The sequence below is a fragment of the Narcine bancroftii genome, chromosome 3 (assembly GCF_036971445.1).
Source record: "Narcine bancroftii isolate sNarBan1 chromosome 3, sNarBan1.hap1, whole genome shotgun sequence".
Taxonomy (NCBI): domain Eukaryota; kingdom Metazoa; phylum Chordata; class Chondrichthyes; order Torpediniformes; family Narcinidae; genus Narcine; species Narcine bancroftii.
In genome coordinates this window covers 314,371,672-314,660,029 of record NC_091471.1, presented here as the reverse complement: position 1 = coordinate 314,660,029, position 288,358 = coordinate 314,371,672, and positions in this window count along the sequence as shown.

The following is a 288,358-nucleotide window of genomic DNA, read 5'->3' as shown; positions in this document are numbered from 1 at the left end:
GGGAACCAAAGGGAGCAGGGGGTGCAGGATGGAAAAAAATGTGGAGAATCGTGGGGAACACTGCAGAATAGAGGGGAACCAAAGGGAGCAGGGGGAACGAATTGGAAAAGGTGGAGAACTGTGGGGAACACAGCAGAACAGAGGGGAACCAAAGGGAGCAGAGGGAACGGATTGGAAAAAGTGGGAATACGTGGAGAGATCTGCAGAACAGAGGTGAACCAAAGGAAGAAGGGGGAACGGATTGGAAATAGTAGGGAACAGTGTGGAAAAATGCAGAACAGAGGGGAAACCAGAGGGAGCAGGGGAAACAGATGGGAAAAAGTGGGGAACCGTGGGGAACACTGCAGAACAGAGGGGCACCAAAGGGAGCAGAGGGAACGCATTGGAAAATGTGGGGAACCGTTTGGAACACTACACGACAGAGGGGAACCAAAGGAAGCAGGGGGAACGGATTGTAAAAAGTGGGGCCCATGGGGAACACGGCAGGACAGAGGGGAATCAAAGGGAGCAGGGGGAACTGATTGGAAAAAGTGGGGAACTGTGGGGAACACTGCAGGACAGAGGGGAAACAAACAGAGCAGGGGGAATGGATTGCAAAAAGTTGGGAAGCGTGCAGGACACTGCAGAAATGAGGGGAACCAAAGGGAGCAGGGCGAACAGATTGTAAAATAGTGGGGAACCGCGGGGAACGCTGCAGAACAGTATGAAACCAAAGCGATCCGGGGGGATGGTTTGGAAAATGTGGGGAACCGTGGGGAAAACTGCAGAATAGAGTGGAGCCAAAGGAGCAGGGGGAACAGATTGGAAAAAGTGGGGAACTGTGGGGAACACTGCAGAACAGAGCAGAACCAAAGGGAGCATGGGGAACAGATTCGAAAAAGTGGGGAAACGATTGGAAAAAGTAGGGAACCGTGTGGAAAAAAATAGAAAGGTGGGGAACCAAAGGGAGCAGGGGGAACGAATTGGAAAAGGTGGAGAACTGTGGGGAACACTGCAGAACAGAGGGGAACCAAAGGGAGCAGAGGGACCGGATTGGAAAATGTGGGGAACCGTGGGGAACACTGCACGACAGAGGAGAACCAAAGGGATCAGGGGGAACAGATAGGAAAAAATTGGGGAACTGTGAAAACACTGCATGACAGAGGGGAACCAAAGGGAACAAGGGGAACAGGTTGGAAAAAGTGGGGTCCCATGGGTAACACAGCAAGGCAGAGGGGAACAATAGGGAGCAGGGGGTACAGGATGGAAAAAACTGTGGAGAATCGTGGGGAACACTGCAGAATAGAGGGGAACTAAAGGGAGCAGGGGAATGGATTGGAAAAAGTGGGGAAGCGTCGGGAACACGGCAGAACAGAGGAAAACCAAAGGGAGCAGGGGGAACAGATTGCAAAAAGTGGGAAACCGATTGGAAAAGTTAGGGAACCGTGTGGAAAAATGCTGAAAGGTGGGGAACCAAAGGAAGCAGGGGGAACGAATTGGAAAAGGTGGAGAACTTTGGGGAACACAGCAGAACAGAGGGGAACCAAAGGGAGCAGAGGGAACGGATTGGAAAAAGTGGGGAACCGTGGGGAACACTGCATGACAGAGGAGAACCAAAGGGAGCAGGAGGTACAGGTTGGAAAAAGTGGTGAACCGTGGAGAACACTGGAGCACAGAGGGGAACAAAAGTGAGCACCGGAAACAGATTGCAAAAAGTGGGGCTCATGGCGAACACTGAATGACAGAGGGTAATCAAAGGGAGCAGGGAGAACCGATTGGAAAAAGTGGGGAACTGTGGGGAACACTGCAGAACAGAGGTGAACCAAAGGGAGCATGGGAACAGATTAAAAAAATTTAGAGAACCGTGGGGAAAACTGCAGAACAGAGCGGAACCAAAGGGAGCAGGGGGTACAGCTCGGAAAAGTGCGGACCCATGGGGAACAATGCAGAACAGAGAGGAACCAAAGGGAGAAGGGGGAACAGATTGGAAAAAGTGGGGAATCGTGGGGAGTTCTGCAGAACAGTGGGGACCCAAAGGGAGCAGGGGGAAAGGATTCGAAAAAGTGGACCGTGGGGAACTCTGCAGAAAAGAGGTTGACCAAACGAAGCAGGGGGAACGGATTGGAAAAAATGGGGAACCGTGTGGAAAAATGTAGAACAGAGGCGAACCAGAGGGAGAAGGGGTAACAGATTAGAAAAAATTTGGAGAACCGTGGGGAACACTGCAGAACAGTGAGGAACCAAAAGGAGCAGGGGGAACGGATTGGAAAAGGTAGAGAACTCTGGGGAACACTGCAGAACAGAGGGAAAGCAAAGGGAGCAGGGGGTACAGGTTGGAAAAAATGTGGAGAACCGTGAGGAACACTGCAGAACAGTGAGGAACCAAAGGGAGCAGGGGGAACAGCTTGGAAAAAGTGGGGAACCGTGTGGAAAAATGCAGAACAGTGGGGAACCAAAGGGAGCAGGGGGAATGGATTGGAAAAAGTGGGGAACACTGTGGAAAAATGCAGAACAGAGGGGAAACCAGAGGGAGCAGGGAGAACAGATTGCAAAAAGTGGGGAACCGTTTGGAACACTGCACGACAGAGGGGAACCAAAGGAAGCAGGGGGAACGGATTGTAAAAAGTGGGGAACCGTGGAGGACACTGCAGGACAGAGGAGAACCAAAGGGAGCAGGGCAAACAGATTGTAAAAAAGTTGGGAACCGTGGGGAACACTGCAGAACAGTATGAAACCAAAGCGAGCAGGGGGAACCGATTGGAAAAAGTGGGGAACTGTGGGGAACACTGCAGAGTAGAGGGGAACCAAAGGGAGCAGGGGGTACAGTTTGAAAAAGTGGGGAACCGTGAGGAACAATGCAGAACAGAGGGGAACCAAAGGGAGCAGGGGGAACACTTTGAAAAAGTGGGGAACCGTGAGGAACAATGCAGAACAGAGGGGAACCAAAGGGAGCAGGGGGAACAGATTGGAAAAAGTGGGGAACCGTGGGGAACACTGCAGAACAGAGGGGCACCAAAGGGAGCAGAGGGAACGCATTGGAAAATGTGGGGAACCGTTTGGAACACTACACGACAGAGGGGAACTAAAGGAAGCAGGGGGAACGGATTGTAAAAAGTGGGGCCCATGGGGAACACTGCAGGACAGAGGGGAATCAAAGGGAGCAGGGGGAACAGATTGGAAAAAGTGGGGAACTGTGGGGAACGCTGCAGAACAGAGGGGAAACAAATGGAGCAGGGGGAATGGATTGCAAAATGTGGGGAACCATGGGGAAAACTGCAGAACAGAGTGGAGCCAAAGGAGCAGGGGGAACGGATTGCAAAAAGTGGGGCCCATGGGGAACACTGCAGGACAGAGCGGAATCAAAATGAGCAGGGGGAACTGATTGGAAAAAGTGGGGAATCTTGCAGAACACAGCGGGACAGAGGGGAACCAAAGGGAACAGGGGGAACGGATTGGAAAAAGTGGGGAACCATGGGGAATACTGCAGCGCATAGGGGAATCATAGAGAGCAGGGGCTACAGGTTGGAAAAAATGTGGAGAATCGTGGGGAACACTGCAGAATAGAGGGGAAACAAAGGGAGCAGGGGGAATGGATTGGAAAAAGTAGGGAAGCGTCGGGAACACTGCAGAACAGAGGAGAACCAAAGGGAGCAGGGGGAACAGATTGCAAAATGTGGGAAACCGATTGGAAAAAGTAGGTAACCGTGTCGAAAAATGCAGAAAGGTGGGGAACCAAAGGGAGCAAGGGGAACAAATTGGAAAAGGTGGAGAACTGTGGGGAAAACAGCAGAACAGAGGGGAACCAAAGGGAGCAGAGGGAACAGATTGGAAAAAGTGGGGAACCGTGTGGAACACTGCATGACAGAGGGGAACCAAAGGGAGCAGGAGGTACAGGTTGGAAAAAGTGGTGAACCGTGGAGAACACTGCAGCACAGAGGGGAACAAATGTGAGCACGGGAAACGGATTGCAAAAAGTGGGGCCCATGGCGAACACTGAATGACAGAGGGTAATCAAAGGGAGCAGGGGGAACCGATTGGAAAAAGTGGGGAACTGTGGGGAACACTGCAGAGTAGAGGGGAACCAAAGGGAGCAGGGGGTACAGTTTGAAAAAGTGGGGAACCGTGAGGAACAATGCAGAACAGAGGGGAACCAAAGGGAGCAGGGGGAACACTTTGAAAAAGTGGGGAACCGTGAGGAACAATGCAGAACAGAGGGGAACCAAAGGGAGCAGGGGGAACAGATTGGAAAAAGTGGGGAACCGTGGGGAACACTGCAGAACAGAGGGGCACCAAAGGGAGCAGAGGGAACGCATTGGAAAATGTGGGGAACCGTTTGGAACACTACACGACAGAGGGGAACCAAAGGAAGCAGGGGGAACGGATTGTAAAAAGTGGGGCCCATGGGTAACACTGCAGGACAGAGGGGAATCAAAGGCAGCAGGGGGAACAGATTGGAAAAAGTGGGGAACTGTGGGGAACACTGCAGAACAGAGGGGAAACAAATGGAGCAGGGGGAATGGATTGCAAAATGTGGGGAACCATGGGGAAAACTGCAGAACAGAGTGGAGCCAAAGGAGCAGATGGAACGGATTGCAAAAAGTGGGGCCCCTGGGGAACACTGCAGGACAGAGCGGAATCAAAATGAGCAGGGGGAACTGATTGGAAAAAGTGGGGAACCGTGGGGAACACTGCATGACAGAGGGGAATCAAAATGAGCAGGGGGAACTGATTGGAAAAAGTGCGGAACCGTGGGGAACACTGCATGACAGAGGGGAACCAAAGGGAGCAGGAGGTACAGGTTGGAAAAAGTGGTCAACCGTGGAGAACACTGCAGCACAGAGGGGAACAAAAGTGAGCACGGGAAACGGATTGGAAAAAGTGGGGAACCGTGGGGAACACTGCATGACAGAGCGGAATCAAAATGAGCAGGGGGAACTGATTGGAAAAAGTGGGGAATCGTGCAGAACACAGCGGGACAGAGGGGAACCAAAGGGAACAGGGGGAACGGATTGGAAAAAGTGGGGAACCATGGGGAATACTGCAGGGCATAGGGGAATCATAGGGAGCAGGGGCTACAGGTTGGAAAAAATGTGGAGAATCGTGGGGAACACTGCAGAATAGAGGGGAAACAAAGGGAGCAGGGGGAATGGATTGGAAAAAGTGGGGAAGCGTCGGGAACACTGCAGAACAGAGGAGAACCAAAGGGAGCAGGGGGAACAGATTGCAAAATGTGGGAAACCGATTGGAAAAAGTAGGTAACCGTGTGGAAAAATGCAGAACAGAGGGGAAACCAGAGGGAGCAGGGGAAACGGATTGGAAAAAGTGGGGAAGCGTCGGGAACACTGCAGAACAGAGGCGAACCAAAGGGAACAGGGGGAACGGATTGGAAAAAGTGGGGAACCATGGGGGACACTGCAGGGCAGAGGGGAACCATAGGGAGCAGGGGGTACAGGTTGGAAAAATGTGGAGAACCGTGAGGAAAACTGCAGTACAGTGAGGAACCAAAGGGAGCAGGGGGAACAGTTTTGAAAAAGTGGGGAACCTTGTGCAAAAATGCAAAACAGTGGGGAAACAAAGGGAGCAGGAGGAACAGATTGGAAAAAGTTGAGAACAGTGGGGAAAACTGCAGAACAGAGCGGAACCAAAGGGAGCAGGGGGAACAGCTCGGAAAAGTGGGGACCCGTGGGGAACAATTCAGAACAGAGAGGAACCAAAGGGAGCAGGGGGAACAGATTGGAAAAAGAGGGGAACCGTGTGGAACATGCAGAACAAAGGGAAACCAAAGGGAGCAGGAAGAACAGATTGGAAAAAGTGGGGAACCGTGAGGAACACTGCAGAACAGAGGGGCACCAAAGGGAGCAGGGGGTACAGTTTGGAAAAGTGGGGAACTGTGGGGAACAATGCAGAACAGAGGGGAACCAAAGGGAGAAGGGGGAACCGATTGGAAAAAGTAGGGAACCGTGTGGAAAAATGCAGAAAGGTGGGGAACCAAAGGGAGCAGGGGGAACGAATTGGAAAAGGTGGAGAACTGTGGGGAACACTGCAGAACAGAGGGGAACCAAAGGGAACAGAGGGACCGGATTGGAAAAAGTGGGGAACCGTGGGGAACACTGCACGACAGAGGAGAACCAAAGGGATCAGGGGGAACAGATAGGAAAAAATTGGGGAACTGTGAAAACACTGCATGACAGAGGGGAACCAAAGGGAACAAGGGGAACAGTTTGGAAAAAGTGGGGTCCCATGGGTAACACTGAATGACAGAGGGTAATCAAAGGGAGCAGGGTAAACCGATTGGAAAAAGTGGGGAACTGTGGGGAACACTGCAGAACAGAGGGGAACCAAAGGGAGCAGGGGGTGCAGGATGGAAAAAAATGTGGAGAATCGTGGGGAACACTGCAGAATAGAGGGGAACCAAAGGGAGCAGGGGGAACGAATTGGAAAAGGTGGAGTACTGTGGGGAACACATCAGAACAGAGGGGAACCAAAGGGAGCAGAGGGAACGGATTGGAAAAAGTGGTGAACCGTGGAGAACACTGGAGCACAGAGGGCAACAAAAGTGAGCATGGGAAACGGATTGCAAAAAGTGGGGCCCATGGCGAACACTGAATGACAGAGGGTAATCAGAGGGAGCAGGGGGAACCGATTGGAAAAAGTGGGGAACTGTGGGGAACACTGCAGAACAGAGGGGAACCAAAGGGAGCATGGGAACAGATTACAAAAAATTTGGTGAACCGTGGGGAAAACTGCAGAAGAGAGCGGAACCAAAGGGAGCAGGGGGAACAGCTCGGAAAAGTGCGGACCCATGGGGAACAATGCAGAACAGAGAGGAACCAAAGGGAGAAGGGGGAACAGATTGGAAAAAGTGGGGAATCGTGGGGAGTTCTGCAGAACAGTGGGGACCCAAAGGGAGCAGGGGGAAAGGATTTGAAAAAGTGGACCGTGGGGAATTCTGCAGAAAAGAGGTTGACCAAAGGAAGCAGGGGGAACGGATTGGAAAAAATGAGGAACCATGTGGAAAAAGTAGGGAACCGTGTGGAAAAATGCAGAAAGGTGGGGAACCAAAGGGAGCAGGGGGAACGAATTGGAAAAGGTGGAGAACTGTGGGGAACACTGCAGAACAGAGGGGAACCAAAGGGAGCAGAGGGAACGGATTGGAAAAAGTGGGGAACCGTGGGGAACGCTGCAAAAAAGTATGAAACCAAAGCGAGCCGGGGGAATGGTTTGGAAAATGTGGGGAACCGTGGGGAAAACTGCAGAACAGAGTTGAGCCAAAGGAGCAGGAGGAACAAATTGGAAAAAGTGGGGAACTGTGGGGAACACTGCAGAACAGAGCAGAACCAAAGGGAGCAGGGGGAACAGATTGGAAAAGTGGGGAACCGTGGGGAACACTGCAGAACAGAGAGGCAACAAAGGGAGCAGAGGGAACGCATTGGAAAAAGTGGGGAACCGTTTGGAACACTGCACGACATAGGGGAACTAAAGGGAGCAGGGGGATCGGATTGTAAAAAGTGGTCCCCATGGGGAACACTGCAGGAAAGAGGGGGATCAAAGGGAGCAGGGGGAACTGATTGGAAAAAGTGGGGAATTGTGGGGAACACTGCAGAACCGAGGGGAAACAATCGGAGCAGGGGGAATGGATTGCAAAATGTGGGGAACCATGGGGAAAACTGCAGAACAGAGTGGAGCCAAAGGAGCAGAGGGAACGGATTGCAAAAAGTGGGGCCCATGGGGAACACTGGAGGTAAGAGCGGAATCAAAGGGAGCAGGGGGAATTGATTGGAAAAAGTGGGGAATCGTGCAGAACACTGCGGGACAGAGGGGAACCAAAAGGAACAGGGGGAACGGATTGGAAAAAGTGGGGAACCATGGGGAATACTGCAGGGCAGAGGGGAACCATAGGGAGCGGGGGCTACAGGTTGCAAAAAATGTGGGGAACCGTGGGGAAAACTGCAGAACAGAGTGGAGACAAAGGAGCAGGGGTAACAGATTGGAAAAAGTGGGGAACTGTGGAGAACACTGCAGAACATTGCAGAACCAAAGGGAGCAGGGGAAACAGATTGGAAAAAGTGGGGAACCGATTGGAAAAAGTAGGGAACCGTGTGGAAAAATGCAGAAAGGTGGGGAACCAAAGGGAGCAGGGGGAACGAATTGGAAAAGGTGGAGAACTGTGGGGAACACTGCAGAACAGAGGGGAACCAAAGGGAGCAGGGGAAACGGATTGGAAAAAGTGGGGAAGCGTCGGGAAAACTGCAGAACAGAGGAGAACCAAAGGGAGCAGGGGGAACAGATTGGAAAAAGTTGGGAACCGTTTGGAAAAAGTAGGGAACCGTGTGGAAAAATGCAGCATAGTGGGGAACCAAAGGGAGCAGGGGGAACGAATTGGAAAAGGTGGAGAACTGTGGGGAACAATGCAGAACAGAGGGGAACCAAAGGGAGCAGAGGGAACGGATTGGAATAAGTGGAGAACCGTGGGGAACACTGCAGAACAGAGGGGAACCAAAGGTAGCAGGGGGAACAGATTGGAAAAAGTGGGGAACCATGGGGGACACAGCAGGGCAGAGTGGAACCATAGGGAGCAGGGGGTACAGGTTGGAAAAATGTGGAGAACCGTGAGGAAAACTGCAGTACAGTGAGGAACCAAAGGGAGCAGGGGGAACAGTTTTGAAAAAGTGGGGAACCTTGTGCAAAAATGCAAAACAGTGGGGAAACAAAGGGAGCAGGAGGTACAGATTGGAAAAAGTTGAGAACAGTGGGGAAAACTGCAGAACAGAGCGGAACCAAAGGGAGCAGGGGGAACAGCTCGGAAAAGTGGGGACCCGTGGGGAACAATTCAGAACAGAGAGGAACCAAAGGGAGCAGGGAGAACAGATTGGAAAAAGAGGGGAACCGTGTGGAACATGCAGAACAAAGGGGAACCAAAGGGAGCAGGAAGAACAGATTGGAAAAAGTGGGGAACCGTGAGGAACACTGCAGAACAGAGGGGAACCAAAGGGAGCAGGGGGTACAGTTTGGAAAAGTGGGGAACCGTGGGGAACAATGCAGAACAGAGAAGAACCAAAGGGAGAAGGGGGAACAGATTGGAAAAAGTGGGGAATCGTGGGGAGTTCTGCAGAACAGTGGGGACCCAAAGGGAGCAGGGGAAAAGGATTCGAAAAAGTGGACCGTGGGTAACTCTGCAGAAAAGAGGTGGACCAAAGGAAGTAGGGGGAACAGATTGGAAAATATGGGGAACCGTGTGGAAAAATGTAGAACAGAGACGAACCAGAGGGAGAAGGGGTAACAGATTAGAAAAAATTTGGAGAACCGTGGGGAACACTGCAGAACAGTGAGGAACCAAAAGGAGCAGGGGGAACGGATTGGAAATAGTAGGGAACAGTGTGGAAAAATGCAGAACAGAGGGGAAACCAGAGGGAGCAGGGGAAACGGATTGGAAAAAGTGGGGAAGCGTCGGGAACACTGCAGAACAGAGGCGAACCAAAGGGAACAGGGGGAACGGATTGGAAAAAGTGGGGAACCATGGGGGACACTGCAGGGCAGAGGGGAACCATAGGGAGCAGGGGGTACAGGTTGGAAAAATGTGGAGAACCGTGAGGAAAACTGCAGTACAGTGAGGAACCAAAGGGAGCAGGGGGAACAGTTTTGAAAAAGTGGGGAACCTTGTGCAAAAATGCAAAACAGTGGGGAAACAAAGGGAGCAGGAGGAACAGATTGGAAAAAGTTGAGAACAGTGGGGAAAACTGCAGAACAGAGCGGAACCAAAGGGAGCAGGGGGAACAGCTCGGAAAAGTGGGGACCCGTGGGGAACAATTCAGAACAGAGAGGAACCAAAGGGATCAGGGGGAACAGATTGGAAAAAGAGGGGAACCGTGTTGAACATGCAGAACAAAGGGGAACCAAAGGGAGCAGGAAGAACAGATTGGAAAAAGTGGGGAACCGTGAGGAACACTCCAGAACAGAGGGGCACCAAAGGGAGCAGGGGGTACAGTTTGTGAAAGTGAGGAACCGTGGGGAACAATGCAGAACAGAGGGGAACCAAAGGGTGCAGGGCGAACAGATTGGAAAAAGTGGGGATACGTGGAGAGATCTGCAGAACAGAGGTGAACCAAAGAACCAAAGGAAGCAGGGTGAACGGATTGGAAATAGTAGGGAACAGTGTGGAAAAATGCAGAACAGAGGGGAAACCAGAGGGAGCAGGGGAAACAGATTGGAAAAAGTGGGGCCCATGGGAAACACTGCAGGACAGAGGGGAATCAAAGGGAGCAGGGGGAACTGATTGGAAAAAGTGGGGAACTGTGGGGAAAACTGCAGAACAGAGGGGAAACAAACGGAGCAGGGCGAATGCATTGCAAAATGTGGGGAACCATGGGGAATACTGCAGGGCATAGGGGAACCATAGGGAGCAGGGGCTACAGGTAGGGAAATATTTGGAGAACCGTGAGGAACACTGCAGAACAGTGAGGAACCAAAGGGAGCAGGGGAAACAGATTGGAAAAAGTGGGGAACTGTGTGGAAATATGTAGAACAGTGGGGAAACAAACAGAGCAGGGGGAATGGATTGCAAAGAGTTGGGAAGCGTGGAGGACACTGCAGAACAGAGGGGAACCAAAGGTAGCAGGGCGAACAGATTGTAAAATAGTGGGGAACCGTGGGGAACGCTGCAGAACAGTATGAAACCAAAACGAGCCGGGGGAATGGTTTGGAAAAAAGTGGGGAACCGATTGGAAAAAGTAGGGAACCGTGTGGAAAAATGCAGAAAGGTGGGGAACCAAAGGGAGCAGGGGGAACGAATTGGAAAAGGTGGAGAACTGTGGGGAACACTGCAGAACAGAGGGGAACCAAAGGGAACAGAGGGACCGGATTGGAAAAAGTGGGGAACCGTGGGGAACACTGCACGACAGAGGAGAACCAAAGGGATCAGGGGGAACAGATAGGAAAAAATTGGGGAACTGTGAAAACACTGCATGACAGAGGGGAACCAAAGGGAACAAGGGGAACAGTTTGGAAAAAGTGGGGTCCCATGGGTAACACTGAATGACAGAGGGTAATCAAAGGGAGCAGGGTAAACCGATTGGAAAAAGTGGGGAACTGTGGGGAACACTGCAGAACAGAGGGGAACCAAAGGGAGCAGGGGGTGCAGGATGGAAAAAAATGTGGAGAATCGTGGGGAACACTGCAGAATAGAGGGGAACCAAAGGGAGCAGAGGGAACGGATTGGAATAAGTGGAGAACCGTGGGGAACACTGCAGAACAGAGGGGAACCAAAGGTAGCAGGGGGAACAGATTGGAAAAAGTGGGGAACCATGGGGGACACAGCAGGGCAGAGTGGAACCATAGGGAGCAGGGGGTACAGGTTGGAAAAATGTGGAGAACCGTGAGGAAAACTGCAGTACAGTGAGGAACCAAAGGGAGCAGGGGGAACAGTTTTGAAAAAGTGGGGAACCTTGTGCAAAAATGCAAAACAGTGGGGAAACAAAGGGAGCAGGAGGTACAGATTGGAAAAAGTTGAGAACAGTGGGGAAAACTGCAGAACAGAGCGGAACCAAAGGGAGCAGGGGGAACAGCTCGGAAAAGTGGGGACCCGTGGGGAACAATTCAGAACAGAGAGGAACCAAAGGGAGCAGGGAGAACAGATTGGAAAAAGAGGGGAACCGTGTGGAACATGCAGAACAAAGGGGAACCAAAGGGAGCAGGAAGAACAGATTGGAAAAAGTGGGGAACCGTGAGGAACACTGCAGAACAGAGGGGAACCAAAGGGAGCAGGGGGTACAGTTTGGAAAAGTGGGGAACCGTGGGGAACAATGCAGAACAGAGAAGAACCAAAGGGAGAAGGGGGAACAGATTGGAAAAAGTGGGGAATCGTGGGGAGTTCTGCAGAACAGTGGGGACCCAAAGGGAGCAGGGGAAAAGGATTCGAAAAAGTGGACCGTGGGTAACTCTGCAGAAAAGAGGTGGACCAAAGGAAGTAGGGGGAACAGATTGGAAAATATGGGGAACCGTGTGGAAAAATGTAGAACAGAGACGAACCAGAGGGAGAAGGGGTAACAGATTAGAAAAAATTTAGAGAACCGTGGGGAACACTGCAGAACAGTGAGGAACCAAAAGGAGCAGGGGGAACGGATTGGAAATAGTAGGGAACAGTGTGGAAAAATGCAGAACAGAGGGGAAACCAGAGGGAGCAGGGGAAACGGATTGGAAAAAGTGGGGAAGCGTCGGGAACACTGCAGAACAGAGGCGAACCAAAGGGAACAGGGGGAACGGATTGGAAAAAGTGGGGAACCATGGGGGACACTGCAGGGCAGAGGGGAACCATAGGGAGCAGGGGGTACAGGTTGGAAAAATGTGGAGAACCGTGAGGAAAACTGCAGTACAGTGAGGAACCAAAGGGAGCAGGGGGAACAGTTTTGAAAAAGTGGGGAACCTTGTGCAAAAATGCAAAACAGTGGGGAAACAAAGGGAGCAGGAGGAACAGATTGGAAAAAGTTGAGAACAGTGGGGAAAACTGCAGAACAGAGCGGAACCAAAGGGAGCAGGGGGAACAGCTCGGAAAAGTGGGGACCCGTGGGGAACAATTCAGAACAGAGAGGAACCAAAGGGATCAGGGGGAACAGATTGGAAAAAGAGGGGAACCGTGTTGAACATGCAGAACAAAGGGGAACCAAAGGGAGCAGGAAGAACAGATTGGAAAAAGTGGGGAACCGTGAGGAACACTCCAGAACAGAGGGGCACCAAAGGGAGCAGGGGGTACAGTTTGTGAAAGTGGGGAACCGTGGGGAACAATGCAGAACAGAGGGGAACCAAAGGGTGCAGGGCGAACAGATTGGAAAAAGTGGGGATACGTGGAGAGATCTGCAGAACAGAGGTGAACCAAAGAACCAAAGGAAGCAGGGTGAACGGATTGGAAATAGTAGGGAACAGTGTGGAAAAATGCAGAACAGAGGGGAAACCAGAGGGAGCAGGGGAAACAGATTGGAAAAAGTGGGGCCCATGGGAAACACTGCAGGACAGAGGGGAATCAAAGGGAGCAGGGGGAACTGATTGGAAAAAGTGGGGAACTGTGGGGAAAACTGCAGAACAGAGGGGAAACAAACGGAGCAGGGCGAATGGATTGCAAAATGTGGGGAACCATGGGGAATACTGCAGGGCATAGGGGAACCATAGGGAGCAGGGGCTACAGGTAGGGAAATATTTGGAGAACCGTGAGGAACACTGCAGAACAGTGAGGAACCAAAGGGAGCAGGGGAAACAGATTGGAAAAAGTGGGGAACTGTGTGGAAATATGTAGAACAGTGGGGAAACAAACAGAGCAGGGGGAATGGATTGCAAAGAGTTGGGAAGCGTGGAGGACACTGCAGAACAGAGGGGAACCAAAGGTAGCAGGGCGAACAGATTGTAAAATAGTGGGGAACCGTGGGGAACGCTGCAGAACAGTATGAAACCAAAACGAGCCGGGGGAATGGTTTGGAAAAAAGTGGGGAACCGATTGGAAAAAGTAGGGAACCGTGTGGAAAAATGCAGAAAGGTGGGGAACCAAAGGGAGCAGGGGGAACGAATTGGAAAAGGTGGAGAACTGTGGGGAACACTGCAGAACAGAGGGGAACCAAAGGGAGCAGAGGGACCGGATTGGAAAAAGTGGGGTACCGTGGGGAACACTACACGACAGAGGAGAACCAAAGGGATCAGGGGGAACAGATAGGAAAAAATTGGGGAACTGTGAAAACACTGCATGACAGAGGGGAACCAAAGGGAACAAGGGGAACAGTTTGGAAAAAGTGGGGTCCCATGGGTAACACTGAATGACAGAGGGTAATCTAAGGGAGCAGGGGGAACAGATTGCAAAAAGTGGGGAACCGTTTGGAACACTGCACGACAGAGGGGAACCAAAGGAAGCAGGGGGAACGGATTGTAAAAAGTGGGGAACCGTGGAGGACACTGCAGGACAGAGGAGAACCAAAGGGAGCAGGGCAAACAGATTGTAAAAAAGTTGGGAACCGTGGGGAACACTGCAGAACAGTATGAAACCAAAGCGAGCAGGGGGAACCGATTGGAAAAAGTGGGGAACTGTGGGGAACACTGCAGAGTAGAGGGGAACCAAAGGGAGCAGGGGGTACAGTTTGAAAAAGTGGGGAACCGTGAGGAACAATGCAGAACAGAGGGGAACCAAAGGGAGCAGGGGGAACACTTTGAAAAAGTGGGGAACCGTGAGGAACAATGCAGAACAGATGGGAACCAAAGGGAGCAGGGGGAACAGATTGGAAAAAGTGGGGAACCGTGGGGAACACTGCAGAACAGAGGGGCACCAAAGGGAGCAGAGGGAACGCATTGGAAAATGTGGGGAACCGTTTGGAACACTACACGACAGAGGGGAACCAAAGGAAGCAGGGGGAACGGATTGTAAAAAGTGGGGCCCATGGGGAACACTGCAGGACAGAGGGGAATCAAAGGGAGCAGGGGGAACAGATTGGAAAAAGTGGGGAACTGTGGGGAACACTGCAGAACAGAGGGGAAACAAATGGAGCAGGGGGAATGGATTGCAAAATGTGGGGAACCATGGGGAAAACTGCAGAACAGAGTGGAGCCAAAGGAGCAGGGGGAACGGATTGCAAAAAGTGGGGCCCATGGGGAACACTGCAGGACAGAGCGGAATCAAAATGAGCAGGGGGAACTGATTGGAAAAAGTGGGGAATCGTGCAGAACACAGCGGGACAGAGGGGAACCAAAGGGAACAGGGGGAACGGATTGGAAAAAGTGGGGAACCATGGGGAATACTGCAGGGCATAGGGGAATCATAGGGAGCAGGGGCTACAGGTTGGAAAAAATGTGGAGAATCGTGGGGAACACTGCAGAATAGAGGGGAAACAAAGGGAGCAGGGGGAATGGATTGGAAAAAGTGGGGAAGCGTCGGGAACACTGCAGAACAGAGGAGAACCAAAGGGAGCAGGGGGAACAGATTGCAAAATGTGGGAAACCGATTGGAAAAAGTAGGTAACCGTGTGGAAAAATGCAGAAAGGTGGGGAACCAAAGGGAGCAAGGGGAACAAATTGGAAAAGGTGGAGAACTGTGGGGAAAACAGCAGAACAGAGGGGAACCAAAGGGAGCAGAGGGAACAGATTGGAAAAAGTGGGGAACCGTGGGGAACACTGCATGACAGAGGGGAACCAAAGGGAGCAGGAGGTACAGGTTGGAAAAAGTGGTGAACCGTGGAGAACACTGCAGCACAGAGGGGAACAAAAGTGAGCACGGGAAACGGATTGCAAAAAGTGGGGCCCATGGCGAACACTGAATGACAGAGGGTAATCAAAGGGAGCAGGGGGAACCGATTGGAAAAAGTGGTGAACTGTGGGGAACACTGCAGAGAAGAGGGGAACCAAAGGGAGCAGGGGGTACAGTTTGAAAAAGTGGGGAACCGTGAGGAACAATGCAGAACAGAGGGGAACCAAAGGGAGCAGGGGGAACACTTTGAAAAAGTGGGGAACCGTGAGGAACAATGCAGAACAGAGGGGAACCAAAGGGAGCAGGGGGAACAGATTGGAAAAAGTGGGGAACCGTGGGGAACACTGCAGAACAGAGGGGCACCAAAGGGAGCAGAGGGAACGCATTGGAAAATGTGGGGAACCGTTTGGAACACTACACGACAGAGGGGAACCAAAGGAAGCAGGGGGAACGGATTGTAAAAAGTGGGGCCCATGGGTAACACTGCAGGACAGAGGGGAATCAAAGGGAGCAGGGGGAACAGATTGGAAAAAGTGGGGAACTGTGGGGAACACTGCAGAACAGAGGGGAAACAAATGGAGCAGGGGGAATGGATTGCAAAATGTGGGGAACCATGGGGAAAACTGCAGAACAGAGTGGAGCCAAAGGAGCAGATGGAACGGATTGCAAAAAGTGGGGCCCATGGGGAACACTGCAGGACAGAGCGGAATCAAAATGAGCAGGGGGAACTGATTGGAAAAAGTGGGGAACCGTGGGGAACACTGCATGACAGAGGGGAACCAAAGGGAGCAGGAGGTACAGGTTGGAAAAAGTGGTGAACCGTGGAGAACACTGCAGCACAGAGGGGAACAAAAGTGAGCACGGGAAACGGATTGGAAAAAGTGGGGAACCGTGGGGAACACTGCGTGACAGAGCGGAATCAAAATGAGCAGGGGGAACTGATTGGAAAAAGTGGGGAATCGTGCAGAACACAGCGGGACAGAGGGGAACCAAAGGGAACAGGGGGAACGGATTGGAAAAAGTGGGGAACCATGGGGAATACTGCAGGGCATAGGGGAATCATAGGGAGCAGGGGCTACAGGTTGGAAAAAATGTGGAGAATCGTGGGGAACACTGCAGAATAGAGGGGAAACAAAGGGAGCAGGGGGAATGGATTGGAAAAAGTGGGGAAGCGTCGGGAACACTGCAGAACAGAGGAGAACCAAAGGGAGCAGGGGGAACAGATTGCAAAATGTGGGAAACCGATTGGAAAAAGTAGGTAACCGTGTGGAAAAATGCAGAACAGAGGGGAAACCAGAGGGAGCAGGGGAAACGGATTGGAAAAAGTGGGGAAGCGTCGGGAACACTGCAGAACAGAGGCGAACCAAAGGGAACAGGGGGAACGGATTGGAAAAAGTGGGGAACCATGGGGGACACTGCAGGGCAGAGGGGAACCATAGGGAGCAGGGGGTACAGGTTGGAAAAATGTGGAGAACCGTGAGGAAAACTGCAGTACAGTGAGGAACCAAAGGGAGCAGGGGGAACAGTTTTGAAAAAGTGGGGAACCTTGTGCAAAAATGCAAAACAGTGGGGAAACAAAGGGTGCAGGAGGAACAGATTGGAAAAAGTTGAGAACAGTGGGGAAAATTGCAGAACAGAGCGGAACCAAAGGGAGCAGGGGGAACAGCTCGGAAAAGTGGGGACCCGTGGGGAACAATTCAGAACAGAGAGGAACCAAAGGGAGCAGGGGGAACAGATTGGAAAAAGAGGGGAACCGTGTGGAACATGCAGAACAAAGGGGAACCAAAGGGAGCAGGAAGAACAGATTGGAAAAAGTGGGGAACCGTGAGGAACACTGCAGAACAGAGGGGCACCAAAGGGAGCAGGGGGTACAGTTTGGAAAAGTGGGGAACTGTGGGGAACAATGCAGAACAGAGGGGAACCAAAGGGAGAAGGGGGAACCGATTGGAAAAAGTAGGGAACCGTGTGGAAAAATGCAGAAAGGTGGGGAACCAAAGGGAGCAGGGGGAACGAATTGGAAAAGGTGGAGAACTGTGGGGAACACTGCAGAACAGAGGGGAACCAAAGGGAGCAGAGGGACCGGATTGGAAAAAGTGGGGAACCGTGGGGAACACTGCACGACAGAGGAGAACCAAAGGGATCAGGGGGAACAGATAGGAAAAAATTGGGGAACTGTGAAAACACTGCATGACAGAGGGGAACCAAAGGGAACAAGGGGAACAGTTTGGAAAAAGTGGGGTCCCATGGGTAACACTGAATGACAGAGGGTAATCAAAGGGAGCAGGGGGAACCGATTGGAAAAAGTGGGGAACTGTGGGGAACACTGCAGAACAGAGGGGAACCAAAGGGAGCAGGGGGTGCAGGATGGAAAAAAATGTGGAGAATCGTGGGGAACACTGCAGAATAGAGGGGAACCAAAGGGAGCAGGGGGAACGAATTGGAAAAGGTGGAGAACTGTGGGGAACACAGCAGAACAGAGGGGAACCAAAGGGAGCAGAGGGAACGGATTGGAAAAAGTGGTGAACCGTGGAGAACACTGGAGCACAGAGGGCAACAAAAGTGAGCACGGGAAACGGATTGCAAAAAGTGGGGCCCATGGCGAACACTGAATGACAGAGGGTAATCAGAGGGAGCAGGGGGAACCGATTGGAAAAAGTGGGGAACTGTGGGGAACACTGCAGAACAGAGGGGAACCAAAGGGAGCATGGGAACAGATTACAAAAAATTTGGTGAACCGTGGGGAAAACTGCAGAACAGAGCGGAACCAAAGGGAGCAGGGGGAACAGCTCGGAAAAGTGCGGACCCATGGGGAACAATGCAGAACAGAGAGGAACCAAAGGGAGAAGGGGGAACAGATTGGAAAAAGTGGGGAATCGTGGGGAGTTCTGCAGAACAGTGGGGACCCAAAGGGAGCAGGGGGAAAGGATTCGAAAAAGTGGACCGTGGGGAATTCTGCAGAAAAGAGGTTGACCAAAGGAAGCAGGGGGAACGGATTGGAAAAAATGAGGAACCGTGTGGAAAAAGTAGGGAACCGTGTGGAAAAATGCAGAAAGGTGGGGAACCAAAGGGAGCAGGGGGAACGAATTGGAAAAGGTGGAGAACTGTGGGGAACACTGCAGAACAAAGGGGAACCAAAGGGAGCAGAGGGAACGGATTGGAAAAAGTGGGGAACCGTGGGGAACGCTGCAAAACAGTATGAAACCAAAGCGAGCCGGGGGAATGGTTTGGAAAATGTGGGGAACCGTGGGGAAAACTGCAGAACAGAGTTGAGCCAAAGGAGCAGGGGGAACAAATTGGAAAAAGTGGGGAACTGTGGGGAACACTGCAGAACAGAGCAGAACCAAAGGGAGCAGGGGGAACAGATTGGAAAAGTGGGGAACCGTGGGGAACACTGCAGAACAGAGGGGCACCAAAGGGAGCAGAGGGAACGCATTGGAAAAAGTGGGGAACCGTTTGGAACACTGCACGACATAGGGGAACCAAAGGGAGCAGGGGGAACGGATTGTAAAAAGTGGTCCCCATGGGGAACACTGCAGGAAAGAGGGGGATCAAAGGGAGCAGGGGGAACTGATTGGAAAATGTGGGGAATTGTGTGGAACACTGCAGAACCGAGGGGAAACAATCGGAGCAGGGGGAATGGATTGCAAAATGTGGGGAACCATGGGGAAAACTGCAGAACAGAGTGGAGCCAAAGGAGCAGAGGGAACGGATTGCAAAAAGTGGGGCCCATGGGGAACACTGGAGGTCAGAGCGGAATCAAAGGGAGCAGGGGGAATTGATTGGAAAAAGTGGGGAATCGTGCAGAACACTGCGGGACAGAGGGGAACCAAAAGGAACAGGGGGAACGGATTGGAAAAAGTGGGGAACCATGGGGAATACTGCAGGGCAGAGGGGAACCATAGGGAGCGGGGGCTACAGGTTGCAAAAAATGTGGGGAACCGTGGGGAAAACTGCAGAACAGAGTGGAGACAAAGGAGCAGGGGTAACAGATTGGAAAAAGTGGGGAACTGTGGAGAACACTGCAGAACATTGCAGAACCAAAGGGAGCAGGGGAAACAGATTGGAAAAAGTGGGGAACCGATTGGAAAAAGTAGGGAACCGTGTGGAAAAATGCAGAAAGGTGGGGAACCAAAGGGAGCAGGGGGAACAAATTGGAAAAGGTGGAGAACTGTGGGGAACACTGCAGAACAGAGGGGAACCAAAGGGAGCAGGGGAAACGGATTGGAAAAAGTGGGGAAGCGTCGGGAAAACTGCAGAACAGAGGAGAACCAAAGGGAGCAGGGGGAACAGATTGGAAAAAGTTGGGAACCGTTTGGAAAAAGTAGGGAACCGTGTGGAAAAATGCAGCATAGTGGGGAACCAAAGGGAGCAGGGGGAACGAATTGGAAAAGGTGGAGAACTGTGGGGAACAATGCAGAACAGAGGGGAACCAAAGGGAGCAGAGGGAACGGATTGGAAAAACTGGAGAACCGTGGGGAACACTGCAGAACAGAGGGGAACCAAAGGTAGCAGGGGGAATAGATTGGAAAAAGTGGGGAACCATGGGGGACACAGCAGGGCAGAGGGTAACCAAAGGGAGCATGGGGACAGATTAGAAAAAATTTGGAGAACCGTGGGGAAAACTGCAGAACAGAGAGGAACCAAAGGGAGCAGGGGGAACAGCTTGGAAAAGTGGGGGCCCGTGGGGAACAATGCAGAACAGAGAGGACCAAAGGGAGCAGGGGGAACAGATTGGAAGAAGTGGGGAACCGTGTGGAAAAATGCAGAACAAAGGGGAACCAAAGGGAGCAGGGGGAACAGATTGGAAATAGTGGGGATTCGTGGGGAACACTGCACGACAGAGGAGAACCAAAGGGATCCGGGGGAACAGATAGGAAAAAATTGGGGAACTGTGAAAACACTGCATGACAGAGGGGAACCAAAGGGAACAAGGGGAACAGTTTGGAAAAAGTGGGGTCCCATGGGTAACACTGAATGACAGAGGGTAATCAAAGGGAGCAGGGGGAACCGATTGGAAAAAGTGTGGAACTGTGGGGAACACTGCAGAACAGAGGGGAACCAAAGGGAGCAGGGGGTGCACGATGGAAAAAAATGTGGAGAATCGTGGGGAACACTGCAGAATAGAGGGGAACCAAAGGGAGCAGGGGGAACGAATTGGAAAAGGTGGAGAACTGTGGGGAACACAGCAGAACAGAGGGGAACCAAAGGGAGCAGAGGGAACGGATTGGAAAAACTGGTGAACCGTGGAGAACACTGGAGCACAGAGGGCAACAAAAGTGAGCACGGGAAACGGATTGCAAAAAGTGGGGCCCATGGCGAACACTGAATGACAGAGGGTAATCAGAGGGAGCAGGGGGAACCGATTGGAAAAAGTGGGGAACTGTGGGGAACACTGCAGACCAGAGGGGAACCAAAGGGAGCATGGGAACAGATTACAAAAAATTTGGTGAACCGTGGGGAAAACTGCAGAACAGAGCGGAACCAAAGGGAGCAGGGGGAACAGCTCGGAAAAGTGCGGACCCATGGGGAACAATGCAGAACAGAGAGGAACTAAAGGGAGAAGGGGGAACAGATTGGAAAAAGTGGGGAATCGTGGGGAGTTCTGCAGAACAGTGGGGACCCAAAGGGAGCAGGGGGAAAGGATTCGAAAAAGTGGACCGTGGGGAATTCTGCAGAAAAGAGGTTGACCAAAGGAAGCAGGGGGAATGGATTGGAAAAAATGAGGAACCGTGTGGAAAAAGTAGGGAACCGTGTGGAAAAATGCAGAAAGGTGGGGAACCAAAGGGAGCAGGGGGAACGAATTGGAAAAGGTGGAGAACTGTGGGGAACACTGCAGAACAGAGGGGAACCAAAGGGAGCAGAGGGAACGGATTGGAAAAAGTGGGGAACCGTGGGGAACGCTGCAAAACAGTATGAAACCAAAGCGAGCCGGGGGAATGGTTTGGAAAATGTGGGGAACCGTGGGGAAAACTGCAGAACAGAGTTGAGCCAAAGGAGCAGGGGGAACAAATTGGAAAAAGTGGGGAACTGTGGGGAACACTGCAGAACAGAGCAGAACCAAAGGGAGCAGGGGGAACAGATTGGAAAAGTGGGGAACCGTGGGGAACACTGCAGAACAGAGGGGCACCAAAGGGAGCAGAGGGAACGCATTGGAAAAAGTGGGGAACCGTTTGGAACACTGCACGACATAGGGGAACCAAAGGGAGCAGGGGGAACGGATTGTAAAAAGTGGTCCCCATGGGGAACACTGCAGGAAAGAGGGGGATCAAAGGGAGCAGGGGGAACTGATTGGAAAAAGTGGGGAATTGTGGGGAACACTGCAGAACCGAGGGGAAACAATCGGGGCAGGGGGAATGGATTGCAAAATGTGGGGAACCATGGAGAAAACTGCAGAACAGAGTGGAGCCAAAGGAGCAGAGGGAACGGATTGCAAAAAGTGGGGCCCATGGGGAACACTGGAGGTCAGAGCGGAATCAAAGGGAGCAGGGGGAATTGATTGGAAAAAGTGGGGAATCGTGCAGAACACTGCGGGACAGAGGGGAACCAAAAGGAACAGGGGGAACGGATTGGAAAAAGTGGGGAACCATGGGGAATACTGCAGGGCAGAGGGGAACCATAGGGAGCGGGGGCTACAGGTTGCAAAAAATGTGGGGAACCGTGGGGAAAACTGCAGAACAGAGTGGAGACAAAGGAGCAGGGGTAACAGATTGGAAAAAGTGGGGAACTGTGGAGAACACTGCAGAACATTGCAGAACCAAAGGGAGCAGGGGAAACAGATTGGAAAAAGTGGGGAACCGATTGGAAAAAGTAGGGAACCGTGTGGAAAAATGCAGAAAGGTGGGGAACCAAAGGGAGCAGGGGGAACGAATTGGAAAAGGTGGAGAACTGTGGGGAACACTGCAGAACAGAGGGGAACCAAAGGGAGCAGGGGAAACGGATTGGAAAAAGTGGGGAAGCGTCGGGAAAACTGCAGAACAGAGGAGAACCAAAGGGAGCAGGGGGAACAGATTGGAAAAAGTTGGGAACCGTTTGGAAAAAGTAGGGAACCGTGTGGAAAAATGCAGCATAGTGGGGAACCAAAGGGAGCAGGGGGAACGAATTGGAAAAGGTGGAGAACTGTGGGGAACAATGCAGAACAGAGGGGAACCAAAGGGAGCAGAGGGAACGGATTGGAAAAAGTGGAGAACCGTGGGGAACACTGCAGAACAGAGGGGAAACAAAGGTAGCAGGGGGAACAGATTGGAAAAAGTGGGGAACCATGGGGGACACAGCAGGGCAGAGGGTAACCAAAGGGAGCATGGGGACAGATTAGAAAAAATTTGGAGAACCGTGGGGAAAACTGCAGAACAGAGAGGAACCAAAGGGAGCAGGGGGAACAGCTTGGAAAAGTGGGGGCCCGTGGGGAACAATGCAGAACAGAGAGGACCAAAGGGAGCAGGGGGAACAGATTGGAAGAAGTGGGGAACCGTGTGGAAAAATGCAGAACAAAGGGGAACCAAAGGGAGCAGGGGGAACAGATTGGAAAAAGTGGGGATTCGTGGAGAGATCTGCAGAACAGAGGTGAACCAAAGGAAGCAGGGGGAACGGATTGGAAAAAGTGGGGAACAGTGTGGAAAAATGCAGAACAGAGGGGAACCAAAGGGAGCAGGGGGTATAGGATGGAACAAAATGTGGAGAATCGTGGGGAACACTGCGGGACAGAGGGGAACCAAAAGGAACAGGGGGAACGGATTGGAAAAAGTGGGGAACCATGGGGAATACTGCAGGGCAGAGGGGAACCATAGGGAACGGGGGCTACAGGTTGCAAAAAATGTGGAGAACCGTGAGGAACACTGCAGAACAGTGAGGAATCAAAGGGAGCAGGGAGAACAGATTGGAAAATGTGGGGAACCGTGGGGAAAACTGCAGAACAGAGTGGAGCCAAAGGAGCAGGGGTAACAGATTGGAAAAACTGGGGACCTGTGGAGAACACTGCAGAACAGAGCAGAACCAAAGGGAGCAGGGGGAACAGATTGGAAAAAGTGGGGAACCGATTGGAAAAAGTAGGGAACCGTGTGGAAAAATGCAGAAAGGTGGGGAACCAAAGGGAGCAGGGGGAACGAATTGGAAAAGGTGGAGAACTGTGGGGAACAATGCAGAACAGAGGGGAACCAAAGGGAGCAGAGGGAACGCATTGGAAAATGTGGGGAACCGTTTGGAACACTACACGACAGAGGGGAACCAAAGGAAGCAGGGGGAACGGATTGTAAAAGGTGGGGCCCATGGGTAACACTGCAGGACAGAGGGGAATCAAAGGGAGCAGGGGGAACAGATTGGAAAAAGTGGGGAACTGTGGGGAACATTGCAGAACAGAGGGGAAACAAATGGAGCAGGGGGAATGGATTGCAAAATGTGGGGAACCATGGGGAAAACTGCAGAACAGAGTGGAGCCAAAGGAGCAGATGGAACGGATTGCAAAAAGTGGGGCCCATGGGGAACACTGCAGGACAGAGCGGAATCAAAATGAGCAGGGGGAACTGATTGGAAAAAGTGGGGAACCGTGGGGAACACTGCATGACAGAGGGGAACCAAAGGGAGCAGGAGGTACAGGTTGGAAAAAGTGGTGAACCGTGGAGAACACTGCAGCACAGAGGGGAACAAAAGTGAGCACGGGAAACGGATTGGAAAAAGTGGGGAACCGTGGGGAACACTGCATGACAGAGCGGAATCAAAATGAGCAGGGGGAACTGATTGGAAAAAGTGGGGAATCGTGCAGAACACAGCGGGACAGAGGGGAACCAAAGGGAACAGGGGGAACGGATTGGAAAAAGTGGGGAACCATGGGGAATACTGCAGGGCATAGGGGAATCATAGGGAGCAGGGGCTACAGGTTGGAAAAAATGTGGAGAATCGTGGGGAACACTGCAGAATAGAGGGGAAACAAAGGGAGCAGGGGGAATGGATTGGAAAAAGTGGGGAAGCGTCGGGAACACTGCAGAACAGAGGAGAACCAAAGGGAGCAGGGGGAACAGATTGCAAAATGTGGGAAACCGATTGGAAAAAGTAGGTAACCGTGTGGAAAAATGCAGAACAGAGGGGAAACCAGAGGGAGCAGGGGAAACGGATTGGAAAAAGTGGGGAAGCGTCGGGAACACTGCAGAACAGAGGCGAACCAAAGGGAACAGGGGGAACGGATTGGAAAAAGTGGGGAACCATGGGGGACACTGCAGGGCAGAGGGGAACCATAGGGAGCAGGGGGTACAGGTTGGAAAAATGTGGAGAACCGTGAGGAAAACTGCAGTACAGTGAGGAACCAAAGGGAGCAGGGGGAACAGTTTTGAAAAAGTGGGGAACCTTGTGCAAAAATGCAAAACAGTGGGGAAACAAAGGGAGCAGGAGGAACAGATTGGAAAAAGTTGAGAACAGTGGGGAAAACTGCAGAACAGAGCGGAACCAAAGGGAGCAGGGGGAACAGCTCGGAAAACTGGGGACCCGTGGGGAACAATTCAGAACAGAGAGGAACCAAAGGGAGCAGGGGGAACAGATTGGAAAAAGAGGGGAACCGTGTGGAACATGCAGAACAAAGGGGAACCAAAGGGAGCAGGAAGAACAGATTGGAAAAAGTGGGGAACCGTGAGGAACACTGCAGAACAGAGGGGCACCAAAGGGAGCAGGGGGTACAGTTTGGAAAAGTGGGGAACTGTGGGGAACAATGCAGAACAGAGGGGAACCAAAGGGAGAAGGGGGAACCGATTGGAAAAAGTAGGGAACCGTGTGGAAAAATGCAGAAAGGTGGGGAACCAAAGGGAGCAGGGGGAACGAATTGGAAAAGGTGGAGAACTGTGGGGAACACTGCAGAACAGAGGGGAACCAAAGGGATCAGGGGGAACAGATAGGAAAAAATTGGGGAACTGTGAAAACACTGCATGACAGAGGGGAACCAAAGGGAACAAGGGGAACAGTTTGGAAAAAGTGGGGTCCCATGGGTAACACTGAATGACAGAGGGTAATCAAAGGGAGCAGGGGGAACCGATTGGAAAAAGTGGGGAACTGTGGGGAACACTGCAGAACAGAGGGGAACCAAAGGGAGCAGGGGGTGCAGGATGGAAAAAAATGTGGAGAATCATGGGGAACACTGCAGAATAGAGGGGAACCAAAGGGAGCAGGGGGAACGAATTGGAAAAGGTGGAGAACTGTGGGGAACACAGCAGAACAGAGGGGAACCAAAGGGAGCAGAGGGAACGGATTGGAAAAAGTGGTGAACCGTGGAGAACACTGGAGCACAGAGGGCAACAAAAGTGAGCACGGGAAACGGATTGCAAAAAGTGGGGCCCATGGCGAACACTGAATGACAGAGGGTAATCAGAGGGTGCAGGGGGAACCGATTGGAAAAAGTGGGGAACTGTGGGGAACACTGCAGAACAGAGGGGAACCAAAGGGAGCATGGGAACAGATTACAAAAAATTTGGTGAACCGTGGGGAAAACTGCAGAACAGAGCGGAAACAAAGGGAGCAGGGGGAACAGCTCGGAAAAGTGCGGACCCATGGGGAACAATGCAGAACAGAGAGGAACCAAAGGGAGAAGGGGGAACAGATTGGAAAAAGTGGGGAATCGTGGGGAGTTCTGCAGAACAGTGGGGACCCAAAGGGAGCAGGGGGAAAGGATTCGAAAAAGTGGACCGTGGGGAATTCTGCAGAAAAGAGGTTGACCAAAGGAAGCAGGGGGAACGGATTGGAAAAAATGAGGAACCGTGTGGAAAAAGTAGGGAACCGCGTGGAAAAATGCAGAAAGGTGGGGAACCAAAGGGAGCAGGGGGAACGAATTGGAAAAGGTGGAGAACTGTGGGGAACACTGCAGAACAGAGGGGAACCAAAGGGAGCAGAGGGAACGGATTGGAAAAAGTGGGGAACCGTGGGGAACGCTGCAAAACAGTATGAAACCAAAGCGAGCCGGGGGAATGGTTTGGAAAATGTGGGGAACCGTGGGGAAAACTGCAGAACAGAGTTGAGCCAAAGGAGCAGGGGGAACAAATTGGAAAAAGTGGGGAACTGTGGGGAACACTGCAGAACAGAGCAGAACCAAAGGGAGCAGGGGGAACAGATTGGAAAAGTGGGGAACCGTGGGGAACACTGCAGAACAGAGGGGCACCAAAGGGAGCAGAGGGAACGCATTGGAAAAAGTGGGGAACCGTTTGGAACACTGCACGACATAGGGGAACCAAAGGGAGCAGGGGGAACGGATTGTAAAAAGTGGTCCCCATGGGGAACACTGCAGGAAAGAGGGGGATCAAAGGGAGCAGGGGGAACTGATTGGAAAAAGTGGGGAATTGTGGGGAACACTGCAGAACCGAGGGGAAACAATCGGGGCAGGGGGAATGGATTGCAAAATGTGGGGAACCATGGGGAAAACTGCAGAACAGAGTGGAGCCAAAGGAGCAGAGGGAACGGATTGCAAAAAGTGGGGCCCATGGGGAACACTGGAGGTCAGAGCGGAATCAAAGGGAGCAGGGGGAATTGATTGGAAAAAGTGGGGAATCGTGCAGAACACTGCGGGACAGAGGGGAACCAAAAGGAACAGGGGGAACGGATTGGAAAAAGTGGGGAACCATGGGGAATACTGCAGGGCAGAGGGGAACCATAGGGAGCGGGGGCTACAGGTTGCAAAAAATGTGGGGAACCGTGGGGAAAACTGCAGAACAGAGTGGAGACAAAGGAGCAGGGGTAACAGATTGGAAAAAGTGGGGAACTGTGGAGAACACTGCAGAACATTGCAGAACCAAAGGGAGCAGGGGAAACAGATTGGAAAAAGTGGGGAACCGATTGGAAAAAGTAGGGAACCGTGTGGAAAAATGCAGAAAGGTGGGGAACCAAAGGGAGCAGGGGGAACAAATTGGAAAAGGTGGAGAACTGTGGGGAACACTGCAGAACAGAGGGGAACCAAAGGGAGCAGGGGAAACGGATTGGAAAAAGTGGGGAAGCGTCGGGAAAACTGCAGAACAGAGGAGAACCAAAGGGAGCAGGGGGAACAGATTGGAAAAAGTTGGGAACCGTTTGGAAAAAGTAGGGAACCGTGTGGAAAAATGCAGCATAGTGGGGAACCAAAGGGAGCAGGGGGAACGAATTGGAAAAGGTGGAGAACTGTGGGGAACAATGCAGAACAGAGGGGAACCAAAGGGAGCAGAGGGAACGGATTGGAAAAAGTGGAGAACCGTGGGGAACACTGCAGAACAGAGGGGAACCAAAGGTAGCAGGGGGAACATATTGGAAAAAGTGGGGAACCATGGGGGACACAGCAGGGCAGAGGGTAACCAAAGGGAGCATGGGGACAGATTAGAAAAAATTTGGAGAACCGTGGGGAAAACTGCAGAACAGAGAGGAACCAAAGGGAGCAGGGGGAACAGCTTGGAAAAGTGGGGGCCCGTGGGGAACAATGCAGAACAGAGAGGACCAAAGGGAGCAGGGGGAACAGATTGGAAGAAGTGGGGAACCGTGTGGAAAAATGCAGAACAAAGGGGAACCAAAGGGAGCAGGGGGAACAGATTGGAAAAAGTGGGGATTCGTGGGGAACACTGCACGACAGAGGAGAACCAAAGGGATCAGGGGGAACAGATAGGAAAAAATTGGGGAACTGTGAAAACACTGCATGACAGAGGGGAACCAAAGGGAACAAGGGGAACAGTTTGGAAAAAGTGGGGTCCCATGGGTAACACTGAATGACAGAGGGTAATCAAAGGGAGCAGGGGGAACCGATTGGAAAAAGTGGGGAACTGTGGGGAACACTGCAGAACAGAGGGGAACCAAAGGGAGCAGGGGGTGCACGATGGAAAAAAATGTGGAGAATCGTGGGGAACACTGCAGAATAGAGGGGAACCAAAGGGAGCAGGGGGAACGAATTGGAAAAGGTGGAGAACTGTGGGGAACACAGCAGAACAGAGGGGAACCAAAGGGAGCAGAGGGAACGGATTGGAAAAACTGGTGAACCGTGGAGAACACTGGAGCACAGAGGGCAACAAAAGTGAGCACGGGAAACGGATTGCAAAAAGTGGGGCCCATGGCGAACACTGAATGACAGAGGGTAATCAGAGGGAGCAGGGGGAACCGATTGGAAAAAGTGGGGGCCCGTGGGGAACAATGCAGAACAGAGAGGACCAAAGGGAGCAGGGGGAACAGATTGGAAGAAGTGGGGAACCGTGTGGAAAAATGCAGAACAAAGGGGAACCAAAGGGAGCAGGGGGAACAGATTGGAAATAGTGGGGATTCGTGGGGAACACTGCACGACAGAGGAGAACCAAAGGGATCAGGGGGAACAGATAGGAAAAAATTGGGGAACTGTGAAAACACTGCATGACAGAGGGGAACCAAAGGGAACAAGGGGAACAGTTTGGAAAAAGTGGGGTCCCATGGGTAACACTGAATGACAGAGGGTAATCAAAGGGAGCAGGGGGAACCGATTGGAAAAAGTGTGGAACTGTGGGGAACACTGCAGAACAGAGGGGAACCAAAGGGAGCAGGGGGTGCAGGATGGAAAAAAATGTGGAGAATCGTGGGGAACACTGCAGAATAGAGGGGAACCAAAGGGAGCAGGGGGAACGAATTGGAAAAGGTGGAGAACTGTGGGGAACACAGCAGAACAGAGGGGAACCAAAGGGAGCAGAGGGAACGGATTGGAAAAAGTGGTGAACCGTGGAGAACACTGGAGCACAGAGGGCAACAAAAGTGAGCACGGGAAACGGATTGCAAAAAGTGGGGCCCATGGCGAACACTGAATGACAGAGGGTAATCAGAGGGTGCAGGGGGAACCGATTGGAAAAAGTGGGGAACTGTGGGGAACACTGCAGAACAGAGGGGAACCAAAGGGAGCATGGGAACAGATTACAAAAAATTTGGTGAACCGTGGGGAAAACTGCAGAACAGAGCGGAAACAAAGGGAGCAGGGGGAACAGCTCGGAAAAGTGCGGACCCATGGGGAACAATGCAGAACAGAGAGGAACCAAAGGGAGAAGGGGGAACAGATTGGAAAAAGTGGGGAATCGTGGGGAGTTCTGCAGAACAGTGGGGACCCAAAGGGAGCAGGGGGAAAGGATTCGAAAAAGTGGACCGTGGGGAATTCTGCAGAAAAGAGGTTGACCAAAGGAAGCAGGGGGAACGGATTGGAAAAAATGAGGAACCGTGTGGAAAAAGTAGGGAACCGCGTGGAAAAATGCAGAAAGGTGGGGAACCAAAGGGAGCAGGGGGAACGAATTGGAAAAGGTGGAGAACTGTGGGGAACACTGCAGAACAGAGGGGAACCAAAGGGAGCAGAGGGAACGGATTGGAAAAAGTGGGGAACCGTGGGGAACGCTGCAAAACAGTATGAAACCAAAGCGAGCCGGGGGAATGGTTTGGAAAATGTGGGGAACCGTGGGGAAAACTGCAGAACAGAGTTGAGCCAAAGGAGCAGGGGGAACAAATTGGAAAAAGTGGGGAACTGTGGGGAACACTGCAGAACAGAGCAGAACCAAAGGGAGCAGGGGGAACAGATTGGAAAAGTGGGGAACCGTGGGGAACACTGCAGAACAGAGGGGCACCAAAGGGAGCAGAGGGAACGCATTGGAAAAAGTGGGGAACCGTTTGGAACACTGCACGACATAGGGGAACCAAAGGGAGCAGGGGGAACGGATTGTAAAAAGTGGTCCCCATGGGGAACACTGCAGGAAAGAGGGGGATCAAAGGGAGCAGGGGGAACTGATTGGAAAAAGTGGGGAATTGTGGGGAACACTGCAGAACCGAGGGGAAACAATCGGGGCAGGGGGAATGGATTGCAAAATGTGGGGAACCATGGGGAAAACTGCAGAACAGAGTGGAGCCAAAGGAGCAGAGGGAACGGATTGCAAAAAGTGGGGCCCATGGGGAACACTGGAGGTCAGAGCGGAATCAAAGGGAGCAGGGGGAATTGATTGGAAAAAGTGGGGAATCGTGCAGAACACTGCGGGACAGAGGGGAACCAAAAGGAACAGGGGGAACGGATTGGAAAAAGTGGGGAACCATGGGGAATACTGCAGGGCAGAGGGGAACCATAGGGAGCGGGGGCTACAGGTTGCAAAAAATGTGGGGAACCGTGGGGAAAACTGCAGAACAGAGTGGAGACAAAGGAGCAGGGGTAACAGATTGGAAAAAGTGGGGAACTGTGGAGAACACTGCAGAACATTGCAGAACCAAAGGGAGCAGTGGAAACAGATTGGAAAAAGTGGGGAACCGATTGGAAAAAGTAGGGAACCGTGTGGAAAAATGCAGAAAGGTGGGGAACCAAAGGGAGCAGGGGGAACAAATTGGAAAAGGTGGAGAACTGTGGGGAACACTGCAGAACAGAGGGGAACCAAAGGGAGCAGGTGAAACGGATTGGAAAAAGTGGGGAAGCGTCGGGAAAACTGCAGAACAGAGGAGAACCAAAGGGAGCAGGGGGAACAGATTGGAAAAAGTTGGGAACCGTTTGGAAAAAGTAGGGAACCGTGTGGAAAAATGCAGCATAGTGGGGAACCAAAGGGAGCAGGGGGAACGAATTGGAAAAGGTGGAGAACTGTGGGGAACAATGCAGAACAGAGGGGAACCAAAGGGAGCAGAGGGAACGGATTGGAAAAAGTGGAGAACCGTGGGGAACACTGCAGAACAGAGGGGAACCAAAGGTAGCAGGGGGAACATATTGGAAAAAGTGGGGAACCATGGGGGACACAGCAGGGCAGAGGGTAACCAAAGGGAGCATGGGGACAGATTAGAAAAAATTTGGAGAACCGTGGGGAAAACTGCAGAACAGAGAGGAACCAAAGGGAGCAGGGGGAACAGCTTGGAAAAGTGGGGGCCCGTGGGGAACAATGCAGAACAGAGAGGACCAAAGGGAGCAGGGGGAACAGATTGGAAGAAGTGGGGAACCGTGTGGAAAAATGCAGAACAAAGGGGAACCAAAGGGAGCAGGGGGAACAGATTGGAAAAAGTGGGGATTCGTGGGGAACACTGCACGACAGAGGAGAACCAAAGGGATCAGGGGGAACAGATAGGAAAAAATTGGGGAACTGTGAAAACACTGCATGACAGAGGGGAACCAAAGGGAACAAGGGGAACAGTTTGGAAAAAGTGGGGTCCCATGGGTAACACTGAATGACAGAGGGTAATCAAAGGGAGCAGGGGGAACCGATTGGAAAAAGTGGGGAACTGTGGGGAACACTGCAGAACAGAGGGGAACCAAAGGGAGCAGGGGGTGCACGATGGAAAAAAATGTGGAGAATCGTGGGGAACACTGCAGAATAGAGGGGAACCAAAGGGAGCAGGGGGAACGAATTGGAAAAGGTGGAGAACTGTGGGGAACACAGCAGAACAGAGGGGAACCAAAGGGAGCAGAGGGAACGGATTGGAAAAACTGGTGAACCGTGGAGAACACTGGAGCACAGAGGGCAACAAAAGTGAGCACGGGAAACGGATTGCAAAAAGTGGGGCCCATGGCGAACACTGAATGACAGAGGGTAATCAGAGGGAGCAGGGGGAACCGATTGGAAAAAGTGGGGGCCCGTGGGGAACAATGCAGAACAGAGAGGACCAAAGGGAGCAGGGGGAACAGATTGGAAGAAGTGGGGAACCGTGTGGAAAAATGCAGAACAAAGGGGAACCAAAGGGAGCAGGGGGAACAGATTGGAAATAGTGGGGATTCGTGGGGAACACTGCACGACAGAGGAGAACCAAAGGGATCAGGGGGAACAGATAGGAAAAAATTGGGGAACTGTGAAAACACTGCATGACAGAGGGGAACCAAAGGGAACAAGGGGAACAGTTTGGAAAAAGTGGGGTCCCATGGGTAACACTGAATGACAGAGGGTAATCAAAGGGAGCAGGGGGAACCGATTGGAAAAAGTGGGGAACTGTGGGGAACACTGCAGAACAGAGGGGAACCAAAGGGAGCAGGGGGTGCACGATGGAAAAAAATGTGGAGAATCGTGGGGAACACTGCAGAATAGAGGGGAACCAAAGGGAGCAGGGGGAACGAATTGGAAAAGGTGGAGAACTGTGGGGAACACAGCAGAACAGAGGGGAACCAAAGGGAGCAGAGGGAACGGATTGGAAAAACTGGTCAACCGTGGAGAACACTGGAGCACAGAGGGCAACAAAAGTGAGCACGGGAAACGGATTGCAAAAAGTGGGGCCCATGGCGAACACTGAATGACAGAGGGTAATCAGAGGGAGCAGGGGGAACCGATTGGAAAAAGTGGGGAACTGTGGGGAACACTGCAGAACAGAGGGGAACCAAAGGGAGCATGGGAACAGATTACAAAAAATTTGGTGAACCGTGGGGAAAACTGCAGAACAGAGCGGAACCAAAGGGAGCAGGGGGAACAGCTCGGAAAAGTGCGGACCCATGGGGAACAATGCAGAACAGAGAGGAACCAAAGGGAGAAGGGGGAACAGATTGGAAAAAGTGGGGAATCGTGGGGAGTTCTGCAGAACAGTGGGGACCCAAAGGGAGCAGGGGGAAAGGATTCGAAAAAGTGGACCGTGGGGAATTCTGCAGAAAAGAGGTTGACCAAAGGAAGCAGGGGGAACGGATTGGAAAAAATGAGGAACCGTGTGGAAAAAGTAGGGAACCGTGTGGAAAAATGCAGAAAGGTGGGGAACCAAAGGGAGCAGGGGGAACGAATTGGAAAAGGTGGAGAACTGTGGGGAACACTGCAGAACAGAGGGGAACCAAAGGGAGCAGAGGGAACGGATTGGAAAAAGTGGGGAACCGTGGGTAACGCTGCAAAACAGTATGAAACCAAAGCGAGCCGGGGGAATGGTTTGGAAAATTTGGTGAACCGTGGGGAAAACTGCAGAACAGAGCGGAACCAAAGGGAGCAGGGGGAACAGCTCGGAAAAGTGCGGACCCATGGGGAACAATGCAGAACAGAGAGGAACCAAAGGGAGAAGGGGGAACAGATTGGAAAAAGTGGGGAATCGTGGGGAGTTCTGCAGAACAGTGGGGACCCAAAGGGAGCAGGGGGAAAGGATTCGAAAAAGTGGACCGTGGGGAATTCTGCAGAAAAGAGGTTGACCAAAGGAAGCAGGGGGAACGGAATGGAAAAATGAGGAACCGTGTGGAAAAAGTAGGGAACCGTGTGGAAAAATGCAGAAAGGTGGGGAACCAAAGGGAGGAGGGGGAACGAATTGGAAAAGGTGGAGAACTGTGGGGAACACTGCAGAACAAAGGGGAACCAAAGGGAGCAGAGGGAACGGATTGGAAAAAGTGGGGAACCGTGGGGAACGCTGCAAAACAGTATGAAACCAAAGCGAGCCGGGGGAATGGTTTGGAAAATGTGGGGAACCGTGGGGAAAACTGCAGAACAGAGTTGAGCCAAAGGAGCAGGGGGAACAAATTGGAAAAAGTGGGGAACTGTGGGGAACACTGCAGAACAGAGCAGAACCAAAGGGAGCAGGGGGAACAGATTGGAAAAGTGGGGAACCGTGGGGAACACTGCAGAACAGAGGGGCACCAAAGGGAGCAGAGGGAACGCATTGGAAAAAGTGGGGAACCGTTTGGAACACTGCACGACATAGGGGAACCAAAGGGAGCAGGGGGAACGGATTGTAAAAAGTGGTCCCCATGGGGAACACTGCAGGAAAGAGGGGGATCAAAGGGAGCAGGGGGAACTGATTGGAAAAAGTGGGGAATTGTGTGGAACACTGCAGAACCGAGGGGAAACAATCGGAGCAGGGGGAATGGATTGCAAAATGTGGGGAACCATGGGGAAAACTGCAGAACAGAGTGGAGCCAAAGGAGCAGAGGGAACGGATTGCAAAAAGTGGGGCCCATGGGGAACACTGGAGGTCAGAGCGGAATCAAAGGGAGCAGGGGGAATTGATTGGAAAAAGTGGGGAATCGTGCAGAACACTGCGGGACAGAGGGGAACCAAAAGGAACAGGGGGAACGGATTGGAAAAAGTGGGGAACCATGGGGAATACTGCAGGGCAGAGGGGAACCATAGGGAGCGGGGGCTACAGGTTGCAAAAAATGTGGGGAACCGTGGGGAAAACTGCAGAACAGAGTGGAGACAAAGGAGCAGGGGTAACAGATTGGAAAAAGTGGGGAACTGTGGAGAACACTGCAGAACATTGCAGAACCAAAGGGAGCAGGGGAAACAGATTGGAAAAAGTGGGGAACCGATTGGAAAAAGTAGGGAACCGTGTGGAAAAATGCAGAAAGGTGGGGAACCAAAGGGAGCAGGGGGAACAAATTGGAAAAGGTGGAGAACTGTGGGGAACACTGCAGAACAGAGGGGAACCAAAGGGAGCAGGGGAAACGGATTGGAAAAAGTGGGGAAGCGTCGGGAAAACTGCAGAACAGAGGAGAACCAAAGGGAGCAGGGGGAACAGATTGGAAAAAGTTGGGAACCGTTTGGAAAAAGTAGGGAACCGTGTGGAAAAATGCAGCATAGTGGGGAACCAAAGGGAGCAGGGGGAACGAATTGGAAAAGGTGGAGAACTGTGGGGAACAATGCAGAACAGAGGGGAACCAAAGGGAGCAGAGGGAACGGATTGGAAAAAGTGGAGAACCGTGGGGAACACTGCAGAACAGAGGGGAACCAAAGGTAGCAGGGGGAACAGATTGGAAAAAGTGGGGAACCATGGGGGACACAGCAGGGCAGAGGGTAACCAAAGGGAGCATGGGGACAGATTAGAAAAAATTTGGAGAACCGTGGGGAAAACTGCAGAACAGAGAGGAACCAAAGGGAGCAGGGGGAACAGCTTGGAAAAGTGGGGGCCCGTGGGGAACAATGCAGAACAGAGAGGACCAAAGGGAGCAGGGGGAACAGATTGGAAGAAGTGGGGAACCGTGTGGAAAAATGCAGAACAAAGGGGAACCAAAGGGAGCAGGGGGAACAGATTGGAAATAGTGGGGATTCGTGGGGAACACTGCACGACAGAGGAGAACCAAAGGGATCAGGGGGAACAGATAGGAAAAAATTGGGGAACTGTGAAAACACTGCATGACAGAGGGGAACCAAAGGGAACAAGGGGAACAGTTTGGAAAAAGTGGGGTCCCATGGGTAACACTGAATGACAGAGGGTAATCAAAGGGAGCAGGGGGAACCGATTGGAAAAAGTGTGGAACTGTGGGGAACACTGCAGAACAGAGGGGAACCAAAGGGAGCAGGGGGTGCACGATGGAAAAAAATGTGGAGAATCGTGGGGAACACTGCAGAATAGAGGGGAACCAAAGGGAGCAGGGGGAACGAATTGGAAAAGGTGGAGAACTGTGGGGAACACAGCAGAACAGAGGGGAACCAAAGGGAGCAGAGGGAACGGATTGGAAAAACTGGTGAACCGTGGAGAACACTGGAGCACAGAGGGCAACAAAAGTGAGCACGGGAAACGGATTGCAAAAAGTGGGGCCCATGGCGAACACTGAATGACAGAGGGTAATCAGAGGGAGCAGGGGGAACCGATTGGAAAAAGTGGGGAACTGTGGGGAACACTGCAGAACAGAGGGGAACCAAAGGGAGCATGGGAACAGATTACAAAAAATTTGGTGAACCGTGGGGAAAACTGCAGAACAGAGCGGAACCAAAGGGAGCAGGGGGAACAGCTCGGAAAAGTGCGGACCCATGGGGAACAATGCAGAACAGAGAGGAACCAAAGGGAGAAGGGGGAACAGATTGGAAAAAGTGGGGAATCGTGGGGAGTTCTGCAGAACAGTGGGGACCCAAAGGGAGCAGGGGGAAAGGATTCGAAAAAGTGGACCGTGGAGAATTCTGCAGAAAAGAGGTTGACCAAAGGAAGCAGGGGGAATGGATTGGAAAAAATGAGGAACCGTGTGGAAAAAGTAGGGAACCGTGTGGAAAAATGCAGAAAGGTGGGGAACCAAAGGGAGCAGGGGGAACGAATTGGAAAAGGTGGAGAACTGTGGGGAACACTGCAGAACAGAGGGGAACCAAAGGGAGCAGAGGGAACGGATTGGAAAAAGTGGGGAACCGTGGGGAACGCTGCAAAACAGTATGAAACCAAAGCGAGCCGGGGGAATGGTTTGGAAAATGTGGGGAACCGTGGGGAAAACTGCAGAACAGAGTTGAGCCAAAGGAGCAGGGGGAACAAATTGGAAAAAGTGGGGAACTGTGGGGAACACTGCAGAACAGAGCAGAACCAAAGGGAGCAGGGGGAACAGATTGGAAAAGTGGGGAACCGTGGGGAACACTGCAGAACAGAGGGGCACCAAAGGGAGCAGAGGGAACGCATTGGAAAAAGTGGGGAACCGTTTGGAACACTGCACGACATAGGGGAACCAAAGGGAGCAGGGGGAACGGATTGTAAAAAGTGGTCCCCATGGGGAACACTGCAGGAAAGAGGGGGATCAAAGGGAGCAGGGGGAACTGATTGGAAAAAGTGGGGAATTGTGGGGAACACTGCAGAACCGAGGGGAAACAATCGGGGCAGGGGGAATGGATTGCAAAATGTGGGGAACCATGGAGAAAACTGCAGAACAGAGTGGAGCCAAAGGAGCAGAGGGAACGGATTGCAAAAAGTGGGGCCCATGGGGAACACTGGAGGTCAGAGCGGAATCAAAGGGAGCAGGGGGAATTGATTGGAAAAAGTGGGGAATCGTGCAGAACACTGCGGGACAGAGGGGAACCAAAAGGAACAGGGGGAACGGATTGGAAAAAGTGGGGAACCATGGGGAATACTGCAGGGCAGAGGGGAACCATAGGGAGCGGGGGCTACAGGTTGCAAAAAATGTGGGGAACCGTGGGGAAAACTGCAGAACAGAGTGGAGACAAAGGAGCAGGGGTAACAGATTGGAAAAAGTGGGGAACTGTGGAGAACACTGCAGAACATTGCAGAACCAAAGGGAGCAGGGGAAACAGATTGGAAAAAGTGGGGAACCGATTGGAAAAAGTAGGGAACCGTGTGGAAAAATGCAGAAAGGTGGGGAACCAAAGGGAGCAGGGGGAACGAATTGGAAAAGGTGGAGAACTGTGGGGAACACTGCAGAACAGAGGGGAACCAAAGGGAGCAGGGGAAACGGATTGGAAAAAGTGGGGAAGCGTCGGGAAAACTGCAGAACAGAGGAGAACCAAAGGGAGCAGGGGGAACAGATTGGAAAAAGTTGGGAACCGTTTGGAAAAAGTAGGGAACCGTGTGGAAAAATGCAGCATAGTGGGGAACCAAAGGGAGCAGGGGGAACGAATTGGAAAAGGTGGAGAACTGTGGGGAACAATGCAGAACAGAGGGGAACCAAAGGGAGCAGAGGGAACGGATTGGAAAAAGTGGAGAACCGTGGGGAACACTGCAGAACAGAGGGGAAACAAAGGTAGCAGGGGGAACAGATTGGAAAAAGTGGGGAACCATGGGGGACACAGCAGGGCAGAGGGTAACCAAAGGGAGCATGGGGACAGATTAGAAAAAATTTGGAGAACCGTGGGGAAAACTGCAGAACAGAGAGGAACCAAAGGGAGCAGGGGGAACAGCTTGGAAAAGTGGGGGCCCGTGGGGAACAATGCAGAACAGAGAGGACCAAAGGGAGCAGGGGGAACAGATTGGAAGAAGTGGGGAACCGTGTGGAAAAATGCAGAACAAAGGGGAACCAAAGGGAGCAGGGGGAACAGATTGGAAAAAGTGGGGATTCGTGGGGAACACTGCACGACAGAGGAGAACCAAAGGGATCAGGGGGAAGAGATAGGAAAAAATTGGGGAACTGTGAAAACACTGCATGACAGAGGGGAACCAAAGGGAACAAGGGGAACAGTTTGGAAAAAGTGGGGTCCCATGGGTAACACTGAATGACAGAGGGTAATCAAAGGGAGCAGGGGGAACCGATTGGAAAAAGTGGGGAACTGTGGGGAACACTGCAGAACAGAGGGGAACCAAAGGGAGCAGGGGGTGCACGATGGAAAAAAATGTGGAGAATCGTGGGGAACACTGCAGAATAGAGGGGAACCAAAGGGAGCAGGGGGAACGAATTGGAAAAGGTGGAGAACTGTGGGGAACACAGCAGAACAGAGGGGAACCAAAGGGAGCAGAGGGAACGGATTGGAAAAACTGGTGAACCGTGGAGAACACTGGAGCACAGAGGGCAACAAAAGTGAGCACGGGAAACGGATTGCAAAAAGTGGGGCCCATGGCGAACACTGAATGACAGAGGGTAATCAGAGGGAGCAGGGGGAACCGATTGGAAAAAGTGGGGGCCCGTGGGGAACAATGCAGAACAGAGAGGACCAAAGGGAGCAGGGGGAACAGATTGGAAGAAGTGGGGAACCGTGTGGAAAAATGCAGAACAAAGGGGAACCAAAGGGAGCAGGGGGAACAGATTGGAAATAGTGGGGATTCGTGGGGAACACTGCACGACAGAGGAGAACCAAAGGGATCAGGGGGAACAGATAGGAAAAAATTGGGGAACTGTGAAAACACTGCATGACAGAGGGGAACCAAAGGGAACAAGGGGAACAGTTTGGAAAAAGTGGGGTCCCATGGGTAACACTGAATGACAGAGGGTAATCAAAGGGAGCAGGGGGAACCGATTGGAAAAAGTGGGGAACTGTGGGGAACACTGCAGAACAGAGGGGAACCAAAGGGAGCAGGGGGTGCACGATGGAAAAAAATGTGGAGAATCGTGGGGAACACTGCAGAATAGAGGGGAACCAAAGGGAGCAGGGGGAACGAATTGGAAAAGGTGGAGAACTGTGGGGAACACAGCAGAACAGAGGGGAACCAAAGGGAGCAGAGGGAACGGATTGGAAAAACTGGTGAACCGTGGAGAACACTGGAGCACAGAGGGCAACAAAAGTGAGCACGGGAAACGGATTGCAAAAAGTGGGGCCCATGGCGAACACTGAATGACAGAGGGTAATCAGAGGGAGCAGGGGGAACCGATTGGAAAAAGTGGGGAACTGTGGGGAACACTGCAGAACAGAGGGGAACCAAAGGGAGCATGGGAACAGATTACAAAAAATTTGGTGAACCGTGGGGAAAACTGCAGAACAGAGCGGAACCAAAGGGAGCAGGGGGAACAGCTCGGAAAAGTGCGGACCCATGGGGAACAATGCAGAACAGAGAGGAACCAAAGGGAGAAGGGGGAACAGATTGGAAAAAGTGGGGAATCGTGGGGAGTTCTGCAGAACAGTGGGGACCCAAAGGGAGCAGGGGGAAAGGATTCGAAAAAGTGGACCGTGGGGAATTCTGCAGAAAAGAGGTTGACCAAAGGAAGCAGGGGGAACGGATTGGAAAAAATGAGGAACCGTGTGGAAAAAGTAGGGAACCGTGTGGAAAAATGCAGAAAGGTGGGGAACCAAAGGGAGCAGGGGGAACGAATTGGAAAAGGTGGAGAACTGTGGGGAACACTGCAGAACAGAGGGGAACCAAAGGGAGCAGAGGGAACGGATTGGAAAAAGTGGGGAACCGTGGGTAACGCTGCAAAACAGTATGAAACCAAAGCGAGCCGGGGGAATGGTTTGGAAAATTTGGTGAACCGTGGGGAAAACTGCAGAACAGAGCGGAACCAAAGGGAGCAGGGGGAACAGCTCGGAAAAGTGCGGACCCATGGGGAACAATGCAGAACAGAGAGGAACCAAAGGGAGAAGGGGGAACAGATTGGAAAAAGTGGGGAATCGTGGGGAGTTCTGCAGAACAGTGGGGACCCAAAGGGAGCAGGGGGAAAGGATTCGAAAAAGTGGACCGTGGGGAATTCTGCAGAAAAGAGGTTGACCAAAGGAAGCAGGGGGAACGGATTGGAAAAATGAGGAACCGTGTGGAAAAAGTAGGGAACCGTGTGGAAAAATGCAGAAAGGTGGGGAACCAAAGGGAGCAGGGGGAACGAATTGGAAAAGGTGGAGAACTGTGGGGAACACTGCAGAACAAAGGGGAACCAAAGGGAGCAGAGGGAACGGATTGGAAAAAGTGGGGAACCGTGGGGAACGCTGCAAAACAGTATGAAACCAAAGCGAGCCGGGGGAATGGTTTGGAAAATGTGGGGAACCGTGGGGAAAACTGCAGAACAGAGTTGAGCCAAAGGAGCAGGGGGAACAAATTGGAAAAAGTGGGGAACTGTGGGGAACACTGCAGAACAGAGCAGAACCAAAGGGAGCAGGGGGAACAGATTGGAAAAGTGGGGAACCGTGGGGAACACTGCAGAACAGAGGGGCACCAAAGGGAGCAGAGGGAACGCATTGGAAAAAGTGGGGAACCGTTTGGAACACTGCACGACATAGGGGAACCAAAGGGAGCAGGGGGAACGGATTGTAAAAAGTGGTCCCCATGGGGAACACTGCAGGAAAGAGGGGGATCAAAGGGAGCAGGGGGAACTGATTGGAAAAAGTGGGGAATTGTGTGGAACACTGCAGAACCGAGGGGAAACAATCGGAGCAGGGGGAATGGATTGCAAAATGTGGGGAACCATGGGGAAAACTGCAGAACAGAGTGGAGCCAAAGGAGCAGAGGGAACGGATTGCAAAAAGTGGGGCCCATGGGGAACACTGGAGGTCAGAGCGGAATCAAAGGGAGCAGGGGGAATTGATTGGAAAAAGTGGGGAATCGTGCAGAACACTGCGGGACAGAGGGGAACCAAAAGGAACAGGGGGAACGGATTGGAAAAAGTGGGGAACCATGGGGAATACTGCAGGGCAGAGGGGAACCATAGGGAGCGGGGGCTACAGGTTGCAAAAAATGTGGGGAACCGTGGGGAAAACTGCAGAACAGAGTGGAGACAAAGGAGCAGGGGTAACAGATTGGAAAAAGTGGGGAACTGTGGAGAACACTGCAGAACATTGCAGAACCAAAGGGAGCAGGGGAAACAGATTGGAAAAAGTGGGGAACCGATTGGAAAAAGTAGGGAACCGTGTGGAAAAATGCAGAAAGGTGGGGAACCAAAGGGAGCAGGGGGAACAAATTGGAAAAGGTGGAGAACTGTGGGGAACACTGCAGAACAGAGGGGAACCAAAGGGAGCAGGGGAAACGGATTGGAAAAAGTGGGGAAGCGTCGGGAAAACTGCAGAACAGAGGAGAACCAAAGGGAGCAGGGGGAACAGATTGGAAAAAGTTGGGAACCGTTTGGAAAAAGTAGGGAACCGTGTGGAAAAATGCAGCATAGTGGGGAACCAAAGGGAGCAGGGGGAACGAATTGGAAAAGGTGGAGAACTGTGGGGAACAATGCAGAACAGAGGGGAACCAAAGGGAGCAGAGGGAACGGATTGGAAAAAGTGGAGAACCGTGGGGAACACTGCAGAACAGAGGGGAACCAAAGGTAGCAGGGGGAACAGATTGGAAAAAGTGGGGAACCATGGGGGACACAGCAGGGCAGAGGGTAACCAAAGGGAGCATGGGGACAGATTAGAAAAAATTTGGAGAACCGTGGGGAAAACTGCAGAACAGAGAGGAACCAAAGGGAGCAGGGGGAACAGCTTGGAAAAGTGGGGGCCCGTGGGGAACAATGCAGAACAGAGAGGACCAAAGGGAGCAGGGGGAACAGATTGGAAGAAGTGGGGAACCGTGTGGAAAAATGCAGAACAAAGGGGAACCAAAGGGAGCAGGGGGAACAGATTGGAAATAGTGGGGATTCGTGGGGAACACTGCACGACAGAGGAGAACCAAAGGGATCAGGGGGAACAGATAGGAAAAAATTGGGGAACTGTGAAAACACTGCATGACAGAGGGGAACCAAAGGGAACAAGGGGAACAGTTTGGAAAAAGTGGGGTCCCATGGGTAACACTGAATGACAGAGGGTAATCAAAGGGAGCAGGGGGAACCGATTGGAAAAAGTGTGGAACTGTGGGGAACACTGCAGAACAGAGGGGAACCAAAGGGAGCAGGGGGTGCACGATGGAAAAAAATGTGGAGAATCGTGGGGAACACTGCAGAATAGAGGGGAACCAAAGGGAGCAGGGGGAACGAATTGGAAAAGGTGGAGAACTGTGGGGAACACAGCAGAACAGAGGGGAACCAAAGGGAGCAGAGGGAACGGATTGGAAAAACTGGTGAACCGTGGAGAACACTGGAGCACAGAGGGCAACAAAAGTGAGCACGGGAAACGGATTGCAAAAAGTGGGGCCCATGGCGAACACTGAATGACAGAGGGTAATCAGAGGGAGCAGGGGGAACCGATTGGAAAAAGTGGGGAACTGTGGGGAACACTGCAGAACAGAGGGGAACCAAAGGGAGCATGGGAACAGATTACAAAAAATTTGGTGAACCGTGGGGAAAACTGCAGAACAGAGCGGAACCAAAGGGAGCAGGGGGAACAGCTCGGAAAAGTGCGGACCCATGGGGAACAATGCAGAACAGAGAGGAACCAAAGGGAGAAGGGGGAACAGATTGGAAAAAGTGGGGAATCGTGGGGAGTTCTGCAGAACAGTGGGGACCCAAAGGGAGCATGGGGAAAGGATTCGAAAAAGTGGACCGTGGGGAATTCTGCAGAAAAGAGGTTGACCAAAGGAAGCAGGGGGAATGGATTGGAAAAAATGAGGAACCGTGTGGAAAAAGTAGGGAACCGTGTGGAAAAATGCAGAAAGGTGGGGAACCAAAGGGAGCAGGGGGAACGAATTGGAAAAGGTGGAGAACTGTGGGGAACACTGCAGAACAGAGGGGAACCAAAGGGAGCAGAGGGAACGGATTGGAAAAAGTGGGGAACCGTGGGGAACGCTGCAAAACAGTATGAAACCAAAGCGAGCCGGGGGAATGGTTTGGAAAATGTGGGGAACCGTGGGGAAAACTGCAGAACAGAGTTGAGCCAAAGGAGCAGGGGGAACAAATTGGAAAAAGTGGGGAACTGTGGGGAACACTGCAGAACAGAGCAGAACCAAAGGGAGCAGGGGGAACAGATTGGAAAAGTGGGGAACCGTGGGGAACACTGCAGAACAGAGGGGCACCAAAGGGAGCAGAGGGAACGCATTGGAAAAAGTGGGGAACCGTTTGGAACACTGCACGACATAGGGGAACCAAAGGGAGCAGGGGGAACGGATTGTAAAAAGTGGTCCCCATGGGGAACACTGCAGGAAAGAGGGGGATCAAAGGGAGCAGGGGGAACTGATTGGAAAAAATGGGGAATTGTGGGGAACACTGCAGAACCGAGGGGAAACAATCGGGGCAGGGGGAATGGATTGCAAAATGTGGGGAACCATGGAGAAAACTGCAGAACAGAGTGGAGCCAAAGGAGCAGAGGGAACGGATTGCAAAAAGTGGGGCCCATGGGGAACACTGGAGGTCAGAGCGGAATCAAAGGGAGCAGGGGGAATTGATTGGAAAAAGTGGGGAATCGTGCAGAACACTGCGGGACAGAGGGGAACCAAAAGGAACAGGGGGAACGGATTGGAAAAAGTGGGGAACCATGGGGAATACTGCAGGGCAGAGGGGAACCATAGGGAGCGGGGGCTACAGGTTGCAAAAAATGTGGGGAACCGTGGGGAAAACTGCAGAACAGAGTGGAGACAAAGGAGCAGGGGTAACAGATTGGAAAAAGTGGGGAACTGTGGAGAACACTGCAGAACATTGCAGAACCAAAGGGAGCAGGGGAAACAGATTGGAAAAAGTGGGGAACCGATTGGAAAAAGTAGGGAACCGTGTGGAAAAATGCAGAAAGGTGGGGAACCAAAGGGAGCAGGGGGAACGAATTGGAAAAGGTGGAGAACTGTGGGGAACACTGCAGAACAGAGGGGAACCAAAGGGAGCAGGGGAAACGGATTGGAAAAAGTGGGGAATTGTGGGGAACACTGCAGAACCGAGGGGAAACAATCGGGGCAGGGGGAATGGATTGCAAAATGTGGGGAACCATGGAGAAAACTGCAGAACAGAGTGGAGCCAAAGGAGCAGAGGGAACGGATTGCAAAAAGTGGGGCCCATGGGGAACACTGGAGGTCAGAGCGGAATCAAAGGGAGCAGGGGGAATTGATTGGAAAAAGTGGGGAATCGTGCAGAACACTGCGGGACAGAGGGGAACCAAAAGGAACAGGGGGAACGGATTGGAAAAAGTGGGGAACCATGGGGAATACTGCAGGGCAGAGGGGAACCATAGGGAGCGGGGGCTACAGGTTGCAAAAAATGTGGGGAACCGTGGGGAAAACTGCAGAACAGAGTGGAGACAAAGGAGCAGGGGTAACAGATTGGAAAAAGTGGGGAACTGTGGAGAACACTGCAGAACATTGCAGAACCAAAGGGAGCAGGGGAAACAGATTGGAAAAAGTGGGGAACCGATTGGAAAAAGTAGGGAACCGTGTGGAAAAATGCAGAAAGGTGGGGAACCAAAGGGAGCAGGGGGAACAAATTGGAAAAGGTGGAGAACTGTGGGGAACACTGCAGAACAGAGGGGAACCAAAGGGAGCAGGGGAAACGGATTGGAAAAAGTGGGGAAGCGTCGGGAAAACTGCAGAACAGAGGAGAACCAAAGGGAGCAGGGGGAACAGATTGGAAAAAGTTGGGAACCGTTTGGAAAAAGTAGGGAACCGTGTGGAAAAATGCAGCATAGTGGGGAACCAAAGGGAGCAGGGGGAACGAATTGGAAAAGGTGGAGAACTGTGGGGAACAATGCAGAACAGAGGGGAACCAAAGGGAGCAGAGGGAACGGATTGGAAAAAGTGGAGAACCGTGGGGAACACTGCAGAACAGAGGGGAACCAAAGGTAGCAGGGGGAACAGATTGGAAAAAGTGGGGAACCATGGGGGACACAGCAGGGCAGAGGGTAACCAAAGGGAGCATGGGGACAGATTAGAAAAAATTTGGAGAACCGTGGGGAAAACTGCAGAACAGAGAGGAACCAAAGGGAGCAGGGGGAACAGCTTGGAAAAGTGGGGGCCCGTGGGGAACAATGCAGAACAGAGAGGACCAAAGGGAGCAGGGGGAACAGATTGGAAGAAGTGGGGAACCGTGTGGAAAAATGCAGAACAAAGGGGAACCAAAGGGAGCAGGGGGAACAGATTGGAAATAGTGGGGATTCGTGGGGAACACTGCACGACAGAGGAGAACCAAAGGGATCAGGGGGAACAGATAGGAAAAAATTGGGGAACTGTGAAAACACTGCATGACAGAGGGGAACCAAAGGGAACAAGGGGAACAGTTTGGAAAAAGTGGGGTCCCATGGGTAACACTGAATGACAGAGGGTAATCAAAGGGAGCAGGGGGAACCGATTGGAAAAAGTGTGGAACTGTGGGGAACACTGCAGAACAGAGGGGAACCAAAGGGAGCAGGGGGTGCACGATGGAAAAAAATGTGGAGAATCGTGGGAAACACTGCAGAATAGAGGGGAACCAAAGGGAGCAGGGGGAACGAATTGGAAAAGGTGGAGAACTGTGGGGAACACAGCAGAACAGAGGGGAACCAAAGGGAGCAGAGGGAACGGATTGGAAAAACTGGTGAACCGTGGAGAACACTGGAGCACAGAGGGCAACAAAAGTGAGCACGGGAAACGGATTGCAAAAAGTGGGGCCCATGGCGAACACTGAATGACAGAGGGTAATCAGAGGGAGCAGGGGGAACCGATTGGAAAAAGTGGGGAACTGTGGGGAACACTGCAGAACAGAGGGGAACCAAAGGGAGCATGGGAACAGATTACAAAAAATTTGGTGAACCGTGGGGAAAACTGCAGAACAGAGCGGAACCAAAGGGAGCAGGGGGAACAGCTCGGAAAAGTGCGGACCCATGGGGAACAATGCAGAACAGAGAGGAACCAAAGGGAGAAGGGGGAACAGATTGGAAAAAGTGGGGAATCGTGGGGAGTTCTGCAGAACAGTGGGGACCCAAAGGGAGCAGGGGGAAAGGATTCGAAAAAGTGGACCGTGGGGAATTCTGCAGAAAAGAGGTTGACCAAAGGAAGCAGGGGGAATGGATTGGAAAAAATGAGGAACCGTGTGGAAAAAGTAGGGAACCGTGTGGAAAAATGCAGAAAGGTGGGGAACCAAAGGGAGCAGGGGGAACGAATTGGAAAAGGTGGAGAACTGTGGGGAACACTGCAGAACAGAGGGGAACCAAAGGGAGCAGAGGGAACGGATTGGAAAAAGTGGGGAACCGTGGGGAACGCTGCAAAACAGTATGAAACCAAAGCGAGCCGGGGGAATGGTTTGGAAAATGTGGGGAACCGTGGGGAAAACTGCAGAACAGAGTTGAGCCAAAGGAGCAGGGGGAACAAATTGGAAAAAGTGGGGAACTGTGGGGAACACTGCAGAACAGAGCAGAACCAAAGGGAGCAGGGGGAACAGATTGGAAAAGTGGGGAACCGTGGGGAACACTGCAGAACAGAGGGGCACCAAAGGGAGCAGAGGGAACGCATTGGAAAAAGTGGGGAACCGTTTGGAACACTGCACGACATAGGGGAACCAAAGGGAGCAGGGGGAACGGATTGTAAAAAGTGGTCCCCATGGGGAACACTGCAGGAAAGAGGGGGATCAAAGGGAGCAGGGGGAACTGATTGGAAAAAGTGGGGAATTGTGGGGAACACTGCAGAACCGAGGGGAAACAATCGGGGCAGGGGGAATGGATTGCAAAATGTGGGGAACCATGGAGAAAACTGCAGAACAGAGTGGAGCCAAAGGAGCAGAGGGAACGGATTGCAAAAAGTGGGGCCCATGGGGAACACTGGAGGTCAGAGCGGAATCAAAGGGAGCAGGGGGAATTGATTGGAAAAAGTGGGGAATCGTGCAGAACACTGCGGGACAGAGGGGAACCAAAAGGAACAGGGGGAACGGATTGGAAAAAGTGGGGAACCATGGGGAATACTGCAGGGCAGAGGGGAACCATAGGGAGCGGGGGCTACAGGTTGCAAAAAATGTGGGGAACCGTGGGGAAAACTGCAGAACAGAGTGGAGACAAAGGAGCAGGGGTAACAGATTGGAAAAAGTGGGGAACTGTGGAGAACACTGCAGAACATTGCAGAACCAAAGGGAGCAGGGGAAACAGATTGGAAAAAGTGGGGAACCGATTGGAAAAAGTAGGGAACCGTGTGGAAAAATGCAGAAAGGTGGGGAACCAAAGGGAGCAGGGGGAACGAATTGGAAAAGGTGGAGAACTGTGGGGAACACTGCAGAACAGAGGGGAACCAAAGGGAGCAGGGGAAACGGATTGGAAAAAGTGGGGAAGCGTCGGGAAAACTGCAGAACAGAGGAGAACCAAAGGGAGCAGGGGGAACAGATTGGAAAAAGTTGGGAACCGTTTGGAAAAAGTAGGGAACCGTGTGGAAAAATGCAGCATAGTGGGGAACCAAAGGGAGCAGGGGGAACGAATTGGAAAAGGTGGAGAACTGTGGGGAACAATGCAGAACAGAGGGGAACCAAAGGGAGCAGAGGGAACGGATTGGAAAAAGTGGAGAACCGTGGGGAACACTGCAGAACAGAGGGGAAACAAAGGTAGCAGGGGGAACAGATTGGAAAAAGTGGGGAACCATGGGGGACACAGCAGGGCAGAGGGTAACCAAAGGGAGCATGGGGACAGATTAGAAAAAATTTGGAGAACCGTGGGGAAAACTGCAGAACAGAGAGGAACCAAAGGGAGCAGGGGGAACAGCTTGGAAAAGTGGGGGCCCGTGGGGAACAATGCAGAACAGAGAGGACCAAAGGGAGCAGGGGGAACAGATTGGAAGAAGTGGGGAACCGTGTGGAAAAATGCAGAACAAAGGGGAACCAAAGGGAGCAGGGGGAACAGATTGGAAAAAGTGGGGATTCGTGGAGAGATCTGCAGAACAGAGGTGAACCAAAGGAAGCAGGGGGAACGGATTGGAAAAAGTGGGGAACAGTGTGGAAAAATGCAGAACAGAGGGGAACCAAAGGGAGCAGGGGGTACAGGATGGAACAAAATGTGGAGAATCGTGGGGAACACTGCGGGACAGAGGGGAACCAAAAGGAACAGGGGGAACGGATTGGAAAAAGTGGGGAACCATGGGGAATACTGCAGGGCAGAGGGGAACCATAGGGAACGGGGGCTACAGGTTGCAAAAAATGTGGAGAACCGTGAGGAACACTGCAGAACAGTGAGGAATCAAAGGGAGCAGGGAGAACAGATTGGAAAATGTGGGGAACCGTGGGGAAAACTGCAGAACAGAGTGGAGCCAAAGGAGCAGGGGTAACAGATTGGAAAAACTGGGGACCTGTGGAGAACACTGCAGAACAGAGCAGAACCAAAGGGAGCAGGGGGAACAGATTGGAAAAAGTGGGGAACCGATTGGAAAAAGTAGGGAACCGTGTGGAAAAATGCAGAAAGGTGGGGAACCAAAGGGAGCAGGGGGAACGAATTGGAAAAGGTGGAGAACTGTGGGGAACAATGCAGAACAGAGGGGAACCAAAGGGAGCAGAGGGAACGCATTGGAAAATGTGGGGAACCGTTTGGAACACTACACGACAGAGGGGAACCAAAGGAAGCAGGGGGAACGGATTGTAAAAAGTGGTCCCCATGGGGAACACTGCAGGATAGAGGGGAATCAAAGGGAGCAGGGGGAACAGATTGGAAAAAGTGGGGAACTGTGGGGAACATTGCAGAACAGAGGGGAAACAAATGGAGCAGGGGGAATGGATTGCAAAATGTGGGGAACCATGGGGAAAACTGCAGAACAGAGTGGAGCCAAAGGAGCAGATGGAACGGATTGCAAAAAGTGGGGCCCATGGGGAACACTGCAGGACAGAGCGGAATCAAAATGAGCAGGGGGAACTGATTGGAAAAAGTGGGGAATCGTGGGGAACACTGCATGACAGAGGGGAACCAAAGGGAGCAGGAGGTACAGGTTGGAAAAAGTGGTGAACCGTGGAGAACACTGCAGCACAGAGGGGAACAAAAGTGAGCACGGGAAACGGATTGGAAAAAGTGGGGAACCGTGGGGAACACTGCATGACAGAGCGGAATCAAAATGAGCAGGGGGAACTGATTGGAAAAAGTGGGGAATCGTGCAGAACACAGCGGGACAGAGGGGAACCAAAGGGAACAGGGGGAACGGATTGGAAAAAGTGGGGAACCATGGGGAATACTGCAGGGCATAGGGGAATCATAGGGAGCAGGGGCTACAGGTTGTAAAAAATGTGGAGAATCGTGGGGAACACTGCAGAATAGAGGGGAAACAAAGGGAGCAGGGGGAATGGATTGGAAAAAGTGGGGAAGCGTCGGGAACACTGCAGAACAGAGGAGAACCAAAGGGAGCAGGGGGAACAGATTGCAAAATGTGGGAAACCGATTGGAAAAAGTAGGTAACCGTGTGGAAAAATGCAGAACAGAGGGGAAACCAGAGGGAGCAGGGGAAACGGATTGGAAAAAGTGGGGAAGCGTCGGGAACACTGCAGAACAGAGGCGAACCAAAGGGAACAGGGGGAACGGATTGGAAAAAGTGGGGAACCATGGGGGACACTGCAGGGCAGAGGGGAACCATAGGGAGCAGGGGGTACAGGTTGGAAAAATGTGGAGAACCGTGAGGAAAACTGCAGTACAGTGAGGAACCAAAGGGAGCAGGGGGAACAGTTTTGAAAAAGTGGGGAACCTTGTGCAAAAATGCAAAACAGTGGGGAAACAAAGGGAGCAGGAGGAACAGATTGGAAAAAGTTGAGAACAGTGGGGAAAACTGCAGAACAGAGCGGAACCAAAGGGAGCAGGGGGAACAGCTCGGAAAAGTGGGGACCCGTGGGGAACAATTCAGAACAGAGAGGAACCAAAGGGAGCAGGGGGAACAGATTGGAAAAAGAGGGGAACCGTGTGGAACATGCAGAACAAAGGGGAACCAAAGGGAGCAGGAAGAACAGATTGGAAAAAGTGGGGAACCGTGAGGAACACTGCAGAACAGAGGGGCACCAAAGGGAGCAGGGGGTACAGTTTGGAAAAGTGGGGAACTGTGGGGAACAATGCAGAACAGAGGGGAACCAAAGGGAGAAGGGGGAACCGATTGGAAAAAGTAGGGAACCGTGTGGAAAAATGCAGAAAGGTGGGGAACCAAAGGGAGCAGGGGGAACGAATTGGAAAAGGTGGAGAACTGTGGGGAACACTGCAGAACAGAGGGGAACCAAAGGGATCAGGGGGAACAGATAGGAAAAAATTGGGGAACTGTGAAAACACTGCATGACAGAGGGGAACCAAAGGGAACAAGGGGAACAGTTTGGAAAAAGTGGGGTCCCATGGGTAACACTGAATGACAGAGGGTAATCAAAGGGAGCAGGGGGAACCGATTGGAAAAAGTGGGGAACTGTGGGGAACACTGCAGAACAGAGGGGAACCAAAGGGAGCAGGGGGTGCAGGATGGAAAAAAATGTGGAGAATCATGGGGAACACTGCAGAATAGAGGGGAACCAAAGGGAGCAGGGGGAACGAATTGGAAAAGGTGGAGAACTGTGGGGAACACAGCAGAACAGAGGGGAACCAAAGGGAGCAGAGGGAACGGATTGGAAAAACTGGTGAACCGTGGAGAACACTGGAGCACAGAGGGCAACAAAAGTGAGCACGGGAAACGGATTGCAAAAAGTGGGGCCCATGGCGAACACTGAATGACAGAGGGTAATCAGAGGGTGCAGGGGGAACCGATTGGAAAAAGTGGGGAACTGTGGGGAACACTGCAGAACAGAGGGGAACCAAAGGGAGCATGGGAACAGATTACAAAAAATTTGGTGAACCGTGGGGAAAACTGCAGAACAGAGCGGAAACAAAGGGAGCAGGGGGAACAGCTCGGAAAAGTGCGGACCCATGGGGAACAATGCAGAACAGAGAGGAACCAAAGGGAGAAGGGGGAACAGATTGGAAAAAGTGGGGAATCGTGGGGAGTTCTGCAGAACAGTGGGGACCCAAAGGGAGCAGGGGGAAAGGATTCGAAAAAGTGGACCGTGGGGAATTCTGCAGAAAAGAGGTTGACCAAAGGAAGCAGGGGGAACGGATTGGAAAAAATGAGGAACCGTGTGGAAAAAGTAGGGAACCGCGTGGAAAAATGCAGAAAGGTGGGGAACCAAAGGGAGCAGGGGGAACGAATTGGAAAAGGTGGAGAACTGTGGGGAACACTGCAGAACAGAGGGGAACCAAAGGGAGCAGAGGGAACGGATTGGAAAAAGTGGGGAACCGTGGGGAACGCTGCAAAACAGTATGAAACCAAAGCGAGCCGGGGGAATGGTTTGGAAAATGTGGGGAACCGTGGGGAAAACTGCAGAACAGAGTTGAGCCAAAGGAGCAGGGGGAACAAATTGGAAAAAGTGGGGAACTGTGGGGAACACTGCAGAACAGAGCAGAACCAAAGGGAGCAGGGGGAACAGATTGGAAAAGTGGGGAACCGTGGGGAACACTGCAGAACAGAGGGGCACCAAAGGGAGCAGAGGGAACGCATTGGAAAAAGTGGGGAACCGTTTGGAACACTGCACGACATAGGGGAACCAAAGGGAGCAGGGGGAACGGATTGTAAAAAGTGGTCCCCATGGGGAACACTGCAGGAAAGAGGGGGATCAAAGGGAGCAGGGGGAACTGATTGGAAAAAGTGGGGAATTGTGGGGAACACTGCAGAACCGAGGGGAAACAATCGGGGCAGGGGGAATGGATTGCAAAATGTGGGGAACCATGGGGAAAACTGCAGAACAGAGTGGAGCCAAAGGAGCAGAGGGAACGGATTGCAAAAAGTGGGGCCCATGGGGAACACTGGAGGTCAGAGCGGAATCAAAGGGAGCAGGGGGAATTGATTGGAAAAAGTGGGGAATCGTGCAGAACACTGCGGGACAGAGGGGAACCAAAAGGAACAGGGGGAACGGATTGGAAAAAGTGGGGAACCATGGGGAATACTGCAGGGCAGAGGGGAACCATAGGGAGCGGGGGCTACAGGTTGCAAAAAATGTGGGGAACCGTGGGGAAAACTGCAGAACAGAGTGGAGACAAAGGAGCAGGGGTAACAGATTGGAAAAAGTGGGGAACTGTGGAGAACACTGCAGAACATTGCAGAACCAAAGGGAGCAGGGGAAACAGATTGGAAAAAGTGGGGAACCGATTGGAAAAAGTAGGGAACCGTGTGGAAAAATGCAGAAAGGTGGGGAACCAAAGGGAGCAGGGGGAACAAATTGGAAAAGGTGGAGAACTGTGGGGAACACTGCAGAACAGAGGGGAACCAAAGGGAGCAGGGGAAACGGATTGGAAAAAGTGGGGAAGCGTCGGGAAAACTGCAGAACAGAGGAGAACCAAAGGGAGCAGGGGGAACAGATTGGAAAAAGTTGGGAACCGTTTGGAAAAAGTAGGGAACCGTGTGGAAAAATGCAGCATAGTGGGGAACCAAAGGGAGCAGGGGGAACGAATTGGAAAAGGTGGAGAACTGTGGGGAACAATGCAGAACAGAGGGGAACCAAAGGGAGCAGAGGGAACGGATTGGAAAAAGTGGAGAACCGTGGGGAACACTGCAGAACAGAGGGGAACCAAAGGTAGCAGGGGGAACATATTGGAAAAAGTGGGGAACCATGGGGGACACAGCAGGGCAGAGGGTAACCAAAGGGAGCATGGGGACAGATTAGAAAAAATTTGGAGAACCGTGGGGAAAACTGCAGAACAGAGAGGAACCAAAGGGAGCAGGGGGAACAGCTTGGAAAAGTGGGGGCCCGTGGGGAACAATGCAGAACAGAGAGGACCAAAGGGAGCAGGGGGAACAGATTGGAAGAAGTGGGGAACCGTGTGGAAAAATGCAGAACAAAGGGGAACCAAAGGGAGCAGGGGGAACAGATTGGAAAAAGTGGGGATTCGTGGGGAACACTGCACGACAGAGGAGAACCAAAGGGATCAGGGGGAACAGATAGGAAAAAATTGGGGAACTGTGAAAACACTGCATGACAGAGGGGAACCAAAGGGAACAAGGGGAACAGTTTGGAAAAAGTGGGGTCCCATGGGTAACACTGAATGACAGAGGGTAATCAAAGGGAGCAGGGGGAACCGATTGGAAAAAGTGGGGAACTGTGGGGAACACTGCAGAACAGAGGGGAACCAAAGGGAGCAGGGGGTGCACGATGGAAAAAAATGTGGAGAATCGTGGGGAACACTGCAGAATAGAGGGGAACCAAAGGGAGCAGGGGGAACGAATTGGAAAAGGTGGAGAACTGTGGGGAACACAGCAGAACAGAGGGGAACCAAAGGGAGCAGAGGGAACGGATTGGAAAAACTGGTGAACCGTGGAGAACACTGGAGCACAGAGGGCAACAAAAGTGAGCACGGGAAACGGATTGCAAAAAGTGGGGCCCATGGCGAACACTGAATGACAGAGGGTAATCAGAGGGAGCAGGGGGAACCGATTGGAAAAAGTGGGGGCCCGTGGGGAACAATGCAGAACAGAGAGGACCAAAGGGAGCAGGGGGAACAGATTGGAAGAAGTGGGGAACCGTGTGGAAAAATGCAGAACAAAGGGGAACCAAAGGGAGCAGGGGGAACAGATTGGAAATAGTGGGGATTCGTGGGGAACACTGCACGACAGAGGAGAACCAAAGGGATCAGGGGGAACAGATAGGAAAAAATTGGGGAACTGTGAAAACACTGCATGACAGAGGGGAACCAAAGGGAACAAGGGGAACAGTTTGGAAAAAGTGGGGTCCCATGGGTAACACTGAATGACAGAGGGTAATCAAAGGGAGCAGGGGGAACCGATTGGAAAAAGTGGGGAACTGTGGGGAACACTGCAGAACAGAGGGGAACCAAAGGGAGCAGGGGGTGCACGATGGAAAAAAATGTGGAGAATCGTGGGGAACACTGCAGAATAGAGGGGAACCAAAGGGAGCAGGGGGAACGAATTGGAAAAGGTGGAGAACTGTGGGGAACACAGCAGAACAGAGGGGAACCAAAGGGAGCAGAGGGAACGGATTGGAAAAACTGGTGAACCGTGGAGAACACTGGAGCACAGAGGGCAACAAAAGTGAGCACGGGAAACGGATTGCAAAAAGTGGGGCCCATGGCGAACACTGAATGACAGAGGGTAATCAGAGGGAGCAGGGGGAACCGATTGGAAAAAGTGGGGAACTGTGGGGAACACTGCAGAACAGAGGGGAACCAAAGGGAGCATGGGAACAGATTACAAAAAATTTGGTGAACCGTGGGGAAAACTGCAGAACAGAGCGGAAACAAAGGGAGCAGGGGGAACAGCTCGGAAAAGTGCGGACCCATGGGGAACAATGCAGAACAGAGAGGAACCAAAGGGAGAAGGGGGAACAGATTGGAAAAAGTGGGGAATCGTGGGGAGTTCTGCAGGACAGTGGGGACCCAAAGGGAGCAGGGGGAAAGGATTCGAAAAAGTGGACCGTGGGGAATTCTGCAGAAAAGAGGTTGACCAAAGGAAGCAGGGGGAACGGATTGGAAAAAATGAGGAACCGTGTGGAAAAAGTAGGGAACCGCGTGGAAAAATGCAGAAAGGTGGGGAACCAAAGGGAGCAGGGGGAACGAATTGGAAAAGGTGGAGAACTGTGGGGAACACTGCAGAACAGAGGGGAACCAAAGGGAGCAGAGGGAACGGATTGGAAAAAGTGGGGAACCGTGGGGAACGCTGCAAAACAGTATGAAACCAAAGCGAGCCGGGGGAATGGTTTGGAAAATGTGGGGAACCGTGGGGAAAACTGCAGAACAGAGTTGAGCCAAAGGAGCAGGGGGAACAAATTGGAAAAAGTGGGGAACTGTGGGGAACACTGCAGAACAGAGCAGAACCAAAGGGAGCAGGGGGAACAGATTGGAAAAGTGGGGAACCGTGGGGAACACTGCAGAACAGAGGGGCACCAAAGGGAGCAGAGGGAACGCATTGGAAAAAGTGGTGAACCGTTTGGAACACTGCACGACATAGGGGAACCAAAGGGAGCAGGGGGAACGGATTGTAAAAAGTGGTCCCCATGGGGAACACTGCAGGAAAGAGGGGGATCAAAGGGAGCAGGGGGAACTGATTGGAAAAAGTGGGGAATTGTGGGGAACACTGCAGAACCGAGGGGAAACAATCGGGGCAGGGGGAATGGATTGCAAAATGTGGGGAACCATGGGGAAAACTGCAGAACAGAGTGGAGCCAAAGGAGCAGAGGGAACGGATTGCAAAAAGTGGGGCCCATGGGGAACACTGGAGGTCAGAGCGGAATCAAAGGGAGCAGGGGGAATTGATTGGAAAAAGTGGGGAATCGTGCAGAACACTGCGGGACAGAGGGGAACCAAAAGGAACAGGGGGAACGGATTGGAAAAAGTGGGGAACCATGGGGAATACTGCAGGGCAGAGGGGAACCATAGGGAGCGGGGGCTACAGGTTGCAAAAAATGTGGGGAACCGTGGGGAAAACTGCAGAACAGAGTGGAGACAAAGGAGCAGGGGTAACAGATTGGAAAAAGTGGGGAACTGTGGAGAACACTGCAGAACATTGCAGAACCAAAGGGAGCAGGGGAAACAGATTGGAAAAAGTGGGGAACCGATTGGAAAAAGTAGGGAACCGTGTGGAAAAATGCAGAAAGGTGGGGAACCAAAGGGAGCAGGGGGAACAAATTGGAAAAGGTGGAGAACTGTGGGGAACACTGCAGAACAGAGGGGAACCAAAGGGAGCAGGGGAAACGGATTGGAAAAAGTGGGGAAGCGTCGGGAAAACTGCAGAACCGAGGAGAACCAAAGGGAGCAGGGGGAACAGATTGGAAAAAGTTGGGAACCGTTTGGAAAAAGTAGGGAACCGTGTGGAAAAATGCAGCATAGTGGGGAACCAAAGGGAGCAGGGGGAACGAATTGGAAAAGGTGGAGAACTGTGGGGAACAATGCAGAACAGAGGGGAACCAAAGGGAGCAGAGGGAACGGATTGGAAAAAGTGGAGAACCGTGGGGAACACTGCAGAACAGAGGGGAACCAAAGGTAGCAGGGGGAACATATTGGAAAAAGTGGGGAACCATGGGGGACACAGCAGGGCAGAGGGTAACCAAAGGGAGCATGGGGACAGATTAGAAAAAATTTGGAGAACCGTGGGGAAAACTGCAGAACAGAGAGGAACCAAAGGGAGCAGGGGGAACAGCTTGGAAAAGTGGGGGCCCGTGGGGAACAATGCAGAACAGAGAGGACCAAAGGGAGCAGGGGGAACAGATTGGAAGAAGTGGGGAACCGTGTGGAAAAATGCAGAACAAAGGGGAACCAAAGGGAGCAGGGGGAACAGATTGGAAAAAGTGGGGATTCGTGGGGAACACTGCACGACAGAGGAGAACCAAAGGGATCAGGGGGAACAGATAGGAAAAAATTGGGGAACTGTGAAAACACTGCATGACAGAGGGGAACCAAAGGGAACAAGGGGAACAGTTTGGAAAAAGTGGGGTCCCATGGGTAACACTGAATGACAGAGGGTAATCAAAGGGAGCAGGGGGAACCGATTGGAAAAAGTGGGGAACTGTGGGGAACACTGCAGAACAGAGGGGAACCAAAGGGAGCAGGGGGTGCACGATGGAAAAAAATGTGGAGAATCGTGGGGAACACTGCAGAATAGAGGGGAACCAAAGGGAGCAGGGGGAACGAATTGGAAAAGGTGGAGAACTGTGGGGAACACAGCAGAACAGAGGGGAACCAAAGGGAGCAGAGGGAACGGATTGGAAAAACTGGTGAACCGTGGAGAACACTGGAGCACAGAGGGCAACAAAAGTGAGCACGGGAAACGGATTGCAAAAAGTGGGGCCCATGGCGAACACTGAATGACAGAGGGTAATCAGAGGGAGCAGGGGGAACCGATTGGAAAAAGTGGGGGCCCGTGGGGAACAATGCAGAACAGAGAGGACCAAAGGGAGCAGGGGGAACAGATTGGAAGAAGTGGGGAACCGTGTGGAAAAATGCAGAACAAAGGGGAACCAAAGGGAGCAGGGGGAACAGATTGGAAATAGTGGGGATTCGTGGGGAACACTGCACGACAGAGGAGAACCAAAGGGATCAGCGGGAACAGATAGGAAAAAATTGGGGAACTGTGAAAACACTGCATGACAGAGGGGAACCAAAGGGAACAAGGGGAACAGTTTGGAAAAAGTGGGGTCCCATGGGTAACACTGAATGACAGAGGGTAATCAAAGGGAGCAGGGGGAACCGATTGGAAAAAGTGGGGAACTGTGGGGAACACTGCAGAACAGAGGGGAACCAAAGGGAGCAGGGGGTGCACGATGGAAAAAAATGTGGAGAATCGTGGGGAACACTGCAGAATAGAGGGGAACCAAAGGGAGCAGGGGGAACGAATTGGAAAAGGTGGAGAACTGTGGGGAACACAGCAGAACAGAGGGGAACCAAAGGGAGCAGAGGGAACGGATTGGAAAAACTGGTGAACCGTGGAGAACACTGGAGCACAGAGGGCAACAAAAGTGAGCACGGGAAACGGATTGCAAAAAGTGGGGCCCATGGCGAACACTGAATGACAGAGGGTAATCAGAGGGAGCAGGGGGAACCGATTGGAAAAAGTGGGGAACTGTGGGGAACACTGCAGAACAGAGGGGAACCAAAGGGAGCATGGGAACAGATTACAAAAAATTTGGTGAACCGTGGGGAAAACTGCAGAACAGAGCGGAACCAAAGGGAGCAGGGGGAACAGCTCGGAAAAGTGCGGACCCATGGGGAACAATGCAGAACAGAGAGGAACCAAAGGGAGAAGGGGGAACAGATTGGAAAAAGTGGGGAATCGTGGGGAGTTCTGCAGAACAGTGGGGACCCAAAGGGAGCAGGGGGAAAGGATTCGAAAAAGTGGACCGTGGGGAATTCTGCAGAAAAGAGGTTGACCAAAGGAAGCAGGGGGAACGGATTGGAAAAAATGAGGAACCGTGTGGAAAAAGTAGGGAACCGTGTGGAAAAATGCAGAAAGGTGGGGAACCAAAGGGAGCAGGGGGAACGAATTGGAAAAGGTGGAGAACTGTGGGGAACACTGCAGAACAGAGGGGAACCAAAGGGAGCAGAGGGAACGGATTGGAAAAAGTGGGGAACCGTGGGGAACGCTGCAAAACAGTATGAAACCAAAGCGAGCCGGGGGAATGGTTTGGAAAATGTGGGGAACCGTGGGGAAAACTGCAGAACAGAGTTGAGCCAAAGGAGCAGGGGGAACAAATTGGAAAAAGTGGGGAACTGTGGGGAACACTGCAGAACAGAGCAGAACCAAAGGGAGCAGGGGGAACAGATTGGAAAAGTGGGGAACCGTGGGGAACACTGCAGAACAGAGGGGCACCAAAGGGAGCAGAGGGAACGCATTGGAAAAAGTGGGGAACCGTTTGGAACACTGCACGACATAGGGGAACCAAAGGGAGCAGGGGGAACGGATTGTAAAAAGTGGTCCCCATGGGGAACACTGCAGGAAAGAGGGGGATCAAAGGGAGCAGGGGGAACTGATTGGAAAAAGTGGGGAATTGTGGGGAACACTGCAGAACCGAGGGGAAACAATCGGGGCAGGGGGAATGGATTGCAAAATGTGGGGAACCATGGGGAAAACTGCAGAACAGAGTGGAGCCAAAGGAGCAGAGGGAACGGATTGCAAAAAGTGGGGCCCATGGGGAACACTGGAGGTCAGAGCGGAATCAAAGGGAGCAGGGGGAATTGATTGGAAAAAGTGGGGAATCGTGCAGAACACTGCGGGACAGAGGGGAACCAAAAGGAACAGGGGGAACGGATTGGAAAAAGTGGGGAACCATGGGGAATACTGCAGGGCAGAGGGGAACCATAGGGAGCGGGGGCTACAGGTTGCAAAAAATGTGGGGAACCGTGGGGAAAACTGCAGAACAGAGTGGAGACAAAGGAGCAGGGGTAACAGATTGGAAAAAGTGGGGAACTGTGGAGAACACTGCAGAACATTGCAGAACCAAAGGGAGCAGGGGAAACAGATTGGAAAAAGTGGGGAACCGATTGGAAAAAGTAGGGAACCGTGTGGAAAAATGCAGAAAGGTGGGGAACCAAAGGGAGCAGGGGGAACGAATTGGAAAAGGTGGAGAACTGTGGGGAACACTGCAGAACAGAGGGGAACCAAAGGGAGCAGGGGAAACGGATTGGAAAAAGTGGGGAAGCGTCGGGAAAACTGCAGAACAGAGGAGAACCAAAGGGAGCAGGGGGAACAGATTGGAAAAAGTTGGGAACCGTTTGGAAAAAGTAGGGAACCGTGTGGAAAAATGAAGCATAGTGGGGAACCAAAGGGAGCAGGGGGAACGAATTGGAAAAGGTGGAGAACTGTGGGGAACAATGCAGAACAGAGGGGAACCAAAGGGAGCAGAGGGAACGGATTGGAAAAAGTGGAGAACCGTGGGGAACACTGCAGAACAGAGGGGAACCAAAGGTAGCAGGGGGAACAGATTGGAAAAAGTGGGGAACCATGGGGGACACAGCAGGGCAGAGGGTAACCAAAGGGAGCATGGGGACAGATTAGAAAAAATTTGGAGAACCGTGGGGAAAGCTGCAGAACAGAGAGGAACCAAAGGGAGCAGGGGGAACAGCTTGGAAAAGTGGGGGCCCGTGGGGAACAATGCAGAACAGAGAGGACCAAAGGGAGCAGGGGGAACAGATTGGAAGAAGTGGGGAACCGTGTGGAAAAATGCAGAACAAAGGGGAACCAAAGGGAGCAGGGGGAACAGATTGGAAAAAGTGGGGATTCGTGGAGAGATCTGCAGAACAGAGGTGAACCAAAGGAAGCAGGGGGAACGGATTGGAAAAAGTGGGGAACAGTGTGGAAAAATGCAGAACAGAGGGGAACCAAAGGGAGCAGGGGGTACAGGATGGAACAAAATGTGGAGAATCGTGGGGAACACTGCGGGACAGAGGGGAACCAAAAGGAACAGGGGGAACGGATTGGAAAAAGTGGGGAACCATGGGGAATACTGCAGGGCAGAGGGGAACCATAGGGAACGGGGGCTACAGGTTGCAAAAAATGTGGAGAACCGTGAGGAACACTGCAGAACAGTGAGGAATCAAAGGGAGCAGGGGGAACAGATTGGAAAATGTGGGGAACCGTGGGGAAAACTGCAGAACAGAGTGGAGCCAAAGGAGCAGGGGTAACAGATTGGAAAAAGTGGGGACCTGTGGAGAACACTGCAGAACAGAGCAGAACCAAAGGGAGCAGGGGGAACAGATTGGAAAAAGTGGGGAACCGATTGGAAAAAGTAGGGAACCGTGTGGAAAAATGCAGAAAGGTGGGGAACCAAAGGGAGCAGGGGGAACGAATTGGAAAAGGTGGAGAACTGTGGGGAACAATGCAGAACAGAGGGGAACCAAAGGGAGCAGAGGGAACGGATTGGAAAAAGTGGAGAACCGTGGGGAACACTGCAGGACAGAGGAGAACCAAAGGGATCAGGGGGAACAGATAGGAAAAAATTGGGGAACTGTCAAAACACTGCATGACAGAGGGGAACCAAAGGGAGCAGGAGGTACAGGTTGGAATAAGGGGGGAACCGTGTAGGACACTGCAGGGCAGAGGGGAACCAAAGGGAGCAGTGCGAACAGATTGTAAAAAAGTGGGAACCGTGAGGAACACTGCAGAACAGTATGAAACCAAAGCGAGCAGGGGGAACAGTTTGGAAAATGTGGGGAACCGTGTGGATCACTGCAGAACAGAGGGGAACCAAAGGGTACAGGGGAACGCATTGGAAAAAGTGGGGAACCGTGGGGAACACTGCAGAACAGTGAGGAACCAAAGGGAGCAGGGGGAACATATTGGAAAAAGTGGAGAACCGTGTGGAAAAATGCAGAACAGTGGGGAAACAAAGGGTGCAGGAGGAACAGATTAGAAGAAGTGGGGTACCGTGTGCAAAAATGCACAACAGTGGGGAACCAAAGGGAGCAGGGGGTACAGGATGGAAAAAAATGTGGAGAATCGTGGGGAACACTGCAGAATAGAGGGGAACCAAAGGGAGCAGGGGGAACGGATTGGAAAAAGTGGGGAAGCGTCGGGAACACTGCAGAACAGAGGCGAACCAAAGGGAACAGGGGGAACGGATTGGAAAAAATGGGGAACCATGGGGGACACTGCAGGGCAGAGGGGATCCATAGGGAGCAGGGGGTACAGGTTGGAAAAATGTGGAGAACCGTGAGGAAAACTGCAGAACAGTGAGGAGCCAAAGGGAGCAGGGGCAACAGTTTTGAAAAAGTGGGGAACCGTGTGCAAAAATGCAAAGCAGTGGGGAACCAAAGGGAGCAGGAGGAACAGATTGGAAAAAGTTGAGAACAGTGGGCAACACTGCAGAACAGAGGGGAATCAAAGGGTGCAGGGGGAACAGTTTGGAAAAAGTGGGGAACCGTGTGGATCACTGCAGAACAGAGGGGAACCAAAGGGAGCAGGGGAATGCATTGGAAAAAGTGGGGAAGCGTCGGGAACACTGCAGAACAGAGGAGAACCAAAGGGAGCAGGGGGAACGGATTGCAAAAAGTTGGGAACCGTGGAGAACATGGAAGGACAGAGGGGAACCAAAGGGAACAAGGGGAACAGGTTGGAAAAAGTGGTGTCCCATGGGTAACACTGCAAGGCAGAGGTGAACCATAGGAATCAGGGGGTACAGTATGTAAAAAAATGTGGAGAATCGTGGGGAACACTGCAGAATAGAGGGGAATCAAAAGGAGCAGGGGAAACGGATTGGAAAAAGTGGGGAAGCGTCGGGAAAACTGCAGAACAGAGGAGAACCAAAGGGAGCAGGGGGAACAGATTGGAAAAAGTTGGGAACCGTTTGGAAAAAGTAGGGAACCGTGTGGAAAAATGCAGCATAGTGGGGAACCAAAGGGAGCAGGGGGAACGAATTGGAAAAGGTGGAGAACTGTGGGGAACAATGCAGAACAGAGGGGAACCAAAGGGAGCAGAGGGAACGGATTGGAAAAAGTGGAGAACCGTGGGGAACACTGCACGACAGAGGAGAACCAAAGGGATCAGGGGGAACAGATAGGAAAAAATTGGGGAACTGTGAAAACACTGCATGACAGAGGGGAACCAAAGGGAGCAGGAGGTACAGGTTGGAAAAAGTGGGGAACCGTGGAGGACACTGCAGGACAGAGGGGAACCTAAGGGAGCAGAGCGAACAGATTGTAAAAAAGTGGGGAACCGTGGGGAACACTGCAGAACAGTATGAAACCAAAGCGAGCAGGGGGAACAGTTTGGAAAATGTGGGGAACCGTGTGGATCACTGCAGAACCGAGGGGAACCAAAGGGAGCAGGGCAACGCATTGGAAAAAGTGGGGAACCGTGGGGAACACTGCAGAACAGTGAGGAACCAAAGGGAGCAGGGGGAACAGATTGGAAAAAGTGGGGAACCGTGTGGAAAACTGCAGAACAGTGGGGAAACAAAGGGTGCAGGAGGAACAGATTAGAAGAAGTGGGGTACCGTGTGTAAAAATGCAGAACAGAGGGGAACCAAAGGGAGCAGGGGAACGCATTGGAAAAAGTGGGGAAGCGTCGGGAACACTGCAGAACAGAGGAGAACCAAAGGGAGCAGGGGGAACGGATTGAAAAAAGTTGGGAACCGTGGAGAACACGGAAGGACAGAGGGGAACCAAAGGGAACAAGGGGAACAGGTTGGAAAAAGTGGTGTCCCATGGGTAACACTGCAAGGCAGAGGTGAACCATAGGGATCAGAGGGTACAGTATGTAAACAAATGTGGAGAATCGTGGGGAACACTGCAGAATAGAGGGGAACTAAAGGGAGCAGGGGGAACGGATTGGAAAAAGTGGGGAAGCGTCAGGAACACTGCAGAACAGAGGAGAACCAAAGGGAGCAGGGAGAATAGATTGGAAAAAGTGGGGAACCGTTTGGAAAAAGTAGGGAACCGTGTGGAAAAATGCAGAATAGTGGGGAACCAAAGGGAGCAGAGGGAACGAATTGGAAAAGGTGGAGAACTGTGGGGAACACTGCAGAACAAAGGGGAACCAAAGGGACAAGGGGAAACGGATTGAAAAAGTGGGGCCCATGGCGAACACTGCATGCCAGAGGGGAATCAAAGGGAGCAGGGGGAACCGATTGGAAAAAGTGGGGAACTGTGGGGAACACTGCAGAACAGAGGGGAACCAAAGGTAGCAGGGGGAACGGATTGGAAAAAGTGGGGAACCATGGGGGACACTGCAGGGCAGAGGGTAACCAAAGGGAGCATGGGGACAGATTAGAAAAAATTTGGAGAACCGTGGGGAAAACTGCAGAACAGAGAGGAACCAAAGGGAGCAGGGGGAACAGCTCGGAAAAGTGGGGGCCCGTAGGAACAATGCAGAACAGAGAGGGACCAAAGGGAGCAGGGGGAACAGATTGGAAAAAGTGGGGAACCGTGTGGAAAAATGCAGAACAAAGCGGAACCAAAGGGAGCAGGGGGAACAGATTGGAAAAAGTGGGGATTCGTGGAGAGATCTGCAGAACAGAGGTGAACCAAAGGAAGCAGGGGGAACGGATTGGAAAAATTGGGAAAAAGTGTGGAAAAATGCGGAATAGAGGGGAACCAAAGGGAGCAGGGGGTACAGGATGGAAAAAAATGTGGAGAATCGTGGGTAACACTGCGGGACAGAGGGGAACCAAAAAGAACAGCGGGAACGGATTGCAAAAAGTTGGGAACCGTGGAGAACACTGCTGAACAGTGAGGAACCAAAGGGAGCAGGGGGAACAGATTGGAAAAAGTGGGGAACCGTGTGGAAAAATGCAGAACAGTGGGGAAACAAAGGGTGCAGGAGGAACAGATTAGAAGAAGTGGGGTACCGTGTGGAAAAATGCACAACAGTGGGGAACCAAAGGGAGCAGGGGGTACAGGATGGAAAAAAATGTGGAGAATCGTGGGGAACACTGCAGAATAGAGGGGAACCAAAGGGAGCAGGGGGAACGGATTGGAAAAAGTGGGGAAGCGTCGGGAACACTGCAGAACAGAGGCGAACCAAAGGGAACAGGGGGAACGGATTGGAAAAAGTGGGGAACCATGGGGGACACTGCAGGGCAGAGGGGATCCATAGGGAGCAGGGGGAACAGTTTTGAAAAAGTGGGGAACCGTGTGCAAAAATGCAAAACAGTGGGGAACCAAAGGGAGCAGGAGGAACAGATTGGAAAAAGTTGAGAACAGTGGGCAACACTGCAGAACAGAGGGGAACCAAAGGGAGCAGGGGAACGCATTGGAAAAAGTGGGGAAGCGTCGGGAACACTGCAGAACAGAGGAGAACCAAAGGGAGCAGGGGGAACGGATTGGAAAAAGTGGGGAACCGTGTTGAAAAATGCAGAACAGTGGGGAAACAAAGGGTGCAGGAGGAACAGATTAGAAGAAGTGGGGTACCGTGTGCAAAAATGCACAACAGTGGGGAACCAAAGGGAGCAGGGGGTACAGGATGGAAAAAAATGTGGAGAATCGTGGGGAACACTGCAGAAGAGAGAGGCACCAAAGGGAGCAGGGGGAACGGATTGGAAAAAGTGGGGAAGCGTCGGTAACGCTGCAGAACAGAGGTGAACCAAAGTGAACAGGGGGAACGGTTTGGAAAAAGTGGGGAACCGTGTGGATCACTGCAGAACAGAGGGGAACCAAAGGGAGCAGTGGAACGCATTGGAAAAAGTGGGGAAGCGTCAGGAACACTGCAGAACAGAGGAGAACCAAAGGGAGCAGGGGGAACGGATTGCAAAATGTTGGGAACCGTGGAGAACACGGAAGGACAGAGGGGAACCAAAGGGAACAAGGGGAACAGGTTGGAAAAAGTGGTGTCCCATGGGTAACACTGCAAGGCAGAGGTGAACCATAGGGATCAGGGGGTACAGTATGTAAAAAAATGTGGAGAATCGTGGGGAACACTGCACAATAGAGGGGAACCAAAGGGAGCAGGGGGAACGGATTGGAAAATGTGGGGAGCGTCGGGAACACGGCAGAACAGAGGGGAACCAAAGGGAGCAGGGGGAACAGATTGGAAAAAGTGGGGAACCGTTTGGAAAAAGTAGGGGACCGTGTGGAAAAATGCAGAATAGTGGGGAACCAAAGGGAGCAGGGGGAACGAATTGGAAAAGGTGGAGAACTGTGGGGAACACTGCAGAACAGAGGGGAACCAAAGGGAGAAGGGGAAACGGATTGAAAAAGTGGGGCCCATGGCAAACACTGCATTCCAGAGGGGAATCAAAGGGAGCAGGGGGAACAGATTGGAAAAATTGGGGAACTGTGGGGAACACTGCAGTACAGAGGGGAAACAAACGGAGCAGGGGGAACGGATTGCAAAAAGTTGATAACTGTGGAGAACACGGCAGGACAGAGGGGAACCAAAGGGAACAAGGGGAACAGGTTGGAAAAAGTGGGGTCCTATGGGTAACACTGCAAGGCAGAGGGGAACCATAGGGAGCAGGGGGTACAGGATGGAAAAAAATGTGGAGAATCGTGGGGAACACTGCAGAATAGAGGGGAACCAAAGGGAGCAGGGGGAATGGATTGGAAAAAGTGGGGAAGCGTCGGGAACACTGCAGAACAGAGGAGAACCAAAGAGAGCAGGGGGAACAGATTGCAAAAAGAGGGGATCCGATTGGAAAAAGTAGGGAACCGTGTGGAAAAATGGAGAAAGGTGGGGAACCAAAGGGAGCAGGGGGATCGAATTGGAAAAGGTGGAGAACTGTGGGGAACACAGCAGAACAGAGTGGAACCAACGGGAGCAGAGGGAACGGATTGGAAAAAGTGGGGAACTGTGGGGAACACTGCATGACAGTGGGGAACCAAAGGGAGCAGGAGGTACAGGTTGGAAAAAGTGGGGAACCGTGGAGAACACTGCAGCACAGAGGGGAACAAAAGTGGGCAGGGGAAACGGATTGCAAAAAGTGGGGCCCATGGCGAACACTGCATGACAGAGGGTAATCAAAGGGAGCAGGGGGAACCGATTGGAAAAAGTGGGGAACTGTGGGAAACACTGCAGAACAGAGGGGAACCAAAGGTAGCAGGGGGAACGGATTGGAAAAAGTGGGGAACCATGGGGGACACTGCAGGGCAGAGGGAAACCAAAGGGAGCATGGGAACAGATTAGAAAAAATTTGGAGAACAGTGGGGAAAACTGCAGAACAGAGCGGAACCAAAGGGAGCAGGGGGAACAGATCGGAAAAGTGCGGACCCGTGGGGAACAATGCAGAACAGAGAGGAACCAAAGGGAGAAGGGGGAACAGATTGGAAAAAGTGGGGAATCGTGGGGAGTTCTGCAGAACAGTGGGGACCCAAAGAGAGCAGGGGGAAAGGATTCGAAAAAGTGGACCATGGGGAACTCTGCAGAAAAGAGGTGGACCAAAGGAAGCAGGGGGAACGGATTGGAAAAAATGGGGAATAGTGTGGAAAAATGTAGAACAGAGGCGAACCAGAGGGAGAAGGGGGAACAGATTAGAAAAAATTTGGAGAACCGTGGGGAACACTGCAGAACAGTGAGGAACCAAAGGGAGCAGGGGGAACGGATTGCAAAAAATGGGGCCCATGGGGAACACTGGAGGACAGAGCGGAATCAAAGGCAGCAGGGGGAACTGATTAGAAAAAGTGGGGAATCGTGCAGAACACTACGGGACAGAGGGGAACCAAAGGGAACAGGGGGAACGTATTGGAAAGAGTGGGGAACCATGGGGAATACTGCAGGGCAGAGGGGAACCATAGGGAGCAGGGGCTACAGGTTGGAAAAAATGTGGAGAACCGTGAGGAACACTGCAGAACAGTGAGGAACCAAAGGGAGCTGGGGGAACAGATTGGAAAAAGTGGGGAACCGTGTGGAAAATACAGAACAAAGCGGAACCAAAGGGAGCAGGGGGAACAGATTGGAAAAAGTGGGGATTCGTGGAGAGATCTGCAGAACAGAGGTGAACCAAAGGAAGCAGGGGGAACGGATTGGAAAAATTGGGGAAAAGTGTGGAAAAATGCGGAATAGAGGGGAACCAAAGGGAGCAGGGGGTACAGGATGGAAAAAAATGTGGAGAATCGTGGGGAACACTGCGGGACAGAGGGGAACCAAAAAGAACAGCGGGAACGGATTGCAAAAAGTTGGGAACCGTGGAGAACACTGCTGAACAGTGAGGAACCAAAGGGAGCAGGGGGAACAGATTGGAAAAAGTCGGGAACCGTGTCAAAAAATGCAGAACAGTGGGGAAACAAAGGGTGCAGGAGGAACAGATTAGAAGAAGTGGGGTACCGTGTGGAAAAATGCACAACAGTGGGGAACCAAAGGGAGCAGGGGGTACAGGATGGAAAAAAATGTGGAGATTCGTGGGGAACACTGCAGAATAGAGGGGAACCAAAGGGAGCAGGGGGAACGGATTGGAAAAAGTGGGGAAGCGTCGGGAACACTGCAGAACAGAGGCGAACCAAAGGGAACAGGGGGAACGGATTGGAAAAATTGGGGAACCATGGGGGACACTGCAGGGCAGAGGGGATCCATAGGGAGCAGGGGGAACAGTTTTGAAAAAGTGGGGAACCGTGTGCAAAAATGCAAAACAGTGGGGAACCAAAGGGAGCAGGAGGAACAGATTGGAAAAAGTTGAGAACAGTGGGCAAAACTGCAGAACAGAGGGGAACCAAAGGGAGCAGGGGAACGCATTGGAAAAAGTGGGGAAGCGTCGGGAACACTGCAGAACAGAGGAGAACCAAAGGGAGCAGGGGGAACAGCTCGGAAAAGTGGGGGCCCGTAGGAACAATGCAGAACAGAGAGGGACCAAAGGGAGCAGGGGGAACAGATTGGAAAAAGTGGGGAACCGTGTGGAAAAATGCAGAACAAAGTGGAACCAAAGGGAGCAGGGGGAACAGATTGGAAAAAGTGGGGATTCGTGGAGAGATCTGCAGAACAGAGGTGAACCAAAGGAAGCAGGGGGAACGGATTGGAAAAATTGGGAAAAAGTGTGGAAAAATGCGGAATAGAGGGGAACCAAAGGGAGCAGGGGGTACAGGATGGAAAAAAATGTGGAGAATCGTGGGTAACACTGCGGGACAGAGGGGAACCAAAAAAGAACAGCGGGAACGGATTGCAAAAAGTTGGGAACCGTGGAGAACACTGCTGAACAGTGAGGAACCAAAGGGAGCAGGGGGAACAGATTGGAAAAAGTGGGGAACCGTGTGGAAAAATGCAGAACAGTGGGGAAACAAAGGGTGCAGGAGGAACAGATTAGAAGAAGTGGGGTACCGTGTGGAAAAATGCACAACAGTGGGGAACCAAAGGGAGCAGGGGGTACAGGATGGAAAAAAATGTGGAGAATCGTGGGGAACACTGCAGAATAGAGGGGAACCAAAGGGAGCAGGGGGAACGGATTGGAAAAAGTGGGGAAGCGTCGGGAACACTGCAGAACAGAGGCGAACCAAAGGGAACAGGGGGAACGATTTGGAAAAAGTGGGGAACCATGGGGGACACTGCAGGGCAGAGGGGATCCATAGGGAGCAGGGGGAACAGTTTTGAAAAAGTGGGGAACCGTGTGCAAAAATGCAAAACAGTGGGGAACCAAAGGGAGCAGGAGGAACAGATTGGAAAAAGTTGAGAACAGTGGGCAACACTGCAGAACAGAGGGGAACCAAAGGGAGCAGGGGAACGCATTGGAAAAAGTGGGGAAGCGTCGGGAACACTGCAGAACAGAGGAGAACCAAAGGGAGCAGGGGGAACGGATTGGAAAAAGTGGGGAACCGTGTGGAAAAATGCAGAACAGTGGGGAAACAAAGGGTGCAGGAGGAACAGATTAGAAGAAGTGGGGTACCGTGTGCAAAAATGCACAACAGTGGGGAACCAAAGGGAGCAGGGGGTACAGGATGGAAAAAAATGTGGAGAATCGTGGGGAACACTGCAGAATGGAGAGGCACCAAAGGGAGCAGGGGGAACGGATTGGAAAAAGTGGGGAAGCGTCGGTAACGCTGCAGAACAGAGGTGAACCAAAGTGAACAGGGGGAACGGTTTGGAAAAAGTGGGGAACCGTGTGGATCACTGCAGAACAGAGGGGAACCAAAGGGAGCAGGGGAACGCATTGGAAAAAGTGGGGAAGCGTCAGGAACACTGCAGAACAGAGGAGAACCAAAGGGAGCAGGGGGAACGGATTGCAAAAAGTTGGGAACCGTGGAGAACACGGAAGGACAGAGGGGAACCAAAGGGAACAAGGGGAACAGGTGTGAAAAAGTGGTGTCCCATGGGTAACACTGCAAGGCAGAGGTGAACCATAGGGATCAGGGGGTACAGTATGTAAAAAAATGTGGAGAATCGTGGGGAACACTGCACAATAGAGGGGAACCAAAGGGAGCAGGGGGAACGGATTGGAAAATGTGGGGAAGCGTCGGGAACACGGCAGAACAGAGGGGAACCAAAGGGAGCAGGGGGAACAGATTGGAAAAAGTGGGGAACCGTTTGGAAAAAGTAGGGAACCGTGTGGAAAAATGCAGAATAGTGGGGAACCAAAGGGAGCAGGGGGAACGAATTGGAAAAGGTGGAGAACTGTGGGGAACACTGCAGAACAGAGGGGAACCAAAGAGAGCAGGGGGAACAGATTGCAAAAAGAGGGGATCCGATTGGAAAAAGTAGGGATCCGTGTGGAAAAATGGAGAAAGGTGGGGAACCAAAGGGAGCAGGGGGATCGAATTGGAAAAGGTGGAGAACTGTGGGGAACACAGCAGAACAGAGGGGAACCAAAGGGAGCAGAGGGAACGGATTGGAAAAAGTGGGGAACTGTGGGGAACACTGCATGACAGTGGGGAACCAAAGGGAGCAGGTGGTACAGGTTGGAAAAAGTGGGGAACCGTGGAGAACACTGCAGCACAGAGGGGAACAAAAGTGAGCAGGGGAAACGGATTGCAAAAAGTGGGGCCCATGGCGAACACTGCATGACAGAGGGTAATCAAAGGGAGCAGGGGGAACCGATTGGAAAAAGTGGGGAACTGTGGGAAACACTGCAGAACAGAGGGGAACCAAAGGTAGCAGGGGGAACGGATTGGAAAAAGTGGGGAACCATGGGGGACACTGCAGGGCAGAGGGAAACCAAAGGGAGCATGGGAACAGATTAGAAAAAATTTGGAGAACAGTGGGGAAAACTGCAGAACAGAGCGGAACCAAAGGGAGCAGGGGGAACAGATCGGAAAAGTGCGGACCCGTGGGGAACAATGCAGAACAGAGAGGAACCAAAGGGAGAAGGGGGAACAGATTGGAAAAAGTGGGGAATCGTGGGGAGTTCTGCAGAACAGTGGGGACCCAAAGAGAGCAGGGGGAAAGGATTCGAAAAAGTGGACCGTGGGGAACTCTGCAGAAAAGAGGTGGACCAAAGGAAGCAGGGGGAACGGATTGGAAAAAATGGGGAATAGTGTGGAAAAATGTAGAACAGAGGCGAACCAGAGGGAGAAGGGGAAACAGATTAGAAAAAATTTGGAGAACCGTGGGGAACACTGCAGAACAGTGAGGAACCAAAGGGAGCAGGCGGAACGGATTGCAAAAAATGGGGCCCATGGGGAACACTGGAGGACAGAGCGGAATCAAAGGCAGCAGGGGGAACTGATTAGAAAAAGTGGGGAATCGTGCAGAACACTACGGGACAGAGGGGAACCAAAGGGAACAGGGGGAACGTATTGGAAAGAGTGGGGAACCATGGGGAATACTGCAGGGCAGAGGGGAACCATAGGGAGCAGGGGCTACAGGTTGGAAAAAATGTGGAGAACCGTGAGGAACACTGCAGAACAGTGAGGAACCAAAGGGAGCTGGGGGAACAGATTGGAAAAAGTGGGGAACCGTGTGGAAAATACAGAACAGTGGGGAAACAAACAGAGCAGGGGGAATGGATTGCAAATAGTTGGGAAGCGTGGAGGACACTGCAGAACAGAGGGGAACCAAAGGGAGCAGGACGAACAGATTGTAAAATAGTGGAGAACCGTGGGGAACGCTGAAGAACAGAGGGGAACCAAAGGGAGCAGGACGAACAGATTGTAAAATAGTGGAGAACCGTGGGGAAAACTGTAGAACAGAGTGGAGCCAAAGGAGCAGGGGGAACAGATTGGAAAAAGTGGGGAACTTGGGGAACACTGCAGAATAGAGCAGAACCAAAGGGAGCAGGGGGAACAGATTGGAAAAAGTGGGGAACCGATTGGAAAAAGTAGGGAACCGTGTGGAAAAATGCAGAAAGGTGGGGAACCAAAGGGAGCAGGGGGAACGAATTGGAAAAGGTGGAGAACTGTGGGGAACAATGTAGAACAGAGGGGAACCAAAGGGAGCAGAGGGAACGGTTTGGAAAAAGTGGGGAACCGTGGGGAACACTGCACGACAGAGGAGAACCAAAGGGATCAGGGGGAACAGATAGAAAAAAATTGGGGAACTGTGAAAACACTGCATGACAGAGGGGAACCAAAGGGAGCAGGAGGTACAGGTTGGAAAAAGTGGGGAACCGTGGAGGACACTGCAGGACAGAGGGGAACCAAAGGGAGCAGGGGGTACAGGATTTAAAAAAATGAGGAGAATCGTGGGGAACACTGCAGAATAAAGGGGAACCAAAGGGAGCAAGGGGAACTGTTTTGATAAAGTGGGGAACCGTGTGCAAAAATGCGGAACAGTTGGTAACCAAAGGGAGCAGGAGGAACAGATTGGAAAAAGTTGAGAACAGTGGACAACACTGCAGAACAGAGGGGAATCAAAGGGTGCAGGGGGAACAGATTGAAAAAAGTGGGGAACCGTGTGGAACACTGCAGAACAGAGGTGAACCAAAGGGAGCAGGGGGTACAGTTCGGAAAAGTGGGGAACAATGCAGAACAGAGGGGAACCAAAGGGAACAGGGGTAACAGATTGGAAAAAGTGGGGAATTGTGGGGAGTTCTGCAGAACAGAGGTGAACCAAAGGAAGCAGGGGGATCGGATTGGTAAAAGTGGGGAACATTGTGGAAAAATGCAGAACAGAGGGGAACCAGAGGTAGCAGGGGAAACAGATTGGAAAAAGTGGGGAACCGTGGGGAACACTGCAGAACAGAGGGGCACCAAAGGGAGCAGAGGGAATGCATTGGAAAAAGTGGGGAACCGTGGGGAACACTGCACGACAGAGGGGAACCAAAGGAAGCAGGGGGAACGGATTGTAAAAAGTTGCGCCGGTGGGGAACACTGTAGGACAGAGGGGAATCAAAGGGAGCAGGGGGAACAGGTTGGAAAAAGTGGTGTCCCATGGGTAACACTGCAAGGCAGAGGTGAACCATAGGGATCAGGGGGTACAGTATGTAAAAAAATGTGGAGAATCGTGGGGAACACTGCACAATAGAGGGGAACCAAAGGGAGCAGGGGGAACGGATTGGAAAATGTGGGGAAGCGTAGGGAACACGGCAGAACAGAGGAGAACCAAAGGGAGCAGGGGGAACAGATTGGAAAAAGTGGGGAACCGTTTGGAAAAAGTAGGGAACCGTGTGGAAAAATGCAGAATAGTGGGGAACCAAAGGGAGCAGGGGGAACGAATTGGAAAAGGTGGAGAACTGTGGGGAACACTGCAGAACAGAGGGGAACCAAAGGGAGAAGGGGAAACGGATTGAAAAAGTGGGGCCCATGGCAAACACTGCATTCCAGAGGGGAATCAAAGGGAGCAGGGGGAACAGATTGGAAAAATTGGGGAACTGTGGGGAACACTGCAGTACAGAGGGGAAACAAACGGAGCAGGGGGAACGGATTGCAAAAAGTTGATAACTGTGGAGAACACGGCAGGACAGAGGGGAACCAAAGGGAACAAGGGGAACAGGTTGGAAAAAGTGGGGTCCTATGGGTAACACTGCAAGGCAGAGGGGAACCATAGGGAGCAGGGGGTACAGGATGGAAAAAAATGTGGAGAATCGTGGGGAACACTGCAGAATAGAGGGGAACCAAAGGGAGCAGGGGGAATGGATTGGAAAAAGTGGGGAAGCGTCGGGAACACTGCAGAACAGAGGAGAACCAAAGAGAGCAGGGGGAACAGATTGCAAAAAGAGGGGATCCGATTGGAAAAAGTAGGGAACCGTGTGGAAAAATGGAGAAAGGTGGGGAACCAAAGGGAGCAGGGGGATCGAATTGGAAAAGGTGGAGAACTGTGGGGAACACAGCAGAACAGAGGGGAACCAAAGGGAGCAGAGGGAACGGATTGGAAAAAGTGGGGAACTGTGGGGAACACTGCATGACAGTGGGGAACCAAAGGGAGCAGGAGGTACAGGTTGGAAAAAGTGGGGAACCGTGGAGAACACTGCAGCACAGAGGGGAACAAAAGTGAGCAGGGGAAACGGATTGCAAAAAGTGGGGCCCATGGCGAACACTGCATGACAGAGGGTAATCAAAGGGAGCAGGGGGAACCGATTGGAAAAAGTGGGGAACTGTGGGAAACACTGCAGAACAGAGGGGAACCAAAGGTAGCAGGGGGAACGGATTGGAAAAAGTGGGGAACCATGGGGGACACTGCAGGGCAGAGGGAAACCAAAGGGAGCATGGGAACAGATTAGAAAAAATTTGGAGAACAGTGGGGAAAACTGCAGAACAGAGCGGAACCAAAGGGAGCAGGGGGAACAGATTGGAAAAGTGCGGACCCGTGGGGAACAATGCAGAACAGAGAGGAACCAAAGGGAGAAGGGGGAACAGATTGGAAAAAGTGGGGAATCGTGGGGAGTTCTGCAGAACAGTGGGGACCCAAAGAGAGCAGGGGGAAAGGATTCGAAAAAGTGGACCGTGGGGAACTCTGCAGAAAAGAGGTGGACCAAAGGAAGCAGGGGGAACGGATTGGAAAAAATGGGGAATAGTGTGGAAAAATGTAGAACAGAGGCGAACCAGAGGGAGAAGGGGGAACAGATTAGAAAAAATTTGGAGAACCGTGGGGAACACTGCAGAACAGTGAGGAACCAAAGGGAGCAGGGGGAACGGATTGCAAAAAATGGGGCCCATGGGGAACACTGGAGGACAGAGCGGAATCAAAGGCAGCAGGGGGAACTGATTAGAAAAAGTGGGGAATCGTGCAGAACACTACGGGACAGAGGGGAACCAAAGGGAACAGGGGGAACGGATTGAAAAGAGTGGGGAACCATGGGGAATACTGCAGGGCAGAGGGGAACCATAGGGAGCAGGGGCTACAGGTTGGAAAAAATGTGGAGAACCGTGAGGAACACTGCAGAACAGTGAGGAACCAAAGGGAGCTGGGGAAACAGATTGGAAAAAGGGGGGAACCGTGTGGAAAATACAGAACAGTGGGGAAACAAACAGAGCAGGGGGAATGGATTGCAAATAGTTGGGAAGCGTGGAGGACACTGCAGAACAGAGGGGAACCAAAGGGAGCAGGACGAACAGATTGTAAAATAGTGGAGAACCGTGGGGAACGCTGAAGAACAGAGGGGAACCAAAGGGAGCAGGACGAACAGATTGTAAAATAGTGGAGAACCGTGGGGAAAACTGTAGAACAGAGTGGAGCCAAAGGAGCAGGGGGAACAGATTGGAAAAAGTGGGGAACTTGGGGAACACTGCAGAATAGAGCAGAACCAAAGGGAGCAGGGGGAACAGATTGGAAAAAGTGGGGAACCGATTGGAAAAAGTAGGGAACCGTGTGGAAAAATGCAGAAAGGTGGGGAACCAAAGGGAGCAGGGGGAACGAATTGGAAAAGGTGGAGAACTGTGGGGAACAATGTAGAACAGAGGGGAACCAAAGGGAGCAGAGGGAACGGTTTGGAAAAAGTGGGGAACCGTGGGGAACACTGCACGACAGAGGAGAACCAAAGGGATCAGGGGGAACAGATAGAAAAAAATTGGGGAACTGTGAAAACACTGCATGACAGAGGGGAACCAAAGGGAGCAGGAGGTACAGGTTGGAAAAAGTGGGGAACCGTGGAGGACACTGCAGGACAGAGGGGAACCAAAGGGAGCAGGGGGTACAGGATTTAAAAAAATAAGGAGAATCGTGGGGAACACTGCAGAATAAAGGGGAACCAAAGGGAGCAAGGGGAACTGTTTTGAAAAAGTGGGGAACCGTGTGCAAAAATGCGGAACAGTTGGTAACCAAAGGGAGCAGGAGGAACAGATTGGAAAAAGTTGAGAACAGTGGACAACACTGCAGAACAGAGGGGAATCAAAGGGTGCAGGGGGAACAGATTGAAAAAAGTGGGGAACCGTGTGGAACACTGCAGAACAGAGGTGAACCAAAGGGAGCAGGGGGTACAGTTCGGAAAAGTGGGGAACCGTGGGGAACAATGCAGAACAGAGGGGAACCAAAGGGAACAGGGGTAACAGATTGGAAAAAGTGGGGAATTGTGGGGAGTTCTGCAGAACAGAGGTGAACCAAAGGAAGCAGGGGGATCGGATTGGAAAAAGTGGGGAACATTGTGGAAAAATGCAGAACAGAGGGGAACCAGAGGTAGCAGGGGAAACAGATTGGAAAAAGTGGGGAACCGTGGGGAACACTGCAGAACAGAGGGGCACCAAAGGGAGCAGAGGGAATGCATTGGAAAAAGTGGGGAACCGTGGGGAACACTGCACGACAGAGGGGAACCAAAGGAAGCAGGGGGAACGGATTGTAAAAAGTTGCGCCGGTGGGGAACACTGTAGGACAGAGGGGAATCAAAGGGAGCAGGGGGAACTGATTGGAAAAAGTGGGGAACTGTGGGGAACACTGCAGAACAGAGGGCAAACAAACGGAACAAGGGGAATCAATTGCAAAAAGTTGGGAACCGTGGAGGACAATGCAGAACAGGGGAAACCAAAGGAAGCAGGGCAAACAGTTTGTAAAAAAGTGGGGAACCGTGGGGAATGCTGCAGAACAGTATGAAACCAAAGCGAGCCGGGGGAATGGTTTGGAAAATGTGGGGAACCGTGGGGAAAACTGCAGAACAGAGTGGAGACAAAGGAGCAGGGGGAACAGATTGGAAAAAGTGGGGAACCGTGGGGAACACTGCAGAACAGAGGGGAACCAAACGGAGCAGGGGCAACGGATTGCAAAAAGTTGGGAACTGTGGAGAACACGGAAGGACAGAGGGGAACCAAAGGGAACAAGGGGAACAGGTTGGAAAAAGTGGTGTCCCATGGGTAACACTGCAAGGCAGAGGGGAACGATAGGGAGCAGGGGGTACAGTATGTAAAAAAATGTGGAGAATCGTGAGGAACACTAGAATAGAGGGGAACCAAAGGGAGCAGGGGGAACGGATTGGAAAAAGTGGGGAAGCGTCGGGAACACTGCAGAACAGTGAGGAACCAAAGGGAGCAGGGGGAACAGATTGGAAAAAGTGGGGAACCGTGTGCAAAAATGCGGAACAGTTGGTAACCAAAGGGAGCAGGAGGAACAGATTGGAAAAAGTTGAGAACAGTGGACAACACTGCAGAACAGAGGGGAATCAAAGGGTGCAGGGGGAACAGATTGAAAAAAGTGGGGAACCGTGTGGAACACTGCAGAACAGAGGTGAACCAAAGGGAGCAGGGGGTACAGTTCGGAAAAGTGGGGAACCGTGGGGAACAATGCAGAACAGAGGGGAACCAAAGGGAACAGGGGTAACAGATTGGAAAAAGTGGGGAATTGTGGGGAGTTCTGCAGAACAGAGGTGAACCAAAGGAAGCAGGGGGATCGGATTGGAAAAAGTGGGGAACATTGTGGAAAAATGCAGAACAGAGGGGAACCAGAGGTAGCAGGGGAAACAGATTGGAAAAAGTGGGGAACCGTGGGGAACACTGCAGAACAGAGGGGCACCAAAGGGAGCAGAGGGAATGCATTGGAAAAAGTGGGGAACCGTGGGGAACACTGCACGACAGAGGGGAACCAAAGGAAGCAGGGGGAACGGATTGTAAAAAGTTGCGCCGGTGGGGAACACTGTAGGACAGAGGGGAATCAAAGGGAGCAGGGGGAACTGATTGGAAAAAGTGGGGAACTGTGGGGAACACTGCAGAACAGAGGGCAAACAAACGGAACAAGGGGAATCAATTGCAAAAAGTTGGGAACCGTGGAGGACAATGCAGAACAGGGGAAACCAAAGGAAGCAGGGCAAACAGTTTGTAAAAAAGTGGGGAACCGTGGGGAATGCTGCAGAACAGTATGAAACCAAAGCGAGCCGGGGGAATGGTTTGGAAAATGTGGGGAACCGTGGGGAAAACTGCAGAACAGAGTGGAGACAAAGGAGCAGGGGGAACAGATTGGAAAAAGTGGGGAACCGTGGGGAACACTGCAGAACAGAGGGGAACCAAACGGAGCAGGGGCAACGGATTGCAAAAAGTTGGGAACTGTGGAGAACACGGAAGGACAGAGGGGAACCAAAGGGAACAAGGGGAACAGGTTGGAAAAAGTGGTGTCCCATGGGTAACACTGCAAGGCAGAGGGGAACGATAGGGAGCAGGGGGTACAGTATGTAAAAAAATGTGGAGAATCGTGAGGAACACTAGAATAGAGGGGAACCAAAGGGAGCAGGGGGAACGGATTGGAAAAAGTGGGGAAGCGTCGGGAACACTGCAGAACAGTGAGGAACCAAAGGGAGCAGGGGGAACAGATTGGAAAAAGTGGGGAACCGTGTGGAAAAATGCAGAACAGTGGGGAAACAAAGGGTGCAGGAGGAACAGATTAGAAGAAGTGGGGTACCGTGTGGAAAAATGCACAACAGTGGGGAACCAAAGGGAGCAGGGGGTACAGGATGGAAAAAAATGTGGAGAATCGTGGGGAACACTGCAGAATAGAGGGGAACCAAAGGGAGCAGGGGGAACGGATTGGAAAAAGTGGGGAAGCGTCGGGAACACTGCAGAACAGAGGCGAACCAAAGGGAACAGGGGGAACGGATTGGAAAAAGTGGGGAACCATGGGGGACACTGCAGGGCAGAGGGGATCCATAGGGAGCAGGGGGAACAGTTTTGAAAAAGTGGGGAACCGTGTGCAAAAATGCAAAACAGTGGGGAACCAAAGGGAGCAGGAGGAACAGATTGGAAAAAGTTGAGAACAGTGGGCAACACTGCAGAACAGAGGGGAACCAAAGGGAGCAGGGGAACGCATTGGAAAAAGTGGGGAAGCGTCGGGAACACTGCAGAACAGAGGAGAACCAAAGGGAGCAGGGGGAACAGCTCAGAAAAGTGGGGGCCCGTAGGAACAATGCAAAACAGAGAGGGACCAAAGGGAGCAGGGGGAACAGATTGGAAAAAGTGGGGAACCGTGTGGAAAAATGCAGAACAAAGCGGAACCAAAGGGAGCAGGGGGAACAGATTGGAAAAAGTGGGGATTTGTGGAGAGATCTGCAGAACAGAGGTGAACCAAAGGAAGCAGGGGGAACGGATTGGAAAAATTGGGAAAAAGTGTGGAAAAATTCGGAATAGAGGGGAACCAAAGGGAGCAGGGGGTACAGGATGGAAAAAAATGTGGAGAATCGTGGGTAACACTGCGGGACAGAGGGGAACCAAAAAGAACAGCGGGAACGGATTGCAAAAAGTTGGGAACCGTGGAGAACACTGCTGAACAGTGAGGAACCAAAGGGAGCAGGGGGAACAGATTGGAAAAAGTGGGGAACCGTGTGGAAAAATGCAGAACAGTGGGGAAACAAAGGGTGCAGGAGGAACAGATTAGAAGAAGTGGGGTACCGTGTGGAAAAATGCACAACAGTGGGGAACCAAAGGGAGCAGGGGGTACAGGATGGAAAAAAATGTGGAGAATCGTGGGGAACACTGCAGAATAGAGGGGAACCAAAGGGAGCAGGGGGAACGGATTGGAAAAAGTGGGGAAGCGTCGGGAACACTGCAGAACAGAGGCGAACCAAAGGGAACAGGGGGAACGGATTGGAAAAAGTGGGGAACCATGGGGGACACTGCAGGGCAGAGGGGATCCATAGGGAGCAGGGGGAACAGTTTTGAAAAAGTGGGGAACCGTGTGCAAAAATGCAAAACAGTGGGGAACCAAAGTGAGCAGGAGGAACAGATTGGAAAAAGTTGAGAACAGTGGGCAACACTGCAGAACAGAGGGGAACCAAAGGGAGCAGGGGAACGCATTGGAAAAAGTGGGGAAGCGTCGGGAACACTGCAGAACAGAGGAGAACCAAAGGGAGCAGGGGGAACGGATTGGAAAAAGTGGGGAACCGTGTGGAAAAATGCAGAACAGTGGGGAAACAAAGGGTGCAGGAGGAACAGATTAGAAGAAGTGGGGTACCGTGTGCAAAAATGCACAACAGTGGGGAACCAAATGGAGCAGGGGGTACAGGATGGAAAAAAATGTGGAGAATCGTGGGGAACACTGCAGAATAGAGAGGCACCAAAGGGAGCAGGGGGAACGGATTGGAAAAAGTGGGGAAGCGTCGGTAACGCTGCAGAACAGAGGTGAACCAAAGTGAACAGGGGGAACGGTTTGGAAAAAGTGGGGAACCGTGTGGATCACTGCAGAACAGAGGGGAACCAAAGGGAGCAGGGGAACGCATTGGAAAAAGTGGGGAAGCATCAGGAACACTGCAGAACAGAGGAGAACCAAAGGGAGCAGGGGGAACGGATTGCAAAAAGTTGGGAACCGTGGAGAACACGGAAGGACAGAGGGGAACCAAAGGGAACAAGGGGAACAGGTTGGAAAAAGTGGTGTCCCATGGGTAACACTGCAAGGCAGAGGTGAACCATAGGGATCAGGGGGTACAGTATGTAAAAAAATGTGGAGAATCGTGGGGAACACTGCACAATAGAGGGGAACCAAAGGGAGCAGGGGGAACGGATTGGAAAATGTGGGGAAGCGTCGGGAACACTGCAGAACAGAGGAGAACCAAAGGGAGCAGGGGGAACAGATTGGAAAAAGTGGGGAACCGTTTGGAAAAAGTAGGGAACCGTGTGGAAAAATGCAGAATAGTGGGGAACCAAAGGGAGCAGGGGGAACGAATTGGAAAAGGTGGAGAACTGTGGGGAACACTGCAGAACAGTGGGGAACCAAAGGGAGCAGGAAGAACAGATTGGAAGTAGTGGGGAACCGTGAGGAATACTGCAGAACAGAGGGGAACCAAAGGGAGCAGGGGGTACAGTTTGAAAAAGTGGGGAACTGTGAGGAACAATGCAGAACAGAGGGGAACCAAAGGGAGCAGGGGGAACAGATAGGAAAAAATTGGGGAACTGTGAAAACACTGCATGACAGAGGGGAACCAAAGGGAACAAGGGGAACAGGTTGGAAAAAGTGGGGTCCCATGGGTAACACTGCAAGGCAGAGGGGAACTATAGGGAGCAGGGGGTACAGGATGGAAAAAAATGTGGAGAATCGTGGGGAACACTGCAGAATAGAGGGGAACCAAAGGGAGCAGGGGGAATGGATTGGAAAAAGTGGGGAAGCGTCGGGAACACTGCAGAACAGAGGAGAACCAAAGGGAGGAGGGGTTACAGATTGCAAAATGTGGGAAACCGATTGGAAAAAGTAGGGAACCGTGTGGAAAAATGGAGAAAGGTGGGGAACCAAAGGGAGCAGGGGGATCGAATTGGAAAAGGTGGAGAACTGTGGGGAACACAGCAGAACAGAGGGGAACCAAAGGGAGCAGAGGGAACGGATTGGAAAAAGTGGGGAACTGTGGGGAACACTGCATGACAGTGGGGAACCAAAGGGAGCAGGAGGTACAGGTTGGAAAAAGTGGGGAACCGTGGAGAACACTGCAGCACAGAGGGGAACAAAAGTGAGCAGGGGAAACGGATTGCAAAAAGTGGGGCCCATGGCGAACACTGCATGACAGAGGGTAATCAAAGGGAGCAGGGGGAACCGATTGGAAAAAGTGGGGAACTGTGGGAAACACTGCAGAACAGAGGGGAACCAAAGGTAGCAGGGGGAACGGATTGGAAAAAGTGGGGAACCATGGGGGACACTGCAGGGCAGAGGGAAACCAAAGGGAGCATGGGAACAGATTAGAAAAAATTTGGAGAACCGTGGGGAAAACTGCAGAAGAGAGCGGATCCAAAGGGAGCAGGGGGAACAGATCGGAAAAGTGCGGACCCGTGGGGAACAATGCAGAACAGAGAGGAACCAAAGGGAGAAGGGGGAACAGATTGGAAAAAGTGGGGAATCGTGGGGAGTTCTGCAGAACAGTGGGGACCCAAAGAGAGCAGGGGGAAAGGATTCGAAAAAGTGGACCGTGGGGAACTCTGCAGAAAAGAGGTGGACCAAAGGAAGCAGGGGGAACGGATTGGAAAAAATGGGGAATAGTGTGGAAAAATGTAGAACAGAGGCGAACCAGAGGGAGAAGGGGGAACAGATTAGAAAAAATTTGGAGAACCGTGGGGAACACTGCAGAACAGTGAGGACCCAAAGGGAGCAGGGGGAACGGATTGCAAAAAATGGGGCCCATGGGGAACACTGGAGGACAGAGCGGAATCAAAGGCAGCAGGGGGAACTGATTAGAAAAAGTGGGGAATCGTGCAGAACACTACGGGACAGAGGGGAACCAAAGGGAACAGGGGGAACGGATTGGAAAGAGTGGGGAACCATGGGGAATACTGCAGGGCAGAGGGGAACCATGGGGAGTAGGGGCTACAGGTTGGAAAAAATGTGGAGAACCGTGAGGAACACTGCAGAACAGTGAGGAACCAAAGGGAGCTGGGGGAACAGATTGGAAAAAGTGGGGAACCGTGTGGAAAATACAGAACAGTGGGGAAACAAACAGAGCAGATGGGAATGGATTGCAAATAGTTGGGAAGCGTGGAGGACACTGCAGAACAGAGGGGAACCAAAGGGAGCAGGACGAACAGATTGTAAAATAGTGGGGAACCGTGGGGAACGCTGAAGAACAGTATGAAACCAAAGTGAGCCGGGGGAATGGTTTGGAAAATGTGGGGAACCGTGGGGAAAACTGTAGAACAGAGTGGAGCCAAAGGAGCAGGGGGAACAGTTTGGAAAAAGTGGGGAACTTGGGGAACACTGCAGAATAGAGCAGAACCAAAGGGAGCAGGGGGAACAGATTGGAAAAAGTGGGGAACCGATTGGAAAAAGTAGGGAACCGTGTGGAAAAATGCAGAAAGGTGGGGAACCAAAGGGAGCAGGGGGAACGAATTGGAAAAGGTGGAGAACTGTGGGGAACAATGTAGAACAGAGGGGAACCAAAGGGAGCAGAGGGAACGGTTTGGAAAAAGTGGGGAACCGTGGGGAACACTGCACGACAGAGGAGAACCAAAGGGATCAGGGGGAACAGATAGAAAAAAATTGGGGAACTGTGAAAACACTGCATGACAGAGGGGAACCAAAGGGAGCAGGAGGTACAGGTTGGAAAAAGTGGGGAACCGTGGAGGACACTGCAGGACAGAGGGGAACCAAAGGGAGCAGGGGGTACAGGATTTAAAAAAATGAGGAGAATCGTGGGGAACACTGCAGAATAAAGGGGAACCAAAGGGAGCAAGGGGAACTGTTTTGAAAAAGTGGGGAACCGTGTGCAAAAATGCGGAACAGTTGGTAACCAAAGGGAGCAGGAGGAACAGATTGGAAAAAGTTGAGAACAGTGGACAACACTGCAGAACAGAGGGGAATCAAAGGGTGCAGGGGGAACAGATTGAAAAAAGTGGGGAACCGTGTGGAACACTGCAGAACAGAGGTGAACCAAAGGGAGCAGGGCGTACAGTTCGGAAAAGTGGGGAACCGTGGGGAACAATGCAGAACAGAGGGGAACCAAAGGGAACAGGGGTAACAGATTGGAAAAAGTGGGGAATTGTGGGGAGTTCTGCAGAACAGAGGTGAACCAAAGGAAGCAGGGGGATCGGATTGGAAAAAGTGGGGAACATTGTGGAAAAATGCAGAACAGAGGGGAACCAGAGGTAGCAGGGGAAACAGATTGGAAAAAGTGGGGAACCGTGGGGAACACTGCAGAACAGAGGGGCACCAAAGGGAGCAGAGGGAATGCATTGGAAAAAGTGGGGAACCGTGGGGAACACTGCACGACAGAGGGGAACCAAAGGAAGCAGGGGGAATGGATTGTAAAAAGTGGGGAACTGTGGGGAACACTGCAGAACAGAGGGCAAACAAACGGAACAAGGGGAATCAATTGCAAAAAGTTGGGAACCGTGGAGGACAATGCAGAACAGGGGAAACCAAAGGAAGCAGGGCAAACAGTTTGTAAAAAGTGGGGAACCGTGGGGAATGCTGCAGAACAGTATGAAACCAAAGCGAGCCGGGGGAATGGTTTGGAAAATGTGGGGAACCGTGGGGAAAACTGCAGAACAGAGTGGAGACAAAGGAGCAGGGGGAACAGATTGGAAAAAGTGGGGAACCGTGGGGAACACTGCAGAACAGAGGGGAACCAAACGGAGCAGGGGCAACGGATTGCAAAAAGTTGGGAACTGTGGAGAACACGGAAGGACAGAGGGGAACCAAAGGGAACAAGGGGAACAGGTTGGAAAAAGTGGTGTCCCATGGGTAACACTGCAAGGCAGAGGGGAACGATAGGGAGCAGGGGGTACAGTATGTAAAAAAATGTGGAGAATCGTGAGGAACACTAGAATAGAGGGGAACCAAAGGGAGCAGGGGGAACGGATTGGAAAAAGTGGGGAAGCGTCGGGAACACTGCAGAACAGAGGAGAACCAAAGGGAGCAGCGGGAACAGATTGGAAAATGTGGGGAACCGATAGGAAAACGTAGGGAACCGTGTGGAAAAATGCAGAAATGTGGGGAACAAAAGGGAGCAAGGGGAACGAATTGGAAAAGGTGGAGAACTGTGGCGAACACTGCAGAACAGAGGGGAACCAAAGTGAGCAGAGGGAACGGATTGGAAAAAGTGGGGAACCGTGGTGCATGACAGAGGGGAACCAAAGGGATCAGGGGGAACAGATAAGAAAAAATTGGTGGAGCTGTGAAAACACTGCATGACAGAGGGGAACCAAAGGGAACAGGAGGTACAGGTTGGAAAAAGTGGGGAACCGTGGGGAACACTGCAGAACAGTATGAAACCAAAGCGAGCCGGGGGAACAGTTTGGAAAATGTGGGGAACCGTGGAGATCACTGCAGAACAGAGGGGACCCAAAGGGAGCAGGGGAACAGATTGGAAAAAGTGGGGAACCGTGGGGAACACTGAACAATAGAGGGGAACCAAAGGGAGCAGGGGAAATGGATTGGAAAAAGTGGGGAATCGTGGGAAACACTGCAGAACCAAAGGGAGCAGGTGGAACAGTTTGGAAAAAATGTGGAGAACCATGGGGAAAACTGCAGAACAGAGTGGAGCGAAAGGAGCAGGGGGAACAGATTGGAAAAAGTGGGGTCCCATGCGGAACACTGCAAGGCAGAGGGGAACCATAGGGAGGAGGGGGTACAGGATGGAAAAAAAAGGGAGAAATGTAGGGAACAATGCAGAATAGAGGGGAACCAAAGGGAGCAGGGGGAACGGATTGGAAAAAGTGGGGAAGCGTCGGGAACACTGCAGAACAGAGGGGAATCAAAGGGTGCAGGGGGAACAGATTGGAAAAAGTGGGGAACCGTGAGGAACACTGCAGAACAGAGGTGAACCAAAGGGAGCAGGGGGTACAGTTCGGAAAAGTGGGGAACCGTGGGGAACAATGCAGAACAGAGGGGAACCAAAGGGAACAGGGGTAACAGATTGGAAAAAGTGGGGAATCGTGGGGAGTTCTGCAGAACAGAGGTGAACCAAAGGAAGCAGGGGGATCGGATTGGAAAAAGTGGGGAACAGTGGAAAAATGCAGAACAGAGGGGAACCAGAGGTAGCAGGGGAAACAGATTGGAAAAAGTGGGGAACCGTGGGGAACACTGCTGAACAGAGGGGCACCAAAGGGAGCAGAGGGAATGCATTGGAAAAAGTGGGGAACCGTGGGGAACACTGCACGACAGAGGGGAACCAAAGGAAGCAGGGGGAACGGATTGTAAAAAGTTGCGCCGGTGGGGAACACTGTAGGACAGAGGGGAATCAAAGGGAGCAGGGGGAACTGATTGGAAAAAGTGGGGAACTGTGGGGAACACTGCAGAACAGAGGGCAAACAAACGGAACAGGGGGAATCAATTGCAAAAAGTTGGGAATCGTGGAGGACAATGCAGAGCAGGGGAAACCAAAGGAAGCAGGGCAAACAGTTTGTAAAAAAGTGGGGAACCGTGGGGAATGCTGCAGAACAGTATGAAACCAAAGCGAGCCGGGGGAATGGTTTGGAAAATGTGGGGAACCGTGGGGAAAACTGCAGAACAGAGTGGAGACAAAGGAGCAGGGGGAACAGATTGGAAAAAGTGGGGAACCGTGGGGAACACTGCAGAACAGAGGGGAACCAAACGGAGCAGCGGCAACGGATTGCAAAAAGTTGGGAACCGTGGAGAACATGGAAGGACAGAGGGGAACCATAGGGAGCAGGGGGTACAGTATGTAAAAAAATGTGGAGAATCGTGAGGAACACTAGAATAGAGGGGAACCAAAGGGAGCAGGGGGAACGGATTGGAAAAAGTGGGGAACCGTGTGGAAAAATGCAGAACAGTGGGGAAACAAAGGGTGCAGGAGGAACAGATTAGAAGAAGTGGGGTACCGTGTGGAAAAATGCACAACAGTGGGGAACCAAAGGGAGCAGGGGGTACAGGATGGAAAAAAATGTGGAGAATCGTGTGGAACACTGCAGAATAGAGGGGAACCAAAGGGAGCAGGGGGAACGGATTGGAAAAAGTGGGGAAGCGTCGGGAACACTGCAGAACAGAGGCGAACCAAAGGGAACAGGGGGAACGGATTGGAAAAAGTGGGGAACCATGGGGGACACTGCAGGGCAGAGGGGATCCATAGGGAGCAGGGGGAACAGTTTTGAAAAAGTGGGGAACCGTGTGCAAAAATGCAAAACAGTGGGGAACCAAAGGGAGCAGGAGGAACAGATTGGAAAAAGTTGAGAACAGTGGGCAACACTGCAGAACAGAGGGGAACCAAAGGGAGCAGGGGAACGCATTGGAAAAAGTGGGGAAGCGTCGGGAACACTGCAGAACAGAGGAGAACCAAAGGGAGCAGGGGGAACGGATTGGAAAAAGTGGGGAACCGTGTGGAAAAATGCAGAACAGTGGGGAAACAAAGGGTGCAGGAGGAACAGATTAGAAGAAGTGGGGTACCGTGTACAAAAATGCACAACAGTGGGGAACCAAAGGGAGCAGGGGGTACAGGATGGAAAAAATGTGGAGAATCGTGGGGAACACTGCAGAATAGAGAGGCACCAAAGGGAGCAGGGGGAACGGATTGGAAAAAGTGGGGAAGCGTCGGTAACGCTGCAGAACAGAGGTGAACCAAAGTGAACAGGGGGAACGGTTTGGAAAATGTGGGGAACCGTGTGGATCACTGCAGAACAGAGGGGAACCAAAGGGAGCAGGGGAACGCATTGGAAAAAGTGGGGAAGCGTCAGGAACACTGCAGAACAGAGGAGAACCAAAGGGAGCAGGGGGAACGGATTGCAAAAAGTTGGGAACCGTGGAGAACACGGAAGGACAGAGGGGAACCAAAGGGAACAAGGGGAACAGGTTGGAAAAAGTGGTGTCCCATGGGTAACACTGCAAGGCAGAGGTGAACCATAGGGATCAGGGGGTACAGTATGTAAAAAAATGTGGAGAATCGTGGGGAACACTGCACAATAGAGGGGAACCAAAGGGAGCAGGGGGAACGGATTGGAAAATGTGGGGAAGCGTCGGGAACACTGCAGAACAGAGGAGAACCAAAGGGAGCAGGGGGAACAGATTGGAAAAAGTGGGGAACCGTTTGGAAAAAGTAGGGAACCGTGTGGAAAAATGCAGAATAGTGGGGAACCAAAGGGAGCAGGGGGAACGAATTGGAAAAGGTGGAGAACTGTGGCGAACACTGCAGAACAGAGGGGAACCAAAGAGAGCAGAGGGAACGGATTGGAAAAAGTGGGGAACCGTGGTGCATGACAGAGGGGAACCAAAGGGATCAGGGGGAACAGATAAGAAAAAATTGGTGGAGCTGTGAAAACACTGCATGACAGAGGGGAACCAAAGGGAACAGGAGGTACAGGTTGGAAAAAGTGGGGAACCGTGGGGAACACTGCAGAACAGTATGAAACCAAAGCGAGCCGGGGGAACAGTTTGGAAAATGTGGGGAACCGTGGAGATCACTGCAGAACAGAGGGGACCCAAAGGGAGCAGGGGAACAGATTGGAAAAAGTGGGGAACCGTGGGGAACACTGAACAATAGAGGGGAACCAAAGGGAGCAGGGGAAATGGATTGGAAAAAGTGGGGAATCGTGGGAAACACGGCAGAACCAAAGGGAGCAGGTGGAACAGTTTGGAAAAAATGTGGAGAACCATGGGGAAAACTGCAGAACAGAGTGGAGCGAAAGGAGCAGGGGGAACAGATTGGAAAAAGTGGGGTCCCATGCGGAACACTGCAAGGCAGAGGGGAACCATAGGGAGCAGGGGGTACAGGATGGAAAAAAAAGGGAGAAATGTAGGGAACAATGCAGAATAGAGGGGAACCAAAGGGAGCAGGGGGAACGGATTGGAAAAAGTGGGGAAGCGTGGAGAACTCTGCTGAACAGTGAGGAACCAAAGGGAGCAGGGGGAACAGATTGGAAAAAGTGGGGAACCGTGTCAAAAAATGCAGAACAGTGGGGAAACAAAGGGTGCAGGAGGAACAGATTAGAAGAAGTGGGGTACCGTGTGGAAAAATGCACAACAGTGGGGAACCAAAGGGAGCAGGGGGTACAGGATGGAAAAAAAATGTGGAGAATCGTGGGGAACACTGCAGAATAGAGGGGAACCAAAGGGAGCAGGGGGAACGGATTGGAAAAAGTGGGGAAGCGTCGGGAACACTGCAGAACAGAGGCGAACCAAAGGGAACAGGGGGAACGGATTGGAAAAAGTGGGGAACCATGGGGGACACTGCAGGGCAGAGGGGATCCATAGGGAGCAGGGGGAACAGTTTTGAAAAAGTGGGGAACCGTGTGCAAAAATGCAAAACAGTGGGGAACCAAAGGGAGCAGGAGGAACAGATTGGAAAAAGTTGAGAACAGTGGGCAACACTGCAGAACAGAGGGGAACCAAAGGGAGCAGGGGAACGCATTGGAAAAAGTGGGGAAGCGTCGGGAACACTGCAGAACAGAGGAGAACCAAAGGGAGCAGGGGGAACGGATTGGAAAAAGTGGGGAACCGTGTGGAAAAATGCAGAACAGAGGAGAACCAAAGGGAGCAGGGGGAACAGATTGGAAAAAGTGGGGAACCGTTTGGAAAAAGTAGGGAACCGTGTGGAAAAATGCAGAATAGTGGGGAACCAAAGGGAGCAGGGGGAACGAATTGGAAAAGGTGGAGAACTGTGGCGAACACTGCAGAACAGAGGGGAACCAAAGAGAGCAGAGGGAACGGATTGGAAAAAGTGGGGAACCGTGGTGCATGACAGAGGGGAACCAAAGGGATCAGGGGGAACAGATAAGAAAAAATTGGTGGAGCTGTGAAAACACTGCATGACAGAGGGGAACCAAAGGGAACAGGAGGTACAGGTTGGAAAAAGTGGGGAACCGTGGGGAACACTGCAGAACAGTATGAAACCAAAGCGAGCCGGGGGAACAGTTTGGAAAATGTGGGGAACCGTGGAGATCACTGCAGAACAGAGGGGACCCAAAGGGAGCAGGGGAACAGATTGGAAAAAGTGGGGAACCGTGGGGAACACTGAACAATAGAGGGGAACCAAAGGGAGCAGGGGAAATGGATTGGAAAAAGTGGGGAATCGTGGGAAACACGGCAGAACCAAAGGGAGCAGGTGGAACAGTTTGGAAAAAATGTGGAGAACCATGGGGAAAACTGCAGAACAGAGTGGAGCGAAAGGAGCAGGGGGAACAGATTGGAAAAAGTGGGGTCCCATGCGGAACACTGCAAGGCAGAGGGGAACCATAGGGAGCAGGGGGTACAGGATGGAAAAAAAAGGGAGAAATGTAGGGAACAATGCAGAATAGAGGGGAACCAAAGGGAGCAGGGGGAACGGATTGGAAAAAGTGGGGAAGCGTCGGGAACACTGCAGAACAGAGGCGAACCAAAGGGAACAGGGGGAACGGATTGGAAAAAGTGGGGAACCATGGGGGACACTGCAGGGCAGAGGGGATCCATAGGGAGCAGGGGGAACAGTTTTGAAAAAGTGGGGAACCGTGTGCAAAAATGCAAAACAGTGGGGAACCAAAGGGAGCAGGAGGAACAGATTGGAAAAAGTTGAGAACAGTGGGCAACACTGCAGAACAGAGGGGAACCAAAGGGAGCAGGGGAACGCATTGGAAAAAGTGGGGAAGCGTCGGGAACACTGCAGAACAGAGGAGAACCAAAGGGAGCAGGGGGAACGGATTGGAAAAAGTGGGGAACCGTGTGGAAAAATGCAGAACAGTGGGGAAACAAAGGGTGCAGGAGGAACAGATTAGAAGAAGTGGGGTACCGTGTGCAAAAATGCACAACAGTGGAGAACCAAAGGGAGCAGGGGGTACAGGATGGAAAAAAATGTGGAGAATCGTGGGGAACACTGCAGAATAGAGAGGCACCAAAGGGAGCAGGGGGAACGGATTGGAAAAAGTGGGGAAGCGTCGGTAACGCCGCAGAACAGAGGTGAACCAAAGTGAACAGGGGGAACGGTTTGGAAAAAGTGGGGAACCGTGTGGATCACTGCAGAACAGAGGGGAACCAAAGGGAGCAGGGGAACGCATTGGAAAAAGTGGGGAAGCATCAGGAACACTGCAGAACAGAGGAGAACCAAAGGGAGCAGGGGGAACGGATTGCAAAAAGTTGGGAACCGTGGAGAACACGGAAGGACAGAGGGGAACCAAAGGGAACAAGGGGAACAGGTTGGAAAAAGTGGTGTCCCATGGGTAACACTGCAAGGCAGAGGTGAACCATAGGGATCAGGGGGTACAGTATGTAAAAAAATGTGGAGAATCGTGGGGAACACTGCACAATAGAGGGGAACCAAAGGGAGCAGGGGGAACGGATTGGAAAATGTGGGGAAGCGTCGGGAACACTGCAGAACAGAGGAGAACCAAAGGGAGCAGGGGGAACAGATTGGAAAAAGTGGGGAACCGTTTGGAAAAAGTAGGGAACCGTGTGGAAAAATGGAAAATAGTGGGGAACCAAAGGGAGCAGGGGGAACGAATTGGAAAAGGTGGAGAACTGTGGGGAACACTGCAGAACAGTGGGGAACCAAAGGGAGCAGGAAGAACAGATTGGAAGTAGTGGGGAACCGTGAGGAATACTGCAGAACAGAGGGGAACCAAAGGGAGCAGGGGGTACAGTTTGAAAAAGTGGGGAACTGTGAGGAACAATGCAGAACAGAGGGGAACCAAAGGGAGCAGGGGGAACAGATAGGAAAAAATTGGGGAACTGTGAAAACACTGCATGACAGAGGGGAACCAAAGGGAACAAGGGGAACAGGTTGGAAAAAGTGGGGTCCCATGGGTAACACTGCAAGGCAGAGGGGAACTATAGGGAGCAGGGGGTACAGGATGGAAAAAAATGTGGAGAATCGTGGGGAACACTGCAGAATAGAGGGGAACCAAAGGGAGCAGGGGGAATGGATTGGAAAAAGTGGGGAAGCGTCGGGAACACTGCAGAACAGAGGAGAACCAAAGGGAGGAGGGGTTACAGATTGCAAAATGTGGGAAACCGATTGGAAAAAGTAGGGAACCGTGTGGAAAAATGGAGAAAGGTGGGGAACCAAAGGGAGCAGGGGGATCGAATTGGAAAAGGTGGAGAACTGTGGGGAACACAGCAGAACAGAGGGGAACCAAAGGGAGCAGAGGGAACGGATTGGAAAAAGTGGGGAACTGTGGGGAACACTGCATGACAGTGGGGAACCAAAGGGAGCAGGAGGTACAGGTTGGAAAAAGTGGGGAACCGTGGAGAACACTGCAGCACAGAGGGGAACAAAAGTGAGCAGGGGAAACGGATTGCAAAAAGTGGGGCCCATGGCGAACACTGCATGACAGAGGGTAATCAAAGGGAGCAGGGGGAACCGATTGGAAAAAGTGGGGAACTGTGGGAAACACTGCAGAACAGAGGGGAACCAAAGGTAGCAGGGGGAACGGATTGGAAAAAGTGGGGAACCATGGGGGACACTGCAGGGCAGAGGGAAACCAAAGGGAGCATGGGAACAGATTAGAAAAAATTTGGAGAACCGTGGGGAAAACTGCAGAACAGAGCGGATCCAAAGGGAGCAGGGGGAACAGATCGGAAAAGTGCGGACCCGTGGGGAACAATGCAGAACAGAGAGGAACCAAAGGGAGAAGGGGGAACAGATTGGAAAAAGTGGGGAATCGTGGGGAGTTCTGCAGAACAGTGGGGACCCAAAGAGAGCAGGGGGAAAGGATTCGAAAAAGTGGACCGTGGGGAACTCTGCAGAAAAGAGGTGGACCAAAGGAAGCAGGGGGAACGGATTGGAAAAAATGGGGAATAGTGTGGAAAAATGTAGAACAGAGGCGAACCAGAGGGAGAAGGGGGAACAGATTAGAAAAAATTTGGAGAACCGTGGGGAACACTGCAGAACAGTGAGGAACCAAAGGGAGCAGGGGGAACGGATTGCAAAAAATGGGGCCCATGGGGAACACTGGAGGACAGAGCGGAATCAAAGGCAGCAGGGGGAACTGATTAGAAAAAGTGGGGAATCGTGCAGAACACTACGGGACAGAGGGGAACCAAAGGGAACAGGGGGAACGGATTGGAAAGAGTGGGGAACCATGGGGAATACTGCAGGGCAGAGGGGAACCATGGGGAGCAGGGGCTACAGGTTGGAAAAAATGTGGAGAACCGTGAGGAACACTGCAGAACAGTGAGGAACCAAAGGGAGCTGGGGGAACAGATTGGAAAAAGTGGGGAACCGTGTGGAAAATACAGAACAGTGGGGAAACAAACAGAGCAGGGGGAATGGATTGCAAATAGTTGGGAAGCGTGGAGGACACTGCAGAACAGAGGGGAACCAAAGGGAGCAGGACGAACAGATTGTAAAATAGTGGGGAACCGTGGGGAACGCTGAAGAACAGTATGAAACCAAAGCGAGCCGGGGGAATGGTTTGGAAAATGTGGGGAACCGTGGGGAAAACTGTAGAACAGAGTGGAGCCAAAGGAGCAGGGGGAACAGATTGGAAAAAGTGGGGAACTTGGGGAACACTGCAGAATAGAGCAGAACCAAAGGGAGCAGGGGGAACAGATTGGAAAAAGTGGGGAACCGATTGGAAAAAGTAGGGAACCGTGTGGAAAAATGCAGAAAGGTGGGGAACCAAAGGGAGCAGGGGGAACGAATTGGAAAAGGTGGAGAACTGTGGGGAACAATGTAGAACAGAGGGGAACCAAAGGGAGCAGAGGGAACGGTTTGGAAAAAGTGGGGAACCGTGGGGAACACTGCACGACAGAGGAGAACCAAAGGGATCAGGGGGAACAGATAGAAAAAAATTGGGGAACTGTGAAAACACTGCATGACAGAGGGGAACCAAAGGGAGCAGGAGGTACAGGTTGGAAAAAGTGGGGAACCGTGGAGGACACTGCAGGACAGAGGGGAACCAAAGGGAGCAGGGGGTACAGGATTTAAAAAAATGAGGAGAATCGTGGGGAACACTGCAGAATAAAGGGGAACCAAAGGGAGCAAGGGGAACTGTTTTGAAAAAGTGGGGAACCGTGTGCAAAAATGCGGAACAGTTGGTAACCAAAGGGAGCAGGAGGAACAGATTGGAAAAAGTTGAGAACAGTGGACAACACTGCAGAACAGAGGGGAATCAAAGGGTGCAGGGGGAACAGATTGAAAAAAGTGGGGAACCGTGTGGAACACTGCAGAACAGAGGTGAACCAAAGGGAGCAGGGGGTACAGTTCGGAAAAGTGGGGAACCGTGGGGAACAATGCAGAACAGAGGGGAACCAAAGGGAACAGGGGTAACAGATTGGAAAAAGTGGGGAATTGTGGGGAGTTCTGCAGAACAGAGGTGAACCAAAGGAAGCAGGGGGATCGGATTGGAAAAAGTGGGGAACATTGTGGAAAAATGCAGAACAGAGGGGAACCAGAGGTAGCAGGGGAAACAGATTGGAAAAAGTGGGGAACCGTGGGGAACACTGCAGAACAGAGGGGCACCAAAGGGAGCAGAGGGAATGCATTGGAAAAAGTGGGGAACCGTGGGGAACACTGCAGAACAGAGGGGAACCAAACGGAGCAGGGGCAACGGATTGCAAAAAGTTGGGAACTGTGGAGAACACGGAAGGACAGAGGGGAACCAAAGGGAACAAGGGGAACAGGTTGGAAAAAGTGGTGTCCCATGGGTAACACTGCAAGGCAGAGGGGAACGATAGGGAGCAGGGGGTACAGTATGTAAAAAAATGTGGAGAATCGTGAGGAACACTAGAATAGAGGGGAACCAAAGGGAGCAGGGTGAACGGATTGGAAAAAGTGGGGAAGCGTCGGGAACACTGCAGAACAGAGGAGAACCAAAGGGAGCAGCGGGAACAGATTGGAAAATGTGGGGAACCGATAGGAAAACGTAGGGAACCGTGTGGAAAAATGCAGAAATGTGGGGAACAAAAGGGAGCAAGGGGAACGAATTGGAAAAGGTGGAGAACTGTGGCGAACACTGCAGAACAGAGGGGAACCAAAGTGAGCAGAGGGAACGGATTGGAAAAAGTGGGGAACCGTGGTGCATGACAGAGGGGAAACAAAGGGATCAGGGGGAACAGATAAGAAAAAATTGGTGGAGCTGTGAAAACACTGCATGACAGAGGGGAACCAAAGGGAACAGGAGGTACAGGTTGGAAAAAGTGGGGAACCGTGGGGAACACTGCAGAACAGTATGAAACCAAAGCGAGCCGGGGGAACAGTTTGGAAAATGTGGGGAACCGTGGAGATCACTGCAGAACAGAGGGGACCCAAAGGGAGCAGGGGAACAGATTGGAAAAAGTGGGGAACCGTGGGGAACACTGAACAATAGAGGGGAACCAAAGGGAGCAGGGGAAATGGATTGGAAAAAGTGGGGAATCGTGGGAAACACTGCAGAACCAAAGGGAGCAGGTGGAACAGTTTGGAAAAAATGTGGAGAACCATGGGGAAAACTGCAGAACAGAGTGGAGCGAAAGGAGCAGGGGGAACAGATTGGAAAAAGTGGGGTCCCATGCGGAACACTGCAAGGCAGAGGGGAACCATAGGGAGGAGGGGGTACAGGATGGAAAAAAAAGGGAGAAATGTAGGGAACAATGCAGAATAGAGGGGAACCAAAGGGAGCAGGGGGAACGGATTGGAAAAAGTGGGGAAGCGTCGGGAACACAGCAGAACAGAGGGGAATCAAAGGGTGCAGGGGGAACAGATTGGAAAAAGTGGGGAACCGTGAGGAACACTGCAGAACAGAGGTGAACCAAAGGGAGCAGGGGGAACAGTTCGGAAAAGTGGGGAACCGTGGGGAACAATGCAGAACAGAGGGGAACCAAAGGGAACAGGGGTAACAGATTGGAAAAAGTGGGGAATCGTGGGGAGTTCTGCAGAACAGAGGTGAACCAAAGGAAGCAGGGGGATCGGATTGGAAAAAGTGGGGAACAGTGGAAAAATGCAGAACAGAGGGGAACCAGAGGTAGCAGGGGAAACAGATTGGAAAAAGTGGGGAACCGTGGGGAACACTGCTGAACAGAGGGGCACCAAAGGGAGCAGAGGGAATGCATTGGAAAAAGTGGGGAACCGTGGGGAACACTGCACGACAGAGGGGAACCAAAGGAAGCAGGGGGAACGGATTGTAAAAAGTTGCGCCGGTGGGGAACACTGTAGGACAGAGGGGAATCAAAGGGAGCAGGGGGAACTGATTGGAAAAAGTGGGGAACTGTGGGGAACACTGCAGAACAGAGGGCAAACAAACGGAACAGGGGGAATCAATTGCAAAAAGTTGGGAATCGTGGAGGACAATGCAGAGCAGGGGAAACCAAAGGAAGCAGGGCAAACAGTTTGTAAAAAAGTGGGGAACCGTGGGGAATGCTGCAGAACAGTATGAAACCAAAGCGAGCCGGGGGAATGGTTTGGAAAATGTGGGGAACCGTGGGGAAAACTGCAGAACAGAGTGGAGACAAAGGAGCAGGGGGAACAGATTGGAAAAAGTGGGGAACCGTGGGGAACACTGCAGAACAGAGGGGAACCAAACGGAGCAGCGGCAACGGATTGCAAAAAGTTGGGAACCGTGGAGAACATGGAAGGACAGAGGGGAACCATAGGGAGCAGGGGGTACAGTATGTAAAAAAATGTGGAGAATCGTGAGGAACACTAGAATAGAGGGGAACCAAAGGGAGCAGGGGGAACGGATTGGAAAAAGTGGGGAACCGTGTGGAAAAATGCAGAACAGTGGGGAAACAAAGGGTGCAGGAGGAACAGATTAGAAGAAGTGGGGTACCGTGTGGAAAAATGCACAACAGTGGGGAACCAAAGGGAGCAGGGGGTACAGGATGGAAAAAAATGTGGAGAATCGTGTGGAACACTGCAGAATAGAGGGGAACCAAAGGGAGCAGGGGGAACGGATTGGAAAAAGTGGGGAGGCGTCGGGAACACTGCAGAACAGAGGCGAACCAAAGGGAACAGGGGGAACGGATTGGAAAAAGTGGGGAACCATGGGGGACACTGCAGGGCAGAGGGGATCCATAGGGAGCAGGGGGAACAGTTTTGAAAAAGTGGGGAAGCGTGTGCAAAAATGCAAAACAGTGGGGAACCAAAGAGAGCAGGAGGAACAGATTGGAAAAAGTTGAGAACAGTGGGCAACACTGCACAACAGAGGGGAACCAAAGGGAGCAGGGGAACGCATTGGAAAAAGTGGGGAAGCGTCGGGAACACTGCAGAACAGAGGAGAACCAAAGGGAGCAGGGGGAACGGATTGGAAAAAGTGGGGAACCGTGTGGAAAAATGCAGAACAGTGGGGAAACAAAGGGTGCAGGAGGAACAGATTAGAAGAAGTGGGGTACCGTGTGCAAAAATGCACAACAGTGGGGAACCAAAGGGAGCAGGGGGTACAGGATGGAAAAAAATGTGGAGAATCGTGGGGAACACTGCAGAATAGAGAGGCACCAAAGGGAGCAGGGGGAACGGATTGGAAAAAGTGGGGAAGCGTCGGTAACGCTGCAGAACAGAGGTGAACCAAAGTGAACAGGGGGAACGGTTTGGAAAATGTGGGGAACCGTGTGGATCACTGCAGAACAGAGGGGAACCAAAGGGAGCAGGGGAACGCATTGGAAAAAGTGGGGAAGCGTCAGGAACACTGCAGAACAGAGGAGAACCAAAGGGAGCAGGGGGAACGGATTGCAAAAAGTTGGGAACCGTGGAGAACACGGAAGGACAGAGGGGAACCAAAGGGAACAAGGGGAACAGGTTGGAAAAAGTAGTGTCCCATGGGTAACACTGCAAGGCAGAGGTGAACCATAGGGATCAGGGGGTACAGTATGTAAAAAAATGTGGAGAATCGTGGGGAACACTGCACAATAGAGGGGAACCAAAGGGAGCAGGGGGAACGGATTGGAAAATGTGGGGAAGCGTCGGGAACACTGCAGAACAGAGGAGAACCAAAGGGAGCAGGGGGAACAGATTGGAAAAAGTGGGGAACCGTTTGGAAAAAGTAGGGAACCGTGTGGAAAAATGCAGAATAGTGGGGAACCAAAGGGAGCAGGGGGAACGAATTGGAAAAGGTGGAGAACTGTGGGGAACACTGCAGAACAGAGGGGAACCAAAGGGAGAAGGGGAAACGGATTGAAAAAGTGGGGCCCATGGCAAACACTGCATTCCAGAGGGGAATCAAAGGGAGCAGGGGGAACAGATTGGAAAAATTGGGGAACTGTGGGGAACACTGCAGTACAGAGGGGAAACAAACGGAGCAGGGGGAACGGATTGCAAAAAGTTGATAACTGTGGAGAACACGGCAGGACAGAGGGGAACCAAAGGGAACAAGGGGAACAGGTTGGAAAAAGTGGGGTCCTATGGGTAACACTGCAAGGCAGAGGGGAACCATAGGGAGCAGGGGGTACAGGATGGAAAAAAAATGTGGAGAATCGTGGGGAACACTGCAGAATAGAGGGGAACCAAAGGGAGCAGGGGGAATGGATTGGAAAAAGTGGGGAAGCGTCGGGAACACTGCAGAACAGAGGAGAACCAAAGAGAGCAGGGGGAACAGATTGCAAAAAGAGGGGATCCGATTGGAAAAAGTAGGTACCCGTGTGGAAAAATGGAGAAAGGTGGGGAACCAAAGGGAGCAGGGGGATCGAATTGGAAAAGGTGGAGAACTGTGGGGAACACAGCAGAACAGAGGGGAACCAAAGGGAGCAGAGGGAACGGATTGGAAAAAGTGGGGAACTGTGGGGAACACTGCATGACAGTGGGGAACCAAAGGGAGCAGGAGGTACAGGTTGGAAAAAGTGGGGAACCGTGGAGAACACTGCAGCACAGAGGGGAACAAAAGTGAGCAGGGGAAACGGATTGCAAAAAGTGGGGCCCATGGCGAACACTGCATGACAGAGGGTAATCAAAGGGAGCAGGGGGAACCGATTGGAAAAAGTGGGGAACTGTGGGAAACACTGCAGAACAGAGGGGAACCAAAGGTAGCAGGGGGAACGGATTGGAAAAAGTGGGGAACCATGGGGGACACTGCAGGGCAGAGGGAAACCAAAGGGAGCATGGGAACAGATTAGAAAAAATTTGGAGAACCGTGGGGAAAACTGCAGAACAGAGCGGAACCAAAGGGAGCAGGGGGAACAGATCGGAAAAGTGCGGACCCGTGGGGAACAATGCAGAACAGAGAGGAACCAAAGGGAGAAGGGGGAACAGATTGGAAAAAGTGGGGAATCGTGGGGAGTTCTGCAGAACAGTGGGGACCCAAAGAGAGCAGGGGGAAAGGATTCGAAAAAGTGGACCGTGGGGAACTCTGCAGAAAAGAGGTGGACCAAAGGAAGCAGGGGGAACGGATTGGAAAAAATGGGGAACAGTGTGGAAAAATGTAGAACAGAGGCGAACCAGAGGGAGAAGGGTGAACAGATTAGAAAAAATTTGGAGAACCGTGGGGAACACTGCAGAACAGTGAGGAACCAAATGGAGCAGGGGGAACGGATTGCAAAAAATGGGGCCCATGGGGAACACTGGAGGACAGAGCGGAATCAAAGGCAGCAGGGGGAACTGATTAGAAAAAGTGGGGAATCGTGCAGAACACTACGGGACAGAGGGGAACCAAAGGGAACAGGGGGAACGGATTGGAAAGAGTGGGGAACCATGGGGAATACTGCAGGGCAGAGGGGAACCATAGGGAGCAGGGGCTACAGGTTGGAAAAAATGTGGAGAACCGTGAGGAACACTGCAGAACAGTGAGGAACCAAAGGGAGCTGGGGGAACAGATTGGAAAAAGTGGGGAACCGTGTGGAAAATACAGAACAGTGGGGAAACAAACAGAGCAGGGGGAATGGATTGCAAATAGTTGGGAAGCGTGGAGGACACTGCAGAACAGAGGGGAACCAAAGGGAGCAGGACGAACAGATTGTAAAATAGTGGGGAACCGTGGGGAACGCTGAAGAACAGTATGAAACCAAAGCGAGCCGGGGGAATGGTTTGGAAAATGTGGGGAACCGTGGGGAAAACTGTAGAACAGAGTGGAGCCAAAGGAGCAGGGGGAACAGATTGGAAAAAGTGGGGAACTTGGGGAACACTGCAGAACAGAGCAGAACCAAAGGGAGCAGGGGGAACAGATTGGAAAAAGTGGGGAACCGATTGGAAAAAGTAGGGAACCGTGTGGAAAAATGCAGAAAGGTGGGGAACCAAAGGGAGCAGGGGGAACGAATTGGAAAAGGTGGAGAACTGTGGGGAACAATGTAGAACAGAGGGGAACCAAAGGGAGCAGAGGGAACGGTTTGGAAAAAGTGGGGAACCGTGGGGAACACTGCACGACAGAGGAGAACCAAAGGGATCAGGGGGAACAGATAGAAAAAAATTGGGGAACTGTGAAAACACTGCATGACAGAGGGGAACCAAAGGGAGCAGGAGGTACAGGTTGGAAAAAGTGGGGAACCGTGGAGGACACTGCAGGACAGAGGGGAACCAAAGGGAGCAGGGGGTACAGGATTTAAAAAAATGAGGAGAATCGTGGGGAACACTGCAGAATAAAGGGGAACCAAAGGGAGCAAGGGGAACTGTTTTGAAAAAGTGGGGAACCGTGTGCAAAAATGCGGAACAGTTGGTAACCAAAGGGAGCAGGAGGAACAGATTGGAAAAAGTTGAGAACAGTGGACAACACTGCAGAACAGAGGGGAATCAAAGGGTGCAGGGGGAACAGATTGAAAAAAGTGGGGAACCGTGTGGAACACTGCAGAACAGAGGTGAACCAAAGGGAGCAGGGGGTACAGTTCGGAAAAGTGGGGAACCGTGGGGAACAATGCAGAACAGAGGGGAACCAAAGGGAACAGGGGTAACAGATTGGAAAAAGTGGGGAATTGTGGGGAGTTCTGCAGAACAGAGGTGAACCAAAGGAAGCAGGGGGATCGGATTGGAAAAAGTGGGGAACATTGTGGAAAAATGCAGAACAGAGGGGAACCAGAGGTAGCAGGGGAAACAGATTGGAAAAAGTGGGGAACCGTGTGGAAAAATGCAGAACAGTGGGGAAACAAAGGGTGCAGGAGGAACAGATTAGAAGAAGTGGGGTACCGTGTGGAAAAATGCACAACAGTGGGGAACCAAAGGGAGCAGGGGGTACAGGATGGAAAAAAATGTGGAGAATCGTGGGGAACACTGAAGAATAGAGGGGAACCAAAGGGAGCAGGGGGAACGGATTGGAAAAAGTGGGGAAGCGTCGGGAACACTGCAGAACAGAGGCGAACCAAAGGGAACAGGGGGAACGGATTGGAAAAAGTGGGGAACCATGGGGGACACTGCAGTGCAGAGGGGATCCATAGGGAGCAGGGGGAACAGTTTTGAAAAAGTGGGGAACCGTGTGCAAAAATGCAAAACAGTGGGGAACCAAAGGGAGCAGGAGGAACAGATTGGAAAAAGTTGAGAACAGTGGGCAACACTGCAGAACAGAGGGGAACCAAAGGGAGCAGGGGAACGCATTGGAAAAAGTGGGGAAGCGTCGGGAACACTGCAGAACAGAGGAGAACCAAAGGGAGCAGGGGGAACGGATTGGAAAAAGTGGGGAACCGTGTGGAAAAATGCAGAACAGTGGGGAAACAAAGGGTGCAGGAGGAACCGATTAGAAGAAGTGGGGTACCGTGTGCAAAAATGCACAACAGTGGGGAACCAAAGGGAGCAGGGGCTACAGGATGGAAAAAAATGTGGAGAATCGTGGGGAACACTGCAGAATAGAGAGGAACCAAAGGGAGCAGGGGGAACGGATTGGAAAAATTGGGGAAGCGTCGGGAACACTGCAGAACAGAGGTGAACCAAAGTGAACAGGGGGAACGGATTGGAAAAAGTGGGGAACCGTGTGGATCACTGCAGAACAGAGGGGAACCAAAGGGAGCAGGGGAACGCATTGGAAAAAGTGGGGAAGCGTCAGGAACACTGCAGAACAGAGGAGAACCAAAGGGAGCAGGGGGAACGGATTGCAAAAAGTTGGGAACCGTGGAGAACACGGAAGGACAGAGGGGAACCAAAGGGAACAAGGGGAACAGGTTGGAAAAAGTGGTGTCCCATGGGTAACACTGCAAGGCAGAGGTGAACCATAGGGATCAGGGGGTACAGTATGTAAAAAAATGTGGAGAATCGTGGGGAACACTGCAGAATAGAGGGGAACCAAAGGGAGCAGGGGGAACGGATTGGAAAATGTGGGGAAGCGTCGGGAACACTGCAGAACAGAGGAGAACCAAAGGGAGCAGGTGGAACAGATTGAAAAAAGTGGGGAACCGTTTGGAAAAAGTAGGGAACCGTGTGGAAAAATGCAGAATAGTGGGGAACCAAAGGGAGCAGGGGGAATGAATTGGAAAAGGTGGAGAACTGTGGGGAACACTGCAGAACAGAGGGGAACCAAAGGGAGAAGGGGAAACGGATTGAAAAAGTGGGGCCCATGGCGAACACTGCATTCCAGAGGGGAATCAAAGGGAGCAGGGGGAACAGATTGGAAAAATTGGGGAACTGTGGGGAAAACTGCAGTACAGAGGGGAAACAAACGGAGCAGGGGGAACGGATTGCAAAAAGTTGATAACTGTGGAGAACACGGCAGGACAGAGGGGAACCAAAGGGAACAAGGGGAACAGGTTGGAAAAAGTGGGGTCCCATGTGTAACACTGAAAGGCAGAGGGGAACCATAGGGAGCAGGGGGTACAGGATGGAAACAAATGTGGAGAATCGTGGGGAACACTGCAGAATAGAGGGGAACCAAAGGGAGCAGGGGGAATGGATTGGAAAAAGTGGGGAAGCGTCGGGAACACTGCAGAACAGAGGAGAAACAAAGAGAGCAGGGGGAACAGATTGCAAAAAGAGGGGATCCGATTGGAAAAAGTAGGGAACCGTGTGGAAAAATGGAGAAAGGTGGGGAACAAAAGGGAGCAGGGGGATCGAATTGGAAAAGGTGGAGAACTGTGGGCAACACAGCAGAACAGAGGGGAACCAAAGGGAGCAGAGGGAACGGATTGGAAAAAGTGGGGAACCGTGGGGAACACTGCATGACAGTGGGGAACCAAAGGGAGCAGGAGGTACAGGTTGGAAAAAGTGGGGAACCGTGGAGAACACTGCAGCACAGAGGGGAACAAAAGTGAGCAGGGGAAACGGATTGCAAAAAGTGGGGCCCATGGCGAACACTGCATGACAGAGGGTAATCAAAGGGAGCAGGGGGAACCGATTGGAAAAAGCGGGGAACTGTGGGAAACACTGCAGAACAGAGGGAAACCAAAGGTAGCAGGGGGAACGGATTGGAAAATGTGGGGAACCATGGGGGACACTGCAGGGCAGAGGGAAACCAAAGGGAGCATGGGAACAGATTAGAAAAAATTTGGAGAACCGTGGGGAAAACTGCAGAACAGAGCGGAACCAAAGGGAGCAGGGGGAACAGATCGGAAAAGTGCGGACCCGTGGGGAACAATGCAGAACAGAGAGGAACCAAAGGGAGAAGGGGGAACAGATTGGAAAAAGTGGGGAACCGTGTGGAAAATACAGAACAGTGGGGAAACAAACAGAGCAGGGGGAATGGATTGCAAATAGTTGGGAAGCGTGGAGGACAGTGCAGAACAGAGGGGAACCAAAGGGAGCAGGACGAACAGATTGTAAAATAGTGGGGAACCGTGGGGAACGCTGAAGAACAGTATGAAACCAAAGTGAGCCGGGGGAATGGTTTGGAAAATGTGGGGAACCGTGGGGAAAACTGTAGAACAGAGTGGAGCCAAAGGAGCAGGGGGAACAGATTGGAAAAAGTGGGGAACTTGGGGAACACTGCAGAACAGAGCAGAACCAAAGGGAGCAGGGGGAACAGATTGGAAAAAGTGGGGAACCGATTGGAAAAAGTAGGGAACCGTGTGGAAAAATGCAGAAACGTGGGGAACCAAAGGGAGCAGGGGGAACGAATTGGAAAAGGTGGAGAACTGTGGGGAACAATGTAGAACAGAAGGGAACCAAAGGGAGCAGAGGGAACGGTTTGGAAAAAGTGGGGAACCGTGGGGAACACTGCACGACAGAGGAGAACCAAAGGGATCAAGGGGAACAGATAGGAAAAAATTGGGGAACTGTGAAAACACTGCATGACAGAGGGGAACCAAAGGGAGCAGGAGGTACAGGTTGGAAAAAGTGGGGAACCGTGGGGAACACTGCAGAACAGTATGAAACCAAAGCGAGCCGGGGGAACAGTTTGGAAAATGTGGGGAACCGTGGAGATCACTGCAGAACAGAGGGGACCCAAAGGGAGCAGGGGAACAGATTGGAAAAAGTGGGGAACCGTGGGGAACACTGAACAATAGAGGGGAACCAAAGGGAGCAGGGGAAATGGATTGGAAAAAGTGGGGAACCGTGGGAAACACTGCAGAACCAAAGGGAGCAGGTGGAACAGTTTGGAAAAAATGTGGAGAACCATGGGGAAAACTGCAGAACAGAGTGGAGCGAAAGGAGCAGGGGGAACAGATTGGAAAAAGTGGGGTCCCATGCGGAACACTGCAAGGCAGAGGGGAGCCATAGGGAGCAGGGGGTACAGGATGGAAAAAAAAGGGAGAAATGTAGGGAACAATGCAGAATAGAGGGGAACCAAAGGGAGCAGGGAGAAAGGATTGGAAAAAGTGGGGAAGCGTCGGGAACACTGCAGAACAGAGGGGAATCAAAGGGTGCAGGGGGAACAGATTGGAAAAAGTGGGGAACCGTGAGGAACACTGCAGAACAGAGGTGAACCAAAGGGAGCAGGGGGTACAGTTCGGAAAAGTGGGGAACTGTGGGGAACAATGCAGAACAGAGGGGAACCAAAGGGAACAGGGGTAACAGATTGGAAAAAGTGGGGAATCGTGGGGAGTTCTGCAGAACAGAGGTGAACCAAAGGAAGCAGGGGGATCGGATTGGAAAAAGTGGGGAACAGTGTGGAAAAATGCAGAACAGAGGGGAACCAGAGGTAGCAGGGGAAACAGATTGGAAAAAGTGGGGAACCGTGGGGAACACTGCACGACAGAGGGGAACCAAAGGAAGCAGGGGGAACGGATTGTAAAAAGTTGCGCCGGTGGGGAACACTGTAGGACAGAGGGGAATCAAAGGGAGCAGGGGGAACTGATTTGAAAAAGTGGGGAACTGTGGGGAACACTGCAGAACAGAGGGCAAACAAACGGAACAGGGGGAATCAATTGCAAAAAGTTGGGAACCGTGGAGGACAATGCAGAACAGGGGAAACCAAAGGAAGCAGGGCAAACAGTTTGTAAAAAAGTGGGGAACCGTGGGGAATGCTGCAGAACAGTATGAAACCAAAGCGAGCCGGGGGAATGGTTTGGAAAATGTGGGGAACCGTGGGGAAAACTGCAGAACAGAGTGGAGACAAAGGAGCAGGGGGAACAGATTGGAAAAAGTGGGGAACCGTGGGGAACACTGCAGAACAGAGGGGAACCAAACGGAGCAGGGGCAACGGATTGCAAAAAGTTGGGAACTGTGGAGAACACGGAAGGACAGAGGGGAACCAAAGGGAACAAGGGGAACAGGTTGGAAAAAGTGGTGTCCCATGGGTAACACTGCAAGGCAGAGGGGAACGATAGGGAGCAGGGGGTACAGTATGTAAAAAAATGTGGAGAATCGTGAGGAACACTAGAATAGAGGGGAACCAAAGGGAGCAGGGGGAACGGATTGGAAAAAGTGGGGAAGCGTCGGGAACACTGCAGAACAGAGGAGAACCAAAGGGAGCAGCGGGAACAGATTGGAAAAAGTGGGGAACCGATTGGAAAACGTAGGGAACCGTGTGGAAAAATGCAGAAATGTGGGGAACAAAAGGGAGCAAGGGGAACGAATTGGAAAAGGTGGAGAAATGTGGCGAACACTGCAGAACAGAGGGGAACCAAAGAGAGCAGAGGGAACGGATTGGAAAAAGTGGGGAACCGTGGGGCATGACAGAGGGGAACCAAAGGGATCAGGGGGAACAGATAAGAAAAAATTGGTGGAGCTGTGAAAACACTGCATGACAGAGGGGAACCGAAGGGAACAGGAGGTACAGGTTGGAAAAAGTGGGGAACCGTGGGGAACACTGCAGGACAGAGGGGAACCAAAGGGAGCATGGCGAACAGATTGTAAAAAAGTGGGGAACCGTGGGGAACACTGCAGAACAGTATGAAACCAAAGCGATCCGGGGGAACAGTTTGGAAAATGTGGGGAACCGTGGGGATCACTGCAGATCAGTGGGGAACCAAAGTGAGCAGGGGAACGCATTGGAAAAAGTGGGGAATCGTGGGGGACACTGCAGAACAGTGAGGAACCAAAGGGAGCAGGGTGAACAGATTGGAAAAAGTGGGGAACCGTGTGGAAAAATGCAGAACAGTGGGGAAACAAAGGGTGCAGGAGGAACAGATTAGAAGAAGTGGGGTACCGTGTGGAAAAATGCACAACAGTGGGGAACCAAAGGGAGCAGGGGGAACGGATTGGAAAAAGTGGGGAAGCGTCGCGAACACTGCAGAACAGAGGCGAACCAAAGGGAAGAGGGGGAACGGATTGGAAAAAGTGGGGAACCATGGGGGACACTGCAGGGCAGAGGGGAACCATAGGGAGCAGGGGGTACAGGTTGGAAAATATGTGGAGAACCGTGAGAAAGACTGCAGAACAGTGAGGAACCAAAGGGAGCAGGGGGAACAGATTGGAAAAAGTGGGGAACCGTGTGTAAAAATGCAGAATAGTGGGGAACCAAAGTGATCAGGAAGAACAGATTGGAAAAAGTTGAGAACAGTGGGCAACACTGCAGAACAGAGGGGAATCAAAGGGTGCAGGGGGAACAGATTGGAAAAAGTGGGGAACCGTGAGGAACACTGCAGAACAGAGGTGAACCAAAGGGAGCAGGGGGTACAGTTCGGAAAAGTGGGGAACCGTGGGGAACAATGCAGAACAGAGGGGAACCAAAGGGAGCAGGGGGAACAGATAGGAAAAAGTGGGGAATCGTGGGGAGTTCTGAAGAACAGAGGTGAACCAAAGGAAGCAGGGGGAACGGATTGGAAAAAGTGGGGAACAGTGTGGAAAAATGCAGAACAGAGGGGAACCAGAGGTAGCAGGGGAAACAGATTGGAAAAAGTGGGGAACCGTTGGGAACACTGCAGAACAGAGGGGCACCAAAGGGAGCAAAGGGAACGCATTGGAAAAAGTGGGGAACCGTGGGGAACACTGCAGAACAGAGGGGAACCAAACGGAGCAGGGGGAACGGATTGCAAAAAGTTGGGAACCGTGGAGAACACGGCAGGACAGTGGGGAACCAAAGGGAACAAGGGGAACAGGTTGGAAAAAGTGGGGTCCCATGGGTAACACTGCAAGGCAGAGGGGAACCATAGGGAGCAGGGGGTACAGGATGGAAAAAAATGTATAGAATCGTGGGGAACACTGTAGAATAGAGGGGAACTAAAGGGAGCAGGAGGAATGGTTTGGAAAAAGTGGGGAACCGATTGGAAAAAGTTGGGAACCATGTGGAAAAATGCAGAAAGGTGGGGAACCAAAGGGAGCAGGGGGAACGAATTGGAAAAGGTGGAGAACTGTGGGGAACAATGCAGAACAGAGGGGAACCAAAGGGAGCAGAGGGAATGGATTGGAAAAAGTGGAGAACCGTGGGGAACACTGCACGACAGAGGAGAACCAAAGGGATCAGGGGGAACAGATAGGAAAAAATTGGGGAACTGTGAAAACACTGCATGACAGAGGGGAACCAAAGGGAGCAGGAGGTACAGGTTGGAAAAAGTGGGGAACCGTGTAGGACACTGCAGGGCAGAGGGGAACCAAAGGGAGCAGGGCGAACAGATTGTAAAAAAGTGGGAACCGTGAGGAACACTGCAGAACAGTATGAAACCAAAGCGAGCAGGGGGAACAGTTTGGAAAATGTGGGGAACCGTGTGGATCACTGCAGAACAGAGGGGAACCAAAGGGAGCAGGGGAACGCATTGGAAAAAGTGGGGAACCGTGGGGAACACTGCAGAACAGTGAGGAACCAAAGGGAGCAGGGGGAACAGATTGGAAAAAGTGGGGAACCGTGTGGAAAAATGCAGAACAGTGGGGAAACAAAGGGTGCAGGAGGAACAGATTAGAAGAAGTGGGGTACCGTGTGCAAAAATGCACAACAGTGGGGAACCAAAGGGAGCAGGGGGTACAGGATGGAAAAAAATGTGGAGAATCGTGGGGAACACTGCAGAATAGAGGGGAACCAAAGGGAGCAGGGGGAACGGATTGGAAAAAGTGGGGAAGCGTCGCGAACACTGCAGAACAGAGGCGAACCAAAGGGAACAGGGGGAACGGATTGGAAAAAATGGGGAATCATGGGGGACACTGCAGGGCAGAGGGGATCCATAGGGAGCAGGGGGTACAGGTTGGAAAAATGTGGAGAACCGTGAGGAAAACTGCAGAACAGTGAGGAGCCAAAGGGAGCAGGGGCAACAGTTTTGAAAAAGTGGGGAACCGTGTGCAAAAATGCAAAACAGTGGGGAACCAAAGGGAGCAGGAGGAACAGATTGGAAAAAGTTGAGAACAGTGGGCAACACTGCAGAACAGAGGGGAATCAAAGGGTGCAGGGGGAACAGTTTGGAAAAAGTGGGGAACCGTGTGGATCACTGCAGAACAGAGGGGAACCAAAGGGAGCAGGGGAATGCATTGGAAAAAGTGGGGAAGCGTCGGGAACACTGCAGAACAGAGGAGAACCAAAGGGAGCAGGGGGAACGGATTGCAAAAAGTTGGGAACCGTGGAGAAAATGGAAGGACAGAGGGGAACCAAAGGGAACAAGGGGAACAGGTTGGAAAAAGTGGTGTCCCATGGGTAACACTGCAAGGCAGAGGTGAACCATAGGAATCAGGGGGTACAGTATGTAAAAAAATGTGGAGAATCGTGGGGAACACTGCAGAATAGAGGGGAATCAAAAGGAGCAGGGGAAACGGATTGGAAAAAGTGGGGAAGCGTCGGGAAAACTGCAGAACAGAGGAGAACCAAAGGGAACAGGGGGAACAGATTGGAAAAAGTTGGGAACCGTTTGGAAAAAGTAGGGAACCGTGTGGAAAAATGCAACATAGTGGGGAACCAAAGGGAGCAGGGGGAACGAATTGGAAAAGGTGGAGAACTGTGGGGAACAATGCAGAACAGAGGGGAACCAAAGGGAGCAGAGGGAACGGATTGGAAAAAGTGGAGAACCGTGGGGAACACTGCACGACAGAGGAGAACCAAAGGGATCAGGGGGAACAGATAGGAAAAAATTGGGGAACTGTGAAAACACTGCATGACAGAGGGGAACCAAAGGGAGCAGAGCGAACAGATTGTAAAAAAGTGGGGAACCGTGGGGAACACTGCAGAACAGTATGAAACCAAAGCGAGCAGGGGGAACAGTTTGGAAAATGTGGGGAACCGTGTGGATCACTGCAGAACAGAGGGGAACCAAAGGGAGCAGGGCAACGCATTGGAAAAAGTGGGGAACCGTGGGGAACACTGCAGAACAGTGAGGAACCAAAGGGAGCAGGGGGAACAGATTGGAAAAAGTGGGGAACCGTGTGGAAAAATGCAGAACAGTGGGGAAACAAAGGGTGCAGGAGGAACAGATTAGAAGAAGTGGGGTACCGTGTGTAAAAATGCAGAACAGAGGGGAACCAAAGGGAGCAGGGGAACGCATTGGAAAAAGTGGGGAAGGGTCGGGAACACTGCAGAACAGAGGAGAACCAAAGGGAGCAGGGGGAACGGATTGCAAAAAGTTGGGAACCGTGGAGAACACGGAAGGACAGAGGGGAACCAAAGGGAACAAGGGGAACAGGTTGGAAAAAGTGGTGTCCCATGGGTAACACTGCAAGGCAGAGGTGAACCATAGGGATCAGAGGGTACAGTATGTAAACAAATGTGGAGAATCGTGGGGAACACTGCAGAATAGTGGGAACTAAAGGGAGCAGGGGGAACGGATTGGAAAAAGTGGGGAAGCGTCAGGAACACTGCAGAACAGAGGAGAACCAAAGGGAGCAGGGAGAATAGATTGGAAAAAGTGGGGAACCGTTTGGAAAAAGTAGGGAACCGTGTGGAAAAATGCAGAATAGTGGGGAACCAAAGGGAGCAGAGGGAACGAATTGGAAAAGGTGGAGAACTGTGGGGAACACTGCAGAACAAAGGGGAACCAAAGGGACAAGGGGAAACGGATTGAAAAAGTGGGGCCCATGGCGAACACTGCATGCCAGAGGGGAATCAAAGGGAGCAGGGGGAACCGATTGGAAAAAGTGGGGAACTGTGGGGAACACTGCAGAACAGAGGGGAACCAAAGGTAGCAGGGGGAACGGATTGGAAAAAGTGGGGAACCATGGGGGACACTGCAGGGCAGAGGGTAACCAAAGGGAGCATGGGGACAGATTAGAAAAAATTTGGAGAACCGTGGGGAAAACTGCAGAACAAAGAGGAACCAAAGGGAGCAGGGGGAACAGCTCGGAAAAGTGGGGGCCCGTAGGAACAATGCAGAACAGAGAGGGACCAAAGGGAGCAGGGGGAACAGATTGGAAAAAGTGGGGAACCGTGTGGAAAAATGCAGAACAAAGCGGAACCAAAGGGAGCAGGGGGAACAGATTGGAAAAAGTGGGGATTCGTGGAGAGATCTGCAGAACAGAGGTGAACCAAAGGAAGCAGGGGGAACGGATTGCAAAAATTGGGGAAAAGTGTGGAAAAATGCGGAATAGAGGGGAACCAAAGGGAGCAGGGGGTACAGGATGGAAAAAAATGTGGAGAATCGTGGGGAACACTGCGGGACAGAGGGGAACCAAAAAGAACAGCGGGAAGGGATTGCAAAAAGTTGGGAACCGTGGAGAACACTGCTGAACAGTGAGGAACCAAAGGGAGCAGGGGGAACAGATTGGAAAAAGTGGGGAACCGTGTCAAAAAATGCAGAACAGTGGGGAAACAAAGGGTGCAGGAGGAACAGATTAGAAGAAGTGGGGTACCGTGTGGAAAAATGCACAACAGTGGGGAACCAAAGGGAGCAGGGGGTACAGGATGGAAAAAAATGTGGAGAATCGTGGGGAACACTGCAGAATAGAGGGGAACCAAAGGGAGCAGGGGGAACGGATTGGAAAAAGTGGGGAAGCGTCGGGAACACTGCAGAACAGAGGCGAACCAAAGGGAACAGGGGGAACGGATTGGAAAAATTGGGGAACCATGGGGGACACTGCAGGGCAGAGGGGATCCATAGGGAGCAGGGGGAACAGTTTTGAAAAAGTGGGGAACCGTGTGCAAAAATGCAAAACAGTGGGGAACCAAAGGGAGCAGGAGGAACAGATTGGAAAAAGTTGAGAACAGTGGGCAACACTGCAGAACAGAGGGGAACCAAAGGGAGCAGGGGAACGCATTGGAAAAAGTGGGGAAGCGTCGGGAACACTGCAGAACAGAGGAGAACCAAAGGGAGCAGGGGGAACAGCTCGGAAAAGTGGGGGCCCGTAGGAACAATGCAGAACAGAGAGGGACCAAAGGGAGCAGGGGGAACAGATTGGAAAAAGTGGGGAACCGTGTGGAAAAATGCAGAACAAAGCGGAACCAAAGGGAGCAGGGGGAACAGATTGGAAAAAGTGGGGATTCGTGGAGAGATCTGCAGAACAGAGGTGAACCAAAGGAAGCAGGGGGAACGGATTGGAAAAATTGGGAAAAAGTGTGGAAAAATGCGGAATAGAGGGGAACCAAAGGGAGCAGGGGGTACAGGATGGAAAAAAATGTGGAGAATCGTGGGTAACACTGCGGGACAGAGGGGAACCAAAAAGAACAGCGGGAACGGATTGCAAAAAGTTGGGAACCGTGGAGAACACTGCTGAACAGTGAGGAACCAAAGGGAGCAGGGGGAACAGATTGGAAAAAGTGGGGAACCGTGTGGAAAAATGCAGAACAGTGGGGAAACAAAGGGTGCAGGAGGAACAGATTAGAAGAAGTGGGGTACCGTGTGGAAAAATGCACAACAGTGGGGAACCAAAGGGAGCAGGGGGTACAGGATGGAAAAAAATGTGGAGAATCGTGGGGAACACTGCAGAATAGAGGGGAACCAAAGGGAGCAGGGGGAACGGATTGGAAAAAGTGGGGAAGCGTCGGGAACACTGCAGAACAGAGGCGAACCAAAGGGAACAGGGGGAACGGATTGGAAAAATTGGGGAACCATGGGGGACACTGCAGGGCAGAGGGGATCCATAGGGAGCAGGGGGAACAGTTTTGAAAAAGTGGGGAAGCGTGTGCAAAAATGCAAAACAGTGGGGAACCAAAGGGAGCAGGAGGAACAGATTGGAAAAAGTTGAGAACAGTGGGCAACACTGCAGAACAGAGGGGAACCAAAGGGAGCAGGGGAACGCATTGGAAAAAGTGGGGAAGCGTCGGGAACACTGCAGAACAGAGGAGAACCAAAGGGAGCAGGGGGAACGGATTGGAAAAAGTGGGGAACCGTGTGGAAAAATGCAGAACAGTGGGGAAACAAAGGGTGCAGGAGGAACAGATTAGAAGAAGTGGGGTACCGTGTGCAAAAATGCACAACAGTGGGGAACCAAAGGGAGCAGGGGGTACAGGATGGAAAAAAATGTGGAGAATCGTGGGGAACACTGCAGAATAGAGAGGCACCAAAGGGAGCAGGGGGAACGGATTGGAAAAAGTGGGGAAGCGTCGGTAACGCTGCAGAACAGAGGTGAACCAAAGTGAACAGGGGGAACGGTTTGGAAAAAGTGGGGAACCGTGTGGATCACTGCAGAACAGAGGGGAACCAAAGGGAGCAGGGGAACGCATTGGAAAAAGTGGGGAAGCGTCAGGAACACTGCAGAACAGAGGAGAACCAAAGGGAGCAGAGGGAACGGATTGCAAAAAGTTGGGAACCGTGGAGAACACGGAAGGACAGAGGGGAACCAAAGGGAACAAGGGGAACAGGTTGGAAAAAGTGGTGTCCCATGGGTAACACTGCAAGGCAGAGGTGAACCATAGGGATCAGGGGGTACAGTATGTAAAAAAATGTGGAGAATCGTGGGGAACACTGCACAATAGAGGGGAACCAAAGGGAGCAGGGGGAACGGATTGGAAAATGTGGGGAAGCGTCGGGAACACTGCAGAACAGAGGAGAACCAAAGGGAGCAGGGGGAACAGATTGGAAAAAGTGGGGAACCGTTTGGAAAAAGTAGGGAACCGTGTGGAAAAATGCAGAATAGTGGGGAACCAAAGGGAGCAGGGGGAACGAATTGGAAAAGGTGGAGAACTGTGGGGAACACTGCAGAACAGAGGGGAACCAAAGGGAGAAGGGGAAACGGATTGAAAAAGTGGGGCCCATGGCAAACACTGCATTCCAGAGGGGAATCAAAGGGAGCAGGGGGAACAGATTGGAAAAATTGGGGAACTGTGGGGAACACTGCAGTACAGAGGGGAAACAAACGGAGCAGGGGGAACGGATTGCAAAAAGTTGATAACTGTGGAGAACACGGCAGGACAGAGGGGAACCAAAGGGAACAAGGGGAACAGGTTGGAAAAAGTGGGGTCCTATGGGTAACACTGCAAGGCAGAGGGGAACCATAGGGAGCAGGAGGTACAGGACGGAAAAAAATGTGGAGAATCGTGGGGAACACTGCAGAATAGAGGGGAACCAAAGCGAGCAGGGGGAATGGATTGGAAAATGTGGGGAAGCGTCGGGAACACTGCAGAACAGAGGAGAACCAAAGAGAGCAGGGGGAACAGATTGCAAAAAGAGGGGATCCGATTGGAAAAAGTAGGGAACCGTGTGGAAAAATGGAGAAAGGTGGGGAACCAAAGGGAGCAGGGGGATCGAATTGGAAAAGGTGGAGAACTGTGGGGAACACAGCAGAACAGAGGGGAACCAAAGGGAGCAGAGGGAACGGATTGGAAAAAGTGGGGAACTGTGGGGAACACTGCATGACAGTGGGGAACCAAAGGGAGCAGGAGGTACAGGTTGGAAAAAGTGGGGAACCGTGGAGAACACTGCAGCACAGAGGGGAACAAAAGTGAGCAGGGGAAACGGATTGCAAAAAGTGGGGCCCATGGCGAACACTGCATGACAGAGGGTAATCAAAGGGAGCAGGGGGAACCGATTGGAAAAAGTGGGGAACTGTGGGAAACACTGCAGAACAGAGGGGAACCAAAGGTAGCAGGGGGAACGGATTGGAAAAAGTGGGGAACCATGGGGGACACTGCAGAACCAAAGGGAGCAGGTGGAACAGTTTGGAAAAAATGTGGAGAACCATGGGGAAAACTGCAGAACAGAGTGGAGCGAAAGGAGCAGGGGGAACAGATTGGAAAAAGTGGGGTCCCATGCGGAACACTGCAAGGCAGAGGGGAGCCATAGGGAGCAGGGGGTACAGGATGGAAAAAAAAGGGAGAAATGTAGGGAACAATGCAGAATAGAGGGGAACCAAAGGGAGCAGGGAGAAAGGATTGGAAAAAGTGGGGAAGCGTCGGGAACACTGCAGAACAGAGGGGAATCAAAGGGTGCAGGGGGAACAGATTGGAAAAAGTGGGGAACCGTGAGGAACACTGCAGAACAGAGGTGAACCAAAGGGAGCAGGGGGTACAGTTCGGAAAAGTGGGGAACTGTGGGGAACAATGCAGAACAGAGGGGAACCAAAGGGAACAGGGGTAACAGATTGGAAAAAGTGGGGAATCATGGGGAGTTCTGCAGAACAGAGGTGAACCAAAGGAAGCAGGGGGATCGGATTGGAAAAAGTGGGGAACAGTGTGGAAAAATGCAGAACAGAGGGGAACCAGAGGTAGCAGGGGAAACAGATTGGAAAAAGTGGGGAACCGTGGGGAACACTGCAGAACAGAGGGGCACCAAAGGGAGCAGAGGGAAAGCATTGGAAAACTGGGGAACCGTGGGGAACACTGCACGACAGAGGGGAACCAAAGGAAGCAGGGGGAACGCATTGTAAAAAGGCAGCACACAATTCCACATCTAGCATCTGGCACGAATTATATTGTACACCCACATTCTCACATGAGGACCATCTGGCAGATGTACCATTCCAAATCCGGAATGTGGCAGAGGAACATTCCACATCCAGCATCTTCCAGATGGACAATTCCACATCTGGCATCTGTTAGGCAGAGCAGTCCAATTCCAGCAAATGGCAGGAAGATGATACCAGATTCAGCATCTTACTGGCAGACCATTCCACATCTAGCATGTGGCAGGTAGTCAATTCTAAATCCGGCATCTCACTGGCAGACCAGTCCAAATCTGGCATCTGGCAGGCCAACCATTCCACATTTAGTATCTGGCAGGAGTACCATTCCACATCTGGCATTTGGCAGCAAACAAATCCACATCTGGCGATTGACAGTATAAATTTGTTATATGAGTGAGTTCCCCAGTGTAACCGTGTTATGTGAGTCAGTTCCACTGTGTAAACTTGTCATATGAGAGAGTTGCAGCAAACAAATCCACATCTGGCGATTGACAGTATAAATTTGTTACGTGAGTGAGTTCCACAGTGTAACCGTGTTATGTGAGTCCGTTCCACAGTGTAAACTTGTCATATGAGAGAGTTGCACAGTATAATTTTGTTTACTTAGTGTAACCCATATTCCAAACTATATGTCAGTGTGTCCCACAGTGTAAACTTCTGTGAGTAATTTACATAGTGTGACCTTGTCATGTGATTGATTCCCACCATGTAAACTTGTTATGTGTCTGAGTTTCACAGTCTAACCTTGTAATTTTGCTAAATTCGACATTGAAAAATTTATGTTAGTGAGTTCCTCAGTGCAACTTTTTTAGGTGAGTGTGTTCCACAGTGTAAACTTGTCATGTGAGAGAGTTGCACAGTATAATTTTGGGTACTTAGGGCATCGCATATTGTAAACTTTATGTTAGTGAGTCCCACAGTGTAAATTTGTTATGTGAGTGATTTACACAGTGTGACCTTATTATGAGTCCCACAAATTCACCTTATTATGTGAGAGATTCCCATAGTGTAAACTTGTTATGTGAGTGAGTTTGAAAGTGTGACATTGTTATCGAAGTGATTTCCATAGTGTCAACCTTTCTACTTAGTGAGTCTCAGGGTGTAACATTGGAATGGAGTGCGTTCGACAGCGTGACATTTTATGTGTGAGATTCCCAAGGTGTAAATTTTTTATGTGGGTGAGTTTCACAGTGTAACCTTGTAATTTTGCTAAATTCAGTATTGAAAAGGTTATGTTAGTGAGTTCCTCAGTGCAACTTTTTTAGGTGAGTGTGTTCCACAAGTGTGAGTGAGTCTCACCATTTGACCTTGTAATGTCAGTGAGTTTGAAAGTTTAACATTGTTATGGAAGTGAATTCCACAGTGTCAACCTGTCTACTTAGTGGGCCTCAGAGTGTAACATTGGCATAGAGTGAGTTTGACAATGTGACATTGTTATGTGTGAGAGTCCCACCGTGTAAACTTGTTATGTGTCTGAGTTTCACAAAGTTACCTTTTAATTTCGCTAAATTCGATATTCAAAATGTGATTTTAATGAGTTCCTCAGTGTAACCTTTTTAGGTGAGAGATTCCCACAGTGTAACCATGTTATGTGAGTTATTTCCACAGTGTAAACTTGTCGAGTGAGACAGTTGCACCGTATAATTTTGTTCACTTGGGGAATCCCATATTGTAAACTTCATGTGAGTTAGTCCCACAGTGTAAACTTGTTGTGTGAGTCATTTACACAGTGTAACCTTGTTATTTGAGTGATTCCCACCATGTAAACTTGTTATGTGTCTGAGTTTCACTGTGTAACCTTGTAATTTTGCTAAATTCGATATTGTTTGTTGGTGAGTTCCTCAGTGCAACTTTTTTTAGGTGAGTGTGTTCCACAGTGTGAGTGAGTCTCACCATTTGACCTTGTAATGTCAGTGAGTTTGAAAGTGTGACATTATTATGGAAGTGAATTCCACAGTGTCAACCTGTCTAGTTAATGGGCCTCAGAGTGTAACAGTGGTATAGAGTGTGTTCGACAGTGTGACATTGTTATATGTGAGATTCTCACCGTGTAAACTTGTTATGTGGTTGAGTTTCACAGTGTTACCTTGTAATTCGCTAAATTCGACATTGAAAATGTTATGTTAATGAATTCCTCAGTGTAACCTTTTTAGGTGAGTGAGTCCTACACTGTAAACTCGCCGCTGTACACTTTCACATCTGGCATCTGGCACGAATTCCATTCCACATCTGGTATCTGTCCAGAAGATCATTCTACTCTGGCATCTCGCCGCTGTACCATTACACATCCAGCATCTGTCAGGAAGTCCATTCCACATCCGGATTCTCACAGAAGGACCTTTCCACCTCCAGAATCTGGCAGGTGGACCATTCCACATCTGGCATTTGGCAGGTGTACCATTCCACATCTGGCATCTGGCAGGCAGACCATTCCACATTTGGGCTTTTGCAGGTGGACAATTTCACCTCCGGGATCTGGCAAGCATACAATTCCACATCTGGCATCTGGCACGAATTATATTGTACATCCAGAGTCTCACATGAGGAACAATCCACCTCCGGCATCTGGCAGATGTACCATTGCTCATCCGGAATGTGTCAGAGGAACATTCCACATCAGCATCTTCCAGGTGGACAATTCCACATCCATCATCTGTTAGGCTGAGCAGTCCAATTCCAGCAAATGGCAGGAAGATGATACCAGATTCAGCATCTTACAGGCAGACCATTCCACATCAAGCATCTGGCAGGTAGTCAATTCTAAATGCGGCATCTCGCTGGCAGACCAGTCCTCATCTGGCATCTATCAGGCAGACTAGTCAATATCTGGCATCAAGTGGGTGGACAATGCCACATCTGGCATCAGGCAGGCCGACCACTCCACATCCTGCATCTGGGATAAAAATACCATTCTACATCTGGCATCGGGCAGCAAACCATTCCCAATCCTGCAACTGGCAGATGGTCTATTCCACTCCAGCATCAGCCAGGAAGACCATTCCATATCCAGCATCTGGCAGAGGACCATTCCACATCCTGCAACTGACAAGCATACCATTTCACATCTGGCATCTGGCACGAATTTCATTCCACATCCGGCATCCGTCCAGAAGGTCATTCTACATCCGGCATCTCGCCGCTGTACCATTACACGTCCGGCATCTGGTACAAAGTCCATTCCACATCCGGATTCTCACAGAAGGACCATTCTACCTCCGGCATCTGGCAGGTGGAACATTCCACATCTGGCGTCTCGCAGGTGGACAATTATACCTCCGATATCTTGCAGGTGGACAATTCCACATCTTGCATCTGGTACGAATTATATTGTACATCCACATTCTCACATGAGGACCATCTGGCAGATGTACCATTCCAAATACGGAAGTGCCAGAGGAACATTCCACATCCAGAATCTTCCAGATGGACAATTCCACATCTGGCATCTGTTAGGTAGAGCAGTCCATGTCCAGCAAATGGCAGGAAGATGATACCAGATTCAGCATCTTACAGGCAGACCATTCCATATCTAGCATCTGTCAGGTAGTCAATGCTAAATCCGGCATCTCACTGGCAGACCAGTCCAAATCTGGCATCTGGCAGGCCAACCATTCCACATTTAGTATCTGGCAGGAGTACCATTCCACATCTGGCATTTGGCAGCAAACAAATCCACATCTGGCGATTGACAGTATAAATTTGTTATATGAGTGAGTTCCCCAGTGTAACCGTGTTATGTGAGTCAGTTCCACTGTGTAAACTTGTCATATGAGAGAGTTGCACAGTATAATTTTGTTTAATTAGTGTAACCCATATTCCAAACTATATGTTAGTGTGTCCCACAGAGTAAACTTGTTGTGTGAGTAATTTAGACAGTGTGACCTTATTATGTGAGTGAGTCCCACCGTTTGCCCTTGTTATCTGAGAGAGTTTGAAAGTCTGATGTTGTTATGGAAGTGAATTCCACAGTGTCAACCTGTCTAGTTAGTGAGCCTCAGAGTGTAACATTGGTAGAGAGTGAGTTTGACTGTGTGTCATTGTTATGTGTGAGATTCCCACAGTGTAAACTTGTTATGTGGGTGAGTTTCACAGTGTTACCTTGTAATTTTGCTAAATTCGATATTGAACATGTTACGTTAGTGAGTTCCTCAATGAAACATGTTTAGGTGAGTGTGTTCCACAGTGTAACCGTGTTATTTTGGAGAGTTCCACAGTATAATTTTGGGTACTTAGGGCATCCCATATTGTAAACTTTATGTTAGTGAGTCCCACAGTGTAAATTTGTTCTGTGTGTAATTTACAAAGTGTGACCTTATTATGTGCATCCCACAAATTCACCTTATTATGTGAGAGATTCCCAGAGTGTAAACTTGTTATGTGAGTGAGTTTGAAAGTGTGACATTGTTATCGAAGTGATTTCCATAGTGTCAACCTTTCTACTTAGTGAGTATCAGGGTGTAACATTGGTATGGAGTGTGTTCGACAGTGTTACATTGTTATATGTGAGATTCCAACCCTGTAAACTTGTTATGTGGGTGAGTTTCACAGTGTTACCTTGTATTTCGCTAAATTCGACATTGAAAATGTTACGTTAGTGAATTCCTCAGGGCAACCTTTTTAGGTGAGTGAGTCGCACACTGTAAACTCGCCGCTGTACCATTTCACATCTGGCATCTAGCACGAATTCCATTCCACATCCGGTATCTGTCCAGAAGATCATTCTACTCTGGCATCTCGCCGCTGTACCATTACACATCCAGCAACTGTCATGAAGTCCATTCCACATCCAGATTCACACAGAAGGACCATTCCACCTCCGGCATCTGGCAGGTGGACCATTCCATATCTGGCATCTGGCAGGTGGACCATTCCACATCTGGCATCTGGCAGGCAGACCATTCCACATTTGGTCTTTTGCAGGTGGACAATTCCACCTCCGGAATCTGGCAAGCATACAATTCCACATCTGGCATCTGGCACGAATTATATTGTACATCCAGAGTCTCACATGACGAACATTCCACATCCAGCATCTGGCAGGTAGTCAAGTCTAAATGCGGCATCTCGCTAGCGACCAGTCCACATCTGGCATCTATCAGGCAGCCTAGTCAATATCTGGCATCAAGTGGATGGACAATTCCACATTCGGCATCTGGCAGGCAGACCACTCCACATCCTGCATCTGGGGAAAAAAAACCCATACTACATCTGGAATCTGGCAGCAAACCATTCCCCATCCTGCAACTGGCAGGTGGTCTATTCCACTCCAGCATCAGCCAGGCAGACCATTCCATAGCCAGCATCTGGCAGGGGACCATTCCACATCCTGAAACTGACAAGCATACCATTTCACATCTGGCATCTGGCACGAAATTCATTCCACATCCGGCTTCCCGTCCAGAAGATCATTCTACATCCGGCATCTCGCCGCTGTACGATTACACATCCGGCATCTGGTACAAAGTCCATTCCACATCTGGATTCTCACAGAAGGACCATTCCACCTCCGGCATCTGGCAGGTGGACAATTATACCTCCGACATCTTGCAGGTGGGCAATTCCACATCTAGCATCTGGCACGAATTATATTGTACATCCACATTCTTACATGAGGACCTTCTGGCAGATGTACCATTCCAAATCCGGAATGTGTCAGAGGAACATTCCACATCCAGCATCTTCCAGATGGACAATTCCACATCTGGCATCTGTTAGGCAGAGCAGTCCATGTCCAGCAAATGGCAGGAAGATGATACCAGATTCAGCATCTTACTGGCAGACCATTCCACATCTAGCATGTGGCAGGTAGTCAATTCTAAATCCGGCATCTCACTGGCAGACCAGTCCAAATCTGGCATCTGGCAGGCCAAACACTCCACATTCAGTATCTGGCAGGAGTACCATTCCACATCTGGCATTTGGCAGCAAACAAATCCACATCCGGCGATGGACAGTATAAATTTGTTATGTGAGTGAGTTCCACAGTGTAACCGTGTTATGTGAGTCAGTTCCACAGTGTAAACTTGTCATATGAGAGAGTTGCACAGTAAAATTTTGTTTACTTAGTGTAACCCATATTCCAAACTATATGTTAGTGTGTTCCACAGAGTAAACTTGTTGTGTGAGTAATTTAGACTGTGTGACCTTATTATGTGAGTGATTCCCACCATGTAAACTTGTAATGTGTCTGAGTTTCACTGTGTAACCTTATAATTTTGCTAAATTCGATATTGTTTGTTCGTGAGTTCCTCAGTGCAACTTTTTTAGGTGAGTGAGTTCCACAGTGTAACCGTGTTATGTAATTTACACAGTGTGACCTTGTTATGTGAGTGAGTCCCACCGTTTGACCTTGTTATATGAGTGAGTTTGAAAGTGTGACGTTGTTATGGAAGTGAATTCCACAGTGTCAACCTGTCTAGTTAGTGAGCCTCAGAGTGTAACATTGGTAGAGAGTGAGTTTGACTGTGTGACATTGTTATGTGTGAGATTCCCACAGTGTAAACTTGTTATGTGGGTGTGTTTCACAGTGTTACCTTGTAATTTTGCTAAATTCGATATTGAACATGTTATGTTAGTGAGTTCCTCAATGAAACATGTTCTGGTGTGTGTGTTCCACAGTGTAACCGTGTTATTTTGGAAAGTTCCACAGTATAATTTTGGGTATTTAGGGCATCCCATATTGTAAACTTTATGTTAGTGAGTCCCACAGTGTAAATTTGTTACGTGAGTAATTTTCACAGTGTGACCTTATTATGTTAGTCCCACAAGTTGTCCTTATGATGTGAGAAATTCCCACAGAGTAAACTTGTAATGTCAGTGAGTTTGAAAGTGTGACATTGTTATAGAAGTGATTTCCACAGTGTCAACCTTTCTACTTAGTGAGTCTCAGGGTGTAACATTGGTATGGAGTGCGCTCGACAGTGTGACATTTTATGTGTGAAATTCCCAAGGTGTAAATTTGTTATGTGGGTGAGTATCACTGTGTAACCTTGTAATTTTGCAAAATTCAGTATTGAAAATGTTATGTTAGTGAGTTCCTCAGTGCAACTTTTTTAGGTGAGTGTGTTCCACAGTGTGAGTGAGTCTCACCATTTGACCTTGTAATGTCAGTGAGTTTGAAAGTGTGACATTGTTATGGAAGTGAATACCACAGTGTCAACCTGTCTAGTTAGTGGGCCTCAGAGTATAACATTGGTATAGAGTGAGTTTGAAAGTGTGACATTGTTATGTGTGAGAGTCCCACCGTGTAAACTTGTTATGTGTCTGAGTTTCACAGTGTTACCTTTTAATTTCGCTAAATTCGATTTTGAAAATGTGATGTTAATGTGTTCCTCAGTGTAATCTTTTTAGGTGAGTAAGTCCCATGGTGTAAACTTGTTCTGGGAGTAACTTACACAGTGTGACCGTATTATGTGAGTCCCAAAATTTGACCTTGATGTGTGAGTGATTCCCACCATGTAAACTGGTTATGTGCCTGAGTTTCACAGTGTAACCTTGTAATTTTGCTAAATTCGAAATTGAAAATGTTATATTAGTGAGTTCCTCAGTGCAACTTTTTTAGGTGAGTGAGTTCCACAGTGTAAACTTGTTATGTGAGTGAGTTCCACAGTGTAAACTTGTCATGTGAGAGATTTGCACAGTATAATTTTGGGTACTTAGGGAATCCCATATTGTAAAGTTTATGTTAGTGAGTCCCACAGTGTAAATATGTTCTGTGAGTAATTTACACAGTGTGACCTTATTATGTGCATCCCACAAATTCACCTTATTATGTGAGAGATTCCCAGAGTGTAAACTTGTTATGTGAGTGAGTTTGAAAGTGTGACATTGTTATCGAAGTGATTTCCATAGTGTCAACCTTTCTACTTAGTGAGTATCAGAGTGTAACATTGGTATGGAGTGTGTTCGACAGTGTGACATTGTTATATGTGAGATTCCCACCGTGTAAACTTGTTATGTGGGTGAGTTTCACAGTGTTACCTTGTATTTCGCTAAATTCGACATTGAAAATGTTATGTTAGTGAATTCCTCAGCGTTACCTTTTTAGGTGAGTGAGTCCCACACTGTAAACTCACCGCTGTACCATTTCAAATCTGGCATCTGGCACGAATTCAATTCCACATCCGGTATGTTGTCCAGAAGATCATTCTACTCTGGCATCTCGCCGCTGTACCATTACACATCCAGCATCTGTCATGAAGTCCATTCCACATCCAGATTCTCACAGAAGGACCGTTCCACCTCTGGCATCTGGCAGGTGGACCATTCCACATCTGGCATCTGGCAGGCAGACCATTCCACATTTGGGTGTTTGCAGGTGGACAATTCCAACTCTGGGATCTGGCAAGCATACAATTCCACATCTGGCATCTGGCACAAATTATATTGTACATCCAGAGCCTCACATGAGGAACATTCCACCTCCGTCATCTGGCAGATGTACCATTCCAAATCTGGAATGTGGCAGAGGAACATTCCACATCGAGCATCTTCCAGATGGACAATTCCACATCTGGCATCTGTTAGGCAGAGCAGTTCATGTCCAGCAAATGGCAGGAAGATGATACCAGATTCAGCATCTTACAGGCAAACCATTCCACATCTAGCATCTGGTAGGTAGTCAATTCTAAATCGGGCATCTCACTGGCAGACCAGTCCAAATCTGGCATCTGGCAGGCCAACCACTCCACATTCAGAATCTGGTAGGAGTACCATTCCACATCTGGCATTTGGCAGCAAACAAATCCACATCCGGCGATGGACAGTATAAATTTGTTATGTGAGTCAGTTCCACAGTGTAAACTTGTCATATGAGAGAGTTGCACAGTATAATTTTGTTTACTTAGTGTAACCCATATTCCAAACTATATGTTACTGTGTCCCACAGAGTAAACTTGTTGTGTGAGTAATTTACACAGTGTGACCTTATTATGTGAGTGATTCCCACCATGTAAACTTGTTATTTGTCTGAGTTTCACAGTGTAACCTTGTAATTTTGCAAAATTCGATATTGAAAATGTGATGTTAATGAGTTCCTCAGTGCAACTTTTTTAGGTGAGTGAGTTCCACCGTATAACCTTGTTATGTGAGTGAGTTCCACAGTGTAACCGTGTTATGTGAGTCATTTCCACAGTGTAAACGTCATGTAAGAGAAATGCACAGTATAATTTTGTTTACTTTGTGAAACCCATATTCTAAACTATATGTTAGTGTGTCCCACAGTGTAAACTTGTTATGTAATTTACACAGTGTGACCTTGTAATGTGAGTGAGTCCCACCGTTTGACCTTGTTATATGAGAGAGTTTGAAAGTGTGACGTTGTTATGGAAGTGAATTCCACAGTGTCAACCTGTCTAGTTAGTGAGCCTCAGAGTGTAACATTGGAGAGAGTGAGTTTGACTGTGTGACATTGTTATGTGTGAGATTCCCACAGTGTAAATTTGTTATGTGGGTGAGTTTCACAGTCTAACCTTGTAATTTTGCTAAATTCGATATGGAACATGTTATATTAGTGAGTTCCTCAATGAAACATGTTTAGGTGAGTGTGTTCCACAGTGTAACCGTGTTATTTTGGAGAGTTCCACAGTATAATTTTGGGTACTTAGGGCATCCCATATTGTAAACTTTATGTTAGTGAGTCCCACAGTGTAAATTTGTTCTGTGAGTAATTTTCACAATGTGACCTTATTATGTGAGTCCCACAAATTGACCTTTTTATGTGAGAAATTCCCACAGAGTAAACTTGTAATGTCAGTGAGTTTGAAAGTGTGACATTGTTATGTGTGAGAGTCCCACCATGTAAACTTGTTATGTGTCTGAGTTTCACAGTGTTACCTTTTAATTTCGCTAAATTCGATATTGAAAATGTGATGTTAATGAGTTCCTCAGTGTAACCTTTTTAGGTGAGTGAGTCCCACAATGTAAACTTGTTATGGGAGTCATTTACACAGTGTGACCTTATTATGTGAGTCCCAAAATTTGACCTTGTTGTGTGAGAGATTCCCACCATGTAAACCTGTTATGTATCTGAGTTTCACAGTGTAACCTTGTAATTTTGCTAAATTCGATATTGAAAATGTTATGTTTGTCAGTTCCTCAGTGTAACCTTTTTAGGTGAGTTCCACAGTGTAACCGTTTAAAGTGAGCGAATTACACAGTGTTACCGTGTTATGTGAGTCAGTTCCACAGTGTAAACTTGTCATGTTAGAGAGTTTCACAGTCCAATTTTGTTCACTTAGGGTATCCCATATTGTAAACTTCATGTAAGTGAGTCCCACAGTGTTAACTTGATTTGTGAATCATTTACACAATGTGACCTTATTGTGAGTGATTCCCACCATGTAAACTTGTTATGTGTCTGAGTTTCACAGTGTAACCCTGTAATTTTACTAAATGCGATATTGAAAAAGTTATGTTCGTGAGTTCCTCAGTGCAACCTTTTTAGGTGAGTGAGTCCCACACTGTAAATTCACCGCTGTACCATTTCACATCCAGCATCTGGCACGAATTCCATTCCACATCCGGTAACTGTCCAGAAGATCATTCTACTCTGGCATCTCGCCGCTGTACCATTACACATCCAGCATCTGTCATGAAGTCCATTCCACATCCGGATTCTCACAGAAGGACGATTCCACCTCCGGCATCTGACAGGTGGACCATTCCACATCTGGCATCTGGCAGGCAGACCATTCCACATTTGGGCTTTTGCAGGTGGACAATTCCACCTCCGGGATCTGGCAAGCATACAATTCCACATCTGGCATCTGGCACGAATTATATTGTACATCCATAGTCTCACATGAGGAACATTCCACCTCCGGCATCTGGTAGATGTACCATTCCACATCCGGAATGTGTCAGAGGAACATTCCACATCCAGCATCTTCCAGGTGGACACTTCCACATCCATCATCTGTTTGGCTCAGCAGTCCAATTCCAGCAAATGGCAGGAAGATGATACCAGATTCAGCATCTTACAGGCAGACCATTCCACATCCAGCATCTGGCAGGTAGTCAATTCTAAATGCGACATCTCGCTGGCAAACCAGTCCACATCTGGCATCTATCAGGCAGACTAGTCAATATCTGGCATCAAGAGGGTGGACAATGCCACATCTGGCATCTGGCAGGCCGCACTCCACATCCTGCATCTCGGAAAAAAAAAAAATTCTACATCTGGCATCTGGCAGCAAACCATTCCCCATCTGCAACTGGCAGGTGGTCTATTCCACTCCAGCATCAGCGAGGCAGACCATTACATATTCACCATCTGGCAGAGGACCATTCCACATCCTGCTACTGACAAGCATACCATTTCACATCTGGCATCTGGCACGAATTTCATTCCACATCCGGCATCCGTCCAGAAGATTATTCTACATCCGGCATCTCGCTGCTGTACCATTACACGTCCGGCATCTGTCATGAAGTCCATTCCACATCCAGATTCTCACAGAAGGTCCATTCTACCTTCGGCATCTGGCAGGTGGACCATTCCACATCTGGCATCTGGCAGGTGGACCATTCCACATTTGGGCTTTTGTAGGTGGACAATTCCACCTCCGGGATCTGGCAAGCATACAATTCCACATCTGGCATCTGGCACGAATTATATTTTACATCCAGAGTCTCACATGAGGAACATTCCACCTCCGGCATCTGGCAGATTTGCCGTTCCACATCCGGAATGTGTCAGAGAAACATTCCACATCCAGCATCTTCCAGGTGAACAATTCCACATCCCACATCTGTTAGGCTGAGCAGTCCAATTCCAGAAAATGGCAGGAAGATGATACCAGATGCAGCAACTTACAGGCTGACCATTCCACATCCAGCATCTGGCAGGGAGTCAATTCTAAATGCGGCATCTCGCTGGCAGACCAGTCCACATCTGGCATCTATCAGGCAGACTAGTCAATATCTGGCATCAAGTGGGTTGACAATGCCACATCTGGCATCTGGCAGGACGACCACTCCACATCCTGCATCTGGGAAAAAAAAACATTCTACATCTGGCATCTGGCAGCAAACCATTCCCCATCCTGCAACTGGCAGATGGTCTATTCCACTCCAGCATCAGCCAGGCAGACCATTCCATATCCAGCAACTGGCAGAGGACCATTCCACATCCTGCAACTGACAAGCATACCATTTCACATTTGGCATCTGGCACGAATTTCATTCCAGATCAGGCATCCGTCCAGAAGATCATTCTACATCCGGCATCTCGCCGCTGTACCATTACACGTCCGGCATCTGGTACAAAGTCCATTCCACATCCGGATTCTCACAGAAGGACCATTTCACCTCCGGCATCTGGCAGGTGGAACATTCCACATCTGGCGTCTCGCAGGTGGACAATTATACCTCCGACATCTTGCAGGTGGACAATTCCACATCTAGCATCTGGCACGAATTATATTGTACAACCACATTCTCACATGAGGACCACCTGATAGATGTACCATTCCAAATCCGGAATGTGTCAGAGGAACATTCCACATCCAGCATCTTCCAGATGGACAATTCCACATCTGGCATCTGTTAGGCAGAGCAGTCCATGTCCAGCAAATGGCAGGAAGATGATACCAGATTCAGCATCTTACTTGCAGACCATTCCACATCTAGCATCTGGCAGGTAGTCAATTTTAAATCCGCATCTCACTGGCAGACCAGTCCAAATCTGGCATCTGGCAGGCCAACCACTCCACATTCAGTGTCTGGCAGGAGTACCATTCCACATCTGGCATTTGGCAGCAAACAAATCCACATCCGGCGATGGACAGTATAAATTTGTTACGTGAGTGAGTTCCACAGTGTAACCGTGTTATGTGAGTCAGTTCCACAGTGTAAACTTGTCATATGAGAGAGTTGCACAGTATAATTTTGTTTACTTAGTGTAACCCATATTCCAAACTATATGTTAGTGTGTCCCACAGTGTAAACTTCTGTGAGTAATTTACATAGTGTGACCTTGTCATGTGATTGATTCCCACCATGTAAACTTGTTATGTGTCTGAGTTTCACAGTCTAACCTTGTAATTTTGCTAAATTCGACATTGCAAAAGTTATGTAAGTGAGTTCCTCAGTGCAACTTTTTTAGGTGAGTGTGTTCCACAGTGTAAACTTGTCATGTGAGAGAGTTGCACAGTATAATTTTGGCTACTGAGGGAATCCCATATTGTAAACTTTATGTTAGTGAGTCCCACTGTGTAAATTTGTTATGTGAGTGAGTTTGAAAGTGTGACATTGTTATCGAAGTGATTTCCATAGTGTCAACCTTTCTACTTAGTGAGTCTCAGGGTGTAATATTGGTATGGAGTGCGTTCGACAGTGTGACATTTTATGTGTGAGATTCCCAAGGTGTAAAATTTTTATGTGGGTGAGTTTCACAGTGTAACCTTGTAATTTCGCTAAATTCAGTATTGAAAATGTTATGTTAGTGAGTTCCTCAGTGCAACTTTTTTAGGTGAGTGTGTTCCACAGTGTGAGTGAGTCTCACCATTTGACCTTGTAATGTCAGTGAGTTTGAAAGTGTGACATTGTTATGGAAGTGAATTCCACAGTGTCAACCTGTCTAGTTAGTGAGCCTCAGAGTGTAACATTGGTATAGAGTGAGTTTGACAGTGTGACATTGTTATGTGTGAGAGTCCCACCGTGTAAACTTGTTATGTGTCTGAGTTTCACGGAGTTACCTTTTAATTTCGCTAAATTCGATATTCAAAATGTGATTTTAATGCGTTCCTCAGTGTAACCTTTTTAGGTGAGAGATTCCCACAGTGTAACCATGTTATGTGAGTTATTTCCACAGTGTAACCTTGTCGTGTGAGACAGTTGCACCGTATAATTTTGTTCACTTGGGGAATCCCATATTATAAACTTCATGTGAGTTAGTCCCACAGTGTAAACTTGTTGTGTGAGTCATTTACACAGTGTGACCTTGTTATTTGAGTGATTCCCACCATGTAAACTTGTTATGTGTCTGAGTTTCACTGTGTAACCTTGTAATTTTGCTAAATTCGATATTGTTTGTTGGTGAGTTCCTCAGTGCAACTTTTTTTAGGTGAGTGTGTTCCACAGTGTGAGTGAGTCTCACCATTTGACCTTGTAATGTCAAAGAGTTTGAAAGTGTGACATTGTTATGGAAGTGAATTCCACAGTGTCAACCTGTCTAGTTAATGGGCCTCAGAGTGTAACATTGGTATAGAGTGTGTTCGACAGTGTGACATTGTTATATGTGAGATTCTCACCGTGTAAACTTGTTATGTGGTTGAGTTTCACAGTGTTACCTTGTAATTCGCTAAATTCGACATTGAAAATGTTATGTTAGTGAATTCCTCAGTGTAACCTTTTTAGGTGAGTGAGTCCCACACTGTAAACTCGCCGCTGTACACTTTCACATCTGGCATCTGGCACGAATTCCATTCAACATCTGGTATCTGTCCTGAAGATCATTCTACTCTGGCATCTCGCCGCTGTACCATTACACATCCAGCATCTGTCAGGAAGTCCATTCCACATCCGGATTCTCACAGAAGGACCATTCCACCTCCGGCATCTGGCAGGTGGACCATTCCACATCTGGCATTTGGCAGGTGTACCATTCAACATCTGGCATCTGGCAGGCAGACCATTCCACATTTGTGCTTTTTCAGGTGGACAATTCCACCTCCGGCATCTGGCAGATGTACCATTGCTCATCCGGAATGTGTCAGAGGAACATTCCACATCCAGCATCTTCCAGGTGGACAATTCCACATCCATCATCTGTTAGGCTGAGCAGTCCAATTCCAGCAAATGGCAGGAAGATGATACCAGATTCAGCATCTTACAGGCAGACCATTCCACATCCAGCATCTGGCAGGTAGTCAATTCTAAATGCGGCATCTCGCTGGCAGACCAGTCCACATCTGGCATCTATCAGGCAGACTAGTCAATATGTGGCATCAAGTGGGTGGACAATGCCACATCTGGCATCTGGCAGGCCGACCACTCCACATCCTGCATCTGGGAGAAAAAATACCATTCTACATCTGGCATCTGGCAGCAAACCATTCCCCATCCTGCAACTGGCAGATGGTCTATTCCACTCCAGCATCAGCCAGGCAGACCATTCCATATCGAGCATCTGGCAGAGGACCATTCCACATCCTGCAACTGACAAGCATACCATTTCACATCTGGCATCTGGCACGAATTTCATTCCACATCCGGCATCCGTCCAGAAGATCATTCTACATCCGGCATCTCGCCGCTGTACCATTACACGTCCGGCATCTGGTACAAATTCCAGTCCACATCCGGATTCTCACAGAAGGACCATTCTACCTCCGGCATCTGGCAGGTGGAACATTGCACATCTGGCGTCTCGCAGGTGGACAATTATATCTCCGATATCTTCCAGATGGACAATTCCACATCTGGCATCTGTAAGGCAGAGCAGTTCATGTCCAGCAAATGGCAGGAAGATGATACCAGATTCAGCATCTTACAGGCAGACCATTCCATATCTAGCATCTGGCAGGTAGTCAATGCTAAATCCGGCATCTCACTGGCAGACCAGTCCAAATCTGGCATCTGGCAGCAAACAAATCCACATCTGGCGATTGACAGTATAAATTTGTTATGTGAGTGAGTTCCCCAGTGTAACCGTGTTATGTGAGTCAGTTCCACAGTGTAAACTTGTCATATGAGAGAGTTGCACAGTATAATTTTGTTTACTTAGTGTAACCCATATTCCAAACTATATGTTAGTGTGTCCCACAGAGTAAACTTGTTGTGTTAGTAATTTAGACAGTGTGACCTTATTATGTGAGTGATTCCCCCCATGTAAACTTGTAATGTGTCTGAGTTTAACTGTGTAACCTTGTAATTTTGCTAAATTCGATATTGTTTGTTCGTGAGTTCCTCAGTGCAACTTTTTTAGGTGAGTGAGTTCCACAGTGTAACCATGTTATGTAATTTACACAGTGTGACCTTGTTATGTGAGTGAGTCCCACTGTTTGACCTTGTTATATGAGAGAGTTTGAAAGTGTGACATTGTTATGTGTGAGAGTCCCACCATGTAAACTTGTTATGTGTCTGAGTTTCACAGTGTTACCTTTTAATTTCGCTAAATTCGATATTGAATATGTGATGTTAATGAGTTCCTCAGTGTAACCTTTTTAGGTGAGTGAGTCCCACAATGTAAACTTGTTATGGGAGTCATTTACACAGTGTGACCTTATTATGTGAGTCCCAAAATTTGACCTTGTTGTGTGAGAGATTCCCACCATGTAAACCTGTTATGTATCTGAGTTTCACAGTGTAACCTTGTAATTTTGATAAATTCGATATTGAAAATGTTATGTTTGTCAGTTCCTCAGTGTAACCTTTTTAGGTGAGTTCCACAGTGTAACCGTTTAAAGTGAGCGAATTACACAGTGTTACCGTGTTATGTGAGTCAGTTCCACAGTGTAAACTTGTCATGTTAGAGAGTTTCACAGTCCAATTTTGTTCACTTAGGGAATCCCATATTGTAAACTTCATGTAAGTGAGTCCCACAGTGTTAACTTGATTTGTGAATCATTTACACAGTGTAACCTTATTGTGAGTGATTCCCACCATGTAAACTTGTTATGTGTCTGAGTTTCACAGTGTAACCCTGTAATTTTACTAAATGCGATATTGAAAAAGTTATGTTCGTGAGTTCCTCAGTGCAACCTTTTTAGGTGAGTGAGTCCCACACTGTAAATTCACCGCTGTACCATTTCACATCCAGCATCTGGCACGAATTCCATTCCACATCCGGTAACTGTCCAGAAGATCATTCTACTCTGGCATCTCGCCGCTGTACCATTACACATCCAGCATCTGTGATGAAGTCCATTCCACATCTGGATTCTCACAGAAGGACGATTCCACCTCCGGCATCTGACAGGTGGACCATTCCACATCTGGCATCTTACAGGCAGACCATTCCACATCTAGCATCTGGCAGGTAGTCAATTCTAAATCGGGCATCTCACTGGCAGACCAGTCCAAATCTGGCATCTGGCAGGCCAACCACTCCACATTCAGAATCTGGTAGGAGTACCATTCCACATCTGGCATTTGGCAGCAAACAAATCCACATCCGGCGATGGACAGTATAAATTTGTTATGTGAGTCAGTTCCACAGTGTAAACTTGTCATATGAGAGAGTTGCACAGTATAATTTTGTTTACTTAGTGTAACCCATATTCCAAACTATATGTTACTGTGTCCCACAGAGTAAACTTGTTGTGTGAGTAATTTACACAGTGTGACCTTATTATGTGAGTGATTCCCACCATGTAAACTTGTTATTTGTCTGAGTTTCACAGTGTAACCTTGTAATTTTGCAAAATTCGATATTGAAAATGTGATGTTAATGAGTTCCTCAGTGCAACTTTTTTAGGTGAGTGAGTTCCACCGTATAACCTTGTTATGTGAGTGAGTTCCACAGTGTAACCGTGTTATGTGAGTCATTTCCACAGTGTAAACGTCATGTAAGAGAAATGCACAGTATAATTTTGTTTACTTTGTGAAACCCATATTCTAAACTATATGTTAGTGTGTCCCACAGTGTAAACTTGTTATGTAATTTACACAGTGTGACCTTGTAATGTGAGTGAGTCCCACCGTTTGACCTTGTTATATGAGAGAGTTTGAAAGTGTGACGTTGTTATGGAAGTGAATTCCACAGTGTCAACCTGTCTAGTTAGTGAGCCTCAGAGTGTAACATTGGAGAGAGTGAGTTTGACTGTGTGACATTGTTATGTGTGAGATTCCCACAGTGTAAATTTGTTATGTGGGTGAGTTTCACAGTCTAACCTTGTAATTTTGCTAAATTCGATATGGAACATGTTATATTAGTGAGTTCCTCAATGAAACATGTTTAGGTGAGTGTGTTCCACAGTGTAACCGTGTTATTTTGGAGAGTTCCACAGTATAATTTTGGGTACTTAGGGCATCCCATATTGTAAACTTTATGTTAGTGAGTCCCACAGTGTAAATTTGTTCTGTGAGTAATTTTCACAATGTGACCTTATTATGTGAGTCCCACAAATTGACCTTTTTATGTGAGAAATTCCCACAGAGTAAACTTGTAATGTCAGTGAGTTTGAAAGTGTGACATTGTTATGTGTGAGAGTCCCACCATGTAAACTTGTTATGTGTCTGAGTTTCACAGTGTTACCTTTTAATTTCGCTAAATTCGATATTGAAAATGTGATGTTAATGAGTTCCTCAGTGTAACCTTTTTAGGTGAGTGAGTCCCACAATGTAAACTTGTTATGGGAGTCATTTACACAGTGTGACCTTATTATGTGAGTCCCAAAATTTGACCTTGTTGTGTGAGAGATTCCCACCATGTAAACCTGTTATGTATCTGAGTTTCACAGTGTAACCTTGTAATTTTGCTAAATTCGATATTGAAAATGTTATGTTAGTCAGTTCCTCAGTGTAACCTTTTTAGGTGAGTTCCACAGTGTAACCGTTTAAAGTGAGCGAATTACACAGTGTTACCGTGTTATGTGAGTCAGTTCCACAGTGTAAACTTGTCATGTTAGAGAGTTTCACAGTCCAATTTTGTTCACTTAGGGTATCCCATATTGTAAACTTCATGTAAGTGAGTCCCACAGTGTTAACTTGATTTGTGAATTATTTACACAGTGTGACCTTATTGTGAGTGATTCCCACCATGTAAACTTGTTATGTGTCTGAGTTTCACAGTGTAACCCTGTAATTTTACTAAATGCGATATTGAAAAAGTTATGTTCGTGAGTTCCTCAGTGCAACCTTTTTAGGTGAGTGAGTCCCACACTGTAAATTCACCGCTGTACCATTTCACATCCAGCATCTGGCACGAATTCCATTCCACATCCGGTAACTGTCCAGAAGATCATTCTACTCTGGCATCTCGCCGCTGTACCATTACACATCCAGCATCTGTCATGAAGTCCATTCCACATCCGGATTCTCACAGAAGGACGATTCCACCTCCGGCATCTGACAGGTGGACCATTCCACATCTGGAATCTGGCAGGCAGACCATTCCACATTTGGGCTTTTGCAGGTGGACAATTCCACCTCCGGGATCTGGCAAGCATACAATTCCACATCTGGCATCTGGCACGAATTATATTGTACATCAATAGTCTCACATGAGGAACATTCCACCTCCGGCATCTGGTAGATGTACCATTCCACATCCGGAATGTGTCAGAGGAACATTCCACATCCAGCATCTTCCAGGTGGACACTTCCACATCCATCATCTGTTTGGCTCAGCAGTCCAATTCCAGCAAATGGCAGGAAGATGATACCAGATTCAGCATCTTACAGGCAGACCATTCCACATCCAGCATCTGGCAGGTAGTCAATTCTAAATGCGACATCTCGCTGGCAAACCAGTCCACATCTGGCATCTATCAGGCAGACTAGTCAATATCTGGCATCAAGAGGGTGGACAATGCCACATCTGGCATCTGGCAGGCCGCACTCCACATCCTGCATCTCGGAAAAAAAAAATTCTACATCTGGCATCTGGCAGCAAACCATTCCCCATCTGCAACTGGCAGGTGGTCTATTCCACTCCAGCATCAGCGAGGCAGACCATTACATATTCACCATCTGGCAGAGGACCATTCCACATCCTGCTACTGACAAGCATACCATTTCACATCTGGCAACTGGCACGAATTTCATTCCACATCCGGCATCCGTCCAGAAGATTATTCTACATCCGGCATCTCGCTGCTGTACCATTACACGTCCGGCATCTGTCATGAAGTCCATTCCACATCCAGATTCTCACAGAAGGACCATTCTACCTTCGGCATCTGGCAGGTGGACCATTCCACATCTGGCATCTGGCAGGTGGACCATTCCACATTTGGGCTTTTGTAGGTGGACAATTCCACCTCCGGGATCTGGCAAGCATACAATTCCACATCTGGCATCTGGCACGAATTATATTTTACATCCAGAGTCTCACATGAGGAACATTCCACCTCCGGCATCTGGCAGATTTGCCGTTCCACATCCGGAATGTGTCAGAGAAACATTCCACATCCAGCATCTTCCAGGTGAACAATTCCACATCCCACATCTGTTAGGCTGAGCAGTCCAATTCCAGAAAATGGCAGGAAGATGATACCAGATGCAGCAACTTACAGGCTGACCATTCCACATCCAGCATCTGGCAGGGAGTCAATTCTAAATGCGGCATCTCGCTGGCAGACCAGTCCACATCTGGCATCTATCAGGCAGACTAGTCAATATCTGGCATCAAGTGGGTTGACAATGCCACATCTGGCATCTGGCAGGACGACCACTCCACATCCTGCATCTGGGAAAAAGAAACATTCTACATCTGGCATCTGGCAGCAAACCATTCCCCATCCTGCAACTGGCAGATGGTCTATTCCACTCCAGCATCAGCCAGGCAGACCATTCCATATCCAGCAACTGGCAGAGGACCATTCCACATCCTGCAACTGACAAGCATACCATTTCACATTTGGCATCTGGCACGAATTTCATTCCAGATCAGGCATCCGTCCAGAAGATCATTCTACATCCGGCATCTCGCCGCTGTACCATTACACGTCCGGCATCTGGTACAAAGTCCATTCCACATCCGGATTCTCACAGAAGGACCATTTCACCTCCGGCATCTGGCAGGTGGAACATTCCACATCTGGCGTCTCGCAGGTGGACAATTATACCTCCGACATCTTGCAGGTGGACAATTCCACATCTAGCATCTGGCACGAATTATATTGTACAACCACATTCTCACATGAGGACCACCTGATAGATGTACCATTCCAAATCCGGAATGTGTCAGAGGAACATTCCACATCCAGCATCTTCCAGATGGACAATTCCACATCTGGCATCTGTTAGGCAGAGCAGTCCATGTCCAGCAAATGGCAGGAAGATGATACCAGATTCAGCATCTTACTTGCAGACCATTCCACATCTAGCATCTGGCAGGTAGTCAATTTTAAATCCGCATCTCACTGGCAGACCAGTCCAAATCTGGCATCTGGCAGGCCAACCACTCCACATTCAGTGTCTGGCAGGAGTACCATTCCACATCTGGCATTTGGCAGCAAACAAATCCACATCCGGCGATGGACAGTATAAATTTGTTACGTGAGTGAGTTCCACAGTGTAACCGTGTTATGTGAGTCAGTTCCACAGTGTAAACTTGTCATATGAGAGAGTTGCACAGTATAATTTTGTTTACTTAGTGTAACCCATATTCCAAACTATATGTTAGTGTGTCCCACAGTGTAAACTTCTGTGAGTAATTTACATAGTGTGACCTTGTCATGTGATTGATTCCCACCATGTAAACTTGTTATGTGTCTGAGTTTCACAGTCTAACCTTGTAATTTTGCTAAATTCGACATTGCAAAAGTTATGTAAGTGAGTTCCTCAGTGCAACTTTTTTAGGTGAGTGTGTTCCACAGTGTAAACTTGTCATGTGAGAGAGTTGCACAGTATAATTTTGGCTACTGAGGGAATCCCATATTGTAAACATTATGTTAGTGAGTCCCACTGTGTAAATTTGTTATGTGAGTGAGTTTGAAAGTGTGACATTGTTATCGAAGTGATTTCCATAGTGTCAACCTTTCTACTTAGTGAGTCTCAGGGTGTAATATTGGTATGGAGTGCGTTCGACAGTGTGACATTTTATGTGTGAGATTCCCAAGGTGTAAAATTTTTATGTGGGTGAGTTTCACAGTGTAACCTTGTAATTTCGCTAAATTCAGTATTGAAAATGTTATGTTAGTGAGTTCCTCAGTGCAACTTTTTTAGGTGAGTGTGTTCCACAGTGTGAGTGAGTCTCACCATTTGACCTTGTAATGTCAGTGAGTTTGAAAGTGTGACATTGTTATGGAAGTGAATTCCACAGTGTCAACCTGTCTAGTTAGTGAGCCTCAGAGTGTAACATTGGTATAGAGTGAGTTTGACAGTGTGACATTGTTATGTGTGAGAGTCCCACCGTGTAAACTTGTTATGTGTCTGAGTTTCACGGAGTTACCTTTTAATTTCGCTAAATTCGATATTCAAAATGTGATTTTAATGAGTTCCTCAGTGTAACCTTTTTAGGTGAGAGATTCCCACAGTGTAACCATGTTATGTGAGTTATTTCCACAGTGTAACCTTGTCGTGTGAGACAGTTGCACCGTATAATTTTGTTCACTTGGGGAATCCCATATTATAAACTTCATGTGAGTTAGTCCCACAGTGTAAACTTGTTGTGTGAGTCATTTACACAGTGTGACCTTGTTATTTGAGTGATTCCCACCATGTAAACTTGTTATGTGTCTGAGTTTCACTGTGTAACCTTGTAATTTTGCTAAATTCGATATTGTTTGTTGGTGAGTTCCTCAGTGCAACTTTTTTTAGGTGAGTGTGTTCCACAGTGTGAGTGAGTCTCACCATTTGACCTTGTAATGTCAATGAGTTTGAAAGTGTGACATTGTTATGGAAGTGAATTCCACAGTGTCAACCTGTCTAGTTAATGGGCCTCAGAGTGTAACATTGGTATAGAGTGTGTTCGACAGTGTGACATTGTTATATGTGAGATTCTCACCGTGTAAACTTGTTATGTGGTTGAGTTTCACAGTGTTACCTTGTAATTCGCTAAATTCGACATTGAAAATGTTATGTTAGTGAATTCCTCAGTGTAACCTTTTTAGGTGAGTGAGTCCCACACTGTAAACTCGCCGCTGTACACTTTCACATCTGGCATCTGGCACGAATTCCATTCAACATCTGGTATCTGTCCTGAAGATCATTCTACTCTGGCATCTCGCCGCTGTACCATTACACATCCAGCATCTGTCAGGAAGTCCATTCCACATCCGGATTCTCACAGAAGGACCATTCCACCTCCGGCATCTGGCAGGTGGACCATTCCACATCTGGCATTTGGCAGGTGTACCATTCCACATCTGGCATCTGGCAGGCAGACCATTCCACATTTGTGCTTTTTCAGGTGGACAATTCCACCTCCGGCATCTGGCAGATGTACCATTGCTCATCCGGAATGTGTCAGAGGAACATTCCACATCCAGCATCTTCCAGGTGGACAATTCCACATCCATCATCTGTTAGGCTGAGCAGTCCAATTCCAGCAAATGGCAGGAAGATGATACCAGATTCAGCATCTTACAGGCAGACCATTCCACATCCAGCATCTGGCAGGTAGTCAATTCTAAATGCGGCATCTCGCTGGCAGACCAGTCCACATCTGGCATCTATCAGGCAGACTAGTCAATATGTGGCATCAAGTGGGTGGACAATGCCACATCTGGCATCTGGCAGGCCGACCACTCCACATCCTGCATCTGGGAGAAAAAATACCATTCTACATCTGGCATCTGGCAGCAAACCATTCCCCATCCTGCAACTGGCAGATGGTCTATTCCACTCCAGCATCAGCCAGGCAGACCATTCCATATCGAGCATCTGGCAGAGGACCATTCCACATCCTGCAACTGACAAGCATACCATTTCACATCTGGCATCTGGCACGAATTTCATTCCACATCCGGCATCCGTCCAGAAGATCATTCTACATCCGGCATCTCGCCGCTGTACCATTACACGTCCGGCATCTGGTACAAATTCCAGTCCACATCCGGATTCTCACAGAAGGACCATTCTACCTCCGGCATCTGGCAGGTGGAACATTGCACATCTGGCGTCTCGCAGGTGGACAATTATATCTCCGATATCTTCCAGATGGACAATTCCACATCTGGCATCTGTAAGGCAGAGCAGTTCATGTCCAGCAAATGGCAGGAAGATGATACCAGATTCAGCATCTTACAGGCAGACCATTCCATATCTAGCATCTGGCAGGTAGTCAATGCTAAATCCGGCATCTCACTGGCAGACCAGTCCAAATCTGGCATCTGGCAGCAAACAAATCCACATCTGGCGATTGACAGTATAAATTTGTTATGTGAGTGAGTTCCCCAGTGTAACCGTGTTATGTGAGTCAGTTCCACAGTGTAAACTTGTCATATGAGAGAGTTGCACAGTATAATTTTGTTTACTTAGTGTAACCCATATTCCAAACTATATGTTAGTGTGTCCCACAGAGTAAACTTGTTGTGTTAGTAATTTAGACAGTGTGACCTTATTATGTGAGTGATTCCCCCCATGTAAACTTGTAATGTGTCTGAGTTTAACTGTGTAACCTTGTAATTTTGCTAAATTCGATATTGTTTGTTCGTGAGTTCCTCAGTGCAACTTTTTTAGGTGAGTGAGTTCCACAGTGTAACCATGTTATGTAATTTACACAGTGTGACCTTGTTATGTGAGTGAGTCCCACTGTTTGACCTTGTTATATGAGAGAGTTTGAAAGTGTGACGTTGTTATGGAAGTGAATTCCACAGTGTCAACCTGTCTAGTTAGTGAGCCTCAGAGTGTAACATTGGTAGAGAGTGAGTTTGACTGTGTGACATTGTTAAGTGTGAGATTCCCACAGTGTAAACTTGTTATGTGGGTGTGTTTCACAGTGTTACCTTGTAATTTTGCTAAATTCGATATTGAACATGTTATGTTAGTGAGTTCCTCAATGAAACATGTTCAGGTGTGTGTGTTTCACAGTGTAACCGTGTTATTTTGGAGAGTTCCACAGTATAATTTTGGGTATTTAGGGCATCCCATATTGTAAACTTTATGTTAGTGAGTCCCACAGTGTAAATTTGTTATGTGAGTAATTTTCACAGTGTGACCTTATTATGTTAGTCCCACAAGTTGTCCTTATTATGTGAGAAATTCCCACAGAGTAAACTTGTAATGTCAGTGAGTTTGGAAGTGTGACATTGTTATGGAAGTGAATTCCACAGTGTCAACCTGTCTAGTTAGTGGGCCTCAGAGTATAACATTGGTATAGAGTGAGTTTGACAGTGTGACATTGTTATGTGTGAGAGTCCCACCGTGTAAACTTGTTATGTGTCTGAGTTTCACAATGTTACCTTTTAATTTCGCTAAATTCGATTTTGAAAATGTAATGTTCATGAGTTCCTCAGTGTAATCTTTTTAGGTGTGTAAGTCCCATGGTGTAAACTTGTTATGGGAGTAACTTACACAGTGTGACCGTATTATGTGAGTCCCAAAATTTGACCATGTTGTGTGAGTGATTCCCACCATGTAAACTGGTTATGTGGCTGAGTTTCACAGTGTAACCTTGTAATTTTGCTAAATTCGAAATTGAAAAAGTTATATTAGTGAGTTCCTCAGTGCAACTTTTTTAGGTGAGTGAGTTCCACAGTGTAAACTTGATATGTGAGTGAGTTCCACAGTGTAAACTTGTCATGTGAGAGATTTACACAGTATAATTTTGGGTACTTAGGGAATCCCATATTGTAAACTTTATGTTAGTGAGTCCCACAGTGTAAATATGTTCTGTGAGTAATTTACACAGTGTGACCTTATTATGTGCATCCCACAAATTCACCTTATTATGTGAGAGATTCCCAGAGTGCAAACTTGTTATGTGAGTGAGTTTGAAAGTGTGACATTGTTATCGAAGTGATTTCCATAGTGTCAACCTTTCTACTTAGTGAGTATCAGAGTGTAACATTGGTATGGAGAGTGTTCGACAGTGTGACATTGTAAAATGTGAGATTACCACCGTGTAAACTTGTTATGTGGGTGAGTTTCACAGTGTTACCTTGTATTTCGCTAAATTCGACATTGAAAATGTTATGTTAGTGAATTCCTCAGCGTGACCTTTTTAGGTGAGTGAGTCCCACACTGTAAACTCACCACTGTACCATTTCAAATCTGGCATCTGGCACGAATTCAATTCCACATCCGGTATATTGTCCAGAAGATCATTCTACTCTGGCATCTCGCCGCTGTACCATTACACATCCAGCATCTGTCATGAAGTCCATTCCACATCCAGATTCTCACAGAAGGACCGTTCCACCTCTGGCATCTGGCAGGTGGACCATTCCACATCTGGCATCTGGCAGGCAGACCATTCCACATTTGGGTGTTTGCAGGTGGACAATTCCAACTCCGGGATCTGGCAAGCATACAATTCCACATCTGGCATCTGGCACAAATTATATTGTACATCCAGAGCCTCACATGAGGAACATTCCACCTCCGTCATCTGGCAGATGTACCATTCCACATGCGGAATGTGTCAGAGGAACATTCCACATCAGCATCTTCCAGGTGGACAATTCCACATCCATCATCTGTTAGGCTGAGCAGTCCAATTCCAGCAAATGGCAGGAAGATGATACCAGATTCAGCATCTTACAGGCAGACCATTCCACATCCAGCATCTGGCAGGTAGTCAATTCTAAATGCGGCATCTCGCTGGCAGACCAGTCCACATCTGGCATCTATCAGGCAGACTAGTCAATATTTGGCATCAAGTGGGTGGACAATGCCACATCTGGCATCAGGCAGTCCGACCACTCCACTTGCTGCATCTGGGAAAAAAAAACATTCTATATCTGGCATCTGGCAGCAAACCATTCCCCATCCTGCAACTGGCAGGTGGTCTATTCCACATCAGCATCAGCCAGACAGACCATCCCATATCCAGCATCTGGCAGAGGACCATTCCACATCCTGAAACTGACAAGCATACCATTTCACATCTGGCATCTGGCACGAATTTCATTCCACATCCGGCATCCGTCCAGAAGATCATTCTACATCCGGCATCTCGCCGCTGTGCCATTACACGTCCGGCATCTGGTACAAAGTCCATTCCACATCCGGATTCTCACAGAAGGACCATTCCACCTCCGGCATCTGGCAGTTGGAACATTCCACATCTGGCCTCTCGCAGGTGGACAATTATACCTCCGACATCTTGCAGGTGCACAATTCCACATCTAGCATCTGGCACGAATTATATTGTAAATCCACATTCTCACATGAGGACCATCTGGCAGATGTACCATTCCAAATCCGGAATGTGTCAGAGGAACATTCCACATCCAGCATCTTCCAGATGGACAATTCCACATCTGGCATCTGTTAGGCAGAGCAGTCCATGTCCAGCAAATGGCAGGAAGATGATACCAGATTCAGCATCTTACTGGCAGACCATTACACATCTAGCATGTGGCAGGTAGTCAATTCTAAATCCGGCATCTCACTGGCAGACCAGTCCAAATCTGGCATCTGGCAGGCCAAACACTCCACATTCAGTATCGGGCAGGAGTACCATTCCACATCTGGCATTTGGCAGCAAACAAATCCACATCCGGCGATGGACAGTATAAATTTGTTATGTGAGTGAGTTCCACAGTGTAACTGTGTTATGTGAGTCAGTTCCACAGTGTAAACTTGTCATATGAGAGAGTTGCACAGTATAATTTTGTTTACTTAGTGTAACCCATATTCCAAACTATATGTTAGTGTGTCCCACAGAGTAAACTTGTTGTGTGAGTAATTTAGACTGTGTGACCTTATTATGTGAGTGATTCCCACCATGTAAACTTGTAATGTGTCTGAGTTTCACTGTGTAACCTTATAATTTTGCTAAATTCGATATTGTTTGTTCGTGAGTTCCTCAGTGCAACTTTTTTAGGTGAGTGAGTTCCACAGTGTAACCGTGTTATGTAATTTACACAGTGTGACCTTGTTATGTGAGTGAATCCCACGGTTTGACCTTGTTATATGAGAGAGTTTGAAAGTGTGACGTTGTTATGGAAGTGAATTCCACAGTGTCAACCTGTCTAGTTAGTGAGCCTCAGAGTGTAACATTGGTAGAGAGTGAGTTTGACTGTGTGACATTGTTATGTGTGAGATTCCCACAGTGTAAACTTGTTATGTGGGTGTGTTTCACAGTGTTACCTTGTAATTTTGCTAAATTCGATATTGAACATGTTATGTTAGTGAGTTCCTCAATGAAACATGTTCAGGTGTGTGTGTTCCACAGTGTAACCGTGTTATTTTGGAGAGTTCCACAGTATAATTTTGGGTATTTAGGGCATCCCATATTGTAAACTTTATGTTAGTGAGTCCCACAGTGTAAATTTGTTACGTGAGTAATTTTCACAGTGTGACCTTATTATGTGAGTCCCACAAATTGACCTTATTATGTGAGAAATTCCCACAGAGTAAACTTGTAATGTCAGTGAGTTTGAAAGTGTGACGTTGTTATGGAAGTGAATTCCACAGTGTCAACCTGTCTAGTTAGTGAGCCTCAGAGTGTAACATTGGTAGAGAGTGAGTTTGACTGTGTGACATTGTTATGTGTGAGATTCCCACAGTGTAAACTTGTTATGCGGGTGAGTTTCACAGTGTTACCTTGTAATTTTGCTAAATTCGATATTGAACATGTTTTGTTAGTGAGTTCCTCAGTGTAACCTTTTTAGGTGAGTGAGACCCACACTGTAAACTCGCCGTTGTATCATTTCACATCTGGCACGAATTCCATTCCACATCCGGTATCTGTCCAGAAGATCATTCTACTCTGGCATCTCGCCGCTGTACCATTTCACATCCAGCATCTGTCATGAAGTCCATTCCACATCCGGATTCTCACAGAAGGACCATTCCACCTCCGGCATCTGGCAGATGTACCATTCCACATTCGGAATGTGTCAGACGAACATTCCACATCCAGCATCTTCCAGGTGGACAATTCCACATCCATCATCTGTTAGGCTGAGCAGTCCAATTCCAGCAAATGGCAGGAAGATGATAGCAGATTCAGCATCTTACAGGCAGACCATTCCACATCCAGCATCTGGCAGGTAGTCAATTCTAAATGTGGCATCTCGCTATCGACCAGTCCACATCTGGCATCTATCAGGAAGACTAGTCAATATCTGGCATCAAGTGGGTGGACAATGCCACATCTGGCATCTGGCAGGACGACCACTCCACATCCTGCATCTGGGGAAAATAAACCCATTCTACATCTGGAATCTGGCAGCAAACCATTCCCCATCCTGCAACTGGCAGGTGGTCTATTCCACTCCAGCATCAGCCAGGCAGACCATTCCATAGCCAGCATCTGGCAGGGGACCATTCCACATCCTGAAACTGACAAGCATACCATTTCACATCTGGCAGCTGGCACGAATTTCATTCCACATCCGGCATCCCGTCCAGAAGATCATTCTACATCCGGCATCTCGCCGCTGTACGATTACACATCCGGCATCTGGTACAAAGTCCATTCCACATCCGGATTCTCACAGAAGGACCATTCCACCTCCGGCATCTGGCAGGTGGAACATTCCACATCTGGCGACTCGCAGGTGGACAATTATACCTCCGACATCTTGCAGGTGGACAATTCCACATCTAGCATCTGGCACGAATTATATTGTACATCCACATTCTTACATGAGGACCATCTGGCAGATGTACCATTCCAAATCCGGAATGTGTCAGAGGAACATTCCACATCCAGCATCTTCCAGATGGACAATTCCACATCTGGCATCTGTTAGGCAGAGCAGTCCATGTCCAGCAAATGGCAGGAAGATGATACCAGATTCAGCATCTTACTGGCAGACCATTACACATCTAGCATGTGGCAGGTAGTCAATTCTAAATCCGGCATCTCACTGGCAGACCAGTCCAAATCTGGCATCTGGCAGGCCAAACACTCCACATTCAGTATCGGGCAGGAGTACCATTCCACATCTGGCATTTGGCAGCAAACAAATCCACATCCGGCGATGGACAGTATAAATTTGTTATGTGAGTGAGTTCCACAGTGTAACCGTGTTATGTGAGTCAGTTCCACAGTGTAAACTTGTCATATGAGAGAGTTGCACAGTATAATTTTGTTTACTTAGTGTAACCCATATTCCAAACTATATGTTAGTGTGTCCCACAGAGTAAACTTGTTGTGTGAGTAATTTAGACTGTGTGACCTTATTATGTGAGTGATTCCCACCATGTAAACTTGTAATGTGTCTGAGTTTCACTGTGTAACCTTATAATTTTGCTAAATTCGATATTGTTTGTTCGTGAGTTCCTCAGTGCAACTTTTTTAGGTGAGTGAGTTCCACAGTGTAACCGTGTTATGTAATTTACACAGTGTGACCTTGTTATGTGAGTGAGTCCCACCGTTTGACCTTGTTATATGAGAGAGTTTGAAAGTGTGACGTTGTTATGGAAGTGAATTCCACAGTGTCAACCTGTCTAGTTAGTGAGCCTCAGAGTGTAACATTCGTAGAGAGTGAGTTTGACTGTGTGACATTGTTATGTGTGAGATTCCCACAGTGTAAACTTGTTATGTGGGTGTGTTTCACAGTGTTACCTTGTAATTTTGCTAAATTCGATATTGAACATGTTATGTTAGTGAGTTCCTCAATGAAACATGTTCTGGTGTGTGTGTTCCACAGTGTAACCGTGTTATTTTGGAGAGTTCCACAGTATAATTTTGGGTATTTAGGGCATCCCATATTGTAAACTTTATGTTAGTGAGTCCCACAGTGTAAATTTGTTACGTGAGTAATTTTCACAGTGTGACCTTATTATGTTAGTCCCACAAGTTGTCCTTATTATGTGAGAAATTCCCACAGAGTAAACTTGTAATGTCAGTGAGTTTGAAAGTGTGACATTGTTATAGAAGTGATTTCCACAGTGTCAACCTTTCTACTTAGTGAGTCTCAGGGTGTAACATTGGTATGGAGTGCGTTCGACAGTGTGACATTTTATGTGTGAAATTCCCAAGGTGTAAATTTGTTATGTGGGTGAGTTTCACAGTGTAACCTTGTAATTTTGCAAAATTCAGTATTGAAAATGTTATGTTAGTGAGTTCCTCAGTGCAACTTTTTTAGGTGAGTGTGTTCCACAGTGTGAGTGAGTCTCACCATTTGACCTTGTAATGTCAGTGAGTTTGAAAGTGTGACATTGTTATGGAAGTGAATTCCACAGTGTCAACCTGTCTAGTTAGTGGGCCTCAGAGTATAACATTGGTATAGAGTGAGTTTGACAGTGTGACATTGTTATGTGTGAGAGTCCCACCGTGTAAACTTGTTATGTGTCTGAGTTTCACAGTGTTACCTTTTAATTTCGCTAAATTCGATTTTGAAAATGTGATGTTAATGAGTTCCTCAGTGTAATCTTTTTAGGTGAGTAAGTCCCATGGTGTAAACTTGTTCTGGGAGTAACTTACACAGTGTGACCGTATTATGTGAGTCCCAAAATTTGACCTTGTTGTGTGAGTGATTCCCACCATGTAAACTGGTTATGTGCCTGAGTTTCACAGTGTAACCTTGTAATTTTGCTAAATTCGAAAATGAAAAAGTTATATTAGTGAGTTCCTCAGTGCAACATTTTTAGGTGAGTGAGTTCCACAGTGTAAACTTGTTATGTGAGTGAGTTCCACAGTGTAAACTTGTCATGTGACAGATTTGCACAGTATAATTTTGGGTACTTAGGGAATCCCATATTGTAAACTTTATGTTAGTGAGTCCCACAGTGTAAATATGTTCTGTGAGTAATTTACACAGTGTGACCTTATTATGTGCATCCCACAAATTCACCTTATTATGTGAGAGATTCCCAGAGTGTAAACTTGTTATGTGAGTGAGTTTGAAAGTGTGACATTGTTATCGAAGTGATTTCCATAGTGTCAACCTTTCTACTTAGTGAGTATCAGAGTGTAACATTGGTATGGAGTGTGTTCGACAGTGTGACATTGTTATATGTGAGATTCCCACCGTGTAAACTTGTTATGTGGGTGAGTTTCACAGTGTTACCTTGTATTTCGCTAAATTCGACATTGAAAATGTTATGTTAGTGAATTCCTCAGCGTGACCTTTTTAGGTGAGTGAGTCCCACACTGTAAACTCACCGCTGTACCATTTCAAATCTGGCATCTGGCACGAATTCAATTCCACATCCGGTATATTGTCCAGAAGATCATTCTACTCTGGCATCTCGCCGCTGTACCATTACACATCCAGCATCTGTCATGAAGTCCATTCCACATCCAGATTCTCACAGAAGGACCGTTCCACCTCTGGCATCTGGCAGGTGGACCATTCCACATCTGGCATCTGGCAGGCAGACCATTCCACATTTGGGTGTTTGCAGGTGGACAATTCCAACTCTGGGATCTGGCAAGCATACAATTCCACATCTGGCATCTGGCACAAATTATATTGTACATCCAGAGCCTCACATGAGGAACATTCCACCTCCGTCATCTGGCAGATGTACCATTCCACATGCGGAATGTGTCAGAGGAACATTCCACATCAGCATCTTCCAGGTGGACAATTCCACATCCATCATCTGTTAGGCTGAGCAGCCCAATTCCAGCAAATGGCAGGAAGATGATACCAGATTCAGCATCTTACAGGCAGACCATTCCACATCCAGCATCTGGCAGGTAGTCAATTCTAAATGCGGCATCTCGCTGGCAGACCAGTCCACATCTGGCATCTATCAGGCAGACTAGTCAATATGTGGCATCAAGTGGGTGGACAATGCCACATCTGGCATCTGGCAGGCCGACCACTCCACATCCTGCATCTGGGAGAAAAAATACCATTCTACATCTGGCATCTGGCAGCAAACCATTCCCCATCCTGCAACTGGCAGATGGTCTATTCCACTCCAGCATCAGCCAGGCAGACCATTCCATATCGAGCATCTGGCAGAGGACCATTCCACATCCTGCAACTGACAAGCATACCATTTCACATCTGGCATCTGGCACGAATTTCATTCCACATCCGGCATCCGTCCAGAAGATCATTCTACATCCGGCATCTCGCCGCTGTACCATTACACGTCCGGCATCTGGTACAAATTCCAGTCCACATCCGGATTCTCACAGAAGGACCATTCTACCTCCGGCATCTGGCAGGTGGAACATTGCACATCTGGCGTCTCGCAGGTGGACAATTATATCTCCGATATCTTCCAGATGGACAATTCCACATCTGGCATCTGTAAGGCAGAGCAGTTCATGTCCAGCAAATGGCAGGAAGATGATACCAGATTCAGCATCTTACAGGCAGACCATTCCATATCTAGCATCTGGCAGGTAGTCAATGCTAAATCCGGCATCTCACTGGCAGACCAGTCCAAATCTGGCATCTGGCAGCAAACAAATCCACATCTGGCGATTGACAGTATAAATTTGTTATGTGAGTGAGTTCCCCAGTGTAACCGTGTTATGTGAGTCAGTTCCACAGTGTAAACTTGTCATATGAGAGAGTTGCACAGTATAATTTTGTTTACTTAGTGTAACCCATATTCCAAACTATATGTTAGTGTGTCCCACAGAGTAAACTTGTTGTGTTAGTAATTTAGACAGTGTGACCTTATTATGTGAGTGATTCCCCCCATGTAAACTTGTAATGTGTCTGAGTTTAACTGTGTAACCTTGTAATTTTGCTAAATTCGATATTGTTTGTTCGTGAGTTCCTCAGTGCAACTTTTTTAGGTGAGTGAGTTCCACAGTGTAACCATGTTATGTAATTTACACAGTGTGACCTTGTTATGTGAGTGAGTCCCACTGTTTGACCTTGTTATATGAGAGAGTTTGAAAGTGTGACGTTGTTATGGAAGTGAATTCCACAGTGTCAACCTGTCTAGTTAGTGAGCCTCAGAGTGTAACATTGGTAGAGAGTGAGTTTGACTGTGTGACATTGTTAAGTGTGAGATTCCCACAGTGTAAACTTGTTATGTGGGTGTGTTTCACAGTGTTACCTTGTAATTTTGCTAAATTCGATATTGAACATGTTATGTTAGTGAGTTCCTCAATGAAACATGTTCAGGTGTGTGTGTTTCACAGTGTAACCGTGTTATTTTGGAGAGTTCCACAGTATAATTTTGGGTATTTAGGGCATCCCATATTGTAAACTTTATGTTAGTGAGTCCCACAGTGTAAATTTGTTATGTGAGTAATTTTCACAGTGTGACCTTATTATGTTAGTCCCACAAGTTGTCCTTATTATGTGAGAAATTCCCACAGAGTAAACTTGTAATGTCAGTGAGTTTGGAAGTGTGACATTGTTATGGAAGTGAATTCCACAGTGTCAACCTGTCTAGTTAGTGGGCCTCAGAGTATAACATTGGTATAGAGTGAGTTTGACAGTGTGACATTGTTATGTGTGAGAGTCCCACCGTGTAAACTTGTTATGTGTCTGAGTTTCACAATGTTACCTTTTAATTTCGCTAAATTCGATTTTGAAAATGTAATGTTCATGAGTTCCTCAGTGTAATCTTTTTAGGTGTGTAAGTCCCATGGTGTAAACTTGTTATGGGAGTAACTTACACAGTGTGACCGTATTATGTGAGTCCCAAAATTTGACCATGTTGTGTGAGTGATTCCCACCATGTAAACTGGTTATGTGGCTGAGTTTCACAGTGTAACCTTGTAATTTTGCTAAATTCGAAATTGAAAAAGTTATATTAGTGAGTTCCTCAGTGCAACTTTTTTAGGTGAGTGAGTTCCACAGTGTAAACTTGATATGTGAGTGAGTTCCACAGTGTAAACTTGTCATGTGAGAGATTTACACAGTATAATTTTGGGTACTTAGGGAATCCCATATTGTAAACTTTATGTTAGTGAGTCCCACAGTGTAAATATGTTCTGTGAGTAATTTACACAGTGTGACCTTATTATGTGCATCCCACAAATTCACCTTATTATGTGAGAGATTCCCAGAGTGCAAACTTGTTATGTGAGTGAGTTTGAAAGTGTGACATTGTTATCGAAGTGATTTCCATAGTGTCAACCTTTCTACTTAGTGAGTATCAGAGTGTAACATTGGTATGGAGAGTGTTCGACAGTGTGACATTGTAAAATGTGAGATTACCACCGTGTAAACTTGTTATGTGGGTGAGTTTCACAGTGTTACCTTGTATTTCGCTAAATTCGACATTGAAAATGTTATGTTAGTGAATTCCTCAGCGTGACCTTTTTAGGTGAGTGAGTCCCACACTGTAAACTCACCACTGTACCATTTCAAATCTGGCATCTGGCACGAATTCAATTCCACATCCGGTATATTGTCCAGAAGATCATTCTACTCTGGCATCTCGCCGCTGTACCATTACACATCCAGCATCTGTCATGAAGTCCATTCCACATCCAGATTCTCACAGAAGGACCGTTCCACCTCTGGCATCTGGCAGGTGGACCATTCCACATCTGGCATCTGGCAGGCAGACCATTCCACATTTGGGTGTTTGCAGGTGGACAATTCCAACTCCGGGATCTGGCAAGCATACAATTCCACATCTGGCATCTGGCACAAATTATATTGTACATCCAGAGCCTCACATGAGGAACATTCCACCTCCGTCATCTGGCAGATGTACCATTCCACATGCGGAATGTGTCAGAGGAACATTCCACATCAGCATCTTCCAGGTGGACAATTCCACATCCATCATCTGTTAGGCTGAGCAGTCCAATTCCAGCAAATGGCAGGAAGATGATACCAGATTCAGCATCTTACAGGCAGACCATTCCACATCCAGCATCTGGCAGGTAGTCAATTCTAAATGCGGCATCTCGCTGGCAGACCAGTCCACATCTGGCATCTATCAGGCAGACTAGTCAATATTTGGCATCAAGTGGGTGGACAATGCCACATCTGGCATCAGGCAGTCCGACCACTCCACTTGCTGCATCTGGGAAAAAAAAACATTCTATATCTGGCATCTGGCAGCAAACCATTCCCCATCCTGCAACTGGCAGGTGGTCTATTCCACATCAGCATCAGCCAGACAGACCATCCCATATCCAGCATCTGGCAGAGGACCATTCCACATCCTGAAACTGACAAGCATACCATTTCACATCTGGCATCTGGCACGAATTTCATTCCACATCCGGCATCCGTCCAGAAGATCATTCTACATCCGGCATCTCGCCGCTGTGCCATTACACGTCCGGCATCTGGTACAAAGTCCATTCCACATCCGGATTCTCACAGAAGGACCATTCCACCTCCGGCATCTGGCAGTTGGAACATTCCACATCTGGCCTCTCGCAGGTGGACAATTATACCTCCGACATCTTGCAGGTGCACAATTCCACATCTAGCATCTGGCACGAATTATATTGTAAATCCACATTCTCACATGAGGACCATCTGGCAGATGTACCATTCCAAATCCGGAATGTGTCAGAGGAACATTCCACATCCAGCATCTTCCAGATGGACAATTCCACATCTGGCATCTGTTAGGCAGAGCAGTCCATGTCCAGCAAATGGCAGGAAGATGATACCAGATTCAGCATCTTACTGGCAGACCATTACACATCTAGCATGTGGCAGGTAGTCAATTCTAAATCCGGCATCTCACTGGCAGACCAGTCCAAATCTGGCATCTGGCAGGCCAAACACTCCACATTCAGTATCGGGCAGGAGTACCATTCCACATCTGGCATTTGGCAGCAAACAAATCCACATCCGGCGATGGACAGTATAAATTTGTTATGTGAGTGAGTTCCACAGTGTAACTGTGTTATGTGAGTCAGTTCCACAGTGTAAACTTGTCATATGAGAGAGTTGCACAGTATAATTTTGTTTACTTAGTGTAACCCATATTCCAAACTATATGTTAGTGTGTCCCACAGAGTAAACTTGTTGTGTGAGTAATTTAGACTGTGTGACCTTATTATGTGAGTGATTCCCACCATGTAAACTTGTAATGTGTCTGAGTTTCACTGTGTAACCTTATAATTTTGCTAAATTCGATATTGTTTGTTCGTGAGTTCCTCAGTGCAACTTTTTTAGGTGAGTGAGTTCCACAGTGTAACCGTGTTATGTAATTTACACAGTGTGACCTTGTTATGTGAGTGAATCCCACGGTTTGACCTTGTTATATGAGAGAGTTTGAAAGTGTGACGTTGTTATGGAAGTGAATTCCACAGTGTCAACCTGTCTAGTTAGTGAGCCTCAGAGTGTAACATTGGTAGAGAGTGAGTTTGACTGTGTGACATTGTTATGTGTGAGATTCCCACAGTGTAAACTTGTTATGTGGGTGTGTTTCACAGTGTTACCTTGTAATTTTGCTAAATTCGATATTGAACATGTTATGTTAGTTAGTTCCTCAATGAAACATGTTCAGGTGTGTGTGTTCCACAGTGTAACCGTGTTATTTTGGAGAGTTCCACAGTATAATTTTGGGTATTTAGGGCATCCCATATTGTAAACTTTATGTTAGTGAGTCCCACAGTGTAAATTTGTTACGTGAGTAATTTTCACAGTGTGACCTTATTATGTGAGTCCCACAAATTGACCTTATTATGTGAGAAATTCCCACAGAGTAAACTTGTAATGTCAGTGAGTTTGAAAGTGTGACGTTGTTATGGAAGTGAATTCCACAGTGTCAACCTGTCTAGTTAGTGAGCCTCAGAGTGTAACATTGGTAGAGAGTGAGTTTGACTGTGTGACATTGTTATGTGTGAGATTCCCACAGTGTAAACTTGTTATGCGGGTGAGTTTCACAGTGTTACCTTGTAATTTTGCTAAATTCGATATTGAACATGTTTTGTTAGTGAGTTCCTCAGTGTAACCTTTTTAGGTGAGTGAGACCCACACTGTAAACTCGCCGTTGTATCATTTCACATCTGGCACGAATTCCATTCCACATCCGGTATCTGTCCAGAAGATCATTCTACTCTGGCATCTCGCCGCTGTACCATTTCACATCCAGCATCTGTCATGAAGTCCATTCCACATCCGGATTCTCACAGAAGGACCATTCCACCTCCGGCATCTGGCAGATGTACCATTCCACATTCGGAATGTGTCAGACGAACATTCCACATCCAGCATCTTCCAGGTGGACAATTCCACATCCATCATCTGTTAGGCTGAGCAGTCCAATTCCAGCAAATGGCAGGAAGATGATAGCAGATTCAGCATCTTACAGGCAGACCATTCCACATCCAGCATCTGGCAGGTAGTCAATTCTAAATGTGGCATCTCGCTATCGACCAGTCCACATCTGGCATCTATCAGGAAGACTAGTCAATATCTGGCATCAAGTGGGTGGACAATGCCACATCTGGCATCTGGCAGGACGACCACTCCACATCCTGCATCTGGGGAAAATAAACCCATTCTACATCTGGAATCTGGCAGCAAACCATTCCCCATCCTGCAACTGGCAGGTGGTCTATTCCACTCCAGCATCAGCCAGGCAGACCATTCCATAGCCAGCATCTGGCAGGGGACCATTCCACATCCTGAAACTGACAAGCATACCATTTCACATCTGGCAGCTGGCACGAATTTCATTCCACATCCGGCATCCCGTCCAGAAGATCATTCTACATCCGGCATCTCGCCGCTGTACGATTACACATCCGGCATCTGGTACAAAGTCCATTCCACATCCGGATTCTCACAGAAGGACCATTCCACCTCCGGCATCTGGCAGGTGGAACATTCCACATCTGGCGACTCGCAGGTGGACAATTATACCTCCGACATCTTGCAGGTGGACAATTCCACATCTAGCATCTGGCACGAATTATATTGTACATCCACATTCTTACATGAGGACCATCTGGCAGATGTACCATTCCAAATCCGGAATGTGTCAGAGGAACATTCCACATCCAGCATCTTCCAGATGGACAATTCCACATCTGGCATCTGTTAGGCAGAGCAGTCCATGTCCAGCAAATGGCAGGAAGATGATACCAGATTCAGCATCTTACTGGCAGACCATTACACATCTAGCATGTGGCAGGTAGTCAATTCTAAATCCGGCATCTCACTGGCAGACCAGTCCAAATCTGGCATCTGGCAGGCCAAACACTCCACATTCAGTATCGGGCAGGAGTACCATTCCACATCTGGCATTTGGCAGCAAACAAATCCACATCCGGCGATGGACAGTATAAATTTGTTATGTGAGTGAGTTCCACAGTGTAACCGTGTTATGTGAGTCAGTTCCACAGTGTAAACTTGTCATATGAGAGAGTTGCACAGTATAATTTTGTTTACTTAGTGTAACCCATATTCCAAACTATATGTTAGTGTGTCCCACAGAGTAAACTTGTTGTGTGAGTAATTTAGACTGTGTGACCTTATTATGTGAGTGATTCCCACCATGTAAACTTGTAATGTGTCTGAGTTTCACTGTGTAACCTTATAATTTTGCTAAATTCGATATTGTTTGTTCGTGAGTTCCTCAGTGCAACTTTTTTAGGTGAGTGAGTTCCACAGTGTAACCGTGTTATGTAATTTACACAGTGTGACCTTGTTATGTGAGTGAGTCCCACCGTTTGACCTTGTTATATGAGAGAGTTTGAAAGTGTGACGTTGTTATGGAAGTGAATTCCACAGTGTCAACCTGTCTAGTTAGTGAGCCTCAGAGTGTAACATTCGTAGAGAGTGAGTTTGACTGTGTGACATTGTTATGTGTGAGATTCCCACAGTGTAAACTTGTTATGTGGGTGTGTTTCACAGTGTTACCTTGTAATTTTGCTAAATTCGATATTGAACATGTTATGTTAGTGAGTTCCTCAATGAAACATGTTCTGGTGTGTGTGTTCCACAGTGTAACCGTGTTATTTTGGAGAGTTCCACAGTATAATTTTGGGTATTTAGGGCATCCCATATTGTAAACTTTATGTTAGTGAGTCCCACAGTGTAAATTTGTTACGTGAGTAATTTTCACAGTGTGACCTTATTATGTTAGTCCCACAAGTTGTCCTTATTATGTGAGAAATTCCCACAGAGTAAACTTGTAATGTCAGTGAGTTTGAAAGTGTGACATTGTTATAGAAGTGATTTCCACAGTGTCAACCTTTCTACTTAGTGAGTCTCAGGGTGTAACATTGGTATGGAGTGCGTTCGACAGTGTGACATTTTATGTGTGAAATTCCCAAGGTGTAAATTTGTTATGTGGGTGAGTTTCACAGTGTAACCTTGTAATTTTGCAAAATTCAGTATTGAAAATGTTATGTTAGTGAGTTCCTCAGTGCAACTTTTTTAGGTGAGTGTGTTCCACAGTGTGAGTGAGTCTCACCATTTGACCTTGTAATGTCAGTGAGTTTGAAAGTGTGACATTGTTATGGAAGTGAATTCCACAGTGTCAACCTGTCTAGTTAGTGGGCCTCAGAGTATAACATTGGTATAGAGTGAGTTTGACAGTGTGACATTGTTATGTGTGAGAGTCCCACCGTGTAAACTTGTTATGTGTCTGAGTTTCACAGTGTTACCTTTTAATTTTGCTAAATTCGATTTTGAAAATGTGATGTTAATGAGTTCCTCAGTGTAATCTTTTTAGGTGAGTAAGTCCCATGGTGTAAACTTGTTCTGGGAGTAACTTACACAGTGTGACCGTATTATGTGAGTCCCAAAATTTGACCTTGTTGTGTGAGTGATTCCCACCATGTAAACTGGTTATGTGCCTGAGTTTCACAGTGTAACCTTGTAATTTTGCTAAATTCGAAAATGAAAAAGTTATATTAGTGAGTTCCTCAGTGCAACATTTTTAGGTGAGTGAGTTCCACAGTGTAAACTTGTTATGTGAGTGAGTTCCACAGTGTAAACTTGTCATGTGACAGATTTGCACAGTATAATTTTGGGTACTTAGGGAATCCCATATTGTAAACTTTATGTTAGTGAGTCCCACAGTGTAAATATGTTCTGTGAGTAATTTACACAGTGTGACCTTATTATGTGCATCCCACAAATTCACCTTATTATGTGAGAGATTCCCAGAGTGTAAACTTGTTATGTGAGTGAGTTTGAAAGTGTGACATTGTTATCGAAGTGATTTCCATAGTGTCAACCTTTCTACTTAGTGAGTATCAGAGTGTAACATTGGTATGGAGTGTGTTCGACAGTGTGACATTGTTATATGTGAGATTCCCACCGTGTAAACTTGTTATGTGGGTGAGTTTCACAGTGTTACCTTGTATTTCGCTAAATTCGACATTGAAAATGTTATGTTAGTGAATTCCTCAGCGTGACCTTTTTAGGTGAGTGAGTCCCACACTGTAAACTCACCGCTGTACCATTTCAAATCTGGCATCTGGCACGAATTCAATTCCACATCCGGTATATTGTCCAGAAGATCATTCTACTCTGGCATCTCGCCGCTGTACCATTACACATCCAGCATCTGTCATGAAGTCCATTCCACATCCAGATTCTCACAGAAGGACCGTTCCACCTCTGGCATCTGGCAGGTGGACCATTCCACATCTGGCATCTGGCAGGCAGACCATTCCACATTTGGGTGTTTGCAGGTGGACAATTCCAACTCTGGGATCTGGCAAGCATACAATTCCACATCTGGCATCTGGCACAAATTATATTGTACATCCAGAGCCTCACATGAGGAACATTCCACCTCCGTCATCTGGCAGATGTACCATTCCACATGCGGAATGTGTCAGAGGAACATTCCACATCAGCATCTTCCAGGTGGACAATTCCACATCCATCATCTGTTAGGCTGAGCAGTCCAATTCCAGCAAATGGCAGGAAGATGATACCAGATTCAGCATCTTACAGGCAGACCATTCCACATCCAGCATCTGGCAGGTAGTCAATTCTAAATGCGGCATCTCGCTGGCAGACCAGTCCACATCTGGCATCTATCAGGCAGACTAGTGAATATTTGGCATCAAGTGGGTGGACAATGCCACATCTGGCATCAGGCAGTCCGACCACTCCACTTGCTGCATCTGGGAAAAAAAAACATTCTATATCTGGCATCTGGCAGCAAACCATTCTCCATCATGCAACTGGCAGGTGGTCTATTCCACACCAGCATCAGCCAGACAGACCATCCCATATCCAGCATCTGGCAGAGGACCATTCAACATCCTGAAACTGACAAGCATACCATTTCACATCTGGCATCTGGCATGAATTTCATTCCACATCCGGCATCCGTCCAGAAGATCATTCTACCTCCGGCATCTCGCCGCTGTACCATTACACGTCCGGCATCTGGTACAAAGTCCATTCCACATCCGGATTCTCACAGAAGGACCATTCCACCTCCGGCATCTGGCAGGTGTACCATTCCTCATCTGCCGCCTCGCAGGTGGACAATTATACCTCCAACATCTTGCAGGTGCACAATTCCACATCTAGCATCTGGCACGAATTATATTGTAAATCCACATTCTCACATGAGGACCATCTGGCAGATGTACCATTCCAAATCTGGAATGTGTCAGAGGAACATTCCACATCCAGCATCTTCCAGATGGACAATTCCACATCCATCATCTGTTAGGCTGAGCAGTCCAATTCCAGCAAATGGCAGGAAGATTATACCAGATTCAGCATCTTACAGGCAGACCATTCCACATCCAGCATCTGGCAGGTAGTCAATTCTAAATCCGGCATCTCACTGGCAGACCAGTCCAAATCTGGCATCTGGCAGGCCAAACACTCCACATTCAGTATCTGGCAGGAGTACCATTCCACATCTGGCATTTGGCAGCAAACAAATCCACATCCGGCGATGGACAGTATAAATTTGTTATGTGAGTGAGTTCCACAGTGTAACCGTGTTATGTGAGTCAGTTCCACAGTGTAAACTTCATGTGAGAGAGTTGCACAGTACAATTTTGTTTACTTAGTGTAACCCATATTCCAAACTATATGTTAGTGTGTCCCACAGAGTAAACTTGTTGTGTGAGCAATTTAGACAGTGTGACCTTATTATGTGAGTGATTCCCACCATGTAAACTTGTAATGTGTCTGAGTTTCACTGTGTAACCTTATAATTTTGCTAAATTGGATATTGTTTGTTCGTGAGTTCCTCAGTGCAACTTTTTTAGGTGAGTGAGTTCCACAGTGTAACCGTGTTATGTAATTTACACAGTGTGACCTTGTTATGTGAGTGAATCCCACGGTTTGACCTTGTTATATGAGAGAGTTTGAAAGTGTGACGTTGTTATGGAAGTGAATTCCACAGTGTCAACCTGTCTAGTTAGTGAGCCTCAGAGTGTAACATTGGTAGAGAGTGAGTTTGACTGTGTGACATTGTTATGTGTGAGATTCCCACAGTGTAAACTTGTTATGTGGGTGTGTTTCACAGTGTTACCTTGTAATTTTGCTAAATTCGATACTGAACATGTTATGTTAGTGAGTTCCTCAATGAAACATGTTCAGGTGTGTGTGTTCCACAGTGTAACCGTGTTATTTTGGAGAGTTCCACAGTATAATTTTGGGTATTTAGGGCATCCCACATTGTAAACTTTATGTTAGTGAGTCCTACAGTGTAAATTTGTTACGTGAGTAATTTTCACAGTGTGACCTTATTATGTGAGTCCCACAAATTGACCTTATTATGTGAGAAATTCCCACAGAGTAAACTTGTAATGTCAGTGAGTTTGAAAGTGTGACGTTGTTATGGAAGTGAATTCCACAGTGTCAACCTGTCTAGTTAGTGAGCCTCAGAGTGTAACATTGGTAGAGAGTGAGTTTGACTGTGTGACATTGTTATGTGTGAGATTCCCACAGTGTAAACTTGTTATGCGGGTGAGTTTCACAGTGTTACCTTGTAATTTTGCTAAATTCGATATTGAACATGTTTTGTTAGTGAGTTCCTCAGTGTAACCTTTTTAGGTGAGTGAGACCCACACTGTAAACTCGCCGTTGTATCATTTCACATCTGGCACGAATTCCATTCCACATCCGGTATCTGTCCAGAAGATCATTTACTCTGGAATCTCGCCGCTGTACCATTTCACATCCAGCATCTGTCATGAAGTCCATTCCACATCCGGATTCTCACAGAAGGACCATTCCACCTCCGGCATCTGGCAGATGTACCATTCCACATTCGGAATGTGTCAGACGAACATTCCACATCCAGCATCTTCCAGGTGGACAATTCCACATCCATCATCTGTTAGGCTGAGCAGTCCAATTCCAGCAAATGGCAGGAAGATGATAGCAGATTCAGCATCTTACAGGCAGACCATTCCACATCCAGCATCTGGCAGGTAGTCAATTCTAAATGTGGCATCTCGCTATCGACCAGTCCACATCTGGCATCTATCAGGAAGACTAGTCAATATCTGGCATCAAGTGGGTGGACATTGCCACATCTGGCATCTGGCAGGACGACCACTCCACATCCTGCATCTGGGGAAAATAAACCCATTCTACATCTGGAATCTGGCAGCAAACCATTCCCCATCCTGCAACTGGCAGGTGGTCTATTCCACTGCAGCATCAGCCAGGCAGACCATTCCATAGCCAGCATCTGGCAGGGGACCATTCCACATCCTGAAACTGACAAGCATACCATTTCACATCTGGCAGCTGGCACGAATTTCATTCCACATCCGGCATCCCGTCCAGAAGATCATTCTACATCCGGCATCTCGCCGCTGTACGATTACACATCCGGCATCTGGTACAAAGTCCATTCCACATCCGGATTCTCACAGAAGGACCATTCCACCTCCGGCATCTGGCAGGTGGAACATTCCACATCTGGCGACTCGCAGGTGGACAATTATACCTCCGACATCTTGCAGGTGGACAATTCCACATCTAGCATCTGGCACGAATTATATTGTACATCCACATTCTTACATGAGGACCATCTGGCAGATGTACCATTCCAAATCCGGAATGTGTCAGAGGAACATTCCACATCCAGCATCTTCCAGATGGACAATTCCACATCTGGCATCTGTTAGGCAGAGCAGTCCATGTCCAGCAAATGGCAGGAAGATGATACCAGATTCAGCATCTTACTGGCAGACCATTCCACATCTAGCATGTGGCAGGTAGTCAATTCTAAATCCGGCATCTCACTGGCAGACCAGTCCAAATCTGGCATCTGGCAGGCCAAACACTCCACATTCAGTATCGGGCAGGAGTACCATTCCACATCTGGCATTTGGCAGCAAACAAATCCACATCCGGCGATGGACAGTATAAATTTGTTATGTGAGTGAGTTCCACAGTGTAACCGTGTTATGTGAGTCAGTTCCACAGTGTAAACTTGTCATATGAGAGAGTTGCACAGTATAATTTTGTTTACTTAGTGTAACCCATATTCCAAACTATATGTTAGTGTGTCCCACAGAGTAAACTTGTTGTGTGAGTAATTTAGACTGTGTGACCTTATTATGTGAGTGATTCCCACCATGTAAACTTGTAATGTGTCTGAGTTTCACTGTGTAACCTTATAATTTTGCTAAATTCGATATTGTTTGTTCGTGAGTCCCTCAGTGCAACTTTTTTAGGTGAGTGAGTTCCACAGTGTAACCGTGTTATGTAATTTACACAGTGTGACCTTGTTATGTGAGTGAATCCCACGGTTTGACCTTGTTATATGAGAGAGTTTGAAAGTGTGACGTTGTTATGGAAGTGAATTCCACAGTGTCAACCTGTCTAGTTAGTGAGCCTCAGAGTGTAACATTCGTAGAGAGTGAATTTGACTGTGTGACATTGTTATGTGTGAGATTCCCACAGTGTAAACTTGTTATGTGGGTGTGTTTCACAGTGTTACCTTGTAATTTTGCTAAATTCGATATTGAACATGTTATGTTAGTGAGTTCCTCAATGAAACATGTTCTGGTGTGTGTGTTCCACAGTGTAACCGTGTTATTTTGGAGAGTTCCACAGTATAATTTTGGGTATTTAGGGCATCCCATATTGTAAACTTTATGTTAGTGAGTGTGATATAGAGAATTTAGGTTAAAAAGACTTAAGTTAAAATGTGATGATTAATCATAAACAGGGAAGCCAGAACGGACAGAGAGTTTACTAGCAGTCAAGGACAGAAGGAGCTGCTGAATATGTTTTTTTAAACCTATCTTTTCATGGTCATAGTAAGAGACATGCAGGAGACAAAGGATTGATAAGAAGTGTGAGAAACAGAATTCAGTGAATGTAGAGTTCACAGCGTACGTAACGAACGTGATAATTAATAATGCAGTTATACTTAGAATGTTTTTGTAATACTAACCAATTAAAACAGTATTATTAAGAAGGGGAAGGGCAAATAATAAAGGTATAAAAATCAATGCACTGTATGTATCGGGGCTTAACTGGTGAGAAACCAGTTGAGTCCAACTCTGCAGACTTGTAAATAAAGCTTGTCGTGTCATCAGTTTTAAAGAGACTCATGTGTGAGAAGTTTTATTTCTGACAAATGGGGGCTCGTCCGGGATCTACACTCCGGCCGTGAGGGGAGGCGAGAAGAGGGACATCGGAGGCGGTGCACCCCGCTGAGTTCAGCGGCTCCTAGTCCCTTGCTCGTCGCTTCGGGCGGCTTGAGCGAGTGGTATCCGGACAGGGTGACACGACAAGACGGAGAGGAGAAGGGTGACGGTTCAATCCCTGGGAAGACACCGGTAAGTGACGACTTACGATTGTGGTGTGGGGATTGGGTAACAGGTGTAACGGGATACACCTGTTTGGATAAAAACCTAACGGAATAGATTAAGTATAGATCTTTTGTCGTTGTGTGAGGACCCTATCGCGGGACTCTAGGATAGACCCCAGGGAAACCTCGGCGGTAACCGAAGGAGGGACAGCACCTCCGACGAAGTGCCGAGAAGAGAGGGGTCAACCCCAGGAAAACCTCAGCGGTAACCGAAGGAGGGACAGCACCTCCGACGAGGCGTCTGAGAGGAAGGGAGTAGGGTCCAGAACGAGAGGGTCCTCAGCAACGATAAACAGATCTAGGTGGGAAAATGGGAGGATCAAAATCTAAGGGCTCGTCTGAAAATTCAGGACAATTCCTGGGAGTACCCCTTGACAGCCCTTTGGGGAGAATGTTTGAAAATTGGGATAGTAAAAGATATCGGGACAAAAACAAGAAAAAGATGGTCCAATATTGTCTCCTTTGGTCAAAACAACCTATTAAAGGTTCCTCGGTCTGGTGGCCGAAATTTGGATCTGATGAGGATTGGGTTAGACAAGCATTAAACATATATGTAAATTCGAGACCAAAGGTGAATCAAAAAGAGTAAGCATATGCATTTTGTTGGGTTCCCTGGCCAGGATCCTTAACAGAATGTTTTAAATTGAGAGTGGCAGGAGAAAAGAAATGGGAACCTCTGGACAACCTTCCCCCTCCTTATATTCCCCCGGTGCCTACTGCGCCCGAGGAAAGCTTATTACCGGAGGGGAAAGGTGATGAATCTGATTGCCCCGAAGGGGGCCGGGATAGAAAGGATGAATTAAGGGAGTCGGACCCTAAACTTCCACCGGTAAACCGACCCTGGACAAGATCCCAGACTGGTCCAGGACCATCAAAGTTTTCAATAAACCTAAATCCCCTGAGAGAAGTTCCTATGGGAGGACCGGGAGGGGGAACGGGATATGTGAATGTTCCCCTAACTAGTACAGAGGTGCGGGGATTTAAGAAAGAAATGAAAAAGTTATTGGAAGATCCTATAGGACTGGCTGAACAGCTTGACCAATTCTTGGGACCAAACACATATACGTGGGAAGAGATGCAGGCAATAATGGGAACATTATTTTCACCCCAGGAGAGGCAGATGATTCGACGGGCTGCCCTCCTCATGTGGGAATATGAACAACCTGGGGACCCTAGACCCCATGAACAAAAATATCCCTTAAATGAACCCAGGTGGGACAAACGAACACCCGAGGGATTGGCAAGTATGAGACAATATAGAGAGTGGACAATTAAAGGGATACGGGAGGCTGTGCCAAAGGGTCACAATTTTACCAAGGCATTTGGGAACCACCAGGGGCAAGACGAGTCCCCTACTGATTTTTTGGAGAGGGTGAGAAAGAATGTCCAACAGTATGCTGGTGTGGACCCTAGTACACCAATGGGTGAACAGCTTATTCGAATTGAATTTGTTTCCAAATCATGGCAAGACATTAGAAAGAAACTAGAAAAGGAGGAGGACTGGAGTGAAAAACCCCTAAGTGAACTGTTAAAAAAGGCACAAAAAGTATATGTGCAGAGAGAAGAAGAAGATCAAAAGAAGGCGACAAAGGTTATGGTACAGACTATCCGACAGATGAATGCTGAATCCAGAGGGGAAAGAAAACAAAACCTTCCTCTAAACAATCCAAAATATCCAAGAGAGGGAAGACCCCGGAGATTCGTTAAGTGCTATTACTGCAATGAGGAAGGACACTTTAAGAGGGAATGCCCCCGATACAAGAGGGAATTGCGTGCCCTTGAACTTATGGAAGAAGATTAGGGGTGTCAGGGGTTCCAAATGTTAGGGACCAAATATAAGAGGGAACCCCTGGTAAAACTAAAAATTGGTCCCAAGGGAGAAGAGGTGGTGTTTATGGTGGACACAGGAGCGGAACGAAGTAGTGTAATAACTGTGCCAATCGGAACTGAGCCTATAAAAAGTAATTTGACAATTTCTGGGATAGAAGGAGCTCCCAGAATGGTATCAATAATTCCCCAAGTAACAGTGAAACTGGAAGAAAGAGAAGGGGTACAAGACCTCTTGTTATTACCTTCGGCTGGATTTAACCTCCTAGGAAGGGACTTACAGGCTCTCCTAGGTTTGGGTGCTCTCCCTGTGGACGGAGAAGTGCGAGTCCACCTCTGCGCTTTAAAGGAAGAGAATGAACGGCAGATTGACGAGAGAGTCTGGTATAAGGAGGGAAATCGAGGAGGTCTGGACATCCCACCTTTACATGTCACATTAATACCAGGTCATCAGCCGGTAAGGAAACGTCAGTATCCTATTTCTTTGGAAGGGAGAAAAGGGCTACAACCGGTAATTGAGACTTTAATACGAGACGGACTATTAGAAGAATGCATGTCACCTTATAACACCCCTATACTCCCAGTAAAAAAGTCAGATGGATCCTATCGCCTAGTTCAGGATCTAAGAAGTTTGAATGCTATTGTTCAGACCCGCCACCCAGTGGTACCTAATCCCTATACTATTATGAGTCGGATTCCCCCAGACCATGAGTGGTTTAGTGTTATCGACTTGAAGGATGCCTTCTGGACTTGTCCGTTAGAAGAGGAAAGTAGAGATATGTTTGCGTTTGAATGGGAAAATCCATGGACAGGTAGACGGAGACAGTTTCGGTGGACTGTATTGCCCCAAGGGTTCACTGAATCTCCAAACCTGTTTGGACAAATGCTAGAACAAATCCTGATGGACTATCCACAATCTGATGATTCCCAACTAATGCAGTATGTGGATGATTTACTATTATCAGGACCCAAGGAACAAGAAATGAGGAGAGAGACCATTAGACTCTTGAATTATCTGGGGAAAAAGGGTCTACGAGTGTCCAGAAACAAGTTACAGTTTGTTGAGAAAACTGTGATATATCTGGGACACCAGATAAGTAAAGGACAGAAACGGATTACCCCTGAACGAATTGCGGGAATCACTAGAATGCCTTTACCCCGTAATAAGAAGGAAATAAGACAATTCCTGGGACTCTTAGGATACTGTAGGTTATGGATAGAGGACTACTCAGCTTTGGTGAAGTTTATGTATGATAAACTGACAAATGAAAATGACTATCCATTGAAATGGACCCAGGAGGAGGAGGGATGGTTCGAGGACTTGAAACATCGCCTAACACGAGCCCCAGTGCTCACTCTGCCCTCTTTAAAACAGCCCTTCCAGCTATTTGTCACTCATAACCAAGGAACAGCTGTGGGAGTTTTAACACAAGAAAAAGGCGGTCAGCGACACCCAGTAGCTTTCCTTTCCAAAATGATGGACCCAGTGTCTCGCGGATGGCCGACGTGTATCCAGGGAGTAGCGGCTGCTGCTCTGTTGGTAGAGGAAGCACGTAAACTTACTTTTGGAGGAAAGATGACTGTGTACACCTCCCATTCTGTAAGTGTTTTATTAACACAAACTGCCCATCGATGGCTGACTGATTCTCGCATATTAAAGTATGAAACCATTTTAATGGTTGGAGAAGATTTACAGTTTGCAAAAATTAATAGCTGCAACCCAGCTCAATTTTTATACGGCAGTGAAACAGAGAAAGAGGTGGAGCATGACTGTGTCGAGTTGACAGATCTTCAGACCAAGACCCGAGAAGACCTTTGCGATACTCCGCTGGGAGAAGGATATGAATTCTACATTGACGGCTCCGCCAGATGTGTTGACGGAATGAGAAGAAATGGGTATGCTATAATAGAAGGAAATACTTGGAAAGTAGTAGAATCCACGAGACTACCCGGAAGCTGGTCAGCACAATCCTGTGAACTATATGCCTTGCAGAGAGCCCTCAGAATACTGGCAAAGAAAATTGGAACAATTTACACAGATTCCAAATACGCATACGGGGTAGTGCATACCTTTGGTAAGATCTGGAAGGAGCGTGGTCTAATTACATCAAGAGGAAAGGAATTGGCACACGAACAGATGATTACTCTGACTCTAGAAGCCTTAACATTACCCCAAGAAATAGCAGTGGTCTACATACCAAGCCATCAAAGGGGAGATAACCCGACAGCAATTGGAAACAGACTGGCTGATGAAGAAGCCAAAAGAGCAGCCATGCAACAAGAAGTCCGTTTGCTGACTTTAATCCCAATAAGGCAAGGTATAAAGACAGCTCCCATTTTCACTGCTAAGGAAGAAAAGAACATGGATCAGCTGGGCGCAAGCCAGTTACCTGATGGAACATGGAAAACACCAGATGGAAGAATTGTTCTAAATAAAGAAATAACTCGCAATATTTTAAAACACCTGCATCAACAGAGCCACTGGGGCACCCAAGCCTTATGTGACACAGTGCTTCGAGAATATGTGTGTAAGGGAATCTACACCTTGGCCCAACAAGAGGTGCAAAATTGTTACCTATGCACAAAAATTAATAAGAAGATAATGAGGACAGGGACCATGGGAGGTCAACCATTAGCCATACGCCCTTTTCAACGTATCCAGATCGACTTCACAGAGTTACCTCAAGTTCAAAGATGGAAATATCTGTTGGTGATAATAGATCACTTTACCCGATGGGTAGAAGCCTTCCCAACAATAAATACTACAGCCTCTACAGTAGCTCGCCTCCTCCTAGAGCAGATAATCCCCAGATATGGTATAATGGATTCTATAGACTCAGACAGGGGTCCACATTTTTCTTCAAAAATTCAGCAATTGATTTGTGATGCATTACAGGTCTCTTGGAAATTACATACCCCTTGGCATCCACAAAGCTCAGGGAAGGTCGAACGTATGAATGGAACACTAAAAATCCAATTGACAAAGTTAATGGTGGAAACTAAAATGCCTTGGATAAAGTGTCTGCCCCTAGCCTTATTGAGAATTCGTACTGCCCCACGAAAAGATGTAGGGCTGTCCCCTTATGAAATGATGTTTGGGCTTCCCTTCTGGAGTACAGTTGAGGGGTGTCCCACCTTGGGGGAAGGGGATATATTTGTTAGGAACTATTTACAGGCACTGTCACGCTCTCTTACAGATTTACGAAAGAGAGGACTATTGGCACAAACACCGCCTCTAGACTTTTCTTTACACAAAGTGGAACCAGGAGACTGGATTCTTATCAAGACCTGAAAGACTGAAAAACTCCAGCCCCAGTGGGAAGGTCCATACCAAGTTCTCTTAACTACAGAAGCTGCAGCACGAACAAGAGAGAAGGGGTGGACACACGCATCCAGATTTAAGGGACCTGTAGAGGCGCCACAGGACCCTGATACGAACTCAGATTGGACTTGTATTCCTGGAGAAAAACCTCTTACCTTACGATTTCGCAAAAAGACTTAATTCACAATGTTATTGTTATGTTCTTTGATTTTTCTTAGTTTGCCTATGTCTTTATCAGGTGTGAAATGTAAGAAATGCAGAGATACAGTGGTCCTGTTTCAGGACCACATTTGGGGAAGAAAGGAAGGTAATTTCATTTCCCATACCTCAGTTCCTGAGAAATGCTGGGCAGAAAATACCACCCAACATCCATATACCCCTTGTGTGGAAAAAGAAGGAAATAATATGGGTCATTATATACAGATTCCTAATACCACTCCTTTCCCTCTTAACGGTTGGAAAGGTGACTCAAGCCCACCATGCCCTGATGGACTCTGGTTTTGCATACACCAACGTACTGTTCCAATGAGAAGTTACACTCCACACTCAAGATTGCCTGTCCCTTTAAGACAGCCGGACTTAGTTCGAGTCCATCCAAATAACCATGTAAGTTTCAGTAATGTAATTGGGGGAGATAACCTTTTTGTAGATCTGGCAACTAAAATTGCAGGAACTTTTAATGTAACTAATTGTTGGGTCTGCGGGGGTCCACGGATGTCAGAACAATGGCCTTGGTGGGGAGAACCTCTCAATTCATTGACCATGATTTCCCGCATTTGGACAACTAACCGAACGAGATCAAGAGAAACCTGGTCTCTCTCTAACGTCCCCTCTGGTTTTTATTGTCTCTCACGAGCTGGCAAATACCCAGTAGGAGAAAGTCCCTGCAAGGCTGTATGGATTCGCATTTCGCCTGGTGTTTTCACTTGGTTTCCTAAACCTCAGACTTGGTTCTTATCCACTGTTTTTAAAACTAATTGCCTACCCCTGTCTAATAGCAGTATTCAGTTTTGGAATTGTACCACTTCCACCATCACAGGACCATACCAATCAAATCCTGTTCTTAAAAGAGTTTGGGAAAGGGGGTATGGAGTATCCCCAAATGGATTATTCTGGGTATGTGGTAATAAAGCTTATACTCGTCTTCCCTCACAGTGGAGTGGAACTTGTTTCCTAGGAATAATCCGCCCAGAATTTTTCCTTCTACCCCACGATCACGGTCATAAATTAGGCGTGAAGGTCTTTGATACATTACATCGTGAACCCCGCTCTACCACGGTACATTTGGGAGAATGGAGAGATGATTGGCCTCCAGAGCGCATAATTCAATATTATGGTCCCGCTACATGGGCTCAAGATGGATCTTGGGGTTATCGTACTCCTATATATATGTTAAATCGCATAATTCGCTTACAAGCAGTGCTTGAAATTGTTACAAATCAAACAGCTATAGCCCTGCAATTACTTGCATCCCAGCAAGGTCAAATGCGCTCTGCTATATATCAGAACCGTCTAGCCCTAGACTATCTCCTAGCCACGGAAGGAGGTGTATGTGGCAAACTTAATTTGACTAACTGCTGCTTACAGATTGATGATAATGGAAAAGCCGTTCGTAAAATCGCTGATAATATTCGTACATTGTCCCATGTACCGGTTCAAACCTGGCATCCTTTCCCACAATTTAATTGGATGGACAAATGGTTTGGAGGAACCTGGTGGCGTACCTTCTTGTGGGTCATCGGAGGTATTTTATTCCTCCTACTTATTTTGCACTGTATTATTCCCTGTCTACGCAGCCTGGTAATTTCCATGGTCGAACAAGCTATGCAACCAGGGGGGATGGGAGACCCTGTAAGACTTTTATTTCAGCGTGAGATTAATGTATCATAAAACATTTCTCTTCCCTAGCTTAGAATCCCCATTCATATCTATACATATATTCAACACATTTTAAAGAGAGAAAGGGATGGATTGTGATATAGAGAATTTAGGTTAAAAAGACTTAAGTTAAAATGTGATGATTAATCATAAACAGGGAAGCCAGAACGGACAGAGAGTTTACTAGCAGTCAAGGACAGAAGGAGCTGCTGAATATGTTTTTTTAAACCTATCTTTTCATGGTCATAGTAAGAGACATGCAGGAGACAAAGGATTGATAAAAAGTGTGAGAAACAGAATTCAGTGAATGTAGAGTTCACAGCGTACGTAACGAACGTGATAATTAATAATGCAGTTATACTTAGAATGTTTTTGTAATACTAACCAATTAAAACAGTATTAATAAGGGGAAGGGCAAATAATAAAGGTATAAAAATCAATGCACTGTATGTATCGGGGCTTAACTGGTGAGAAACCAGTTGAGTCCAACTCTGCAGACTTGTAAATAAAGCTTGTCGTGTCATCAGTTTTAAAGAGACTCATGTGTGAGAAGTTTTATTTCTGACAGTGAGTCCCACAGTGTAAATTTGTTACGTGAGTAATTTTCACAGTGTGACCTTATTATGTTAGTCCCACAAGTTGTCCTTATTATGTGAGAAATTCCCACAGAGTAAACTTGTAATGTCAGTGAGTTTGAAAGTGTGACATTGTTATAGAAGTGATTTCCACAGTGTCAACCTTTCTACTTAGTGAGTCTCAGGGTGTAACATTGGTATGGAGTGCGTTCGACAGTGTGACATTTTATGTGTGAAATTCCCAAGGTGTAAATTTGTTATGTGGGTGAGTTTCACAGTGTAACCTTGTAATTTTGCAAAATTCAGTATTGAAAATGTTATGTTAGTGAGTTCCTCAGTGCAACTTTTTTAGGTGAGTGTGTTCCACAGTGTGAGTGAGTCTCACCATTTGACCTTGTAATGTCAGTGAGTTTGAAAGTGTGACATTGTTATGGAAGTGAATTCCACAGTGTCAACCTGTCTAGTTAGTGGGCCTCAGAGTATAACATTGGTATAGAGTGAGTTTGACAGTGTGACATTGTTATGTGTGAGAGTCCCACCGTGTAAACTTGTTATGTGTCTGAGTTTCACAGTGTTACCTTTTAATTTCGCTAAATTCGATTTTGAAAATGTGATGTTAATGAGTTCCTCAGTGTAATCTTTTTAGGTGAGTAAGTCCCATGGTGTAAACTTGTTCTGGGAGTAACTTACACAGTGTGACCGTATTATGTGAGTCCCAAAATTTGACCTTGTTGTGTGAGTGATTCCCACCATGTAAACTGGTTATGTGCCTGAGTTTCACAGTGTAACCTTGTAATTTTGCTAAATTCGAAAATGAAAAAGTTATATTAGTGAGTTCCTCAGTGCAACTTTTTTAGGTGAGTGAGTTCCACAGTGTAAACTTGTTATGTGAGTGAGTTCCACAGTGTAAACTTGTCATGTGACAGATTTGCACAGTATAATTTTGGGTACTTAGGGAATCCCATATTGTAAACTTTATGTTAGTGAGTCCCACAGTGTAAATATGTTCTGTGAGTAATTTACACAGTGTGACCTTATTATGTGCATCCCACAAATTCACCTTATTATGTGAGAGATTCCCAGAGTGTAAACTTGTTATGTGAGTGAGTTTGAAAGTGTGACATTGTTATCGAAGTGATTTCCATAGTGTCAACCTTTCTACTTAGTGAGTATCAGAGTGTAACAATGGTATGGAGTGTGTTCGACAGTGTGACATTGTTATATGTGAGATTCCCACCGTGTAAACTTGTTATGTGGGTGAGTTTCACAGTGTTACCTTGTATTTCGCTAAATTCGACATTGAAAATGTTATGTTAGTGAATTCCTCAGCGTGACCTTTTTAGGTGAGTGAGTCCCACACTGTAAACTCACCGCTGTACCATTTAAAATCTGGCATCTGGCACGAATTCAATTCCACATCCGGTATATTGTCCAGAAGATCATTCTACTCTGGCATCTCGCCGCTGTACCATTACACATCCAGCATCTGTCATGAAGTCCATTCCACATCCAGATTCTCACAGAAGGACCGTTCCACCTCTGGCATCTGGCAGGTGGACCATTCCACATCTGGCATCTGGCAGGCAGACCATTCCACATTTGGGTGTTTGCAGGTGGACAATTCCAACTCTGGGATCTGGCAAGCATACAATTCCACATCTGGCATCTGGCACAAATTATATTGTACATCCAGAGCCTCACATGAGGAACATTCCACCTCCGTCATCTGGCAGATGTACCATTCCACATGCGGAATGTGTCAGAGGAACATTCCACATCAGCATCTTCCAGGTGGACAATTCCACATCCATTATCTGTTAGGCTGAGCAGTCCAATTCCAGCAAATGGCAGGAAGATGATACCAGATTCAGCATCTTACAGGCAGACCATTCCACATCCAGCATCTGGCAGGTAGTCAATTCTAAATGCGGCATCTCGCTGGCAGACCAGTCCACATCTGGCATCTATCAGGCAGACTAGTGAATATTTGGCATCAAGTGGGTGGACAATGCCACATCTGGCATCAGGCAGTCCGACCACTCCACATGCTGCATCTGGGAAAAAAAAAAACATTCTATATCTGGCATCTGGCAGCAAACCATTCCCCATCCTGCAACTGGCAGGTGGTCTATTCCACACCAGCATCAGCCAGGCAGACCATTCCATATCCAGCATCTGGCAGAGGACCATTCCACATCCTGAAACTGACAAGCATACCATTTCACATCTGGCATCTGGCACGAATTTCATTCCACATCCGGCATCCGTCCAGAAGATCATTCTACCTCCGGCATCTCGCCGCTGTACCATTACACGTCCTGCATCTGGTACAAAGTCCATTCCACATCCGGATTCTCACAGAAGGACCATTCCACCTCCGGCATCTGGCAGGTGGACCATTCCTCATCTGCCGTCTCGCAGGTGGACAATTATACCTCCAACATCTTGCAGGTGCACAATTCCACATCTAGCATCTGGCACGAATTTTATTGTAAATCCACATTCTCACATGAGGACCATCTGGCAGATGTACCATTCCAAATCTGGAATGTGTCAGAGGAACATTCCACATCCAGCATCTTCCAGATGGACAATTCCACATCTGGCATCTGTTAGGCAGAGCAGTCCATGTCCAGCAAATGGCAGGAAGATGATACCAGATTCAGCATCTTACTGGCAGACCATTCCACATCTAGCATCTGGCAGGTAGTCAATTCTAAATCGGGCATCTCACTGGCAGACCAGTCCAAATCTGGCATCTGGCAGGCCAACCACTCCACATTCAGTATCTGGCAGGAGTACCATTCCACATCTGGCATTTGGCAGCAAACAAATCCACATCCGGCGATGGACAGTATAAATTTGTTATGTGAGTCAGTTCCACAGTGTAAACTTGTCATATGAGAGAGTTGCACAGTATAATTTTGTTTACTTAGTGTAACCCATATTCCAAACTATATGTTAGTGTGTCCCACAGAGTAAACTTGTTGTGTGAGTAATTAACACAGTGTGACCTTATTATGTGAGTGATTCCCACCATGTAAACTTGTTATTTGTCTGAGTTTCACAGTGTAACCTTGTAATTTTGCAAAATTCGATATTGAAAATGTGATGTTAATGAGTTCCTCAGTGCAACTTTTTTAGGTGAGTGAGTTCCACAGTGTAACCGTGTTATGTGAGTCATTTCCACAGTGTAAACGTCATGTAAGAGAAATGCACAGTATAATTTTGTTTACATTGTGAAACCCATATTCTAAACTATATGTTAGTGTGTCCCACAGTGTAAACTTGTTATGTAATTTACACAGTGTGACCTTGTAATGTGAGTGAGTCCCACCGTTTGACCTTGTTATATGAGAGAGTTTGAAAGTGTGACGTTGTTATGGAAGTGAATTCCACAGTGTCAACCTGTCTAGTTAGTGAGCCTCAGAGTGTAACATTGGAGAGAGTGAGTTTAACTGTGTGACATTGTTATGTGTGAGATTCCCACAGTGTAAATTTGTTATGTGGGTTAGTTTCACAGTCTAACCTTGTAATTTTGCTAAATTCGATATGGAACATGTTATATTAGTGAGTTCCTCAATGAAACATGTTTCGGTGAGTGTGTTCCACAGTGTAACCGTGTTATTTTGGAGAGTTCCACAGTATAATTTTGGGTACTTAGGGCATCCCATATTGTAAACTTTATGTTAGTGAGTCCCACAGTGTAAATTTGTTCTGTGAGTAATTTTCACAATGTGACCTTATTATGTGAGTCCCACAAATTGACCTTTTTATGTGAGAAATTCCCACAGAGTAAACTTGTAATGTCAGTGAGTTTGAAAGTGTGACATTGTTATGTGTGAGAGTCCCACCATGTAAACTTGTTATGTGTCTGAGTTTCACAGTGTTACCTTTTAATTTCGCTAAATTCGATATTGAAAATGTGATGTTAATGAGTTCCTCAGTGTAACCTTTTTAGGTGAGTGAGTCCCACAATGTAAACTTGTTATGGGAGTCATTTACACAGTGTGACCTTATTATGTGAGTCCCAAAATTTGACCTTGTTGTGTGAGAGATTCCCACCATGTAAACCTGTTATGTATCTGAGTTTCACAGTGTAACCTTGTAATTTTGCTAAATTCGATATTGAAAATGTTATGTTAGTCAGTTCCTCAGTGTAACCTTTTTAGGTGAGTTCCACAGTGTAACCGTTTAAAGTGAGCGAATTACACAGTGTTACCGTGTTATGTGAGTCAGTTCCACAGTGTAAACTTGTCATGTTAGAGAGTTTCACAGTCCAATTTTGTTCACTTAGGGAATCCCATATTGTAAACTTCATGTAAGTGAGTCCCACAGTGTTAACTTGATTTGTGAATCATTTACACAGTGTGACCTTATTGTGAGTGACTCCCACCATGTAAACTAGTTATGTGTCTGAGTTTCGCAGTGTAACCCTGTAATTTTACTAAATGCGATATTGAAAAAGTTATGTTCGTGAGTTCCTCAGTGCAACCTTTTTAGGTGAGTGAGTCCCACACTGTAAATTCACCGCTGTACCATTTCACATCCGGCATCTGGCACGAATTCCATTCCACATCCGGTAACTGTCCAGAAGATCATTCTACTCTGGCATCTCGCCGCTGTACCATTACACATCCAGCATCTGTAATGAAGTCCATTCCACATCCGGATTCTCACAGAAGGACGATTCCACCTCCGGCATCTGACAGGTGGACCATTCCACATTTGGGCTTTTGCAGGTGACAATTCCACCTCCGGGATCTGGCAAGCATACAATTCCACATCTGGCATCTGGCACGAATTATATTGTACATCCATAGTCTCACATGAGGAACATTCCACCTCCGGCATCTGGTAGATGTACCATTCCACATCCGGAATGTGTCAGAGGAACATTCCACATCCAGCATCTGTTTGGCTCAGCAGTCCAATTCCAGCAAATGGCAGGAAGATGATACCAGATTCAGCATCTTACAGGCAGACCATTCCACATCCAGCATCTGGCAGGTAGTCAATTCTAAATGCGACATCTCGTTGGCAAACCAGTCCACATCTGGCATCTATCAGGCAGACTAGTCAATATCTGGCATCAAGAGGGTGGACAATGCCACATCTGGCATCTGGCAGGCCGACCACTCCACATCCTGCATCTCGGAAAAAAAAAACATTCTACATCTGGCATCTGGCAGCAAACCATTCCCCATCTGCAACTGGCAGGTGGTCTATTCCACTCCAGCATCAGCGAGGCAGACCATTACATATTCACCCTCTGGCAGAGGACCATTCCACATCCTGCAAATGACAAGCATACCATTTCACATCTGGCATCTGGCACGAATTTCATTCCACATCCGGCATCCGTCCAGAAGATTATTCTACATCCGGCATCTCGCTGCTGTACCATTACACGTCCGGCATCTGTCATGAAGTCCATTCCACATCCAGATTCTCACAGAAGGACCATTCTAGCTTCGGCATCTGGCAGGTGGACCATTCCACATCTGGCATCTGGCAGGTGGACCATTCCACATTTGGGCTTTTGCAGGTGGACAATTCCACCTCCGGGATCTGGCAAGCATACAATTCCACATCTGGCATCTGGCACGAATTATATTTTACATCCAGAGTCTCACATGAGGAACATTCCACCTCCGGAATCTGGCAGATTTGCCGTTCCACATCCGGAATGTGTCAGAGAAACATTCCACATCCAGCATCTTCCAGGTGAACAATTCCACATCCCTCATCTGTTAGGCTGAGCAGTCCAATTCCAGCAAATGGCAGGAAGATGATACCAGATTCAGCATCTTACAGGCAGACCATTCCAAATCCAGCATCTGGCAGGTAGTCAAATCTAAATGCGGCATCTCGCTGGCAGACCAGTCCACATCTGGCATCTATCAGGCAGACTAGTCAATATCTGGCAGCAAGTGGGTGGACAATGCCACATCTGGCATTTGGCAGGCCGACCACTCCACATCCTGCATCTGGGAAAAAAAAACATTCTACATCTGGCATCTGGCAGCAAACCATTCCCCATCCTGCAACTGGCAGGTGGTCTATTCCACTCCAGCATCAGCCAGGCAGACCATTCCATATCCAGCATCTGGCAGAGGACCATTCCACATCCTGCAACTGACAAGCATACCATTTCACATCTGGCATCTGGCACGAATTTCATTCCACATCCGGCATCCGTTCAGAAGATTATTCTACATCTGGCATCTCGCCGCTGTACCATTACACGTCCGGCATCTGTCATGAAGTCCATTCCACATCCGGATTCTCACAGAAGGACCATTCCACCTTCGGCATCTGGCAGGTGGACCATTCCACATGTGGCATCTGGCAGGTGGACCATTCCACATCTGCCATCTGGCAGGCAGACCATTCCACATTTGGGCTTTTGCAGGTGGACAATTCCACCTCCGGGATCTGGCAAGCATACAATTCCACATCTGGCATCTGGCACGAATTATATTTTACATCCAGAGTCTCACATGAGGAACATTCCACCTCCGGCATCTGGCAGATTTGCCGTTCCACATCCGGAATGTGTCAGAGAAACATTCCACATCCAGCATCTTCCAGGTGAACAATTCCACATCCCTCATCTGTTAGGCTGAGCAGTCCAATTCCAGCAAATGGCAGGAAGATGATACCAGATTCAGCATCTTACAGGCAGACCATTCCAAATCCAGCATCTGGCAGGTAGTCAAATCTAAATGCGGCATCTCGCTGGCAGACCAGTCCACATCTGGCATCTATCAGGCAGACTAGTCAATATCTGGCATCAAGTGGGTGGACAATGCCACATCTGGCATTTGGCAGGCCGACCACTCCACATCCTGCATCTGGGAAAAAAAAAACATTCTACATCTGGCATCTGGCAGCAAACCATTCCCCATCCTGCAACTGGCAGGTGGTCTATTCCACTCCAGCATCAGCCAGGCAGACCATTCCATATCCAGCATCTGGCAGAGGACAATTCCACATCCTGCAACTTACAAGCATACCATTTCACATCTGGCATCTGGCACGAATTTCATTCCACATCCGGCATCCGTCCAGAAGATTATTCTACATCTGGCATCTCGCCGCTGTACCATTACACGTCCGGCATCTGTCATGAAGTCCATTCCACATCCGGATTCTCACAGAAGGACCATTCCACCTTCGGCATCTGGCAGGTGGACCATTCCACATGTGGCATCTGGCAGGTGGACCATTCCACATCTGCCATCTGGCAGGCAGACCATTCCACATTTGGGCTTTTGCAGGTGGACAATTCCACCTCCGGGATCTGGCAAGCATACAATTCCACATCTGGCATCTGGCACGAATTATATTTTACATCCAGAGTCTCACATGAGGAACATTCCACCTCCGGCATCTGGCAGATTTGCCGTTCCACATCCGGAATGTGTCAGAGGAACATTCCACATCCAGCATCTTCCAGGTGAACAATTCCACATCCCTCATCTGTTAGGCTGAGCAGTCCAATTCCAGAAAATGGCAGGAAGATGATACCAGATTCAGCATCTTACAGGCAGACCATTCCACATCCAGCATCTGGCAGAGAGTCAATTCTAAATGCGGCATCTCGCTGGCAGACCAGTCCACATCTGGCATCTATCAGGCAGACTAGTCAATATCTGGCATCAAGAGGGTGGACAATGCCACATCTGGCATCTGGCAGGCCGACCACTCCACATCCTGCATCTCCGAAAAAAAAAACATTCTACATCTGGCATCTGGCAGCAAACCATTCCCCATCTGCAACTGGCAGGTGGTCTATTCCACTCCAGCATCAGCGAGGCAGACCATTACATATTCACCATCTGGCAGTGGACCATTCCACATCCTGCAAATGACAAGCATACCATTTCACATCTGGCATCTGGCACGAATTTCATTCCACATCCGGCATGCGTCCAGAAGATTATTCTACATCCGGCATCTCGCTGCTGTACCATTACACGTCTGGCATCTGTCATGAAGTCCATTCCACATCCAGATTCTCACAGAAGGACCATTCTAGCTTCGGCATCTGGCAGGTGGACCATTCCACATCTGGCATCTGGCAGGTGGACCATTCCACATTTGGGCTTTTGCAGGTGGACAATTCCACCTCCGGGATCTGGCAAGCATACAATTCCACATCTGGCATCTGGCACGAATTATATTTTACATCCAGAGTCTCACATGAGGAACATTCCACCTCCGGCATCTGGCAGATTTGCCGTTCCACATCCGGAATGTGTCAGAGAAACATTCCACATCCAGCATCTTCCAGGTGAACAATTCCACATCCCTCATCTGTTAGGCTGAGCAGTCCAATTCCAGCAAATGGCAGGAAGATGATACCAGATTCAGCATCTTACAGGCAGACCATTCCAAATCCAGCATCTGGCAGGTAGTCAAATCTAAATGCGGCATCTCGCTGGCAGACCAGTCCACATCTGGCATCTATCAGGCAGAATAGTCAATATCTGGCATCAAGTGGGTGGACAATGCCACATCTGGCATCTGGCAGGCCGACCACTCCACATCCTGCATCTGGAAAAAAAAAACATTCTACATCTGGCATCTGGCAGCAAACCATTCCCCATCCTGCAACTGGCAGGTGGTCTATTCCACTCCAGCATCAGCCAGGCAGACCATTCCATATCCAGCATCTGGCAGAGGACCATTCCACATCCTGCAACTGACAAGCATACCATTTCACATCTGGCATCTGGCACGAATTTCATTCCACATCCGGCATCCGTCCAGAAGATTATTCTACATCTGGCATCTCGCCGCTGTACCATTACACGTCCGGCATCTGTCATGAAGTTCATTCCACATCCGGATTCTCACAGAAGGACCATTCCACCTTTGGCATCTGGCAGGTGGACCATTCCACATCTGGCATCTGGCAGGTGGACCATTCCACATCTGCCATCTGGCAGGCAGACCATTCCACATTTGGGCTTTTGCAGGTGGACAATTCCACCTCCGGGATCTGGCAAGCATACAATTCCACATCTGGCATCTGGCACGAATTATATTTTACATCCAGAGTCTCACATGAGGAACATTCCACCTCCGGCATCTGGCAGATTTGCCGTTCCACATCCGGAATGTGTCAGAGGAACATTCCACATCCAGCATCTTCCAGGTGAACAATTCCACATCCCCCATCTGTTAGGCTGAGCAGTCCAATTCCAGAAAATGGCAGGAAGATGATACCAGATTCAGCATCTTACAGGCAGACCATTCCACATCCAGCATCTGGCAGGGAGTCAATTCTAAATGCGGCATCTCGCTGGCAGACCAGTCCACATCTGGCATCTATCAGGCAGACTAGTCAATATCTGGCATCAAGAGGGTGGACAATGCCACATCTGGCATCTGGCAGGACGACCACTCCACATCCTGCATCTGGGAAAAAAAAACATTCTACATCTGGCATCTGGCAGCAAACCATTTTCCATCCTGCAACTGGCAGGTGGTCTATTCCACTCCAGCATCAGCCAGGCAGACCATTCCATATCCAGCATCTGGCAGAGGACCATTCCACATCCTGCAATTGACAAGCATACCATTTCACATTTGGCATCTGGCACGAATTTCATTCCAGATCAGGCATCCGTCCAGAAGATCATTCTACATCCGGCATCTCGCCGCTGTACCATTACACGTCCGGCATCTGGTACAAAGTACATTCCACATCCGGATTCTCACAGAAGGACCATTCCACCTCCGGCATCTGGCAGGTGGAACATTCCACATCTGGCGTCTCGCAGGTGGACAATTATATTCTGACATCTTGCAGGTGGACAATTCCACATCTAGCATCTGGCACGAATTATATTGTACAACCACATTCTCACATGAGGACCACCTGATAGATGTACCATTCCAAATCCAGAATGTGCCAGAGGAACATTCCACATCCAGCATCTTCCAGATGGACAATTCCACATCTGGCATCTGTTAGGCAGAGCTGTCCATGTCCAGTAAATGGCAGGAAGATGATACCAGATTCAGCATCTTACTTGCAGACCATTCCACATCTAGCATCTGGCAGGTAGTCAATTTTAAATCCGCATCTCACTGGCAGACCAGTCCAAATCTGGCATCTGGCAGGCCAACCACTCTACATTCAGTGTCTGGCAGGAGTACCATTCCACATCTGGCATTTGGCAGCAAACAAATCCACATCCGGCGAATGACAGTATAAATTTGTTACGTGAGTGTGTTCCACAGTGTAACCGTGTTATGTGAGTCAGTTCCACAGTGTAAACTTGTCATATGAGAGAGTTGCACAGTATAATTTTGTTTACTTAGTGTAACCCATATTCCAAACTATATGTTAGTGTGTCCCACAGTGTAAACTTCTGTGAGTAATTTACATAGTGTGACCTTGTCATGTGATTGATTCCCACCATGTAAACTTGTTGTGTGTCTGAATTTCACAGTCTAACCTTGTAATTTTGCTAAATTTGACATTGAAAAAGTTATGTTAGTGAGTTCCTCAGTGCAACTTTTTTAGGTGAGTGTGTTCCACAGTGTAAACTTGTCATGTGAGAGAGTTGCACAGTATAATTTTGGCTACTGAGGGAATCCCATATTGTAAACTTTATGTTAGTGAGTCCCACAGTGTAAATTTGTTATGTGAGTGAGTTTGAAAGTGTGACATTGTTATCGAAGTGATTTCCATAGTGTCAACCTTTCTACTTAGTGAGTCTCAGGGTGTAATATTGGTATGGAGTGCGTTCGACAGTGTGACATTTTATGTGTGAGATTCCCAAGGTGTAAATTTTTTATGTGGGTGAGTTTCAAAGTGTAACCTTGTAATTTCGCTAAATTCAGTATTGAAAATGTTATGTTAGTGAGTTCCTCAGTGCAACTTTTTTAGGTGAGTGTGTTCCACAGTGTGAGTGAGTCTCACCATTTGACCTTGTAATGTCAGTGAGTTTGAAAGTGTGACATTGTTATGGAAGTGAATTCCACAGTGTCAACCTGTCTAGTTAGAGAGCCTCAGAGTGTAACATTGGTTTAGAGTGAGTTTGACAGTGTGACATTGTTATGTGTGAGAGTCCCACCGTGTAAACTTGTTATGTGTCTGAGTTTCACAGAGTTACCTTTTAATTTCGCTAAATTCGATATTCAAAATGTGATTTTAATGAGTTCCTCAGTGTAACCTTTTTAGGTGAGAGATTCCCACAGTGTAACCATGTTATGTGAGTTATTTCCACAGTGTAAACTTGTCGTGTGAGAGAGTTGCACCGTATAATTTTGTTCACTTGTGGAATCCCATATTGTAAACTTCATGTGAGTTAGTCCCACAGTGTAAACTTGTTGTGTGAGTCATTTACACAGTGTGACCTTGTTATGTGAGTGATTCCCACCATGTAAACTTGTTATGTGTCTGAGTTTCACTGTGTAACCTTGTAATTTTGCTAAATTCGATATTGTTTGTTGGTGAGTTCCTCAGTGCAACTTTTTTTAGGTGAGTGTGTTCCACAGTGTGAGTGAGTCTCACCATTTGACCTTGTAATGTCAATGAGTTTGAAAGTGTGACATTGTTATGGAAGTGAATTCCACAGTGTCAACCTGTCTAGTTAATGGACCTCAGAGTGTAACATTGGTATAGAGTGTGTTCGACATTGTGACATTGTTATATGTGAGATTCTCACCGTGTAAACTTGTTATGTGGTTGAGTTTCACAGTGTTACCTTGTAATTCGCTAAATTCGACATTGAAAATGTTATGTTAGTGAATTCCTCAGTGTAACCTTTTTAGGTGAGTGAGTCCCACACTGTAAACTCGCCGCTGTACACTTTCACATCTGGCATCTGGCACGAATTCCATTCCACATCTGGTATCTGTCCTGAAGATCATTCTACTCTGGCATCTCGCCGCTGTACCATTACACATCCAGCATCTGTCAGGAAGTCCATTCCACATCCGGATTCTCACAGAAGGACCATTCCACCTCCGGCATCTGGCAGGTGGACCATTCCACATCTGGCATCTGGCAGGCAGACCATTCCACATTTGTGTGTTTGCAGGTCGACAATTCCAACTCCGGGATCTTGCAAGCATACATATCCACATCTGGCATCTGACACAAATTATATTGTACATCCAGAGCCTCACATGAGGAACATTCCACCTCCGTCATCTGGCAGATGTACCATTCCACATGCGGAATGTGTCAGAGGAACATTCCACATCCAGCATCTTCCAGGTGGACAATTCCACATCCATTATCTGTTAGGCTGAGCAGTCCAATTCCAGCAAATGGCAGGAAGATGATACCAGATTCAGCATCTTACAGGCAGACCATTCCACATCCAGCATCTGGCAGGTAGTCAATTCTAAATGCGGCATCTCGCTAGCAGACCAGTCCACATCTGGCATCTATCAGGCAGACTAGTCAATATCTGGCATCAAGTGGGTGGACAATGCCACATCTGGCATTTGGCAGGCCGACCACTCCACATCCTGCATCTGGGAAAAAAAAAAACATTCTACATCTGGCATCTGGCAGCAAACCATTCCCCATCCTGCAACTGGCAGGTGGTCTATTCCACTCCAGCATCAGCCAGGCAGACCATTCCATATCCAGCATCTGGCAGAGGACCATTCCACATCCTGAAACTGACAAGCATACCATTTCACATCTGGCATCTGGCATGAATTTCATTCCACATCCGGCATCCATCCAGAAGATCATTCTACATCCGGCATCTCGCCGCTGTACCATTACACGTCCGGCATCTGGTACAAAGTCCATTCCACATCCGGATTCTCACAGAATGACCATTCCACTTCCGGCATCTGGCAGGTGGAACATTCCACATCTGCCGTCTTGCAGGTGGACAATTATACCTCCGACATCTTGCAGGTGCACAATTCCACATCTAGCATTTGGCACGAATTATATTGTAAATCCACATTCTCACATGAGGACCATCTGGCAGATGTACCATTCCAAATCCGGAATGTTTCAGAGGAACATTCCTCATCCAGCATCTTCCAGATGGACAATTCCACATCTGGCATCTGTTAGGCAGGGCAGTCCATGTCCAGCAAATGGCAGGAAGATGATACCAGATTCAGCATCTTACTGGCAGACCATTCCACATCTAGCATGTGGCAGGTAGTCAATTCTAAATCCGGCATCTCACTGGCAGACCAGTCCAAATCTGGCATCTGGCAGGCCAAACACTCCACATTCAGTATCTGGCAGGAGTACCATTCCACATCTGTCATTTGGCAGCAAACAAATCCACATCCGGCGATGGACAGTATAAATTTGTTATGTGAGTGAGTTCCACAGTGTAACCGTGTTATGTGAGTCAGTTCCACAGTGTAAACGTCATGTGAGAGAGTTGCACAATACAATTTTGTTTACTTAGTGTAACCCATATTCCAAACTATATGTTAGTGTGTCCCACAGAGTAAACTTGTTGTGTGAGCAATTTAGACAGTGTGACCTTATTATGTGAGTGATTCCCACCATGTAAACTTGTAATGTGTCTGAGTTTCACTGTGTAACCTTATAATTTTGCTAAATTGGATATTGTTTGTTCGTGAGTTCCTCAGTGCAACTTTTTTAGGTGAGTGAGTTCCACAGTGTAAACTTGTTATGTGAGTGAGTTCCACAGTGTAAACTTGTCATGTGAGAGATTTGCACAGTATAATTTTGGGTACTTAGGGAATCCCATATTGTAAACTTTATGTTAGTGAGTCCCACAGTGTAAATTTGTTCTGTGAGTAATTTACACAGTGTCACCTTATTATGTGCATCTCACAAATTCACCTTATTATGTGAGAGATTCCCAGAGTGTAAACTTGTTATGTGAGTGAGTTTGAAAGTGTGACATTGTTATCGAAGTGATTTCCACAGTGTCAACCTTTCTACTTAGTGAGTATCAGAGTGTAACATTGGTATGGAGAGTGTTCGACAGTGTTACATTGTTATATCTGAGATTCCCACCGTGTAAACTTGTTATGTGGGTGAGTTTCACAGTGTAACTTTGTAATTTCGCTAAATTCAGTATTGAAAATGTTATGTTAGTGAATTCCTCAGCGTGACCTTTTTAGGTGAGTGAGTCCCACACTGTAAACTCACCGCTGTACCATTTCAAATCTGGCATCTGGCACGAATTCCATTCCACATCCGGTATATTGTCTAGAAGATCATTATACTCTGGCATCTTGCCGCTGTTCCATTACACATCCAGCATCTGTCATGAAGTCCATTCCACATCCGGATTCTCACAGAAGGACCATTCCACCTCCGGCATCTGACAGGTGGACCATTCCACATCTGGAATCTGGCAGGCAGACCATTCCACATTTGTGTGTTTGCAGGTCGACAATTCCAACTACGGGATCTTGCAAGCATACATATCCACATCTGGCATCTGGCACAAATTATATTGTACATCCAGAGCCTCACATGAGGAACATTCCACCTCCGTCATCTGGCAGATGTACCATTCCACATGCGGAATGTGTCAGAGGAACATTCCACATCCAGCATCTTCCAGGTGGACAATTCCACATCCATCATCTGTTAGGCTGAGCAGTCCAATTCCAGCAAATGGCAGGAAGATGATACCAGATTCAGCATCTTACAGGCAGACCATTCCACATCCAGCATCTGGCAGGTAGTCAATTCTAAATGCGGCATCTCGCTGGCAGACCAGTCCACATCTGGCATCTATCAGGCAGACTAGTCAATATCTGGGATCAATTGGGTGGACAATGCCACATCTGGCATCAGGCAGTCCGACCACTCCACATGCTGCATCTGGGAAAAAAATACATTCTATATCTGGCATCTGGCAGCAAACCATTCCCCATCCTGCAACTGGCAGGTGGTCTATTCCACACCAGCATCAGCCAGGCAGACTATTCCATATCCAGCATCTATCAGAGGACCATTCCACATCCTGAAACTGACAAGCATACCATTTCACATCTGGCATCTGGCACGAATTTCATTCCACATCCGGCATCCGTCCAGAAGATCAGTCTACATCCGACATCTCGCCGCTGTACCATTACACGTCCGGCATCTGGTATAAAGTCCATTCCACATCCGGATTCTCACAGAAGGACCATTCCACCTCCGGCATCTTGCAGGTGCACAAATCCACATCTAGCATTTGGGACGAATTATATTGTAAATCCACATTCTCACATGAGGACCATCTGGCAGATGTACCATTCCAAATCCGGAATGTGTCAGAGGAACATTCCACATCCAGCATCTTCCAGATGGACAATTCCACATCTGGCATCTGTTAGGCAGAGCAGTCCATGTCCAGCAAATGGCAGGAAGATGATACCAGATTTAGCATCTTACTGGCAGACCATTCCACATCTAGCATGTGGCAGGTAGTCAATTCTAAATCCGGCATCTCACTGGCAGACCAGTCCAAATCTGGCATCTGGCAGGCCAAACACTCCACATTCAGTATCGGGCAGGAGTACCATTCCACATCTGGCATTTGGCAGCAAACAAATCCACATCCGGCGATGGACAGTATAAATTTGTTATGTGAGTGAGTTCCACAGTGTAACCGTGTTATGTGAGTCAGTTCCACAGTGTAAACGTCATGTGAGAGAGTTGCACAGTACAATTTTGTTTACTTAGTGTAACCCATATTCCAAACTATATGTTAGTGTGTCCCACAGAGTAAACTTGTTGTGTGAGCAATTTAGACAGTGTGACCTTATTATGTGAGTGATTCCCACCATGTAAACTTGTAATGTGTCTGAGTTTCACTGTGTAACCTTATAATTTTGCTAAATTCGATATTGTTTGTTCGTGAGTTCCTCAGTGCAACTTTTTTAGGTGAGTGAGTTCCACAGTGTAACCGTGTTATGTAATTTACACAGTGTGACCTTGTTATGTGAGTGAATCCCACGGTTTGACCTTGTTATATGAGAGAGTTTGAAAGTGTGAAGTTGTTATGGAAGTGAATTCCACAGTGTCAACCTGTCTAGTTAGTGAGCCTCAGAGTGTAACATTGGTAGAGAGTGAGTTTGACTGTGTGACATTGTTATGTGTGAGATTCCCACAGTGTAAACTTGTTATGTGGGTGTGTTTCACAGTGTTACCTTGTAATTTTGCTAAATTCGATATTGAACATGTTATGTTAGTGAGTTCCTCAATGAAACATGTTCAGGTGTGTGTGTTCCACAGTGTAACCGTGTTATTTTGGAGAGTTCCACAGTATAATTTTGGGTATTTAGGGCATCCCATATTGTAAACTTTATGTTAGTGAGTCCCACAGTGTAAATTTGTTATGTGAGTAATTTTCACAGTGTGATCAAATTATGTGAGTCCCAAAAATTGACCTTATTATGTGAGAAATTCCCACAGAGTAAACTTGTAATGTCAGTGAGTTTGAAAGTGTGACGTTGTTATGGAAGTGAATTCCACAGTGTCAGCCTGTCTAGTTAGTGGGCCTCAGAGTGTAACATTGGTAGAGAGTGAGTTTGACTGTGTTACATTGTTATGTGTGAGATTCCCACAGTGTAAACTTGTTATGCGGGTGAGTTTCACACTGTTACCTTGTAATTTTGCTAAATTCGATATTGAACATGTTTTGTTAGTGAGTTCCTCAGTGTAACCTTTTTAGGTGAGTGAGACCCACACTGTAAACTCGCCGTTGTATCATTTCACATCTGGCACGAATTCCATTCCACATCCGGTATCTGTCCAGAAGATCATTCTTCTCTGGCATCTCGCCGCTGTACCATTTCACATCCAGCATCTGTCATGAAGTCCATTCCACATCCGGATTCTCACAGAAGGACCATTCCACCTCCGGCATCTGACAGGTGGACCATTCCACATCTGGCATCTGGCAGGCAGACCATTCCACATTCGCAATGTGTCAGACGAACATTCCACATCCAGCATCTTCCAGGTGGACAATTCCACATCCATCATCTGTTAGGCTGAGCAGTCCAATTCCAGCAAATGGCAGGAAGATGATAGCAGATTCAGCATCTTACAGGCAGACCATTCCACATCCAGCATCTAGCAGCTAGTCAATTCTAAATGCGGCATCTCGCTAGCGACCAGTCCACATCTGGCATCTGGCAGGCAGACCACTCCACATCCTGCATCTGGGGAAAAAAAACCCATACTACATCTGGAATCTGGCAGCAAACTATTCCCCATCCTGCAACTGGCAGGTGGTCTTTTCCACTCCAGCATCAGCCAGGCAGACCATTCCATAGCCAGCATCTGGCAGGGGACCATTCCACATCCTGAAACTGACAAGCATACCATTTCACATCTGGCATCTGGCACGAATTTCATTCCACATCCGGCATCCCGTCCAGAAGATCATTCTACATCCGGCATCTCGCCGCTGTACAATTACACATCCGGCATCTGGTACAAAGTCCATTCCACATCCGGATTCTCACAGAAGGACCATTCCACCTCCAGCATCTGGCAGGTGGAACATTCCACATCTGGCGACTCGCAGGTGGACAATTATACCTCCGACATCTTGCAGGTGGACAATTCCACATCTAGCATCTGGCACGAATTATATTGTACATCCACATTCTTACATGAGGACCATCTGGCAGATGTACCATTCCAAATCCGGAATGTGTCAGAGGAACATTCCACATCCAGCATCTTCCAGATGGACAATTCCACATCTGGCATCTGTTAGGCAGAGCAGTCCATGTCCAGCAAATGGCAGGAAGATGATACCAGATTCAGCATCTTACTGGCAGACCATTCCACATCTAGCATGTGGCAGGTAGTCAATTCTAAATCCGGCATCTCACTGGCAGACCAGTCCAAATCTGGCATCTGGCAGGCCAAACACTCCACATTCAGTATCGGGTAGGAGTACCATTCCACATCTGGCATTTGGCAGCAAACAAATCCACATCCGGCGATGGACAGTATAAATTTGTTATGTGAGTGAGTTCCACAGTGTAACCGTGTTATGTGAGTCAGTTCCACAGTGTAAACTTGTCATATGAGAGAGTTGCACAGTATAATTTTGTTTACTTAGTGTAACCCATATTCCAAACTATATGTTAGTGTGTCCCACAGAGTAAACTTGTTGTGTGAGTAATTTAGACTGTGTGACCTTATTATGTGAGTGATTCCCACCATGTAAACTTGTAATGTGTCTGAGTTTCACTGTGTAACCTTATAATTTTGCTAAATTCGTTATTGTTTGTTCGTGAGTTCCTCAGTGCAACTTTTTTAGGTGAGTGAGTTCCACAGTGTAACCGTGTTATGTAATTTACACAGTGTGACCTTGTTATGTGAGTGAATCCCACGGTTTGACCTTGTTATATGAGAGAGTTTGAAAGTGTGACGTTGTTATGGAAGTGAATTCCACAGTGTCAACCTGTCTAGTTAGTGAGCCTCAGAGTGTAACATTGGTAGAGAGTGAGTTTGACTGTGTGACATTGTTATGTGTGAGATTCCCACAGTGTAAACTTGTTATGTGGGTGTGTTTCACAGTGTTACCTTGTAATTTTGCTAAATTCGATATTGAACATGTTATGTTAGTGAGTTCCTCAATGAAACATGTTCTGGTGTGTGTGTTCCACAGTGTAACCGTGTTATTTTGGAGAGTTCCACAGTATAATTTTGGGTATTTAGGGCATCCCATATTGTAAACTTTATGTTAGTGAGTCCCACAGTGTAAATTTGTTACGTGAGTAATTTTCACAGTGTGACCTTATTATGTTAGTCCCACAAGTTGTCCTTATTATGTGAGAAATTCCCACAGAGTAAACTTGTAATGTCAGTGAGTTTGAAAGTGTGACATTGTTATAGAACTGATTTCCACAGTGTCAACCTTTCTACTTAGTGAGTCTCAGGGTGTAACATTGGTATGGAGTGCGTTCGACAGTGTGACATTTTATGTGTGAAATTCCCAAGGTGTAAATTTGTTATGTGGGTGAGTTTCACAGTGTAACCTTGTAATTTTGCAAAATTCAGTATTGAAAATGTTATGTTAGTGAGTTCCTCAGTGCAACTTTTTTAGGTGAGTGTGTTCCACAGTGTGAGTGAGTCTCACCATTTGACCTTGTAATGTCAGTGAGTTTGAAAGTGTGACATTGTTATGGAAGTGAATTCCACAGTGTCAACCTGTCTAGTTAGTGGGCCTCAGAGTATAACATTGGTAGAGAGTGAGTTTGACTGTGTTACATTGTTATGTGTGAGATTCCCACAGTGTAAACTTGTTATGCGGGTTAGTTTCACAGTGTTACCTTGTAATTTTGCTAAATTCGATATTGAACATGTTTTGTTAGTGAGTTCCTCAGTGTAACCTTTTTAGGTGAGTGAGACCCACACTGTAAACTCGCCGTTGTATCATTTCACATCTGGCACGAATTCCATTCCACATCCGGTATCTGTCCAGAAGATCATTCTACTCTGGCATCTCGCCGCTGTACCATTTCACATCCAGCATCTGTCATGAAGTCCATTCCACATCCGGATTCTCACAGAAGGACCATTCCACCTCCGGCATCTGACAGGTGGACCATTCCACATCTGGCATCTGGCAGGCAGACCATTCCACATTCGCAATGTGTCAGACGAACATTCCACATCCAGCATCTTCCAGGTGGACAATTCCACATCCATCATCTGTTAGGCTGAGCAGTCCAATTCCAGCAAATGGCAGGAAGATGATAGCAGATTCAGCATCTTACAGGCAGACCATTCCACATCCAGCATCTGGCAGCTAGTCAATTCTAAATGCGGCATCTCGCTAGCGACCAGTCCACATCTGGCATCTGGCAGGCAGACCACTCCACATCCTGCATCTGGGGAAAAAAAACCCATACTACATCTGGAATCTGGCAGCAAACTATTCCCCATCCTGCAACTGGCAGGTGGTCTTTTCCACTCCAGCATCAGCCAGGCAGACCATTCCATAGCCAGCATCTGGCAGGGGACCATTCCACATCCTGAAACTGACAAGCATACCATTTCACATCTGGCATCTGGCACGAATTTCATTCCACATCCGGCATCCCGTCCAGAAGATCATTCTACATCCGGCATCTCGCCGCTGTACAATTACACATCCGGCATCTGGTACAAAGTCCATTCCACATCCGGATTCTCACAGAAGGACCATTCCACCTCCAGCATCTGGCAGGTGGAACATTCCACATCTGGCGACTCGCAGGTGGACAATTATACCTCCGACATCTTGCAGGTGGACAATTCCACATCTAGCATCTGGCACGAATTATATTGTACATCCACATTCTTACATGAGGACCATCTGGCAGATGTACCATTCCAAATCCGGAATGTGTCAGAGGAACATTCCACATCCAGCATCTTCCAGATGGACAATTCCACATCTGGCATCTGTTAGGCAGAGCAGTCCATGTCCAGCAAATGGCAGGAAGATGATACCAGATTCAGCATCTTACTGGCAGACCATTCCACATCTAGCATGTGGCAGGTAGTCAATTCTAAATCCGGCATCTCACTGGCAGACCAGTCCAAATCTGGCATCTGGCAGGCCAAACACTCCACATTCAGTATCGGGTAGGAGTACCATTCCACATCTGGCATTTGGCAGCAAACAAATCCACATCCGGCGATGGACAGTATAAATTTGTTATGTGAGTGAGTTCCACAGTGTAACCGTGTTATGTGAGTCAGTTCCACAGTGTAAACTTGTCATATGAGAGAGTTGCACAGTATAATTTTGTTTACTTAGTGTAACCCATATTCCAAACTATATGTTAGTGTGTCCCACAGAGTAAACTTGTTGTGTGAGTAATTTAGACTGTGTGACCTTATTATGTGAGTGATTCCCACCATGTAAACTTGTAATGTGTCTGAGTTTCACTGTGTAACCTTATAATTTTGCTAAATTCGTTATTGTTTGTTCGTGAGTTCCTCAGTGCAATTTTTTTAGGTGAGTGAGTTCCACAGTGTAACCGTGTTATGTAATTTACACAGTGTGACCTTGTTATGTGAGTGAATCCCACGGTTTGACCTTGTTATATGAGAGAGTTTGAAAGTGTGAAGTTGTTATGGAAGTGAATTCCACAGTGTCAACCTGTCTAGTTAGTGAGCCTCAGAGTGTAACATTGGTAGAGAGTGAGTTTGACTGTGTGACATTGTTATGTGTGAGATTCCCACAGTGTAAACTTGTTATGTGGGTGTGTTTCACAGTGTTACCTTGTAATTTTGCTAAATTCGATATTGAACATGTTATGTTAGTGAGTTCCTCAATGAAACATGTTCTGGTGTGTGTGTTCCACAGTGTAACCGTGTTATTTTGGAGAGTTCCACAGTATAATTTTGGGTATTTAGGGCATCCCATATTGTAAACTTTATGTTAGTGAGTCCCACAGTGTAAATTTGTTACGTGAGTAATTTTCACAGTGTGACCTTATTATGTTAGTCCCACAAGTTGTCCTTATTATGTGAGAAATTCCCACAGAGTAAACTTGTAATGTCAGTGAGTTTGAAAGTGTGACATTGTTATAGAAGTGATTTCCACAGTGTCAACCTTTCTACTTAGTGAGTCTCAGGGTGTAACATTGGTATGGAGTGCGTTCGACAGTGTGACATTTTATGTGTGAAATTCCCAAGGTGTAAATTTGTTATGTGGGTGAGTTTCACAGTGTAACCTTGTAATTTTGCAAAATTCAGTATTGAAAATGTTATGTTAGTGAGTTCCTCAGTGCAACTTTTTTAGGTGAGTGTGTTCCACAGTGTGAGTGAGTCTCACCATTTGACCTTGTAATGTCAGTGAGTTTGAAAGTGTGACATTGTTATGGAAGTGAATTCCACAGTGTCAACCTGTCTAGTTAGTGGGCCTCAGAGTATAACATTGGTATAGAGTGAGTTTGACAGTGTGACATTGTTATGTGTGAGAGTCCCACCGTGTAAACTTGTTATGTGTCTGAGTTTCACAGTGTTACCTTTTAATTTCGCTAAATTCGATTTTGAAAATGTGATGTTAATGAGTTCCTCAGTGTAATCTTTTTAGGTGAGTAAGTCCCATGGTGTAAACTTGTTCTGGGAGTAACTTACACAGTGTGACCGTATTATGTGAGTCCCAAAATTTGACCTTGTTGTGTGAGTGATTCCCACCATGTAAACTGGTTATGTGCCTGAGTTTCACAGTGTAACCTTGTAATTTTGCTAAATTCGAAAATGAAAAAGTTATATTAGTGAGTTCCTCAGTGCAACTTTTTTAGGTGAGTGAGTTCCACAGTGTAAACTTGTTATGTGAGTAAGTTCCACAGTGTAAACTTGTCATGTGAGAGATTTGCACAGTATAATTTTGGGTACTTAGGGAATCCCATATTGTAAACTTTATGTTAGTGAGTCCCACAGTGTAAATATGTTCTGTGAGTAATTTACACAGTGTGACCTTATTATGTGCATCCCACAAATTCACCTTATTATGTGAGAGATTCCCAGAGTGTAAACTTGTTATGTGAGTGAGTTTGAAAGTGTGACATTGTTATCGAAGTGATTTCCATAGTGTCAACCTTTCTACTTAGTGAGTATCAGAGTGTAACATTGGTATGGAGTGTGTTCGACAGTGTGACATTGTTATATGTGAGATTCCCACCGTGTAAACTTGTTATGTGGGTGAGTTTCACAGTGTTACCTTGTATTTCGCTAAATTCGACATTGAAAATGTTATGTTAGTGAATTCCTCAGCGTGACCTTTTTAGGTGAGTGAGTCCCACACTGTAAACTCACCGCTGTACCATTTCAAATCTGGCATCTGGCACGAATTCAATTCCACATCCGGTATATTGTCCAGAAGATCATTCTACTCTGGCATCTCGCCGCTGTACCATTACACATCCAGCATCTGTCATGAAGTCCATTCCACATCCAGATTCTCACAGAAGGACCGTTCCACCTCTGGCATCTGGCAGGTGGACACTTCCACATCTGGCATCTGGCAGGCAGACCATTCCACATTTGGGTGTTTGCAGGTGGACAATTCCAACTCTGGGATCTGGCAAGCATACAATTCCACATTTGGCATCTGGCACAAATTATATTGTACATCCAGAGCCTCACATGAGGAACATTCCACCTCCGTCATCTGGCAGATGTACCATTCCACATGCGGAATGTGTCAGAGGAACATTCCACATCAGCATCTTCCAGGTGGACAATTCCACATCCATCATCTGTTAGGCTGAGCAGTCCAATTCCAGCAAATGGCAGGAAGATGATACCAGATTCAGCATCTTACAGGCAGACCATTCCACATCCAGCATCTGGCAGGTAGTCAATTCTAAATGCGGCATCTCGCTGGCAGACCAGTCCACATCTGGCATTTATCAGGCAGACTAGTGAATATTTGGCATCAAGTGGGTGGACAATGCCACATCTGGCATCAGGCAGTCCGACCACTCCACATGCTGCATCTGGGAAAAAAAAACATTCTATATCTGGCATCTGGCAGCAAACCATTCCCCATCCTGCAACTGGCAGGTGGTCTATTCCACACCAGCATCAGCCAGGCAGACCATTCCATATCCAGCATCTGGCAGAGGACCATTCCACATCCTGAAACTGACAAGCATACCATTTCACATCTAGCATCTGGCACGAATTTCATTCCACATCCGGCATCCGTCCAGAAGATCATTCTACCTCCGGCATCTCGCCGCTGTACCATTACACGTCCGGCATCTGGTACAAAGTCCATTCCACATCCGGATTCTCACAGAAGGATCATTCCACCTCCGGCATCTGGCAGGTGGAACATTCCACATCTGGCGTCTCGCAGGTGGACAATTATACCTCTGACATCTTGCAGGTGCACAATTCCACATCTAGCATCTGGCACAAATTATATTGTAAATCCACATTCTCACATGAGGACCATCTGGCAGATGTACCATTCCAAATCTGGAATGTGTCAGAGGAACATTCCACATCCAGCATCTTCCAGATGGACAATTCCACATCTGGCATCTGTTAGGCAGAGCAGTCCATGTCCAGCAAATGGCAGGAAGATGATACCAGATTCAGCATCTTACAGGCAAACCATTCCACATCTAGCATGTGGCAGGTAGTCAATTCTAAATCGGGCATCTCACTGGCAGACCAGTCCAAATCTGGCATCTGGCAGGCCAACCACTCCACATTCAGTATCTGGCAGGAGTACCATTCCACATCTGGCATGTGGCAGCAAACAAATCCACATCCGGCGATGGACAGTATAAATTTGTTATGTGAGTCAGTTCCACAGTGTAAACTTGTCATATGAGAGAGTTGCACTTTATAATTTTGTTTACTTAGTGTAACCCATATTCCAAACTATATGTTAGTGTGTCCCACAGAGTAAACTTGTTGTGTGAGTAATTTACACAGTGTGACCTTATTATGTGAGTGATTCCCACCATGTAAACTTGTTATTTGTCTGAGTTTCACAGTGTAACCTTGTAATTTTGCAAAATTCGATATTGAAAATGTGATGTTAATGAGTTCCTCAGTGCAACTTTTTTAGGTGAGTGAGTTCCACAGTGTAACCGTGTTATGTGAGTCATTTCCACAGTGTAAACGTCATGTAAGAGAAATGCACAGTATAATTTTGTTTACTTTGTGAAACCCATATTCTAAACTATATGTTAGTGTGTCCCACAGTGTAAACTTGTTATGTAATTTACACAGTGTGACCTTGTAATGTGAGTGAGTCCCACCGTTTGACCTTGTTATATGAGAGAGTTTGAAAGTGTGACGTTGTTATGGAAGTGAATTCCACAGTGTCAACCTGTCTAGTTAGTCAGCCTCAGAGTGTAACATTGGAGAGAGTGAGTTTGACTGTGTGACATTGTTATGTGTGAGATTCCCACAGTGTAAATTTGTTATGTGGGTGAGTTTCACAGTCTAACCTTGTAATTTTGCTAAATTCGATATGGAACATGTTATATTAGTGAGTTCCTCAATGAAACATGTTTAGGTGAGTGTGTTCCACAGTGTAACCGTGTTATTTTGGAGAGTTCCACATTATAATTTTGGGTACTTAGGGCATCCCATATTGTAAACTTTATGTTAGTGAGTCCCACAGTGTAAATTTGTTCTGTGAGTAATTTTCACAATGTGACCTTATTATGTGAGTCCCACAAATTGACCTTTTTATGTGAGAAATTCCCACAGAGTAAACTTGTAATGTCAGTGAGTTTGAAAGTGTGACATTGTTATGTGTGAGAGTCCCACCATGTAAACTTGTTATGTGTCTGAGTTTCACAGTGTTACCTTTTAATTTCGCTAAATTCGATATTGAAAATGTGATGTTAATGAGTTCCTCAGTGTAACCTTTTTAGGTGAGTGAGTCCCACAATGTAAACTTGTTATGGGAGTCATTTACACAGTGTGACCTTATTATGTGAGTCCCAAAATTTGACCTTGTTGTGTGAGAGATTCCCACCATGTAAACCTGTTATGTATCTGAGTTTCACAGTGTAACCTTGTAATTTTGCTAAATTCGATATTGAAAATGTTATGTTAGTCAGTTCCTCAGTGTAACCTTTTTAGGTGAGTTCCACAGTGTAACCGTTTAAAGTGAGCGAATTACACAGTGTTACCGTGTTATGTGAGTCAGTTCCACAGTGTAAACTTGTCATGTTAGAGAGTTTCACAGTCCAATTTTGTTCACTTAGGGAATCCCATATTGTAAACTTCATGTAAGTGAGTCCCACAGTGTTAACTTGATTTGTGAATCATTTACACAGTGTGACCTTATTGTGAGTGATTCCCACCATGTAAACTTGTTATGTGTCTGAGTTTCACAGTGTAACCCTGTAATTTTACTAAATGCGATATTGAAAAAGTTATGTTCGTGAGTTCCTCAGTGCAACCTTTTTAGGTGAGTGAGTCCCACACTGTAAATTCACCGCTGTACCATTTCACATCCGGCATCTGGCACGAATTCCATTCCACATCCGGTAACTGTCCAGAAGATCATTCTACTCTGGCATTTCGCCGCTGTACCATTACACATCCAGCATCTGTAATGAAGTCCATTCCACATCCGGATTCTCACAGAAGGACGATTCCACCTCCGGCATCTGACAGGTGGACCATTCCACATCTGGCATCTGGAAGGCAGACCATTCCACATTTGGGCTTTGGCAGGTGGACAATTCCACCTCCGGGATCTGGCAAGCATACAATTCCACATCTGGCATCTGGCACGAATTATATTGTACATCCATAGTCTCACATGAGTAACATTCCACCTCCGGCATCTTGTAGATGTACCATTCCACATCCGGAATGTGTCAGAGGAACATTCCACATCCAGCATCTTCCAGGTGGACAATTCCACATCCATCATCTGTTTGGCTCAGCAGTCCAATTCCAGCAAATGGCAGGAAGATGATACCAGATTCAGCATCTTACAGGCAGACCATTCCACATCCAGCATCTGGCAGGTAGTCAATTCTAAATGCGACATCTCGCTGGCAAACCAGTCCACATCTGGCATCTATCAGGCAGACTAGTCAATATCTGGCATCAAGAGGGTGGACAATGCCACATCTGGCATCTGGCAGGCCGACCACTCCACATCCTGCATCTCGGAAAAAAAAAACATTCTACATCTGGCAGCAAACCATTCCCCATCTGCAACTGGCAGGTGGTCTATTCCACTCCAGCATCAGCGAGGCAGACCATTACATATTCACCATCTGGCAGAGGACCATTCCACATCCTGCAAATGACAAGCATACCATTTCACATCTGGCATCTGGCACGAATTTCATTCCACATCCGGCATTCGTCCAGAAGATTATTCTACATCCGGCATCTCGCTGCTGTACCATTACACGTCCGGCATCTGTCATGGTCCATTCCACATCCAGATTCTCACAGAAGGACCATTCTAGCTTCGGCATCTGGCAGGTGGACCATTCCACATCTGGCATCTGGCAGGTGGACCATTCCACATTTGGGCTTTTGCAGGTGGACAATTCCACCTCCGGGATCTGGCAAGCATACAATTCCACATCTGGCATCTGGCACGAATTATATTTTACATCCAGAGTCTCACATGAGGAACATTCCACCTCCGGCATCTGGCAGATTTGCCGTTCCACATCCGGAATGTGTCAGAGAAACATTCCACATCCAGCATCTTCCAGGTGAACAATTCCACATCCCTCATCTGTTAGGCTGAGCAGTCCAATTCCAGCAAATGGCAGGAAGATGATACCAGATTCACCATCTTACAGGCAGACCATTCCAAATCCAGCATCTGGCAGGTAGTCAAATCTAAATGCGGCATCTCGCTGGCAGACCAGTCCACATCTGGCATCTATCAGGCAGACTAGTCAATTTCTGGCATCAAGTGGGTGGACAATGCCACATCTGGCATTTGGCAGGCCGACCACTCCACATCCTGCATCTGGGAAAAAAAAAACATTCTACATCTGGCATCTGGCAGCAAACCATTCCCCATCCTGCAACTGGCAGGTGGTCTATTCCACTCCAGCATCAGCCAGGAAGACCATTCCATATCCAGCATCTGGCAGAGGACCATTCCACATCCTGCAACTGACAAGCATACCATTTCACATCTGGCATCTGGCACGAATTTCATTCCACATCCGGCATCCGTCCAGAAGATTATTCTACATCTGGCATCTCGCCGCTGTACCATTACACGTCCGGCATCTGTCATGAAGTCCATTCCACATCCGGATTCTCACAGAAGGACAATTCCACCTTCGGCATCTGGCAGGTGGACCATTCCACATCTGGCATCTGGCAGGTGGACCATTCCACATCTGCCATCTGGAAGGCAGACCATTCCACATTTGGGCTTTTGCAGGTGGACAATTCCACCTCCGGGATCTGGCAAGCATACAATTCCACATCTGGCATCTGGCACGAATTATATTTTACATCCAGAGTCTCACATGAGGAACATTCCACCTCCGGCATCTGGCAGATTTGCCGTTCCACATCCGGAATGTGTCAGAGGAACATTCCACATCAAGCATCTTCCAGGTGAACAATTCCACATCCCTCATCTGTTAGGCTGAGCAGTCCAATTCCAGAAAATGGCAGGAAGATGATACCAGATTCAGCATCTTACAGGCAGACCATTCCACATCCAGCATCTGGCAGGGAGTCAATTCTAAATGCGGCATCTCGCTGGCAGACCAGTCCACATCTGTCATCTATCAGGCAGACTAGTCAATATCTGGCATCAAGAGGGTGGACAATGCCACATCTGCATATGGCAGGCCGACCACTCCACATCCTGCATCTCGGAAAAAAAAAAAACATTCTACATCTGGCATCTGGCAGCAAACCATTCCCCATCTGCAACTGGCAGGTGGTCTATTCCACTCCTGCATCAGCGAGGCAGACCATTACATATTCACCATCTGGCAGAGGACCATTCCACATCCTGCAAATGACAAGCATACCATTTCACATCTGGCATCTGGCACGAATTTCATTCCACATCCGGCATCCGTCCAGAAGATTATTCTACATCCGGCATCTCGCTGCTGTACCATTACACGTCCGGCATCTGTCATGAAGTCCATTCCACATCCAGATTCTCACAGAAGGACCATTCTAGCTTCGGCATCTGGCAGGTGGACCATTCCACATCTGGCATCTGGCAGGTGGACCATTCCACGTTTGGGCTTTTGCAGGTGGACAATTCCACCTCCGGGATCTGGCAAGCATACAATTCCACATCTGGCATCTGGCACGAATTATATTTTACATCCAGAGCCTCACATGAGGAACATACCACCTCCGGCATCTGGCAGATTTGCCGTTCCACATCCGGAATGTGTCAGAGAAACATTCCACATCCAGCATCTTCCAGGTGAACAATTCCACATCCCTCATCTGTTAGGCTGAGCAGTCCAATTCCAGCAAATGGCAGGAAGATGATACCAGATTCACCATCTTACAGGCAGACCATTCCAAATCCAGCATCTGGCAGGTAGTCAAATCTAAATGCGGCATCTCGCTGGCAGACCAGTCCACATCTGGCATCTATCAGGCAGACTAGTCAATATCTGGCATCAAGTGGGTGGACAATGCCACATCTGGCATCTGGCAGGCCGACCACTCCACATCCTGCATCTGGGAAAAAAAAAACATTCTACATCTGGCATCTGGCAGCAAACCATTCCCCATCCTGCAACTGGCAGGTGGTCTATTCCACTCCAGCATCAGCCAGGCAGACCATTCCATATCCAGCCTCTGGCAGAGGACCATTCCACATCCTGCAACTGACAAGCATACCATTTCACATCTGGCATCTAGCACGAATTTCATTCCACATCCGGCATCCGTCCAGAAGATTATTCTACATCTGGCATCTCGCCGCTGTACCATTACACGTCCGGCACCTGTCATGAAGTCCATTCCACATCCGGATTCTCACAGAAGGACCATTCCACCTTCGGCATCTGGCAGGTGGACCATTCCACATCTGGCATCTGTCAGGTGGACCATTCCACATCTGCCATCTGGCAGGCAGACCATTCCACATTTGGGCTTTTGCAGGTGGACAATTCCACCTCCGGGATCTGGCAAGCATACAATTCCACATCTGGCATCTGGCACGAATTATATTTTACATCCAGAGTCTCACATGAGGAACATTCCACCTCCGGCATCTGGCAGATTTGCCGTTCCACATCCGGAATGTGTCAGAGGAACATTCCACATCCAGCATCTTCCAGGTGAACAATTCCACATCCCCCATCTGTTAGGCTGAGCAGTCCAATTCCAGAAAATGGCAGGAAGATGATACCAGATTCAGCATCTTACAGGCAGACCATTCCACATCCAGCATCTGGCAGGGAGTCAATTCTAAATGCGGCATCTCGCTGGCAGACCAGTCCACATCTGGCATCTATCAGGCAGACTAGTCAATATCTGGCATCAAGAGGGTGGACAATGCCACATCTGGCATCTGGCAGGACGACCACTCCACATCCTGCATCTGGGAAAAAAAAACATTCTACATCTGGCATCTGGCAGCAAACCATTTTCCATCCTGCAACTGGCAGGTGGTCTATTCCACTCCAGCATCAGCCAGGCAGACCATTCCATATCCAGCATCTGGCAGAGGACCATTCCACATCCTGCAATTGACAAGCATACCATTTCACATTTGGCATCTGGCACGAATTTCATTCCAGATCAGGCATCCGTCCAGAAGATCATTCTACATCCGGCATCTCGCCGCTGTACCATTACACGTCCGGCATCTGGTACAAAGTACATTCCACATCCGGATTCTCACAGAAGGACCATTCCACCTCCGGCATCTGGCAGGTGGAACATTCCACATCTGGCGTCTCGCAGGTGGACAATTATATTCTGACATCTTGCAGGTGGACAATTCCACATCTAGCATCTGGCACGAATTATATTGTACAACCACATTCTCACATGAGGACCACCTGATAGATGTACCATTCCAAATCCAGAATGTGCCAGAGGAACATTCCACATCCAGCATCTTCCAGATGGACAATTCCACATCTGGCATCTGTTAGGCAGAGCTGTCCATGTCCAGTAAATGGCAGGAAGATGATACCAGATTCAGCATCTTACTTGCAGACCATTCCACATCTAGCATCTGGCAGGTAGTCAATTTTAAATCCGCATCTCACTGGCAGACCAGTCCAAATCTGGCATCTGGCAGGCCAACCACTCCACATTCAGTGTCTGGCAGGAGTACCATTCCACATCTGGCATTTGGCAGCAAACAAATCCACATCCGGCGAATGACAGTATAAATTTGTTACGTGAGTGTGTTCCACAGTGTAACCGTGTTATGTGAGTCAGTTCCACAGTGTAAACTTGTCATATGAGAGAGTTGCACAGTATAATTTTGTTTACTTAGTGTAACCCATATTCCAAACTATATGTTAGTGTGTCCCACAGTGTAAACTTCTGTGAGTAATTTACATAGTGTGACCTTGTCATGTGATTGATTCCCACCATGTAAACTTGTTGTGTGTCTGAATTTCACAGTCTAACCTTGTAATTTTGCTAAATTTGACATTGAAAAAGTTATGTTAGTGAGTTGCTCAGTGCAACTTTTTTAGGTGAGTGTGTTCCACAGTGTAAACTTGTCATGTGAGAGAGTTGCACAGTATAATTTTGGCTACTGAGGGAATCCCATATTGTAAACTTTATGTTAGTGAGTCCCACAGTGTAAATTTGTTATGTGAGTGAGTTTGAAAGTGTGACATTGTTATCGAAGTGATTTCCATAGTGTCAACCTTTCTACTTAGTGAGTCTCAGGGTGTAATATTGGTATGGAGTGCGTTCGACAGTGTGACATTTTATGTGTGAGATTCCCAAGGTGTAAATTTTTTATGTGGTTGAGTTTCAAAGTGTAACCTTGTAATTTCGCTAAATTCAGTATTGAAAATGTTATGTTAGTGAGTTCCTCAGTGCAACTTTTTTAGGTGAGTGTGTTCCACAGTGTGAGTGAGTCTCACCATTTGACCTTGTAATGTCAGTGAGTTTGAAAGTGTGACATTGTTATGGAAGTGAATTCCACAGTGTCAACCTGTCTAGTTAGAGAGCCTCAGAGTGTAACATTGGTTTAGAGTGAGTTTGACAGTGTGACATTGTTATGTGTGAGAGTCCCACCGTGTAAACTTGTTATGTGTCTGAGTTTCACAGAGTTACCTTTTAATTTCGCTAAATTCGATATTCAAAATGTGATTTTAATGAGTTCCTCAGTGTAACCTTTTTAGGTGAGAGATTCCCACAGTGTAACCATGTTATGTGAGTTATTTCCACAGTGTAAACTTGTCGTGTGAGAGAGTTGCACCGTATAATTTTGTTCACTTGTGGAATCCCATATTGTAAACTTCATGTGAGTTAGTCCCACAGTGTAAACTTGTTGTGTGAGTCATTTACACAGTGTGACCTTGTTATGTGAGTGATTCCCACCATGTAAACTTGTTATGTGTCTGAGTTTCACTGTGTAACCTTGTAATTTTGCTAAATTCGATATTGTTTGTTGGTGAGTTCCTCAGTGCAACTTTTTTTAGGTGAGTGTGTTCCACAGTGTGAGTGAGTCTCACCATTTGACCTTGTAATGTCAGTGAGTTTGAAAGTGTGACATTGTTATGGAAGTGAATTCCACAGTGTCAACCTGTCTAGTTAATGGGCCTCAGAGTGTAACATTGGTATAGAGTGTGTTCGACATTGTGACATTGTTATATGTGAGATTCTCACCGTGTAAACTTCTTATGTGGTTGAGTTTCACAGTGTTACCTTGTAATTCGCTAAATTCGACATTGAAAATGTTATGTTAGTGAATTCCTCAGTGTAACCTTTTTAGGTGAGTGAGTCCCACACTGTAAACTCGCCGCTGTACACTTTCACATCTGGCATCTGGCACGAATTCCATTCCACATCTGGTATCTGTCCTGAAGATCATTCTACTCTGGCATCTCGCCGCTGTACCATTACACATCCAGCATCTGTCAGGAAGTCCATTCCACATCCGGATTCTCACAGAAGGACCATTCCACCTCCGGCATCTGGCAGGTGGACCATTCCACATCTGGCATCTGGCAGGCAGACCATTCCACATTTGTGTGTTTGCAGGTCGACAATTCCAACTCCGGGATCTTGCAAGCATACATATCCACATCTGGCATCTGACACAAATTATATTGTACATCCAGAGCCTCACATGAGGAACATTCCACCTCCGTCATCTGGCAGATGTACCATTCCACATGCGGAATGTGTCAGAGGAACATTCCACATCCAGCATCTTCCAGGTGGACAATTCCACATCCATTATCTGTTAGGCTGAGCAGTCCAATTCCAGCAAATGGCAGGAAGATGATACCAGATTCAGCATCTTACAGGCAGACCATTCCACATCCAGCATCTGGCAGGTAGTCAATTCTAAATGCGGCATCTCGCTGGCAGACCAGTCCACATCTGGCATCTATCAGGCAGACTAGTCAATATCTGGCATCAAGTGGGTGGACAATGCCACATCTGGCATTTGGCAGGCCGACCACTCCACATCCTGCATCTGGGAAAAAAAAAAACATTCTACATCTGGCATCTGGCAGCAAACCATTCCCCATCCTGCAACTGGCAGGTGGTCTATTCCACTCCAGCATCAGCCAGGCAGACCATTCCATATCCAGCATCTGGCAGAGGACCATTCCACATCCTGAAACTGACAAGCATACCATTTCACATCTGGCATCTGGCATGAATTTCATTCCACATCCGGCATCCGTCCAGAAGATCATTCTACATCCGGCATCTCGCCGCTGTACCATTACACGTCCGGCATCTGGTACAAAGTCCATTCCACATCCGGATTCTCACAGAATGACCATTCCACTTCCGGCATCTGGCAGGTGGAACATTCCACATCTGCCGTCTTGCAGGTGGACAATTATACCTCCGACATCTTGCAGGTGCACAATTCCACATCTAGCATTTGGCACGAATTATATTGTAAATCCACATTCTCACATGAGGACCATCTGGCAGATGTACCATTCCAAATCCGGAATGTGTCAGAGGAACATTCCTCATCCAGCATCTTCCAGATGGACAATTCCACATCTGCCATCTGTTAGGCAGGGCAGTCCATGTCCAGCAAATGGCAGGAAGATGATACCAGATTCAGCATCTTACTGGCAGACCATTCCACATCTAGCATGTGGCAGGTAGTCAATTCTAAATCCGGCATCTCACTGGCAGACCAGTCCAAATCTGGCATCTGGCAGGCCAAACACTCCACATTCAGTATCTGGCAGGAGTACCATTCCACATCTGTCATTTGGCAGCAAACAAATCCACATCCGGCGATGGACAGTATAAATTTGTTATGTGAGTGAGTTCCACAGTGTAACCGTGTTATGTGAGTCAGTTCCACAGTGTAAACGTCATGTGAGAGAGTTGCACAGTACAATTTTGTTTACTTAGTGTAACCCATATTCCAAACTATATGTTAGTGTGTCCCACAGAGTAAACTTGTTGTGTGAGCAATTTAGACAGTGTGACCTTATTATGTGAGTGATTCCCACCATGTAAACTTGTAATGTGTCTGAGTTTCACTGTGTAACCTTATAATTTTGCTAAATTGGATATTGTTTGTTCGTGAGTTCCTCAGTGCAACTTTTTTAGGTGAGTGAGTTCCACAGTGTAAACTTGTTATGTGAGTGAGTTCCACAGTGTAAACTTGTCATGTGAGAGATTTGCACAGTATAATTTTGGGTACTTAGGGAATCCCATATTGTAAACTTTATGTTAGTGAGTCCCACAGTGTAAATTTGTTCTGTGAGTAATTTACACAGTGTCACCTTATTATGTGCATCTCACAAATTCACCTTATTATGTGAGAGATTCCCAGAGTGTAAACTTGTTATGTGAGTGAGTTTGAAAGTGTGACATTGTTATCGAAGTGATTTCCACAGTGTCAACCTTTCTACTTAGTGAGTATCAGAGTGTAACATTGGTATGGAGTGTGTTCGACAGTGTTACATTGTTATATCTGAGATTCCCACCATGTAAACTTGTTATGTGGGTGAGTTTCACAGTGTAACCTTGTAATTTCGCTAAATTCAGTATTGAAAATGTTATGTTAGTGAATTCCTCAGCGTGACCTTTTTAGGTGAGTGAGTCCCACACTGTAAACTCACCGCTGTACCATTTCAAATCTGGCATCTGGCACGAATTCCATTCCACATCCGGTATATTGTCTAGAAGATCATTATACTCTGGCATCTTGCCGCTGTTCCATTACACATCCAGCATCTGTCATGAAGTCCATTCCACATCCGGATTCTCACAGAAGGACCATTCCACCTCCGGCATCTGACAGGTGGACCATTCCACATCTGGAATCTGGCAGGCAGACCATTCCACATTTGTGTGTTTGCAGGTCGACAATTCCAACTACGGGATCTTGCAAGCATACATATCCACATCTGGCATCTGGCACAAATTATATTGTACATCCAGAGCCTCACATGAGGAACATTCCACCTCCGTCATCTGGCAGATGTACCATTCCACATGCGGAATGTGTCAGAGGAACATTCCACATCCAGCATCTTCCAGGTGGACAATTCCACATCCATCATCTGTTAGGCTGAGCAGTCCAATTCCAGCAAATGGCAGGAAGATGATACCAGATTCAGCATCTTACAGGCAGACCATTCCACATCCAGCATCTGGCAGGTAGTCAATTCTAAATGCGGCATCTCGCTGGCAGACCAGTCCACATCTGGCATCTATCAGGCAGACTAGTCAATATCTGGGATCAATTGGGTGGACAATGCCACATCTGGCATCAGGCAGTCCGACCACTCCACATGCTGCATCTGGGAAAAAAATACATTCTATATCTGGCATCTGGCAGCAAACCATTCCCCATCCTGCAACTGGCAGGTGGTCTATTCCACACCAGCATCAGCCAGGCAGACTATTCCATATCCAGCATCTATCAGAGGACCATTCCACATCCTGAAACTGACAAGCATACCATTTCACATCTGGCATCTGGCACGAATTTCATTCCACATCCGGCATCCGTCCAGAAGATCAGTCTACATCCGGCATCTCGCCGCTGTACCATTACACGTCCGGCATCTGGTATAAAGTCCATTCCACATCCGGATTCTCACAGAAGGACCATTCCACCTCCGGCATCTGGCAGGTGGAACATTCCACATCTTCCGTCTCGCAGGTGGACAATTATACCTCCGACATCTTGCAGGTGCACAAATCCACATCTAGCATTTGGGACGAATTATATTGTAAATCCACATTCTCACATGAGGACCATCTGGCAGATGTACCATTCCAAATCCGGAATGTGTCAGAGGAACATTCCACATCCAGCATCTTCCAGATGGACAATTCCACATCTGGCATCTGTTAGGCAGAGCAATCCATGTCCAGCAAATGGCAGGAAGATGATACCAGATTTAGCATCTTACTGGCAGACCATTCCACATCTAGCATGTGGCAGGTAGTCAATTCTAAATCCGGCATCTCACTGGCAGACCAGTCCAAATCTGGCATCTGGCAGGCCAAACACTCCACATTCAGTATCGGGCAGGAGTACCATTCCACATCTGGCATTTGGCAGCAAACAAATCCACATCCGGCGATGGACAGTATAAATTTGTTATGTGAGTGAGTTCCACAGTGTAACCGTGTTATGTGAGTCAGTTCCACAGTGTAAACGTCATGTGAGAGAGTTGCACAGTACAATTTTGTTTACTTAGTGTAACCCATATTCCAAACTATATGTTAGTGTGTCCCACAGAGTAAACTTGTTGTGTGAGCAATTTAGACAGTGTGACCTTATTATGTGAGTGATTCCCACCATGTAAACTTGTTATGTGTCTGAGTTTCACTGTGTAACCTTATAATTTTGCTAAATTCGATATTGTTTGTTCGTGAGTTCCTCAGTGCAACTTTTTTAGGTGAGTGAGTTCCACAGTGTAACCGTGTTATGTAATTTACACAGTGTGACCTTGTTATGTGAGTGAATCCCACGGTTTGACCTTGTTATATGAGAGAGTTTGAAAGTGTGACGTTGTTATGGAAGTGAATTCCACAGTGTCAACCTGTCTAGTTAGTGAGCCTCAGAGTGTAACATTGGTAGAGAGTGAGTTTGACTGTGACATTGTTATGTGTGAGATGCCCACAGTGTAAACTTGTTATGTGGGTGTGTTTCACAGTGTTACCTTGTAATTTTGCTAAATTCGATATTGAACATGTTATATTAGTGAGTTCCTCAATGAAACATGTTTCGGTGAGTGTGTTCCACAGTGTAACCGTGTTATTTTGGAGAGTTCCACAGTATAATTTTGGGTATTTAGGGCATCCCATATTGTAAACTTTATGTTAGTGAGTCCCACAGTGTAAATTTGTTATGTGAGTAATTTTCACAGTGTGACCTTATTATGTGAGTCCCACAAATTGACCTTATTATGTGAGAAATTCCCACAGAGTAAACTTGTAATGTCAGTGAGTTTGAAAGTGTGACGTTGTTATGGAAGTGAATTCCACAGTGTCAGCCTGTCTAGTTAGTGGGCCTCAGAGTGTAACATTGGTAGAGAGTGAGTTTGACTGTGTGACATTGTTATGTGTGAGATTCCCACAGTGTAAACTTGTTATGCTGGTGAGTTTCACAGTGTTACCTTGTAATTTTGCTAAATTCGATATTGAACATGTTTTGTTAGTGAGTTCCTCAGTGTAACCTTTTTAGGTGAGTGAGACCCACACTGTAAACTCGCCGTTGTATCATTTCACATCTGGCACGAATTCCATTCCACATCCGGTATCTGTCCAGAAGATCATTCTACTCTGGCATCTCGCCGCTGTACCATTTCACATCCAGCATCTGTCATGAAGTCCATTCCACATCCGGATTCTCACAGAAGGACCATTCCACCTCCGGCATCTGACAGGTGGACCATTCCACATCTGGCATCTGGCAGGCAGACCATTCCACATTCGGAATGTGTCAGACGAACATTCCACATCCAGCATCTTCCAGGTGGACAATTCCACATCCATCATCTGTTAGGCTGAGCAGTCCAATTCCAGCAAATGGCAGGAAGATGATAGCAGATTCAGCATCTTACAGGCAGACCATTCCACATCCAGCATCTGGCAGCTAGTCAATTCTAAATGCGGCATCTCGCTAGCGACCATTCCACATCTGGCATCTGGCAGGTGGACCATTCCACGTTTGGGCTTTTGCAGGTGGACAATTCCACCTCCGGGATCTGGCAAGCATACAATTCCACATCTGGCATCTGGCACGAATTATATTTTACATCCAGAGCCTCACATGAGGAACATACCACCTCCGGCATCTGGCAGATTTGCCGTTCCACATCCGGAATGTGTCAGAGAAACATTCCACATCCAGCATCTTCCAGGTGAACAATTCCACATCCCTCATCTGTTAGGCTGAGCAGTCCAATTCCAGCAAATGGCAGGAAGATGATACCAGATTCACCATCTTACAGGCAGACCATTCCAAATCCAGCATCTGGCAGGTAGTCAAATCTAAATGCGGCATCTCGCTGGCAGACCAGTCCACATCTGGCATCTATCAGGCAGACTAGTCAATATCTGGCATCAAGTGGGTGGACAATGCCACATCTGGCATCTGGCAGGCCGACCACTCCACATCCTGCATCTGGGAAAAAAAAAACATTCTACATCTGGCATCTGGCAGCAAACCATTCCCCATCCTGCAACTGGCAGGTGGTCTATTCCACTCCAGCATCAGCCAGGCAGACCATTCCATATCCAGCCTCTGGCAGAGGACCATTCCACATCCTGCAACTGACAAGCATACCATTTCACATCTGGCATCTAGCACGAATTTCATTCCACATCCGGCATCCGTCCAGAAGATTATTCTACATCTGGCATCTCGCCGCTGTACCATTACACGTCCGGCACCTGTCATGAAGTCCATTCCACATCCGGATTCTCACAGAAGGACCATTCCACCTTCGGCATCTGGCAGGTGGACCATTCCACATGTGGCATCTGGCAGGTGGACCATTCCACATCTGCCATCTGGCAGGCAGACCATTCCACATTTGGGCTTTTGCAGGTGGACAATTCCACCTCCGGGATCTGGCAAGCATACAATTCCACATCTGGCATCTGGCACGAATTATATTTTACATCCAGAGTCTCACATGAGGAACATTCCACCTCCGGCATCTGGCAGATTTGCCGTTCCACATCCGGAATGTGTCAGAGGAACATTCCACATCCAGCATCTTCCAGGTGAACAATTCCACATCCCCCATCTGTTAGGCTGAGCAGTCCAATTCCAGAAAATGGCAGGAAGATGATACCAGATTCAGCATCTTACAGGCAGACCATTCCACATCCAGCATCTGGCAGGGAGTCAATTCTAAATGCGGCATCTCGCTGGCAGACCAGTCCACATCTGGCATCTATCAGGCAGACTAGTCAATATCTGGCATCAAGAGGGTGGACAATGCCACATCTGGCATCTGGCAGGACGACCACTCCACATCCTGCATCTGGGAAAAAAAAACATTCTACATCTGGCATCTGGCAGCAAACCATTTTCCATCCTGCAACTGGCAGGTGGTCTATTCCACTCCAGCATCAGCCAGGCAGACCATTCCATATCCAGCATCTGGCAGAGGACCATTCCACATCCTGCAATTGACAAGCATACCATTTCACATTTGGCATCTGGCACGAATTTCATTCCAGATCAGGCATCCGTCCAGAAGATCATTCTACATCCGGCATCTCGCCGCTGTACCATTACACGTCCGGCATCTGGTACAAAGTACATTCCACATCCGGATTCTCACAGAAGGACCATTCCACCTCCGGCATCTGGCAGGTGGAACATTCCACATCTGGCGTCTCGCAGGTGGACAATTATATTCTGACATCTTGCAGGTGGACAATTCCACATCTAGCATCTGGCACGAATTATATTGTACAACCACATTCTCACATGAGGACCACCTGATAGATGTACCATTCCAAATCCAGAATGTGCCAGAGGAACATTCCACATCCAGCATCTTCCAGATGGACAATTCCACATCTGGCATCTGTTAGGCAGAGCTGTCCATGTCCAGTAAATGGCAGGAAGATGATACCAGATTCAGCATCTTACTTGCAGACCATTCCACATCTAGCATCTGGCAGGTAGTCAATTTTAAATCCGCATCTCACTGGCAGACCAGTCCAAATCTGGCATCTGGCAGGCCAACCACTCCACATTCAGTGTCTGGCAGGAGTACCATTCCACATCTGGCATTTGGCAGCAAACAAATCCACATCCGGCGAATGACAGTATAAATTTGTTACGTGAGTGTGTTCCACAGTGTAACCGTGTTATGTGAGTCAGTTCCACAGTGTAAACTTGTCATATGAGAGAGTTGCACAGTATAATTTTGTTTACTTAGTGTAACCCATATTCCAAACTATATGTTAGTGTGTCCCACAGTGTAAACTTCTGTGAGTAATTTACATAGTGTGACCTTGTCATGTGATTGATTCCCACCATGTAAACTTGTTGTGTGTCTGAATTTCACAGTCTAACCTTGTAATTTTGCTAAATTTGACATTGAAAAAGTTATGTTAGTGAGTTGCTCAGTGCAACTTTTTTAGGTGAGTGTGTTCCACAGTGTAAACTTGTCATGTGAGAGAGTTGCACAGTATAATTTTGGCTACTGAGGGAATCCCATATTGTAAACTTTATGTTAGTGAGTCCCACAGTGTAAATTTGTTATGTGAGTGAGTTTGAAAGTGTGACATTGTTATCGAAGTGATTTCCATAGTGTCAACCTTTCTACTTAGTGAGTCTCAGGGTGTAATATTGGTATGGAGTGCGTTCGACAGTGTGACATTTTATGTGTGAGATTCCCAAGGTGTAAATTTTTTATGTGGTTGAGTTTCAAAGTGTAACCTTGTAATTTCGCTAAATTCAGTATTGAAAATGTTATGTTAGTGAGTTCCTCAGTGCAACTTTTTTAGGTGAGTGTGTTCCACAGTGTGAGTGAGTCTCACCATTTGACCTTGTAATGTCAGTGAGTTTGAAAGTGTGACATTGTTATGGAAGTGAATTCCACAGTGTCAACCTGTCTAGTTAGAGAGCCTCAGAGTGTAACATTGGTTTAGAGTGAGTTTGACAGTGTGACATTGTTATGTGTGAGAGTCCCACCGTGTAAACTTGTTATGTGTCTGAGTTTCACAGAGTTACCTTTTAATTTCGCTAAATTCGATATTCAAAATGTGATTTTAATGAGTTCCTCAGTGTAACCTTTTTAGGTGAGAGATTCCCACAGTGTAACCATGTTATGTGAGTTATTTCCACAGTGTAAACTTGTCGTGTGAGAGAGTTGCACCGTATAATTTTGTTCACTTGTGGAATCCCATATTGTAAACTTCATGTGAGTTAGTCCCACAGTGTAAACTTGTTGTGTGAGTCATTTACACAGTGTGACCTTGTTATGTGAGTGATTCCCACCATGTAAACTTGTTATGTGTCTGAGTTTCACTGTGTAACCTTGTAATTTTGCTAAATTCGATATTGTTTGTTGGTGAGTTCCTCAGTGCAACTTTTTTTAGGTGAGTGTGTTCCACAGTGTGAGTGAGTCTCACCATTTGACCTTGTAATGTCAGTGAGTTTGAAAGTGTGACATTGTTATGGAAGTGAATTCCACAGTGTCAACCTGTCTAGTTAATGGGCCTCAGAGTGTAACATTGGTATAGAGTGTGTTCGACATTGTGACATTGTTATATGTGAGATTCTCACCGTGTAAACTTCTTATGTGGTTGAGTTTCACAGTGTTACCTTGTAATTCGCTAAATTCGACATTGAAAATGTTATGTTAGTGAATTCCTCAGTGTAACCTTTTTAGGTGAGTGAGTCCCACACTGTAAACTCGCCGCTGTACACTTTCACATCTGGCATCTGGCACGAATTCCATTCCACATCTGGTATCTGTCCTGAAGATCATTCTACTCTGGCATCTCGCCGCTGTACCATTACACATCCAGCATCTGTCAGGAAGTCCATTCCACATCCGGATTCTCACAGAAGGACCATTCCACCTCCGGCATCTGGCAGGTGGACCATTCCACATCTGGCATCTGGCAGGCAGACCATTCCACATTTGTCTGTTTGCAGGTCGACAATTCCAACTCCGGGATCTTGCAAGCATACATATCCACATCTGGCATCTGACACAAATTATATTGTACATCCAGAGCCTCACATGAGGAACATTCCACCTCCGTCATCTGGCAGATGTACCATTCCACATGCGGAATGTGTCAGAGGAACATTCCACATCCAGCATCTTCCAGGTGGACAATTCCACATCCATTATCTGTTAGGCTGAGCAGTCCAATTCCAGCAAATGGCAGGAAGATGATACCAGATTCAGCATCTTACAGGCAGACCATTCCACATCCAGCATCTGGCAGGTAGTCAATTCTAAATGCGGCATCTCGCTGGCAGACCAGTCCACATCTGGCATCTATCAGGCAGACTAGTCAATATCTGGCATCAAGTGGGTGGACAATGCCACATCTGGCATTTGGCAGGCCGACCACTCCACATCCTGCATCTGGGAAAAAAAAAAACATTCTACATCTGGCATCTGGCAGCAAACCATTCCCCATCCTGCAACTGGCAGGTGGTCTATTCCACTCCAGCATCAGCCAGGCAGACCATTCCATATCCAGCATCTGGCAGAGGACCATTCCACATCCTGAAACTGACAAGCATACCATTTCACATCTGGCATCTGGCATGAATTTCATTCCACATCCGGCATCCGTCCAGAAGATCATTCTACATCCGGCATCTCGCCGCTGTACCATTACACGTCCGGCATCTGGTACAAAGTCCATTCCACATCCGGATTCTCACAGAATGACCATTCCACTTCCGGCATCTGGCAGGTGGAACATTCCACATCTGCCGTCTTGCAGGTGGACAATTATACCTCCGACATCTTGCAGGTGCACAATTCCACATCTAGCATTTGGCACGAATTATATTGTAAATCCACATTCTCACATGAGGACCATCTGGCAGATGTACCATTCCAAATCCGGAATGTGTCAGAGGAACATTCCTCATCCAGCATCTTCCAGATGGACAATTCCACATCTGCCATCTGTTAGGCAGGGCAGTCCATGTCCAGCAAATGGCAGGAAGATGATACCAGATTCAGCATCTTACTGGCAGACCATTCCACATCTAGCATGTGGCAGGTAGTCAATTCTAAATCCGGCATCTCACTGGCAGACCAGTCCAAATCTGGCATCTGGCAGGCCAAACACTCCACATTCAGTATCTGGCAGGAGTACCATTCCACATCTGTCATTTGGCAGCAAACAAATCCACATCCGGCGATGGACAGTATAAATTTGTTATGTGAGTGAGTTCCACAGTGTAACCGTGTTATGTGAGTCAGTTCCACAGTGTAAACGTCATGTGAGAGAGTTGCACAGTACAATTTTGTTTACTTAGTGTAACCCATATTCCAAACTATATGTTAGTGTGTCCCACAGAGTAAACTTGTTGTGTGAGCAATTTAGACAGTGTGACCTTATTATGTGAGTGATTCCCACCATGTAAACTTGTAATGTGTCTGAGTTTCACTGTGTAACCTTATAATTTTGCTAAATTGGATATTGTTTGTTCGTGAGTTCCTCAGTGCAACTTTTTTAGGTGAGTGAGTTCCACAGTGTAAACTTGTTATGTGAGTGAGTTCCACAGTGTAAACTTGTCATGTGAGAGATTTGCACAGTATAATTTTGGGTACTTAGGGAATCCCATATTGTAAACTTTATGTTAGTGAGTCCCACAGTGTAAATTTGTTCTGTGAGTAATTTACACAGTGTCACCTTATTATGTGCATCTCACAAATTCACCTTATTATGTGAGAGATTCCCAGAGTGTAAACTTGTTATGTGAGTGAGTTTGAAAGTGTGACATTGTTATCGAAGTGATTTCCACAGTGTCAACCTTTCTACTTAGTGAGTATCAGAATGTAACATTGGTATGGAGTGTGTTCGACAGTGTTACATTGTTATATCTGAGATTCCCACCGTGTAAACTTGTTATGTGGGTGAGTTTCACAGTGTAACCTTGTAATTTCGCTAAATTCAGTATTGAAAATGTTATGTTAGTGAATTCCTCAGCGTGACCTTTTTAGGTGAGTGAGTCCCACACTGTAAACTCACCGCTGTACCATTTCAAATCTGGCATCTGGCACGAATTCCATTCCACATCCGGTATATTGTCTAGAAGATCATTATACTCTGGCATCTTGCCGCTGTTCCATTACACATCCAGCATCTGTCATGAAGTCCATTCCACATCCGGATTCTCACAGAAGGACCATTCCACCTCCGGCATCTGACAGGTGGACCATTCCACATCTGGAATCTGGCAGGCAGACCATTCCACATTTGTGTGTTTGCAGGTCGACAATTCCAACTACGGGATCTTGCAAGCATACATATCCACATCTGGCATCTGGCACAAATTATATTGTACATCCAGAGCCTCACATGAGGAACATTCCACCTCCGTCATCTGGCAGATGTACCATTCCACATGCGGAATGTGTCAGAGGAACATTCCACATCCAGCATCTTCCAGGTGGACAATTCCACATCCATCATCTGTTAGGCTGAGCAGTCCAATTCCAGCAAATGGCAGGAAGATGATACCAGATTCAGCATCTTACAGGCAGACCATTCCACATCCAGCATCTGGCAGGTAGTCAATTCTAAATGCGGCATCTCGCTGGCAGACCAGTCCACATCTGGCATCTATCAGGCAGACTAGTCAATATCTGGGATCAATTGGGTGGACAATGCCACATCTGGCATCAGGCAGTCCGACCACTCCACATGCTGCATCTGGGAAAAAAATACATTCTATATCTGGCATCTGGCAGCAAACCATTCCCCATCCTGCAACTGGCAGGTGGTCTATTCCACACCAGCATCAGCCAGGCAGACTATTCCATATCCAGCATCTATCAGAGGACCATTCCACATCCTGAAACTGACAAGCATACCATTTCACATCTGGCATCTGGCACGAATTTCATTCCACATCCGGCATCCGTCCAGAAGATCAGTCTACATCCGGCATCTCGCCGCTGTACCATTACACGTCCGGCATCTGGTATAAAGTCCATTCCACATCCGGATTCTCACAGAAGGACCATTCCACCTCCGGCATCTGGCAGGTGGAACATTCCACATCTTCCGTCTCGCAGGTGGACAATTATACCTCCGACATCTTGCAGGTGCACAAATCCACATCTAGCATTTGGGACGAATTATATTGTAAATCCACATTCTCACATGAGGACCATCTGGCAGATGTACCATTCCAAATCCGGAATGTGTCAGAGGAACATTCCACATCCAGCATCTTCCAGATGGACAATTCCACATCTGGCATCTGTTAGGCAGAGCAATCCATGTCCAGCAAATGGCAGGAAGATGATACCAGATTTAGCATCTTACTGGCAGACCATTCCACATCTAGCATGTGGCAGGTAGTCAATTCTAAATCCGGCATCTCACTGGCAGACCAGTCCAAATCTGGCATCTGGCAGGCCAAACACTCCACATTCAGTATCGGGCAGGAGTACCATTCCACATCTGGCATTTGGCAGCAAACAAATCCACATCCGGCGATGGACAGTATAAATTTGTTATGTGAGTGAGTTCCACAGTGTAACCGTGTTATGTGAGTCAGTTCCACAGTGTAAACGTCATGTGAGAGAGTTGCACAGTACAATTTTGTTTACTTAGTGTAACCCATATTCCAAACTATATGTTAGTGTGTCCCACAGAGTAAACTTGTTGTGTGAGCAATTTAGACAGTGTGACCTTATTATGTGAGTGATTCCCACCATGTAAACTTGTTATGTGTCTGAGTTTCACTGTGTAACCTTATAATTTTGCTAAATTCGATATTGTTTGTTCGTGAGTTCCTCAGTGCAACTTTTTTAGGTGAGTGAGTTCCACAGTGTAACCGTGTTATGTAATTTACACAGTGTGACCTTGTTATGTGAGTGAATCCCACGGTTTGACCTTGTTATATGAGAGAGTTTGAAAGTGTGACGTTGTTATGGAAGTGAATTCCACAGTGTCAACCTGTCTAGTTAGTGAGCCTCAGAGTGTAACATTGGTAGAGAGTGAGTTTGACTGTGACATTGTTATGTGTGAGATGCCCACAGTGTAAACTTGTTATGTGGGTGTGTTTCACAGTGTTACCTTGTAATTTTGCTAAATTCGATATTGAACATGTTATATTAGTGAGTTCCTCAATGAAACATGTTTCGGTGAGTGTGTTCCACAGTGTAACCGTGTTATTTTGGAGAGTTCCACAGTATAATTTTGGGTATTTAGGGCATCCCATATTGTAAACTTTATGTTAGTGAGTCCCACAGTGTAAATTTGTTATGTGAGTAATTTTCACAGTGTGACCTTATTATGTGAGTCCCACAAATTGACCTTATTATGTGAGAAATTCCCACAGAGTAAACTTGTAATGTCAGTGAGTTTGAAAGTGTGACGTTGTTATGGAAGTGAATTCCACAGTGTCAGCCTGTCTAGTTAGTGGGCCTCAGAGTGTAACATTGGTAGAGAGTGAGTTTGACTGTGTGACATTGTTATGTGTGAGATTCCCACAGTGTAAACTTGTTATGCTGGTGAGTTTCACAGTGTTACCTTGTAATTTTGCTAAATTCGATATTGAACATGTTTTGTTAGTGAGTTCCTCAGTGTAACCTTTTTAGGTGAGTGAGACCCACACTGTAAACTCGCCGTTGTATCATTTCACATCTGGCACGAATTCCATTCCACATCCGGTATCTGTCCAGAAGATCATTCTACTCTGGCATCTCGCCGCTGTACCATTTCACATCCAGCATCTGTCATGAAGTCCATTCCACATCCGGATTCTCACAGAAGGACCATTCCACCTCCGGCATCTGACAGGTGGACCATTCCACATCTGGCATCTGGCAGGCAGACCATTCCACATTCGGAATGTGTCAGACGAACATTCCACATCCAGCATCTTCCAGGTGGACAATTCCACATCCATCATCTGTTAGGCTGAGCAGTCCAATTCCAGCAAATGGCAGGAAGATGATAGCAGATTCAGCATCTTACAGGCAGACCATTCCACATCCAGCATCTGGCAGCTAGTCAATTCTAAATGCGGCATCTCGCTAGCGACCAGTCCACATCTGGCATCTGGCAGGCAGACCACTCCACATCCTGCATCTGATGAAAAAAACCCATACTCCATCTGGAATCTGGCAGCAAACTATTCCCCATCCTGCAACTGGCAGGTGGTCTATTCCACTCCAGCATCAGCCAGGCAGACCATTCTATAGCCAGCATCTGGCAGGGGACCATTCCACATCCTGAAACTGACAAGCATACCATTTCACATCTGGCATCTGGCACGAATTTCATTCCACATTCGGCATCCCGTCCAGAAGATCATTCTACATCCGGCATCTCGCCGCTGTACAATTACACATTTGGAATCTGGTACAAAGTCCATTCCACATCCGGATTCTCACAGAAGGACCATTCCACCTCCAGCATCTGGCAGGTGGAACATTCCACATCTGGCGACTCGCAGGTGGACAATTATACCTCCGACATCTTGCAGGTGGACCATTCCACATCTGGCATCTGGCAGGCAGACTAGTGAATATTTGGCATCAAGTGGGTGGACAATGCCACATCTGGCATCAGGCAGTCCGACCACTCCACATGCAGCATCTGGGAAAAAAAAACATTCTATATCTGGCATCTGGCAGCAAACCATTCCCCATCCTGCAACTGGCAGGTGGTCTATTCCACACCAGCATCAGCCAGGCAGACCATTCCATATCCAGCATCTGGCAGAGGACCATTCCACATCCTGAAACTGACAAGCATACCATTTCACATCTGGCATCTGGCACGAATTTCATTCCACATCCGGCATCCGTCCAGAAGATCATTCTACCTCCGGCATCTCGCCGCTGTACCATTACACGTCCGGCATCTGGTACAAAGTCCATTCCACATCCGGATTCTCACAGAAGGACCATTCCACCTCCGGCATCTGGCAGGTGGAACATTCCACATCTGGCGTCTCGCAGGTGGACAATTATACCTCCGACATCTTGCAGGTGCACAATTCCACATCTAGCATCTGGCACAAATTATATTGTAAATCCACATTCTCACATGAGGACCATCTGGCAGATGTACCATTCCAAATCTGGAATGTGTCAGAGGAACATTCCACATCCAGCATCTTCCAGATGGACAATTCCACATCTGGCATCTGTTAGGCAGAGCAGTCCATGTCCAGCAAATGGCAGGAAGATGATACCAGATTCAGCATCTTACAGGCAAACCATTCCACATCTAGCATGTGGCAGGTAGTCAATTCTAAATCGGGCATCTCACTGGCAGACCAGTCCAAATCTGGCATCTGGCAGGCCAACCACTCCACATTCAGTATCTGGCAGGAGTACCATTCCACATCTGGCATGTGGCAGCAAACAAATCCACATCCGGCGATGGACAGTACAAATTTGTTATGTTAGTGAGTTCCTCAGTGCAACTTTTTTAGGTGAGTGTGTTCCACAGTGTGAGTGAGTCTCACCATTTGACCTTGTAATGTCAGTGAGTTTGAAAGTGTGACATTGTTATGGAAGTGAATTCCACAGTGTCAACCTGTCTAATTAGTGGGCCTCAGAGTATAACATTGGTATAGAGTGAGTTTGACAGTGTGACAATGTTATGTGTGAGAGTCCCACCGTGTAAACTTGTTATGTGTCTGAGTTTCACAGTGTTACCTTTTAATTTCGCTAAATTCGATTTTGAAAATGTGATGTTAATGAGTTCCTCAGTGTAATCTTTTTAGGTGAGTAAGTCCCATGGTGTAAACTTGTTCTGGGAGTAACTTACACAGTGTGACCGTATTATGTGAGTCCCAAAATTTGACCTTGTTGTGTGAGTGATTCCCACCATGTAAACTGGTTATGTGCCTGAGTTTCACAGTGTAACCTTGTAATTTTGCTAAATTCGAAAATGAAAAAGTTATATTAGTGAGTTCCTCAGTGCAACTTTTTTAGGTGAGTGAGTTCCACAGTGTAAACTTGTTATGTGAGTGAGTTCCACAGTGTAAACTTGTCATGTGAGAGATTTGCACAGTATAATTTTGGGTACTTAGGGAATCCCATATTGTAAACTTTATGTTAGTGAGTCCCACAGTGTAAATATGTTCTGTGAGTAATTTACACAGTGTGACCTTATTATGTGCATCCCACAAATTCACCTTATTATGTGAGAGATTCCCAGAGTGTAAACTTGTTATGTGAGTGAGTTTGAAAGTGTGACATTGTTATCGAAGTGATTTCCATAGTGTCAACCTTTCTACTTAGTGAGTATCAGAGTGTAACATTGGTATGGAGTGTGTTCGACAGTGTGACATTGTTATATGTGAGATTCCCACCGTGTAAACTTGTTATGTGGGTGAGTTTCACAGTGTTACCTTGTATTTCGCTAAATTCGACATTGAAAATGTTATGTTAGTAAATTCCTCAGCGTGACCTTTTTAGGTGAGTGAGTCCCACACTGTAAACTCACCGCTGTACCATTTCAAATCTGGCATCTGGCACGAATTCAATTCCACATCCGGTATATTGTCCAGAAGATCATTCTACTCTGGCATCTCGCCGCTGTACCATTACACATCCAGCATCTGTCATGAAGTCCATTCCACATCCAGATTCTCACAGAAGGACCGTTCCACCTCTGGCATCTGGCAGGTGGACCATTCCACATCTGGCATCTGGCAGGCAGACTAGTGAATATTTGGCATCAAGTGGGTGGACAATGCCACATCTGGCATCAGGCAGTCCGACCACTCCACATGCTGCATCTGGGAAAAAAAAACATTCTATATCTGGCATCTGGCAGCAAACCATTCCCCATCCTGCAACTGGCAGGTGGTCTATTCCACACCAGCATCAGCCAGGCAGACCATTCCATATCCAGCATCTGGCAGAGGACCATTCCACATCCTGAAACTGACAAGCATACCATTTCACATCTGGCATCTGGCACGAATTTCATTCCACATCCGGCATCCGTCCAGAAGATCATTCTACCTCCGGCATCTCGCCGCTGTACCATTACACGTCCGGCATCTGGTACAAAGTCCATTCCACATCCGGATTCTCACAGAAGGACCATTCCACCTCCGGCATCTGGCAGGTGGAACATTCCACATCTGGCGTCTCGCAGGTGGACAATTATACCTCCGACATCTTGCAGGTGCACAATTCCACATCTAGCATCTGGCACAAATTATATTGTAAATCCACATTCTCACATGAGGACCATCTGGCAGATGTACCATTCCAAATCTGGAATGTGTCAGAGGAACATTCCACATCCAGCATCTTCCAGATGGACAATTCCACATCTGGCATCTGTTAGGCAGAGCAGTCCATGTCCAGCAAATGGCAGGAAGATGATACCAGATTCAGCATCTTACAGGCAAACCATTCCACATCTAGCATGTGGCAGGTAGTCAATTCTAAATTGGGCATCTCACTGGCAGACCAGTCCAAATCTGGCATCTGGCAGGACAACCTCTCCACATTCAGTATCTGGCAGGAGTACCATTCCACATCTGGCATGTGGCAGCAAACAAATCCACATCCGGCGATGGACAGTATAAATTTGTTATGTGAGTCAGTTCCACTGTGTAAACTTGTCATTTGAGAGAGTTGCACTTTATAATTTTGTTTACTTAGTGTAACCCATATTCCAAACTATATGTTAGTGTGTCCCACAGAGTAAACTTGTTGTGTGAGTAATTAACACAGTGTGACCTTATTATGTGAGTGATTCCCACCATGTAAACTTGTTATTTGTCTGAGTTTCACAGTGTAACCTTGTAATTTTGCAAAATTCGATATTGAAAATGTGATGTTAATGAGTTCCTCAGTGCAACTTTTTTAGGTGAGTGAGTTCCACAGTGTAACCGTGTTATGTGAGTCATTTCCACAATGTAAACGTCATGTAAGAGAAATGCACAGTATAATTTTGTTTACTTTGTGAAACCCATATTCTAAACTATATGTTAGTGTGTCCCACAGTGTAAACTTGTTATGTAGTTTACACAGTGTGACCTTGTAATGTGAGTGAGTCCCACCGTTTGACCTTGTTATATGAGAGAGTTTGAAAGTGTGATGTTGTTATGGAAGTGAATTCCACAGTGTCAACCTGTCTAGTTAGTGAGCCTCAGAGTGTAACATTGGAGAGAGTGAGTTTGACTGTGTGACATTGTTATGTGTGAGATTCCCACAGTGTAAATTTGTTATGTGGGTGAGTTTCACAGTCTAACCTTGTAATTTTGCTAAATTCGATATGGAACATGTTATATTAGTGAGTTCCTCAATGAAACATGTTTAGGTGAGTGTGTTCCACAGTGTAACCGTGTTATTTTGGAGAGTTCCACAGTATAATTTTGGGTACTTAGGGCATCCCATATTGTAAACTTTATGTTAGTGAGTCCCACAGTGTAAATTTGTTCTGTGAGTAATTTTCACAATGTGACCTTATTATGTGAGTCCCACAAATTGACCTTTTTATGTGAGAAATTCCCACAGAGTAAACTTGTAATGTCAGTGAGTTTGAAAGTGTGACATTGTTATGTGTGAGAGTCCCACCATGTAAACTTGTTATGTGTCTGAGTTTCACAGTGTTACCTTTTAATTTCGCTAAATTCGATATTGAAAATGTGATGTTAATGAGTTCCTCAGTGTAACCTTTTTAGGTGAGTGAGTCCCACAATGTAAACTTGTTATGGGAGTCATTTACACAGTGTGACCTTATTATGTGAGTCCCAAAATTTGACCTTGTTGTGTGAGAGATTCCCACCATGTAAACCTGTTATGTATCTGAGTTTCACAGTGTAACCTTGTAATTTTGCTAAATTCGATATTGAAAATGTTATGTTAGTCAGTTCCTCAGTGTAACCTTTTTAGGTGAGTTCCACAGTGTAACCGTTTAAAGTGAGCGAATTACACAGTGTTACCGTGTTATGTGAGTCAGTTCCACAGTGTAAACTTGTCATGTTAGAGAGTTTCACAGTCCAATTTTGTTCACTTAGGGAATCCCATATTGTAAACTTCATGTAAGTGAGTCCCACAGTGTTAACTTGATTTGTGAATCATTTACACAGTGTGACCTTATTGTGAGTGATTCCCACCATGTAAACTTGTTATGTGTCTGAGTTTCACAGTGTAACCCTGTAATTTTACTAAATGCGATATTGAAAAAGTTATGTTCGTGAGTTCCTCAGTGCAACCTTTTTAGGTGAGTGAGTCCCACACTGTAAATTCACCGCTGTACCATTTCACATCCGGCATCTGGCACGAATTCCATTCCACATCCGGTAACTGTCCAGAAGATCATTCTACTCTGGCATTTCGCCGCTGTACCATTACACATCCAGCATCTGTAATGAAGTCCATTCCACATCCGGATTCTCACAGAAGGACGATTCCACCTCCGGCATCTGACAGGTGGACCATTCCACATCTGGCATCTGGCAGGCAGACCATTCCACATTTGGGCTTTTGCAGGTGACAATTCCACCTCCGGGATCTGGCAAGCATACAATTCCACATCTGGCATCTGGCACGAATTATATTTTACATCCAGAGTCTCACATGAGGAACATTCCACCTCCGGCATCTGGCAGATTTGCCGTTCCACATCCGGAATGTGTCAGAGGAACATTCCACATCAAGCATCTTCCAGGTGAACAATTACACATCCCTCATCTGTTATGCTGAGCAGTCCAATTCCAGAAAATGGCAGGAAGATGATACCAGATTCAGCATCTTACAGGCAGACCATTCCACATCCAGCATCTGGCAGGGAGTCAATTCTAAATGCGGCATCTCGCTGGCAGACCAGTCCACATCTGGCATCTATCAGGCAGACTAGTCAATATCTGGCATCAAGAGGGTGGACAATGCCACATCTGGCATCTGGCAGGCCGACCACTCCACATCCTGCATCTCGGAAAAAAAAAACATTCTACATCTGGCATCTGGCAGCAAACCATTCCCCATCTGCAACTGGCAGGTGGTCTATTCCACTCCAGCATCAGCGAGGCAGACCATTACATATTCACCATCTGGCAGAGGACCATTCCACATCCTGCAAATGACAAGCATACCATTTCACATCTGGCATCTGGCACGAATTTCATTCCACATCCGGCATCCGTCCAGAAGATTATTCTACATCCGGCATCTCGCTGCTGTACCATTACACGTCCGGCATCTGTCATGAAGTCCATTCCACATCCAGATTCTCACAGAAGGACCATTCTAGCTTCGGCATCTGGCAGGTGGACCATTCCACATCTGGCATCTGGCAGGTGGACCATTCCACATTTGGGCTTTTGCAGGTGGACAATTCCACCTCCGGGATCTGGCAAGCATACAATTCCACATCTGGCATCAGGCACGAATTATATTTTACATCCAGAGTCTCACATGAGGAACATTCCACCTCCGGCATCTGGCAGATTTGCCGTTCCACATCCGGAATGTGTCAGAGAAACATTCCACATCCAGCATCTTCCAGGTGAACAATTCCACATCCCTCATCTGTTAGGCTGAGCAGTCCAATTCCAGCAAATGGCAGGAAGATGATACCAGATTCACCATCTTACAGGCAGACCATTCCAAATCCAGCATCTGGCAGGTAGTCAATTCTAAATGCGGCATCTCGCTGGCAGACCAGTCCACATCTGGCATCTATCAGGCAGACTAGTCAATATCTGGCATCAAGTGGGTTGACAATGCCACATCTGGCATCTGGCAGGACGACCACTCCACATCCTGCATCTGGGAAAAAAAAAACATTCTACATCTGGCATCTGGCAGCAAACCATTTTTCCATCCTGCAACTGGCAGGTGGTCTATTCCACTCCAGCATCAGCCAGGCAGACCATTCCATATCCAGCATCTGGCAGAGGACCATTCCACATCCTGCAACTGACAAGCATACCATTTCACATTTGGCATCTGGCACGAATTTCATTCCAGATCAGGCATCCGTCCAGAAGATCATTCTACATCCGGCATCTCGCCGCTGTACCATTACACGTCCGGCATCTGGTACAAAGTACATTCCACATCCGGATTCTCACAGAAGGACCATTCCACCTCCGGCATCTGGCAGGTGGAACATTCCACATCTGGCGTCTCGCAGGTGGACAATTATATTCTGACATCTTGCAGGTGGACAATTCCACATCTAGCATCTGGCACGAATTATATTGTACAACCACATTCTCACATGAGGACCACCTGATAGATGTACCATTCCAAATCCAGAATGTGCCAGAGGAACATTCCACATCCAGCATCTTCCAGATGGACAATTCCACATCTGGCATCTGTTAGGCAGAGCTGTCCATGTCCAGCAAATGGCAGGAAGATGATACCAGATTCAGCATCTAACTTGCAGACCATTCCACATCTAGCATCTGGCAGGTCGTCAATTTTAAATCCGCATCTCACTGGCAGACCAGTCCAAATCTGGCATCTGGCAGGCCAACCACTCCACATTCAGTGTCTGGCAGGAGTACCATTCCACATCTGGCATTTGGCAGCAAACAAATACACATCCGGCGATTGACAGTATAGATTTGTTACGTGAGTGAGTTCCACAGTGTAACCGTGTTATGTGAGTCAGTTCCACAGTGTAAACTTGTCATATGAGAGAGTTGCACAGTATAATTTTGTTTACTTAGTGTAACCCATATTCCAAACTATATGTTAGTGTGTCCCACAGTGTAAACTTCTGTGAGTAATTTACATAGTGTGACCTTGTCATGTGATTGATTCCCACCATGTAAACTTGTTATGTGTCTGAATTTCACAGTCTAACCTTGTAATTTTGCTAAATTTGACATTGAAAAAGTTATGTTAGTGAGTTCCTCAGTGCAACTTTTTTAGGTGAGTGTGTTCCACAGTGTAAACTTGTCATGTGAGAGAGTTGCACAGTATAATTTTGGCTACTGAGGGAATCCCATATTGTAAACTTTATGTTAGTGAGTCCCACAGTGTAAATTTGTTATGTGAGTGAGTTTGAAAGTGTGACATTTTTATCGAAGTGATTTCCATAGTGTCAACCTTTCTACTTAGTGAGTCTCAGGGTGTAATATTGGTATGGAGTGCGTTCAACAGTGTGACATTTTATGTGTGAGATTCCCAAGGTGTAAATTTTTTATGTGGGTGAGTTTCACAGTGTAACCTTGTAATTTCGCTAAATTCAGTATTGAAAATGTTATGTTAGTGAGTTCCTCAGTGCAACTTTTTTAGGTGAGTGTGTTCCACAGTGTGAGTGAGTCTCACCATTTGACCTTGTAATGTCAGTGAGTTTGAAAGTGTGACATTGTTATGGAAGTGAATTCCACAGTGTCAACCTGTCTAGTTAGTGAGCCTCAGAGTGTAACATTTGTATAGAGTGAGTTTGACAGTGTGACATTGTTATGTGTGAGAGTCCCACCGTATAAACTTGTTATGTGTCTGAGTTTCACAGAGTTACCTTTTAATTTCGCTAAATTCGATATTCAAAATGTGATTTTAATGAGTTCCTCAGTGTAACCTTTTTAGGTGAGAGATTCCCACAGTGTAACCATGTTATGTGAGTTATTTCCACAGTGTAAACTTGTCGTGTGAGAGAGTTGCACCGTATAATTTTGTTCACTTGTGGAATCCCATATTATAAACTTCATGTGAGTTAGTCCCACAGTGTAAACTTGTTGTGTGAGTCATTTACACAGTGTGACCTTGTTATGTGAGTGATACCCACCATGTAAACTTGTTATGTGTCTGAGTTTCACTGTGTAACCTTGTAATTTTGCTAAATTCGATATTGTTTGTTGGTGAGTTCCTCAGTGCAACTTTTTTAGGTGAGTGTGTTCCACAGTGTGAGTGAGTCTCACCATTTGACCTTGTAATGTCAGTGAGTTTGAAAGTGTGACATTGCTATGGAAGTTAATTCCACAGTGTCAACCTGTCTAGTTAATGGGCCTCAGAGTGTAACATTGGTATAGAGTGTGTTCGACATTGTGACATTGTTATATGTGAAATTCTCACCGTGTAAACTTGTTATGTGGTTGAGTTTCACAGTGTTACCTTGTAATTCGCTAAATTCGACATTGAAAATGTTATGTTAGTGAATTCCTCAGTGTAACCTTTTTAGGTGAGTGAGTCCCATACTGTAAACTCGCCGCTGTACACTTTCACATCTGGCATCTGGCACGAATTCCATTCCACATCTGGTATCTGTCCTGAAGATCATTCTACTCTGGCATCTCGCCGCTGTACCATTACACATCCAGCATCTGTCAGGAAGTCCATTCCACATCCGGATTCTCACAGAAGGACCATTCCACCTCCGGCATCTGGCAGGTGGACCATTCCACATCTGGCATCTGGCAGGCAGACCATTCCACATTTGTGTGTTTGCAGGTCGACAATTCCAACTCCGGGATCTTGCAAGCATACATATCCACATCTGGCATCTGACACAAATTATATTGTACATCCAGAGCCTCACATGAGGAACATTCCACCTCCGTCATCTGGCAGATGTACCATTCCACATGCGGAATGTGTCAGAGGAACATTCCACATCCAGCATCTTCCAGGTGGACAATTCCACATCCATTATCTGTTAGGCTGAGCAGTCCAATTCCAGCAAATGGCAGGAAGATAATACCAGATTCAGCATCTTACAGGCAGACCATTCCACATCCAGCATCTGGCAGGTAGTCAATTCTAAATGCGGCATCTCGCTGGCAGACCAGTCCACATCTGGCATCTATCAGGCAGACTAGTCAATATCTGGGATCAAGTGGGTGGACAATGCCACATCTGGCATCAGGCAGTCCGACCACTCCACATGCTGCATCTGGGAAAAAAAACATTCTATATCTGGCATCTGGCAGCAAACCATTCCCCATCCTGCAACTGGCAGGTGGTCTATTCCACACCAGCATCAGCCAGGACGACTATTCCATATCCAGCATCTGGCAGAGGACCATTCCACATCCTGAAACTGACAAGCATACCATTTCACATCTGGCATCTGGCACGAATTTCATTCCACAACCGGCATCCGTCCAGAAGATCATTCTACATCCGGCATCTCGCCGCTGTACCATTACACGTCCGGCATTTGGTACAAAGTCCATTCCACATCCGGATTCTCACAGAAGGACCATTCCACCTCCGGCATCTGGCAGGTGGAACATTCCACATCTGCCGTCTCGCAGGTGGACAATTATACCTCCGACATCTTGCAGGTGCACAAATCCACATCTAGCATTTGGGACGAATTATATTGTAAATCCACATTCTCACATGAGGACCATCTGGCAGATGTACCATTCCAAATCCGGAATGTGTCAGAGGAACATTCCACATCCAGCATCTTCCAGATGGACAATTCCACATCTGGCATCTGTTAGGCAGAGCAGTCCATGTCCAGCAAATGGCAGGAAGATGATACCAGATTTAGCATCTTACTGGCAGACCATTCCACATCTAGCATGTGGCAGGTAGTCAATTCTAAATCCGGCATCTCACTGGCAGACCAGTCCAAATCTGGCATCTGGCAGGCCAAACACTCCACATTCAGTATCGGGCAGGAGTACCATTCCACATCTGGCATTTGGCAGCAAACAAATCCACATCCGGCGATGGACAGTATAAATTTGTTATGTGAGTGAGTTCCACAGTGTAACCGTGTTATGTGAGTCAGTTCCACAGTGTAAACGTCATGTGAGAGAGTTGCACAGTACAATTTTGTTTACTTAGTGTAACCCATATTCCAAACTATATGTTAGTGTGTCCCACAGAGTAAACTTGTTGTGTGAGCAATTTAGACAGTGTGACCTTATTATGTGAGTGATTCCCACCATGTAAACTTGTAATGTGTCTGAGTTTAACTGTGTAACCTTATAATTTTGCTAAATTCGATATTGTTTGTTCGTGAGTTCCTCAGTGCAACTTTTTTAGGTGAGTGAGTTCCACAGTGTAACCGTGTTATGTAATTTACACAGTGTGACCTTGTTATGTGAGTGAATCCCACGGTTTGACCTTGTTATATGAGAGAGTTTGAAAGTGTGACGTTGTTATGGAAGTGAATTCCACAGTGTCAACCTGTCTAGTTAGTGAGCCTCAGAGTGTAACATTGGTAGAGAGTGAGTTTGACTGTGTGACATTGTTATGTGTGAGATTCCCACAGTGTAAACTTGTTATGTGGGTGTGTTTCACAGTGTTACCTTGTAATTTTGCTAAATTCGATATTGAACATGTTATGTTAGTGAGTTCCTCAATGAAACATGTTCAGGTGTGTGTGTTCCACAGTGTAACCGTGTTATTTTGGAGAGTTCCACAGTATAATTTTGGGTATTTAGGGCATCCCATATTGTAAACTTTATGTTAGTGAGTCCCACAGTGTAAATTTGTTATGTGAGTAATTTTCACAGTGTGACCTTATTATGTGAGTCCCACAAATTGACCTTATTATGTGAGAAATTCCCACAGAGTAAACTTGTAATGTCAGTGAGTTTGAAAGTGTGACATTGTTATGGAAGTGAATTCCACAGTGTCAGCCTGTCTAGTTAGTGGGCCTCAGAGTGTAACATTGGTAGAGAGTGAGTTTGACTGTGTGACATTGTTATGTGTGAGATTCCCACAGTGTAAACTTGTTATGCGGGTGAGTTTCACAGTGTTACCTTGTAATTTTGCTAAATTCGATATTGAACATGTTTTGTTAGTGAGTTCCTCAGTGTAACCTTTTTAGGTGAGTGAGTCCCACACTGGAAACTCGCCGTTGTATCATTTCACATCTGGCATCTGGCACGAATTCCATTCCACATCCGGTATCTGTCCAGAAGATCATTCTACTCTGGCATCTCGCCGCTGTACCATTTCACATCCAGCATCTGTTATGAAGTCCATTCCACATCCGGATTCTCACGGAAGGACCATTCCACCTCCGGCATCTGACAGGTGGACCATTCCACATCTGGCATCTGGCAGGCAGACCATTCCACATTTGGGCTTTTGCAGGTGGACAATTCCACCTCCGGGATCTGGCAAGCATACAATTCCACATCTGGCATCTGGCACGAATTATATTGTACATCCAGAGTCTCACATGAGGAACATTCCACCTCCGGCATCTGGCAGATTTGCCGTTCCACATCCGGAATGTGTCAGAGGAACATTCCACATCAAGCATCTTCCAGGTGAACAATTACACATCCCTCATCTGTTATGCTGAGCAGTCCAATTCCAGAAAATGGCAGGAAGATGATACCAGATTCAGCATCTTACAGGCAGACCATTCCACATCCAGCATCTGGCAGGGAGTCAATTCTAAATGCGGCATCTCGCTGGCAGACCAGTCCACATCTGGCATCTATCAGGCAGACTAGTCAATATCTGGCATCAAGAGGGTGGACAATGCCACATCTGGCATCTGGCAGGCCGACCACTCCACATCCTGCATCTCGGAAAAAAAAAACATTCTACATCTGGCATCTGGCAGCAAACCATTCCCCATCTGCAACTGGCAGGTGGTCTATTCCACTCCAGCATCAGCGAGGCAGACCATTACATATTCACCATCTGGCAGAGGACCATTCCACATCCTGCAAATGACAAGCATACCATTTCACATCTGGCATCTGGCACGAATTTCATTCCACATCCGGCATCCGTCCAGAAGATTATTCTACATCCGGCATCTCGCTGCTGTACCATTACACGTCCGGCATCTGTCATGAAGTCCATTCCACATCCAGATTCTCACAGAAGGACCATTCTAGCTTCGGCATCTGGCAGGTGGACCATTCCACATCTGGCATCTGGCAGGTGGACCATTCCACATTTGGGCTTTTGCAGGTGGACAATTCCACCTCCGGGATCTGGCAAGCATACAATTCCACATCTGGCATCAGGCACGAATTATATTTTACATCCAGAGTCTCACATGAGGAACATTCCACCTCCGGCATCTGGCAGATTTGCCGTTCCACATCCGGAATGTGTCAGAGAAACATTCCACATCCAGCATCTTCCAGGTGAACAATTCCACATCCCTCATCTGTTAGGCTGAGCAGTCCAATTCCAGCAAATGGCAGGAAGATGATACCAGATTCACCATCTTACAGGCAGACCATTCCAAATCCAGCATCTGGCAGGTAGTCAATTCTAAATGCGGCATCTCGCTGGCAGACCAGTCCACATCTGGCATCTATCAGGCAGACTAGTCAATATCTGGCATCAAGTGGGTTGACAATGCCACATCTGGCATCTGGCAGGACGACCACTCCACATCCTGCATCTGGGAAAAAAAAAACATTCTACATCTGGCATCTGGCAGCAAACCATTTTTCCATCCTGCAACTGGCAGGTGGTCTATTCCACTCCAGCATCAGCCAGGCAGACCATTCCATATCCAGCATCTGGCAGAGGACCATTCCACATCCTGCAACTGACAAGCATACCATTTCACATTTGGCATCTGGCACGAATTTCATTCCAGATCAGGCATCCGTCCAGAAGATCATTCTACATCCGGCATCTCGCCGCTGTACCATTACACGTCCGGCATCTGGTACAAAGTACATTCCACATCCGGATTCTCACAGAAGGACCATTCCACCTCCGGCATCTGGCAGGTGGAACATTCCACATCTGGCGTCTCGCAGGTGGACAATTATATTCTGACATCTTGCAGGTGGACAATTCCACATCTAGCATCTGGCACGAATTATATTGTACAACCACATTCTCACATGAGGACCACCTGATAGATGTACCATTCCAAATCCAGAATGTGCCAGAGGAACATTCCACATCCAGCATCTTCCAGATGGACAATTCCACATCTGGCATCTGTTAGGCAGAGCTGTCCATGTCCAGCAAATGGCAGGAAGATGATACCAGATTCAGCATCTAACTTGCAGACCATTCCACATCTAGCATCTGGCAGGTCGTCAATTTTAAATCCGCATCTCACTGGCAGACCAGTCCAAATCTGGCATCTGGCAGGCCAACCACTCCACATTCAGTGTCTGGCAGGAGTACCATTCCACATCTGGCATTTGGCAGCAAACAAATACACATCCGGCGATTGACAGTATAGATTTGTTACGTGAGTGAGTTCCACAGTGTAACCGTGTTATGTGAGTCAGTTCCACAGTGTAAACTTGTCATATGAGAGAGTTGCACAGTATAATTTTGTTTACTTAGTGTAACCCATATTCCAAACTATATGTTAGTGTGTCCCACAGTGTAAACTTCTGTGAGTAATTTACATAGTGTGACCTTGTCATGTGATTGATTCCCACCATGTAAACTTGTTATGTGTCTGAATTTCACAGTCTAACCTTGTAATTTTGCTAAATTTGACATTGAAAAAGTTATGTTAGTGAGTTCCTCAGTGCAACTTTTTTAGGTGAGTGTGTTCCACAGTGTAAACTTGTCATGTGAGAGAGTTGCACAGTATAATTTTGGCTACTGAGGGAATCCCATATTGTAAACTTTATGTTAGTGAGTCCCACAGTGTAAATTTGTTATGTGAGTGAGTTTGAAAGTGTGACATTTTTATCGAAGTGATTTCCATAGTGTCAACCTTTCTACTTAGTGAGTCTCAGGGTGTAATATTGGTATGGAGTGCGTTCAACAGTGTGACATTTTATGTGTGAGATTCCCAAGGTGTAAATTTTTTATGTGGGTGAGTTTCACAGTGTAACCTTGTAATTTCGCTAAATTCAGTATTGAAAATGTTATGTTAGTGAGTTCCTCAGTGCAACTTTTTTAGGTGAGTGTGTTCCACAGTGTGAGTGAGTCTCACCATTTGACCTTGTAATGTCAGTGAGTTTGAAAGTGTGACATTGTTATGGAAGTGAATTCCACAGTGTCAACCTGTCTAGTTAGTGAGCCTCAGAGTGTAACATTTGTATAGAGTGAGTTTGACAGTGTGACATTGTTATGTGTGAGAGTCCCACCGTATAAACTTGTTATGTGTCTGAGTTTCACAGAGTTACCTTTTAATTTCGCTAAATTCGATATTCAAAATGTGATTTTAATGAGTTCCTCAGTGTAACCTTTTTAGGTGAGAGATTCCCACAGTGTAACCATGTTATGTGAGTTATTTCCACAGTGTAAACTTGTCGTGTGAGAGAGTTGCACCGTATAATTTTGTTCACTTGTGGAATCCCATATTATAAACTTCATGTGAGTTAGTCCCACAGTGTAAACTTGTTGTGTGAGTCATTTACACAGTGTGACCTTGTTATGTGAGTGATACCCACCATGTAAACTTGTTATGTGTCTGAGTTTCACTGTGTAACCTTGTAATTTTGCTAAATTCGATATTGTTTGTTGGTGAGTTCCTCAGTGCAACTTTTTTAGGTGAGTGTGTTCCACAGTGTGAGTGAGTCTCACCATTTGACCTTGTAATGTCAGTGAGTTTGAAAGTGTGACATTGCTATGGAAGTTAATTCCACAGTGTCAACCTGTCTAGTTAATGGGCCTCAGAGTGTAACATTGGTATAGAGTGTGTTCGACATTGTGACATTGTTATATGTGAAATTCTCACCGTGTAAACTTGTTATGTGGTTGAGTTTCACAGTGTTACCTTGTAATTCGCTAAATTCGACATTGAAAATGTTATGTTAGTGAATTCCTCAGTGTAACCTTTTTAGGTGAGTGAGTCCCATACTGTAAACTCGCCGCTGTACACTTTCACATCTGGCATCTGGCACGAATTCCATTCCACATCTGGTATCTGTCCTGAAGATCATTCTACTCTGGCATCTCGCCGCTGTACCATTACACATCCAGCATCTGTCAGGAAGTCCATTCCACATCCGGATTCTCACAGAAGGACCATTCCACCTCCGGCATCTGGCAGGTGGACCATTCCACATCTGGCATCTGGCAGGCAGACCATTCCACATTTGTGTGTTTGCAGGTCGACAATTCCAACTCCGGGATCTTGCAAGCATACATATCCACATCTGGCATCTGACACAAATTATATTGTACATCCAGAGCCTCACATGAGGAACATTCCACCTCCGTCATCTGGCAGATGTACCATTCCACATGCGGAATGTGTCAGAGGAACATTCCACATCCAGCATCTTCCAGGTGGACAATTCCACATCCATTATCTGTTAGGCTGAGCAGTCCAATTCCAGCAAATGGCAGGAAGATAATACCAGATTCAGCATCTTACAGGCAGACCATTCCACATCCAGCATCTGGCAGGTAGTCAATTCTAAATGCGGCATCTCGCTGGCAGACCAGTCCACATCTGGCATCTATCAGGCAGACTAGTCAATATCTGGGATCAAGTGGGTGGACAATGCCACATCTGGCATCAGGCAGTCCGACCACTCCACATGCTGCATCTGGGAAAAAAAACATTCTATATCTGGCATCTGGCAGCAAACCATTCCCCATCCTGCAACTGGCAGGTGGTCTATTCCACACCAGCATCAGCCAGGACGACTATTCCATATCCAGCATCTGGCAGAGGACCATTCCACATCCTGAAACTGACAAGCATACCATTTCACATCTGGCATCTGGCACGAATTTCATTCCACAACCGGCATCCGTCCAGAAGATCATTCTACATCCGGCATCTCGCCGCTGTACCATTACACGTCCGGCATTTGGTACAAAGTCCATTCCACATCCGGATTCTCACAGAAGGACCATTCCACCTCCGGCATCTGGCAGGTGGAACATTCCACATCTGCCGTCTCGCAGGTGGACAATTATACCTCCGACATCTTGCAGGTGCACAAATCCACATCTAGCATTTGGGACGAATTATATTGTAAATCCACATTCTCACATGAGGACCATCTGGCAGATGTACCATTCCAAATCCGGAATGTGTCAGAGGAACATTCCACATCCAGCATCTTCCAGATGGACAATTCCACATCTGGCATCTGTTAGGCAGAGCAGTCCATGTCCAGCAAATGGCAGGAAGATGATACCAGATTTAGCATCTTACTGGCAGACCATTCCACATCTAGCATGTGGCAGGTAGTCAATTCTAAATCCGGCATCTCACTGGCAGACCAGTCCAAATCTGGCATCTGGCAGGCCAAACACTCCACATTCAGTATCGGGCAGGAGTACCATTCCACATCTGGCATTTGGCAGCAAACAAATCCACATCCGGCGATGGACAGTATAAATTTGTTATGTGAGTGAGTTCCACAGTGTAACCGTGTTATGTGAGTCAGTTCCACAGTGTAAACGTCATGTGAGAGAGTTGCACAGTACAATTTTGTTTACTTAGTGTAACCCATATTCCAAACTATATGTTAGTGTGTCCCACAGAGTAAACTTGTTGTGTGAGCAATTTAGACAGTGTGACCTTATTATGTGAGTGATTCCCACCATGTAAACTTGTAATGTGTCTGAGTTTAACTGTGTAACCTTATAATTTTGCTAAATTCGATATTGTTTGTTCGTGAGTTCCTCAGTGCAACTTTTTTAGGTGAGTGAGTTCCACAGTGTAACCGTGTTATGTAATTTACACAGTGTGACCTTGTTATGTGAGTGAATCCCACGGTTTGACCTTGTTATATGAGAGAGTTTGAAAGTGTGACGTTGTTATGGAAGTGAATTCCACAGTGTCAACCTGTCTAGTTAGTGAGCCTCAGAGTGTAACATTGGTAGAGAGTGAGTTTGACTGTGTGACATTGTTATGTGTGAGATTCCCACAGTGTAAACTTGTTATGTGGGTGTGTTTCACAGTGTTACCTTGTAATTTTGCTAAATTCGATATTGAACATGTTATGTTAGTGAGTTCCTCAATGAAACATGTTCAGGTGTGTGTGTTCCACAGTGTAACCGTGTTATTTTGGAGAGTTCCACAGTATAATTTTGGGTATTTAGGGCATCCCATATTGTAAACTTTATGTTAGTGAGTCCCACAGTGTAAATTTGTTATGTGAGTAATTTTCACAGTGTGACCTTATTATGTGAGTCCCACAAATTGACCTTATTATGTGAGAAATTCCCACAGAGTAAACTTGTAATGTCAGTGAGTTTGAAAGTGTGACATTGTTATGGAAGTGAATTCCACAGTGTCAGCCTGTCTAGTTAGTGGGCCTCAGAGTGTAACATTGGTAGAGAGTGAGTTTGACTGTGTGACATTGTTATGTGTGAGATTCCCACAGTGTAAACTTGTTATGCGGGTGAGTTTCACAGTGTTACCTTGTAATTTTGCTAAATTCGATATTGAACATGTTTTGTTAGTGAGTTCCTCAGTGTAACCTTTTTAGGTGAGTGAGTCCCACACTGGAAACTCGCCGTTGTATCATTTCACATCTGGCATCTGGCACGAATTCCATTCCACATCCGGTATCTGTCCAGAAGATCATTCTACTCTGGCATCTCGCCGCTGTACCATTTCACATCCAGCATCTGTTATGAAGTCCATTCCACATCCGGATTCTCACGGAAGGACCATTCCACCTCCGGCATCTGACAGGTGGACCATTCCACATCTGGCATCTGGCAGGCAGACCATTCCACATTCGGAATGTGTCAGATGAACATTCCACATCCAGCATCTTCCAGGTGGACAATTCCACATCCATCATCTGTTAGGCTGAGCAGTCCAATTCCAGCAAATGGCAGGAAGATGATACCAGATTCAGCATTTTACAGGCAGACCATTCCACATCCAGCATCTGGCAGGTAGTCAATTCTAAATGCGACATCTCACTGGCAGACCAGTCCACATCTGGCATCTATCAGGCAGACTAGTCAATATCTGGCATCAAGTGGGTGGAGAATGCCACATCTGGCACCTGGCAGGCCGACCACTCCACATCCTGCATCTGGGAAAAGAAAACCATTCTACATCTGGCATCCGGCAGCAAACAATTTCCCATCCTGCAACTGGCAGGTGGTCTATTCCACTCCAGCATCAGCCAGGCAGACCATTCCATATCCAGCATCTGGCAGAGGACCATTCCACATCCTGCAACTGACAAGCATACCATTTCACATCTGGCATCTGGCACGAATTTCATTCCAGATCCGGCATCCGTCCAGAAGATCATTCTACATCCGGCATCTCGCCGCTGTACCATTACACGTCCGGCATCTGGTACAAAGTCCATTCCACATCCGGATTCTCACAGAATGACCATTCCACTTCCGGCATCTGGCAGGTGGAACATTCCACATCTGCCGTCTTGCAGGTGGACAATTATACCTCCGACATCTTGCAGGTGCACAATTCCACATCTAGCATTTGGCACGAATTATATTGTAAATCCACATTCTCACATGAGGACCATCTGGCAGATGTACCATTCCAAATCCGGAATGTGTCAGAGGAACATTCCTCATCCAGCATCTTCCAGATGGACAATTCCACATCTGGCATCTGTTAGGCAGGGCAGTCCATGTCCAGCAAATGGCAGGAAGATGATACCAGATTCAGCATCTTACAGGCAAACCATTCCACATCTAGCATGTGGCAGGTAGTCAATTCTAAATCCGGCATCTCACTGGCAGACCAGTCCAAATCTGGCATCTGGCAGGCCAAACACTCCACATTCAGTATCGGGCAGGAGTACCATTCCACATCTGGCATTTGGCAGCAAACAAATCCACATCCGGCGATGGACAGTATAAATTTGTTATGTGAGTGAGTTCCACAGTGTAAACGTCATGTGAGAGAGTTGCACAGTACAATTTTGTTTACTTAGTGTAACCCATATTCCAAACTATATGTTAGTGTGTCCCACAGAGTAAACTTGTTGTGTGAGCAATTTAGACAGTGTGACCTTATTATGTGAGTGATTCCCACCATGTAAACTTGTAATGTGTCTGAGTTTCACTGTGTAACCTTATAATTTTGCTAAATTCGATATTGTTTGTTCGTGAGTTCCTCAGTGCAACTTTTTTAGGTGAGTGAGTTCCACAGTGTAAACTTGTTATGTGAGTGAGTTCCACAGTGTAAACTTGTCATGTGAGAGATTTGCACAGTATAATTTTGGGTACTTAGGGAATCCCATATTGTAAACTTTATGTTAGTGAGTCCCACAGTGTAAATTTGTTCTGTGAGTAATTTACACAGTGTCACCTTATTATGTGCATCCCACAAATTCACCTTATTATGTGAGAGATTCCCAGAGTGTAAACTTGTTATGTGAGTGAGTTTGAAAGTGTGACATTGTTATCGAAGTGATTTCCATAGTGTCAACCTTTCTACTTAGTGAGTATCAGAGTGTAACATTGGTATGGAGTGTGTTCGACAGTTTTACATTGTTATATCTGAGATTCCCACCGTGTAAACTTGTTATGTGGGTGAGTTTCACAGTGTAACCTTGTAATTTCGCTAAATTCAGTATTGAAAATGTTATGTTAGTGAATTCCTCAGCGTGACCTTTTTAGGTGAGTGAGTCCCACACTGTAAACTCACCGCTGTACCATTTCAAATCTGGCATCTGGCACGAATTCCATTCCACATCCGGTATATTGTCTAGAAGATCATTATACTCTGGCATCTTGCCGCTGTTCCATTACACATCCAGCATCTGTCATGAAGTCCATTCCACATCCGGATTCTCACAGAAGGACCATTCCACCTCCGGCATCTGACAGGTGGACCATTCCACATCTGGAATCTGGCAGGCAGACCATTCCACATTTGTGTGTTTGCAGGTCGACAATTCCAACTACGGGATCTTGCAAGCATACATATCCACATCTGGCATCTGGCACAAATTATATTGTACATCCAGAGCCTCACATGAGGAACATTCCACCTCCGTCATCTGGCAGATGTACCATTCCACATGCGGAATGTGTCAGAGGAACATTCCACATCAGCATCTTCCAGGTGGACAATTCCACATCCATCATCTGTTAGGCTGAGCAGTCCAATTCCAGCAAATAGCAGGAAGATGATACCAGATTCAGCATCTTACAGGCAGACCATTCCACATCCAGCATCTGGCAGGTAGTCAATTCTAAATGCGGCATCTCGCTGGCAGACCAGTTCACATCTGGCATCTATCAGGCAGACTAGTCAATATCTGGGATCAAGTGGGTGGACAATGCCACATCTGGCATTTGGCAGTCCGACCACTCCACATGCTGCATCTGGGAAAAAAAAACATTCTATATCTGGCATCTGGCAGCAAACCATTCCCCATCCTGCAACTGGCAGGTGGTCTATTCCACACCAGCATCAGCCAGGCAGACTATTCCATATCCAGCATCTATCAGAGGACCATTCCACATCCTGAAACTGACAAGCATACCATTTCACATCTGGCATCTGGCACGAATTTCATTCCACATCCGGCATCCGTCCAGAAGATCAGTCTACATCCGGCATCTCGCCGCTGTACCATTACACGTCCGGCATCTGTCATGAAGTCCATTCCACATCCGGATTCTCACAGAAGGACCATTCCACCTTCGGCATCTGGCAGGTGGACCATTCCACATCTGGCATCTGGCAGGTGGACCATTCCACATCTGCCATCTGGCAGGCAGACCATTCCACATTTGGGCTTTTGCAGGTGGACAATTCCACCTCCGGGATCTGGCAAGCATACAATTCCACATCTGGCATCTGGCACGAATTATATTTTACATCCAGAGTCTCACATGAGGAACATTCCACCTCCGGCATCTGGCAGATTTGCCGTTCCACATCCGGAATGTGTCAGAGGAACATTCCACATCAAGCATCTTCCAGGTGAACAATTACACATCCCTCATCTGTTAGGCTGAGCAGTCCAATTCCAGAAAATGGCAGGAAGATGATACCAGATTCAGCATCTTACAGGCAGACCATTCCACATCCAGCATCTGGCAGGGAGTCAATTCTAAATGCGGCATCTCGCTGGCAGACCAGTCCACATCTGGCATCTATCAGGCAGACTAGTCAATATCTGGCATCAAGAGGGTGGACAATGCCACATCTGGCATCTGGCAGGCCGACCACTCCACATCCTGCATCTCGGAAAAAAAAACATTCTACATCTGGCATCTGGCAGCAAACCATTCCCCATCTGCAACTGGCAGGTGGTCTATTCCACTCCAGCATCAGCGAGGCAGACCATTACATATTCACCATCTGGCAGAGGACCATTCCACATCCTGCAAATGACAAGCATACCATTTCACATCTGGCATCTGGCACGAATTTCATTCCACATCCGGCATCCGTCCAGAAGATTATTCTACATCCGGCATCTCGCTGCTGTACCATTACACGTCCGGCATCTGTCATGAAGTCCATTCCACATCCAGATTCTCACAGAAGGACCATTCTAGCTTCGGCATCTGGCAGGTGGACCATTCCACATCTGGCATCTGGCAGGTGGACCATTCCACATTTGGGCTTTTGCAGGTGGACAATTCCACCTCCGGGATCTGGCAAGCATACAATTCCACATCTGGCATCTGGCACGAATTATATTTTACATCCAGAGTCTCACATGAGGAACATTCCACCTCCGGCATCTGGCAGATTTGCCGTTCCACATCCGGAATGTGTCAGAGAAACATTCCACATCCAGCATCTTCCAGGTGAACAATTCCACATCCCTCATCTGTTTGGCTGAGCAGTCCAATTCCAGCAAATGGCAGGAAGATGATACCAGATTCACCATCTTACAGGCAGACCATTCCAAATCCAGCATCTGGCAGGTAGTCAAATCTAAATGCGGCATCTCGCTGGCAGACCAGTCCACATCTGGCATCTATCAGGCAGACTAGTCAATATCTGGGATCAAGTGGGTGGACAATGCCACATCTGGCATCTGGCAGGCCGACCACTCCACATCCTGCATCTGGGAAAAAAAAAACATTCTACATCTGGCATCTGGCAGCAAACCATTCCCCATCCTGCAAATGGCAGGTGGTCTATTCCACTCCAGCATCAGCCAGGCAGACCATTCCATATCCAGCATCTGGCAGAGGACCATTCCACATCCTGCAACTGACAAGCATACCATTTCACATCTGGCATCTGGCACGAATTTCATTCCACATCCGGCATCCGTCCAGAAGATTATTCTACATCTGGCATCTCGCCGCTGTACCATTACACGTCCGGCACCTGTCATGAAGTCCATTCCACATCCGGATTCTCACAGAAGGACCATTCCACCTTCGGCATCTGGCAGGTGGACCATTCCACATCTGGCATCTGGCAGGTGGACCATTCCACATCTGCCATCTGGCAGGCAGACCATTCCACATTTAGGCTTTTGCAGGTGGACAATTCCACCTCCGGGATCTGGCAAGCATACAATTCCACATCTGGCATCTGGCACGAATTATATTTTACATCCAGAGTCTCACATGAGGAACATTCCACCTCCGGCATCTGGCAGATTTGCCGTTCCACATCCGGAATGTGTCAGAGGAACATTCCACATCCAGCATCTTCCAGGTGAACAATTCCACATCCCTCATCTGTTAGGCTGAGCAGTCCAATTCCAGAAAATGGCAGGAAGATGATACCAGATTCAGCATCTTACAGGCAGACCATTCCACATCCAGCATCTGGCAGGGAGTCAATTCTAAAGGCGGCATCTCGCTGGCAGACCAGTCCACATCTGGCATCTATCAGGCAGACTAGTCAATATCTGGCATCAAGTGGGTTGACAATGCCACATCTGGCATCTGGCAGGACGACCACTCCATATCCTGCATCTGGGAAAAAAAAAACATTCTACATCTGGCATCTGGCAGCAAACCATTTTTCCATCCTGCAACTGGCAGGTGGTCTATTCCACTCCAGCATCAGCCAGGCAGACCATTCCATATCCAGCATCTGGCAGAGGACCATTCCACATCCTGCAACTGACAAGCATACCATTTCACATTTGGCATCTGGCACGAATTTCATTCCAGATCAGGCATCCGTCCAGAAGATCATTCTACATCCGGCATCTCGCCGCTGTACCATTACACGTCCGGCATCTGGTACAAAGTACATTCCACATCCGGATTCTCACAGAAGGACCATTCCACCTCCGGCATCTGGCAGGTGGAACATTCCACATCTGGCGTCTCGCAGGTGGACAATTATATTCTGACATCTTGCAGGTGGACAATTCCACATCTAGCATCTGGCACGAATTATATTGTACAACCACATTCTCACATGAGGACCACCTGATAGATGTACCATTCCAAATCCAGAATGTGCCAGAGGAACATTCCACATCCAGCATCTTCCAGATGGACAATTCCACATCTGGCATCTGTTAGGCAGAGCTGTCCATGTCCAGCAAATGGCAGGAAGATGATACCAGATTCAGCATCTAACTTGCAGACCATTCCACATCTAGCATCTGGCAGGTCGTCAATTTTAAATCCGCATCTCACTGGCAGACCAGTCCAAATCTGGCATCTGGCAGGCCAACCACTCCACATTCAGTGTCTGGCAGGAGTACCATTCCACATCTGGCATTTGGCAGCAAACAAATACACATCCGGCGATTGACAGTATAGATTTGTTACGTGAGTGAGTTCCACAGTGTAACCATGTTATGTGAGTCAGTTCCACAGTGTAAACTTGTCATATGAGAGAGTTGCACAGTATAATTTTGTTTACTTAGTGTAACCCATATTCCAAACTATATGTTAGTGTGTCCCACAGTGTAAACTTCTGTGAGTAATTTACATAGTGTGACCTTGTCATGTGATTGATTCCCACCATGTAAACTTGTTATGTGTCTGAATTTCACAGTCTAACCTTGTAATTTTGCTAAATTTGACATTGAAAAAGTTATGTTAGTGAGTTCCTCAGTGCAACTTTTTTAGGTGAGTGTGTTCCACAGTGTAAACTTGTCATGTGAGAGAGTTGCACAGTATAATTTTGGCTACTGAGGGAATCCCATATTGTAAACTTTATGTTAGTGAGTCCCACAGTGTAAATTTGTTATGTGAGTGAGTTTGAAAGTGTGACATTTTTATCGAAGTGATTTCCATAGTGTCAACCTTTCTACTTAGTGAGTCTCAGGGTGTAATATTGGTATGGAGTGCGTTCGACAGTGTGACATTTTATGTGTGAGATTCCCAAGGTGTAAATTTTTTATGTGGGTGAGTTTCACAGTGTAACCTTGTAATTTCGCTAAATTCAGTATTGAAAATGTTATGTTAGTGAGTTCCTCAGTGCAACTTTTTTAGGTGAGTGTGTTCCACAGTGTGAGTGAGTCTCACCATTTGACCTTGTAATGTCAGTGAGTTTGAAAGTGTGACATTGTTATGGAAGTGAATTCCACAGTGTCAACCTGTCTAGTTAGTGAGCCTCAGAGTGTAACATTGGTATAGAGTGAGTTTGACAGTGTGACATTGTTATGTGTGAGAGTCCCACCGTATAAACTTGTTATGTGTCTGAGTTTCACAGAGTTACCTTTTAATTTCGCTAAATTCGATATTCAAAATGTGATTTTAATGAGTTCCTCAGTGTAACCTTTTTAGGTGAGAGATTCCCACAGTGTAACCATGTTATGTGAGTTATTTCCACAGTGTAAACTTGTCGTGTGAGAGAGTTGCACCGTATAATTTTGTTCACTTGTGGAATCCCATATTATAAACTTCATGTGAGTTAGTCCCACAGTGTAAACTTGTTGTGTGAGTCATTTACACAGTGTGACCTTGTTATGTGAGTGATACCCACCATGTAAACTTGTTATGTGTCTGAGTTTCACTGTGTAACCTTGTAATTTTGCTAAATTCGATATTGTTTGTTGGTGAGTTCCTCAGTGCAACTTTTTTTAGGTTAGTGTGTTCCACAGTCTCACCATTTGACCTTGTAATGTCAATGAGTTTGAAAGTGTGACATTGTTATGGAAGTGAATTCCACAGTGTCAACCTGTCTAGTTAATGGGCCTCAGAGTGTAACATTGGTATAGAGTGTGTTCGACATTGTGACATTGTTATATGTGAAATTCTCACCGTGTAAACTTGTTATGTGGTTGAGTTTCACAGTGTTACCTTGTAATTCGCTAAATTCGACATTGAAAATGTTATGTTAGTGAATTCCTCAGTGTAACCTTTTTAGGTGAGTGAGTCCCATACTGTAAACTCGCCGCTGTACACTTTCACATCTGGCATCTGGCACGAATTCCATTCCACATCTGGTATCTGTCCTGAAGATCATTCTACTCTGGCATCTCGCCGCTGTACCATTACACATCCAGCATCTGTCAGGAAGTCCATTCCACATCCGGATTCTCACAGAAGGACCATTCCACCTCCGGCATCTGGCAGGTGGACCATTCCACATCTGGCATCTGGCAGGCAGACCATTCCACATTTGTGTGTTTGCAGGTCGACAATTCCAACTCCGGGATCTTGCAAGCATACATATCCACATCTGGCATCTGACACAAATTATATTATACATCCAGAGCCTCACATGAGGAACATTCCACCTCCGTCATCTGGCAGATGTACCATTCCACATGCGGAATGTGTCAGAGGAACATTCCACATCCAGCATCTTCCAGGTGGACAATTCCACATCCATTATCTGTTAGGCTGAGCAGTCCAATTCCAGCAAATGGCAGGAAGATAATACCAGATTCAGCATCTTACAGGCAGACCATTCCACATCCAGCATCTGGCAGGTAGTCAATTCTAAATGCGGCATCTCGCTGGCAGACCAGTCCACATCTGGCATCTATCAGGCAGACTAGTCAATATCTGGGATCAAGTGGGTGGACAATGCCACATCTGGCATCAGGCAGTCCGACCACTCCACATGCTGCATCTGGGAAAAAAAAACATTCTATATCTGGCATCTGGCAGCAAACCATTCCCCATCCTGCAACTGGCAGGTGGTCTATTCCACACCAGCATCAGCCAGGCAGACTATTCCATATCCAGCATCTGGCAGAGGACCATTCCACATCCTGAAACTGACAAGCATACCATTTCACATCTGGCATCTGGCACGAATTTCATTCCACAACCGGCATCCGTCCAGAAGATCATTCTACATCCGGCATCTCGCCGCTGTACCATTACACGCCCGGCATCTGGTACAAAGTCCATTCCACATCCGGATTCTCACAGAAGGACCATTCCACCTCCGGCATCTGGCAGGTGGAACATTCCACATCTGCCGTCTCGCAGGTGGACAATTATACCTCCGACATCTTGCAGGTGCACAAATCCACATCTAGCATTTGGGACGAATTATATTGTAAATCCACATTCTCACATGAGGACCATCTGGCAGATGTACCATTCCAAATCCGGAATGTGTCAGAGGAACATTCCACATCCAGCATCTTCCAGATGGACAATTCCACATCTGGCATCTGTTAGGCAGAGCAGTCCATGTCCAGCAAATGGCAGGAAGATGATACCAGATTTAGCATCTTACTGGCAGACCATTCCACATCTAGCATGTGGCAGGTAGTCAATTCTAAATCCGGCATCTCACTGGCAGACCAGTCCAAATCTGGCATCTGGCAGGCCAAACACTCCACATTCAGTATCGGGCAGGAGTACCATTCCACATCTGGCATTTGGCAGCAAACAAATCCACATCCGGCGATGGACAGTATAAATTTGTTATGTGAGTGAGTTCCACAGTGTAACCGTGTTATGTGAGTCAGTTCCACAGTGTAAACGTCATGTGAGAGAGTTGCACAGTACAATTTTGTGAACTTAGTGTAACCCATATTCCAAACTATATGTTAGTGTGTCCCACAGAGTAAACTTGTTGTGTGAGCAATTTAGACAGTGTGACCTTATTATGTGAGTGATTCCCACCATGTAAACTTGTAATGTGTCTGAGTTTCACTGTGTAACCTTATAATTTTGCTAAATTGGATATTGTTTGTTCGTGAGTTCCTCAGTGCAACTTTTTTAGGTGAGTGAGTTCCACAGTGTAACCGTGTTATGTAATTTACACAGTGTGACCTTGTTATGTGAGTGAATCCCACGGTTTGACCTTGTTATATGAGAGAGTTTGAAAGTGTGACGTTGTTATGGAAGTGAATTCCACAGTGTCAACCTGTCTAGTTAGTGAGCCTCAGAGTGTAACATTGGTAGAGAGTGAGTTTGACTGTGTGACATTGTTATGTGTGAGATTCCCACAGTGTAAACTTGTTATGTGGGTGCGTTTCACAGTGTTACCTTGTAATTTTGCTAAATTCGATATTGAACATGTTATGTTAGTGAGTTCCTCAATGAAACATGTTCAGGTGTGTGTGTTCCACAGTGTAACCGTGTTATTTTGGAGAGTTCCACAGTATAATTTTGGGTATTTAGGGCATCCCATATTGTAAACTTTATGTTAGTGAGTCCCACAGTGTAAATTTGTTATGTGAGTAATTTTCACAGTGTGACCTTATTATGTGAGTCCCACAAATTGACCTTATTATGTGAGAAATTCCCACAGAGTAAACTTGTAATGTCAGTGAGTTTGAAAGTGTGACATTGTTATGGAAGTGAATTCCACAGTGTCAGCCTGTCTAGTTAGTGGGCCTCAGAGTGTAACATTGGTAGAGAGTGAGTTTGACTGTGTGACATTGTTATGTGTGAGATTCCCACAGTGTAAACTTGTTATGCGGGTGAGTTTCACAGTGTTACCTTGTAATTTTGCTAAATTCGATATTGAACATGTTTTGTTAGTGAGTTCCTCAGTGTAACCTTTTTAGGTGAGTGAGTCCCACACTGGAAACTCGCCGTTGTATCATTTCACATCTGGCATCTGGCACGAATTCCATTCCACATCCGGTATCTGTCCAGAAGATCATTCTACTCTGGCATCTCGCCGCTGTACCATTTCACATCCAGCATCTGTTATGAAGTCCATTCCACATCCGGATTCTCACGGAAGGACCATTCCACCTCCGGCATCTGACAGGTGGACCATTCCACATCTGGCATCTGGCAGGCAGACCATTCCACATTCGGAATGTGTCAGATGAACATTCCACATCCAGCATCTTCCAGGTGGACAATTCCACATCCATCATCTGTTAGGCTGAGCAGTCCAATTCCAGCAAATGGCAGGAAGATGATACCAGATTCAGCATTTTACAGGCAGACCATTCCACATCCAGCATCTGGCAGGTAGTCAATTCTAAATGCGACATCTCACTGGCAGACCAGTCCACATCTGGCATCTATCAGGCAGACTAGTCAATATCTGGCATCAAGTGGGTGGAGAATGCCACATCTGGCACCTGGCAGGCCGACCACTCCACATCCTGCATCTGGGAAAAGAAAACCATTCTACATCTGGCATCCGGCAGCAAACAATTTCCCATCCTGCAACTGGCAGGTGGTCTATTCCACTCCAGCATCAGCCAGGCAGACCATTCCATATCCAGCATCTGGCAGAGGACCATTCCACATCCTGCAACTGACAAGCATACCATTTCACATCTGGCATCTGGCACGAATTTCATTCCAGATCCGGCATCCGTCCAGAAGATCATTCTACATCCGGCATCTCGCCGCTGTACCATTACACGTCCGGCATCTGGTACAAAGTCCATTCCACATCCGGATTCTCACAGAATGACCATTCCACTTCCGGCATCTGGCAGGTGGAACATTCCACATCTGCCGTCTTGCAGGTGGACAATTATACCTCCGACATCTTGCAGGTGCACAATTCCACATCTAGCATTTGGCACGAATTATATTGTAAATCCACATTCTCACATGAGGACCATCTGGCAGATGTACCATTCCAAATCCGGAATGTGTCAGAGGAACATTCCTCATCCAGCATCTTCCAGATGGACAATTCCACATCTGCCATCTGTTAGGCAGGGCAGTCCATGTCCAGCAAATGGCAGGAAGATGATACCAGATTCAGCATCTTACTGGCAGACCATTCCACATCTAGCATGTGGCAGGTAGTCAATTCTAAATCCGGCATCTCACTGGCAGACCAGTCCAAATCTGGCATCTGGCAGGCCAAACACTCCACATTCAGTATCTGGCAGGAGTACCATTCCACATCTGGCATTTGGCAGCAAACAAATCCACATCCGGCGATGGACAGTATAAATTTGTTATGTGAGTGAGTTCCACAGTGTAACCGTGTTATGTGAGTGAGTTCCACAGTGTAAACGTCATGTGAGAGAGTTGCACAGTACAATTTTGTTTACTTAGTGTAACCCATATTCCAAACTATATGTTAGTGTGTCCCACAGAGTAAACTTGTTGTGTGAGCAATTTAGACAGTGTGACCTTATTATGTGAGTGATTCCCACCATGTAAACTTGTAATGTGTCTGAGTTTCACTGTGTAACCTTATAATTTTGCTAAATTCGATATTGTTTGTTCGTGAGTTCCTCAGTGCAACTTTTTTAGGTGAGTGAGTTCCACAGTGTAAACTTGTTATGTGAGTGAGTTCCACAGTGTAAACTTGTCATGTGAGAGATTTGCACAGTATAATTTTGGGTACTTAGGGAATCCCATATTGTAAACTTTATGTTAGTGAGTCCCACAGTGTAAATTTGTTCTGTGAGTAATTTACACAGTGTCACCTTATTATGTGCATCCCACAAATTCACCTTATTATGTGAGAGATTCCCAGAGTGTAAACTTGTTATGTGAGTGAGTTTGAAAGTGTGACATTGTTATCGAAGTGATTTCCATAGTGTCAACCTTTCTACTTAGTGAGTATCAGAGTGTAACATTGGTATGGAGTGTGTTCGACAGTGTTACATTGTTATATCTGAGATTCCCACCGTGTAAACTTGTTATGTGGGTGAGTTTCACAGTGTAACCTTGTAATTTCGCTAAATTCAGTATTGAAAATGTTATGTTAGTGAATTCCTCAGCGTGACCTTTTTAGGTGAGTGAGTCCCACACTGTAAACTCGCCGCTGTACACTTTCACATCTGGCACCTGGCACGAATTCCATTCCACATCCGGTATATTGTCTAGAAGATCATTATACTCTGGCATCTTGCCGCTGTTCCATTACACATCCAGCATCTGTCATGAAGTCCATTCCACATCCGGATTCTCACAGAAGGACCATTCCACCTCCGGCATCTGACAGGTGGACCATTCCACATCTGGAATCTGGCAGGCAGACCATTCCACATTTGTGTGTTTGCAGGTCGACAATTCCAACTACGGGATCTTGCAAGCATACATATCCACATCTGGCATCTGGCACAAATTATATTGTACATCCAGAGCCTCACATGAGGAACATTCCACTTCCGTCATCTGGCAGATGTACCATTCCACATGCGGAATGTGTCAGAGGAACATTCCACATCAGCATCTTCCAGGTGGACAATTCCACATCCATCATCTGTTAGGCTGAGCAGTCCAATTCCAGCAAATAGCAGGAAGATGATACCAGATTCAGCATCTTACAGGCAGACCATTCCACATCCAGCATCTGGCAGGTAGTCAATTCTAAATGCGGCATCTCGCTGGCAGACCAGTCCACATCTGGCATCTATCAGGCAGACTAGTCAATATCTGGGATCAAGTGGGTGGACAATGCCACATCTGGCGTCAGGCAGTCCGACCACTCCACATGCTGCATCTGGGAAAAAAAAACATTCTATATCTGGCATCTGGCAGCAAACCATTCCCCATCCTGCAACTGGCAGGTGGTCTATTCCACACCAGCATCAGCCAGGCAGACTATTCCATATCCAGCATCTATCAGAGGACCATTCCACATCCTGAAACTGACAAGCATACCATTTCGCATCTGGCATCTGGCACGAATTTCATTCCACATCGGGCATCCGTCCAGAAGATCAGTCTACATCCGGCATCTCGCCGCTGTACCATTACACGTCCGGCATCTGGTATAAAGTCCATTCCACATCCGGATTCTCACAGAAGGACCATTCCACCTCCGGCATCTGGCAGGTGGAACATTCCACATCTGCCGTCTCGCAGGTGGACAATTATACCTCCGACATCTTGCAGGTGCACAAATCCACATCTAGCATTTGGGACGAATTATATTGTAAATCCACATTCTCATATGAGGACCATCTGGCAGATGTACCATTCCAAATCCGGAATGTGTCAGAGGAACATTCCACATCCAGCATCTTCCAGATGGACAATTCCACATCTGGCATCTGTTAGGCAGAGCAGTCCATGTCCAGCAAATGGCAGGAAGATGATACCAGATTTAGCATCTTACTGGCAGACCATTCCACATCTAGCATGTGGCAGGTAGTCAATTCTAAATCCGGCATCTCACTGGCAGACCAGTCCAAATCTGGCATCTGGCAGGCCAAACACTCCACATTCAGTATCGGGCAGGAGTACCATTCCACATCTGGCATTTGGCAGCAAACAAATCCACATCCGGCGATGGACAGTATAAATTTGTTATGTGAGTGAGTTCCACAGTGTAACCGTGTTATGTGAGTCAGTTCCACAGTGTAAACGTCATGTGAGAGAGTTGCACAGTACAATTTTGTGAACTTAGTGTAACCCATATTCCAAACTATATGTTAGTGTGTCCCACAGAGTAAACTTGTTGTGTGAGCAATTTAGACAGTGTGACCTTATTATGTGAGTGATTCCCACCATGTAAACTTGTAATGTGTCTGAGTTTCACTGTGTAACCTTATAATTTTGCTAAATTCGATATTGTTTGTTCGTGAGTTCCTCAGTGCAACTTTTTTAGGTGAGTGAGTTCCACAGTGTAACTGTGTTATGTAATTTACACAGTGTGACCTTGTTATGTGAGTGAATCCCACGGTTTGACCTTGTTATATGAGAGAGTTTGAAAGTGTGACGTTGTTATGGAAGTGAATTCCACAGTGTCAACCTGTCTAGTTAGTGAGCCTCAGAGTGTAACATTGGTAGAGAGTGAGTTTGACTGTGTGACATTGTTATGTGTGAGATTCCCACAGTGTAAACTTGTTATGTGGGTGTGTTTCACAGTGTTACCTTGTAATTTTGCTAAATTCGATATTGAACATGTTATGTTAGTGAGTTCCTCAATGAAACATGTTCAGGTGTGTGTGTTCAACAGTGTAACCGTGTTATTTTGGAGAGTTCCACAGTATAATTTTGGGTATTTAGGGAATCCAATATTGTAAACTTTATGTTAGTGAGTCCCACAGTGTAAATTTGTTATGTGAGTAATTTTCACAGTGTGACCTTATTATGTGAGTCCCACAAATTGACCTTATTATGTGAGAAATTCCCACAGAGTAAACTTGTAATGTCAGTGAGTTTGAAAGTGTGACATTGTTATGGAAGTGAATTCCACAGTGTCAGCCTGTCCAGTTAGTGGGCCTCAGAGTGTAACATTGGTAGAGAGTGAGTTTGACTGTGTGACATTGTTATGTGTGAGATTCCCACAGTGTAAACTTGTTATGCGGGTGAGTTTCACAGTGTTACCTTGTAATTTTGCTAAATTCGATATTGAACATGTTTTGTTAGTGAGTTCCTCAGTGTAACCTATTTAGGTGAGTGAGTCCCACACTGGAAACTCGCCGTTGTATCATTTCACATCTGGCATCTGGCACGAATTCCATTCCACATCCGGTATCTGTCCAGAAGATCATTCTACTCTGGCATCTCGCCGCTGTACCATTTCACATCCAGCATCTGTTATGAAGTCCATTCCACATCCGGATTCTCACGGAAGGACCATTCCACCTCCGGCATCTGACAGGTGGTCCATTCCACATCTGGCATCTGGCAGGCAGACCATTCCACATTCGGAATCTGTCAGACGAACATTCCACATCCAGCATCTTCCAGATGGACAATTCCACATCCATCATCTGTTAGGCTGAGCAGTCCAATTCCAGCAAATGGCAGGAAGATGATACCAGATTCAGCATTTTACAGGCAGACCATTCCACATCCAGCATCTGGCAGGTAGTCAATTCTAAATGCGACATCTCACTGGCAGACCAGTCCACATCTGGCATCTATCAGGCAGACTAGTCAATATCTGGCATCAAGTGGGTGGAGAATGCCACATCTGGCACCTGGCAGGCCGACCACTCCACATCCTGCATCTGGGAAAAGAAAACCATTCTACATCTGGCATCCGGCAGCAAACAATTTCCCATCCTGCAACTGGCAGGTGGTCTATTCCACTCCAGCATCAGCCAGGCAGACCATTCCATATCCAGCATCTGGCAGAGGACCATTCCACATCCTGCAACTGACAAGCATACCATTTCACATCTGGCATCTGGCACGAATTTCATTCCAGATCCGGCATCCGTCCAGAAGATCATTCTACATCCGGCATCTCGCCGCTGTACCATTACACGTCCGGCATCTGGTACAAAGTCCATTCAACATCCGGATTCTCACAGAAGGACTATTCCACATCTTGCGACTCGCAGGTGGACAATTATACCTCCGACATCTTGCAGGTGGACAATTCCACATCTACCATCTGGCACGAATTATATTGTACATCCACATTCTCACATGAGGACCATCTGGCAGATGTACCTTTCCAAATCCGGAATGTGTCAGAGGAACATTCCACATCCAGCATCTTCCAGATGGACAATTCCACATCTAGCATCTGTTAGGCAGAGCAGTCCATGTCCAGCAAATGGCAGGAAGATGATACCAGATTCAGCATCTTACAGGCAGACCATTCCATATCTAGCATCTGGCAGGTAGTCAATTTTAAATCCGCATCTCACTGGCAGACCAGTCCAAATCTGGCATCTGGCAGGCCAACCACTCCACATTCAGTATCTGGCAGGAGTACCATTCCACATCTGGCATTTGGCAGATAACAAATCCACATCCGGCGATTGACAGTATAAATTTGTTATGCGAGTGAGTTCCACAGTGTAACCGTGTTATGTGAGTCATTTCCACAGTGTAAACTTGTCGTGTGAGAGAGTTGCACCGTATAATTTTGTTCACTTGGGGAATCCCATGTTGTAAACTTCATGTGAGTTAGTCCCGCAGTGTAAACGTTGTTTGAGTAATTTAGACAGTATGACCTTATTATGTGAGTGATTCCCACCATGTAAACTTGTAATGTGTCTGAGTTTCACTGTGTAACCTTGTAATTTTGCTAAATTCGATCTTGTAAACGTTATGTAAGTGAGTTCCTCAGTGCAACTTTTTTAGGTGAGTGAGTTCCAAAGTGTAAACTTGTCGTGTGAGAGATTTACTCAGTATAATTTTGGGTACTTAGGGAATCCCATATTGTAAACTTTATGTTAGTGAGTCCCACAGTGTAAATTTGTTCTGTGAGTAATTTACACAGTGTGACCTTATTATGTGCGTCCCAAAAATTCACCTTATTATGTGAGAGATTCCCAGAGTTTAAATTTGTTTTGTGAGTGAGTTTGAAAGTGTGACATTGTTATCGAAATGATTTCCATAGTGTCAACCTTTCTACTTAGTGAGTATCAGGGTGTAACATTGGTTTGGAGTGTGTGCGACAGTGTGACATTGTTATATGTGAGATTCCCACCGTGTAAACTTGTTATGTGGGTGAGTTTCACAGTGTTACCTTGTATTTCGCTAAATTCGAGATTGAAAATGTCATGTTAGTGAATTCCTCAGTGTAACCTTTTTAGGTGAGTGAGTCCCACACTGTAAACTCACCGCTGTACCATTTCACATCTGGCATCTGGCACGAATTTCATTCCACATCCGGCATCCGTCCAGAAGATCATTCTACATCCGGCATCTCGCCGCTGTACCATTACACGTCCGGCATCTGGTACAAAGTCCATTCCACATCCGGATTATCACAGAAGGACCATTCCACCTCCGGCATCTGGCAGGTGGAACATTCCACATCTGGCATCTCGCAGGTGGACAATTATACCTCCGATATCTTGCAGGTGGACAATTCCACATCTTGCATCTAGTACGAATTATATTGTACATCCACATTCTCACATGAGGACCATCTGGCAGATGTACCATTCCAAATCCGGAAGTGCCAGAGGAACATTCCACATCCAGCATCTTCCAGATGGACAATTCCACATCTGGCATCTGTTAGGCAGAGCAGTCCATGTCCAGCAAATGGCAGGAAGATGATACCAGATTCAGCATCTTACAGGCAGACCATTCCATATCTAGCATCTGGCAGGTAGTCAATGCTAAATCCGGCATCTCACTGGCAGACCAGTCCAAATCTGGCATCTGGCAGGCCAACCACTCCACATTCAGTATCTGGCAGGAGTACCATTCCACATCTGGCATTTGGCAGCAAACAAATCCACATCCGGAGATTGACAGTATAAATTTGTTATGTGAGTGAGTTCCACAGTGTAACCGTGTTATGTGAGTCAGTTCCACAGTGTAAACTTGTCATATGAGAGAGTTGCACAGTATAATTTTGTTGACTTAGCGTAACCCATATTCCAAACTATATGTTAGTGTGTCCCACAGAGTAAACTTGTTGTGTGAGTAATTTAGACAGTGTGACCTTATTATGTGAGTGATTCCCACCATGTAAACTTGTTATGTGTCTGAGTTTCACAGTGTAACCTTGTAATTTTGCTAAATTCGACATTGAAAATGTGATGTTTGTGAGTTCCACAGTGTAACCGTGTTATGTGAGTCATTTCCACAGTGTAAACGTCGTGTGAGAGAGTTGCACCGTATAATTTTGTTTACTTGGGGAATCCCATATTGTAAACTTCATGTGAATTAGTCCCACAGTGTAAACTTGTTATGTGTGTGAGTTTCACACTGTAACCTTGTAATTTCGCTAAATCCGATAGATAAAAACTCAGTGCAACATTTTTATGTGAGTGTTTTAAAGAGTGTAACCGTGTTATGTTAGTCAGTTCCACAGTGTAAACTTGTCATGTGAGAGAATTGCACAGTATAATTTTGTTTACTTATTGAAACCCATATTCTAAACTATCACGTGAGAGAGTTGCACAATATAATTTTGTTTTCTTAGTGAAACCCATATTCTAAACTATCTATGTGTTAGTGTGTCCCTCAATGTAAACTTGTTGTGTGAGTAATTTACTTTGTGTGATGTGATTTATTCCCACCATGTAAACTTGTTATGTGTCTGAGTTTCACAGTGTAACCTTGTAATTTGGCTAAATTCGATATTATAAAAGTTATGTTAGTGAGTTCCTCAGTTGAAATTTTTTAGGTGAGTGTGTTCCACAGTGTGAGTGAGTCCCACCATTTGACCTTGTAATATGAGAGAGTTTCAAAGTGTGACGTTGTTATGGAAGTGAATTCTAGTGTCACCCTGTCTAGTTAGTGAGCTTCAGAGTGTAACATTGGTACAGAGTGAGTATGACAGTGTGACATTGTTATGTGTGAGATTCCCACCGTGTAAACTTGTTATGTGTCTGATTTTCACAGTGTTACCTTTTAATTTCGCTAAATTCGATATTGAAAATGTGATGTTAGTGAGTTCTTCAGTGAAACCTATTTAGGTGAGTGAGTTACACAGTATAACCTTGTTTTGTGAGTGAGTTCCACAGTGTAACAGTGTCATGTGAATCAGTTCTACAGTGTAAACGTCATGTGAGAGAGTTGCACAGTATACTTTTGTTTACTTAGTGAAACCCATATTCTAAACTATATGTTAGTGTGTCCCACAGTGTAAACTTGTTGTGTGAGTAATTTACACAGTGTGACCTTGTTATGTGAGTGATTTCCACCATGTAAAATTGTTATGTGTCGTAGTTTCACAGTGTTTTCTTGTAATTTTGCTAAATTCGATATTGAAAATGTTATGTTAGTGAGTTCCTCAGTGTGACCTTGTTAGGTGAGTGTGTACCACAATTTGATCTTGTAATGTGAGTGAATTTGACATTGTGACATTGTAATGTGTGTGATTCCCACCGTGTAAACTTGTTATGTGGGTGAGTTTCACTGTGTAACCTTGTAATTCCACTATATTCGAGATTGAAAATGTGATGTTAGTGAGTTCCTCAGTGTACCCTTTTTAGGTGAGTGAGTCCCACAGTGTATACTTGTTATGTCAGTCAGCTCCACAGTGTAACTGTGTTATGAGAGTTAGTTCCACACTGTAACATTGTCATGTGAGAGAGTTGCACAGTATAATTTTGTTCACTTAGTGAATCCCATATTGTAAACTTCATGTTAGTGACTCCCACAGTGTAAATTTTTTATGTGAGAGAGTTCCACAGTGTAAGCTTGTTATCTGGGTCAGTTTCACAGTGTAACATTGTTATTTGAGGGATTCCCATAGTGTTCTCATGTTCTGTGAGTGAGTCGCACTGTTTGACCTGGTTATGTCAGTGAGTTCGACATTGAAAATGTAATGTGAGTGATTTTCACAGTGTGACCTGGTGATAGGAATGATTTTCACAGTGTGGCCTGGTTCTGTGAGTGAGTTCCACATTCAAACCATGTTATGTCAGTGAGTCCCACAGTGAAACCTTGTGAACTAATTGAGTACCAGTGTGAGCTTGTTATGTTAGTCACTTCAACACTGTGACCTTGGTGTTCTAGTGAGTTCCAAAGGGTAAATTTATTATGTGAGATATTCCCACAGTTTATTTCACCTTCTTATTGAGGAGGTGAATGAGTTCCACAGAATGAACTTTTTATGTCAGTGTATTCGACATTTGAAAATGTCATGTGAGATAGTTCAATGGTGTAAATTTGTTATGTGTGAGAGTTGCACAGTATAATTTGGTTTACTTAGAGAATCCCACATTGTAAATGTTACGTGAGTGAGTCCCACAGTTTGACCTTGTTATGTGAATCAGTTCCACAGTGTGACATTGCTGAGGTCATGAGTTCCACATTGTAAACTTATTATGTGAGAGATTTCCACAGTTTAACTTTCTTATTGAGGGGGATTCCACAATGTGAATGAGTTCCACAGAATGAACATGTGATGTGATTTTTACCTGCCGTCTAACCTTGTTATGTGAGTGAGTCCCACATTCTGACCTTGTTATATCACTGGTGTTCGACATTGAAAATGTTTTGTTAGTGAGTTCCACAGTGTAACCTTGTTACGTGAGTGAGTTCCACTGTATAATCATGTTTTCTTTGTAAATCCCATATTATACATTTTATGTTCCTGAGTCCCACAGTGTAACCGTGTTATGTGAGTGATGGGAGTGAATTCCACACTGTCAACCTCTAGTTAGTGAATCTCAGAGTGTAAAATTGGTATGTTAGTGAGTTTGACAGTGTGACGTTGTTATGTGTGAGATTCCCACCATGTAAACATTTTGTTAGTCAGTTCCACAGTGTGACCTTGTTATTTGAGGTATTCCCATAGTGTTATCATGTTATGTGAGCGAGTTCTACTGTGTAAACATTAAAGTGAGTTAGTCAAACAGGGTGAACTTGTACTGTGAGTGAGTCCCACAGTTTCACCTTGTTATGTCAGTGAGTTCGAGATTGAAAATGTAAAGTGAGTGGTTTTTACAGTGTGACCTTTTGATATGAACGATTTTCACAATGTGGATGGTTATGTGTGTGAATTCCACATTCCAGCCATGTTATGTTAATGAGTTGCACTGTGTAACCTTGTTAAGTAAAGTGTACCACAGTGTGAGATTGTTATGTTGGTGACTTTCACAGTGTGACCTTGCTATTTGAGTTAGTTCCACAGTGTGATATTGACGTGCTAGTGAGTTCCACATTGCAAACCTATTATATGAGAGATTCCCACAGTTTAATTTTCTTATTGAGGGGGATTACACAACTTAACTTTGTTATTTGAATGAGTTCCACAGAAGGAACGTGATGTAATTTTTACCCACCGTCCTACCTTGTTATGTGAGTGAGTCCCATATTCTGACCTTGTTATATCACTGGGTTCGACATTGAAAATGTTTTGTTAGTGAGTTCCACAGTGTAACCTTGTTACGTGAGTGAGTTCCACTGTATAATCATGTTTTCTTTGTAAATCCCATATTGTACATTTTATGTTACTGAGTCCCACAGTGTAAGCTTGTTATGTGAGTAATTTTATCAGTGTGACCTGGAGATGTGATATTGTACTTTGAATTCAGCTTCAGATTTAGTAATAAAGTTTTGTATAAACTAAAGTGCTCTCAGTGTGTGTGTCTGTTTTCTTTCAGAAGCTCAAACATTGTGACCAATCTAAAACGAACAAAGTGAGAGGTACTACTTTACCCATTGCCGAGAGCACTTCAGGATGCCGGATGTGGAATAGTCCATATGCAAGATGCTGGATGTGGAATGGTCCGCCTGCCATATACCGGATGTGGAATGGACCACCTGCCAGATGCTGGATGTGAAATGGTCAACCTGCCAGATGCTGGATGTGAAATGGTCAACCTGCCAGATGCTGGATGTGGAATGGTCAACCTGCCAGATGCTGGATGTGGAATGGTCCGCCTGCCAGATGCCAGATGTAGAATGGTCTTATGGCCAAATGCCAGGTTTGGAAAGTTCCGCCTGCCAGATGCCTTAAATGGAATAGTCCTCCTGCCAAATGCTAGATGTGGAATGGTCTTCCTTAAAGATGTCAGATGTCAAACAGTCCAACTGGCAGTTGCCGGATGTGGAATGGTCCACCTGCCAGATGCCGGAAGTGGAATGGTCCACTTGACAGATGCTAGATGTGGAATGATCTTCTGGTCAGATGCCAGATTTGGAAAGGACCTCCTGCCAGATGGCATGTGGAATAGTCCTCCTGCCAGATGCCACATGTGGAATGTTCCGCATGCCAGTGCTGGATGTGGAATGGTCCACCAGACAGATGCCGGAGGTGGAATGGTCCTCCTGCCACATGCCAGATGTTGAATGGTCTGCCTACCAGATGCCAGATGTAGAATGGACCGCCTGAGAGATGCCAGATGTGTAATGGTCTGGTCCGCCTCCCAGATGTGGAATGATGGACCTGACTGATGAAAGATATGGAATGGTCCGCCTGGCTGATGCTGGAGTGGAATAGACCACGTTGCCAGATGAGGAATAGTTTGCTGGAGTGGAATAGACCACAGTTGCCGGATGAGGAATGGTTTGCTGTCAGATGCCAAATGTGGAATGGTGTTTTTCCTAGATGCAGGATGTGGAGTGGTCGTCTGGCCAGATGCCAGATGTGGCATTGTCCACCCACTTGAGGTCAGATATTGACTAGTCTACCTGACAGATGCCAGATGTGCAATGGTCTACCTGTCAGATGCCGGATTTGGAATGGACCACTTGTCAGATGCCGGATGCAGAATGGTCTGCATGTCAGATGTCAAATGTCATATCAGCTTCCTGCCATTTGCTGGATATGGAAATGTCCACTTGCCAGTTGCCAGATGTGTAATGGTTCACCGGCCATATGCCAAATGTAGAATTATCTTCTGGACAGATGCTGGATGTGGAATGGAATTCATGCCAGATGCCAGATGTGGAATGGTCTGCGTGGCTGATGCTGGTGTGGAATAGTCCACCTGCCAGATGCTGGAGGTTGAATGGTCATCCTGACAATTTGCAAATGTGGAATGGTCCGCCTAGAAGGTGCCAGATATGGTATTGTCCTCCTGCCATATGTGGAATGGTTCACTTGACAGATGCCAGATGTGAAATGGTCCACCTGCCAGATGCTGGATGGTGAATGGTCGACAGATACCAGATATGGAATGATCCATCTGAAAAATGCCTGATGTCAAATGGTATGCCTGCCAGATGCTGAATGTATAATGGTACTCCTGCCAGATGCTGGATGTGGAATGAGCCACCTGGCTGATGCTGTAGTGGAATAGTCCATCTGCCAGATGCCTGAGGTTGAATGGTCATCCTGCCAGATGCCAGATGTGGAATTGTCTGCCTACCAGATTTCAGATGTGAAATTGTCCACTTGCCAGATATCAGAGGTGGAATTGTCCTCCTGCCAGATGACAGATGTGGAATGTCCTGCCTGGCTGATGTTAATGTGGAATAGTCCACCTGCCAGATGCAGAGGTGGAATGGTCATCCTGACAAATTGCAGACGGAATGGTCCACCTACCAGATGCCAGATATGGTATGGTCCTACTGCCAGATGTGAAATTGTCCAATTAACAGATGCCAGATGTGAAATGGTCCACCTGCCAAACACTGGATGTTGAATGGTCGACAGATGCCAGATATGGAATGGTCTGCCTGAAAAATGCCTGATGTGAAATTGTCTGCCTGCCAGATGCCGATTGTAGAATGGTACTCCTGTAGAATGCCAGATGTGGAATGGTCCAGCTTTCAATTGCCAGATGTGGATTGGTTTGCTGCCAAATGCCAGATGTGGAATGGTATTCCTGCCAGATGCTGAATGTGGAGCGGTTGGCCTGCCAGATGCCAGATTTGGACTGGTCTGCCAACGAGATGCCGGATTTAGAATTGACTACCTGCCAGATGCCGGATGTGGAATGGTCTGCCTGTCAGATGCTGGATGTGGAATGTTCCTCTGCCAGATTCCGGATGTGGAATGGTACACCTGCCAAATGTTGGAGGTGGAATGGTCCTCATGTGAGAATCTGGATGTGGAATGGACTTCGTGCCAGTTTCTGGATGTGGAATGGACTGCTAGCAACTTACAGAATGTGGAATGGTCCTTTGCCAGATGCCGGATGTGGAATGTTCTGCCTGTCAGATTCATGATGTGGAATGGCCTTCCTGGAAAATGTCCGATATGGAATGGTCCATCTGACATATGCTGGATGAGGAATAGTCTGCCTGCCAGAAGCAAGAAGGAGAATGGTCTTCCTGCCAGTTGCTGGATCTGGAATGGTTCTTCTTCAATATGTCGGATTTCCAATGGTCCACCTGCCAGATGCCGGATGTAGAATGGTCTTCCTGCCAATTTGACAGTTAGGAGATGGTTTAACAGTGATGTACTGTAAACTGAAGCAGATATTATGATACCAGGTACACAGTGTTGAGAGGGTTTAACAGTGATGTACAATAAACTGTGCCAAATACAGTAACACGGGTCTCATAGTGGGGAGAAAGATTAACGGTGATGTTAGACAGATCCTGTGACAAAGGTTTCACAGTGTTGAGAAGTTTAAATAGTGACGTACGATAAACTTTGGTGGATATGGTGACCGAGTTTAAAGTGGAGAGATGGTTTAATGGTGATATATGGTAGACTCAGGCATATTTTGTGACACTGTGTTCACAGTAGTGAAATGGTTAAAAAGTGATGTACGATAAACTGTGTCAGATACTGTAACACCATGTTCACAGTAAGAAGGTTTAATGGTGAAGTACGGCAGACTGAGGCAGAGACCGTTACACTGGGTTCACAGTGGGGAGAAAGTTTACAGTTTTGTACAATAAACTGTGGCAGAAACTCTGACAAGAGGTTTCCAGTTGGCATAAGGTTTAACGGTGCTGTAAGATAAACTGTGACAGATACTGAGACACCAAGTTCACAGACGTGAGAATGTTCAATGGTGGTATATGGTTGACTGAGGCAGGTACTCAGACACTGGGCTCACAGTAGTGAGAAGGTTTAACGGTGATGCATGGCAGACATAGGCAAATAATGTTACACCGGGTTCACCGGGCAGAAGGTTTAACGGTGATATACGGAAGAATGAGGAAGATACTGTGAGACAGGGTTCACAGCAGCAGTGAGAAGGTTTAACAATTATGTCCAATATAATGTAGCAAATACTGTGACACTGGATTTACATTTGAGAGATAAAACAATGGTGATGTATGGCAGACTGAGGCAGATACTGTGACACCAGTTACACAGTGGGGAGAATGTTTAATGAGGATGTATGGTACACTTTGACAGATACTGTTCACACCAGGTACACAGTAGTGAGTAGGTTTAACAGTGATATATGATACATTGAGAAAGACAACAGACTCGCCAAGGCAAATAGCGCCTTTGGAAGACTACAAGTCTGGAAAAACAACCAACTGAAAAACCTCACAAAGATAAGCGTATACAGAGCCGTTGTCATACCCACACTCCTGTTCGGCTCCGAATCATGGGTCCTCTACCGACACCACCTACGGCTCCTAGAACGCTTCCACCAGCGTTGTCTCCGCTCCATCCTCAACATCCATTGGAGCGCTTACACCCCTAACGTCGAAGTACTCGAGATGGCGGAGGTCGACAGCATCGAGTCCACGCTGCTGAAGATCCAGCTGCGCTGGATGGGTCACGTCTCCAGAATGGAGGACCATCGCCTTCCCAAGATCGTGTTAAATGGCGAGCTCTCCACTGGCCACCGTGACAGAGGTGCACCAAAGAAAAGGTACAAGGACTGCCTAAAGAAATCTCTTGGTGCCTGTCACATTGACCACCGCCAGTGGGCTGATAACGCCTCAAACCGTGCATCTTGGCGCCTCACAGTTTGGCGGGCAGCAACCTCCTTTGAAGAAGACCGCAGAGCCCACCTCACTGACAAAAGGCAAAGGAGGAAAAACCCAACACCCAACCCCAACCAACCAATTTTCCCTTGCAACTGCTGCAATCGTGTCTGCCTGTCCCGCATCGGACTTGTCAGCCACAAACGAGCCTGCAGCTGACGTGGACTTTTTACCCCCTCCATAAATCTTCGTCCGCGAAGCCAAGCCAAAGATGATACATTATGGCAGATGCAGAGACACCAGGTTCACAGTGAGGAGAAGGTTTTATGATGTTTGTTAGAGTGAGACAGATACTGTGACATTGAGTTCACAGTGGTGGAAGATTTAACAGTACGATAAACAGTCCCAGGTTCTGTGACACCTGATAACCATTTGTTAGTGGATTTAACAGTGTAGGATTATGTGTAGCAGATATTTTGACAGAAGGTTCAAAGGGGAAAGAGGTTTAATGGCGATGTACGATAATCTGTGGCAGATAGAGAGACAATGGGTTTACAGTGGGGAGAAGGATGAACAGTGATGTATGATAAATTGTGGCAATACTGTGACATGATGTTCACAATATTATGAAGTTTTAATGGTGATGTATAATAAACTCTGGCATATACTATGACCCCGGTTTCATAGTGGGGAGAAGGTTCAACATTGATGTACAATAAACTACGTCAGATACTGTGACACCGGGTTCACAGTAATGAGAATGTTTAACAGTGATACACGATAAACAGTTCCAGATATTATGACACCGGGTTCACTGTGGGGAGATGGTTTAATGATGATGTATGGCAGATTGAGACAGATACTAGAAACTCCATGAGATACTGTGACACCGGATTCAGTGTGGGGAGTGGTTTAATGGTGATGAACGGAAGACAGAGGCAGATACTGTGAAACTGGATTCACAATGGGGAGAAGGTCAATCACTGCTGGACCATAAACTGTGCAAGATACTTTGACCCTAGGTTCACAGTGCGAGAATGTTTCACAGTAATGAACGATGAACTGTGTCAAATACTGTGACCCCAGGTTCACAGTGGGGAGAAAGTTTAATGGTGATGTACGGTAAATTGAGATGGATACTGTGACACTAGTTGAATAGAGGGAATGAGTTTAAACAGTGATGAACGATAAACTGTGTCAAATATTGTGACACTGGGTTCACATCCGTCATACGGTTGAACAGTAATGTACGATAAACTGTGTTTGATACTGTGACACCAAGTTCACAATGGGGAGAAGGTTTAACGTGATGTACGGTAGACTGAGGTAGATACTATGACACAAGGCTCATTGTATTGTTAATTTCTCTTCATTATGGGTCACGTCTCCAGAATGGAGGAACATCGCCTTCCCAAGATCGTATTATATGGCGAGCTCTCCACTGGCCACCGTGACAGAGGTGCACCAAAGAAAAGGTACAAGGACTGCCTAAAGAAATCTCTTGGTGCCTGCCACATTGACCACCGCCAGTGGGCTGATAACGCCTCAAACCGTGCATCTTGGCGCCTCACAGTTTGGCGGGCAGCAGCCTCCTTTGAAGAAGACCGCAGAGCCCACCTCACTGACAAAAGGCAAAGGAGGAAAAACCCAACACCCAACCCCAACCAACCAATTTTCCCTTGCAACCGCTGCAATCGTGTCTGCCTGTCCCGCATCGGACTGGTCAGCCACAAACGAGCCTGCAGCTGACGTGGACTTTTTACCCCCTCCATAAATCTTCGTCCGCGAAGCCAAGCCAAAGAAAAGACAACATCTAATTTATGTGCTCCATTTTTCTTGTGGCAACTTCCAAACTTTCCATAAAGTTAAATTCTAATCAGATTTTGTTCATTTAAATAGGTCACCATTAAAAGCCCAAATCATTTGGTCTCTAAAGTACGCCTCACAAAATTAAATTCTTTACTTGGGTTTGGTTGCAACAGCTCTTCAGTTTGCTTCATTATTTTTTCAGTCCCTCGTTTTGTGTTTTCTTTTTTGCCTGTGCAGCTTCACCAAATGGGCATCCAACTCTCTCTTCTCAGCTTGACCCAACGTCTCCTCTGTAAACTTAAGCAAACCAAGGAGACCAAAGTTAAAATTTTCATATTTGCATTTTCAAAAACAAAAATGGTGCTGTGACTTGCAGTTTCACATCTTAATCCCACTTGCTAAACTTGCAAGCAACTGCACCTCATCCTACAGCTGGAAAATTGCAAGAGAACTGCTGGGTTAAAGCAAAGATTCCTCCCAGTCACCTCATTAAAGGCCTCCAAGTTAACAACAGATAGCAACCTGAAAGATAAATACAAAGATCTGTATCAGGAATATTAACGGGCTTTTAAAAAAAAATCATTTCCACTATTGAAAGAAAACTCAGGCTTTTATTGAACAATTCCTGTTGTATTCCTCAAAATGGTTTGAATCTTGATTTCAAGCAGAGTCATTTGGTGAGATTGTTGGTCCAGAACAAACCCTGCCCACACACTCCCTTAAATACCTCCAAAGTCCTGGCTCAGCTCTGCTCCATGCTAAAGCTATCAGAGCTTTTCTGAAGAGATATCAGAATTCAGATGCAGATACGACGAGTCAGAAACACCCTAATACTTCCCTGAACAACACACCTCTCTCTGAAAACCAGCAAGAACCTTCCTGAACTTTAATGTTTTTTTTACCTTTCGAGCACCAAAGCCTGGTGAATTTTACATATGTTAAATTCTGTGCACAGTATAAGAATGGCCTGCAACCAGTGAACTTTGAGGAATGAGAAGTGAGATTGGACTGTGAACCAAAGAACTTTTCTGAACTTACACACACATTACACACACGTGCACTTAGAATTAGAAGGTCGGTAAGTTAAGTAAAGTAATTTAAAGTAGTAAAACAGTCATAAGTTGAAGTGTAATTCCATATTCATATTTAAAGATAATTAAAATCAATGGCGAATCTGTCTGCCTCACAGCAGGAAAAAAGCAATTTTGTGTGATAAGACACTTTTTAATTACATGACAGTAAATAGAGAGAGAGGTTCAAGTTTCAAACTATTACAAACTCCAGTCACCAGAGCTACCTGGATTATACCTCTTCCCACTTTATTTTTTTGCAAGGACACCACATTGTATATTGATATGTTTTTGAAAGAGATTATTGTAGGAGTCGTGGAGGCCACAAACAAACACAAACACTTCACAAAACAGCTCTTATTTAAAATGCAAGAGCTTTGCTGATAGAGAGTCATTCAGGTGCCAAGAGCCTTTGCAAAGACAAAACAAGGAGACTGCTTTGCTAAAGAATTTCAAAAGCAGGTGTAAATGGATTATTGATTTTAAATCAACTGATGAATGGACTCAGAAGTTTGGGTCCAGTGCAGTAATCTGGCTGGTTGCAGTTTGCTGTTCTACGAAGGTCATGTGCTTTTGCAAGCATAGAGGAGAGACCAAATATGCTTTTTCTAATAGAGAGATGGCAAGCTGAAGACGGTTTGTGAGTTCTCAGTTCAGCCTGTTGAAAAACTTTTAATCCAAACTATAGGAAATGGCTGGCCTGAGTGTTTCACCTGAAATAAGGAAAACAAAAGGAACTCTATGGTGACCTGCAGAAGAGGTGATCATTTGGAAAACCGTGACGGGTTTCATTGACAAGACCCCAAAGTGGCTGATCAGAGGGAATCAGTTTTTGTGTGTCCAATGAGCAAGAAATCCCTCTCTGAAACCAACAAGAGCCTTCCTGGAGGGGTAACCATTCACTTTTAAGCACCAGAGCTTGGTGCAAATTCATAAATGTTGAATTCTTTGCACAGTATAAGAATTGATAGACACCAGTGAACATGGAGTTGTGTCAAAGAACTTTATGCACATTAAATACACCTGCACTGAGAATTAGAACGGGGCAAAGTAAGGCTGTTAAGTTAATAGTGATAAGTTAAAGTTTGATCCTGTTTTTTTGTTTAAAGAAAATTAAAAATGACGTTTGTTAAAGTATCTTTTGTCTTGGTGATTTTCTATTGCTGCTAGGTTTTGGGTCCTTTGGGCTTGTAAAAGTCCCAAGGAGGTTTTCTACTCCAGAACACCCAAAATGTCTTATTTCTTCAATAAATGCAGATTCCCCCATAAAGCCTGCACCCATATCTCCAATTTTCTTTCTGCCCTTACCCCACCTCCTCTCCGGCAGAACAAGGACAGAATCCTCAGATTTCTCGCTTACCACCCATCAGCTGCCACATCTGACACATTATCCTTGAACACTTCCAACTTCAGCACCATTCTCTAACCTGCTACATCTAACCCACTCCACTCAGATCCTCTTTTCACAGGGGCACGTCTTTCTGTGACTCCCTCAAGAGCACTTCCCTCTCCCTTGACAGCACTTCCCTCTCCACCCACCACCACCTGACGCACTCCCCTTTGGAATTGCAGAAATTTCCAAAGTTGTCCCTCCATTTCCTGCCACCTCCATCCAAGGCCACAATCAGACCTTCCAGGTGAGGCACTGTTTCACATGCACCCCATCCAACCTAATCTACTACATTTGGTCGACTCAGTTGACCTCGATATCACCAAGACCAAATACAGACTGGGTAGCCATTTTGCTAAACATCTGTGCTCTGTGGATCTAACCTTGAGCTTCCTGTGGCCTACCATATCATTTCTCAAACCCTTCCAGCAACATGTCTGTTGGCCCCATCCTTTGGCAGGCTGAGGGCACACAAACTTAAAGAAAACATATTATATTCCTCCTGGGCAGCCTTAAACACTATAGCATGAATACGAATGTTTCTAATTTTAACCAATCACTCACCTCTGTCTGATTTCAGTTTCCATCTCTTGATCTACTGCCCATTTGAATAAAATTACTCCTTTAAGGTAGAAGAGTTGACAGTGGTGTTTTCCCCATGTCGCTTGCCATTGAACAACTGGCAAAATTAAGTTGCGCTTGTTGCAAAATGAATGGTGTTATTGTTCAAAATCTCCCTGAGATTGAAAGTATTCTTGTACTGAATAGACATCTGGGCCAAATGGCTATTTAAGGATATTCTGTACCTGATTGTACACCCTGAAGTACAATGAGTAATTCTCTCCACTAAAGATTGTTACATCTATACAGAACATGTATTAATACACAAAACAATCACACCTCCTTATTGGTCAGGAAGTGCGTAAACCTCACAAGGAGACTGAGGAGGTCAAGGCCAACGGCTCTCATCCTGAGATTTTACAGGAGCGCAGTTGAGTCTCCTGTCTGGCTGCATCATTGGATGGTCTAGTAGCTGTAAAGCATCAGACAGGAATGATGCAAAGAGTTGTGAGGATCACTGGGGTCTCCCTTTCTTCTGTAGATGACATTTACTGGGAGTGTTGTTTAAATAGGGCTCAAGGAATTGTAAAAAGACCATTTCCATCCAGTGCACAGCATCTTTAACCACGTCCATCATCAAAATCAGGACTGCCAGGCTGGGGAATAGCTTCTTCCCACAGGCTGTGAGATGGAAGAAAAGTATCCTGTAAGTGGGATAATCATCCCAAATATTTATATATGTAGCGGCTACTTCGATAGGGCTACTAAAGCAACACACCCACACACACACACCAGGTTAGTCAACACAAGACTGCTTTATTCAGACTTTACAGGCTTCTTTGATTTAGTGTGTCCTGGGCTCCATGGGACATCATTATGAGTTTGCTTCTGAACCACAGGACCGCAGATTTAAATGAAGCCGTGTGAGTGTCCCGTGCCATCCGGCAGGAGAATCCACAGATCAACGTGCCGTTCCACGCCACGAAGCACCACGCCTGGACAGTCAATTAAATGGATGAGTTCCCAACTGTCTGTCTTATATTTTCACTCGCGTGCCAAAGAACCTTACCCGCTCGGCCCACTACACAGCTGCTAAACCACCCAGTTCCCCCCCAGAACCTTCACAGAAACTAAAACATCAGCTGCATGCACCTGAGGTGGACCCCCTCGCCGTCTGGGCTGGGGGCACTGAAATAGGTGAAGCGGGCTTCACATGGGCAGGCTTGAGTCTACACGAAACAGCTGTGAATGTCCCCTTATGTCCAAAGTATACACAAGCCCATCCTTCTTCACCACATGGAAAGGGCCCTCATACGTTAATTGTAATGGCGCTCCTGGGACCTGTCTGCGCACAAAAACAAAATCAGCGTCCAGGAATGGTGGGGCACATTCTGTTTAGGTGATCCATGCCAGTGGGTAGGAAAAAGTTTGCTGATCATGACTCCATGTCAAAGCTGTGAAGGAAATTCAGGTCAGAGTTGGTTGTGAAATGAATGTCCCATGAAACTGTAAGAACTGTACCATAAACCATCTCTGTGGACAATGCGGACATATCTTCCTTTGAAGAGATGTGCACTCCAAATAGAATCCATGGCAACTCATCGACCTAATTGGGACTGGTGAGTCAGGCCTTAAGTGCGGACTTCAGTTGCCAGTAGAAACGTTCCACAAGTCTGTTGGACTGTGGATGAATTGTGCTCAACGATCTGAAGTAATGTGTGTTGGAAAACCAAATCTAGCCATCCAATCGACAGTGAATGCTCTTGCCCTTGTCTCAGTGTCACTGGATGGCAACGGGACAGCCCCTGACCAGCGTGTGAAACGTTCTATGACTGTTAGAATGTATTTCAAAATTTGAGATAATGGCAATGATCCAAGCAGGTCCACATGCACGTGTTCCAACCGCCTGTGTACCACCGGGAAATGTTGAAGAGGTGCCTTATTGTGCCGCTGAATTTTGGCAGTCTGGCAGGAGGTACCTGTGCAGACCCATTATGCAACACCCTTTTTTAGTCCATGCAATACATATTTATTTGACATGAGCTTGACAGATGTTCTGATGGACAGATGAGACAAGGTGTGTATCTGGTCAAAAAGGCGTTGCCTCCAAGATATCCGGAATCACTGGTCTAATGTAGCCCAAAGACATGTCACAAAGTAAGGTTGGCCGCCCAGTTGTGATGCCACCTGCAGTATGTCCAAGTTAGTCATGGTCGTACTATATGGCTGACCATCGGGGTCCATTGCCTGGACACTGGCTAATTCAGGAATATCAATCTCATCCTGAATATGATATACAGTCGGTCTGGACAGAATATTCATGATGCCATTGTTTTTACCAGATGTTTCCAAGTATATTTAAGGGAATTCCAAATATCTGCCCTAAGTGCCAATAAGCTGCTGGCAGGTTTGAACAGCATTCTTCAACCCAAATGGCATCCTAAGAAATTCAAAAAGCCCAGAAGGGGTAATAATTGCCATTTAAGGAATGTAATACTCATGGGCTGGGATAAATGGGGAACAGATGGGGCAAAGTGGGGAACATTGTGAAGAATGGGCAACATGGTGGAACAGATGTGGTACACCTGTTCCCCACTATTCCCCAGCTGTTCCCCACCAGTTCCCCACTATTCACCACCGTACCCCATGATTCCCCACTCTTCCCCTCATTTCCCAATCTGTTCCCCACTGTTCCTCCCATTTGTCTCTGTTCCCCACTGTTCTCCATTGTTCCTCAGCGATCCCCACTTTTCCTCATCTCTTCCTTTCATTCCTCAATTTTCACCTCTGTTGCCCACTATACACCACCTTTCCCCTCTGTTCCCGACTGTTCCCTCATTGTTCCCCACTGTTCCTAAAAGAAGTCTGTAAAGTCTGAATAAAGCAGTCTTGTGTTGACTAACTTGGTGTATGTGTGTTTGTGTGTGTATTACTTTAGTAGCTCTACCGAAGTCGCCGCTACAATTGGGGACCCCAAATGCAAGATTCAGGGAAACTTGAATCTCCAGTTACCATGTACACAAGGACGGCAGCAGCTGTTGCCACCAGGGCTGCAGTTAATGTGGTGGAACTTCACTTCCCTCCTTTCTGGACACATCAACCTCGGGTATGGCTTAATCAGGCTGAAACCCAGATTTGTCTTGTGGCATAATGGCAGAGGACATGAAATTCTGCCATGTAATAGGTGCATTGGACACTACTGCAGCGTCTCAAGTAATAGAATATGTTGCCAATCCCCTGGCAGAAAACCAGTAAACCAGGTTCCGCCAATTTCTCCTGGACTCGCTGGAATTGACTAGACATGAACACGACTTTTAAATATGGAGGACCTAGGTGATAGGAATCTATCCGATTTAATGAATGAGATGCTCGCATTAGCAGATGGTTATTCTCATTGTTTACTTTTTGAGACTCTATTCCTGTCCAAACTCCCAGGTCGTGTCGCAATACCAATCATTAACATGGATTTCCACCATCCCCATGACGTAGCGCAGGAGACTGACAGGCTGGATCACACTCCAACGCTAGAGTCTGCTCACGTACAGACTGTTTTCGCAGCAGATCCATATCCCGTTTCCTATGAGCCAACTATATCTTCAGTTCAGTTAAAGAAGGATGAACGTGCTGACAGGCGGTGAGAATGGTGTTTTTACCATGGCTGTTGGTGAAAAATGCCCATAAATGTGTCCCGACATGTACCTATTACAGAAAAAAGGCAGGAAACGATAAGGCCGTCTACCATTTATGGCCATGGCAGCTGGCACAAGCACGTCCCATTGTATCTTCCAAGACTGCGCTGGTAAGCACAGGTTCATTGTAGACACGAGTGCTGAGGTTCGTTTGCTCCCACCAACCTATTTTGAAATAAAACCCACATAAACAACACCACCTGACTCTTCAAACACAAATGGGACGAAAATTCCCTGCTTTGGCACAGGATAGGTCACGATTGGGATAGGAGGTGTGACATTCCATTGGAATTGCCTATTGGCTTCCATTGCACAGCCTATTTTGGGTGCAGATTTTTTAAGGTCCCATGACTTGCCAGTAGATGTGAAGTGGAGGAAATTGGTTCCTGCTACCACTTTTCAAACATACCCTCTGGGATGCAGCAAAGGGAGAGTTTCCCACCTCGGGGTGCATACCTTGAACAAATGTGCACATGCTGCTCTGCTCAACGAATTTCCCTGTACTCTCTCACCTAATTTCAATATCTCCTAAACAGCCCAGGGTGTGTCCCATTACATAGACACTTCAGGCCCACCAAATTACGCCAGGGTTCGTCATCTTCCACCTGATAAACTGCGCAGGCAAGGGCAGAGTGAACTGCAATTGAGGAATTAGGTATCATTCAGCGCTCCAACAGTCCTTGGGCATCACTGTTAAACATGGCACCCAAGAAAACAGGTGGATGGACACCCTGCAGCGATTACCGTAGGATCAATAACTACAGCCGACAGATACCCTATACCTCATATGCGAGATTTCACTGCCCATCTGCACAATTTCTGTGCTTTCACCAAGGTAGATCTTGTCATGAGATCAAGTGTGGGGAAAAGTAGGGAATGGTGTGGAACCGTGGTGATCACTGCAGTAAAATGGAGAACACGGGAATATTGGGGAGCAGGGTGGAACAATGAGGAAAGGGGAACAGATGGGAAAGAGTGGGGAACACTGCAGAACAGAGGGGAACAAAAGGGAGCAGGGGGATTGATGGGAATCAGTGGGGAACTGTGGGTAATAGGTGGGATACTGCTAGAAAACAGTTGGGATTGGTGGGGAACAGTGGGGAAAGTTGGGGAACAGGTGAAGAACAATGGGCTACAGTGCAGAACTGTGGGGAACAGATGTGAAACAGTAGAGAACTGTTTGGGAACAGCTGGAGAACAGAGGGGAACTGATGGGGAACAGTGGGGAACCATGGGGAAACAGGTGGGAAACTGGTAGGAAACAGTTGGGATTGGTGGAGAAGAGTAGGGAACATTTGGGAACAGGTGAAGAACAGTGGGGGACAGTGATGAACTGTGGAGTAAAGAGGTGGAACAGTAGGGTACAGTGGAAAAATTGGTGAACAGCTGGAAAACAGAGCCGAACTGTGGGGAGCAGGGGAACAGTGTGGAAGAGATGGTGAACGGTGGAGAATGGGGGAAAAGTGGGGAATTGGTGGGAGACAGTTGGGGAACAGTGGCGAACAGGTGTGGAATAGCTGGGGAACAGTGGGAACAGGTTTGGAACAGTAGGAAAACGGTGGGGAACAGTGGGGAAAAGATGAGGGACAGTGGGAAACAGTTTAGAACAGATGGGGAACTGATGTGGAACATTAGTGAACAGTGGAGAAATGTGGGGAACTATCAGGAACATGTGTCGAACAGCTGGGGAACTGTGAGCAACTCTGGGAAACATTGGTGAAAACTGGGGAACTGTTGAGGACAGTGGGGAGCAGTGGGGAACAGATGGTGAACAGTGGAGAACTGTGGGAAACAGTGTGGAAAATTAGGTCACAGATGGGAAAAAGAGGAGTATCTGATGGGCAACAATGGGAAACATGGGGTGCAGTGGGTAACAGTTGGGATCTGTGGGGTACAGTCGGGAACAGTGAGGAACAATAGGGGAAAGTGGGAGAAATGGGGAACAGTTGGGAACAGAGGGGAAAAGTAAAAAACAGAGGGGAACAGTGGTGAACAGAGTGGAAAAGTAGGGAACAGTTTAGAATAGATGGAGAGAAGTGGGGAACAGTGAGGAACTGTGGGAGACAGTGGGAAAGAGGGGAAGAATGAGTAACAGTGGGGTATACAGGGTAACGGGGAGAGCAGTGGGGAACAGAATGTGAACATTGGAGAATGTGGGGAACAGTGGTCAAATGTGTGTGACAGATGGAGAACTGTGAAGAACAGTGGGAAACACGGGGCACAATTAGGGAACAGTGGTGTATAGTGGGCAACAGTGGGGAAAATTGAGGTACAGAAGGAAGAGATGGGGAAAAGTGGGGATCACTGAGGAACAGTGGAGAACAGTGGAACAGAGACAAATAGGGGGGAGCAATGGGGAACAGATATTGACCTGTGGAGAATGTGGGAACAGTGGGGAACAGATTGGGAAATGAGGGGAAAAGTGGGGAACCATGTGGAACAGTGGTGAAAAGTGGGGAAGTGGTGGGAAACAGCTGGATAACAGTGGGGAACAAATGGGGAACAGTGGGGAACAGTGGGGAACCATGGGACCTGGTGGGAAACTGAGGGGTCAAAGGGAAGAATGAGTAACAGTGGGTAATAGATAGCGAACTGTGGAGAACGGGGTAATAGTGGAGAAAAGTGGGTAACTGATGGGTAATGAGGGGAACAGTGGAGAACATTGGGGAATAGGAGGAACAGTGGGGAACAGATGGGGGACTGATGAGAATAGTGGGGAATAGTCAGGAACAGTCAGTAATGGTGGTGAACAGATGTGGAACAATGGCAAAAATGGGAAACAGTGGGGAAAAGTGGGGAACTAAAGGGAACAGTTGGGATCAGTAGGGAACAGGTGTGAAATAGTGGAGAACAGTGAGGACAATGAAGAACAAGGGGAACAGATGGGGTATAGTGGGGTACACTGCAGAACTGTGGAGAACATTAGGGAACAGTGAGGAACAGTGGAGAAAAGTGGCGAACAGTAGGAAACAGTTCGGGAACATCTGGATAACAGTGGAGAGTTGGAGAACAGTGAAGAACCATGGGGAACAGTAGGCAACAGAGCGGAACAGTGGAGAACTGTGGGGAATAGTCGGGAACAGTGGTGATCAGATGGCGAACAGTGGGAAAAATGGGGAACAGTTCGGCTACAGTTGGGAAAAGTGTGGAACAGTGAAGAACTCTGGGGAACAGTGGGGAACAGAGGTGAACAATGGGGAATTGGGGTAACTGTGGAAAAAATTAGGGAACAGATGGGGAACAGCTAGAGAACATTGGGAAACAGTGCAGAACATGGGGGAAAATGGAAGAGTGGGGAACAGATGGAGAACAGTGGGGAAAAATGGGCAACAGTGTGGAACAGATGTGAAACAGTCTGGAAGCATGGGGAACACTGTAGGACAATGGGGATCAGAGGGGAATATTGGGGAGCAGGGGGGATCAATGAGGAAAGGAACAGATGGGAAACAGTGGGGAACACTGCAGAACAGATGAGAACAGAGGGGAACAGTAGGGACCAGGGGGAACTGATGGGGAACAGTGTGGAACCGTGAGGAACAGGAGGGAAACTGCTGGAAAACAGTTGGGATTGGTGGGGAAAAGTGTGGAACAGTTGGAGAAAGGTGAAAAACAGTGTGGTATAGTGAATAATTGTGGGAAATAGATGTGGAACATTAGGGAACGGTAGAACAAATGGGGAAGAGTGGGGAACATTTTGTGAATAGCTGGAATACAGTGGGGAACAGTGAAGAACTGTGGGGATCAGTGTGGAACAGATATGGAGCATTAGGGAACAATGGGAAAAATGGGGAACAGTGGTGAACAGTTTGAGAGCAGCTGGGGAACAGTGGAGAAGAGGTGTGGAACAGTAGGAAACAGTGGGAAAAATGGAGAACAGTGGTGAACAGTTTGAGAGCAGCTGGGGAACAGTGGAGAACAGGTGTGGAACAGTAGGGAACAGTGGGAAAAATGGGGAACAGTGGTGAACAGTTTGAGAGCAGCTGGGGAACAGTGGAGAACAGGTGTGGAACAGTAGGAAACAGTGGGAAAAATGGAGAACAGTGGTGAACAGTTTGAGAGCAGCTGGGGAACAGTGGAGAACAGGTGTGGAACAGTAGGAAACAGTGGGAAAAATGGAGAACAGTGGTGAACAGTTTGAGAGCAGCTGGGGAACAGTGGAGAACAGGTGTGGAACAGTAGGAAACAGTGGGAAAAATGGAGAACAGTGGTGAACAGTTTGAGAGCAGCTGGGGAACAGTGGAGAAGAGGTGTGGAACAGTAGAGAACAGTGGTGAACAGTTTGAGAGCAGCTGGGGAACAGTGGAGAACAAGTGTGGAACAGTAGGGAACAGTGGGAAAAATGGGGAACAGTGGTGAACAGTTTGAGAGCAGCTGGGGAACAGTGGAGAAGAGGTGTGGAACAGTAGGAAACAGTGGGAAAAATGGAGAACAGTGGAGAAAGGATGGGTAACATTTGGGAACAGCTGGAGAACAGTGAGGAACTGTGAGGGAACAGTGGGTAATGGGGAGAATGAGTAACAGTGGAGAACAGAGGGTAACAGGGGAGAGCAGTAGGGAACACTGGAGAATGTGGCTAACTGTTAAAAAGTGTGTGACAGGTGGGGAACAGCAGGGAACACTTGGGAAAAAGTTGAGGAACAGTGGTGTATAGAGGGCAACATTGGGGAAAATTGAGGAATGGAAGGAAGGGATGGGGAACAGTGGAGATCTCTGCAGAACAGAGGAGAACAGTGGGCAACAGCGGGGAATAGTGGGGACCAGATAGGGAATTGTGGAGAACGGGGGAACAGTGGGGAACAGATTGGGAAATGAGGTGTCAGTGGGGATCCATGGGGAACCGTGGGGAACAGGTGGGAAAATGCTGGAAAACAGTTGGGATTGGTGGCGAACAGTGCGTAACAGTTGGGAAACAGGTGAAGAACAGCATGGTACAGTGAAGAATTGTGGGTAACAGATGTGGAACAATAGGGATCAGTGGGATAAATGGGGAACAATTAGGGTACGGCGAGAGAATAGTGAAGAACTGTGTGGAACAGTGCGGAACAGATGTGGAACAGTAGGGAACAGTGGGGAAAATGAGGAAGAGTTGGGAACAAAGGGGAACAGTGGGGAACAGCGATGAACTTTGGGAAATAGTTGGGAAAAGGTGGGGAACAGTTTGGTTACAGCTGGAGAACAGTGGGGACCATGCAGAACAGGTGAAGAACAGTGGAGTACAGTGAAGAATTATGCGGAACTGTGGGGAACAGCTGGAGAATATTGGGGAACATTGGGGGACAGTCAGGAATGGTGGTGAACAGAGGTGGAAAGGTGGGAAAAAAGAGAAACAGTGGGGAAAAGTGGTGAACTGTGTGGAACAGTGGGAAGCAGATTGGTAACTGTAGGAGAACAGTGTGGACCCATGGGGAACAGTGGGAAAAATGGGGAACAGATCGGGAACAGATCGGGAACAGCTGGAGAACAGTGGGGAACTGATGGGGAACATGTGTCGAACAGGTAGGGAATAGTGAGGAACAATTGGGGAACAGTGGGGAAAAGTAAGGAACATTTGGGGAATAGTTGTGGAATAGTGGAGAACAGTTGTAAAACATTGGGGAACAGTGGTATAAATGGGGAACAGAGGGGAAAAGTGGGGAACTGTGGAACAGTGGGGAATAGTTGTGGGACAGTGGGGAACTGAATATGAAGATTGGGGAACATTGCAAAAATTGGGCAACAATGCAGAACAGATGGGGAACAGTGGGGAAAAGTAATTGTGGAGCAGTTGTTAAATAAAGGAGAACAGGTGTGAAACAGTGGGGAAAAGTGTGGAACCGTGGGGAAAACTCTAGAAAAATGATGAACAGGGGAATATTAGGGAGCAGGGTGGAACAACGAGGAAAGGGGAACTGATGGGGAACACTGCAGAACAGAGGTGAGCAAAAGAGTATAGGCGGAACAGTTGGGAATCTGATGGGAAACAGTGGGGAACTGTGGGTAATATGTGGGAAAATGCTGGGATAAAGTTGGGATTGGTGGGAAAGTGGGGAAAAGTTGGGGAACAGATGTGGAACAGTAAGAAAAATGGGGAACAAAGGGGAACAGTGGTGAACAGTGGGGAACAGTTTAGGAACAGCTGGAGAACAGAGGGGAACAGATGGGGAACTGATGGGGAACACAGGTAAACCAAGGGGGACAGGTGGGAAACTGCTGGTAAACAGTTGGGATTGATGGGGAAGAGTAGGAAACAGTTGGGGAACATGTGGAAAAAAGTGGGGTACAGTGGGGAGCAGATCCAGAACAGTAGGCTACAGTGGTAAAAGGGGAACTGCTGGAAAACAGCTGCCAAACTGTGGGGAGCAGGAAGAACAGTGTGGAACAGATGGTGAACAATGGAGAATGGGGGAAGAGTGGGGAAAAATGGGGAACAGATTGGGAATGAGGTGAACAGTGGGGAATCTTGGGAAACAGTGTTGAAAAGTGCAGAACTGGTGGGACACAGGTGGGGAACAGTCGAAAAAGGTGAGGGACGGTGGGAAAATGTTTAGAACAAATGGAGAACTGATGTGGAACTGTGGCGATCAGTGAGGAACAGTGCAGAAATGGTGGGCAACTGCTGGGGAACATGTGTCGAACAGGTCGGGAACAGTGAGGAACAGATGGGGAAAAGGTGAGGGACAGTGTGAAACAGTTTAGTACAGATGGGGAACTGATGTGGAGGGACAGTGTGAAACAGTTTAGTACAGATGGGGAACTGATGTGGAACTCTGAGGATCAGTGGGGAACAGTGGTGAAATGATGGACAACTGCTGGGGAACATGTGTCGAACAGGTAGGGAACAGTGAGGAACTATTGGGGACAGTGGGCAACCCTAGGGAACAGTTGGGAAACTTCTGGGAAACAGATGGGATTGGTGGGGAACAGTGGGGAAATGTAAGGAACTGTGGGGAACAGTTGTGGAACAGTGGAGAACAGGTGTGAAACAGTGGGGAACAGTGGGTAAATGGGAAACAGTGGGAAAAGATGGGGAACAGTGGGAAACATTGGGGAAAATGGGCAAGATGGCGGAACATATGTGGAACTGTGGGAATAAGAAGGTTAAAGTGGGAAACTGTGGGGAACAATTGAGGAACAGTGGGGAACTGATAGTGAACAGTGGGAATATTACTAAAATTGGGCAACAGTGACGAACAGATGGGCAACAGTGGTATTAATGGGGAAAAATGGGGAACTGTGAGGAACATTTGGGAATATGGGCAACGGGGAAGAACAGATGTGGATCAGTGGGGAATAGTAGGGAACAATGTGGAACCATGCAGAACACTGCAGAATAATGGGTAATGGAGGGGAATATTGGAGAGCAGTGGGGGGGGAAACACTGAGGAATGTTAAAATGATGGGGAACCGTAGGGAAAAGTGGAGAAATGGTGGAGAACTGCTGGGGACATGTGTCGAACAGGAGGGGAACATTGCGGAAACAGCTTGAAAACAGTGGGTATTAGATGGGGAACTGATGGGGAACAGTGGAGAGATGGTGGGGAACTGCAGGTGAAAAATGGGGACTTGTGGGAACATGTATCTAACAGGTGGAAAAAAGTGAAGAAAAGATGGGGAGGAGTGGGGAACCTTGGAGAACACTGCCAAGCAGTGGGTAACAGAGGGAATAGTGGGGAGCAGGGGTGAACAATGAGGAAAGGGGAACAAATGTTGAACAGTTGAGAACAGTGCAGAACAGAGGGAAAGAGTGGGGTGCAGGGGTGAATAACGAGGAAAGGTGAACAAATGCAGAACATTGGAGAATGTGGGGAACAGTGGGTAACAGATGGAAATGAGATAGAGAACAGCTGGGAAACAGTGAGGAACTGTGTGGAACAGTGGATAACAGAGGGGGATCATTGAGGAACAGTGGGGATCAGTGGAGAAGAGTGGGTAACAGAGGGTAACATTAAGGAATGGAGAGAACTGCTGATGAACAGAGGGGAATAGTGTGGAATATGTGTCAAACAAGTGGTGAACATGTGTCAAACATGTGGGGAACAGTGTGGAACTGGGATGAACACTGCATAACAATGGGGAATGGAGGGGAATAGTGGGGAATAGGGGAGAAAAATGAGGAATTGAAGGAACAGATGGGGAACAGTGGGAAAATCTGCAGAACAGAGGGGAATAGTGGGGAGCAGTGGTGAACAGATGGTGAACTGTGGAGAATGGGGGAACAGTGGGGAAAAATGGGAAACAGATTGGGAAATGAGGGGAACAGTGGGGATCCAAAGGGAACAGTGGGGGAACATAGTGTCTAAGTGGTGAACAGTGGGGAACTTGTGAGGAACAGTGGAGAACAGATGGGGAACAGACTAGAAATTGTGGTAAACTGTTGAGGAACAGGTGGGGAACAGTGAGGAACAGATGGGATAGTGTGGGGTACCGTGGAAAATACTGCTGGGCAGTGGGAAATAGAGGGGAATAGTGGGAAGCAGGGGGTTAACAATGAGGAAAGGGGAACAGATGGGGAACAGCGGAGAATCGGGGAACAGTGAGTAACAGATGGAAAAGAAATGGAGAACAGCTGGGGAACAGTTAGGAACAGAGGGGAATATTGAGGAACAGTGGGGAACTGTAGGGAAAACTGCAGAATAGTGGGGAACATTGGAGACATAGTGTGGAACTGCTGAGTTACAGTTGGGACTTGTGGGGAACATGTGTCGAACATGTGGGTAAAATATGTCGAACATGTGATTAACAGTGAGGAACAAATGGGCAACACTGTGGAACTCTGGTGAACACTGCATAATAATTGGGAATGGAGGGGAATAGTGGTGAGTAGCGGAAAATAATGCGGACCTCAGGGAACATATGGTGATCAGTTTGGAAAACTGCGGAACAGTGGGGAATAGTGGGGAGCGGTGGAGAACAGATAGCGAACTGTGGAAAATGCGGGAACACTGGGAAACAGTTCGGGACCTGCTGGAGAACAGCAGGGAAGAGTGAAGTAATGTGGGGTTCAGTGGGGAATTGAGAGGAACAGTGGGGACTTCTGGTGAACCTGTTTTGAACAGGTGGGAAACAGTGAGGAACAAATGGGGTACAGTGTGGAAACATGAGGAACACTGCAGAACAATGGGGAACAGAGGGGAATAGTGGGGAACAATTAGGAAAGGGGAACCGTGGCGAACACTGCAAAACAGTGGGGAACCAAAGGGAGCAGTGGGAACGGATTGGAAAAAGTGGGGAACCGTGGGAAACACTGCAGAACAGAGGGGAACGAAAGGGAGCAGGGCGAACATATCGGAAAAAAGTTGAGAAGTGGGGAACACTGCAGAACAGTGGGGAATCAAAGGGAGCAGGGGGATCAGATTGGAAAAAGTGGGGAACCGATGGAAAAATGCAGAATAGTGGGAAACCAAAGGGAGCAGGGAGAACGGATTGGAAAATGTGGGGAATCGTGGGGTGCACTGCAGTACAGAGGGGAACTAAAGGGATCAGGGGGAACGGATTGGAAGAGTGGGGAACTGAGGGGGAAAATGTAGGACAGAGGGGAACCAAAGGGAGCAGGGGGAATGGATTGGAAAAAGTTGGTAACCGTGGGGAACACAGCAATACAGAGGGGAACAAAAGGGAACAGGAGGTACAGGTTGGAAAAAGTGGGGAACCGTTGGCGAACACTGCAGAACATTGGGGAACCAAAGGGAGCAGGGGGAACAGATTGCAAAAAGTGGGGAACAGTGGGGAATATTGCATAAAAGAGGGGAACCAAATGGAGCATGGGGAATGGATTGGAAAAAGTGCAGAACCGTGGAGAACATTGCAGGACAGAGGGTAAACAAAGGGAGCAGGGCGAACTGATTGGAAAAAGTGGGGAAACGTGGGGAACACTGCAGGACAGAGGGGAAACAAAGGGAGCAGGGTGAACAGATTCGAAAAAGTGTGCATCCTTGGAGAACACTGCAGAATAGAGGGGAACTAAACGGAGCATGGAGAACAGATTGGAAAAAGTGCAGAACCATGGCGAACACTGCAAAACAGTGGGGAGCCAAAGGGAGCAGCGGGAACGGATTGGAAAAAGTGGGGAACCGTGGGAAACACTGCAGAACAGAGGGGAACGAAATGGAGCAGGGCGAGCATATCGGAAAGAAGTTGAGAAGCGCGGAACACTGCAGAACAGTGGGGAATCAAAGGGAGCAGGGGGATCAGATTGGAAAAAGTGGGGAACAGTGTGGAAAAATGCAGAAGAGTGAGGAAACAAAGGGAGCAGGGGGAACAGATTGGAAAAAGTGGGGAACTGTGTGGAAAAATGCAGAACAGTGGGGACCCAAAGGCAGCAGGAGGAACAGATTGGAAAAAGTCCGGAACCGTGGAGTACACTGCAGAACAGAGGGGAACCAAAGGGAGCAGGGGTAACGGATTGGAAAAAGTGGGGAACTGTTTGGAACACTGCAGAACAGAGGGGAATCAAAGGAAGCAGGGGGAACGGATTGGAAAAAGTGGGCAACCGTTAGGAACACTGCACAACAGAGGGGAAACAAAGGAGCACGGGGAAGAGATTGGAAAAATTGGGAAACCATGGAGGACAGTGCAGGACGGAGGGGAACCAAAGGGAGCAGGGGGAACAGATTGGAAAAAGTGGGGAACTGTGGGGAACACTGTAGAACTGAGGGGAACCAAAGAGAGCACGGCGAACAGATTGGAAAAAGTGTGGAATCGTGGGGAACACTGCAGGACAGAGGGGAACCAAAGGGAACAGGAGGTACAGGTTGTAAAAAGTGGGGAACTGTTAGCGAACACTGCAGAACAGTGGGGAACCAAATGGAGCAGGGGGAACAGATTGCAAAAGGTGGGGAACAGTGGGGAATATTGCAGAAAAGAGGGGAACCAAATGGAGCATGGGATCAGATTGGAAAAATTGGGGAACCGTGTGGAAAAATGCAGAACAGTGGGAAACCAAAGGGAGCAGGGGGAACAGATTGCAAAAGGTGGGGAACAGTGGGGAATATTGCAGAAAAGAGGGGAACCAAATGGAGCATGGGAACAGATTGGAAAAATTGGGAAACCTTGTGGAAAAATGCAGAACTGTGGGAAACCAAAGGGAGCAGGGGGAACGGATTGGAAAAGTGGGGAACTGTGGGGGAAAATGCAGGACAGAGGGGAACCAAAGGGAGCAGGGGGAATGGATTGGAAAAAGTGGGTAACCGTGGGGAACACTGCAGGACAGAGGGGAACAAAAGGGAGCAGGGGGAACGGTTTGGAAAAAGTGGGTAACCGTGGGGAACACTGCAGAACATGCAGAACCAAAGGGAGCAGGGGGAACAGCTCGGGAAAGTGGGGAACCTTGGGGAACACTGCAGAATAAAGGAGAACCAAACGGAGCAGGGGGAACAGATTGGAAAAAGTGGGGTATCGTGGGGAGTTCTGCAGAATAGTGGGGAACCAAAAGGAGAAGGGGGAATGGATTGGAAAAAGTGGGGAACCGTGGAGAACATTGCAGGACAGAGGGGAAACAAAGAGAGCAGGGCAAACTGATTATAAAAAGTGGGGAAACGTGGGGAACACTGCAGGACAGAGGGGAAACAAAGGGAGCAGGGTGAACAGATTCGAAAAAGTGTGCAACCTTGGGGAACACTGCAGAATAGAGGGGAACTAAACGGAGAATGGGGAACAGATTGGAAAAAGTGCAGAACCATGGCGAACACTGCAAAACAGTGGGGAACCAAAGGGAGCAGCGGGAACGGATTGGAAAAAGTGGAGAACCGTGGGAAACACTGCAGAACAGAGGGGAACGAAATGGAGCACGGCGAGCATATCGGGAAGAAGTTGAGAAGTGGGCAACACTGCAGAACAGTGGGGAATCAAAGGGAGCAGGGGGATCAGTTTGGAAAATGTGTGGAGCAGTGTGGAAAAATGCAGAAGAGTGGGGACCCAAAGGGAGCAGGAGGAACAGATTGGAAAAAGTCGGGAACCATGGAGAACACTGCAGAATAGAGGGGAACCAAAGGGAGCAGGGGTAACGGATTGGAAAATGTGGGGAACTGTATGGAAAACAGCAGAATAGAGGTGAACCAAAGGGAGCAGGGGGAAGAGATTGGAAAAAGTGGGAACTGTGGGGAAAACTGCAGAATAGAGGGGAGCCCAAGGAGCAGGGGGAACAGATTGGAAAAAGTGGGGAACGGTGTGGAAAAATGCAGAAGAGTGGAGAAACAACGGGAGCAGGGTGAACGGATTGGAAAAAGTGGGGAACTGTTTGGAACACTGCAGAACAGAGCGGAACCAAAGGAGCACGGGGAAGGGATTGGAAAAATTGGGAAACAATGGAGGACAGTGCAGGATGGAGGGGAACCAAAGGGAGCATGGGAACAGATTGGATAAAATGTGGAGAACCATGGGGAACACTGCAGAACAGAGAGGACCCAAAGAGAGCAGAGGCAAGAACTCGGAAAAGTGGGGTACCGTGGGGAACACTGCAGAACAGAGGGGAACCAAGAGAGCAGGGGGAACGGATTGGAAAAAGTGGGGAACTGAGAAGAATATTGCAGACATAGAGGAACCAAAGCGAGCACGGCGAACAAATTGGAAAATAGTGGAGAAGTAGGGAACACTGCAGAACAGTGGGGAACCAAAGGGAGCGGGGGAAATAGATTGGAAAAAGTGGGGAACAGTGTGGAAAACGCAGAAGAGTGAGGAAACAAAGGGAGCAGGGGGAACAGATTGGAAAAAGTGGGGAATTGTGTGGAACACTGCAGAACATAGGGGAACTAAAGGGAACATGGAGAACAGATTGGAAAAAGTGTGGAACCGTGGCGAACACTGCAAAACAGTGGGGAACGAAAGGGAGCAGTGGGAACGGATTGGAAAAAGTTGGGAACCGTGTGAAACACTGCAGAACAGAGGGGAACGAAAGGGAGCAGGACGAACATATCGGAAAAAAGTTGAGAAGTGGGGAACACTGCAGAACAGTGGGGAACCAAAGGGAGCAGGGAGAACAGATTGGAAAAAGCGGCGAACAGTGTGGAAAAATGCAGAACAGTGATGAAACAAAGGGAGCAGGGGGAACAGATTGGAAAAAGTGGGGAACTGTGTGGAAAAATGCAGAACAGTGGGGAACCAAAGGGAGCAGGAGGAATAGATTGGAAAAAGTCGGTAACGGTGGAGAACACTGCAGAACAGAGGGGAACCAAAGGGAGCAGGGGTAACGGATTGGAAAATGTGGGGAACTGTATAGAAAACTGCAGAAGAGTGGGGAACCAAAGGGAGCAGGGGGAACAGATTGGAAAAAGTGGAAACTGTGGGGAAAACTGCAGAACAGAGGGGAGACCAAGGAGAAGGGGGAACAGATTGGAAAAAGTGGGGAACGGTGTGGAAAATGCATAAGAGTGGAGAAACAACGGAAGCAGGGTGAACGGATTGGAAAAAGTGGGGAACAGTGTGGAACACTGCAGAACAGAGGGGAATCAAAAGAAGCAGGGGGAACAGATTGGAAAAAGTGGGGAACCGTTTGGAACACTGCACAACAGAGGGGAAACAAAGGAGCACGGGGAAGAGATTGGAAAAATTGGGAAACAGTGTTGAAAAATGCAGAAGAGTAAGGAAACAAAGGGAGCAGGGGGTATACATTGGAAAAATTGCGGAACCGTGTGGAACACTGCAGAACAGAGGGGAACCAAGGGAGCAGGTGGAACGAATTGGAAAAAGTGGGGAATCGCGAAGGACAATGCAGGACAGAAGGGAAAGAAAGGGCACAGGGGGAACGGATTGGAAAAAGTGGGGAACTGTGGGGAACACTGCAGAACAGAGGGGAACTAAAGGGATCAGGGGGAACGGATTGGAAGAGTGGGGAACTGTGTGGAAAAATGCAGAAGAGTGGAGAAACAACGGGAGCAGGGTGAACGGATTAGAAAAAGTGGGGAACCGTTAGGCACACTGCACAACAGAGGGGAAACAAAGGAGCACGGGGAAGAGATTGGAAAAATTGGGAAACAATGGAGGACAGTGCAGGACGCAGGGGAACCAAAGGGAGCAGGGGGAACAGATTGGAAAAAGTGGGGAACTGTGGGGAACACGGTTGAACAGAGGGGAACCAAAGAGAGCACGGCAAATAGATTGGAAAAAGTGTGGAGGCGTGGGGAACACTGCAGACAAAGGGGAACCAAAGGGAGCAGGGAGAACAGATTGGAAAAATTGGGGAATCCTGGGAAACACTGCAGAACAGAGGGGAACCATAGGAGCAGGGGGAACAGATTGTAAAAAGTGGGGAACAGTGGGGACTACTGCAGAACAGAGAGGAGCCAAAGGAGCAGGGGGAACAGATTGGAAAAAGTGCGGAACCGTGGCGAATATTGCAAAACAGTGGGGAACCAAACGGAGCAGCGGGAACGGATTGGAAAAAGTGGGGAACCGTGGGAAACACTGCAGAACAGAGGGGAACGAAGGGGAGCAGGGCGAACATATCGGAAAAAAGTTGAGAAGTGGGAAACACTGCAGAACAGTGGGGAATCAAAGGGAGTAGGGGGATCAGATTGGAAAAAGTGGCGAACAGTGTGGAAAAATGCAGAAGAGTGAGGAAACAAAGGGAGCAGGGGAACAGATTGGAAAAAGTGGGGAACTGTGTGGAAAAATGCAGAACGGTGGGGAACCAAAGGGAGCAGGAGGAACAGATTGGAAAAAGTCGGGAACCGTGGAGAATACTGCAGAACAGAAGGGAATCAAAGGGAGCAGGGGGAACGGATTGGAAAAAGTGGGGAACCGTTCGGAACACTGCACAACAGAGGGGAACCAAAGGAGCATGGGGAAGAGATTGGAAAAATTGGGAAACCATGGAGGACAGTGCAGGACGGAGGGGAACCAAAGGGAGCAGGGGGAACAGATTGGATAAAGTAGGGAACTGTGGGGAACATTGTAGAACTGAGGGGAACCAAAGAGAGCACGGCGAAAAGATTGCAAAAAGTGTGGAACCGTGGGGAACACTGCAGGACAGAGGGGAACCAAAGGGAGCAGGGAGAACGGATGGGAAAATGTGGGGAACCGTGGAGAGAACGGCAGTACAGAGGCAAACTAAAGGGAGCAGGGGGAACAGATTGGAAAAAGTGTGGAACCGTGGCGAACACTGCAAAACAGTGGGGAACCAAAGGGAGCAGTGGGAACGGATTGGAAAAAGTGGGGAACCGTGGGAAACACTGCAGAACAGAGGGGAACGAAAGGGAGCAGGACGAACATATCGGAAAAAAGTTGAGAAGTGGGGAACACTGCAGAACAGTGGGGAATCAAAGGGAGCAGGGGGATCAGATTGGAAAAAGTGGGGAACTGTGTGGAAGAATGCAGAAGAGTGGGGAACCAAAGGGAGCAGGAGGAACAGATTGGAAAAAGTCGGTAACCGTGGAGTACACTGCAGAACAGAGGGGAACCAAAGGGAGCAGGGTGAACGGATTGGAAAATGTGGGGAACTGTATAGAAAACTGCAGAATAGAGGGGAACCAAAGGGAGCAGGGGGAACAGATTGGAAAAAGTGGAAACTGTGGGGAAAACTGCAGAACAGAGGGGAGCCCAAGGAGAAGGGGGAACAGATTGGAAAAAGTGGGGAACGGTGTGGAAAATGCAGAAGAGTGGAGAAACAACGGGAGCAGGGTGAACGGATTGGATAAAGTGGGGAACAGTGTGGAACACTGCAGAACAGAGGGGAATCAAAAGAAGCAGGGGGAACAGATTGGAAAAAGTGGGGAACCGTTCGGAACACTGCACAACAGAGGGGAAACAAAGGAGCTCGGGGAAGAGATTGGAAAAATTGGGAAACAGTGTGGAAAAATGCAGAAGAGTGAGGAAACAAAGGGAGCAGGGGGTATACATTGGAAAAATTGCGGAACCGTGGGGAACACTGCAGAACAGAGGGGAACCAAGGGAGCAGGTGGAACGAATTGGAAAAAGTGGGGAATCGTGAAGGACAATGCAGGACAGAGGGGAAAGAAAGGGCACAGGGGGAACGGATTGGAAAAAGTGGGGAACTGTGGGGAACACTGCAGAACAGAGGGGAACCAATAGGAGCAGGGCGAACAGATTGGAAAAAGTGGGGAACTGTGTGGAAAAATGCAGAAGAGAGGAGAAAAAACGGGAGCAGGGTGAACGGATTGGAAAAAGTGGGGAACCGTTAGGCACACTGCACAACAGAGGGGAAACAAAGGAGCACGGGGAAAAGATTGGAAAAATTGGGAAACAATGGAGGACAGTGCAGGATGGAGGGGAACCAAAGGGAGCAGGGGGTACAGATTGGAAAAAGTGCGGAACCGTGGCGAATACTGCAAAACAGTGGGGAACCAAATGGAGCAGCGGGAACGGATTGGAAAACGTTGGGAACCGTGGGAAACACTGCAGAACAGAGGGGAACGAAAGGGAGCAGGGCGAACATATCGGAAAAAAGTTGAGAAGTGGGAAACACTGCAGAACAGTGGGGAATCAAAGGGAGCAGGGGGATCAGATTGGAAAAAGTGGCGAACTGTGTGGAAAAATGCAGAACAGTGGGGAACCAAAGGGAGCAGGAGGAACAGATTGGAAAATGTGGGGAACTGTACAGAATACTGCAGAATAGAGGGGAAACCAAAGGGAGCAGGGGGAACAGATTGGAAAAAGTGGAAACTGTGGGGTAAACTGCAGAACAGAGGGGAGCCCAAGGAGAAGGGCGATCAGATTTGAAAAAGTGGGGAACGATGTGGAAAAATTGAGAAGAGTGGAGAAACAACAGGAGCAGGGTGAACGGATTGGAAAAATTGGGGAACAGTGTGGAACACTGCAGAACAGAAGGGAATCAAAGGAAGCAGGGGGAACGGATTGGAAAAAGTGGGGAACCGTTCGGAACACTGCACAACAGAGGGGAACCAAAGGAGCACGGGGAAGAGATTGGAAAAATTGGGAAACCATGGAGGACAGTGCAGGACGGAGGGGAACCAAAGGGAGCAGGGGGAACAGATTGGATAAAGTGGGGAACTGTGGGGAACATTGTAGAACTGAGGGGAACCAAAGAGAGCACGGCGAAAAGATTGCAAAAAGTGTGGAACCGTGGGGAACACTGCAGGACAGAGGGGAACCAAAGGGAGCAGGGAGAACGGATGGGAAAATGTGGGGAACCGTGGAGAGCACTGCAGTACAGAGGGGAACTAAAGGGAACAGGGGGAACAGATTGGAAAAAGTGTGGAACCGTGGCGAACACTGCAAAACAGTGGGGAACCAAAGGGAGCAGTGGGAACGTATTGGAAAAAGTGGGGAACCGTGGGAAACACTGCAGAACAGAGGGGAACGAAAGGGAGCAGGACGAACATATCGGAAAAAAGTTGAGAAGTGGGGAACACTGCAGAACAGTGGGGAATCAAAGGGAGCAGGGGGATCAGATTGGAAAAAGTGGCGAACAGTGTGGAAAAATGCAGAAGAGTGAGGAAACAAAGGGAGCAGGGGGAACAGATTGGAAAAAGTGGGGAACTGTGTGGAAAAATGCAGAACAGTGGGGAACCAAAGGGAGCAGGAGGAACAGATTGGAAAAAGTCGGTAACCGTGGAGAACACTGCAGAACAGAGGGGAACCAAAGGGAGCAGGGTGAACGGATTGGAAAATGTGGGGAACTGTATAGAAAACTGCAGAATAGAGGGGAACCAAAGGGAGCAGGGGGAACAGATTGGAAAAAGTGGAAACTGTGGGGAAAACTGCAGAACAGAGGGGAGCGCAAGGAGAAGGGGGAACAGATTGGAAAAAGTGGGGAACGGTGTGGAAAATGCAGCAGAGTGGAGAAACAACGGGAGCAGGGTGAACGGATTGGAAAAAGTGGGGAACAGTGTGGAACACTGCAGAACAGAGGGGAATCAAAAGAAGCAGGGGGAACAGATTGGAAAAAGTGGGGAACCGTTCGGAACACTGCACAACAGAGGGGAAAGAAAGGAGCACGGGGAAGAGATTGGAAAAATTGGGAAACAGTATGGAAAAATGCAGAAGAGTAAGGAAACAAAGGGAGCAGGGGGTATACATTGGAAAAATTGCGGAACCGTGGGGAACACTGCAGAACAGAGGGGAACCAAGGGAGCAGGTGGAACGAATTGGAAAAAGTGGGGAATCGTGAAGGACAATGCAGGACAGAGGGGAAAGAAAGGGCACAGGGGGAACGGTTTGGAAAAAGTGGGGAACTGTGGGGAGCACTGCAGAACAGAGGGGAACCAATAGGAGCAGGGCGAACAGATTGGAAAAAGTGTGGAACTGTGTGGAAAAATGCACAAGAGTGGAGAAACAACGGGAGCAGGGTGAACGGATTGGAAAAAGTGGGGAACCGTTAGGCACACTGCACAACAGAGGGGAAACAAAGGAGCACGGGGAAAAGATTGGAAAAATTGGGAAACAATGGAGGACAGTGCAGGACGCAGGGGAACCAAAGGGAGCAGGGGGAACAGATTGGAAAAAGTGCGGAACCGTGGCGAATACTGCAAAACAGTGGGGAACCAAACGGAGCAGCGGGAACGGATTGGAAAAAGTGGGGAACCCTGGGAAACACTGCAGAACAGAGGGGAACGAAAGGGAGCAGGGCGAACATATCGGAAAAAAGTTGAGAAGTGGGAAACACTGTAGAACAGTGGGGAATCAAAGGGAGCAGGGGGATCAGATTGGAAAAAGTGGCGAACTGTGTGGAAAAATGCAGAACAGTGGGGAACCAAAGGGAGCAGGAGGAACAGATTGGAAAATGTGGGGAACTGTATAGAATACTGCAGAATAGAGGGGAAACCAAAGGGAGCAGGGGGAACAGATTGGAAAAAGTGGAAACTGTGGGGTAAACTGCAGAACAGAGGGGAGCCCAAGGAGAAGGGGGAACAGATTGGAAAAAGTGGGGAACGGTGTGGAAAAATGCAGAAGAGTGGAGAAACAACGGGAGCATGGGAAAGATTGTAAAAATTGGGGAACCGTGTGGAAAAATGTAGAATAGTGGGAAACCAAAGGGAGCAGGGAGAACGGATTGGAAAATGCGGGAAACCGTGGAGAGCACTGCAGTACAGAGGGGAAATAAAGGGAGCAGGGGGATCGGATTGGAAAAGTGGGGAACTGTGGGGGAAAATGCAGGACAGAGGGGAACCAAAGGGAGCAGGGGGAATGGATTGGAATAAGTGGGTAACCGTGGGGAACATGCAGGACAGAGGGGAACCAAACGGAGCAGGGGGAATGGTTTGGAAAAAGTGGGTAACCGTGGGGAACACTGCAGAACACTGCAGAACCAAAGGGAGCAGGGGGAACAGATCGGAAAAGTGGGGAACCTTGGGTAACACTGCAGAATAAAGGAGAACCAAACGGAGCAGGAGGAACAGATTGGAAAAAGTGGGGAATCGTGGGGAGTTCTGCAGAACAGTGGGGAACCAAAAGGAGCAGGGGGAATGGATTGGAAAAAGTGGGGAACCATGGAGAACATTGCAGGACAGAGGGGAAACAAAGGGAGCAGGGGTAACGGATTGGAAAATGTGGGGAACTGTATAGAAAACTGCAGAATAGAGGGGAACCAACGGGAGCAGGGGGAACAGATTGGAAAAAGTGGAAACTGTGGGGAAAACTGCAGAACAGAGGGGAGCCCAAGGAGAAGGGGGAACAGATTGGAAAAAGTGGGGAACGGTGTGGAAAATGCAGAAGAGTGGAGAAACAACGGGAGCAGGGAGAACGGATTGGAAAAAGTGGGGAACAGTGTGGAACACTGCAGAACAGAGGGGAATCAAAGGAAGCAGGGGGAACGGATTGGAAAAAGTGGGGAACCGTTCGGAACACTGAACAACAGAGGGGAACCAAAGGAGCACGGGGAAGAGATTGGAAAAATTGGGAAACCATGGAGGACAGTGCAGGACGGAGGGGAACCGAAGGGAGCACGGGGAACAGATTGGAAAAAGTGCGGAACTGTGGGGAACACTGTAGAACAGAGAGGAACCAAAGAGAGCACGGCGAATAGATTGGAAAAAGTGTGGAACCGTGGGGAACACTGCAGGACAGAGGGTAACCAAAGGGAACAGGAGGTACAGGGTGGAAAAAGTGGGGAAGCGTTGGCGAACACTGCAGAACAGTGGGGAACCAAAGGGAGCAGGGGGAACAGATTGCAAAAAGTGGGGAACAGTGGGGAATATTGCAGAAAAGAGGGGAAGCAAATGGAGCATGGGAACAGATTGGAAAAATTGGGGAACCGTGTGGAAAAATGCAAAACAGTGGGAAACCAAAGGGAGCAGGGAGAACGGATTGGAAAATGTGGGGAACCGTGCGGAACACTGCAGGACAGAGGGGAACCAAAGGGAACAGGAGGTACAGGTTGTAAAAAGTGGGGAACCGTTAGCGAACACTGCAGAACAGTTGGGAACCAAAGGGAGCAGGGGGAACAGATTGCAAAAGGTGGGGAACAGTGGGGAATATTGCAGAAAAGAGGGGAACCAAATGGAGCATGGGAACAGTTTGGAAAAATTGGGGAACCGTGTGGAAAAATGCAGAACAGTGGGAAACCAAAGGGAGCAGGGAGAACGGATTGGAAAAAGTGGGGAACCGTTCGAAACACTGCACAACAGAGGGGAACCAAAGGAGCACGGGGAAGAGATTGGAAAAATTGGGAAACCATGGAGGACAGTGCAGGACGGAATGGAACCAAAGGGAGCAGGGGGAAAAGATTGGATAGAGTGGGGAACTGTGGGGAACATTGTAGAACTGAGGGGAACCAAAGAGAGCACGGCGAACAGATTGGAAAAAGTGTGGAACCGTGGGGAACACTGCAGGACAGAGGGGAACCAAAGGGAACAGGAGGTACAGGTTGTAAAAAGTGGGGAACCGTTAGCGAACACTGCAGAACAGTGGGGAACCAAAGGGAGCAGTGGAAACAGATTGCAAAAGGTGGGGAACAGTGGGGAATATTGCAGAAAAGAGGGGAACCAAATGGAGCATGGGAACAGATTGGAAAAATTGGGAAACAGTGTGGAAAATAGTAGAACAGTGGGAAAACAAAGGGAGCAGGGAGAACGGATTGGAAAATGCGGGGAACCGTGGAGAGCACTGCAGTACAGAGGGGAAGTAAAGGGAGCAGGGGGATCGGATTGGAAAAGTGGGGAACTGTGGGGGAAAATGCAGGACAGAGGGGAACCAAAGGGAGGAGGGGGAATGGATTGGAATAAGTGGGTAACCGTGGGGAACACTGCAGGACAGAGGGGAACCAAAGGGTGCAGGGGGAACGGTTTGGAAAAAGTGGGTAACCGTGGGGAACACTGCAGAACCAAAGGGAGCAGGGGGAACAGATCGGAAAAGTGGGGAACCTTGGGTAACACTGCAGAATAAAGGAGAACCAAACGGAGCAGGGGGAATAGATTGGAAAAAGTGGGGAATCGTGGGTAGTCCTGCAGAACAGTGGGGAACCAAAAGGAGCAGGGGGAATGGATTGGAAAAAGTGGGGAACCGTGGAAAACATTGCAGGACAGAGGGGAAACAAAGGGAGCAGGGGTAATGGATTGGAAAATGTGGGGAACTGTATAGAAAACTGCAGAATAGAGGGGAACCAACGGGAGCAGGGGGAACAGATTGGAAAAAGTGGAAACTGTGGGGAAAACTGCAGAACAGAGGGGAGCCCAAGGAGAAGGGGGAACAGATTGGAAAAAGTGGGGAACGGTGTGGAAAATGCAGAAGAGTGGAGAAACAACGGGAGCAGGGTGAACGGAATCGAAAAAGTGG